Source organism: Podarcis pityusensis, assembly GCF_964106645.2.
Source record: "Podarcis pityusensis genome assembly, chromosome: 1".
Lineage (NCBI taxonomy): Eukaryota > Metazoa > Chordata > Lepidosauria > Squamata > Lacertidae > Podarcis > Podarcis pityusensis.
Window position 1 is genome coordinate 67,610,257 of NC_138028.1, and position 272,743 is coordinate 67,882,999.

At 42.2% G+C, this 272,743-nt stretch overlaps 4 protein-coding genes across 16 annotated transcripts; 1 reads left to right on the plus strand and 3 right to left on the minus strand.

Annotated features, from left to right (window-relative positions):
- Window positions 1-14,221: 14,221 nt before the first annotated feature.
- Window positions 14,222-17,305, minus strand: RASSF10 (Ras association domain family member 10). Its single transcript, XM_080974815.1, has one exon. It carries the CDS (start codon window positions 15,950-15,952, stop codon window positions 14,468-14,470), a length of 1,485 nt encoding a protein of 494 aa, XP_080830941.1. The 5' UTR covers window positions 15,953-17,305; the 3' UTR covers window positions 14,222-14,467.
- Window positions 17,306-36,759: 19,454 nt separating this feature from the next.
- LOC308480616 (alpha-1,3-mannosyl-glycoprotein 4-beta-N-acetylglucosaminyltransferase C-like) lies at window positions 36,760-41,697 on the minus strand. Of its 2 annotated transcripts, none has more exons than XM_081012375.1 (4): window positions 41,508-41,697; window positions 40,623-40,801; window positions 39,442-39,580; window positions 36,760-38,091 (listed from the first exon to the last, which is right to left on the minus strand). In XM_081012375.1, the coding sequence occupies exons 2-4, from the start codon at window positions 40,785-40,787 to the stop codon at window positions 36,959-36,961; spliced, it is 1,437 nt and encodes a 478-aa protein (XP_080868501.1). In that variant the 5' UTR covers window positions 40,788-40,801; window positions 41,508-41,697; the 3' UTR covers window positions 36,760-36,958. The 2 variants fall into 2 exon arrangements, with proteins under 2 accessions (XP_080868501.1, XP_080868500.1); XM_081012374.1 differs by having other exon boundaries at window positions 40,623-40,855; window positions 41,508-41,696.
- Window positions 41,698-57,332: 15,635 nt separating this feature from the next.
- TEAD1 (TEA domain transcription factor 1) lies at window positions 57,333-243,567 on the minus strand. 12 transcript variants are annotated; one of them, XM_081012404.1, is made up of 15 exons: window positions 243,170-243,567; window positions 242,242-242,378; window positions 162,679-162,932; window positions 108,934-108,998; window positions 102,478-102,540; window positions 102,326-102,388; window positions 90,376-90,387; window positions 87,674-87,808; window positions 87,396-87,442; window positions 84,591-84,652; window positions 83,408-83,532; window positions 74,527-74,700; window positions 68,071-68,211; window positions 66,814-66,966; window positions 57,333-65,172 (listed from the first exon to the last, which is right to left on the minus strand). In XM_081012404.1, exons 3-15 carry the CDS (start codon window positions 162,824-162,826, stop codon window positions 65,059-65,061), a joined length of 1,302 nt encoding a protein of 433 aa, XP_080868530.1. In that variant the 5' UTR covers window positions 162,827-162,932; window positions 242,242-242,378; window positions 243,170-243,567; the 3' UTR covers window positions 57,333-65,058. The 12 variants fall into 12 exon arrangements, with proteins under 12 accessions (XP_080868530.1, XP_080868526.1, XP_080868531.1 ...); XM_081012400.1 differs by having other exon boundaries at window positions 243,161-243,567; XM_081012405.1 differs by lacking the exon at window positions 242,242-242,378.
- LOC308460227 (integrase/recombinase xerD homolog) lies at window positions 189,786-193,868 on the plus strand. The gene is made up of 2 exons (XM_080976329.1): window positions 189,786-190,393; window positions 192,773-193,868. The coding sequence occupies exons 1-2, from the start codon at window positions 189,850-189,852 to the stop codon at window positions 193,744-193,746; spliced, it is 1,518 nt and encodes a 505-aa protein (XP_080832455.1). The 5' UTR covers window positions 189,786-189,849; the 3' UTR covers window positions 193,747-193,868.
- Window positions 243,568-272,743: the final 29,176 nt, after the last annotated feature.

Genomic DNA, 272,743 nt, shown 5'->3' on the forward strand with positions numbered 1-272,743 from the left:
GTGTTGCAAGATTGAACATATCTTCTATCCATTCATTGAAGAGACCCACATTTTTATTTTTCCAGTTCATCAATATCAGTCTTTTTGCCATAGTAAGGGTGGGGAAGTCCCATTGTGCCCATGGAAATCCTTGCAATAATGGGATGGCTGCTGGATCTCAGCCTTTGTCATTAAGCAGCTGTCACTTGCTTTATATGTGAAACATGAACAGCTTTCTTTTGTCTGTCCTAAACTGTCTTTCTTTTTTCCTTATCTCTTTCTACTCAGGTTCACTTTACTCTTATCAACATCTCTTCCCCCATTTTCCCCTCGTGTTGTTGTCCCATAATTGTTGGTTCCCATTGCCTTATCAGTCAATGACTTATTCTCACCCTCTCAACTGCCCCCACAATTCACTACATCCCCAATATATTGTGTTTCAAGCCTATACAAGTTTACTCAGAAGGAAGTCCCATTTAATTCAATAAGGTTTACTCCTAGTTAGTGGGTGTAGAAATGCAGTGTTAATAGTATCTCCATTCTTCTTTCAGTATCACCAAGTTTTTATTGGTAGGGTGTGTTGAACCTCTCCCACATTGCAAAGAGGACCAGCTTTACTAAGATGCAATGCAAAGTCGCTGCTTCAGGCAGAAGGTGTCAGGAAAGAAGCCATTTCCCCATCCTTTCCCGTCTACAAACTCTTTCATTGTTTTTAATAAAAATGGCCAGAGGTGGGAAGGAAGAGGGGATCATTCTGACCTTTCTTCTTATTCTTCGTATGCAAAAAAAACTGTCAAAAGCTGGTAGTTCTTGTGGATAAAGACCATGTGATAATGGTCTCACAGGGCATAGGGACCTGGTGACAGCATGAAAGGATAGCTTTGTAGCTTCCTGGAAGTCACCACTCTTCTCAAGGATGAGACCACATTTCTACTGGAGTTCAGGTGCTAGTCCATACAGTGGTATCTCTGGATGTGAACGGGATACATACCGGAGCCCTGTTCGCATCCTGAGCAGAACGCAACCCGTGTCTGCATGTGCATGGGTCGCGATTCGCCGCTTCTGCGCATGCACATGACGTCATTTTGTGCATCTGCACATGCGCGAGCGGCGAAACCCAGAAGTAACCCGTTCCATTACTTCCAGGTCGCCGTGGTATGCAACCTGAAAACGCTCAACCTGAAGCAACTTTAACCCGAGGTATGACTGTAATGTGTTCTATAGTATTGTGCTTCTCAAGTCAACAAGGTTGCAAGCCAGAATGCCCATCTGTTCAGACAGGAAGCAATGGTTAACAAAAGCAGCGAGTTGATGGGGTGGTAAAGGAAGGAAAGAAATCTAGGAGAACAAGACCTCAAAAAAGATTTTCCTCTAAATTCTGGGTAGGTAACTCCAAGTATAAGATATATTTGAATTGGAGTAGCACCTTCTCATTTCCTAGACATTAACTGCCCCCAGTCTAGCTTTAGTCAAGTGCAAGTAGCATACATGTGAATCTGTATAAAAAAATGCATCCAGCCAGTTCAATGACCTGATAAGTACTACAATGTGGTTATACCAGCAGATGTGCATTTACATCTGTACCATCTATATCCTCGAGTGTGCTCTGTGCTGTGGCTAAATAGCAAGGCAAATTTTGGGGTGATTTTTCCTCTTCCGAAGTAGAACCATTATGTCAACAAAGCACTCTAAGTCAGATCATGGGCCCCAAAAAGCCAGGTTTTTTCTGTACATTATCTCTATGTTTTATGTGTTTCGCTATGTTTCTGTATAGCACTGAAGAGCTCTGGGTGATATTTTTTTGTTAAAGTAGAGTAGCAGACAGGTGTTGTTGTTCTTTTAAAACTAACCAAAGTTAGAATAACTTTTTTTAAAATTGTCAGCTCCTCTGCTTTCAGGAGGGTAAGGAATCACTCACAGCTCTACAGGACTCCATAGGCTCCAGTAAGGGTAGCCTGATTTTGTGATGCCTGTTGGAGAACATCCTCTCCCAACACAAACAAGTGCCAGAAAGTGAATCTAGGCAGTGTGAAGATGCTCATGTTTTACTCTTAATGTTTTAAGAGTAGACTTAGTCTGTTTTTCAGGGCTCCCGTGCCTGCAAATTTCATCCGCTTCTGCCAAAAGAAGGGGAAAAGCAAAGCTTTTTTTCAGCCAGAACTCACTAGAACTCAGTTCCTGTACCTCTCAGGTGGACACCATTGCCATTATAAGAGAACAACGGAAGCTTTCATGGTGAGTTCCAGCATTTCGTTTTCTAGAAAAATAACACTGGAAAAGTATGGCAATTTTTAGATTCCCCATAAAAATTAATGGAGAACGTACAATTTAATGTTACACAGAGTGGCACAGAATCCAAATCGCAGATCAGTACAACAGAACACAGGAAAAAAAGGACAGATACAAAGTGAATGAGGGGGCATGCACTCCCCTACTATATGCACAGAAGTCATCTTCTGTTTATGTAACCTTCTTGCTGAATTAGAGCTATTGAGGTCAATAGATATTTAAAATGTTTGACTTTAAAAATAAAATCTGGAATTGCAGTTATTAAATACATACCAGGTTGCCTGCTTTCATGAAAACAATTGTGCATTTAGATATTAAAACAAAGGTACTATATCTTATCTGAATTGGACGACAGATTAGATCACTTCCTTACAGCTACTAACCTAAAGCTTCTTTGAACCACAATTCTACTGATGAAAAGTACTTCTTTTATAGATAAACTAAGTAACCAAATCAAACGCATCCATTCTTAAGGAAATTAGCCCTGAGTGCTCACTGGAAGGACAGATCGTGAAGCTGAGGCTCCAATACTTTGGCCACCTCATCAGAAGAGAAGACTCCCTGGAAAAGACCCTGATGTTGGGAAAGATGGAGGGCACAAGGAGAAGGGGACGACAGAGGACGAGATGGTTGGACAGTGTTCTCGAAGCTACAAACATGAGTCTGACCAAACTGCGGGAGGCAGTGGAAGACAGAAGTGCCTGGCGTGCTCTGGTCCATGGGGTCACGAAGAGTCGGACACAACTAAACGACTAAACAACAACAAAGTAACCAAATAATTATGCCATGCCTACTCTGCAGCTGTTTAAAATCATGATTCTATGCTTCAGTGATACGAAAAAGCTCTTCCTGTGAGTCACAGTTACAGAAATGCTATCATTAGTAAGCTATCTACCTCTCCCAGATTCATTAGGGAATGGCTCCACATCTATCATCTACAGGTCATGTGGCAATACTGCTTAACTACAGAGTTCCACATCTGGTGATATCGATTGGAAAGAAGATTACTATTATTCTCATTGTATAGCTAAAGGAATTGATAGGAATATCCCCGTGCTCATAAAATAGATTAAGGGACATGCCCAAGGTCAAATTGCAGGTCAGTGGCACATCAGGAAATAAGAATTCCAGCCTCATGATTCCTAGCCTAGACCTGTATGCAGTAGGTCAGTCTGGTTCTCAAGACATGTCTCACTTCCCAACAATTCCTCCTGTGCAGAGAGCCAATCAAAGGCCCATTATTAACGCTCAAAGTCAAAAGCCAGCAGTAACACCAAAGTGCAGGGCAGAAAATTGCCTGCCAATTCTCTTCAGAAAAGAGCTCATTATCTTGGGCAAAACATAGCTTATTCCAGAACATCTGTCAGGAAAGAGGCTTATTTCTGAGACTCCAATGGTGACATTTCTATCGCTATAAATAAGGTGCAAAAATATTATGCTGCATATAGAACACAGTATTTATATAACATTTTGGGGTCTCTTTACTTCTTCTTTTTAAGCAGGCTATGGAACTTGGTTCACTAGAAGAAGGACTGAAGGCCTAGTCAAGCTTTTGCTCTGAATCTTGGTGAAGTTTTAAGCTTACACATGCAGCTGATAAGAATATACCTGTAGAGAAGGATGGCATATGAAGGTCATGTCTTGATCAGGTGCCTTCAAGGAGAATTAGTTTTAACTAAACTGGAAAAAGGTCCTGGAGATTTGACATGACTTGGAAAGGATGTTAAGGAAAGGAGAGAGTGCTGTATGTGGAAAGAGGAGTGTGCAAAGGTCAAGAGAACAACAGGGTAGTATCCAAGCCAGATGATAGTTAACTTGTAGACCAATGGCATACATGTCTACCCAGAAGTTCTCATCCATTTGTGTTTAAGGGGGCTTACTCACAGGTATGCTGGCACAGGGTTGCAATCTAGGATTTGGCTTAGGGTTAGCACTGGGGGAAAGCAGGGTTATTGTGCCTAACAGCTTGCTGTATTTGAACATAATTTTTATAAATGTCAATTTTGTGTGGATATTGATTTGAACATCTGGGGGTTTTATATTGACTTTGTATGTTTAGTTTTGGAGGGAACAGTGTGTGTTGTTATTGTATTTTTCTTTTCCTTTTTAAAAAAGCTATACAGTGGTACCTCGGGTTAAATACTTAATTTGTTCTGGAGGTCCATTCTTAACCTCAAACTATTCTTAACCTGAAGCACCACTTTAGCTAATGGGGCCTCCTGCTGCCGCCACGCCGCCAGAGCACGATTTCTGTTCTCATTCTGAAGCAAAGTTCTTAACCTGAAGCACTATTTCTGGGTTAGCAGAGTCTGTAACCTGAAGCGTATGTAACCTGAAGCGTATGTAATCTGAGGTACCACTGTATTTGTTTTTGCTTTCTTCTTTGTTAAATTTGACTAGATGGATAGATAGATGATAGATCAAGACAGACAGACAGATAATTGATGAAAGAGAAACTGCCCGGCAGAGAAAGGTTAAAATGTGAAAAAGCTGTTCCTAAATGTGCACAACTTTACAGAAAAATGACTAGTGGACAAAAGACTAAATGCAAAGTATCTGTGTTAACTGGAGATGACCTTCCACCCCACCCCCAGCATGTTGAAATGCAGTTGCAAATCCATGTTCCTGCATGGCCACCCATTCATTTAAAAAACCTGGCAAGGATGCTTATAATAAATCTGCATCTCTTCCTTTTGTACGAGCACATCCAGAGACACTCAAGAGCCCTTTAAGTGGCATGTGTGAAATCTGTTGGTCTGACTGCTTCCCTAACCGGTCCTTACAAAAATAAAGGCTATATGTAAAGCTTTCAGATAAACATCACAAAGTATTATGTAATGGGCATTTCTAAAGTCATTCCCCATAGTTCCCACTAGATGTTATTTCAGTTATGCTCCATATTGACCTCATTTTTTTGGCTGAAAGTTTAATTTCCCGCCCTAGGACTAAGCTTCTAAGTTCATTTAGCCAAAGTTCATATTAAAATGACCTGTTGGCAAACAGTAACATCTGTGCACATCCCCTGCTCTATCTGAAGATCCTTGCTTCAAAGCAAAACTGTAAAGCCCCTACATTGGATGGTCTGTCGCATTTGGATGCTCTGTGCCGCATGGCGACGTGGTAATCATTTGTGATGGCAGCATGTAGAGAAAGCATATGACTTTTAATGTGATGTCATATCCATGTATTGGCTTATAGCACAAATATTTAAAGCCTATTTACACCACTAGCTGCGCCAGTTGTTGTTTTCAGTCAGCTGGTGATCACTTTTATGCTGCCAGGAGCAGAATAATTGTGTGGCTGGAGAAATACTCGTGTGGGAAGGAGCTGCAGGATGGACCTCTCCTATGCAGCTTCAGATATTGAGGAGTGAAATTCAATGTAACCTTAAGGAGATTGTTCCATTTCTGCTTGCCCAGTGAAATAGTCCCCCCCACCCCATTCTGATGGTTGCTCCAACCCCCCACAGCAGATTTGCAAATAGGCATGGGATTAGGAGAGGTAAGGAAGCCCTGTTGTACTGACAAGAGTCCTTGCAACGGGCTTCTGCTAATTAAACTGAGTAGTTTAATTCAGTCCCAAGATTGCTGGCCAGCAAAGAGCCTTGTTGCAGTGGGGAGCCTCCATCCTGTGGGTCTAAACCTGGCCTCCTCGTATGGCCTGCGAGGCCCTTTCAGCCAGGCCACGCCCACCTAGTCCAAATGGAAGGCCCAAATGGGTTTCAGTGAGTAGCCCAAGAAATGCAGCATATGTCACCATTCTAAACTATTCATAACCAGCCCTTATCTGCCTGTGCTATCAGCATTATTATGTTTGGCATGCATCGCCACGAACCAGTTTGGTGTAGTGGTTAGTGTGTTGTATTAGGGTTCAAATCCCTGCTCAGCCATGAAACTCACTGGGTGACCTTGGGCCCATCACAGGCTGACTGCCTCGCAGGATTGTTGTGAGGGCAAACCGGGGAGGAACAAAACCGCTTGTATGCCGCTTGAGCACCTTGGAGGAAAGGTGGGATATATATGTAATAAAAAATAATAATAAATGAGCAAGTTTTGTAGGTGAAGATGTGTTTTTTGAATGAGGTGGATGTTATCAATAAAAAAACCAAAGCACCTCACTCATGTTCAAGCATTGTATAAGCTTGTAAATAAGCTTTGTTGTAAATTCAACAAAGCAGCAACTTCTATCAAATCCTAATATATCTTCAAAATTAATTTTTAAAAAATGTAGAGTTTGGTTCAAAAGGTATTTCTCAATGGGACTCCCATGTATAAATTCTGTTTTGTCTCCACTTGTTCTTCTAAAGCCAGAAGAGCATTTTCTTCCTCTTTTAAAATTAAACTAGAGTAGTCATAGAGTTATTGATGCATCATCACACATTTCCTGTCCCACAGGTTTGGAATACAGTACCATTTTAAGGAGGATGCTGACTAAAACATTGACCTGATCTCACGTGTGTTGTTGTTTAGTCGTGTCCAACTCTTCGTGACCCCATGGACCAGAGCACTTCAGGCACTTCTGTCTTCCACTGCCTCCCACAGTTTGGTCAAACTCTTTTTGGTAGCTTTGAGAACACGGTCCAACCATCTCATCCTCTGTCATCCCCTTCTCCTTGTGCCCTCAGTCTTTCCCAACATCAGGGTATTTTCCAGGGAGTCTTCTCTTCTCATGAGGTGGCCAAAGTATTGGAGCCTCAACTTCAGGATCTGTCCTTCCAGTGAGCACTCAGGGCTGAATTTCTTAAGAACTGATAGGTTTGATTTTACACATTGTGTGTTACCTACAGCTGCTTCTCTTGCCTGCAGTGTTTGCATTGCAATTTAATAGAGCATGAAAAATTAGAAATCGCATAGAATACTTATAGGACTTACTGAGATGCCAGGATTCTGAAACTTGAGTTTTCTGTGTTGAAAGCAGCTAGATCAGTGCATGTTCTCCATCAATATGCATAAGTCTAAGGCAGCAAGGCTCATTTTGTTCCTTTTCCACAGCTTTGGTCTATTTTTTCATGTGTTAACAAGCAGCGAAAGAATAAGCAGAAAGACAGGATCCTGTTTTTCCATCATATTTTTTCAGTGTGGCACTCAGTTAATCTGGGACAGAACAACACTTTGCCAACTTCTGTCCTCAAGTGAAACCTTCCACTCCTTTTTAGCTTGGCTTTGGTACCTAATAAAGGAAGAATAAATGAGACAAGAAGCTGGGAAAGGTAATAATCATGGTCTAGCACAAAAAGCTCTTTGATCTTTCCTACCTCCTTTTTATAGCATTGTGAGACAAGTATGCCTGCATATAAACTGTGGCTTTAAAATGCCAGATGCGCGAGTCAGACCCCTAGAATTAGGCTTAGACTGCCAACTGGGCAAGAGGGACACCTGCCCAGGGTGCTGTCTTTCCTTTCCATCCAGAGCTGCATGAAAGTGCTTGATCAGCTGCAACAGGTATGCAGTGCGTCCTCTAGAATAGGCTTCAGAATCTTCTACAGTATGAATGAGGTCTTCTGGTTGCTGCTGTACTCTGACTTCCATCATCCTCAGCCAGCATGGCCGATGCTCAGGGATGATGGAAGTTGTAGTCCAGCAACTGGTTCCCCAAGCTTGCTTTAGAACCATAGAAAGAATAAGCAGAAAGACAGGATCCTGTTTTTCCATCATATTTTTTTCAGTTGTATTATTTTATTGTTGTTAGCCGCCCTGAGCCCGGCTTCGGCTGGGGAGGGTGGGATATAAATAAAATATTATTATTATTATTATTATTATTATTATTATTATTATTATTATAGGTGGAAGGGACCCAAAGGGTCAACTAGCCCAAGTCCCTGCAATGCAGGAATAACAGCTAAAGATTCCCTGACAGATGACCATCCAATTTCTGCTGGGAAACTTCAAATAAAGGAGAGTCTCCATCTTCCAAGGTACTCCATTCCACTGTCAGATTTAACCACCAGAAAGCTCTTCCTAATGTTTAATCTGAATCTTCTTTACTGCGATTTGAATCCACTGGTCCAGGCCTTACCCTCTGGAGCAGCAGAAAGCAAACTTGCTCCATCTTCCATGTGACAGCTCTTCACCATGCAAGGGTTCCCTGAAATGGCTCACAAGTTACTCAGTAGATAGGGTAATATGAAAAGGATATTCAGATTGTTTGGAAACCACTGTTTAAGGAAACATAAATACCACAATAGTCCGGAATTATCCAGGGACAAAAAACAAACAAAAAGACCCCCCCTCAGATTGTTCCCTCCCAGCCTCCCTTCAGTTCTGTATGCTTATCCATCTCCAAATTGCCTAAAGATCTGAGTCAGGGTTTAGGGCAGCAGACATCTGGCAAAACCTACTGTGAATAAAGTTAAGCTCTGTGTGCTGAAATAAGCACAATGACACTTACATAAGGGATTACACTTCTCAAGCAAATGGAAATGGCTATTGGAGTGTGGGGGAGAGGAGATAATAAATGCAGCATACAGGCACAGCAGCTAAGTGAAACGGAAACAATTGAAACTTCAAACCTGCGTTACCGCTCAGATTATTTCTTGACATACTGCTCTCCTCTCCTGTTTCAAGTGCGGGCTATGCCATAATACAATGCAAAAGGCTACCCTGTCTCAAATACAGACGTTTTGTACCTGCAGACAGAGCCACGGCTACTCAAGTGCTTTCACATGCAATCCGAGCTTCTGGCTTCCCAACTTTTAGTTCCTTAGCATTGGTACGTTTTGTCTCACATTTCACAATACACCAAAGATGTGTATCAACAGCACAGTATGGCACATTCTGTGGTAGCTGATTCTTGTTTCTGTCATGTGGGTTTTTTTATGTGCTTGGTAGTGCAGCCAAGAGGAGAGTTTACGAAAGCTTGGTGAAAAATAGATGCTATCCACAACCGCTTTCCTTACCTGCCCATTATGTTTATAAATAGTTATAAGCATGCAACAAACCAAAATGGCCTCCACCCTCCAACTGAGTTCTCCATAAGCACTTTTTTAAACACACACACACACACACACACACACACACACGGTTCCGTAAAGGCTGTGGGCCTAATCTGGTCAAGTGAGTACTTCTCTCCTTTGACCTTAATTATTTATGAGGAGATCAAGCCGGGTGCCTGGAGAGTGGCCAGTTTCTCCTGATACAGGCTTGATTCCCAACACTCATCATATATTCCACAATGCCTTCCATGACCATGTTAGTTTGGTTCAGTCTTTGATTGGCCATATGCCATGAGCTCACCTTGACATGCCTCATGCCTCATGCCTCAACTGCAGGGAATGGCTCACGATTTGCCCAGGGCTACCGAGGAACAGCAGGATTTCAACTCTAGAGTGATTCCAGCACTGTGCCTGCTACAAACAGAATTGCCACTGCACAGGTCTCCCTATGACATTGTTCAACTCTGTGCATTCCGTGTCATATTCTTGAAGCTAAATTCACATGTGCTATTTCCCCAGATACAACTGACATGCTTCTCTGCTGTTCTCCTCTTTTGCGTAGTCAGCTGTGTAAACTGAATCTGATACGCTACCAGCCAAAGCAAGTGAGAGGGCTTTTGATCTTTTATTTCCTTCCTTCCTTCGCTAAGTAATGAATGGCCCAATACTAACCATGTTTATTCAGAAGTAAGTTTCATTGAAACCAACTTCCTAGTAACCAAGTTCACAATTTGCAATCTTGCAGGCCGATCTTGTTAATATTTACTTGGAGATATAAATCACACAGACATCAATCGGACTAACTCTTAAGAAGGTATGTACTGTATAGCTCAGAAGTCCTACGTGGGAGTAAGCCCCATTGCATAGGATTGTGCTGTTCAAATCAGAATTTTAGCATTCTAAAGACACCATTTCCCCCTGTAATTTCATTGCTTTTCTTAATAATATAGTAAGTAAATATTTTGCAAAATTGCAAATGGATAAAAACAATATCCAATGTGTTATTAATAGCTTGCCTTGAAATTTGTTAGCTGAAAGCTGCACAATTGTACCTGGAGTTCAGTTATATTTCTACTGTTGTAAAGGATGAAATCCTTAGTTTTTACCCTTGAACGTAGATGTTACTGATATCTGTGGATACCTACCAATTTATAGAAAGGAATTATGCTGGTCTATGACTGAAATAAAGTTTGATACTGATACTGATACAAAGGAATGATATGTTTTAAAGTGTCTAATTATGGTTTACTACATAAACATCAGTATGGTAAATACAGACTATCCTTTTAGGAAATGTTCAGCAGCAGAGGATGACTATTTAGCTGAAAACACCAGATACAGATAATACAAAAAAGTGTTACCGAAACAGCTGAAAATGCTGCATTCAGCTGCGTTCTTAAATGTCCTCTTTGTCAACTGGAGATGGGCAAGCAAAGCAATTCAGTTCACAATTAAAGATGCCATCCTTCAAAATTCGCAATTGTCTGACTTTTGCAATGCAGTTCTCAAGCCAACCAATGTGTTCAAAAATACATATACTATTCTTTATTTTATTCATTTATTTCGTAAAAATTATACATCACTTGATTGTAAAAAAAAACCTCAAAGCAGTTTACAACTAGGGTAAAGTGTGCATAAAAACGCATGTGTGTGTGAAAATAGCATTCAAAAATACATTATATTAAGGGAATATTTTGCTTTGCAAAGATGTATATATCAGGCAAAATTGGATATAAAATGCATATAAGGAGATATTCACATTAAGATGCTGATGAGCTTTTATGCAAATAGATGCTGAAATGTGGATAACTAGAATTAAAGGGTGGAAAATAAGAAACTGAGAGGAGCTACAACTGACAGATATGCTCCTTCTAATGGTCACCATATTAATTGCTTCTGGTCTGTGCTCCTGTTTTGAACTAAATGTCAAAAAGACACTGCAAGCCATGTTTCTTTCTCCCTTTTTTTGGCCCATATTTGTTTGAGCTAAATAATGAACACACTTCCCCGCCACCTTATAGCTCCCACCTACTAATATTCGTTTGAGGGAGCACCAAACACTTCTTTGGGTGTTCCTTCCTCCAAGAAAGTTAACACTCCATGCAAGACAAAGTGGGGCGTGGTCACTCCCACCCCCTCCATTGCTCTCCACTGGTTGTCTGCAGTGTGCAGCCTACCTTACTGGTTTGGAGCAGACCCCAGCTGCAGTCCTCCTCAACTTGTGGAGGGCCATGGCAGGGAGAGATTTAGGACTGTGAGAGTGGTGCACATGCACTGGGGGCTGAGCCAAGGGGGCGTTGTCTCAAAGATGCTGGGCTTTGGGAAGGAAGTGTGAGGCTCTGACAGGGTCCTAAAGTCCTCCTTCCTAAAACCCAGTTAGCGCTTTCAAAGCTTTGAAAAGGAGGTAGGAGGGCTCTAGGACCCTGCTAGAGCCCTCACACCTCCTTTTCAAAGCTGATGCCTCCTTACTGGCCTTTTGGAAGGCAGTGTAAGGGCTGGGGTGTGTGTGTGTGCGCGCCAAATTTTGGTCTCACACAGGATGCCATACTACCCAGGTCTGCCACTGGCAACAGTGGGGTGACGGCAGGGATGAGAGGAAAAAGGCTTGTCCCAACATCTTCCTCCATGTAATGTTAATGATATTGAGAAAGGAATACTTGAAGGTTTCCAATCTCAGGGATATCTCATTTACTTTCCAGACAGCACATCTGTTGCAAAATTGGCAGGTGGAACACGGTTGCACAAATGTGACAAGACACTTACTGGACGTCGACCTGGCTCCATAGGACCAAAGGTGCTTTGAACTTACATTTATCAAAAAGTAGCTACTCAAAGGTCTTTTGAAACTGTGTGGAATTCCAAATGCTGCATATAATAGGGTTAGGAGAGGGCAAAGTTGATGGGCATGCATGCCTGAAGTTGGTCTTTGGGTCATGGTCAGTCTGTGAGGCCAACAGTGAGGTTAGCAACTTTGCACCTGCATGCCATGACTTCCCAATAGTGCCAGTCTGCAAAGGGTATCTGGTTTTAAATAGCAACCACAGAGGCCCAATCAGGTCTGCTCTTTCCTTCTCCTCCCTGTTCCCAACCAGTCACTCCCAAGCAAGCTGCACTTCGCCACAGGTGGAAAACATCCTTTGACACCAATGGAATTAGCACCGTTGGTTCCCCAATTCTGAAACTTTGAAAAATTATTTGAAGGGTTTCCATTCCCCCTTTTCAGACTCTTAACCAAGCGTACATCCCTAACTGGTTTACCCAGTTGGACAACCATAATGCATTATAAATGGGGCTGCCCCAGAAGATGACTCAGAAATTTTGATTGGTACTGAAGAGCAGCTGACTGTCTTAAAGGACAAGTTACATTTCGGTCCAATTCAGAGTGTTGGTACTTACCTTTAAAGCCTGAAATGGTTAGGGGGTCCAAATATCTGAGGTAGAGTCTTTTTCTTTAGGAACCTGCCAGGGCTTTCAGATCTTCTACTAAGACTCTTCTCCGAGTACCATCTTTTTCAGAGTTATACTGTTCGGTTACATATAAGAGGGCTTTTTTTTTTTTTTTTAAGATATGGCACCATGATATGGAACATCATCCCAAAAGAGGTGCACCTCGCATTTACACTGCAATCTCTATTCTTTTTGGCTAAAACATTTAAGCTCTCCTGGGCATTTTAACTGGTTAAGGCTTAGTCTTGATGGGGGGGGAGGGTGCTGAATGTTTTTTAAAGATTAATTTCATTGTGGTTGATTTGCATTTATGATATAAGTGCCTTGAAATTGAAAGAGGATGAAGGGTGTTTTAAAGGAATGAAATAAATGTGAAGTAACATTGCTCAGTTGTGGATATTACAGAAGGAGTAGCAAGATATTGTTCCATTGTTACTGAAACGTTATTCAAGGCAGCAGGGCAATAGCTCAATTAAGGCACTGGCATGTGTGATGGGAAGGTTCTTATGCAGCATTGACTTAATCAGCACTGATGGATTACTTTGGCTTAGGCTAAGACCTAATTTAAGTCAATTTTATTTAAAATATACAATTATTCTGCTATTGTTTGGGGGTTGCTTATGGGGAAATGGGCTTGCTAGACATATTGGTGTTTCCAAAAGTCTTCTGTTGGTTTTGAACAAATTATGTTAGGTCTTCTTCATCCATCATCCATTTCTGAGAGAAACAGATGCTACATTTTTTTGTGGTGTGGTTTAGTTTCGTTTGCCTTCAGTGGTTCATTATTAGCATTTAAATTACCCACCCCCACACCCGTATGACCCCATGTACACATGCAAATGATATCAATTGCTGTTAAGGGCATCAGGACATCAACTGGAATCTATTCCAAAACACTCTACAGAATACATACTTGTGAGTTATTAATCACCCAGTGTTGCTGCTGTGTCCATCGTTATTATTATTAATCATCATCATCAAAGGAGCAAACTAATTATTTCATGGCAAGTTACACAGCTGCCTTTGAAGAGAGGAAAAAAAGATCAAGGTGCTAAGTGTTCTGTTTCAACTGGAAAACATAAATCAAATGAATTCTATAAAGAAATGCACACTGTCCCATGTTTACATTGCAGAACTGAAGGAGTAGAACTTCCCATTCAACAATCTTTGATGTGAAATAAAAAGGTATGAATCTGAAGGAAACAGGTTATTCCAATATTAAATGAAATGCAAATACCCCTCTCTTGCTTCTTCTTTAAAAGATAAAAGTAGGAAGGAGTCAGCCTGAAATCTGCCTGCCAGGGACTCGCTTTAACACGTTTCAGTGTCAAAGCCACAATTAAGATGCAATCAAACGGCTATGATACAATATAATCTCCCTTTCCCCATTCCTTCAGAGAACCCAGCACATCCTCTGCAGTTAGTGGGCATCAAAACGCAGCTGATGTCTTTCCTTCGAACTTTTTGTTTGAAAAACAAATACCTATAGGGTGAGATCCTTTTTAATTCAGAAAAAAAGAGAAGCCGGTGTTTTTAGGTGCACAAATCTATGTTATGATTCCCGGTGACCACAAATTAACTACAAACATGAATTTTATTATTATATTTTCTCAGAATGAAAGCATGTGCCTCGTTGAGTCGTTTTGAAAAATAGATCTTTGTTGGGGGCGGGGGGGGCGGAGAGATCCAGGAACTCCCCGTCTGAGCATCTTGCAAAAGACAAAACAAACAAACAATAATAATAATAATAGTAAAAACCCGAGGGAAAGCCCAACTCTGCGGTCCCTGAGATGACATGTGGGGGGAGTGGGGAGGCCGCCGCTATACCAGGGATTCGCAGACGGGCAGCGAGTCCGAGTCCTGGCTGTGCATGGAGCTCAAGCCCGTGTCGGAATCCTCGTCGTTGTCGTCGCAGTCTTTGCGCAAGCCGCGCGCAGCCTGCTCCCCCCACACCTCCGCGGTGATCGGGGCCGGGTCGGGGGGAAGCTGGCCCCCGCCGCCGTCGTCTCCGACGGGGAGCTGGAGAGACGGGGCCGCCTCCTGCTCCAGCTGGCCGCCCGCCTCCTCCTGGACGTCGAGGGAGCGGATGGTGTCGAGGAGGCGCTGCAGCTCGCTCTCCTTGTCGGCCCAGGCGCGCTGCGTCGAGTCCAGGTCGGCCTTGACGGCCTCCAGGTCGGTGCTGAGGCGCAGCCCGATGTAGAGGCTGGTGCTCAGCTGCGTCTTGACGCGCTCCTGCTCGACGTGCAGCTCCCCGCCGCCGCCGCCCACCAGCTCGGTGGTGTTGCAGTCCGTCTCGGAGAGGCTGGCGCTGGAGCCCTTGGCGGCCGCCAGCTCCTCCCGCCGCCGCTTCATCCAGCGCTCGTTCAGCTCCTCCTGGATCTCGCCGGCCAAGTGCTCCAGCAGATCCTCCTGGCGGCGCCACTGTTCCTGCAGCAGCGCCACCTCCTCGCACTTCCGCGCGTACTCCTCCAAGTCGCCGTCGAGGGTCGCCGCCTCCAGTCCCCCCTGCGCTTCCCCTTCCTTTTCCTCCCCGCCCTCGGGGACCTCCGTCTCGCCGCCGCCGCCCACCAGGTAAGTGTCCTGCACGTAATTGACGCCGTGGCGCTTCATGCGGTCGAAGTGGATCTTGGCCTCGAAGCGGTCGATCTCGCGATCCAGCTCGCGGAGGCGCTTCACCTGCTGGCGGATGGTGTGGTCCTGCGACAGCACGAGGTGCACCAGCGTCTCCATCCTCTCGGCGGCCGGCGCCTCCTTGGCCGGCGGCTCGTCGGGCTGCCCCGACGGCTGCCCCTTGCGCTTGTTGATCTTGGCCAGCTTGCGGAAGGCCTTGCGCACCACGCGCCGCTGCCGCTCCTGGGTCAGCGCCAGGCTGGCCCGCGCCGCCGCCGTGGCCAAGCCATGCTGGCAGGGGCTCTCCTTGCTGGGCACCACGCGGGCCTCGGCGCTGCGCGGGCCCGTGTTGGGCAGCGACGCCTCGCTGCGCACCAGCACGAAGCGCACGTTCTCCTGCTCGTCCCCCCAGGCGGCCCAGAGCCGCAGGATCTTGGTCTTGTTGGGCAGGATCCGCTCGAAGCCGCGCCACTTCTCCACGATGCAGTAAGACTGCGGGACCCCCGACAGCATCCCCCCGCCGCACTCCTGCAGCGACGCCAGCTGCTGCTGCTGCTGCCTCCGCCGTCGGCTCTGCTTGCTGTCCTCCAGTAGCACCCGCACCACATCCGAGCAAGTGGTGCGCTTGGAAAGCCCCGAGATCAGCTTCTCCTCCTGGCAGATCCACACCGAGATCTTCCTTCCCTCCGGCTCCATCAGGGCGCGCCTGCGCTGGGGGCTTGGAGCTGCTGGGGCCCGCGGCTACTCCCGCCCAGCGGGGGATCCCCCATAGAAACGCTCAAGGGAGCCGCGGCGGGCCAAGTTGAACGGCCCGCGAGCCCAGCCGAGCCATGGCTCCAGACTCTCGGCTCTTCTCTCCCTGCCCGACGCCGTCTCCTCCTCCTCCTCCTCTTGGCTAAATGGATTCCACTCTGGGGCTCTCCATGATCCAAGTCCTCCGCTGGCCGCGTTAAGACACAGGCTCGCCTCCTTTTGAAGCTTTGCAATCTTTCCCTTTCCCGTCACTCTCTCTCTCTTCCTCAGACACACACGGCGCGTACGCTCAGCCCGGGAGTCCCGGGAAACTGCCAACTTCCAGAGTTGCAGCTCCTCCTGCTTGCTGCTTCTGTTCCTGCTTCCAGCAGCGCCTCTGCGTGTGTCACAATCAGCTTTGCCTGGGAGTCTGACACTGCCCTTCCTTTGCTGCCGCCTTTTTCCTTTCCTATCACGTGGTTATCTCCTCCCCCCCACCCCTCTCACACTCACACGCTTTTCTCTGTGTCTGTCTGAGCAGCTGTACTGTTTGATCCAAGACTATCTCCCTCTTATTGATTTTACCCCTTTCAGGCAAATTCACTCTCCTCCCTGGAAAACAGAAAGGCGCCCACCTAAGCAATTGGATCAAATGGCTTGCCAGATGTTGGGGTTGGGGGAAGGAGAGATGGAAATGCTGCTATCCTGACATCCTACAGCCTCCAAAAGAAAGAAGGTGGGAAACCAAACTTCAAAGCCAAAGGCCAAAATGAGACCACATTTCTTCCGTTTCAGTAAAGTCCCCAGCCCTGTAATTAAAAGGAGTTCATGGGTGCCAAAGCACTTTGCAGATTAAAATGCACAAGCGAACAGTAAAACTTGCTAAGTGTTATTAAAATCCTTCCTTGCTGCCAGGGCTTGAAGAAGAGAAGAATTAGGCTATAAGGCTGCAGTCCTGCTAGGCATACTAAGAGGAAACTCAGCCCCACAGAGAGCATAGTAGGACTTACTTCCCAAGTAAACGTTGTGCTGTAAGCTTAGATTTGGAGTACCAAATAAAATGGGCATGTGGGTGTTCTTTTTTTAAAAAATAATAATTGTGTCATATAATAATAAAAACATTGCTTTTCCCGTAAAGGAGAAAATATCAAAATGATGATGATGATGATGAATCCCATGACATTTAAAGTACCTTAAGTTTTCCCATCATTAAAAGCCACAAAGCATGCAATCACAGGGAACTTTCTCCTAGTTCCATTGAAATGAATGGGGAGCTGTGCAAGTGAGCATCTGTGCGCTTCTTTCACTACTCTTATCAATTTCTTTTTTTAAAATGATATTTATTAAAAGTTTAAAAATTACAGAAAAAAAATAACAATAAAAAAGAAAAAGAACAATAACAAAACATATAAAACATATAAAAGCCATACAACAATACAGAAAAAAAAAAAACTAAAACACACGTCCAGTATTCCATATCTTTACCTTTCCTTTACTTGTTTCATTGACCTCCTCACACCTCCCTTTTTTTGTATTCTAGTTCAATTCACTATTTCAGCAAGTTCTTCCACTACTCTTATTAATTTCAGCTCGAGAAATTCCTGGTAGACGCACAGATCGGAATAAACAGAGTTTGAATGGCTGCCACCTTGGAGAGTGTTGTCAGTGTCCATGGTTCCTGCTTGATTTGTGGGCACCTATAAAACTGCCCTAAACGGAAGAAGGATGAAATGTATGTGCGTGTTCCCCTCCCCCTCCCAAAGTTCACATTTGCCTTAGGACAGATGAACACATTTCCGAAATGATGGGGGGGGGGGGCTACCTGTGGTTTACCCTGTTATTTTTTTTCATTTCTCACATTGTGTACAGACCTCTTTGTAGGGACTATGCCGCATTCCTGGCACACTTGCAAGCCTAAGGAATGGCAAGGCTGCAGCCTATCTTCCTGGTGGGCAGGGTGTTTTTTTTTTGGGGGGGGGGGTTGAGCAGGAACTTAAGGGAGCTGAGTTCCCTTACCTTTAAAATAATAACAATAATAATAATTTTGTCTTTGAGGGCTGGAACGATATACACCCAATGCCTGATCCAAAAATCCACCTATATCTGTAATCAATAAAGTTGTGGCCATTTCTTATCCTTATTTCTTAACTGCTTGAGTTTATTATTCACATCTTACATTTAGCCATTGCCCGGGGTGGGGGGTAATAAATGAACAAAGAATGAAAAAAACTAACTTTGTGGTGAGTTCCCCCACCCTTTTTCCAGAAAAAAAGCACTTCTGATGAGTTAGCTCTCCATGTACAGATCACTTTTGATATCGGAGCATTGTCAGTCAAATACTCTCCCAGGTGCATTCTGTATCACCCCAGCAATGTCTTCCCTTCATGCACATTATTAATTACATTTCTATCCCCCCCCTTTTTTTTTACCTAGAAGAAACTCGGAGGGAGTAACCAGGCCGCCCCTGAACCTTGGGCACTTCTTAGCTTTAACCACAAGCCGCACCAGGAGCCATTAGGACAGCCTTCTCCAACCCTAGTGGCTTCCAGGTACATTGAACTCCAGCAGCCACCAGCCCCAGACAGCATGGCTAATGGTTAGGCATGATGGGAGTTGTAGTCCAGCAACTGCTGGAGGGCACCAGGTTGGGAAGGCTGCCTTAGGCTATGCTTTAGATCGAACCTGCTAGCAGAGCAGTGTGGGAAGAAGAAGCCGTAAGGAGAGAGTGGCCTGTAGCTGCATTCTGAGGTGGTGGTTCCCCTACAAGGATACCATCCCGCATGCAAACCCAGCATGTTTAGGCGAGCTTTGCTCAACTATAAAGCATCGCTCTGCCCACTGTGCGGCACTGAGCTGTAGCGTGGCATCCGTTGGATAGACTGCGCTTTGTGTGCCAAGGGAGGAGGGCTGAACACCTCCATGGCCTGACGGCAAAGAACTAGCATTTGGAAGCTTGTTAAAGTGTTGGGGCAGTTGGAGTTTGCAAGGGAAGCACATTAAGTGGGTTAATTAAGTGCTCGTCCGTGACGTACGAGTTGCTTCATTACGACTCCACCGTGATCGCTGTAGGCTGTGTGCAAGCTTAGGCATATTTTATTGGTTTGGTCATGCTAGGTTTTCACTTGGAAGGGTTTCTTCAAAAGCATAATACCTCTGCATGCACACACACACACACACACACACACATGCATACGTGTGTGTATATATAGTACAATGGTAATGACCTCTTGGCAAATCCTCCTCCTCTAGAACCATAGGGCTCTGTTTAAAGTTCCACACTCCTGTTTGGCAGAGGTTTATCCCTTCCCTGCCCAGCCACCATCCCAATGAGAATTACAACCCCTGCCAGGAGTAAGGGATTTCCATTGGGATTGTGACGGGGGAGACAAAGGTTAAACCTCCCATTCCCCGGCAGTGCTGAAAACCAGGGGCCCTTGCACCTAGTTTTATATTTAAAAAAAAGAACAGCAGACCACACAGTTGCTAACCACACAGTTTCTGCAACGTGTAGCCTGGCTGTAATTGATGGTTATAAAGCAGTTTTTTTTAAAAAAAATTAAAATAAAATAAACAATAACCCAAAACAAAACATGGCTTCTGAGCAATGAGATTTTGACTCCTAGTTTTCAGTGTTGTGAAACTTGGGACTCCTGATCAAACTCATTAAAGAAACTGGGGATTCAGGAATGCTTGTGGAAGCTAGAGTAAGTCCAAGTAGCTTGTGATCTGGGGAGAGAGACTCTTAAAGTAATGTAAACTACATTGCACTGAGTTTAGCTATAACATTGTGAAGCAGGGAGGGACACATTCAAGGAATGACGTGGTAAGTGAGAGGTGGGGAAGGTCTTTAGCTCAGTGGTGGAACTCTTGCTTTTCAGGCAGAAGGTCCCAGAAGGTTCAATCCCTGGAATCTCCATGTAGGTCTGGGAATGTTCTCTGCCTACTATTTTCTGGAAGGGAACTTAGATAGTTCTCTGCTTACTGTTTTCTGGAAGGGAAGTTCGATAGTTTCGGCATCTCATCCAGTGTAGCATAGTGGTTAACATGCCAGACTAGGACCTGGGAGACCAGGGTTCAAATCCCTACTCAGCCATGAAGCTCACTGGGTGATCATGGGCCCATCACTGCCTCTCATAGCCTAACCTACCTCACAGGGTTGTTGTGGGGGAAAATCAAGAGTGGGAGAAGAGTGTGTGCCACCTTGAGATCCTTGGAGGAAAAGGTGGGATATAAATGCAATAAAGAAATCTAGAACCAAGTATGGTTTATAACAGAAATGGGCAACTCGAGAGCTGAGGGTCAAATTTGGCTCTCCAACCCAGGCATTACACCATCTCCCCAGATAAGACCCTGAACTGCCCTCCCTGAGTGTTTTTGCCTGGCTGGAATACATCCTTGTTTCTTGCTTGTCGGGATGGAGGCTAGAGAGGGGTGTGCAAGGGTGTGGAAACTTGCCTACTTTTCAAAGGTAAGATTCACATTTTGTTTCCCTGCCCACTTTTGCCTCTGGCCCCACTCTCCACTGCCACATGGCCCCTGGAAGTTTGCCGAAAGCGGAACTTGGCCATTCTGCTGAAAATGGTCCCCCATCCCCATTTTATAAGATCTGAGAGTATTTTTTTCCTGTCCCCCCCCCCCCCCGAGCAATTCATATGGAGGTGTTGATTTAGGACTGGTGTTTAACTTGGTGACAGCTGCTAAGATCCCAGTTACATCACACTGGAGAACCTCTATTAATCTGCCACTCTGTAATTGGTTTTATACAACACATCTGGAACTGGCGACAAAACGTTGCCACAGGGAGTGCTCAGGTTCAGTGTTTCAGCTGTCTCGCTTAGGAAATAGTGAATTGCCTTTATGCGTAAACAGACTCCATAATTTGTGAAGATAATATATAGCGGCTACAGTAGCTCATGGAAGAAGCAAGCTGTGGCACCAAATCCAAAACTTAGCAAATGTTGAAGGAGGAGCAAGAGGAAGAAGGCGATGTGCAGAGTTAGGCCTGCAGCAGACGCTCCCAAATTCTTTATGTAGGGCTGCTGGTGTGCAGGTCAGGCTGCAGCTGGCTCTGGTCAGTTCACAGAAGTCCTCAAGACAGCTTTAATGAAGTAGGTCTGGGACAGATATCTGACAGGGAGAAAATTCCAGGTGTATGCAGGAGCACAGAGTGCTGAGGGAAACGAGATGACCTTGAGATGAATATGTATGCTCAGGATTAAAGGCGTTGAGCAGGAATGTACTGAGATATTTTTTTTAAAAAAAATTATGGGGAGGGGCAGGATGTCCTCCCAGTGGTTAAGATGGGCTTCTGAAGGAATGTAAGGGCTCTGCAGCTGGGGCCCATGATGGATTGTTCCAGGAGTTCTGTGCTCTATGGTCTGTGTGTGTGTGTGTGTGTGTGTCCTTGATTCCAAGCTTGAGAGGAGAAATGAGGTTGCCATTTTTACACTATGTTGCTGAGGAACTTGGAGCACTCCCAAGGCACCATGAATACAGGAAAAGGAAGCTGCCTCATACTGAGTCAGACCTTTGCTCTATCCAGCTTATTACTGTGTACACTGGCTGTGGGCACTGTTCTCCAAGATTTCAGAAACTGAGTCACTTCCAACCCTACCTTGAGATGCTGGGGCTTGATCCTTCTGTGTGGAAAGCAGATGCCCTTCCACTGAGCTAACGATACAGCCTCTACTGACTACAATTAATAATAATAATAATAATAATAATAATAATAATAATAATTTATTACTTATACCCCGCCCATCTGGCCAGGTCTCCCCAGCCACTCTGGGCAGCTCCGAACAGAATATTAAAAACACGATAAAACATCAAACATTAAAAACTTCCCTAAATAAGGCTGCCTTCAGATGTCTTCTAAATGTCAAGTAGTTGTTTATCTCTTTGACATCTGATGGGATGGTGTTCCACAGGGCAGGCGCCACTACCAAGAAGGCTCTCTGCCTAGTTCCCTGTAACTTGGCTTCTCACAGTGAGGGAACTGCCGGAAGGCCCTCGGTGCTGGACCTCAGTGTCTGGGCAGAACGATGGGGGTGGAGACGCTCCTTCGGGTATACTGGGCCGAGGCCGTTTAGGGCTCTAAAGGTCAGCACCAACACTTGGAATTGTGCTCGGAAACGTCCTGGGAGCCAATGTAGGTCTTTCAGGATCGGCGTTATGTGGTCTCGGCGGTCACTCCCACTCACCAGTCTAGCTGCCGCATTCTGGATTAGTTGTAGCTTCCAGGTCACCTTCGAGGGTAGCCCCACATAGAAGATTCCCCCATCCCAGCTCCAAGCTCAAGAGGAGAGCAAGAGCTATTCCTTATTGCCCAGAGACTGCAGAAACATTCTCCCAACCCTCTCCATGCCTCTGAGCTTGCATTCTGAGGTCAGAGGCTTGATGAGAGGTCAGGGGCAAGGCCCCATTCCTTATAAGAGGCAGAGTCCTTGTGACCACACATTTTTGGTTAGCTACCAACACCAGCCACACAGTGTGTAAATACCCCAAGAGAAGCTCAAACCAGAGTCTGAGCGGTTGGAATGCAGAACAAAGATCAAAATTAGCAGTGTTGCAGCCAGACAGGAAAATACAGAGTACAATTGGATCAGAAAGGTTTCTAGTAGCTTAACACAAGGAAGCACTGTGTCCAAACCTGACAGGTCATCTTCTTTGCTCATTTAGGCTTGGTAGCCGTTATTCTTTATCTCCTCCCTTTTCTTCTCACTGTCATCTTCCCCTCCCAAGAAAAAGCAGTGTTACTCACAAGAAGAGTTTCCAAAAAACAGGAGCCTTGCCAAAATTTATAAGCTTCTGTTAGGGAGTTAAGAACATAATGATAGTCTGTTGAATCAGGCCAGTGGCCCATCTAGTCCAGCCTCCTGTTCCCACAGTAGCCAACCGGATACTTGTGGGAAACCAGTGAGCAAGACAGGAGCACAAGAGCATTCTGCACTCCCATGGTTTCCAGAAACTGGTATTTGGAAGCAGTGCTGCTTCCAGCTGTGGAAGTAGAGCACAGCCCCCACGGCTAGTAGCCATTGATAGCCCTCTCCTCCATTAATTTGTCCCATCCTCTTAAAGCCTTTCAAGTCGGTGGCCATCACTGCCTCCTGGAGGAGCAAGTTCCATAGTTTGACTATGTGCTGTGTGAAGAAGTAGGAGTCCTCTCTTCCAGTAGGGGGCAGTGGCACACCGACTAATATGTGGAACAGCTGTCGCTTCCTCAGTGAGGAGAGGACTGCTCTTCCTTCCAAGTTGAACACCATCATGGGTGTTCAGTTTTGTGCTGAAGCACTTGCATGTTTAAAAGAAACAGAGTAGGAAGAAAAGTTACACTTGCATACCTGAATTATGGTATCCTGAATGAAATGCTAAATGGTAATAACATTTTTTCATTTCATACGAAGACATTTTTTCCAGAAGGTAACGTTCACTTTGAGATACAATTACTGGATTCACCACATAAAAAAATTCATAACATTCCTTGATTCAAGTCAGAAGACAGAAGATTCTGACTAAATGTCCAGAAGAACTTTATGACGGTAAGAGCTGTTTGACAGTGGACTGCTTCAGAAGGTGGTGGACTCTCCTTCCTTGGAGGTTTTTAAGCAGAGGTTGGATGGTCATCTGTCATGCATACATTACTTGAGATTCCTACATTGCAGGGGGTTGGCTTACCCTTCCAACTGTTTGATTCTAATCAACAGTCATCTAAGACCAGGTAAGTATTGTTCAAAATGATATTTTTTCCCTCTTCTTCTGATCTCCAAAGACTCACAACCACAGTATTCTGAACAGCAAACAATAATATTCCATGTACATCTCTTCTACCATATACTCTGAAAAGGCTGGGGGAAAAAATAAATAAATAAAATAATAATTTGTTATTTATACCCCACCCATTTGGCTGGGTTTTTCCAGCCACTCTGGGCGGCTTCCAACAAAAGATTTCAAGCCAGGGATGCAAAGGAAGAAAGGAAAGAACCAGGAGTATGTGCTGCTGATTATTTCCTTTTAAGTCTTGGTGATGACAGGTGATTGACAGGTAAGTGGTCCACGGAGGACAGAGGATTCTCCTCCCCACCTGCTGCATATGAATACACACCGGCCTGGAAGCAAGTCTTACCGAACTCTGTAGGATTTACTTCTGAGTAGATGTGCATAGGATTCTGCTGCTGAGTCCCACTGAAATCATTGAGTCCATACCTTATTACCAGTCTGTGGCCTGGTTTCTTAAACGTTATTAAAAACCCTCCTTTCAGTGCTGAATATGATCACCTGCAAGCAAACAAGTAAGGGTTTTTAAGTGTGCAGTTTTCTTATTAATATCCAGTTTGTTTGCAGGAAATAGAATGCTGCCGATGGCAGCTGAGCCAAGGTGAGCTGCAGCTGAAACCTTTGAAATGAAGCTGCTCTTTGTTCCTTTCCTGAACAGCAGCACCATTTGTTCTGCGTCCCTCCCTGGGCTCCTGTTAATCTTATTTTATGAGGCTTTGCCGTGGACGCTTTGCACTTGTTGTTTTCCTTATGGCGAGACAAGCAGCGGTGCAGCTGAAGGCACAATAAGGCCATTAATCAGGATCCGCAGCAGGCTCTTCAAGAACCTGCCTGGGATTTGAGAGGCATGAATAGGGAAGAGGCTACTTGACCATCCATATTCTCTCGCAGATGTTTTGTTTCTCTCACACCTATTTGTTCCTGAAAGCATAAAAGAGAACGACCAACCCAGGTTGCCTCAGGAAATCTGCCACTCTTCGTTGGGATGCAAATAATGAAACACTAAGTTCTCAGTCCATAGCTGTGTGGAAGAGCACAATGAGACATTTCCCCCACTTGGGCTTTGTTCTATACTTTGCAACTGGGAAAGAGTTTCTTTTCAAAGAGCTGGAAGGTACAAGTTTAGCTAATCAGGTTGATAACTATTGGCTGCTCTGGCAACATGGAGAAGTCGCACTAGCATTATGTCATAATTCTCTGCAGATGCTAGCTTTTGCAATTCACTTTCACTTTTTAAAATAATTGCTTCACACACACATGCACCATGTGATGCAAACCAGTTTTGTTTGACTTATCTGGAGGGCAAACCCAGGCATCCAGATAACCAAACAAGTGGAGAGCCCTATTTTGAATAGTGTAGAAGTGGACAGTCTTGGTCCCACAAACCTCATTGACCACCAGGCCTCCCTCCACATTTGGCTCACAAGGTTGTTTCGGCCAAGCCATGGCCGCCACCTGTCACCTTTACGACAGGTAAAGATGAGACGGGAAACAACACTGAATTAAAGCCACCTTTTGCAGTCCTGGTTTGAATCTGTCATTCTTCAAATTTGTCACCTTGCTTTGTCATGCTCCTTTGCCATATTTCAAACTGTGAAAATCCGGACAGAAAAGTTGTTGAGCTTTTTCTTAGTTTTCTTAGTTTCTTTTTACTTTGGCCCAAATTCACAAAAGAAGAAGCTTTTTTACTGGGTATATTAGAGCTAGATATTGCAAAGGAAAATAGGAGAATTTTTCTTTATGTGACAGCAAGAATTCTAATTGCCAAAAATTGGAAAAATGAAACAATCCCAGTGAAAAAAGAATGGCAAGATAAGTTATTTGATTATTTAGAATTGGCTAAACTGACGGAGGCAATTAGAGACCAATCCAAAGAAAAATTTCAAAAAGAATGGGGAAAATATAGTGAATACCTGAAAAAGCAGTGCCCTCAAATTAATACTTGGACTTGTCTGTATGGTTTTTAATTGTAATTTATTGCTGCTTTCATTACATTGTGTTTTATTGTAATTACAACTTGAAATTCTATGAAATTAAAATTGTAATATGATGAAACACAATATAAGAAATCAAGAAGCAATAGAAACACAAGAATAATAATGGTTATGCCACAGACCACCAGTGGAGTAAAGTGAACTCCTCCTACTCTTGAATGAAACGAGGAATAGGTAAGTATGAATGAGAGCCCTGTGACTGGCCCATACATTCCATCTCTGCGTGTGTTTCAGGACCAATGAAAATTGAATTGGTTGGGTCCAATTCAGTTCAATTTTTTCATTGACTCCAAAAGAAATGCACATCCACATTATGCATAAAGTAAGTTTTTGGTTCAATAATGGACCATTTCAAAAAAATTCAGTTCATTATACTTTTTACTGCCTGCAGTTCCTGGATTTCAAAGTAAAGCAACCCAGAATTGGGGTTTCTCAGGCCATCACCCACCATTAATAGTGCTCATTCATTGAACAGGTATATTGCGTGTAGAATTCAGGACAGGCCACAACACTCTTGGATACCAGCCAAAGCTAGAAGAATTAGGAAGAGCGAAGAAAGAAAAGGAAAGCTAATATTCTCAGCCTCAGAGGGCATGTTGCCAGAGGTTGCTTCTGCATGGCATGATACTCTTGCAGCCTAATGTGCTGTCAGCATTTTCTATATTAAATTCCTGCAGGTGGTACCTTCCTGCCCCTCCAAGTTTCAAGCATAGGAGAATGCAACAGTTGTGAAGTGTTAATACTGATTTCTCATATATGTACGTCTGCATATGTTCTCTTATTGTCTGCATCCTCCTTGTTGACCTCAGCTGGGCTTGGATGCAGCCCAAAGGCTCAATTGTTGGAAGCTAAAAATCCAAAGGTTCTTTTCAGACAGGCAACATAATACAGCAACTTCATATCCCAGGTATAATTGCTTCAGCAACTGAGGCTCAATATCAACCTTGGCATAGCTTTTGGCACACACCTCCAACTTGCACGGGATCACAAGCTTACAGACTGTAGCTTATTTTGGGGGGTGGGGGAAGAGCTAGTACAGCTCTGAAAGACAGAGAATAAAAAGCCTAATTGTCCAAATCCAAGGCAGCAGGAAGGAGAGCAATCCTGAAATTGGTTGTAAGTTCACAGATACTTGTTGTAAGATAACTTACAAGGTGTTTCAGGCCTGCAGGGTGACATGGTTATCCATATATCCAGTTGATGTTCTGCTGCATCCAGAAACTAGAGAAAGACTGAAGTGCAGGTGTGTGGCGGGTGTGTGTGTGTTTGCTGAGATAACAACTGCATGCAAGATCGGTGTAATTTCTTGAATGTTTGCTAAAGCTTGAAAATCACAGGATGTATGCTACACCAGTACAATACAGTTCAGTTCCCATTTGTGAACAGAATTAGGTTTCCTAGAAATCTACGTTCTTTGTGGATATAAAAAGAAATTTATCCATGATAGAAAATATATTGACGTTTGTGAACATGATTACAACTGACATACATATGAATATGGTTGAACTGACCAGACTTTTGCTGGGCTTTCAGCAACTGTACATCATAATCACTCATATTTTGTGAATTGAATATACACCGGAAAATGAGACTGGGAAGATTGGATGATGAGATTCTGTGGACAGAGTTCCCCAAATCTGTTTCTGCAGTGCCCTAAAAATCTACTGTAAAGAGTTGGAGGCTGTTCTGGGACATCCTGAAAATTTGTGCAAGGGGAAGGGGGAATTGGCAAGAATCATTTGCCCCTCATTCTGTGAGCAGCTGCTGCTGCTGCTGCTGGACTTGTCTCATCAGGATGGAACACAGGTCAGGTCAGGAGTATCAGGCCAGTTTTCTGTTGCAGTTTTACAGATGGATTTCATGATGGGTGAGGCAAATCTGGTTTCTCTGTCAAATAGGATACATTAAGCAAGGCCATGGTCCGTTGTGCAGCACACAGCATCACAGTGTGTGTTACTGTGAATGAATAATTACATATTATTAGACAACACACTGCAACCTTCAGCACATTATTCCAAATTGGAACATGAATGAATGTGAATAGTTTCAGAAGGTGAAAATTCGGTTTCCCTTCTGCTAGCTATACAAAACAAAACAAATCAAACAAGAGAGGAAAACATGAGGAGGGAAGTCTGAATCTAGCTGGAAGGGGTGCTGGGGATCATTAATTTATCACAGCCAGCATTTGCAACAATGGCTTTATTGAAAATTTCATAAACAATTGCTCTTTCATGACTAAAGGTTTCAATTGCATAGATTTTTGGGCCCTTGCCATAGGGTTCAGCTGGGGCTGCTGTTGCTTTGAGCTATATGGCACAGTTTTCAAGGCTCTCTCCCCTTGGAGGAATTCACATCTAATAATATATTCACAAGACTTATTCTTCCGTTATTAGCTATGTGCTATATATGTGTGTATGCCTTCTGGTGAGGAGTTGGAAGGAAATTGAGATTCTGATTGTTAACAATATTTCATGACAATTAAGAGGCTATATCTTGTAATATTCAAAAAAGCTTCACCTATGCATCTGTGTTAAGTGGTTTGGTGTGATAGCAGTCATTGACTCTCTCAGGCTATAATTCTGTGCCCAATACCAAGGAATAAACACCCTTTATTTTCCACCATTTAGCTTCTTTATTTTTGCCCCCTCCTGGCCTTCCTCTTTCATCCCTTAACTTCTTGATTTCTGCATCCTCCTGGTCCCTAGTCTTGGTGCCACCATACTCCTGAGTTAACATCTCTAGAGCACCTGTGAAATATCTCCATCCTTGTACGCCTTTCCCCCGGTGAGCAAGAGGGTGGCATTCAACAAGGCCTCCACCTGCTTGACTTTTCCATGGTTTGTTGGTGTTAAAATCTGCATACTGCCCTTCAGCCAAAGATTACAGGGAAGTTCACAACAAAAATACAAAATGTGAACACAAAATGCAGACGAAAGCAAAGGCACACCAATAACCCCCTCCCACAAAGACATTTAAAAGGTTTGATCAGCCAAAGGCCTGCATGTAGAGAAATCTTTTCACCTGATGCCTAAAGATATGTAATGAAGGCACCAGGCGAGCCTCCCTGAGGAGAGCATTCCAAAAATGAGGAGCCACCGCAGAAAAGGCCTGTTCTTCTGTTGCCTTGGATTTGCGTCACAGAGTCCGCCATGGGGGAGAGTTGCTTCTCTGCTTTCCAAGCAGACTTGGAACTCAAGCTCCAGGACCGGCAGACTGGATGACGACAGAGGTAGCCGCAAAGAATGAGAGCGCAAAATTGTAGCAGCGAGAAGAGCTACACACTCTTGCAAACTGTTTGCCAGAAGGCTTAGTGAATCATGGAAAGGCAGAGAACCGCCACCAAGAGAGTAGATCAAAGAAGCAGAACCAGCTTAGGTTCCTCAGACCTTTTCTCTGCCTAGTAATTAATAGAAATATTTACGGAAGGATGATCGCTGTGTTTTAATTGCTTGGAAAAAGAGGATACATTAATTGGATTTCCCACCAAGGGTGGGGAAAGAGAAATACATATTTCCATGTCAAAGCAAGGGAAATTTTAAGTGTGCACTGGCTGTGAAAAAGGTGGACAGAATGTCTAAGGCAGAGATGGGCAGCCTGTGGCTATTCAGATGTTGCTGGACACCATCTCCCAGTGGTCATGGATGATCGGAGATGACTTCCAACAGCATCTGCCTACCATCCTTACATGTTATAGAAAGGATCAATGCATGTCTTTCCACAGCAAGTTCACCATGTATTTCCTGGTGCATTTGAAGGGGAAAATCTAATCATTTGACTTGTTTTTTTGTTGCGCCAGTGCAAACAATGGTCTTCTGAACCCTGTATCCCGGTTTGCTAATAGGGTTGAGGTAGTCTGCTTTGTTTCACTTTAACATTCCTTTACATCTAGGGAATGGGCCATGCGAAGATGTCCTCAGCGCCAAGGCTATGGCCTGCATCCATCTAGGGACGCGGGTGGCGCTGTGGGTTAAACCACAGAGCCTAGGACTTGCTGATCAGAAGGTCGGCAGTTCGAATCCCCGCGAGGGGGTGAGCTCCCGTTGATCTGTCCCTGCTCCTGCCAACCTAGCAGTTCGAAAGCACATCAAAGTGCAAGTAGATAAATAGGTACCGTCCGGCAGGAAGGCGAACAGCGTTTCCATGCACTGCTCTGGTTCGCCAGAAGCGGCTTAGTCATGCTGGCCACATGACCCAGAAGCTGTACGCCGGCTCCCTCGGCCAATAAAGCAAGATGAGCGCCGCAACCCCAGAGTCGATCACGACTGGACCTAATGGTCAGGGGTCCCTTTACCTAGTCTGCTTTGTTTCACTTTAACATTCCTTTACATCTAGGGAATGGGCCATGCGAAGATGTCCTCAGCACCAAAGCTATGGCCTGCATCCATCTATTCCCTGTGCCCAACTCTTACCCTTAGCTGTGTCGTATGGGGGGGGGGGAGAAGAGAGCTGCCATGCCAATTTTTGGCCTATATCTGGGCCCTGGGCCGAAATGGGGATGCCAGTTGCTCTCTTACACTGGGACAGTGTTGAACCTGTGAGTCAATGTCTAAGCAGAGGTTCATGGGATCAAACCATTAGGGCTGTATGCCTGATCTGGTTGACAGGAAACCTGGTGTATTTGAAACAAGGCTTTGGATCCCTGTGAGAAAACTAAGGAAGGAAGACAACGCCTGAGTGAGGAAGCTGAACTGCACATTTATGCATGCAGGAGTGGCAAGCACTTAAGCAGACTCCCATTAGCATTACTTGGCTGTCTCTTCCTTTTCAGCCGGGGCTGGAAATTTCTTTTGAAGGGAGATAATTTTATAAATTGCTGAATGCACATTTTCCAGAGCCTCTGGCATTCAGCAAGAGACACTTTGCTTTTAATTTAGACCTTCTGTTCCTGTATTAAAAGGATACATTTTCAAAGCAATGGGGGCACAGTACTGGTATAAACATATCCTCCTCACAGATAAAGAGCATGTAGGATGTAACATAAATGTAGATGCTTTGAAAGTTCAATCCCCACCCACCCAGGGGCTGGAGAACAAGTGTTTCTCCCTGACTCCAAATGATATGACAATAAAACGGAAATGCACGTCTTGAGTCAAAGTTCAGCCGTTCTGCTGCTGGGTTGAGGCAAGCTACGTTTCTGACAAATTGCTCTTGCGCCATGCACATAGTCATGTACCTCTGGGTTGGTTGATATAGAGCACTGAGGTAACAAGCCCTCTCTGACTCTCCTAAATGCCCCACTGTTTGTGATTGACAGCTACTGCCGTGAAATGAGTTGTGTCAAAGTTGTGTCAAAGATGGCTATTCAGTATCAATGAAACCCTACACATATACAGTGGTATATACCTCATATACCTCATATATATATGGTGTATACCTCACATATATACTTAAGCATATATACACATATACCTCAGGTTAAGTACTTAATTCATTCCAGAGGTCCGTTCTTAACCTGAAACTGTTCTTAACCTGAAGCACCACTTTAGCTAATGGGGCCTCCTGCTGCTGCTGCGCCGCTGGAGCACAATTTCTGTTCTCATCCTGAAGCAAAGTTCTTAACCCAAGGTACTATTTCTGGGTTAGCGGAGTCTGTAACCTGAAGTGTATGTAACCTGAAGCGTATGTAACCTGAGATACCACTGTACACCTGACCATTCCTGTACCACCTAGAATAAATCTCACTATCCCATTTATTTGGAATTAGTATTAGTAGAATGATCAGTTGGTTGTATTCAGATCTTTTGAGGAAGATGAGCTAGGGAGAAGGGGACAGGGAGAAAAATATGGCTGTTATGTTATAGTGTGCCAGTGAGACGCCCCAAAAATATGGCTGACCACTGTTGGAGGCTGGATATTGGACTAGATGGCTCATTGGTGTGCTTCATCAATGAAATGTTTTATTTCCCTAAAGAAATAATGCATACCAATATATAGTGTGGGAACCAGTTCTTAATAAATTTGGAGGTTCCAGCTGACAAAGATTTTAAATTAATAGGTAACACCGACCGCAATATTTGGCTTGGATCCAGAATAGGTGCTTTGTAAAATAGCTCACCTCCATCCAAGCTTCTTTGTACGTCGCCCAGCTTGACACATCTGACTGAATCGGCTTTGTTTAACATCTCCACATTCACTATTGTAAAATTTTAAACAAAAGACCCCACCCTTTTTGAAAGAAGTTGATGAAATTTGCAGGCATGATAGCCACTCATGATTGGATAAAGCCTGCCAAACTACAGAGATATAGGTCTACCTGTGCGTGCACATACACCTGAAAGGAACCATCGCTAACTCTTTTTTGTAGAATTTGCAGGTAAAATTGCCCCTTCTGATGAAATAAGTTTTGTCAAATTTCAGAAGGTGGTTTTCTTGCAAGAACAGGCTTTACATTTCTGGAGTGGCTAAAAATAAAATCACTTAATCTTTCCTGTTATTTTGTGGATACTTTGTAGGAGAGCACCACACACACAAGAGAAATACCCTTAGGTAAGAAACCAGCTAAACTGCAGACAAAAAGGTCCACGAGCTGTTCTGCTAGCTTCCTACAAGCTTGATGTGTTAGTCACAAAGGAGCTGTCCCACTGAAATCTCCTTCCCCACTCTGCCCTTGAACTTTGAGAAGACAAATGCTTTGCCCTTGCGGAATAGCATCTGCATCCCAAGCCATGGGATTGGTGAGCACTGGTGCAGCTCCCTTTGATAGCAAATTAGACCTATCAGTTGCCTCCACCCTCCTGATCTGGGCCTTTTTCTAGATGTTTTGATTTTGTGAAGCCGCTGCCTCTCCCACTTTCTCCACACCACAGCCTTAAAGGTTAAGCTTCGAGACATCATTTCACTTTTCAGAGACCTTTATCATTTCTATCTCTTTTTAATGCCTGAGTCAGAAGCCACAGGGTGCTCAGGGGGTTCTGCTTTGACTTGTTCCTGCCTTGTAGAGATCTTGCAAAAGCCCCCAATCCTTCCAAGGCATCTCACCCCATCATTTGTGAATTGTACCAATCTTTAGCACACCTGGACAAACAGGGATCTCAATTCTCTCAGCGCCAGTCCTTCCGTAATTAAAACAGCACTTTCTGGCACAGGATATCGACAGGCTCAGGGAAGCCCCAAGTTTGAAAAGATACAAAACAACTTTAGCAATCCCACCTTTCAAGTTTGCAATTCTAAGGTGGGGAAGGGGGACCTGAAGGCGGTCAAACAGTCTCGTGACAACAATCAGAAGGGTGGAGCAACTCTCTTGCACACCTCCATCCTTTCCCATTCATTTTTCTTTTACAAATGAAAAACAAATTATGCCAGCTCCTGGGCTGGCATAGTTTTCTCCTAATGGTACTACTGGGAAGGGTATGGATCCTTTGAATTGATGCCTTCCCCAAGCCTACGCCAAACACACCCACCCTTTCTAAGGCTGGACCCCCGACTTTGGAAACGGAGAGGCTCTCAATGACCTCTGGGATGACTTCTCAGGGATCATAGGCCCGCATGGTCTGAGGGGGAATCTCATTAAAGCAGACCAGTGAGGACCAAGTCACGTCGGTGGCCACTGAATGCTGACTGAGTGTTGGAGGGAGGAGTCCGCATTGCCCCACTGTTGCAGGTGCCCCTTGCCCTTTTCTTTTAGTAAGGAATAATAGTAATAATAATAATAATAATAATAATAATAATAATAAATTTTATTTATATCCCGCCCTCCCCGGCCAAAGCCGGCCTCAGAGTGGCTAACATTATACAAGTAAGACAATGCATAAAAACAAGTGATCAATAAATTAAGATACAGCCCAAAATTAATTCAAACAAATTAAAATTAAAACTGGACAAATGGCAATCTTCAGGTTAAAATTGAAGGCGGTCACCAACTGTTTCCACTAATATTATAAGCATCTGTGAGCGGGCTGGGAACCTCCTTCGTTCTTGTTCTTATACAAGGAGAAAATGGGTCAGATTGAACCCTGACAAAGGCTGGGGTTCAGGCTGCTGCTGCAGCAAATATAAAGAGTAGGTTTGCAGCACTTACTGAGCTTGAGAGTAGATGAGAGGCTTTTCTCTTGTTTTAAAGTTGTTGCAGTGTTTCTAGCTGTTTTTAATTATCTCATATGTAAATCGCCTAGAGACAGTGGTTTAGAAGGCCATTGGCAAATTAATGATGATGATGATGATGATGGTGACGATGATGATGATGATACGTGCGCCATGCGCTTCCCTTCATCAGAGCTCTTTACCAGGAACATCAAAGGAGCAGCTTGAAGGCTGGAAAGTAGGAGCCAGAGCTCAGTGCTGAAGGGGAAGTTGAGGAACAGGCTGGTTGCCACAAAGTCATGCTCTTTTAAAAGCTACTAGTTGGCAAATTTGATTCAAGAAGCTGCTGGCTTGGCAGGTCTGTGGATTCCAAATTTCCCTTACTATCTGCATTGTCAAAAATCCATCTATTACCATCTGTTTTGTGTTTTAGTATCTTAGAAGCTTCAATAATATACTAGTTTTGTTTTGTTTGTTTGTTAAAAATAACCAACCCTTTTTATTTTCATAGGTTACATGAGAGCATTTCCACTCAGGACATTAAAAAAAGAGAACAGCAGTTGTTGTTTAGTCGTTTAGTCGTGTCCGACTCATCATGACCCCATGGACCAGAGCATGCCAGGCACTCCTGTCTTCCACTGCCTCCCGCAGTTTGGTCAGACTCACGCTGGTAGCTTCGAGAATACTATCCAACCATCTTGTCCTCTATCATCCCCTTCTCCTTGTGCCCTCCATCTTTCCCAACATCAGGGTCTTTTCCAGGGAGCCTTCTCTTCTCATGAGGTGGCCAAAGTATTGGAGCCTCAGCTTCAGGATCTGTCCTTCCAGTGAGCACACAGGACTGATTTCCTTCAGAATGGATAGGTCTGATCTTCTTGCAGTCCATGGGACTCTCAAGAGTCTCCTCCAGCACCATAATTCAAAAGCATCAATTCAGAACAGCAGTACATAACCCATAAAACAGAAGAAACGAAGAGGTACCCATGTGCAGACCTTGCAAAAGTCTTTCCAACAAATTCAGGGTAGTCAATAGCTGAATTTTAAAAAAGAGGGGCTCCCCTTTTGTTCTCTGAAATATTTATATTAAAAATAAAACTCCATCAATCTCACACAAATGGATCTTGTGGTCCCCCTCACCCCCCCCTACATATTCTTGGTTTACCTGCAAGTCGTCTCCACTAGGGGATCTGCCAATCCTTTCATACCAGGCTGTTAGGTTAGTTCCTCTAATATTCTTCCTAGGACTGCTAATAAATATCCTGTCAGGGATTTGTCTGGCATGTCATCATCCAAAATATGACACTTGAGAGTGAACAAGTTCGTTCTACCAAGCATATTGAGTATAATTCATCCCCTGCCCCCCATTTTTGTCAACTTTGTATTATAGTTAATAGTTTTGAATGCCACATAAAAAATTAAGTTATCCCAGGATGCAACTCTTACAGTAAAAGGGTAGGGGGAAGAGGTCAATTGGGGAAAGGCAACCGATGTAGACTTGCTGCCCTCTAGTGGCTCATAGTGGAGGGGAAAAATGAGTGCGTGTGTGTTAAGAGGAAAATCCAAAATTGGAGAATGGGGAAACTAGGGTTGAGTACAAGGCATCTTTCATTCTGTGGTTTCTGCATATCACATGCTCACCCACACTGTCATGAGCATGGCTGGGTACCATGCTCAGAGGGGATGCCACAACTGAGAGCATTCTGAGCAAGGGACTAAGGCTGCTACCATCACCAGCTTGTTGCTGCTGTTCTCTAGCTTGGTACCACCATTGCGACGGTGATGTAACTGACCCCCTTCCATAGCCACAGAAGGAAGCCCTGAGTTCCATGCAGACCAGAGTCACTAAGGCACTGAGCAAAGCCGGTGGGATTTATTTATTGTGAGGAGAAAATCTGGGGAAGGGGGGGGGATTTTCAGAGGGAGAGGGTGAGGAGGAATGGGGCACCAGAAAGACACTGGTGCTTGAGGGTGAACTGGTTTGTCTTTCTGACTCTTGACTCCAAGGACTTCCTGCACACCAAGACAGCTGTGGACTTCCTGTTAGAACTTTATTCTGGTATTGAGGGGCATAGGTTTTTTCCTCCTTTGGTTCTGAGCACACAAACTTCTGCCATTGTTACTGCTACTGCTGCCTCTCTGGGGTTGTTTGAGGTGGTGGTGGTGGGGCAGATTACAGGGGCTCTGGATCTCAGCCTCGTAGTTTGGACCTAGCCATGGCACCAGTTGTGATCGACACAGAAACATGTGGCTGGTTGCTGCTGGGAGCTGGAAACTAGACAAGATGGGCCAGTGCAGTTCTTAACGTTCTGACCTTCCACTCTGCACCACTGGAGTTTGGAGGGTGGCTGCAGATCACATAGTTTTGCTCTGTGTGTAAGGATTTCCTGCTTGCTCTTCACAAACAAAATCTGCACACAGAAATTGTGGAACCCCAATAGTATGCTATTAAAGAAAGGTTAAGACAGAGATCTGTAGCCAAAAAACAACAACCCCTGAAATCATAATAATCTTTCGCTGCAGCCTTCTTCAGGGAATACAAGTGCAATCCTGCCCATGTCTAGTCAGAAGTAAGGCCCATTGAGTTCTGTGAGACTTTCTCACAGATAAGTGTGTATTGCAGGGGTGTAGGACTCCAACTCTGTCAGGCCCCAGTCAGCAAGGGCAGTAGTGAGGGATGCTGGAAGTCATAGTCCAACACCTGTAGAGTCACATGTTCCACACTCTGCTGCACTATGAAGGCAGCCTTAGTCTTTGCCAGTAATGCACGTTCAGAACTCCCACTACAGTTATTAAAAAGCAAAAGCAAATCCTGAGAATTTCCCATACATTTTTAATTCAGAGCTTCAGTGAAACTGATCTTATAAAAGTCCTTTAATCATTTGGTCCAGTTTCTTGTCTTTGGATAATTTCTATGATGTGCATACATCATAGACAAGGAATTTCACAAAGAAGCCACATATGTAAAAAAGCACTCACAGACATAAGTGCTTGGTGGGAAAATGTTAATTTATTATGTAAGGTGTTGCTTTTTGCTTTCTATTCAACCATTTTGTTTTGTTTTATTTTAAAGAGAAACAAAGGGGCCATCCATTACAGAAGGTGAAATGTTGATTTATATAATTATCGTTAGCAAGATTCATTATCCCTTTCTGCAGTGGTGAACACTAAATAACAGAATGTGAAATTAACTCTTCTTCACCCAAATACTAATTCTCCTTATCCTCAGCCAGTGCTTTTGTGGAGCTGTAGCTTTTATTCGAAGGCATTCAATGTCACCTTTATTAGTCTGATCTTCCATTTCAAAAAATCCAGACTTAAAATCCCCAATTGGTATGAAGGATAGGCATGTTTGACGTTCATTTAAGTGGACTTTGAGCCTGCCCTTTTCTACAAAACCATTATGAAGAATGTCTGTGCTATGTTCGGCTGACCCTGTGTAAATCTGAATCTTCTGGGGAATAATTGGGTTGTCAAAAACAATGGTGAAGTAGCTTTTTGCTGTCACATTCATACCCCAAAAGACACCCCTTCCAGGGGGACACACATTGGCCGGTATGTAATTTCCATATATTTGCATGTTTGTGAAACAGGAAGCAGAAAGGGCATCGCCCAAACTTCCAATGTCTTCATAAAACTCTGAATCTGTGTGTTGTACTTCCAGCTCATGAAATGAAGAAATTCTCCCTACGTGCTGGAAGAGAGAAGGCCAATAGAAAATAGTTTCTCCTTGCATTTTGGTTTTATGAAAATATGTCATGAGCCAGTCCGCGGGAATAACATCATAAAACATCAAGAGAAACCGAGCTAGTTTGGTGAGATCAGAGCTATGATAGAGCTTCCCTATGTAGCCTAGCCTTGAAAATGCTATTGTGGTCCAGGATTCCTCCATCGTTCTTACATAGCTTTGTATAATGGACACAAAACCAGTGGCACAGGCAGTGTCATCCTCTAGCATCAAATAATACTGAGAGAGATTGGCACAAAAGTTAACTAAATAAGCATAATCTACATTCTGTTTGGATTTATATTTGATGTTTTTGCCCCAGAGATCTACTTTCAGATTGTGCACAGGAGGGTAACTTTCTACAGAGCTTTGTATAACAAGCAGCCTTCCTGCCTTCACATGCGCACTAAACTGAGCCTTCATCTCCTTGGCGTTTTCCTCGTTCAGTTTAGAATCGTTATTGGCTAGGTATATAACTACGGTGATCAGATTTAATTCTTCTTGGCGGCAGTGACTGAAAATGGAATCAATTGTCTTCAGTAAAAGGTGTTCCTTCTTTTTGTGGAAAGAAGAGATTCCAATGGTCAAGAATCCTAGAACAAGTAAAGACTATAAGAATATTGAGCATTTATACAGCATTTTGTATGTTCAGAGCACCGGGTGCGTTATTTGAATATCACCACAATCTTGTGGCTTTATTATTATTCATGTCAGCTTCCCATCTGCAATATGGGCAGGGCTTTTTCCCCAGCTAGAACTCACTGGAACTCAGTTCCTGCACCTCTTAGGTGGGCACCATTGCCATTCTAAGAGAACACGAGAGGCATTCACTGTGAGTTCCAGCACCTCTTTTTCTAGAAAAATAGCGCTGAATATGGGGGTGAGAGTGTAAGCTCGATCTACAGCAGCATGAGTAGAATTCTGCTTGTGCAACACTCCTTTCCTGGCTGTCTTTTTCCCCACTGCCCCTCCCCAAAAAGCTGGTCCTGGGGGTGTAGTTGGGGCTGCTGCAAATGAGCAGTAGTGTCCTTGGAGTTCATGGCAGAGACTCCTTCACGACACAGCCTTCTGGCAACTGTGCAAGACCAGCCCTCCTGTCCATAAGATGCATGCCAAGATCCTGTGTTTCATCCTCTCCTGACCAATTAACACATGCCTTTCTCATGGTTACCTCTTTCCAAAGCAAACAGGTGGTTTCTGGGGGTGAAAACTCAGCGTGGGAGATCATGGGCATGATTGGCTTATTTCTGCTGACTTTGCTAAAACATACTTCAGTAACCACAAGCTATGTCTTAAAGGCCTGTTGACCATTTAGATCCCTGACCACTGGCTGGGGTTGAAGGGAGTTGGAGTCTAACAGCATCTGGAGAACCACTGGTTAGCCACCCCCGATATACAGTGTGTTCAGGGCTAACAGCTGTTCTAAAATGCATTTGTTAAAAATTGACATAGAAAATGATCTCGAGGAAAATCATAATGAGGCATAGATGGCTTACCAGGCAGGGATGCGGGTGGCGCTGTGGTCTAGACCACAGAGCCTAGGGGTTGCTGATCAGAAGGTCGGTGGTTCGAATCCCCACAACAGGGTGAGCTCCCATTGCTCGATCCCTGCTCCTGCCAACCTAGCAGTTCGAAAGCACGTCAAAGTGCAAGTAGATAAATAGGTACCGCTCCAGTGGGAACATAAATGGTGTTTCCGTGCGTTGCTCTGGTTTGCCAGAAGCGGCTTAGTCATGCTGGCCACATGACCCGGAAGCTGTACACCGGCTCCCTTGGCCAGTAAAGCGAGATGAGCGCCGCAACCCCAGAGTCGTCCACGACTGGACCTAATGGTCAGGGGTCCCTTTACCTTTTTACCAGGCAGATGGTGGGTGAGTTATTTATTTTTACATTATTTCCCTCCACAAACCATTAAGGTTTCAATTCCCCTCATAGTTACTTACTCTTTATTGAAGGAGGTGATCCCAAGAGATATTTATACTGAATAGGTAAGAGACCTGTAGCACTTTCCATTACACTGAAATCTGGATTCTTCTTCAATATAATATTTTCTGAGGTGATTGTCTCCATTCTATCTGTATCCTTAAATATAACAACAGTAGACTGTTTTTTATATCAGCTGTGAGGCTTCCTTTCTCATAACTCCATCACTGTGTGAATCCTATGTTATATTATTATGCAGAATTCTATACCCTAGAAGATGGCATATCCCGTTCATCAGAAATTCTGCAACTAAGCTCAATATGCAGCATTCCTTCATCTGCTTTACCCCGTCTTGTATTTTAGATTTTAAACCCCCGAAGGCAGGGTTATGTTCTCTTGCAAATTGCAAAGCTCCATGCACTCTGGTAGCACTATAATAAAATATAGAAATGAATGGTATAGTTCTGAACAATGGGCTGAATCCATAGATGCCCATGCAGAAGAACTAGTAATGCATCCCGTAATTTGATGTACACGCACATTGCAGACACAGCTATTAGCTTTCCACAGGGCTTAGCTTATTGTCCAAGGACTTGGGAAGGAATAGACTGTCAGGTAACTAGTATGTGTGGCATGCAAGGACTTTGATAATCAATAATATCACATTGAACCTGGCATATCAGCTGAGGACAAGCGCTCAGGAAGAGGGGAGGAGTCCACAGAGTTCCATTACCAGGTGTCACCATGGGAAAGACTTTCTTACTCATCTCCACATAATGCACCACTTCCACTGATGGAGCACTGAATATACTTTCAAGAAATTTCAATTCTCTGTCAAGAATGTACAGTGGTACCTCAGGTTAAGAACTTAATTCGTTCTGGAGGTCTGTTCTTAACCTGAAACTGTTCTTAACCTGAGGTACCACTTTAGCTAATGGGGGCCCCTGCTGCTGATTTCTGTTCTCATCCTGAAGCAAAGTTCTTAACCCGAGGTAATATTTCTGGGTCAGCAGAGTCTGTAACCTGAAGCGTCTGTAACCCGAGGTACCACTGTACAGGGAAAGGTGCTTCCATAAGTATCCAGCTGAAGCTGTTTGGGGCTTTTTCCTCACCTCCTCTGGAGATGCGTCATCGCATAAATGTTGTGTGAAGTGCAAATAACCTCATGGGGAAACCCTACCGACAACTCTTTGTTACCTACCTTTAATCCAGATTCTTCCCATTTGGGACAATTGCATGTCTCCTTGCTTTGTTTCCAAATAATAGCAGACAATACAATGGAGAGTCCTAAGAAAAAGCATAACCTAGAAAAGTTCCCCCAGTAGCAGGCTAGCGACTTCTTCAGGCTCCTGTGCACCATTGCCATTCCCCACCAAGGGCCTGTTTAAATGGAAACGGCCAGTCTTAATACTCTTGCTACAGCAAGAAAAGGTTCTGAAATGAAAATGAAAATTATGTTGTTTTAATATATGCACTTTTTTTAAAAAAAAATGGGTGTTTGCGCTGAGCAAATCTTTTAGAAGTAAAATGATACAAAAGTCCTTTTTGTTAAATCTGGGTATACAGTGATATTATGATCACAAAAAATGCTAATCATTTAGAAACATTGCAAAATCAGCTTCTCCCTTGGGTGTGGAGTGCAAGTCTGCTCAGGATTTTAGGCCAAATTTAGACCTTATGTAAGAACATTGCATTGGGGTTGCTGCAGATTGCTGGAAAGAACATCCACATTGGTTACAGAGGAGCAAAAGGAACTCCTGTCAACAGGTTTGCATAGAGATGTTGCTGAGTTCCTTAATCCCTTGCCTTGGAATATGAACCTCGGTGACTCAGCTTGCTTACTTTAAATATGAGATGAGCATTAAAACCCTCTGAGCTCTTTTCTGGCTTGAGTTTTATGAAGACCAGAGAAGAACTGAAGTAGTCTCTACTAGCCAGCTACCCCCACGCATGCTGGTATCCAGTGCCTCTTCCCCCCACCCTGACTACAATTCCCCTTAATGTTTTTTATACAGTAAAGTATATGTTTGTCCTATACAAACAGTAAGGTATGTTCGTCCTTTTAAGGAAACACAACAGGGCTTACCAAGTGACTCAGCTCACTAAGTACTTGTGCAGCAATGACTGTGCAGGAACAGAGAGGGTGTAAAACAATTGTTCTCCTCCTTATGAAGCTTTGGGTCAGTGGCATCCTTCATGGTCTGGTCTGGTGGGGCCCAACTGCAATTCCTTCTCTCTCTTCCCAGAAGCCTCCAACTGCTACAGAACCTGTCAGCCGATCAATAGAACTAGAACCTTCTCCTACGATCCTCTCCCACCACTGCTGCTGGATGGACTGGTGTACCTCAACACCACGTGATAAGGTAGCTCATATGAATTTATCTATGACAGGTATATGAGATACCTGTTGTCCAAATATTTTCTGCATTCCAGTTGTTTTTTAAACAGGAACGTTATTTCCCCCACACACTTCTAGAACTCCTATTTCTGCAGTATCGTGCAAAGCACGGGGCCTTCTATTGAACTATGGACGTCCCCCCATACAGGGGTGAATAACTGCAGGTCCAGGGAACAAATGCCAGCCCTTCAGAGTCTCCCCAGGCCACAGCCCTCACTGACTGCGGCAGGGCTCTGTCTCTGAGCTCTGGCAAAGACTCTTCCTTACCTGGATGGAGGTGTGAGGGGAGAGAGAGAGAGAGCGCCAATTGCTGTATGATGAAAAGAGTTTCATCTGTTCCTCTGCCCAATTTTGCCTCTAGTCCCACCTACCACTGGCAGGCAGCCCAGGAAGGCTCCTCAGGAACAAATGTGTCTCTTGGTCTGAAAAAGGTTCCTCATTCCTGTCACAATATGCACATAATAGTGAAGGCTGAAAGCTTACCTTCCAACGCTCTGCAGCCCAAACGTGGGACACCATCTTCTGGGTCCAAAATCCCATGTGAATCGTGTGACCCATGTGAGATCAAGGACCCGGAAAAATGCTTTTTGGGGCACAGTGCCCAAAAGCATGCATTTTGGGGTGCCATGTGAGATCACAGACCCAGAAAAAATGTTTTTTCCCCCCTGAATGATTTGGCCCCAAATCACATGAGAGCAACGTGCCCTAAATGGCCACCATGCTCTCACAGAAAAAAGAGATGTCCTGGTTTTTCCAGGGCAGTTGACAAGTATGTGAAAGTGCTTGTATTCATCTGTTGGTGGGATTCAACTAAGTGGTTGCAGGCATGGAACAAGGTCTGTTCGCAGATAAGCAAATGGACAGTTTCTTGGACATGAGAGCCACTCACCCACAGGGCCCCCAGCTTATCACGATTGGCTGTTGCTACCTTGTATGTGTACAATACAGTCACTTCAGCTCCGACAGTGAATTTCGTGTACACCCGCAGACACACATACACTTGTAATCCTCGATATGTGAAGAGGAAACAGCACTTAAGCCTTACCAGTTGTATGTTGCCATGTAAAGGACCTCTAAAAGGGAAGACCACAAACCTACCCTTTTCACTCACAACACTCTTCCTACAGCAAGTCTCCATCCCTGTAACATGTAGACTGTGGACATAAGACCTGTTCCTGGAAACATTTTAAACATTTTTTTAAAAAGTTAATCTGTGTATGTCCATCAGCGCCAAAGGTCATTTGTGCTAACAAGTCTCCAGTGAGGCCTTTCCACTTCACCCAAATGCCAAGTCAGTAAATCAAGCCTAATAAGGATGTTTTGTGTTGCCCCTTCTGGTATCCGAAAAATAAGAGTGAGAGAGAGAGAGAGAGAGAGAGAGAGAGATAGGACATCTCCAATTCCTCAGGTTCCAACTAAAGAGCTTGTAAGCAGTTGCCAGCCGATGACAGCTAATAAGCCAAACTCGGATGCTGAATGCACAGGTCTAGCCCAACACCCCTGCTGAGTCGACAATCTGGAATTTGGCTTCACTGCCTGTGGCTTTCAAGGATTTCGAGAGATGCAGCACATTGATTTAATGTTTAAAAGGGACCCCTGCTGCGGCTTCCGCAGCTTGCTCTATTGCCTTGGGAGTTAGGCGGCAACATAACACACAATAGGAGTGATGCCACTCAGCAATTCTGTGCTTATAAACAACATTCAGTGTTTGGGAACCTGGGATTCCAGTCAAAAGGGCATCAAGATTTTTTGGCACTTTCATTCCTCCTATCTGTAACAGGAAGCCATTTCCCTCTCCTATATGAAGCCACAAAATTCTTTATAATAGCACTTACTTCTCTCCCTGCGCCCCTTCCCTATTCCAGGAGTGTCTTCCTTATCAACTTGGTTGAATTAAAATATTTAGCCTTCCAGAGGGCTGTGTTGCACTTCATGCTTCAAAATCAACAAATTGTAAGGTGAACTTCATAGGCAGCAGCTTTTTCAGATGAAAGAAAAGAGAGGCCTGTGGGCCTTAAGAGATTACCAGATTTTTTTACACCCTAACTTTTTGAGGGATTACAGTTCACCTCATCAGATGGAAGCACTGTTATAGGCCTGGCAGGGTGAGTCTGGGGCTGAATCCTATCCCACCATTATAATGAGAAATGAGGGTGAGGGAATAGATTCTGTGGATTACAGTTAGAAAATGGTCCAATGATCTGATCTGAAACCTGTGTCAGCTTGAAGACGGCCCTTGCCGCTTTTGTGGTAAAAAGGCTAGGAAACGGCTTGTTTTGAATGCTTGACGAGACTGGCATGTTGACAGGTGCTGTGCCTTTTTCTTCCATACACTGTGCTTGGGTGATTTTTCTGGAAAGATTTCGCGGTTTGAGCTGCATCTTTTGGGAAAGGCGTTTGTTGTGCTGGGTCAAAGAGAATATCTCACATGTGATTTCGTCTAAAAGCAGTGTGGTGTGCTTGTAGTTTATACTGAAAAGGATTTTTTGCAGTCAGTGTTAGGCAATGGAATTTAAGAAGAGTGTTCTCCCAACATGCTCAATACAAATCTGTCATCAGAGAAGTCTAAGTGGAGGGGAGCCTTGAATGGAATGCTGGGTAGAATGAGGGTGGATTCAGATGTGGGAGAAATCACTTTAGTTTTCCTGAAAATAATGCTCATTCTTCTGTCCTGTTTCCTAATGTTCCTTTCACACTCCAGTACCTGTTGCATTATGGTTCTCTGGCCTTTTGACTGATATACTGGCATGTTGCACTAAATTTCATTCACATCACTGACCATGGTGTGGCACAACAACAAAAGTCACTGGACAAGGTCACTAGCCCCCCACGTTTCAGCACATGGATGTTTCTGTCCCTCCACGATTCCCCCATGAAAACAGCAGGAAATGAACTGCATGCCGGTACACTGGCCGAAATGTTGTCCTTCGATTCCTGCAATTTTCTGAGTTGATGGAGTTGCAAAAGGTTGGTTTTTTTCCTGGAAGCAATTAATATGGAAATGAGCACTGTCTCTGCTCTCTACAAGAAAGCCAAGGCTTTTGCAAGTTACTTCTTAGAATCTTGCAGATACAGTTTGGCTGGTATGAAACATTGCTTCCTTACAGCAACATTCTCTTTACAGATGCTTCCAAGATGAAGGCCTCACACGGCAAATGCGTCCTTGGTATATTTGTGTGTGTGTGTGTGTGTGTGTGTGTGTGTGTATACACACATACTAAGGACTCATTTGTAGTGTAAGGCATGCATGCATGCATGCATGCATACATACATACAGGTATAGATATAGCTAGATTAAGTGGATAAGTTTTTTTTTTTAAAAAAAACAACCTATGCATAATGAGCACCAGTCCCATAATTAACACCCATCTGGATGCACCCTGACTTTGCCTAAAAAATATGTTCTGGAGGAATAGGTCCAACTGTTCTCTTGGGTTCATGTTTCTTGTTTTAGGCAGACCCACCTGCATGAGACATTCAGAGATTTTCATGCTTTGGGTATCAGATTCGCATCATTTGAAAGACCTGTGTTGCTTGAAGTGTGTGGCTATCATAGCCAAACATGTTTGATAATTCTAAAACTTAGTTGAATTATTTTTATTATTATTTTTGGCCACACAAAATAGTGAGCAACTTTCTCCAGAACTCTTCACCAGCTCAGGGTCTGGTGGGAGGCAGAGCAGGGGGATGGGGGGAGAGAGAGACAGTGGTGTGGTGTTCATGCTGTCAAGTCTGCATTAGCTTCCAGACGGGGTATCAGAAAAGACAGTAGACCTGAAGATAAAATCCCCCATTTTTGAAAATAGAAGAAGAAGAAGAGTTTGGATTTGATATCCCGCCTTTCACTCCCTTTAAGGAGTCTCAAAGCGGCTAACATTCTCCTTTCCCTTCCTCCCCCACAACAAACACTCTGTGAGGTGAGTGGGGCTGAGAGACTTCAAAGAAGTGTGACTGGCCCAAGGTCACCCAGCAGCTGCATGTGGAGGAGCGGAGACGCGAACCCGGTTCCCCAGATTACGAGACTACCGCTCTTAACCACTACACCACACTGGCTCTGTAGTCTTCTATATTTCTCTCTAGCTGTAATCTTCCACTTGGAGTACTCAGAGTCTTTCTTACTAACTTTTGATATTATGGTAGGCCTAATAAAGGTGTTGCCCTACTATGTTTGTCTTTTTTAATGGGTCTGCATAAATACTTTTCTTTTTCTGGATGATTTATGATGTTACTGATCAATATTAACCACTAGGTGGCTCCATTTACACGGCAACTCTATTCTTTCGACAAATGCAGAAAACCCACCTGCTGCTGGTCAGATGAGCTTTCCAGCAGATGTGATACTGGTTTATGCATACGGGGGCAATTATCATACTGTGAATCACAATGAGGCATTATTGTCTCTGAGCCACAACCTCATTGTATAGAGAAAACATATAGGCCGTACATAATTCAGCCTTGTAAATAGCCCAGAAAAGTTACTAGCCTGCCATTTCCTTTGACTAGCCAGCTCAGAGACTTGTAGGCTGTGTTCCCATGCTGGCCACAGCATGACGACACAGGATACCGAACTCTCAGCAGCCCAGTTTGGGGGTTTTTTTTAAGCTTATTACCAAAGAAGTTGGCAAAGGAAGGAGGTGCTCAGGGATGGGCTTCCATTCCTCCCTAGTGAGTACAGAAATGAAGTTGACTGGCAGAGGAATGGAGAGGTCCAGCCTTCCATTGCCAATTCAGTCAATTGCCTGCCTGAAATTCTGTGCATTCACCTGGTCACCTACAGTGTGAGCAAGCTACTTCTCCACACTTGCCTTACAAGGAATATGCCAAGGTGGGGAGAGGATGAGCTCTTTTGTGACTTACGTGCCCAGCATCTATTCAGAGGGAATGATTTCACCTAGACTCGCTAATCAAAGTGCTATGGGGGAAGGACATTGAAGTAATGTTTTGCCTTGTTGTTGCCTGTTCGGTGCTCTTTGCTAGTTTGGGCAGCCTCCAAAGTGCTTTGGGCCAAGTCATGCACTTTTCCAAAACTGGATTCCAAACTTGATCTTGGTCATGCATACAGGCCCTTACTATGGAGGCACTATCTAGTTGTCACAACTCACAGCCACAGATAATATTTATTCTTCATAAATTGTGCTGACTTTAAAAACATGTGCAAGACTCTTTCACCCCTTATGCAGACCGTCTACATCAGTGCTTTCCCTTATACTGAAGGTGCTGTTGTGATGGAGACTGCTGCTGCTACAGTGCAGAGAACGAGACCATTTACCCTTTCTTGATGATGGAAGGCAAGGTCCTGACCCTATTGTTCTGTGACAGCAAATGCCAAGGTGGCTGATAGCTCCGTTGGTAGAGTTGGTAGAGTGGTAATTTCAGGGTCATGGGTTTGAGCCCTACGTTGGCCAAAAGATTCCTGCATTGCAGGGGGTTGGACTAGATGACTCTTGTGGTCCCTTTCCAGCTCTACAATTCTGTGATTCTATAATTTGTGATTCCTCGGATGTTGGAGTGCAACATCAGTCCCAGTCAGCATAGCCACCAGTCAGAGACGATGTGAGCTGTAATCCAGCAATAACTGGAAGGCCACTGGTTATTTCTCCAGCTGTAACCCTTAACAGTAAAGCTGTGAGGTATGCCAGTGTTGTTATTCTCCTATTGCCATTGGCCGAGATGGAGTGACTCCCCTGATCCAAGATCCAAACCAGGAACTTCCTTGCAACCCTGTCTTACCAGTACAGTGGTACCTCGGGTTACAAACGCTTCAGGTTACAGACTCCACTAACCCAGAAATAGTACCTCGGGTTAAGAGCTTTGCTTCAGGATGAGAACAGAAATTGCGCGGCAGCGGCACGGCAGCAGCAGAAGGCCCCATTAGCTAAAGTGGTACCTCAGGTTAAGAACAGTTTCAGGTTAAGAACGGACCTCTGGAATGAATTAAGTTTGTAACCAGAGTTACCACTGTACACTCAACCAGTTCTCTGTGGCACAAGGAGCAACAGAACATATGACTAAAACCATTAAACATCAATCATTAAACGTTAACAACAGAGGCAAAAAGTAAACAATGTTGTTCTGTATCATCTCAGCCCATTCCAAATTGTATGTTTGATAAAGGCTGGCAGTTCCCATCTAGATTCCTTGGTGTGTGTGTGTGTGTGTGTGTGTGTGTGTGTGTGTGTTGTCACAATTAAAGTAATAATTATAAAAAATCCAGGCAGTTTTTTAAAAAACATCCATTACAATATAACCTGTAACAATGGGCACTTTTGTCAGCATTCCCAAGGGAGGAGGAAGCCTAGGAACAAATTATCTCGTCATGCTTACAGATGGCCTCTGCAGAATAGAGTAATATAGTTGGCAGGTGCACTTAAGGATTTTTATGACCTCAGCTTTCTTCAGTAACTGAATATAACTTTGCTTGCTTTTGTTCACACATAAAAGTTTCTGCAGTTTCAATAAATGTAACTAATGTTGTGTCCTATAGTACTGTATAGAACTGATTCTGAGTTAGCAGTTAAAATCAATTAAAGTAGTTATTTAAACGGAAACAAACATTCGGCTAAAAGTTTGTCTGAATTAAAGTAAAAACCTGATTTACAAGTAAACAAGTTTTAGTGTTGACAACAAATAGCACTGGTGGCAGAATTAATTCAGAACTTAGGAAATCAACCACTGAAATAGTCCATCTGCAGATTTAAAAACAGAAATATCACAGCATTTAAAACATGGTAGGTTTTTAGAATAACCAGCTTAGTAACAGTTACCCTCAGAGACTGATTTAGCACAAAGTTATTGGCACCAAATTCACATTGGCTCAACAGGACTTGTGAATTGGGAACATGTGCGCTGGATCATGACCTTACGATATAAAAATAACAATCTTCTCAGCACTGAAATCTTTCCCACAGAGGAACACGTTGCTCAACTTTAGATTTTAAAAAAACCCCACATATTAACAAAGAACCATTAGTGAATGGATCACCTTGGTGGGAATAATTTACTAAATTAATGCGTTGATTGAATATTTTAGACAAGAAGACGAAAAAGGTCTCCCAGCGAAACAAAACATCAAAACCAGCAGCAGCTCAGACACCTTTGAGCAGAAAATTAAAACAGCACACAGTTTTCAAAAAGAAACTAAGTTTCCATGTTTTTGCAAATCAGTTTTCTGTTAGATATGCAGCAGTAAGCAGCACTTCCGTAGCCAATGTATAGATTGCACTACAGAGCATGAAACAAGCGAGAGAGATTTTCTGCAATCAAAACCAGACAACCGATCAGAAACTTTAATCTTATTCATTTTGCTCACCCATGAAACAGGGGAGGGAGGGAAATGTACTGGATCATCATGAAACACTCTATCAAAACAAAAGCTTCCACATCTGTGACAGGAAAGTTACCAGCTGCCATATGTCGCTCTGATATGCATATGCTAACACAGGCCTGGCCAATGGAGTTCCTACAAACTCTTCCATGACCCTGTTGTCCCACTTAATGAATGCCCCTTTGTCAGCAGTGCTAATGCTATGCAATCTGTTTTGCCATATTGCAGCACGTAGCCCTGCTCTGCTCGGCGCAGCGCAGCGCATTTTGCCACATAAGGGTAACTTGCCGGATGCCTTGCAATCTGTTGCTCTTGAAGAGGGGAAGCTCTGCTGTCACAATTGACGCAGCCTGTTGGGCCACAAAGGAGGCAACCTCATTGTTCTCCATGTTAGGTATTCTGCTTTGTGGTTCTTCCCCGAGAGCAGCTGTCTCAGAATCTCCGTTTTAAACAGACGACATGCCAGTGACTCTGACTGTTGTATCAAAACAAGCCGGTTCCTTTTATGCGATCGCCACCCAGCTTTTTCAAACCGCATTTCAGCTACATTCAATTCAATATTACAGCCATGCCGCAGATTCTGACACAGTTTTATTGGTCTCAGATGGCTGTATGTAGTTACTGTGCTGTGACTTTTACAGTCAACAAGCTGTTCGGTGGCAGTAGAATTTGGGTGTCTGTTGCCATAAACAAATCTACAGGGGGTGATTCAGGAATAAAGTACTCTTTATCCCAGAGTGGCAATTTGTTAGGGAAATAAGTGCCTGGTGTAAGATGAACAACTTGAAGCTTTCATTCCTTTTCCTGATTGATCACTAGTCAACTAATGAATCAACAAAGTGATTAATCAGTGTGGACCACTGATTTTAATTACTAGGTCTGATTGCTAAGGGCAGACATTTATTTTGGTGAATTTGCTCTGATACTTGTGATAAGGAATGAAAAAGAAAATAGTAAACATGTAGTGGTAACTTTTGATAAATTTATCAAGTTTTCACACATGTCCTTCAACATCTCAAAGACACCTATACTGACATCTATAAAATGATCATAGATAATTCAACACATTAGACTGCAAAGAAAACAAAGTTAAAACATCTTAAAAGATGAAGGCTTTACAACCACTGTAATAACAGAATCTGTATTCTAATGATACATCTGTAACAGTGGGGAAGGATTGCCAATTAATGTGCCTATCTTGCGTATCAAGACAGGGCTGAAAAGCTATGATTACTCAATTAAGATTATTTATGTTCCTGGAAGTCTTACCAAATCATCTCCGTTTAAACTCGGATTTATTTCACAGAAGCAACGAGTTAGTGTGAGACTGCAGGGAGCTAATCCTCATCTGTGTTTGCAGTTTGGGGTAGCTGGCTTCGCAAGCAGTGACACAATGGGATTTTGAAGGTGGCAGAGAAAGCCATGGGGAGAAAGCAAAGAGAGTGACTGGATGCAAGGCATTCAGGAGAACACCCATCTTATCCCTGTGCTTCTTGAGATGGGCTATATAGTTATGAGGAAAATCAGCAATCCTGGGATATCTGTGATAAACAATGACCACATTCAATATTTTACATCCTATGGAAAGATACATCTGCTATCTTTCTTGTTTTATATCTGCATGTAGAGTAGGGCTGTGCAAGCCACACACACACACACTGATTTGGCAATTTGGATCAGGCCCCAACTCAGTTTAGATCAATTTAGATTCTCAAATCTGAATCAAAATTTCAAAATCTAAATCTTTGTTCCTCTCATTTATTTACTTCCACTGGGAAACCAAAATAGCCCAAACCTCCCCCACCACACCCCATATAGGTACATGAAATTCTGAGAGATGGTAGTTCCTCAAGAGGGGGTTAACCTTGCCATATTTCAGACAGGTAGATCCAGCAGTTGAACCAAAGGATAGACAGAAGACAAGCTGAACAAATGAATGAGAATGAGTCTGAAAAAGGACTGGGAAACAAACAGCTTTAGAAGAAAGGCTAGGTAAGGTACTGAAGAATAAACAAAATGGAAGCTGAAGAGATGCCCCCACATTCCACCAAACTCTTTCTAACATTCAGAGGGAGCTGCTAGTTTTGACATGTCGTGTCCCCCCCCTCAAGCAGCTGCCCTAAGTTTCACTTTTTTTTCTATATTAAAAGAAGAAACACACACTACTGTGAGCTATAGAATGAACTGTGCTTTGCCATAAAAACCACTGCACATTTTTTCTTTTTTGCTAAGACAAGTACAGGCTGCATAAAAGGCATTTTTAAGTACACTACTGACCTGGAAAAGAAAAAGGCTCCGTGTTCTACAGTCAGACTTTAGCCTACCACTTTCAAATGTGCTTTTAAACAGGACCACTGTGGCCTTACCCCATTGTGTTTCAGCAATGTCTGATTTTTTTCAGTGTAGATGAGCTGCTCAGTTGGCTTGTGCTTGCTAATGAATTCTGCAACCTCATTCTAGTATTTGCTGTAGAACTTCTGACAGCAATGTGTAGCCTCTAAGTTTTTGCTGGAAAAATAAAATCCAGACACACTAATAAATTCCAACAACACGAATAAATCACCAGCTTTTATGCCGAATAAATAGGTGCAAAATGAATTATTATAGACACAATGCTTTGAAGTTATTGTATTTAAAAAGGCATTGGTATCTAGGTCTGTGTGTATGGATGCCTCAGGAGCAGGTACTGTTGGTTCTACAAAGTTCTTATCACTGTGCAAACTCTGTTATTCTGTTACTAGAGGTCCATAGAATACAGTGTCTATTGTACAGGTCTATTGAAAAAAATTAATGGGCCTACAAGATAAGCAGAACGATGTCGCATAGTTGAACTGGTACAGTTTTTGGATTGTAGGTAGGAGACTGCTTCTGGTAGGTAGGAGAATGCATCGTTCAGCCCGGACACTGAGATCTAGCGCCGAGGGCCTTCTGGCGGTTCCCTCATTGCGAGAAGTGAGGTTACAGAGAACCAGACAGAGGGCCTTCTCGGTAGTGGCACCTGCCCTGTGGGACGCCCTGCCATCAGATGTGAAGGAAATAAGCAACTATCTTCTCTTTAAAAGACATCTGAAGGCAGCCCTGTTCAGGGAAGTTTTTAATATTTAATGCGGTATTGTTTTTAACACTTGATTGGAAGCCGCTCAGAGTGGCTGGGGAAACTCAGCCAGATGGGCGGGGTATAAATAATAAATCATTACTATTACTATTAATTATTATTAATTTTATTATTATTATTATTATTAAAACACCAGACAAACCTCCCCCCATGTAGAAAACTAGCATGTCATGGAAGGTCTAGTGTAACTTCCTCTATTATATTCTTGGTTACTACATGCAGGGACCTTTTAATATGGGGCACCATTCAGAAATGATCCCTCATCTGTTCTACACCCCTTTTAATTTTTTGCCTGTCTTTCAATAACATGTCCAGAACGGCTTACCTAGGCACCTCACCTCGCTCTAGCTCTCTTCTTGTGCTCACTTTGAATGTGTGAAGGGGCAAGCGAGAATGTGTGGGTCATGCCCCACCTGCTTGATGCACACTGCCCTCTTCATGTCTCCATCTTCACTGGCTCCACCTCAACCTCCACAGGTCTGAATGGGGAATCGTCATCTGTGATCAGTGCAATGCACTTAAGAATATTCCATGCAATTGGGAGCCCTGACTGCATGGAAGATTCTGTGTTTATTATTGTACGATTGATTAGTTATCTGCCTAGGAGTAATGCAGCGCAAAACAAATACAGTGGTGCCTCGGGTTACATACGCTTCAGGTTACATACGCTTCAGGTTACAGACTCCACTAGCCCAGAAATAGTGCTTCAGGTTAAGAACTTTGCTTTAGGATGAGAACAGAAATCATGCTCCAGCGGCGCAGCAGCAGCAGGAGGCCTCATTAGCTAAAGTGGTGCTTCAGGTTAAGAACAGATTCAGGTTAAGTACGGACCTCCGGAACGAATTAAGTACTTAACCCGAGGTACCACTGTAGTGCAATAAAGTATCAAATCAGATAAAACAACATCAGCACACAAAGAAATAAAGATACAACCAAAGGGTTGCAATAATCACACAGAAGTGAAAATTAAATGCTCAAATGCTATCAAAGTAGGGACTGGTTAAATAATGATCAATGTTAGCTTTTAAGATATTAAGGGTAGTAAAATATTTTTAAGGGTGAACAAAAAGGTCCTTGCCTGGAGCCAGAGAGAGGTCACTGCCAAATGTGTGAAAATCTTCCCTTCAGATCTTCCAGCTCAATGTAGGGCTGGATCCAGTGAGAATCTTGCATGTACACAGCCCCTCTCCCTGTCCTTTGAATGCACTGAGGCTTCCATGTAATGATTTTTTTTAAAAAAAAACAAACAAGGTTTGATGTGGTGCAGTGCTGGTTTTGCTGCAAAGAAAACAATCAAAAATTTCTCCACTTTCCTGAGGTGTAGCTGTTCCACTTCAGTTCTGCTAGGGCTCCCGTTAACTGGGCTTAATTGTTCCTCCCCAGTGCTGTGACCCAGGAAGAATCAATGGGTTCAAATCCCAGATGGCTTTTGTTGTCTTTCAGAACTAAGTTACATGAAGCCAGTCCTGGGTGTTTTGTTGCTAGGGGCAATCAGAAAATGCCTCTCTTCCCCTGTGCACTCTTCACTTCCCCAGTGGCAGTGGATGCACAGGTGATGTGTGAGCCGCAGGTGCACAGCAGAGGAAGTTGCTAAAAGTGCAGGAGGCAGATCCCGCCTCCTCTCCCAGCTATCCAAAGCTTCCCATCCTGAGGTAACTGCCTCACTTTGCCTCATGGGCCAGCCAACCCTGCATTAAATCACACATGGGGCTCATCTACACAGCTGCAAGTAAAACGTTTTAAATGTGTTGTAAAGTGCAATATACAAATGTGACACTATATGGCGACAGTGAGCTATGCAAAATTCAAAGTATTTTTCAGAACGTTTGTAAAAAAAAAATAATTCAGAGTTTTTTATATGCGTGTAGATTCCACCATGGTTAGAGAAACCGTAAGGCAGCCTTTCTCAACCTTGGCTCCCGAGATGATGTTGGACTACAGCTCCCATCATTCCTAGCTAGCAGGAGCAGTGGTCAGGGATGATGGGAGTTGTAGTCTAACATCACCTGGGGAGCCATGGTTGAGAAAAGTTGCCATAAGGGGCATGTCAGAAGATGCAAGAGCCACATTAAGAGCTTGTGGAGGTCGGGCAACAACAACCCACTGTATCTCCCTCAGACTTCTCTATCCCTACTTCCCCCATCCCTCAGTTCATAGGCCAAACAGTATGCCATTCAAGGCAGGGAGATCTCAGATTTACTTCTGTCCTTGCACAACCACCACATAGACCTGAAGCTCCCAAGACAATGTACCGTAAAGGTAAACACTGCCCCTTTTTCAGTGTGTGTGTGTGTGTGTGTGTGTGTGTGTGTGTTAAAATCAGACTGTTAACTCTCAATCTCTTTCAAGACTTTGGTATTTCACTAAACACGTATTTTGAAATGCAGGTCTGCTAAGTGGATTTGTAAGCCCCATGGCAAATTTTAGGTTGCCTGCCTTTCTGGTTTTAATGCACGGATGGGCACAGTACTACAACATGGTTAGGCAAGCCAGGAGCCATCTTTTTGTCCCAATGCCCTCTTCCCCTTAGCAGCTTTGTTGACATCAAGGTGCACCAAGGCTACAGAGAGAAGAACTAAAAGAAAACACTTCACCCACACATGAACAGTGCATAAGTCAGCTGCCAATTATTTATCAAAACATGTTGGTTCAAACAAATCTTTAAAGCACTGCTGAGATCCAGTTACTTAGTGAAAATCTAAAAAGCAGAAACAAAACACAGCAACTTTAATTCAGTTTCTAACATGCATAGCTATTTAAGGGAAATGTCCACATTTCTGAAATATTTGAATGATCTCCAATGTCCTGAGACAGCATTGCTCCCTGTGGAATTTAAATCATTCAACTGTAGCAGCTTTACCATGACTGCCAGAGAAGCAACTGTGAAGAGAAACACTGATCATGGAAGATCAGCAGAGCTATACAGTCAACTCTGTGGTGATTTGAGAACAAAAGGCGGGAAAGACTTCCACCTCAGGAAAGTATGTTGGTGAATAAGTTATGTAGAACAAATATCCCTCAGCAGGAGTGTATACTGAGAGAATCAGGAAGGCAACGTGAACAGCATAAAGTACGGAATGGAGAGAGAATTTCTCAGGAAGGCAGAAATATCTATAAAAATGTTGACTGATCTGTGTTGCACACACAACACGTCATGCAAATTAATTTCTCTCTCACCATAACCGCTGTATACATGTACTTGGGAGTAAACCCAGCTGGATTAAATGGCGCTTATTCCCAGGTAAGTGGTTATAGTATTGCAGCCTCAGGATATAATTCTACTGATTTTTGAAAAAAATGCATATCCCTCACACCTTGTTCTGAAGGAATTTTAACATCACAGCTCAGTAGTCTGCATATTAAACAGTTGCTTGAGGATGACAGAACAGTTCAAAAGTTCTTGATCATTTTGATGAAAGCAGCAGACTCCCTCTCCCCAGCTTCACCTCTGACCGTCCTTCTGCCTCCATGAATATTTCCCACATCTTCAAGCCTGCCTGCCGTACATCATTGCCATGACATTTCACCGTGTAAATGAAATAGTTACTAATGTGCTCAACCTATCTAGTATGGCTGGTGCAAGTTTCTTTTCCATTCGTTGCCTGGGCTGCTATTTATGCAGCCTCTATGAGTGTTGTGGAAACATATTAAGGATTATATATATATATTCCCCCTCATCTCTCAGTGCATCTATCAGTTCCATTATCCTATCAAAATAGCACTACTTGATTCCATGGCTTTAAAGAGAGTTGAGATAATGCCATGTAATGAGGGAACAGGTATTCCCCCCCTCCCCCTCTTATGATCTTACTTCAAATGATGCAATACTCTTACTAAATGAATCTCACATTACTTCATTTTTTTGTCCCCCCCTTCCTTGGTAGCTGACTTGTGGTTTAGTGTAAAAGACTTACTTATAACATGAGAGGATCTTATGCATACTTTCTCAGAAGTAAGTTTCACCATGTTTGATGAGTCTTGCTCCTAGGGAGAGATACAAAGTGATGGAGCCAAAACATCGCCTCAGCATGATTTAAGTGGAGTCAATTCAATCATAGAATTGTAGAATCGTAGAGTTAGGACCATCTAGTCCAACTCCTTGCAATGCAGGAATCTCAGCTAAAGCATCCATGACAGATGGCCATCCAACCTCTGCTTAAAAACCTCCAAGGAAGGAGAACCCACCACCTTCCGGAGGAGACCGTTCCATTGTCGAACTATAATAACAAAAGGACTTGTGACACCTTAAAAGCTAATGAATTTATTGTGGCATCAACTTTTGTGGACTACACAAAACATAACCCCCATCGTTCTGCCTGGACTCTGAGGTCCAGTGCCGAGGGCCTTCTGGTGGTTCCCTCGCTGCGAGAAGTGAGGTTACAGGGAACCAGGCAGAGGGCTTTCTCGGTAGTGGCACCCGCCCTGTGGAACGCCATCCCACCAGATGTCAAAGAGAAAAACAACTACCAGACTTTTAGAAGACATCTGAAGGCAGCCCTGTTTAGGGAAGCTTTTAATGTTTAATAGACTATTGTATTTTTATATTCTGTTGAAAGTCGCCCAGAGTGGCTGGGGAAACCCAGCCAGATGGTCGGGGTATAAATATTATTATTATTATTATTATTATTATTATTATTATTATTAAACCTAATGCCACAAGACTCTTTGTTCCTTTTGCTGCAATAAGCAGGCAACCCCTTCAGAAAACCTGTCATAATGACATCCCAGCATTCTCTCTCAAAGGAGATACGCTAAAAATTGCACACCTGGGCAATGTAATTTGTAAGATGTAGAGTATTAAGGGAAACATTGTTGGTCTCCATTGGACATCTTCTTTCAAGGAGGGGCAACTCTTTTAAGAGTTTCAGCATCTCAAGAGTAATTTGATTTTCCACCCCAACTACTGAAGCCCCTGAGGTTGTAGGACTGCCTGGAAATGTGGTGGCACCAGTGTTGTGGAACATGGTATAATATATAACTTCAGTCTTGTCAAGTGACACCGTCCTTTCCTTCAGTTCCCAGGCAATGTTTCCACAACTGACGGTTTCTAGTCAAATTAAAACAGATGCAACAATGACTTTATTTTCTTTATTTTCAATCGATACTGTATGAATACAAAGTTTCTAGAAAGCTACAAAAAAATCTACCACTTTATCAAGAAGGCATCAAAATGTGTCACTTTGCAAAGACATGGAACACCTGCAGTAACCGACACAAAAATAGCATTTTTAGAGTGATGAAATAATTGCACTTAACTGTCATGGATATTAAAGTTATCACACATATGTACCGCGAAAGCTAGAATACATATTTTTTACAAAGCACTTTTATAAAAAAATTCTCTGCACACAAACCCTATAATTTTCATATTACTATCATACTAAAGATAAATTCACTTTAAAGCCAACACTTAAAACATTTTTTTAAAAAACAAAGAAGGTACCAGTACCTACACACAGACAACAACAAATACAAGAATACTGTACTGCCAAAAGGTTTGATTGAAACTCATTTTGAAAACTTCAAAATATGTTAAGACAAGATTTGAAAAGTTTCATATATATTTTTATTTTTTAAAAAAGAGCTTTCCCTCCATGTCTAAGCAGGAGGTACTTTGTCATCCAAAGGCAGATTCTACAACCCCCCCACCCAAAAAAAATAACCAGCAGCAGTACAATATTAAAGTAACCACTGACCATATATGAATATGCTTAAGTCACAAACCCAGTTTATACACATTACACAAATAAACAAAGTGAGAATTCCATTAAGTCATTTACAAATGTGAACAAATGCATGTGGCAAATAAAAAAAAATCAAAAAGAAAACTGTTTTACATAAAACGTACTGATAGTAAAGAATTAAAGGCTATTCAGGCTTTAAAAACTGTTATAAAATTCTTTTGTCTTTTTTCAGGCACATATCGTTGTTTTTTTATCCGCAGTCATGAGCCTGAAGCAGAGGCCCATTTGAAATAAAGAGAACAGAAACAAAATGCTGAACAAAAAATAGAACTTGTGTGAAAGGAGGTAACTGGGGCATATCCTCTCTGTGAACTGAGTGCACTTAAAGAGCTAACTGACAAAATGTATTTAGTTTGTTTTATATATATGGTATCTCATTGCCAGACCAACTTCCTAAGCTAGAGATCAAGACTTCCAAACTTCTTTTATCTTTCAAATTATCCTGTCTTTCTTTTCAGGGTGCTGGCCAGAAGGAAGAAAAGGAACAGATTTAGAGAGAGAAAAATCAACCTGAGTAAGGACTGAAATGAGGACCACTTTACATGTTACTTGCTGCCCACGGTGGCTGCACTCAAACCCTTCTCCATACTAGTGATCAATGGGGCAGGGAGCGATATTTAAATCCTAAAATTGCAGAGTTGGAAAGAGCCTGAAGGGTCACCCAGTCTACCTTCCCACAATGCAGGAGTCACAGCAAAAAAATTCCCTGGCAGGTGGCCACCCAACCTCTGTTGAAGAGCCCCCAATGAATGTTTGACCATGCACTGTAGGGGCCCACAGTAGACAGGGCTTGGGGAGAGTGTCAAAGGTGTACTGCCCTGGTGTGCATTTAGAACGGCAGACATGGCAGATGCAAGGGAGTGTTAGTCTCTGTTGCATGGACTGCCAAGCAAACAGAAGAGCTTCTCAACAGCAGCCACAGACAGTGAAGGTATATTGGTCCCTAAAGAACCATATGTTGCATGACCTGTGTTGATGATGTGGGCCAATGTTAGTGCATTGCTCTGTAACTGACTTCTACTAAATTCTCAAAGACATCCCAAGTCATGGTTTGTGCTTACTATGATTTAGAGTACGGCAGGCAATCCATGGTTCTGAGCTACTTGTTTGCTTTCATTTCCCACCTCTGCGCATTCAGCTTCATAAGTTCACGCCCATTGCCAGAATGCGGCAGCTTCCGGAAGCTGAGCAATGCCCAACCTATGGTGGTCTGTTAATTCAGACATCTGAACCATAGGTAGTGGAGAATATGAATCACAAACCTCCTCTGAACCAGAGTTTTAGATGATGCTTTACTACTAGATTGAATTAACATAGCCATGCCTTGTAGACACCACACTAAACCATAGTTAAGCATCTTTAATCATGGTTTGGCTTGATGTCCAAACTGAGCCATAGAGAAGGAAGAATGCCCTAGGAATTAGATCAAGGAAAGAAAGTATAAAGATTTCAACTTTTCAAGTTCTGCAAGCCAACTTCCATTCAGTGTAATAGTTCACTCTGTTACTTGAAGGTGACAAAACAGGAAAGTTGAATTCAATGCAGTTGCCAACCTGAACGGACTCTAACATGGGTAGGAAGTGGGAAAATAGTTACCAAAGTTGCAAATTATTCAGTATAGTGGTACGGTACCTAAATAAATCATTCTAGAATTCAAGTAAGAACAACATTACATTTGTAAAGTAAGCTATGTTTCAACTGCCACAAATTGTACCATTATTCCCCCCCAATTTTGTACACCAAACAATAAATAAATTCATTCATTTGCAATAAAATATACTCCAGCCACTTGCTTACCTATATCTGTTGCAGCAGATATATTCAATCGCTGTAGATCTATTTTGGCACCATTTACACATAATACAAAGCCAAAATATGTCTTGGCATGAATGAGCAAGCATGCGGGTGCACAGTAAGAAAATCACGGCTGCTTTATTCCTCCTAGCCATGCCGCTGCCACATTACCAGTAGCTAAGCCACAGTTTTTCTATGAACCTGGGCTCATGAATTATCTTGTTTCAAGGAAAACACAAACTGTAAGCAAGGTTTGTTCTTCGTGTGCCACTCCTGGGTTGTTTGCGGGGAGACAAACCAAAAGCTTGGGTTCACATGTTGTGCTAAGCCAAACTATGGCTTAGTTCCTAGTACCGTTGCAGCAGAAGAAGTGAAGGAGAGTGAAGTGGCTGGATTTTCGTATTGTGCACCAGGACACTTGCTCATTCATGCCAAGGCCAAGTTTGGTTTAGTGCTAAGTGTGACTGGGGCCCATGTACTTCTGAAGCCAAGCAATCCTTACTAGATGAAGATGTCAGAAGAAAGTGAACAAATACAAATTTAAGAAAAAGGGAGGGGTATAACTACATATATTTACCACTTTGTGTGCCACATACTAATTTTAAATAAAAATTATTTGATTTTTTTTTTGTCTATTAAAAACAAAAGTGTATTCACAGCTACAAATCTCCTCTGCCAAGCTTTTGGTTTTACTGCTATTAGTTCTCAGTGATTATTAATTATGTTGTATCCCTCTGAACCAATGTCAGTGCTGTTGATGTCTCTCAAAAAACATGGTATTGCCCAAATGCATGGGTGGTATTAAAACGGCACTCTTTCCTACAATGAAATAGGAAATGGTGCTGTTCAAGGGTCTCCCCGAGGACATTTATTCCTAACAATTTGGTGCTAAAAAGCACAGGTCAAATGGACTGTTTCATTTTCTTCTACACTTTCATTTTCAATTTTAGGCATCCAACTGCTCAACTTTGTAAACAAAACAAGTGCAAATTTAAAGAAGAAAACCATCTTCACAGATTTAGAACTACTATAATGATGATGGTGGTGATGATGATGATGAAGTCAAATTTGTCCTTTGCCTGAACTTCTGCTATTTATATGGGCTCATGTTCCTCAGATGCAAGACTGGATGGAGAGGGACATGGCAAAGGGTGAAATACTGACCGCTTTCCTATCCTTGCCAGCCAGCAATGCTGCATAAACAATCACAAACAGTTGAATAACATAGAGAATAGTTTTTCCAGCATGATGCACTCTTGTGATTTGCAAAAAGCACGCTACTATAAAAAGTACTCTTTTGAGAATGGAGGCCTGTTAGTTTTGACTGTTTCCAATAAACCAAAGGCATTATGGTGATCTCTAAATATTTTTGGTCTCTACAAATTGTCATTTATTATGGCAGCACTTTTCTAAGCTGGAATTTCAAAACCAAAGGCACTTGCATGCGAGAGTGCAGAGAGTCACAAAGGTTTAAGTATTTGGTCATGAGAATTTAAGAAGGCAGCATTATTATTCATACAATTCACTTTTTGCAGAAATTTCTAGCGCTGTTAAAAGGTTTCATTTTGGTATCGATATTCCAACTATGTAGTGACAGTGTGACTTATATAGGACGGTGTTTTAGGGCCAAGTAGCCAAACGGCTTCTCTTCAGGAGATATTTTTTTTCCTTTTTCCTTTATTTAAGTAAACCAATTAATTTACTACATAAGATTGGCATGATAAGCTAAAAGGTACTTCTACTATAGCACTAAGGCACTGCATATTGTAATGCTTTGGCAGCTCGGAATTAAGAAGTTCCTACGACAAAGTAACAGTTAACAAGGGAGATGCTTCCAGCTTACAAAAGAGCTCACAGTTTACAGGCAGCCTTTTGGACTACACAACCCACATAAACATCTGACAGACTTAAGGCTTTCCAGAAGAAACATGCACAGGGGTGTTTACACCCAACGTAAAGGTAAAGGCAAGGCAAACAGCTCCCAGGAAGGTTTTACAAAAGTGGAGATGCAAGAAACATTGTGACTCTTCAAACAGCAGAGTTATTACATACATCGTGTCCCAGACTGCATTAACGCAAAAGAGAGAAGTGTACCTGGTTTGCAAACTGACTGCTCTTCCACACACCTCAAGGGGTTGCTTTGAGATTCACGTTTATTCTAAAAATGTCCAACTTCTTTTAAAAAAACAAATCCATCAAAACCAAAAGCCTCGTAAAAGGTAACTTTTTTTTTTTTAAAAAAGTAGTTTTAGACTTGTAACACCAAGTGCTTCAAAAAAAAGGGCTACTTTAGATGAGTAAGATGCAGTGCTAATTCTCCGTTAGTGTTAAAAACTGATGAAGAGTTACAGCCATATAAGCATCTGGTTTTACAGTTCACAGAGTTAAAATGACTGAGAGGTTCATCTGCTTTAATGTCTGTAGGACAAAAGGCGTGCGGCTTGCAGAGCCTAGAGGCTATACAGTACTGGACTGACTGCAGCATGCCAGGAGAAGGGCTGAATAGGAGTCATGAATGGAAGACTGCATGCAACGTGTTTCAGTTTTGCAGTGTTCCAGAAGTTGAGTAGCTCCTCTGACAATTGAATAGGGCAAATCTCCAAGCTATTTATACCTTGAGCATTTCCTGCCCCCATGTTGGATTCTAACAGTGTGAAAGGTTTTATGCAGGCATAAAGAAGTTTGCTTTCTGAAGTAACAATTATTCTAAGCAGCACACTGAATATGTTTCTTAAGTATGCACGAAGCTGCATTTCAAAGTGCAATAGCTACTGACCTAGTGCCTTAATGTAAAGAAAGATATTCTCCATAGTTCATTTCATCATCCTGTGGGCTATACAGCTTCTCATAAGTGGCTGTAGGCCAGGGGTAGGCAACCTAAGGCCTGGAGGCCGGATGCGGCCCAATCGCCTTCTCAATCCGGCCCGTGGGCGGTCCTGGAATCAGCATGTTTTTACATGAGTAGAATGTGTCCTTTTATTTAAAATGCATCTCTGGGTTATTTGTGGGGCATAGGAATTCATTCATCCCCCCCCCCCAAAGATATAGTCTGGCCCACCACATGGTCTGATGGACAGTGGACCGGCCCACGGCTGAAAAAGGTTGCTGACCCCTGTTGTAGGCAGTAGGTGGAGAGAGGCAAATCCTTGAATGGGAACTGTAGCAAAGTTGTTGTGTTTCTAGCTCATCAAACCCTACAAACCTCATGTAGTGATAGATTTCTGGGTGATTTGCAGTTTCTCACTACCAAACACAACTCTCTTCTATCTAAATTCGGCTGCTGAAATGAAGTAGACTTTTGTGTGAAAGAACTGTATGCTCAGTTTAGTTCTACAATTGAAGCCAAATCTCCAAACTCAGAATGTGCTCAGATGCACCATGTTCCTTCATTCTAACTATGATTTATTGATTTATTTTTTACTAGGCTCTGACTGATAGATTTTGGGGTTGTGGTAAAAAAGCAGACCCAACAAGTCTGATGTTTGCCTGCCATGTATTATAGGTTAACATTTACTAATAAACCAGTTCCAAGACACTTTTTCAGCCTTTCATCACGTCGGGCAAGAATATATATTTACAAAAGCTGCCTCTGAAGGGGAATCAAACCTTGTGTAGTGATAATAGATTTATACCTCTTTGAAAAAAGCTCTTCCTCACTTGTTCTTAGGAGCACCAAATGTTTCTACAGTGATGGAGGGGATGTGGGATACATCATGTCTAGGAAATCTGAAAATGGATTGTAGGAATTGATAATAAGATCCAGTGTAAATTCATACGCTTCATGGTTTGAGACCATTAACTATCAGAATTTTCACCTTTTTGAGTGAACAAATCCTGTTAAGATGGGCCTACACAACTTGTGATCTACAAGCCACACACATTGTCAGGCCTTTTTTGGGTGACAGTACTCACTGGTTGGAAGTGCATGGGTATGGAGTCACCTCTTGTTGTTGTTGTTGCTCATGGGAACCATTTTGTAAGGGCTCCCATGCCATGTTTATCAATATATGAGGATTGTCACCTCTCTTCTAACCCCCCAAAGTACTGCACTTTGTGGTCTGTCAAGTGTTTGACAACCCTCCTGTTTTTGCATTTTCAGGCAAGCTGAAAGAGAAGGAGATTTCAATGGGGCTCATAAAGTAATAATTGTGTCTTTTTTGTTTGGCGAAGCCTGTGATTTTCTAGCATTTTAAAGACATTAAAAACAGATGAACCTTTTGATTGTATATCTATTATCATCTCAACCACAGTGCTTTTTGTGGTTTTCAGCTGACAGTTTAATTGTAATTCAACAGTCACTTTAATTCCACCACCCCCTTTACATTTGCTTATCACTAATTTTGGTGTTGCAATTTATAGACTCATTAGGAAAAACAAAAACGAAAACAAATTGTTCATATAATATATAACCACACACAAAAGATTACGTACACCATAAGTCTAATTTTTCAGTATTTACCTAGTTATTGCAAAACGAGTCATCTTTTAAATAAACAAATGTCCTTATTAGTACAATACTTTATACCTTTTTAATGCACTAGATATAATTAGTAAAAGGGAGGAAGTCTTCTCGCTTTGCAATACCTGCTTGAAAAGTTAAATGGGTTAGAAGGTTAGTTTTAATACAGAGGGAAGAAAAATAATATTTTTTGCCTACTTTTAGGACCTGTCTGCTCCCATCAGGCATTTTTAAGGCTATGTTTGTCATTTGGCTTCAAACAGAAATTGAGTTGCAGTTATAAAATAATTTAGTGAATTACATTCGTTTGTATCGTCCACAGTAATCAGTTATGAAGATAATTCTAAGAAGAATTTGTGTGCTAATTTATGCTTATAGTTAAAATTCATTTCAATTTCACTAGCATCTTAAAAACAGGGTTTTTAAAAATTAATTTAGGCAAAACACCTCATAAACTCTTATAATTGCTGTTAAGTTTTCCCATGGCAAACGCTCTGTCTTATATTTTTCTAACACAACAACAACAAAAAATTAAAACTTCCACAAAGGCCTTGAAATTCTTAAATATAGTCTTCCCAAGGAACGGTGGTTTTTTTTATATATAAATTTGAAGAACACTTTGTTTTAGAAAGAATTTGTACAACTGTACCAGAATTTCACAGCTACAATATATATTGACACACTAAAATGAGGTTTAGAAAAATGTAGGGGAAAGCTCAGCCAGAGGAACTGCCACTTAGTGTTGAGGTTGACAGTCTGTGTTTTGATAAGGAGTTAAACAAAACATGTCTATAAATAACTGTTCAGTCCTTTACAAGCCTGTAGATGTGATGCTGTGCACCATGTTCGCTGTTTGAAACTTCAAATACACAAGCCATGCAAAGTAGGGTTTCTTGCGTGTCCCTGTTCGTTACAACCTGTTTGTGTTTTTATACATATAAAGAAAAGGAAAAAAGACAAGGCATTAGAAACTGGGTCATTTGCTAACACAGGAACAAAAGCAAAATATGTAATTGTAATCACTGGAGATACACACACACACACAATTTCACTCTCATATCTGAAGAGACATAAATCTCATCTGTCAAGGTTTCTTGGTTAATGCCTCTCTAATGCTGACTTTTGACTCAATGCATATAGACATTAAAGAGTATTCTGCGGGTATGAGAGATAGATATTATTATTATTATTATTATTATTATTAAGAAACCATATTTTACTAGAGTGCATAATCCTATCTCCCTTATCTCCAGCACTATGTAGTCTACAACGTATTGAGTAGGACTTCTAATGGAAACCATCTCAACTGGATTCTGACCTAGGTTCTGCAGTTCCATATTTCTGACAGAGTTTCTAGAAAAGAATCTGGCAAGGCAGGATCTGCTTTTTGGGAAGCTTCCAGAGGCATATTTTTGGAATACTTCCCGGGAAAACCAAGTTGCTAAGATTTTAAAGGAACAGTTTTCAGGAATCTCCTTTCTCCTCTTTGAGAATGTGCAAAACTGCACAGCAGTACATCGATAAGAGCAGAACCGATCTAGAAGCGAAAAGCCACCATGAGCCAAAATGTTCTGTTCCACTTATCCCTGAATTTAAGGCCAAGCAAGAAAAAGAACACAAGGCTACGATGGAGCTCTGTAATCGGAGCTGCGTAACCCAATCTTTAAGGGCTTGGAAGAAGGGTAGTGGGTAGGAATTCAGAAGCTAGGAGAGAGGAGGGAGGATGAAAAGAAGGAAATATAAAGGTGAGAGGGGTGGGGCAAACAACAAAGAGGGATCCCATGCAGGTCAGTTTTCCAGAGCCCAAAATGTTCTTAGGGTATTCAAAAGCTACTGTGATAGATCCATTCAAAACAGGTGGTTAACATTGAACATAGCTTGAAACGAGTTGTTTCACAAAGTAAACTACCAGATGTCCCAGAGAATTACTATTTTCTTGGCGCTCTGAACCAACTAGGAAGTGAATTTACCACAACTTCCATGTCTCCAATCAGAGCTATGGCGGGACAGCCAATGTGGACACCAGGCCCAAAACTCACCCAGACCAAGGAAAAGATTAGTGCCCCCCTGTTACTGCAAACTCTATTGCTAAATGAGCAGTGGGTGCATTCTAGAAGTAGAAATATTATTTACTACAGCTAGATTTCAGCCTCCTTCCCCTGCTGGGTTCTAGGTCCAGGGTCAAGGCAAAGAGGCTAATGAGTGGCCAACTAGATATATAAATGCATCCAATTCTCCACCACAGAGGTCCAGTTTATAAATTGTCTTTGGTGGATTTGCTGCAGAAAAGCCACATCTCCATGGCTGCCTCCTATATCGGATCAGTAACTCATAAAGCTGCCTAGCACAGGGTGTTTGGACCGCTGTGTAGGTTTAGTAGCAAGCCTGGAGGTTCTGCAAGCCAAGATTAAAGCACAGCACCTACATTTGGCAGTAACATTGTACTTAACTCAAGGGCATGGAATTTCTAATCCTTGCAAAAGGAACCAAATAAAAATCTGCCTGCTCCCAAAGAACTGCAGAAAACCGCCAGAAAAAGTGAAAGAGAGAAACGTTACCAATAAAATTGTAAAGTTTTCCAACACGCTGTTCATCATATATTTTTCTGGTAAATGCTTGAGCTTGTGGATGAAATTGATCATATATTCACACATTGGAGAGCGGTTTATTCTAAACACAAACCGGCCATTCTCAAACCGTGCGTATTCAGTCTAAGGACAAAAGGCAAAAGAGAACAGAACGGAACTGTCAATGAATGAAAAGCTCTTTTTTATTTTTAAATGTGAGCCACTGTATAAAGACATCTTAGGATATTAAAATGAAAATTTATTTCAACTAAATTAAACATACCATGTAGCTAAAATATTGGTTTCTCATAAAAGAAACATGAGGAAATAATATATTGCTTATAAAATAACCTTAAATGCTGCCTTGATATTGTGGCTCTGATATAAACTAGGGTTTGAAAGAACAATTAAAATCCATGTTACAGGGGCTTTCCTGTTTTCTCTGTTGAGATGGGAAATGTTTTGAATGTACTATTAATATTCTCTATTCAATGTGTTGAGCATTCTCAGGCTCACAGAATAAATCTCACATGGAACTCTTTTTGGTACTTTGCAACTCCAGGAACTTTTGGTCAGGGCCACCACTTAATTCAAGTTTTGTGTGCATGTGTGCACTGATTCATTATGGATCATCTGTGAGCAGGAACAGAAGAACGGTGGATCTTTCCAACTGAAATGTAACCCCTGCACTAAAACCCCACTACAGGGAAACATGTGTGCACATGCATGTATGCATCTATACACATACATACATACATGCATAATGTAAACGTATAATAGAGGGTGCTGCTGCACGGTTTGCAGGATGCCCTTCAAAATATCAGAGCTATCACAGACATTCGTGGCTTTGCATGTGCCCTCCTAGAGGAGTCTCTTTCCCCTCTTCCAAATGGATAAGTAAATCAAAACTGGGTTGTAAGGAGTCTATTCTATTCAGCTCATAGTACAAAATTATGTAGAGATCCACCAGGATCCTGCATTAGTATTAACTGCAAACCAGGGGTAGCCTATGCAGAGTTCTCCAGAGCTTGTTGGTTTACAACTCCCATCATTCAGCCCCAGGCGGCATGGCCAATGCTCGGAGATGAGGAGAGATGTAGTGCGACAACATCTGGGTGTCCCCCAAATTGGCTTACTCTGCTGTAAGCTCAATGATTTAAACCAAGGACAGCTTGGAGGAAAAAAACACTTCTAGAGAAAACAGTGACCTGGCAGCAATCAGGCAAGCAGCAAGTTTGAAAATCATACCTCTACTTTTTCTACCACTTGCTTCCCGAATGAGCAGACTTTGGTGGAACAGGTGATTGTCATGTTTTCTGAGCTCTCATACTGACTAGTTACACCATAGAATGCTCCTGTATCATCTTGGATGTTGCAGTTTAAGTCCGCCTGCAGGAAAAAAACAACAGATGCTTCCTCAACTACCGACATTATTGCAAAAAAAGAGAAAGTATTTATTATGAATGTCATTTGAAATAAAAATTGATCTGCTTTAGCAATCCCCATCAAAAGCAGACTTAAGGGCACAAAAGAGCAAACTGCATTGATATTTCCTGCAGCTGCAAAAGAGTTGCCAGCAGATTTTGCACAGCAGCTTTGCAAGATGGGACTGGGATGCAGATAACACACCTGCAGCCCCAGGCAAATTTCAGGGGAGTACCCTGAAACAATTCTCATTGCCAAGGACAACAGCTGCGCTATTTCTCTTAGGCTTGGGTTCTGTGCTTCCAAATCGTAAAAGCTTTTGACAGCCCATGGACTAACCCAAGAAATTAAAATATAAAGATACAGCAGTTCCATGGAAAGAATAAGGATTTCTCAGCTTAGACCCTGAAGATCAGACTGGAATTGGATTTGGATAGCTAACCCAGCCACATAGTCAAGTAACCGAGGTCCATAAAAATAACCCACCACTACAACCCGAAACAATTAGCAAGATATATTCTCCAGCCACATATTTGGCTGGAAATATGCTCTTCAAGTGAAGGATGAATGCTTCTGTAATGCACGTCTGAATGGTGCCTTTGCATACTGAGACTAAAAAGCAGGTGCAAAAATTATTCTCTGTGCCTAAGATTTGCAGCAGAAGGAGTGGCTCCACCTCCATCATCCAGCCCAGTCACTGAGATCCAGCACTGAGGGCCTTCTGGCCGTTTTCTCACTGCGAGAAGTGAAGCTACAGGGAACCAGGCAGAGGGCCTCCTTAGTAGTAGCGCCCTCCTTGTGGAACATCCTCCCATCAGATGTCAAGGAGATGAGTAACTATATAACATTTAGAAGACATCTGAAGGCTGTAAGGGAACCTTTTAAGGTTTAAGGTTTTATCATGTTTTTATATATGTTGGAAGCTGCCAAGAAAGACTGGGGCAACCCAGTCAGATGGGCGGGGTACAAATAATAAATTGTTATAAATTGTTATTATTACTGTCTGTTGATTACAGTATATAATGCATTCATCTATCAATATACTATAACTTGTCAGCATGGAGCGCTGCAAGTTTTACATATCAAGACCCTCAACTATTGGACACGATGCATCAAAAAGAACCCCACAACATGCCCCAAAACTGAGCTGGCTGCAGACAAGAAAAACACTCCACATGGGTAAGTGTTCTCGGTCTTCGGGGAAACGAGGAGGCAGCCTGCATGTGTCACAATAGTCTTGCCTAAATAGAGTCTTCAAAACAACAGAAAAGCAGCAAATGCAGAAAGATTACAAAGCCCTTTTCCACAAAAAGAGGGGGTTTCCCAAGAGAGCAGCATAATTAAAACACAAATATTCAGTAGTTAAAATTGAACACGGGGAGGTCACTTGTTAAACAGAACAGAGGCTTCAATTACAGTGGAAATGCCGTGAAGCGTCAGTCATATGAGAGCGTATTAGACTTCCCCTCCTTCTCAATGAACAGGGCTCAAAGAGCAGAGATTCCAAAATGTAAAGCAATTCACACACACACACACACACACACACACACAACTGCATCATCTGGATCTTTGGCACACGTTGCTGCCAGTTGTGTGCTGCAGCTTTGGAAACGCTTCCAGGTCTGCCACATGGCTGGGCTTTTGATGACCAGGCCAAGCTACTCTACTTCCCAGCTGCTCTCTGACTCATTCAGGGGAACCAGCACACTTGCACCAAGTTGCAGGCGGGCGGCAATGGCTTGTGAAGCGCTTTGCACGAGTGCCATAAAGCTCGCCGTGCAGCAACGGTCCTCTCTGAGGCAACAGAGGGGGCGAAAGCAGCAGGAGTGGCTTCTTCCATCTCAGTTTTGTTTCAAATGTGTCTGAAACACTGGCTAAAGATGGTCAGTCCACACAGCTGACCTCATCTCTCTACGGCAACTCGCTTGCCAAGTCTCATTCCGTTATGCAATAAAAATCACATCTAAAGGGGGGGACGGGACACATTACAATAGCTTTTTTGTGAATGAAGGAGACAAAGAATCAACATGCCTCTAAAGGCAGCAGCAGACACACATGAGAGACGTGGGAGGAGACCATGTGGCTGAGCTCTTTCTGAACACTAACCACACTGAATTCATTATTTGTTAACAGTGCCTGACAAAGGAACAGCATTATATTTTTCAGGTCACAGCTATTTTACATGATAAGAATAGGAACAAACCTAACCATCCAACTCATGTTACTATGCCACTAATTATGGCATATATTTACATCTATAAAATGAGAGAGATTTTTGGACATGATTTAATGCCCTTTTATTGTGCAGATTCCTTTATTTCCATTCCACATTTGAATTTCAAAAATGCTTTGGACTTCAAAGCATCTTTTTTTTTTTTTAAAGTGCACTAATTACAATACACATTATTTTCTAGAACTGCTTGTTTGCATTGCAGATTTCTAAAATGATAGGTATTCATTAAAATGCACTTATTAATATCACCCGCACTTCTTAGAATGAGAGTTTTGATCTCCATTTTGCAATGGTGCTCAGACACACAAATAGGTTTTCATTACAAAGCAATATTGCAATCGTCTAATATTGCAACAGCACAATTCTAAACTTGTTTATTCAGAAAACAAAGCTCATTGTCTTCACTGGGACTTACTCGTGGGTTGACATGTGAATGCATTTATAAAAGTAATCAGTCCTTTCAAAAGGAGGTTATGCACTAGACTGAGCCAGCTCAGAGTATGCACTTATAAAATATCTCAATCTTTCATTCCACCTGATATGAAACCATCCATAATACCTCATGCTAACAGGTTTAGTCAGAAAACTGTGCCAAGATACCGCACAAATAAATAGTACACAAAATATGAGAATGTATAGTTAACGATACATTTGTTGATATAAACATTGAGCCTGACACAAGATGGATGGGGCCAAAGCTGGGAAATACTCATTAGTAGGGTTCAGATGTATGCATCTCAGCTTAAAAGGCCAAGATATAAACAAGACTTCTGCCCACGGGGGCATAACTATGAAAGGACACCTCATGAAAAAAAATGGTATGGTAGATGGGAGACATGCCTATTCAACACTTGCAGCAAACTGTGTACATGGTTACACCACAGAGTTACAGGATTACAGCCACCTTCTCCAGCTGCTTTCTTGAGTTTGATGTAATATATAAATAGGGCAAATGTATGTCTATGTGTCCAATCCTTTCCTTCAAATCTGGAATGAGAGGCAAGTGGTTGCTCGTATCAGAGTTTTGGGCTGTCAGAGAAAATGGGAGCGGAAGTTTTCTGATGTTCATTTATTCATTTCATGTCCAGGCCATAAATCAACCCAGTGAATACAACCGGTATTCGCTGTTGCCTTCTTACTACAAACTACATTTAATTGATTACATGTCCCCACCCCAATTTGCATTGAATTTCCTTTACATTGAAATGAATGGGCTGGAACAAGGTACTGCGATGTAATTTACATAAATTATGTAAGTTCCACAATAGCAGACGGTGAGAAGGACAACAGTTTTTGATGGAGGTTGAACTGCAGCAGAACAGGAGCACTACTGCATGGAACCAATATAGGGAAGAAGGGAAAACGATGTCTTCTCGCATATTTTTCTGGGTTACAAACTTTACTGCATGTTGCACTTAGCTTTGCCTCTTCAGATCTCGGGAGGCTCACTCTCTACTGGCAAGGAACATTGGAGAGGCTTGAAGCACTTGGTGGCAGCTAATATTCCCTGCTTTCCGCTCTCAACCACCAAATTAGGAGAGGGAGCGAACCAATGGAAAAAGCCCAGACAGCAGTAATTATGACTCAGCACAGAGGAAGGCACAAGATGAAGAAGTATTTAAAGCCCTTCACCTTAGGGGCTATAGGAAGGGACAAACAGCAAGAATGGGGTTCCTTTTCACATGGTAATTACAGCATATGGAATGGCCCTAGGATGTTAAGGCAAATGCATACCACGGGAGAAGAGTCTGGGCAGACAGACCTAAACTGTGTCATTTCACCATACCTTCAAGGTCCTAACTTGCTGCATGTGTCAACAGTCCTTTTATGACCATCCATTATCTGTTTGTGGATCAGGCATTCTTTGGTGGAAGCTCTCAAAAATCTCACATCAGGCAAATGTATATTAATGAGGCTTTTTAAAAAATTTCACTTTCCCTCACTTAGAAATGTTATCTTCCAGGGCAATGGGGTGCACAGCATGCAGCCTACCTACATGCAGGGTTTGAGGCAGCTCTCAGTTTGACTTTACAAAAAGCACTGGCTACACAACAGTCATTAACAGCAGCATTTTTGTGACATCAGGGATTCTTGCATGTAGGGATGTCTTGATGGTGCCGTCAGCATTGCTAACCTGTTCCACTAGATGGCAGGTGACAGTTTGCAAATTGTTTCAGTACCGGTTGTAGAGTGAGCATAATGTCGACAAGCAGTAAAGGAAGCCTGCTCTTGGTAAACTGGATCAGTTTTTAAAATGTTGTGCTAACATGCTAAAATTAGCTGTAAATTACTCATGCCTTTGCAGGGCTGGCAAGATTGAAAACCTGTCACGCTACAGTTCTGAATAAATATTCTGCCTCGGTTTTTGAATAAGATTTTGGCATTACTTAAAAAGATAAACTAGATTACTTAGAGGCTGATCAGAACCATGACACTACTACGACAACAGTTATGTGTTTTGCTGTAAGAACTGTCAGGATTGAAAATAAATTTATTAAATCAAGCGGCTGTTCAAAATTAGTGGCAGCACTGAATACTTCAAATAGTTTTGATTGTGATGACTGGTTAAAGTACAGAGACACTGGATTTGTATAATACTATTTTGACACACTGCTGAACTGTTTTATTGAAGCAATGTTAAGTTTTAACTTTGTTTTCACTTTACTTTATTCTACTGTACTGGGTTCACCACCTGAGGTTCCTATGGGATGAAGGCTGATCTAAAAGTATAAATGGATGGGAGCATAGGTTTGTAAATCTGGTGGGATAACTGCTGACCTTTGTCATTATTGAAATTGTATTTGGTAAGAAACAGCTTTAAGACAGCCCCGACTGGCTGAGATCAAAGGCAGTTCTTTGTAGCCATCATGGGCTAATAACCATTGACGGACTAAACCTCCATGCATTTGTCTAATTTTCTTTTACAGACATTTTAGTTAGGGCCCTTCAGCACATATTGGGGCAGAAAAACACATCAATTTTATGCTGTGTGAGTATCTTTCCCCCTCTGTCTGTTCTGAATCAAACGCTGCCAATTATATTGGATGACCCAAAGTTCTAGCGTTTTGAGAGAAAAGTGTCCCTCCACCCACTTTTCCTACACCAGCCAAGAAAGTACATTGGCTGGATCAGGCCCATCTAGTCCAGCATCCTGTTCTCACAGTGGCCATCCAGATGCCTATGGGGAACCAGCAAGCAGGACCTGAGCACCACAGCACCCGCCCCCCCTTCTGAGGTCTCTAGAAAATGGTATTCAGAAGCATGCTGCCTTCAAGAACGGATGTAGAACATAGTCATCAAGGTTATCAGCCACTGATAGCCCTGCCCTCCATGAATTTGCGTAAAGGTAAAGGGACCCCTGACCATTAGGTCCAGTCGTGACCAACTCTGGGGTTGTGGCGCTCATCTCGCTTTATTGGCTGAGGGAGCCGGAGTACAGCTTCCGGGTCATGTGGTCAGAATGACTAAGCCACTTCTGGCGAACCAGAGCAGCGCACGGAAACGCCGTTTACCTTCCCACTGGAAGCACTTTTACGTGCTTTTGAACTGCTAGGTTGGCAGGAGCAGTAACTGAGCAACGGGAGTTCACACCGTTGTGGGGATTCGAACCACCGACCTTCTGATCGGCAAGTCCTAGGCTCTGTGGTTTAACCCACAGAGCCACCTGCGTTCTCTTTTAAAATCATCCAAGGCTATTACTGCCTCCTGAATTCCATAGTTTAACTATGTGCTTTCTTTTGTGTCTCTGCCATCTTTCAATGTTCAGCTTCGTAGGATGTCCCCAAGTTCTAGTGAAGGCATAGGCAAACTCCGCCCTCCAGATGTTTTGGGACTACAGCTCCCATCATCCCTAGCTAACAGGACCAGTGGTCAGGGATGATGGGAGTTGTAGTCCCAAAACATCTGGAGGGCCGAGTTTGCCTATACCTGTTCTAGTGTGATGAGAGAGGAAGGGGAACTTTTCTCTATCCACCTTCTTCATACCATGAAAAAGATAGTAGAACATTTAGGAAAACAACAACAGCCGAGTATTTTGAATATCTCACCCAAAATTTTACGAGGAAGAAGGCATTCTGAGGTCCTTTTCCAAACAGCTCCTTCAAGCCGCCCTTCTTTTCAGGGAATTTGTCATAAATCTGGCGAATGTCTACTGATTCCAGCAACGGATCGCTGTAAGAATGGTTGGCATGCCCAATGTGCACAAAGAGGTGTTTGTTATACTGTGAAATAAAGAAATAAAAAGCATTATTACTGATGTCATAAGAACTTTGCATTTCAAATGCAAATAACATTTCTTTGCATTTGTCGGGGCTTAACGCTCTTTCTGTTCGCACAATACCTAGAGGAAAGATGTTCCATATAATAAATAAACGTGCATGCTAAAATCAGATGAAAAACAGGAAAATAGGTGATTCAGTGTCCTGAATTGGAATGCAGTGCAAACAATCAGTCATGAAACTTGGTGTGAGGGAATCCGCCTATGCCTGTTCTAAATCTTGGGTTTCTGTGCAGAAAAATGAGGATTAAAAACAGAATGGATGAACTACAGGTGACCAGCAGAAGTGGCACAGGCTTTAGGAGCGTTGGCCACCTCTGGACTGAGACAGTAGAGTCTGACTTCTGCCTGCCTCACCAGCTTGGTAGGCTGGAGGCAAAGTCACAGCACAGCTGAAAGGAAGCACAGCAGGAAGATTCTTCACAAACTTGCTTTGAAGGTGATGAAGTTAAGTCTGATTTCTGTACAACAGCTGCTAAGAAAAACAGGAGGTAGACAACAGTTAGCAGTTTTTAATTGGATATAAAACTGAAATGCCTGGACGCTGATTTGTGAAGTCTCTCTTCAAAAGCCTGCATTTATTTATATTCTATCTTTCTTCCATGGTGCACAAGGCAACATACATGGAGGTTTGACCAGCTTAGTTTTCATTATATAATGTGCCCCCAGACTAGGTCATGGAACCCTTGCTACATAAAGAATTGTTCTATTGACTTGACAAGCTTTATTTGTCTTTAGCTGTATGACTATAGATGGATATAAAATATAGTTGACAGGACGGAAAGTTTGTAAATTATTACATCAACCCTTTTCGTGACAGTGGCATTGAGGTTCTAGGCTGCATCTCTGTTTTGCAGAGAATTTAAGGGGGGTGGAGGCTCTTGTATTTTGGACTTGTTGCTCATTTGTCAAAAAGCATGGCCACTGGTGAGATAAATAATAAGTAGCTGATTAGGTGTTATTGTCCCTAATGAAGGGATCATCAATGGTTGCACCTGCGGAGGCCTTCCCTAGTTGCTGAATTTAGGCTTGAAAAAAGAATTAAGTTGTAGCCAATAGAATATTTCTGTGCAACATCTGAATACAAAGAGGGCTTCCAAGTCCTGAACTGGTGGCCTGGGCTTGGTAGTGAGCTGGATGAGAGCTGATAAACTGACTCTGAATCCTGGCCATCATGGCACTGTGGGTGGGTGATTCCAGAGTCTGGATAATTGGTCAACTGCCTGCTTTGGAAGGGTCAGATTCATAGTCTAGAGTGCTCCATCTGTTGCTAGAGGCCATGGGGACCTCAGTGGCCAGGAGTGCTTTTTACCAACCATGGTAGGGAAAACAGTTGTGGTGCTGCTCTAGAAGATGCAGCTGGTGCAGAATGCAGCTGCTCAACTGCTGACTGGGATGGAATACCACCATCATATTGCTGAAAGAACTTGCCTGGCTGCTAGTTAGCTATCAAACTAAGTTCAATATGCTGGTATTGGTGTACAAAGAGCTATACAGCTTGTGATCTGGATACCTAAAATATAGCCTCATCCCCTACATACACAACTGATCACTGACCGTGCCCCAGCAGTGGGCACACATGGGCACCTGCCCTGGGCGGCATGGATACATGCTTCGCTGCTGATCCATTCTGCACAGCGTCTTTCATGTCGTGGCACCTACCCACTGAAACCTTCTCCAATTATATATTAGGCAAGCACCTCCCCTATTGTCTTTTTGAAACCTGCTGAAGGTGTTTCTCTTTCAGCAAACCAAATGGAGATCTTTATCCCAACCAGCAACTGCATTGGCTCTGAACTGGTTTTATGTCCATGCTGCTGCTGTTTTTCAAATGGTTCTTAATACACACACACAGTTGAATACATTATTTTTTATTATATTCATACATGAAATACACAGTAATAAGTTGTGCTTGACTGTGGCTTGTGTGTGTTGTCTACAACAGTTTCTTTGGTTTGCAAACACACCCATAGGCGACCCAATGTCTTGCTTGTGGACTTCCCATAGGCATCTGGTTGAGCACTGAAGGAACAGAATGCTGAACAAGATGGTCCTTTGGTCTGATCCAAGAGGGCCCTTGTTACATCTTTAGGAATCTGTCTACCAGTTAACTACTTAAAATAACCTCACATGATAAAAGGTAGAGTAAAACAGAGAAAACATATTAATCTGTACCTGCAGCCAGCATTGTCATACTTCAGTAGCTTCCCTTCCAAGTTAGGATTTAACACTATATCAGATCTAAATTCAATTTGTTCAATTATGAGCTAGTCCCACAGCTTTTCAATCAATTAGGAATATTTTTGTCCAAACTCCCCTTTCATAATAACCTGAATTATGTTACCTCCAAATACAAATGGAAAACCTATCCAGTCTTTGCTTACAGACCAGAGCATCAGCCAAAAAGGGTGTTTCTTCTTTAAAGAGTAGAGTTCATAAACAAATGAATGGAGAGAGTGAATGCATGAATGAGCAAACACATGAATGAATGAATAAATGAATGAATGCTTATGAGTAAAAGCCTTTGAAAGGGCAGGCTTAACTTGCATACCGATCAGTTACACAAGAATTACAGTAATTATCGTCCTATTCTGTAACAATAAGTAATTACCATACAGCATCTGCACAATTGCTAGCTTTACCATCTTGCTCGAGATGCCAACTACAAAAGCAACAAGCTTGTTATCCTCTTTAAAACTCACGTCTAAAACTATGTATGTAAAAGTTTTTATGTATACACCAAACTGTACCTCTGTAACACCACAATTTAAATTAGACTTTCAGGCTTCAAATCGCTCTCCTAAAACCATCTGTATTGAAATAGCTGTAGGGATGCTTACTGGACTTCTTCTCAACAATACCTTAGACCTCTGAAGTTAAGAATGTGGGAAATGGCAGAATGTTGCACCATCTAAGGACCTCAAGCCGGTCAGAAGTTGGAACAATCACAAATTAGGGATATATTGCCTAAATAATTCTTACAGCTTCCTTCTGAAAATCACCTTGATTTCTAGGAGCTTTTCCTTTTGACTTGTCATTGCAGAATATTCTCTAGGGATAAGGTGGAGCTGGTAACAACATTTATGCAATGCTTTAGAGTGTACAAAGTATTTCACATGCATTATCACAGCAGAAACTGCAACCTTCCAACAGTTCAGGGCTGCCACTGAGATTGAGGGGGCCCAGGGCTATGCAATGTCAGCGCATTGTGATTGCTAGCTGACATCATTCGTGTGTGTGACACAAGCACATCCAATGGTATGCATGTGCATCCACCAGGGAACTTGGGAGAGCCCGGCCCTTTAATTGGAAATATTGGGGGGTGCTATCCCCCCACGGTACCTATGCAACAGTTTGACTTCACCCCCAAAGGCGCACTCCTCCACTGTCTCCTGAAACAGAAAGATGCTAACCGAGCAACATTATCGCAGGAATCTTTCCTGCAATCCTGTGAAGTAGGTCTGTCTTATTTACTACATTTATATCTTACTTTCCTTCCATGAAACTTAAGACAGCATACATAGGATGAGCTTAGCTTCAAAGCAAGATTGCTGCATTCTGTATCTTCAGCCATAATGAATCCTATCCCTGTATTGTATATAGTTTGCTGAGAATGACAAGATACATACATGTGAGATATAAACCCAGTCCATCCTGGCTCATAGTGTATGCTCTTAGCAACCTCACCAACTTGGAATGTACTTCCCTTCTGTTTTATTTAGTAAGATTTTCTATGCAGGTCAATTCAGGGAGTGGGAGAAAAGTTCTCAAAAACTCATGTTTCATTTTTGTGGGCACAGAATTCCTTATACACAGTGCAGACCTACACATGAGTCCTGCAAGTCCTGCATATAGAGTTTAGTGGGGCAATGGAGAAAGAGACTGAAAGTCACAAAATGATTGTGTTGTCAAACTCCTGACTTAGAAACCTAAGAGACACATTGCAAAAGACAGTGTGCTTCTCAAATCCAAAGCAAAGTTAAAGGCAGCTGTGGAGCTACTACAGTTGTTTGCTGATCTTGCCAAAAGTACCAGATGCTGCTGCAGCAACAGCAAAAATTCCAACATGTTTCAGAGGGACAGATGGTATGGCATCATCTCACAATATTCGAAGGACATAAATGTTTATTTTGACATTGCATGTGTGATTATTTTCTCCTTATGTTACTGTAATTCCTACACTAAACAGAATGATGACTAATCCCTTCAGTCACGGCATGTTTCTAATGAACGACAATGACAATGTAGTAGGCATTAAATGAATAGATTTTCTTTTCTTTTTTTAAAAAAAGAACTCATGTTGGTTTAGAGACAACTGTACACCACTTATGAGATCACTCACACTTAAAAGAACGCAGTCTTAATCTCCTCCACACCCTGGAGAAGAGGAGCAGGGAGGCTCTGAATGGGCAAAAGAGCAGAAATAAGCAGGGAGCAGACTTCTCAACTGGCATGCTGATCAGTGACAGATGGCGAGTGAGGGTCAAAGCCCTTCACAAAAGGCTGTGTCATAAAGGGGCAACTGAGGGGAGAGGAAAAGCCAGTCCAGGCTACCCCTTTCCACCCTGTCCGTCCCATTCTGACTGCTGCAGACCCCACTTCCTGGCCTCTCTTCCTCCTCTCGGTGCAGTGAAGAGCTTAGGGCCATATCTCTTACTTCCGACAGAGAACCTTCTGGCACATGGATGGCTGAATGCCACAGCCAGACAAGTGGAGGATCTCTTCAGTGTGGTGGGCTGAAACCTGGAGCATTGATGTACACTCGGGTGGGGCATGACTCCCTTCTTCCTCACTTTTCCAGGATTGCACTTGAAAGCTTCAGTAACAACACCTCGTACAACTCAGTTTTCAGTAGAAGCTCAGAAAATACAACAAATACCTTTCATTTACATCATTATCCTTTCTGCCTGTTATATGCTAGGTTTGCAGAAGGTCATTTCTAAGGAGAAAATTGCCCACCCCAGTACTTAAGGGTTCAGGACTGAGATTCCTTTAACATTTTGATGTTATGGCCCTTGTGCTTGTTTTTAAGAAAGAACTTGAGAACATACATTCACGGACTGTTTCACCCATACTATCTAAAGTAACCTCTGTAGATTTGAGATGGCTGCCTCTTACTGAACTCTCTCGTATTTGAAGAATGCTGCCTGTAAGGCCATGAAAAATGGCTCTTGTCAAATAATACCAGGAGAAAAAGAAATTATAATCCATTTAGGAATTCAAAGGAACCAAGACAAATTGCTGGTGTCAGGGGATGCTAACATACAAGCTGTGGCAAAACAAAGACAAATCACCTGCATTTGTTTTACTTGCTAACATACAATTAAGCATATCATAATAATGTGTTTTATTTAAAACTGCCATCCCATTCAAAACTCAACAAGCAGGGTGGAAAACTTCAAACAGTGCGAGTGTTTCATTATATATACGTTGAAGGATCCTGATATGCTTCAGTTTGAGCCCTCTTGTGCATGGAAAGTCAATAAAAACAATAACAAGAACTACCCTGTCACCACAACATAATGATAAGAAACCTTGTGACAAAATGTAAGGTACAGTACGTTTCCTGTTCCATTTGTATTTCAACTGCATTTTATTGCTAGTCCAAATGCATTTCAGAGATTCTGTGTGCTTCTGCAAGGGCAAATGCAGCCATGGAGAGCAATTGGGATGGAGGCTGTGGTGCAGAGGGAGTTTTAACCCTTTCTTTCCATGCTGTTAATCCAATTCCAGACATACATACAAGCCCACTGGAATTGGGAGAGGGATTCAGACTGAGAAAAAGCTGCAAGGAAGAGAATTAAAAGCACCACTCCGATAAAGCCATAGCCCCAGTCCAGATTATTCCCTGCCTCCATTTTCCAAAAAGAAGAGTCTGGTGATCAGATTGCAGTTTTCCTGCCACCTTCTACCATTTGGTTTTAGGAGACAGTTGAAGGCCCAAACTAGCAGGACCATGTGCTGTATATTGTGACCTGTCCTTCTGGTAAGCCACAGCAATGCCAGGGACTGGATGCCATGTCAGCACCACTGATCATTACGGCTCTTAGGACTGCACATAACATTTTCCTCCTTAGAAAATGAAAATATGGAAACAAGGTCTTCTAACAACCTGCTGAAGCAGAACCAGCAGAGGGAGCTAAAACTGCAAACTTTACTCATGGTGCAATCTTGTACATGCTTACTCAGAAGTAGGTTGCACTGAGTTCCAAGGGACTTGTTCCCACATCAGTGTCCGCATCAGATTGCTGCCTTTATTCCAAAGTAGTAGCTGCTTTATCAAACACATCTTAGCAACAATGGAAAATCCACACCAACCTTATGCTCCCTAATCTTAAAGCAGGTTAACATTAGCAAAGGGCAACCCCGCTTTGCTCTCTCTACATTTTTGGCTAATATGCCAGGCACATAATCCTGGAGAAAGTAATGGCTATAATCCTGTTGCTTTGATGAGGACCCATTAAGTTCACCGTCCCTGTTCCTTGTTCGTAACATTATCAGTATCCTCTACAGTGACTGGCAGAGCCGCTACAGGACATGAGGCATACACAGCCCTATGTGGGAGATACTAGGAATTGAACCTGATACCTTCAGCATACAAGGCAGATGCTCTGCCACTGAGCTGTGGCTGCGACCAGCAGTTCCCCCATATGGAACAAGGATGTGAATGACCCATGCCTGCTCGTGTGAGGGATAGGCAGCTTCTCCAGCTTCATGGATTATGTAAGCACACTGTTAGATTTGGCTCAGTGACATCACCTCTGGAAATATACTTAGAATGGTAGAGTTGGAAGGGACCCCTAGGGTCATCTAGTCCAACCCCCCTGCAATGCAGGAATCTCAACACGCAGTCCCCCACCCAATTTGAAACCATAACAGACCCTGTTTAGCTTTGCAAACATGATGACAATTTTAATGCTGCACCACTAGGAGGAGGGTAAGTGTGCGGTTTGGTCATGGATGACCTACACCTCTAAACCAGGTGTGCTGAACCTTTGGCCTTCCAAATGCTATTGAAGTAAAGCTCCCTTCATCCCCATCCCTGGCAATGTTTGCTGGGGCTGATGGGAGTTGTAGTTCAGCAATTGGAGAACCAGATGTTTGACATAGCTGCTCTAAACCCTCCAGCTGGCATGCAATCTCTTTTCAATGACATGAAAAAGGAAATAAACACTGCTTGCTGCGGAAAAGGGGAATCTTTCTCCTCTATCCTTGGCCTTGTATTTCAGCTGGTGAACAACAGAGAAACTTCTACTCTGCTTCACAAACCACCCCCACCCTATGTTTTCCTTATGTGACTTTTTGGCCATATCACCGCAACTGCGGATGGCAAGAACTCAGTAAATTCCACGTTCAAGAGAATGCTGAGACCCGATTAGGATGTGATGATCAGGTAAAACCAAGTCACCCTCCTATTTCAGCCAATCAAGTACATCTATACAGCTGGAGAGGCTTGAGCTTTCAGGTGTGAAATGCAAGACCTAAATCAAAAGCCTTTTCAGCACATAGACAATCAGTGTAAACATCTGTCTCCAAAAGGCTCTGTTTCAATAGTTGTATGTTGTCTTCTAAGGGGAAAGTCATGCCTACATTGAAAGCTAAACTTCATTCAACATGTTGAACAGCAGTATTGAAAAAGCAACCATATTGTGCATCTTAATTTCTGTACTGTTGTGCTATTTTCCGCTCACAGCCTTATTGCTATGAAGAGTACTCTGATGTTAGGTTGCCACAGTATGTCTCTGATCATTATTGTAGGAAAACACTTTATTGATAATGCCTACTTGCAAGGATACATACATTCAATTGTTCCCAGAAAAGAGTTATAGAAAGCATAAGATAAGGCTCCACTCTACAGACTATTGTATTTTGCAAGGTATTTGAAGCAAAGAAAGGTTTCGTTTTCCAGGTTTTTCATAAGTGAATTCACTTTTCATAAAGAAATAAAATCTGCATAAAGCAGCAGGTTTAACATGCCCCCCCACAAAATGAAACCAAGATGATAATTGACACTGAAAATATTATCACCCTTAGCCTTCTAAGTTCACCGGATCTCTCTGCTATTATAGATAGATAGACAGATAGATAGATATAGATAGCTGAAGTCTTCTCAATGCCTTAAAGCTGATTACAAGAACAAACATCATAAATTCATATGCTCTATTCCTTGAAAGCAGCTAGAGTATATTCTAGGACTTGTGAGGGGCACCATGAACCATCCCTGTTGATCACACAAACAGAACAGGTGATTTAGAAGTTTCCATGGTACAGTGCTGCCCCGCAAGACGAATGCCTCGCAAGACGAAAAACTCGCTAGACGAAAGAGTTTTCCGTTTTTTGAGTCGTTCTGCAAGACGAATTTCCCTATGGGCTTGCTTCGCAAGACGAAACGCCTTGCGAGTTTGTTTCCTTTTTCTTAAAGCCGCTAAGCCGTTAATAGCCGCTAAGCTGCTAATAGCCGTGCTTCGCAAGACGAAAAAAACCGCAAGACGAAGAGACTCGCAGAACGGATTAATTTCGTCTTGCGAGGCACCACTGTACAGGCAGATGTTTGCATTGCATTTGTGAAAAGATGTGATACAAAACTGCAAGAGTAAAGACGCACAACGACTACTATAAAGGATATTTACGTAATTCAGGGTAATACTTACAGAATCTGGATCTCTTTGTTGTTCAAGAAAAGCTGAAAATTCCACCAATCTGAGTTTAGTTGTTCCAATAGATCGACCTTGCCAAGCAGGAACTGAGGGGGCTGGAGCCGATGCAGGTTCAAACCCTGAAATATAAATGATCAGCAACGTCTTTGCTAGCTTTAGATTACGATTGCATTGTATTATTTATTATTGTGGATGAAGAAAACTTGACGCCAGCCTATTTTATTATAACTGTTAAAATTCAACTACTTTTAAGCTCGCTCTCAATTGCTTGGAAATATGGTTATTTTACATTTATAACATTTGTGTTTTACTTGTTGTTAAAATTATATTGCTGTTTCCTCCCTCAAGTATTACATTCTTCTTTGTAAACAAAAGAAAAGCCTATCCAATATATTGTATTTGATGTATCAGGACTGTGCAATTCCTTCTATAATACCGTATTTACTCAAATCTAATGCTCACCTTTTTTGGCCAAATTACATTGCAAAAATTAAGGTGGGAATTAGATTCAATGGCACATTTACATTTGCCAGCAAATACTTTTTTTGTTTTGTTTCAAGGATCTGAAAATTGAGGTGTGCGTTAAATTTGATGGTGCATTAGACTCAAGTAAATACGGTAATTAGACAACACTTTACAAGAAAACATTAAAATAATCACAGAAACCTCAGTAAAATAAGTATAAATGAAGTAGTCCAAGACTGATGCAACTCTGAAAGATTCATTGCTGGGAATGTTTGTATCCATAAGAGCCAAGGAGACCAATCTTAATGAAGTCAATAATCATTTTAAAATAAAGTCAATTAATTGAATGATTTTATATTCCTTTAGTTTATTGCATATGAGGCCAAAGGGTATGGTTTTAGATTTAGAAAGGACAAAGAAATGTGCCATTTCTTCACAGATGTTCCTACAGTGAGGAATTCTGGAACAGGTAATGCCACTATGGCTCTAAAAGTAGATGTGGATTAGATGATTCGAATGCATATTTCATCATCTCTGCATAGATAAATATTGCATACACAAACTCACAAATACATTCATCCGAGCTAGATGACCAATGAGACTACTGAACTCCCTTGTGTAGATGTAATTAAAGGCTGCAACCTGTGCCAGCCACTAAATACGGAGTGGGTCCAAAAAAATCTAAACAAATGGATAAATCTGTAATTGTTACCTGAAATGGGAGTTGCGACAGTTGGCTGTATAGGGTAGGCTTGCTGGACAAATGGCTTTATGCTGAAATAAACCATTGGACAATGAAGTCAGATATTAACTGAAGTATTTAATAACAGTAACAAGAAAGCACATTTTGTTTCTAGTAAAGACAACAGTGTAAACCTCCTTTTAGAGCAGTATTTCTTAGTCTGAATTAATGGCCTAAAGCAGGCTTCCTCAACCTCGGCCCTCCAGATGTTTTTGGCCTACAACTCCCATGATCCCTAGCTAGCAGGACCAGTGGTCAGGGATGATGGGAACTGTAGTCTCAAAACATCTGGAGGGCCGAGGTTGAGGAAGCCTCATCTAAAGCTAGTCCATCCTGGGATGAGTGTAGTGTAGAGATTAAAGAGTTGCAGTCCTGAGGAACAAACACAGATTTAAAATGGAGGAATCCTCTCTCCTTGCCAGCGGCGTAGCGTGAGTTGTCAGCACCCGGGGCAAGGCAAGTAATTTGCGCCCCCTAACCCGGGGCAAGGCAAGTAATTTGCGCCCCCCCCCAACCCCTAACCTGCCGATCTGAGTCGAGTTGCTGCTGGCACTGCCGCCCAAACCACGCCGCTTGCCCGGAGGAGGAGGGGGGCAGAGAGGCGAGGAAAATGCAACATGGCCCAGCAGCTGCAGCAGCAGCAGCGGAGGCGGGGCTGTGAGGAGGGGCTGCCTGGCACGTCCTCCGCGGCCCTGACGCGCGGGGCTGAGAGCCGCTGCCTGCCGGACGCCTTCAGCCCGGGCGCGCGCACAGCTCGTCGGTTCCACGAGACATGGGGCTCTGCTACAGCCTGCGCCCGAGGCTCTTCGGCGACTCCGGAGGCAGCGAGCGCGCCCCCCCCAGATGTTGCGCCCGGTGCGGCCGGCCCCCCTGGCACCCCCCACGCTACGCCACTGCTCCTTGCTCAGCAACTTCAGATTGGCACCTCAATGTGTATGAGCCAGTGGCCCACCTTAGGGCCACCAAATCCATTCCCTGCCCCCTTTTTTGGCTCCATAGCTGCTTGCTGCTAATATTTTGGTTCATTGGTCAAATCAAGAAATACACAAAGCTGGGCTGGGGAAGTGTGGAAGCCCTTCCTAGTGACTGGCCTTCAGGATGTTTGGGACATGACTCTCTGCCAACACCTCCACAAAGAGTGTGATTGGAAGTGGACCTCAGGACTGTGCACATCCATTTGTTTGTTTAAAGTTTATTAGCCGCTGTTCAGCCAAAGCGCTTGAAGTGGCCAAGAAGAGGCATGTAAATGTACAATGGGAGTACCATATTGGTCCAAATATAAGCCACACTTTTCCTCCAAATTCTGACAGCGAAAAGTTAAAGTGTGGTTTATATTTGTGAATTTCCCTTTTCCCCAACAGCTCTGGTGAGGCTTGGGAGCAGCAGGTGGGCTGCGCACCATTGCGCCACGCTGCCGGGCTGCTCTTGGGGAGGCCGTTGGCAAAGTGGCACGGCTCCCCCCCCAGGGAGTAACCTGGGAGTGCGGGGCAGCGGTGTGGCAGCGCCACTCCCAAGCCTACCTCGAGCTGCCAGAAAGAAGGGCGGAAGGCCAGTGACAGAGCAGTGCGGCTCTCCCCCCCCCCCCCCAGGAAGCAGCCCGGGATTGTCTTTTTTTCTCTTCCCTCCTTCAATTTTAAAAGTGCAGCTTATTTGCGGGTGAGTCTTATATTCGGGCCAATACGGTAATTCATTGTTCTAATGAGGAAAACATTCAGTCAGGGGAAGCATTTCGACTTGCCAGTTGGAAGAATCCCCCCACTCCTCACCCCACACACTGTTCCAGGGGGGTTTCTTACACACACACACACACACACACACACACACACCTTTTTTCCCCTGGGGGACGGGGGAAAGAAAGCCCTGTTGTGCAAGTGGAAGTCCTTATACAGGGCTTATGCTGATGGGACTCCCGCCCACAATATGCACAAATTAGTGCCTAAGCTGAGGGACAGGTCAGCCTTTGCTAACCTGGTGCCCCTCAGATGTTTAGGACTACAACTCCAGTCAGTGCAGATGTATAGCACAGTTGTGCTGGCCGGGGCTGATGGGATCTGTAGACCAAAACATTTGGAGGACCATAGGATACCAAATGCTGCCCCAGGCTGTGTAAACACCACACATTAAAAGAACCACCAAAGGAACCTGGGAACTGTACATTACCCCTCACAGAATTACAGCTCCAACTATCAATGAGCCATGGGGTTTTCCAGGACCACACCAGACGTAATATTAAATGGATGCAAGCATTTACCATACCTGACTTTTGTTCTTTAGTTAGCAGCTGGGGTGGGGAGAGGGGGCAGAAAGTATCTGGACCATGATATGTGAGGGATTAACCTAGCCCCACTCCCCAGGGTTGTGGTCCAAATAGAAACACATCCCTTCCTGAAATCCTAAAATCTGCTCCTAAGGTGAGGCTGGAACTAATTTCTGTACAGCTTGAGTATCCCACCATTGACCCTAACTGAAACAGCCTTTGTTTTAATCCTCATTAACAGGCACTGTGGTGGCTGGGTAAATGTGCTGGAAAACTAGTATTAAGTATAGAAAGCATTCTGGTCACAGAAATGCTTCATCTATTTCCCATGCCACCACTGCCACACTCATTACGTTCTTTAGTTATAGCCTCTGGGATTGAATTCCTCTGGCTAGGTACACATCATTTTTGGATATACACATGCATTCAAATGAACACATACCTACCAATGTGTATTGCAACATATACATACAAACAAGTGAAAACAGTGGCGCTCAGTCTCTTTTTCCATCACTTACTCTTGTGAAGATCCAGGCTGTCCTGTTTGTATCATCCCTGGCCAAAACTGCATGGGAGTAAAAAAAATTAAAAAATAAAATATTTTTATTTTAACACATACAACTTTTTTCAATTGCTCTCTTTCGGGGCACATTTCCTATATATATATATATTCCACTAAAGAATTTTATAAGGGAAGGGGGAAGTACATTTTATAGAGAAATTAATTGATCCATCCTTCATTTCCTACCAATCATTGTTCTGAAATGTACTTTTTTATTGCAGCCAATTAACTTACTCCAGGTGCTCCAGGAAACGTCGGACGGGGAATTCCTGGCAGCCCCAACTTATTGTGAATCGCTGTTGCAGATACTATTTGAGCTGATGACATAGCGGCCATGTGCTGGAGTGCTTTGTCCTTTGCAGTCTGATCCTTCAACATGACAATTACAGGCATTCATTAATAGACTGGACACAACAAATCACACCAAGCAAGCACAGCTAGGAAGCACATATGCTAAAATAAATTTTATTTTTTTTAAAGCACAGGAAATGTGAAAAATAAAAGCATACCATGCAGGGGGGGAAATGTAGCACAAGGGGTAAAATACATTTGGATTTCCTCAGGGTAAAGTTCTCTGCTCCATATTATCATGACTCGGTTTAAGTAGGAATACAATTCCCTACTGCAAATCGGTAGGAAGTCAGCTAGAATTTAACCCAGGACTGAATTTTATTCCCCCCCTCCCCACAAACCAGAACAGAGTCTGAACCATCATTTGAAAGTCTTTGTTGAGCCCAAACAGGAACACAACAGCAGCAACAAAATCAGGTGACTAGGTCATAATAGAGATTTGCCTAAATACGCAACAGCCCTGATAGGGGTAATGATCTGAAGGCAGCTGAAGTTATGGTCTTGCTGAAGCTAAGCAGGTTTGGCTCTGGTCACTGCCTGAAGGTGAGACTGCCTGGGAATTGCATGTAAGCAGCCTTGGGCCCCATGACAAAAGAAAGGTGGGTTATTAATGTAGGAAACAAATGATGTCACTGATTGCAACCAGATGGGAACCTGAGACCCTGAAACTAACATCTATAAGGATATTTAGGTATTTCTGGAATCCACCTGGCTTCTCTTTAACAGCCCTCTCTTCAAGAGCTCAGGAGAAGGAAGCCTGTTGCTTTAAAACCCACACTTCACTCTAAGAGGCTGGAAGAAGAATAGGAAGGCAGGGCAAGGCAAGGCATGCACTGCACAATATTTCACACATGCTGTAGTGCTAAGCTACTGCTGGTGCCTATTAAAGTTGTGGAAAACTGAACTGGAGGATTTAATCCAGCCAAAGTTAAATACTTTTAAAGCCTATTGCTTTCAGCAGCAGAGATTTAAACCTGTACTTAAGGCTTCTGTTGAAACCAAGCTTTCCTTAGGTCTGACTGTACCCTTAAAGGCTCCACACCCACACTCGGTGAAGTAGGAACCCCAGAAATACTTGGGAAATACTTGATTCCATATATGTTACTACATATACTATTTATGATACTAAATGCTAAATAGGTTTATTTTATAACAACCCTCAATCTATAAATGATACTGTTCAAAATCAGCAGTGGACTTGCTCTAATGCAGTTTCTCCAACTTAGGTCTCTGACTGTTTCTGGACTACAACCCCCATCATCCCTAGCTAGCAGGACCAGTGGTCAGGGATTATGGGAACTGTAGTCCAAAAAGAGCTTGAGATCCAAGTTTGGGAAACCTTGGTCTAAAGGTAACCCTGGTTATCCCCAATCCCAATTATCAGCCACGCCAGGGTCAAGCCAGAACCATGGGCAGGTGCACTATGGTTTAGATGTGTGGTGTGCAGAGCAGGATCCCTGAAGTAGGTGGCTGGAGCTGGGAGGTACTGGAGTCTAAAGTACAGCAGGCACTGCTCTCTTGAGAAGCAAGGGCAGCTTGCTAAGCTCCTGGTGCTTATGCCGAGTAAAAGACTGAAGAGGGCTCTGAGGCTTGAAAGTGTGCAGTCCATAGAAGCTCAGGTCCCAGCCTGAAACAATCAAGTTCAGATCCCAGCCCTGAAGTAAATGACCTTTGGGAGTTAACCAGGCAGCAGTTTTATATTTCTCTCTCACCCGATTCCAAAGGCTCATGCTAAGGAAGCTAGACACAACCCAAACACAATGAAGCCCTTGCAGGAAGGTTCTCAAATCCTACACAGGCCTTCCACAGTACGTCTAGTCTTAGATTTGAATACTTGGCTGCACAACTGCACAGGGCCTACATGTCACTTGGTGGCTGCTTGTGAATAACAGAACCAAGCGTGTGAAGTCAACTGCGCGAGGAAGATGCATTTCCCTGGCCTCACTTTCCCTGGCATTTCCCAGCATTCACACACTGAGCTCCCTCACCTCCACCATCACCATATGGGACCACAGCGCAGGGAGGTGGCTCCTTTGGGTAGCTCTCTGTGAAGCGGCCTGTAAGCCCTGGATTTGGGATCCCATTGGGTAAGAAGACACTGGCAAGACATGGGAAACCGTACCATGGACCTCCAGGTCTTTCTAGGGAACCAGTCCCTTGTTACGAATAAATCTGGCTTCAGCAGAATTCTGTAGCAGCCTTATTTATATATTCCACGCCACAAGTTCCTCTTGCTTTGAAGGAAAAAATGTTTTGGGCGAAAGCTAAACTTTGGGTATAAGACTGAACGATAAAGGAACACAAGCGCTAAGAGGCAGATTCATTGTTACAAGCAAAATCGCAAGCATGCTAGCCAGGAAAGCATGCCATCCAATATGGTATACGAATCCGCACACATAATTCCCCCCAAAGCCCGTAATGAGAGGTTGAGCAGCTTCTTCATTTCAACAGCTCCTTTAGAAACAGCAGAGGCTAACAGTACAGTTAAAGCTAGCTAAAAGAAAAAAAAGAAAGAAAAAAGGGGGGGGGAGCCTGCCAAGCACAGCTGAAGTATGTAATACTTGCTTTACTGAAAAAATACTTACCATGCTTGTTACCTGGATGCAACAACAAAAAGTTTGTTAAAATGCTTCTGTACAAGTGCAGTTTCTTAGCAAAATATGCTCTAGCACAATTAAAATTGGAAGGTGTTCCTAGTCATTTCGTACACAGAGTTTAACAGTTATTATTAATTTTCACCAAGGAACTGATTCATCAAAAGAAGAAAAGGACTAATTGTATTAATGCCTACCACGCTGATAAAATTAAATGACCAGCTTGGCAGCTGTTAGGTCCCCATTTAAAAAGCTGTGGAAACTGCTGTAATAAAACTATTACAGGTTGCCTATTTTATGCTGGTTTGCTGGGGGTATGGGCGGCAGGGGGAGCAGCTGCTCTCAGAGGTATCTCCCCCCCCCCCCAAAAAAAATCCTGAGCAGAATTCAAGCGGAAACCTGATCAGGTGTTAATGCTTCGAGAAGCGACATTAACACCTGTGGACCCATCTGTAGCCTGCTCTTCCAGAGTCACAGGGGAACTGGCTGGGAGCAATATGGCTGCTGAAGAACCCCGGCTTTTAGCAGCAGCGGGGATGCCGTAGAGTGAGAAATCAACTTATTCAAACAATTATGCCAACTGCTTGACCTATTTTTCGACTCCTGAGGTTTTTGGGTCTTGCATTATTATTCCAAATAGTTAGCAAGGAACTCTTCAGAGTGAAAAACGAAATGAAACTGCCTCTTTCGAGCAGATTTATAATGATAAAAGAGGGAATCGGCTTTGTTTTCTTGTATCACAGGCAGCACGCGGTGACTGTACATCTGTTAGTGTCATGGCTGGGCCAGTGGCTCTCATGCCAGGAATGAAGCTTGGAGTTGCCACTCCGTAACCAGGCAGGGCAAGAGAGGGCCAAGCTCCTGACCAACCCAGAAGCTTCAGATTGCCTGCCAATTGGAGGAGCAATGTCACATGTCCATATTCCTTTTTCATTCCCAAAGAGAGCTTTTGCTGCACAAGCATGTACAGACCCCGAGGGGCTATATAATTCATTTGTGGATCAATGAAACTGAGGTCAAGAGAAGGATTATATTATTCAAGAAATTTATAACAGCTGTTTTATCATTTCTTTTAATTACATGCCATTGTATTTGCATTCCATTTGGTCACAATTTAACAAATAGATATGTGCATATACATTTTATATGTATCTGTGTATGTTGGGTGTGAGTAGGGCAGAACAGCTAACATAACTGCAGAATGTACATAAAAAGTGTGTCCTTTTGGAAAGAAATTTTCTATTCAGTAGAATGAAAAATCGGGGTGGGAAAATTTCTTACTTGTTTGGAGTCTTAAATCATTTCTTGTCTGAGGGAACCCCAGGCAAGGTGTGGTTTGTTTGTTCCAGAATAACTAATGACCCACTATTATCTGGATTAAATGGCTAATTTGTAAAATAAAATATGATGTATAAAAAAGGCATATTACAGCATATTAGAGGGCATGGATAGGACTAGGTAGCATTCAGGGTCTCTTCAAATCCTCTGATTTTATTATCAACCCTACATAAAGAAAAGGAAGCTTTACCTTCCTCACTCATATGCAGCTATTTCTGAGGTAACTCATAACAACTGATTAATCACACATTAAAATGCTACATGACAGTCTGAGCAGCTAGTGAAGAAGACTACATCCAATTAAAACTGGATGGGGAATTTAGGCAGGCAGATTAGTAGTAATTACTGAAACTGGAATTTGGCCAAGATACATGACTTAACACCCGTATTCTCCACCTTTGAGTGCACTGGGATCTTTAATGAACACAAGCGATCAAGACCTTGACTTCCTAAGAAAACGGGTGTGTGTTTCCACTGTCAGTTATGCTGCAGTAAATACGAAATGGCTTAATTGTAGTCATGCAAAATTATGCAGTCACTAGGCAAATGTGAAGCAGAATTTGTTTAGAATAGTTTGCCTTCAAGTGCCATGATTGGCTTCTGGTGCTAGTAATGCTAACATTATTTTCCTGTCGTTTACAGTAAAGTGTTCCTTGGCTGACTCTCATCTAGTATTGATCTTTGAAACCTTGGAACAGGCAAGCATTCCCCCAAGGTGACCCTGAAATAGTCCTTGAATGTCTCTTGCAATACGTTATTTTCCAAAAAGGGGCGGGGCTTAATTTGCTTCCGTATTTTGTCATTTTTGATCCATACAGGGACCATTGCAATACTGTTTCCCAAGAAAAATGATCGCCGCCCAAGTAATTATCTACATATCCTTGTTCCCTAAAATGTCCCTTCTACTTCTGGGAGAGAATTTGGAGGGTATCACATGTGAGGCATGGACTCCCAATAAAATATGTGGATAGAGAAAGTGGGCGATGTTCTCACATAAATGGCCAGAAGAGATGGGATGGGTGCCTAGGCTGGGAGAAGTTGGTTAAAAAGAAAGAAAGCGGGTACAGTCGTACCTTGGTTCTTGAACGGAACGCGTTCCAGGAGTCTGTTTGACTCCCAGAACCATTCAAAAACCAAGGCTACAGCCAATGGAAGCCGCGGAAGACGTTCAGCTTTTGAAAATCGTTTGAAAACCGGAACACTCACTTCTGGGTTTCAGTCGTTTGGGAGCCAATTTGTTAGGAGCCAAGGCGTTTGAGATCCAAGGTACAACTGTAAACCCAATGGCATTGCCTTTCTGTCCAAGCTGTTGCCCCTGGTTTGGCTCCACCTACAAACATGTGGAGGAGAGAGAGCATCCCAAGAGCTCACTTCACTTCACTCCACTCCACTCCTTGTGCTCTCCAGATTTGTGATGTGTGGTTTCCATGTGCACTAAGTGGTACACACAGAAATTTTTCTGGAAGCCTAATCATGCAGGGTTCCTGATGATTGGAAAGGGTCTACAAACAGAGAAACCCCATTGCTACCATTTGCTCGATGCACAAAAGTCAGGTGGTGGGGGTCTTCTGCCACTATCCTGCTCTCTTTCCCACGTTTCCTCTATGTGTGAAGCCAAACGTAAGAAAGAGCATGTGAAGAAAGATTTATTTGAAAATGAATGGTTATGTGTGGCCAACTGCATGAAAAATAGAGTGGTAATGAGCATTGCAGATGGGAGTAGGCAGAACAGCAGGAACAATTGTTGCATGTGGACAGAAAGAAAGGAGGATGCTGGGCAAGTAGGGGCTATAAAGCAGGTTCTTGGAAGAGAGGAGTGATCTTTGGTTCAGAGAGAGGGTTTCCTGCTCATTGAGATGTACCAGTTGTGACCAGTTCATAAGCAGTGACTAAACCAGGCATAGGTAAACTCCGACCCTCCAGACATTTGGGACTACAATTCCCATCATCCCTAGCTAACAGGACCGGTGGTCAGGGATGATGGGAGTTGTAGTCCCAAACATTTGGCAGGCCAGAGTTTGCCTATGCCTGGACTAAACACAACAGCCCTCTCCCCACTGTGTATCTCCAGTATCTTATATTCAGAGTTCTATTTTTTTGTTTCTCTGTAACAGAAAGTGTCATTTAGTGATTATGGTGGATAGCCACAGATAAGACTTGCACTCCACAAATTTATCTCATTCCCTTATAAAGCTATTGCCACACTGCGTGGCAATGAATCCCATAAGCAATTTATGCACTTTGTGAGTAATTGCTCTGTCTGCCACACATACTCTAACAATAGTTTTCATTGGGTGATTCTAAGGTTGTGAAGGAGCGTAAGTAAAATGCCTCTCGATCCATCTCTTCTCCTCATTATGGAATTTTAGAAAAACTTCCTTATGGGTCCCCCTTTCATCTGTTTTTATTCTGAGCTACAAAACACAATGCACCCTGAGCAAAGGCTAAAGGGAAGGCAATCCACCTTACTGAGAATTTTGGTTGCTCTTGCGGGGTCAGACAAAGTAACTGTACATGATAAAAGGAGAGGGGAGATGGGGGGCATGTGTGTAAAACACAAAAAGAGCTTTGGAGCTGAGGAAAACAGAAATCAAAGTGCTTGTACAGAGCACAAGGTGCTGATGGTCATCCGATGCATTCGACAAAACTCTTGAGGCTGCCTCTGTTATGAAGCTGAGTGTAATATGTTCATGATTAATAATTTTATTGTTTACTACTTTGTTTACTACTTGTTTTCAAGTTGCAAGCCATTAGAGAACATTAACAGATATGGGATATATTAAAATTAAATGTAAACCAACATTTACATTTGTTCCCTCCCAACTCTACAATGCTATTATATCTTTTAATGAATCAGAGCCCTGTGTATTCTTGAGTGCCAACTGGTTTTGAAGTAAATGCCATAAAAGATTAACATGCTGGCCATGTTACATCCACCATAGTTCAGTTTGCTGTATACAAACTTCTGCAAGCCTCTGACTAGCACCCTTCCTCCCTTCTCATTTTCTGGTTCAGAAGGGTTTGGAAACTGCTGCTTCCATTTTTGCTTAGCCATAGTTTGTTGTATCATCTAAACTGACAAATGTGCTTAATGTTAATTACAGCTTTAAAAAACTAAACTAAACTACAGACAAGCATGATGTCCAAATGTGGTCATTCCATTTTTTTAAAACCTGTGATAAAACAGGTTGGAATGGATTTTTTAAAGGCAAGAAATTAGCAACATTTGTTCATCATCTGTTCTAAAACTAATGTACACTTCGAAATAATTCATTGAGCCTAAGCAACCTACTCAAAATGCTTTCGTATCCCAGGGAAATGAAAGAGATATGCAATATAACTTTTCAAAATATATTCTTGGTATAATTAAAAGAAGGGATAATGTGCATTTTAAAAAATCAACAGCATAAATTATGTGGTATTACATATTTTCATTAAAACCCACATAGACATCTAACAAAACATTACTTTAAAAAATGTTCAGGCAAAGAAGCTGCAATTTGCTCTTAAAATGAATTTTACAGTAAAGCATGAAATACTAGCATAAAACAGTTTTCTAATAAGTAATTTTACAAATCTTAGTTCTGCATTTAGACTGTATTGATTAGAATAACCTCTGAAATTATTTGCTGGAGCTAAAAAAAAACAAACCATGGAAGTATACAATTGTACTGGGCAAAAGACAGTTGAATAATTGTAGCCATGATCTCCAATTTGCTTATTATTAGAGAAGACAGTAGTAAATACAAAAGCCGGCTATTTCAGCCAAGCAATAGCTAATGCTAAAAGAGAACCCACATTCAAAGCTATTCCAACTTGCTGCCTAATGAGGAGCAATTAATCCATCTTATTGTATCTCAAAATGCAGAAGACTTCATTCACATCAAAGGGAATTTTCCAAGGCTTTTATCATTGTTCATTTATTAAAAACAAGAAAAAGAAAAAGGCTCTATAGAGCTATCTTTAGCATCCTAACTGTCAACAGTATTTTCTTTTTACATGCAGGCAGCACAGAATGTACACTAATGGATTTTAAAGCACCACATACATGCAAACTGTAGGCATTTTTAAATTTTTTTGGCTTCCTTTAATGAATTTTAAGCTCACATGCTAATGAATACTGGAAATCAAAGCCAAATATCTTGTTATCTCTAGGACAAAATACCCTTTTAATATCCATACACCTGCTCAGATCTTTTGGGGAGAGATATCCACATCTATTGTCCCCCCAAGTATGAAACTGTTCCAGTGTTTACAGAAGTAGCACATTATGGCACACCAATGCAAAAGGTGGAGTTGTGACATTTCCTAGTTTTAGTGGTATTCTCTTCCTGAACTATCAAAATTGTCATAACCAACACTGAGGAAATTTCCATCACCTATGGATTTTCAAACTTGGGTTAGAATGTGTAGACTTCTCCAGACTATACATGGGGGATTCCAGAGGCGTTTCCCACAGCAAGATAGGGCAAGGACAACCATGTGTTCCTTAAGACTCAGGTTCATGTACCTAGAAACCATCCTCTTCAGTATGTGCCTAAAGGTACAGCTGCTGCCATGTTAAAACGCTTTTAGAAATTGCTTGTTTGAATGCATATTTATTAAAAATGTATTCAAACTGGCTGTATTCTTCTTGATTATTAAGGGAAAATATGTAGTCAGGCCACACTCTGATTTTAACCCTGATATCCCACAGTCTTTTGTGGGCAAATGGAGTCGTTCCATTTGTGGGCAGCTAAGTTTGTATTTAAGCCATTTATCATTTGGCCTTTGGTTTTTATATTCTGGGACTTGGCCCTAATACATTATGATGCTTGGGCAAAATATCCTAGAATTTCTGCTTGTGCAACAGCAGACTTGCCTCCCTCTGCTTCCCTCACACACGCCCTGGATCCTGGAACAAATTTAGGAGTTGTGAGGGAGGAAAGAAGGGGAAGTCCCATCATGCAAGTAGAAATCCTTGTGATGATGAGAGGCACCACTTAGTACCCCCAATGGTTCTCATCATTTCTTCATTTGCCTTTCAATACTGGGTTGCAGCTCCCACAGAACCCAGCAGCTGCCCAGAGAAAAGCACTTTTAACAGCTTGCTGGTGTAAGAGATGAAATCTTCCCTGACCCCCTGCAAGACAAGCTTGTTTCCATGTACATGTGGATTGGACCTTATGGCCTATCAAGCATCGTATGTCTGGGCTTGTGTTAACTGAGATGGCAACTGTTGGATTGGCCACTTCTGTTTACATGGTGTTTCTCCCTTGGGTATCATAACTAGAGAGGATGGGCTTGCTGTTTCCCTTCTTGATTCTGCTTATCTCCACACCTAAGGTAAGGGCTAGTTTTCCATATCCGCTTCAGTGGCATTTCTAGATTTCCTAGATCCCCTGAAGCAAGGATGTTGAAGCTGCACATTGCCCTGCTCCTATAACATGGCACTTACAGGGAACAGTATGCTGCAGGATCACATCACTAGCAACATTGAGATATAATAATAATAATAATAATAATAATAATAATAATAAATTTTATTTATATCCCGCCCTCCCCAGCCGAAGCCGGGCTCAGGGCGGCTAACAACACTAAAATAGTGCAACATTATAAAAACATCAAAGAATTAATTAAAATCAAAATTGATGGCAACCATAAACTAAAGTATTGTAAAGATTGCCAATATTCAGCAGATCTGAAAAAGCCCACACAGATACAAATAAAATCTGAATATGGGCCATTATTGTGAATACATTCTATTCAGATCTTCTGCAGGACATAAAATGTCATAAATTGGAGAGAGACACTTGATCCCACTGCCCTCATGCATTATTCTGTCTGATTGCATGATGCCAAGTGAACAATGCACTAGTTGAACAGTCGTCATCTGTCAGAAATGGGGACACTGCTGAAGTTCAGAATTATCAAATTCAGAATACAGATTTGCCCAGTTTTTAACATTTTGCTGTATGACTCAAATTGTATTTCCCTGAAGACATACTACAGCTCAGAATGCAAAGGAGTAGTGTCCCCTTTTTGGAAAATAAGCTTTTAGCAAAAGTCTATTTTCATCCCTAGTCATGGTGGCCTCTGCTTCATACAGAGGCTTACAGAGGAAGTCAAAACTTGTATGAGACTTTGCATCTTCACAGAAAGCCAAAGTCTCTATCTTCTCTGATTTTACAAAGTAATTGAATAGGTTTGATAATATCTTGGCTGATGTGTCCCAAAAGAACTGCAAGGGGACACTACTCCTTAGAAGGACTGGTAGTGCAAGAGTAAATGTACTCAGTGCTCCACCTGCTGCTGCAGGCAGACTGAGAGTAGGCACTGCTACCTCAGTCTCCCACCTAATCTGCACCAACTCGGGAAGAGGCTTGGTACAATTAGCTGTGTGCCATTTCTAGTACTGTGCTGGAACTGTCATTCAATTTCTCAAAAGTTTTCTTTCCCTAAGAATGAAGCTTCCATTCCCCCCCCTACCCTATTCTCAACGCATTTTTGAATTCCTGTATGTGCAAGGATCTGATCTTGAGTTATCATTCAGCAATAATAATAATAATAATAATAATAATAATAATGGGTGGGAAACTCCACCCATCTGGCTGGGTTTCCACAGCCACTCTGGGCAGCTTCCAGCTAAACACTAAAATACAATAAACTATTAAACATTAAAAGCTTCCCTAAACAGGGCTGCCTTCAGATGTCTTCTGAAAGTTTGGTAGTTATTTTTCTCTTTGACATCTGGTGGGAGGGCGTCCCACAGGGTGGGTGCCACTACCAAGAAGGCCCTCTGCCTGGTTCCCTGCAAGGTGGCAGAGGTCTCTTCTTTACAATAAAGAAGAAGTAGTAGTAGTTTGGATTTGATATCCCGCTTTATCACTACCCTAACAAGTTTCAAAGGGGCTTACAACCTCCTTTCCCTTCCTCCCCCACAACAAACACTCTGTGAGGTGAGTGGGGCTGATAGACTTCAAAGAAGTGTGACTAGCCCAAGGTCACCCAGCAGCTGCATGTGGAGGAGCGGAGACGCGAACCCGGTTCACCAGATTACGAGTCTACCGCTCTTAATCACTACACCACACTGGTGTAGTGTCTAGTCCCCAGTAGTTTGCAGCCTCCCTAGCTGCCTGCACTTCCTGATCTCAAAAAGCCCCTTTGGAAGAGTTAACCTCATGACATCTTCCCTGGACTTTAATTGAAGCCAGCAGAACCCAAGAAGGCTGCAGAGTGCAGAACAGTGGAGAGATTATTTGTAGAATGAAATAAATGGCACTCACAAATGGTCCTTGGCAATTGTAAGGCAAGCAAGAGAAAAATTTCACACCCCACCTATAGAATTTCACTGAAAATTTATCTCCCCTTTGGTAAAAATGCAAGAGACTGGGGGCGGCCGCCGAGACCATATAACACCGGTCTTGAAAGACCTACATTGGCTCCCAGTACGTTTCCGAGCACAATTCAAAGCGTTGGTGCTGACCTTTAAAGCCCTAAACGGCCTCGGTCCAGTATACCTGAAGGAGCGTCTCCACCCCCATCGTTATGCCCGGACGCTGAGGTCCAGCGCCGAGGGCCTTCTGGCGGTTCCCTCATTGCGAGAAGCAAAGCTACAGGGAACCAGGCAGAGGGCCTTCTTGGTAGTGGCGCCCGCCCTGTGGAACACCCTTCCAGCAGATGTCAAAGCGATAAACAACTACCTGACATTCAGAAGACATCTTAAGGCAGCCCTGTTCAGGGAAGTTTTTAACGTGTGATATTTTACTGTATTTTTGGTTTCTATGGAAGCCACCCAGAGTGGCTGCGGAGGCCCAGCCAGATGGGCGGGGTATAAATAATAAATTATTATTATTATTATTATTATTATTATTATTATTATTATTTGGCACATCATTAGTCACTACTTCTTTCCACTCAACCCACAGGAGCTAGAAATAAGCAGGCTTATGACAACCTGGGCTGAGTAAGACCTACTCAGTCACCAGAACTGTCTGTGAATTTGGGAGATGGTCTCACACTTTCCCTCTCCTGCCCCTACCACATTCTTCTGTTGTCTTTGCATACACTGTGCTGACATAATATAAAAGAGAACCTATGCTTGCAGGTCCCCTGCAAGAGAATCTCATAAAGCAAGTTCTACTCCACAAAGTCAAAGACATCCTATATTCAAGGAAATGCAGGACAGCCCAGTTCCATTGTTATAATTATGATAGTACTGAGGAGGATGACAGTACAAACCTCATACCAACTCCCAAAATCATCATGGATTCTGTTCTGGCGACCCATCTGACTCTTGTCTATTTCTTTCTTAAGGACCATATACATAATTTCTACTGCACATAAAATAATATATTTTGCATGGGTGGAGTCACTGCCACTTCATAGATGGTTATTATTATTAATATTTTATTATCAATCCTTTTCTCCTAGTTATTTCTTCACTGTAGCAACAAGGAAACTCGAGAGCAAGACTTGTGATAATCAGTGGTTAATTTTCATCAGTGCCTGGTCGCCCAAAGCACATTTTACTGCCGTAACTTGTCTCTTTACGCTGAAGTACATGCTGACATTGTGGGAGTGGCAGAAATTATTACTCGACAGATGTATCAGCAGATTCTTTCAGCAAATTCCATGGAACCAGTGCATTCAACAGAAAACATCACTAAACTAAATTCAGTGGAGAGAGAGAGAGAGAGAGAGAGAGAGAGAGCCCACCAGGAAAAAGGACTTGCAGGTATCATTGGTGTTTACTTTGCTGCCTTGCTCTGCAGAAGCTTCATCAGCATACAGGCGGTGCAACAATAAGATATAAGTTCAAATTTAAAAGTGGTGCATTTTAAAATATTTTAGGTGTGGGTAAGAAACACACCTGGGTGGTTTTCCTGCATGGCAGAATTGCAACTTTTTAATCCTAAGAATAGGCTCTTTGGTAGAAATCGAAGCAGGTAGCCCATGCTAACAAATGTCTGACTTCAGTTCCACAAAGGAATCTGCAGGTGCCCACTATTAATTTCGTACATGGTGTCAGTACACTGCTTAATTTTCTAAACAGGAGCTAAGATGCCTAGTTTTAGCCATTAAGTTTGACAGTTTTAGTCTGAAAATGCTACAGCCTTCTGTATCGCTGCACTTTGGGTTAAGAAGCAGTACTTTCAGAGTTCCCTTAGTTCTTCACCAACCGCGACTGCTCAGCCAGCCCCGCTCACAAGCCAGCCACCAACAGCCATACAAGCTTGCCAGCATGCTGCCCACAGCATATTGAAAACCCAAAGCTCCTGACAAGTAGGACAGTTACAAAGCCAGGCCTGTTATTTACATATTGCAGTTCCAGGATTGCGGCAAGCAACATCCACAGTGTTTACCACTTAGGGCAACATAATCACTTTCTGAAATGCTTTTTGCTTTCAAGTGACTTTAAACAAACAAAAACCCAAAAAAAAAGCTCAGCAAAAAGACAGACAAACATTAGTAGGATCTCAGATGATAGTCAAGAAGATGCTATAGTTTACTGAAAAATTAAAACAAAGCAAAAAAAAAATCACCCAAAACCTAACAACTGAACATTCAGGGATTCTTTTATGTAAAAATCTGGAAACGGAAGCATTTTTTATCACGTCGTCATTCCTCTCAGAAATCAGAAAATGGGGGGTGGGGTCATCACTCTTAAAGTTTAAGGGAAGCAATTAATATCTTTCCCTAGGTTATTCAATTTAGGAAACTACAAAGATAAAACTATTCAAAAAGCCCAATCCTACAGATGTTTACTCAAAATTAAGTCCCACTGTGCTTAGTGGAGTTTACTCTCCAATATGTGAGTTTAGGATAGCAGTCAGATTTACACAAATGGGACTTCCCCTTTCTTTTCCTCTCCTCTTTGAAACAGATGGGGAGACCTGAGACTGGATCTCACCCAAAGGGCGTAACTCAAAGTTAATCACTTCTAAGTCACACTGATTTCAAGCCGAGAGCAGATGCCTAACTCTCCTGCTGAAGCCAATGAAAGTGCTTCACTCTGAGGGGATCATAGCTGGAGTCAACATTTTACTTTGGGTAACAAGTGATTTAAAGGTGGATGTGGCAAATTAGACTCTCCGGAAATCACAGACAAATGTAAAATAGCCTGAGGTAGGATAGGAATCTAATGCTGATCAGAAAACGTGTTTTCTTTTATCTATCTATTTATTTCTTTTAAAATCCCTGCAAGTGTTTTTAAAATCCAGATAACAAGGGGGTGGGAGTGGGAAATGTACCATCTCAGTTATCAAACTGCAGCTGCAAGTGTGTGCACATACAAAACTCCTATTTAACTGCAGTGCTTTTAGTACTAACACTAAGTTAATGCTTTTCTTTTGTTTGTTTAAAAAAAGAACCTTTAAAAAAGGAGTACACATGCACACAGCAAGTAACATTTTTGAAGGTTGTTAAAAAAAAAAATAGAGAGAGAGAGGCCAGTGCAGAAATCAGCGAAGGGAAGAGATTAAACACAAAGAAATGTAAACAGCCACCACATGCAAGGAAACTAGGTTACAAGAATCACAGCACCAGGCATTCACCGATCACCAGGGAAAACAGGAAGTGAAAGGCATAGCAACCACAAGCCCAAAAGCAGAAAAGCGCATACCTTCAGCTTGGAATGAAAATCACGAGATTTCCTTCTGGCAAGAACCTGAATGTGACTAGACACCTGCAGGGTAGGGGAAGGGAGGGAAACAAAGGAAAAGCCTGTAACCATGGAGATGAAAAGCCCCCTACAACTGGGCAAGCCAAACGTACCTTAATGGCGGCTTGAATTTCTCGAACTTTCTTCCTTGCTAAGACCTGTATGTGACTAGACACCTACATTGTTCAGAGTTATAAAAGAAAAGGGGGAAAAAAGAATAAAAAAGAAAACACAAAAGAAACACAAAAAATCAAACATCTGTTTTTCTTTTTTAAAAAAATAAAAAAATAAAAGTTTATTTGGGGAAGTTATTTGCATCTTCAGTAAGCTTTGCTGTTAAGAGAAGACATTCCCAGCCACACACCACACTTTTAGCAGAGTTTACTGATCATCACTGCAGTGACATGATTAAGAAGAAAACATTTTAGACTACTCGATTTATTTTTCTGACAGAGAAACTAGGACGTTGCCTACCGTTAAAGACTGCATGCTCTTTTCTTAAAACCTTTTCAGCTACAGTCTTTGTAGTAAAGGCATGCCTTATGGATAAATATTTGCAGATATTTTTCAGAACAAATGTTTGCTTAATATCTGATAAGACTATATAAAATTTAAGGACAAGCAGAGTGCCAAGAAAGTTGTATTTTGATGTATTCAATAGCTCTTAAGTTTCGTTGCAATTAATTAAGGAACACCCAGTTTCAAATGGAACATGAATGAATATTGCATATACAAATACTGCAGTCATAATTGTGGAGCAAAACTATCTTTACTAGACTATGGCTACAATAGAAGCATGACAAACTTTGTAAGCAATTTATCTCATGGTCAGTTTCATGTCATTATTTTGCATTAAACCAACGGAGGAGGAGGGGAATGTTATGTCAAAAACAGAACACTGGACTCAGCTAGACTGGTAAAGGAAAAGCAATTTATATGCGCTGTATGTGCAATATAACATTGCACCACCAGATGGTGAGGTGGAGTCCCGTTTTTCTCTACCTGTTTTCCCTGTTTAAATTTACAATGCTTTAAACTGAATGAATGAACCAAATACAGGGTGTACAGAGTACACATGTTCCACGGGGCCTCTTTTAAAAGACCCACCCTGTATAACCATCATGTTGCCAACTACTGGCTGTATCACATTCATATCCTATCCCCTTTCAAAGGTGCTCAAGTTAGCATAGGTACTATCTCAATATCACTACAACAACCTTTTGAGGCAATGAACCAAAAAGTTAAGATCATCCCGTGTTCTTCGTTGTTGAGTGCAGATTGAACTCTGGCTTCCTCGCTCCATGTCCTACACACTACTAGTACTACATGCGACACATCTGTAAGACAGCTCTATTATTATACTGAGGATAGAAAAGACTGGTGTAACAAAAATGTGCAGGAAGCATTAAACTTCTGTATTGTGTCCTGTATGATGAAAATTACAATTGACCAGCAGCGTAAGAAATCCACACAGTGTTTACTGGTGAAGTCCAATCACAAATCCTTCCTCTTGACATAACAAGTTTAATAAACTGTTTCAATAGCCATCTGTTTCTCTGTTAATCATGAGTGTCCATAATGCAGAGAATTTTATCAATCACAAATCACTTTTTTAAAAAAATCAAATCAGTAGGAATAGCAATGTCCACACAGCTCTCTGGCAAACTCCATAACAGAATATTCTATGTAGATAGAAGAAGCCTTAATCCACTTCAGCAATTAAGTATCACATGGTTCCAAATGCAATGAAACCAAGAAACATTAAAAATCTAATGACTGCCCCTCTCCCCACCTCAATGCTCCTATAAAACATCTTCCCAGAGGACAAGCTGTCTATCACCAAAAGAAACTTTCTGAACCTTCACCCAAAAGGCAGTCAGATAATTGGCTGGAATGACATGAAAGTCACTACCTTTATAAATACTTCCTCAGAATCACACATAAAAGATACTAATGGAAGTTATTATATCCCACATCTATTCATTAGAGGGATATTTTGTATTACCAGTGTAATTATACAGAGTAGCTGTAGGTTTGCATCAGGCAGACCCACAGTCACAGCACAATCTAGTCCCGGGACACAATTCTTACCCTTTATAGACAATCTGTATTATTGGATTATTTATTGGTATATTTTTACTTTTAAAACTTCAGGAGCCCTTTAATGTTCACTTGCGGAATTTCCACACAAGTAGGCTTTCCTGCTGAATTCAGTTTGAGGGGTTAACACACAGAATCAATGGGAGGAATGTGTGGCACCTGACAAAATCAGCTGAGAAAATCCTGTGTGTGTGTGTGTGTGTGTGTGAGAGAGAGAGAGAGAGAGAGAGAGAGAGAGAGAGAGAGAATGTGTATTCCTGTAAACTGGAGGAGTCCATGGAATCTGGCTCAGTTCTGTACCACACCAATTTGACTTAAATGTGTTTTCTAAATGAAAATGCAGGGACTCGGCACTTTTCTAGCTATACGAACAGGTAAGGTGGAGATCAAAGAACGTTAAAAAAAAGGATGTCTTCATAAGTAAAATGTCTCCATTATAATTCCTAAATTCTGTTCTCTCTCCACTTCAGTTAAAAGCCCTGTTTAGTAACCTTTGCGAATTGGTGGCAGCTCAGTGGCAGAGCATATGCTTTTTGCATGGAAAAGATTCCACGGTCAATTTCTCTCCAAATAGGACTGGGGAAAGGCACCACAAGTCAATGCAGACAATACTGCACTAGCTGAATGAATGATCTGACTTGCTGTGCAGCAGCTTCTTGTATTCTGAATAGGAAAACTAAGTTTACATACAACTGGTGCAAAGACTGGCTCCATTCAGACATTACACCCACACAAACCAGAGGCTGAGCTTCCAAATATATAGGTAAACTATAGTTCGCAGCTATTTGTGTAATTTCATTTTCCTTCTGCTCTGCGCAGTCTTTAGTTACAGCAACGATGGTTTATAAATGGAAATACCACTCCAAACTATAGTTAGCAAAAATCATGATTTCCACATTTGCATTGTGCCCGCTGGTTCACAAATGATGGCTTCAGTGGCGGAGCTTCATGCTCTGGCACCGGGGGGCAGAGAGCAGGCAGGGGCGGGGCGCGCCGTCCGCGGGGGGGGGCGCCCAGAGCAGGGGGGGCAGCTGCAATGGCACCCTACCAGGATCGCGCTGCCAGGGTGTGCTCCCCCTGCACTCCTCTTCCTCCGCCAGTGGATGGCTTATTTAACTAAGCCATAATTAAACTTTCTCAATCATGGTTGGCACGGTATCTGAACTGACCGTAACTAAGACAAATGGAACACAACTGCTACTTATCCAGGGAAATGCCTAAGGGCTGAGTGATGCTAATGCTGCCTTTTAGTCTCTTGTGAACTCTGATGCAAATTCTTCAAAGCCATGTCCATCTCTTGCCTGATTTTGGAAGTCATGTCTGATAGGAAATTAAAATGTTACTTGTGAAAACTACCTTAGGCTTTAAAAAATAATAATACACAAAACACCACATCCAGTTCTGTAAGGAAAGCAGACAGTTGTGGGGTTTTTTTAAGCCTGCAAATTACCTGCAGGTAACAGCTTATCCAAGAAACACAAATAACATTGTAGGTTGGGTGACTAGTCTTTTTTTATGGTTGCTTGCCCCTCATTTTTGTTGCTGCTTGCCTAAATTTCACTGTACTTAGATTTCACCAGCAAAAATACAATTATTTCACTATAAATAAGTAGCTGCATATACAACTTGCATTTGGCCATTTCCTTCCCTTTTCCCCTCAGTTGGCATTGCCTTTCACCATGCCTCAAAACAGGCACAGCATGCCTATGTAGGAACTTCAACCCTTCCCTTCACACACACCATTATTAAACCCCTGAGAATTCTAGATGAGTAAGATGGAGTTCAGAATGCAAAAGGAGGATGGTGTCTTTTTTAAAAATAAAAAGAACGTAGAGTTGAGCAGAGCTAAATGGCAGAAAAGCTTTGGTGGGAAGCTACATCAAATTCCAGTCTGCTGCAATTCTGGAGTAGATTGTGGAAGCTGGAAGGGGCTGCATAACTCATTCTGGGCCTCCATAAAAGTTTGTGATTCTTTTTAGATAGATAGACCTCTCTTCACAAGGTCAATAGTCCTCTGATACAGAAAGGAGGAGATGGCCTGGGACCTGCTGTGAGCATCCTAGGTCAATCCTGGTATGCACTCCCTGAATTCCAGGGCAGAAGGTATGCAATGCAGCAAGGCAAGAATCAAAACTCTACTCCCTCATTGTTTTGGAGAATCACGGGGTTCATGAGCAAATGCACCACCCAGCTCCTAGACCCAGAGGCCTCCATTGACTTTGGAGGAAGGCTTAAAGCAGTGCTTCTCAAACTTGGGTCCCCAACTCTTGTTGGACTACAACTCCCATCAACCCTAGTTAGCAGGACCAGTGGTCAACAGCTGGGGACGCAAGATTGAGAAACACTGGCTTAGAGCCTTCAAAAAGGCTTGTCAGGTTTGGAAATGTTTTCTCCACCACCCATAACTCTGGCCCTGACCTGGATCAGCAGAATCACATAGCAACCCCTGGAAGAGAACCTTGTGTACATTCATTTGTATTAGAGTCATTGCAGAAAAGTAATCTATCAAAATCTCTTGCCTACATTCCTGTACCAACCAGTCCCAACAAGAATGTATATCCTGCAGTGCCAAAATCTGATATATCTGACCTATGTAGCAACCTTACTAATGTCCAAATAAATGACCTCTGGGAACACATTTGTACAGCCCTCTTCTTAAGAGGTACCAACTTTATTATTATTATTATTCTGAGCACAGGAAATTTTCAACAGCTCCAAATTGCAGGAACCGTAAGTGCAAAATATTAAATTTCCTATTTTAAAAAGCGGGTCAACTAATCATAGTTGCGCAAATAGGCTTGAAATGTCTGTGTGTCTTGGGTGATCAAAATCCTTTTACAAACCCCATGTTTTTATTTTTAAGAATGTTTTAGGAAATCTTGCAGGTGGGGTTATGATAAAAACAAGGCTAAGTGAGATAATAAACATCATAAGGCGAGGGTGATCCCTACTTGAAAATGAAATGGATGCAAAACTCACAAAGGACATGCATAGTGACATATGTTGATTTACATATGTAAATGAAGAATGTTCCATAATCTCTGATGAAAAAATTACAAGGGAATACAAAGTTACTAGCTTCACGTGAAGCACAGACAACCCTCATAGTTTCTGCGTCTCTCTCGGAAGTTGTAATGCACACCAAGCTTTGTCACCTCAGCACATAAATGTACTTTGTGTTACTTTCCTGTGTCATAAAAATGTGAGAGAGCAGCTATAACTCTAATAATTCAACAGGCTTGAATGGCTTGCACAGCAATGTAAGTAGCTTAAAAAAATTAAAAAAATAAAAAGAATCCCAAATCCCATCTCATGCAAATAGACAGATGTGGATTCTCTGTTACATTGACAGAAGGACATATCCTCCTCTAGATCTTCCATGAAAACCTCTATTTGCCTACTCTTTCATTATTAGCTAGTTTTCAATTCTCTGTCCCATTGGTTAAAAAAAAAAGCCCTTTCTGCCAATCCTGCTTGGATACACTTTCAATACCAAGGAAGAGACATATGAGATACAATTAAAGGTCTCTTAGCAGGTTCTGGGGACATTCTTCTTTGTCTGGAGAAATTCCAGTTGTAACTTGCTAATCATGTTGTAAACTTCCTGCTTTTTCTTGCTCCTTTGTCCTGAGACAACATGAGGCTGTCCCTGTTTGAAATGGCTTGAACAAAGGACTTTGGGGAACCGTCTTAAGTTTGGATCTTGCATGGCCTACAAACTGGGTGGATGACTTTACCTAAGAAAACATGCAATTTGCTACCCTTTCTCTGCTCTTTGCTGTAAAGCATTCTGTTCCTTTTACTAAAGGATTTCCATAAATATATTGGATGAGTTTAAAACGACGTGTTTTTATATTGGATTTTTACGTTGTGAACCGCCCGGAGAGCTATGGATGAAGGGCAGTATACAGATTTAATAAAGAACATAAATAAAAATAAATATAATAATGCACCTTGAAATTTGTCAGCCATTGCCTCCCGAAGTCACCACAAGATCCCTGTTACCACTTTTGCTCCCCAAATATTATTAGGATTCTTCTCATAAGAGCAATTTAATAACGTGTTTGCGTCAAAAGGAAGGATTTGATTTTGGCAGTCCAGATTAGGTTCTTGCCCTTTGCAAGCCAAATGAATGGGCTGGGAGGACAAGAGCAGCTGAAGAAAACACAACTATGTCCCATCATAGCAACTCAGTAATTCTGAAATTAATTGATTAATGCATCCAATAGTTGTTTTTTTTAAAAGATAGGTACTTATGACTGCAAGCATACGGTGTGCTTAAGGAAGTTGTCACTGAAGTGATGAATGGCACAAACAGCAGTATTTTATTTCTGAACACAAACTCAATACACTGAAAAAGCAAGGCAGGAACTAACCAGAGCTGAAGCAAAGGCAGCCAATGCAGCCAAGACTGCTACATTCTGTCATTCATTGACATGCACAGTTTTTATCCTGCAGGATTTCCTTACCTGTTTCCTGGTCCGTGTCTTTCCCGTTCTAAGTTTGATGTATCTGGCTATCAGTTCATTCCTACCTGAAACAAATACAGATTTACAATGAAGAACAAAAACAGAAATTCAGATTGAAGGTATAAATGCGAAGAGCTGCACAATTTAAAAATACAGATCAGCAACAAGTATTATGTGCATTTTACAAATGGATCAGGTCCTGTGCCCAAAAATTGTATTTTCAAACGAAATAGCACAAGCAAGCCGGCATGTGGAATGAAGAGACTGAGAAAAATATATTTTAAACAGTAGCTTAGCGACTGAGCCACAAGAGAATTCTCCTGCAAAAGCAGTTGCAAAATTCAGCAACATTCTGGGAGGCCATGACAATCTGATAATAGAAACTGCAATACTTTTAGAATTTTAAACTACAATTCTTTTAATGGCTAACATGAGCTAAGTCAAAATAAGTAGGGGAAACAATCTGTGCTTTCTTCTTCCATCCCTCCCCCGAGTCAAAAACATCATATAATACTAGATATGTCTTGAGAAAAGTAAAGAAAGCATCACACTTGTGTGGGGTTGTACCCAGGAGACTGGCAGAGGACCACAGAGGTCATCTCAAGCCCCTCCTCTCCACAACAGAAGAGTTAAATGACATGAGGACATTCAAATAAATATGGAATCTCCCCAGTTCATTCAATCAATTTACTTTTCTCCTTGGCAAATTTATGGCACAATGTGAAATATCACTGCGTTTTCCAATAGCAAAGGTCTGGCTACTGTTTGCCCAAAATGTTTCTATTTGAAAACCACCAATGTATTCCGTGTTTGGATCTTTGCAAAATACCAGAGTCAGAATTCTTGTAATCAAATGTTGGAAGAGTGACTACAGGACTTATAAACTGCTCACTGGATCATCCACAGCAAACAAGAAACCTTTTGTGAACTGGAAGAGAGTCTCTTAGTCCATCAGTAGGCTTCAAATGACTTTGTGTGGGCGGACAGGCTAGTGGCTGAGCAAATAACTTGTGTGAACTTGTTGGCAACACTGGTGACAACTGTGCTGTTTCAATATATAACACCATATGTTTCTGTGTGCTTTTGGCTCCACCTCTCCATTTTCTCCTTCCTAACAGGGTGATATTATTAGTCCATAGAGGTGATTTAAGATTGAAACAACCCCAGCTTTCCAGTACCGCCTTCAATCAGTTTGGATCCTCAATATGATCTAGCTCTGTGGTACAGCCGGAGATTATGAAGGTATGCTTGTTTGTGACTATTCTGCTACAGAAATCCATCCTGTCCAAGATTTCTAGTTATTATTTCAGCCTCTTGATTTCAAGACATTTTCTTTAAAAACTCAACAGACCTAGTTGTGTCAGGTGCTGCAGATCATCAGACTATATGCTAGCTTTATTTAAAAGCTCAGCTGAGTAAAGTTCATTATATGTTCCACATTCTTTATCACCATTACATGCCTGTTCTTGGGTAAGCAGGACTATCCCCTTCTCTCTCAGCACAGTGGTCATGTTATGAAACGGCAGCAGACATCTGGTTTTCAGGATCCCCGAGAACCTGAAGATATAGCAACTGGAGCCAAGTGCAAAAGATGTGTATGCAGAATTAAAAAAAAAAAAAAAATCGCCTGGGGGTTTGATTAGAGTCCCAGAGTTAAAGCGAACTAAAAGTCTTTCCACATAAAGTCCACTTTAGGTTACCCTCCCCATCTTGATTTCAACAGTAATTTCTTGGGCGGGTTGGGTGGTCTTTTTGTTGCTGGGAGCCAGAGATCCTTGCTGATCCACTTCAAAACCTTGTGGTCCCTTCCAATTCTATGATTCTATCTAGAAGTCTATAACTAGATCAGGCATGGCCAAACTTGGCCCTCCAGCTGTCTTGGGACTACAATTCCCATCATCCCTAGCTAACAGGACCAGTGGTGAGGGATGATGGGAACTGTAGTCCCAAGATAGCTGGAGGGCCAAGTTTGGCCATGCCTGAACTAGATCCTTATACACCTTCTGCCCATCCCTCATGTAAGACCAACTGGTTGGTATGAGAGAGGCTAAATAATCCCTACAGTCGTACCTCTGCTTACGTATCCCTCTGGATACATAAACTTTGGGTTGCGAATGCGGAAAACCCAGAAGTGTATAATTCCAGGTTTCGCCCCCATGCATGTGCAGAAGGGTGTCTCCAGTTATGAAGTTTTCAGGATGCGGCCGGGCTTCTAGAACAGATCCCATTCGTAACCAGAGGTACCACTGTACCACACACCTGAGTCTTGATGAGATCCTTTTGCTGCTCCCTTGCTTCACATCCAAAGGAACAAAATATTCTCTTGGTGTAAGAGGTTTTGCTTTTGTTTTTGTTTGTTTTAGCCTATTTATCTAATTTCGGTGTTTTGAAAATCTGTTCTTCAATCTGTTCTCGTCTTTCTCTCCCCCTACCTCACCAATACGTCTCCTCATGGATCCATTCCTTCCAAAGTTTTGTTTTTTAAAAGAATTATGGTTGTCAATGGAAATTTTGATAACTCTGTCTAAGAGGGAAGATACAAATAATAAAAATGAAAAGTAATATAATAAGAAAAGTAAGCAAAGCCAAAGGGATATTACAATATAAAAATAGTTGTGAAATACAGTGTATGGAGAAGCCTCCAGGAATTCTTCAAAGCACATGAGGGAATCAAACTCAGGTCTGAACTTTGAAAATCAGAAATGTTGAATTGTGCCTTGGATGTGTGTACAAATTTTCATTCTTCTATCTTAATCTCCAACTGCATTATCACATTGCAAAGAAACTGATACACAAACAGAAGGCCAATGGAGTAGTAGTTAAACCAAAACCTTACTTTGCTTGGTGAATAATATACAATCCTGTCAAAAATCTCTTTGTTAAAAAACAAAACTTTTTTTTTAACCCCCACATTATTTAAATCAGGGTTGGAAAAATAATGTCAAGCCCTTGCTGGGAAAATGGGAAAATTCCTAAAATGTTAAGCAGAACAATCCTATACAGAAATAGCTCCTATTAAATTCCATGGTTCTTATTCCCAGGTAAAGGGGTATTGGATTGCAGTCTTAGGCACTCTTCCTCCCCACCCAAGTACAGACCTGATTAAAAAAATTCAAATAAAATATATCCTTATCTCTGTTCATAGATGTTTGAGCAAAGAGGGAAGACTTAGATTTCCTATGGAAGGTACTCTAAGGTTACCAGACACCCCCATTTCCCGGAGAGAGTCCCCGGATTTACAAATCAGTCCCCATACAAAATCCATTGAAGCTGAAAAGGTCTCCGGATTCATTGAAAAAAATATGGTAACCTTAAGGTACTCAGCACAAATTCTAACACCAAATTTACTCAGGTGAAGAGAACATGCAAGTTTTTGTTTGAAATCCTAGATCCAACCAAATTTTGTCTCACTAACTTTTAATAGAGATTTTTGTGCCATTTGGATTGGTGACGTCTGAGAATTATTCTTCATTAGAAGCATTCCTAAGAAACTTCAAACCAGCATTAGGAATGTCTGAATGCTCTAAGGCCTTCCAGGATTTTAGCATCTTACACCACAATAAAATTCTGCGTGCCTACCCGTGAAAGCGCCTGTGTTAAAGGCCTGTGTGCATGTGTGTGTGCATGCGAGCAAAAAAGGAAAAAAGGAGAAAAAATCCACCTTGTGTAGCATTTGTGGCCAGGGGGGAGAAATTTTAAATCCAAATTAGTTAACAAGAAACCTCTCTTGTAGATAAAAGTCAACAACTGATTAAACAGATTTTAAGACACCCGCTATTTTAAAGCCATGAGCAAAATCTTTCTTAAGCCTTTAAAAAATATTATAGGCAGGTGTTAAGTCATCCCCATAGCGAGTGTTTAGAGTGTTCCTCTTAGTCAGTTTTGAGAAGGCTTACAGGAAAGGGGTGGGGTGGGAGATTGGGCAACGCTTTCCTATGCAGGCAGCGTTTTGTTCAGACAAGCTTACTGCAGAAGGTCATGTGACATAGGCCAAATAAACAGCATCTGGGGATTTTCAATTACAGACCTTCACCCAGCATGCCTGCACTGTAATCTCTACCAGATGAGGCTCAGGCCTCACTATTTTCAATAATTCACACACTGTGTACACATAACATGACAATAAGGGCATTCATGCAACCGCCTGATTCGCACATCAAAGCTCCCAAATGGCCAGCTGTAAGCATGCTTACTGCTGAATAATTCATTCTTTTCACAGGCTTGAAAAAACGCTCAGCAGGACTTGGCAAGCTTGTGTTCTTTCCTGTGTGGTATGCTAAACTCAAATTTTGAAAGAGGCACAGCCCCACTTAAAAAAGGGAGAAAAGGGGGGAAAGAATAAGAAGAAGGGAGCTAGAGATTCAACCATTTAAATGCACATTTGCAAGGATTCAAATGGTGCGTGTGTGTTTTTTGTGGGTTTTTTTTTAAAAAAATAAAAATTAAAAAGCAGTCAGCTAAATGAGCTTCGGTTCCAAATGAGGGAAAGAAAGAAGGCTAGGGAGTGCAGGCAGACGCACAAAACGCTCTCGTGCTTTTGGAGGCAGGTGTTTCATGTGGGGGTGGGGAGGAGCAGCTTTCGAAGGGTTCTCTCTTCCAATAAGCAGATAGACAAAAGTATATCTGCCCTGCCAGATGCTTAACAGTTTTACAATTGCAGAAAATTTAATTTCAACATATCTAGATTCCCTCCCTACTGTACACTGCCTTAAAAACTTTGCTCTCTATAAAGACCATACTTGCCTAAAGGATGGGGAAATTATCATTAGAATGCTGCATTATTATTATTATTATTATTATTTTGCCTTACTTCATTTTAAAAACCGCGCAGCTAGAATTTTAGCTGCAAGACAGTTCTAAATGTATTTATATTATATTCTGATAAATCTGTTTTGCTGGCCCTCCAAAGCCACATTCTTTTAAGGAAATCCCGGGCTTCATAATATCAAGTTTTCTTATCTGCCAATCAACACTACAACCAGCAGGATCAACTAGTCATGACCTCCCCTCATAGCAAACACATGCTGCTTACCAGCTGTGGGCTCTGCATTTTTACACCCTTTCCCTATCATTCAGAGTGGTTTCCTCTTAATCACAATAATCCTAAAAGTGCTAAAACATATCAATCGTCCTCTAAGCCCTGCCTACAAAAGGCCAGCCATCATGCTTTTATGGGCTTGTCCAACAGCAGCTGATACTTCATTCAGCTGCAAATCCAATTTAGCAGCTACAAGAGGTTTAGCATCCCTGGAAAAAAAAATTGGGTGTTGATCCTTCATGGTTAAGCCAGCAATATTCTTCTGCCATATTGTTTTGCTTTCTCTGTTGGATTTCCCCAGTTGAGATGAAATAGTACATGTTTACTTTTGGAAGCATTGTGCTGACAATGATTTTATTTGTGTGTGTATATTTGTGTATCTATTATGCTTATATACAATAGTAAGTATATATTACAATAATATTAGGATGCTTTCATAAGCTAAATGTTACAAATGTAAATAAACTGTAGGCTAGTGTAATTATTACAAATACAAAACACACACCATATGTATATATATGTCATTCCTTAATATCTTCTTCAAAATATCATTTGCCATGTGCCCATGAGAAAATTCATGTCAATTCCTCTAGACATTGTGCTCTGACCATATAGCCAATTCATTCGTTCCTGCATGAAATATGAACTAGGGTGCCAAATAAGGACACTAAAATAATTCATTTCATGCCCACTACTTTCAAATCCTTTGCTATGAACTCCCCAAAGCAGAATGGCTTCTCTCTCCCTTGAATTTTTTTCTTTTTTGCCATCTTCTTTACAAAAGGAACCTTCCAATGACCTGGCTGTAACCTCCTCCTTATCCCATTCCATTGCCTTTAATATATTTGCCCTGAAGTATCCTAGCCGTTGATGACAAATCTATAGTTTTGGAAATCCTGTTCTCAGAGACCACAACCCAGCCCAACATTAGATGTGATTAAGCCCATTGGTTGGAATAGTGCAAAGCACTTCTTGTTCTGTCTTGGATTGTGGCTTTTGAAAACCCATTTTGCCATTAAAACACAGCTACTCCTAGGAGTAAGCATACAATGTTTAATGGTCTTAGGCACCTGAGTTTACACAATTAATTATTCAGATCCCCGCCCCCACAGTGCTGTGAGCCTCAGCAACAGAATACTTAAGATTTACATTGGATGAATTTGCATTTATATACTTTGCTATGCAATATTAAGTGCATCATGTTTCACTGAGAAATTTGTCTACTTAGTGATTTCTCAAAACATCACACAACCACAAGAAACCACAATCTGCAGTTCTGACCAAGGAAGATGAAATAGAACAACAGTTTGTAGAAAGATCATTACCACTATTTTTCTTGCTGCGGTAACAGGCCAACAAACTAATCAAATATGAACTTTATATGCTGAGGTTGTATTTGACTTTTAGAAAGTGCTGATTTATACGGTGCACCAAACAAATTAAAACAAGTACTCTTCTGCCAAGAATTCATAGTGAAAAGTCCAACTTGGACAGAAATCCTTCAGATATGTAGACAATGGGTTGGCTCATCTGTCATGCATGATGGATGAGTTAGGGGGATTAAAATCAGGATTTGCATCATAATAGATAAAAATTAGCAAAATAGAATTTCTCAGTTGGTGGCTTCAGTTTTGCCAAGGAAAAAGGAGGTTCCTTTTTCAGAAGAATTACAGTTGGCTTGCAGTCTTCATTTGAAGAGGCTTTATTCTAAATGCTGATTAACTTTCTCAATAAAGAATGAAGAACGGTTAGCTTGGATAAGTTTCAGATTCTCATACAGTCTTTTTTTTTAAGCTCAGTTCTTAACTGTATATATGTGTCCAGGAAATGTAGAGTTTTTCACTGTTCACATTACATTATAGCATAAAGGAAAATTTATGGGGAAAGGAGTAATTTAATATGAAAGGAAAATTATTTTCTTGCAAGATTGGAAAGATATTCTCTGTGAGAATAAGGCCAAGTCTGTTAATGACATTGCTCATAACACCACTTTGAAGACTCATTGAATTTAGAGAGTTGCCAAAATACTCTGCTTATGTTATGCTAATGTCACACTACAACATGTGCACCTTTCAAACGGATTAACCAGCGAGGCCTAAGAATAAATGGAAGAAACAGGCAGGACTCAATTAAGTTGTTGCCCGCAAATAACATGGTCAGGTCACACAATGGGTCTCCCCCCTTCTCTCCCCACCCCATGCATCCAGACAACTGTAAAACTGTTCTGGAGACTTGGGGTATCCCCAGAACATGTTTAGAGGGTGTATGGAGGGAAGAGGGGAAGTCCTATTGCACAAGCAGACCTTGTTCCCTATGCACATACCCCACTTAGTGCTACGTTGGATTCCACTCTTTAATGCAAATATATTCATGTATGCTGTCAAATGTATAGTTTAGCAAAAGGTAAGGTAAAGGACCCCTGGACAGTTACGTTCAGTCAAAGGCGACTATAGGGTTGCGGTGCTCATCTCGCTTTCAGGCCAAGGGAGCTGACGTTTGTCCACAGACAGCTTTCTGGATCATGTGGCCAGCATGACTAAACTGCTTCTGGTATAACAGAACACCATAACGGAAACCAGAGCACACAGAAACACTGTTTACCTGCAGTGGTACCTATTTATCTACTTGCACTGGTGTGCTTTTGAACTGTGGCGCTGTGGTCTAAACCACTGAGCCTTTTGGCTTGTCGATCAGAAGGTCGGCGGTTCGAATCCCTGCGACGGAGTGAGCTCCCATTGCTCTGTCCCAGCTCCTGCTAACCTAGCAGTTCGAAAGCACACCAGTGCAGGTAGGTCTTCCAGCTTCACAATGAAGGTTTAGGTAATGGCTTTGCTCCAGCTCAGGGAAGCTCCTACTAGCTGAAGAGGAAGACATTGCTTTGTTCCTGCCCTCCCATCAAAGCCACTGATGCCTTTCAAAAATCTGCTCCAAAGGACTGGAGATCCCTCTGGAACCAGAGTGGGGTGGGGGTGGTATGTGCAAGGGGAGAGAAAAACTGGCAAAAATAGCCTCCTACTTCTGCTAGAAGGATTTCTCCACTGGACCAGAAGCTTCCTGTGGACAAAAGGGAGTCCTTCCATTTGTAGATGGTGAAATTTAGGACCCACTCAGTGTAACTGACCACAGTGACATCATTTTTAAAAAATCATTCAACAGAAGTATCAAAAGTTGAATACAAAACACAGTGAATATAAAAATGTAAATAAATGCTGATCTATTTACATGATCAAAATGAGAATATATATATATATATATATATATATATATATATATATATGACATATGGGTATATATTGATACACAGCATTACTTTCTTGATATCAGGGTGCCACATAAATGTGCATTATTAAATGCCCCATAATAAAGAATATGGGTCTACTAAGTATGGAGTTCTATCATTCCAGCATAGTATAAACAAACTCAATTTTTCAATCAGTTTAATATATTTCTATCCGCCCTCACTTTCACTAATTATATTAGTCAATTTCAACCGTATAAGCCATATCTCAAAAGTTAACTAGCCAGGAATCACCAGAAGGCAGAGTAGGAGATTTTCAGTTTTGACACATCACTATTTTAGTTACAGTTAATAAATAAGTTGTCATTTCAACATCCTCCTCTGATACTATGTTTTAAGGTTCTCTGCTTTTGATACAGGAAGGAATGCTGCCTCAAAAGTGTTCTCTCTACCTACACTATCATTAGTTCAGAAGCTAGTAACTTAATAACAAAAGCTTCTTGCAGGGTAAAGCTTTAAAAACAGAAAAAGAAATCATGTTTTCATTAAGCCAACTATCATTTTGTGAAAGAGCCTGGCCCCTAAGTTTGAATACCCCTCTATTAATAGTACACACACAAAAATCAAATGCTACAACCATTGTGACAATTCGTTTTCTATGCCAAAGAGACTTATGTGGTTTATCTGACACTGTTTAGCACATACCGTATTTTTCCGTGTATAAGACGTTGCTTTTTGCTAAAATAAAAAACAGGCAAAAATTGGGTGTCGTCTTCTACACGAATAGTGAATGCAGACGGGGGACATGCGATTAATGGCAGCAGCAAGCAGGAGATTGGCAGCAGCGATTGGGCAGGTGATTGGTAGCTGTGGCAACTGGGCAGGCGATTGGCGGATGCAGCAAGTGGGCAGGTGGGCTGTTGGTGGCGGTGAGCAGGCAGGCAATTGGCGGCTGTGGTGAGGTGTGCGATTGGCAGTGGCTGTGGCAAGTGATCAGCAGTGGCAGGCCGGTGGGTGAGCAATTGGCGGGAGTGACCTCCCCACCCAACAAAGCTAAACAACTTAATTTCTTAATTTTGGGTTAAAAAAAAATAGGGGTTGTCTTATACATGGGGGCGTCTTATACGTGGAAAAATATGGTATGCCTAGTGTGGAAAATAAATTTTGAATTTGTAGCAGGTCTAGAGATGTTTTTAAACTCACACAGTGTTAATCAAGAAGATCTGGAATCAGGTTACACAGTATCACAAGTTCAGATGGCCAACAAGGGCCAAGTGGAAAGTATTTAACCAATATATGAAGGATTTTAAATGTATCCAACCCCTAACTTTGCTTTCTTAAGTGCTGAGTGAGACACTGCTTATTTGGTCAGAGCAGAATTTGTAGAGATATTTTTCCAGAAGTGCAGGGGAAAAATATTTGCTCTTATTAATGAAGCCACAGGCCTCCAAACATACATTTTCATTAAAGACATATTTGCGCACGCACACAACTGGCGCCCTTCGTTTTCAAATGCAGGAGTAGTTTTGCAAGGAAACTGCCGCCACCTATTCATGATCCACCTTATGATCGGGATGTGTGTGTGTGTGTATGTGTGTGTTAATCTGAGCAGTTTAGAAGGACCATTCTGAATTAACAGGATAAGCCTGATCCTTTGCCACTTATGTAAAGAGATCTATAATGCGGATGACAGAGTGGGGTTGAACCGCAAGGTGCCAGGCAGGAAGAAGGTCAGGCATAGAAGATTTCTGTTTCACTTGGAAGATCAGCAGCTACCTCTCCACCAAGCTTCACTTTCATCCACAAAGAACTGAAATACTGACTGGGAAATGGAAGATACTTCGCTGTAACTCCCCTGAGATAACAGCACTCAGGTGAAGTTCCTTTAAAACGTAAAAAAAAAAATGCAGCCAGAAGAACAGCATGTGACAGTGCTCTCTAACCCTCTCTAAAAGTGACTTTCTTTTTAGATATATTAGAAAGCAAAATTACTTATAGCTTGTTTATCCTCCGATGAGCTTATATACTTGAAGCACCCTTGTGGCCTGTCGTGCAGGTACAGGGTAAGTGCAAATCAAGACCATCTTTTCAGCTGAAATTTTCACATGGTAAAAGTGCCCCAGAGAAGACTTCAGTATGCCATTGCATGGAAATCAGCTGGGGTGGAGAGAAAGAGGCTTTAATCACATTACTATGGAGGAGTAAGGACTCTTCAAGCAGTCACGAAATTAAAAGATGCCTGCTTTTTGGGAGAAAAGCAATAACGAACCTAGACAGCATCTTAAAAAGCAGAGACATCACCTTGCCAACAAAGGTCCGTATAGTTAAAGCTATTGTTTTCCCAGTAGTGATGTATGGAAGGGAGAGCTGGACCATAAAGAAGGCTGATCGCCAAAGAATTGATGCTTTTGAATTATGGTGCTGGAGGAGACTCTTGAGAGTCCCATGGACTGCAAGAAGATCAAACCTATCCATTCTGAAGGAAATCAGCCCTGAGTGCTCACTGGAAGGACAGATCGTGAAGCTGAGGCTCCAATACTTTGGCCACCTCATGAGAAGAGAAGACTCCCTGGAAAAGACCCTGATGTTGGGAAAGATGGAGGGCATAAGGAGAAGGGGACGACAGAGGACAAGATGGTTGGATAGTGTTCGCGAAGCTACCAGCATGAGTTTGACCAAACTGCGGGAGGCAGTGGAAGACAGGAGTGCCTGGCATGCTCTCGTCCATGGGGTCACGAAGAGTCGGACACGACTAAACGACTAAACAACAACAAGAACAACAACAAAGGACTCTTCAGCCTCAAAAACAGCAGCACAGAAATCCATGCTTAGCAACTCCTTCTGCTTGATCATATATAGTCCCATTCACATTTTAAACAGGGCATCATGCAATTACTGGAAAATGGGACTGTGGTCCTAGACTGACCCTGCTTCCAGTCAAGCACACTATTGGGATGCTATGCCAGGCAGGCCACCTGACTCTGGGACCAGGGTCACAATCCCACTCCCCAGAAATCGTGTGCTGCTCCTTTTGCACATGATGAAGGTGTTTAGTTTCAACAGAATGTGAGATAAAGAGACTGGCATGAGCTTAAGCATGGAAGTGAATGTTCTTTGACCTCTGGAAAGAAGAGGCGATTGGTGAGCAACCGCAGAAAAACTTTCAAATATTCACATTTGTGCAGAGGCAGAGGCCAGCAGCTAGCAACATTTCCCCAGCAGACTGAGTGAGGAGAGCTTAATGCTACCATCCACATGGCATATCTCCCTTCCATTCACATTCTCTTCAGCATAGCTATCATACTGAATGGCTTTAGCTGACAGTAACTTAGAATCCTGACAGCAGCAACTTATATTTCAAGATGACCAGAGGATTCCATTTCAGAGTTTAGAAGCACCGTGTGATATTGATTTGGGGAGCAGTCCTTGGATGGACCGGGAGTAAACAAGGGAATGCTCAAATGCCATCATAGTTGCTAAGGCTGTCACAACTCTAGGAGTTAAACCGGAATCAAATGCAAGCAGATCATTAGGGAAATGTGCACGCGTTCTATATTAAAACCCAGTATTTATGAACACAACAGCTATTTTAGGGCCTCTCACTTTCATAATTTTAGCTTTCTTTATAATCCTCGAAGACAATGGCTTTCAAAAGCCTTTGCCTTTTAGGTCAAATATGCAATTTCTATAGCTCCCCATATAACCGCCGCAAGATGCAAGCCTCATTCTTTGGTTGCAAGACTGATCTCAATAATATTAACCAAAAGCAGAGGTGCGATTTTATCTTCTTAAAACTGTGTGCTTTACCTGTCTGCTAACAACCAAGGTGGCATTATGTTATTTTAATCCAGATTAGTTTGTCATGTCAAGATGCTAAACATCAACATTAAACTCACACAGTTTGTAATGCTAAAAGAGATGGAGACATGTTCCAAAAAGTGGACACATTCAATTTGTGCCTGATCCTCCTGTAGAACAAATTTCTCAACCAGTCGCTTCATTTTCTTGGTCTCTCAACTCTAGCCCTACCTTCATCCACAGAGCATGCAGCTGCTTTAGATAATCAAGGGGTCAAAGCCATACCCCAAATCGTATCTTATTCCAAGCCCTCTTTACTTCATAAATTGACCAATTGTTACTAAAATTCCTGATTAGGGACTGTGTCCAATGCTGTGCAAGTGAAGTTCCACTCAAACAGTAGGGAATTATCCTTCTTCTTCCCTGTAGCCCCCTGTGCACCCCCAAATTCTGCTACTGCAGGTTCCCCAATCCTCTGGAGAAGATTTTGAGGGTGCACAGGGGTCTACAGGGGAGAGGGGAGCAAGTTTCATTGTGCAAGCAGAAGTCTGCTCCACAAGTGGGGGAAAAACAGCATTGGATACAATCCCTAGTACCTTCCCAGCAGCTTCTGCTGCAATACAGTCATACCTTGGTTCTCAAATGGAATCCGTTCTGGAAGTCCATTCGACTTATGAAACCATTTGATAAACAAGGCGTGGCTTCCGATTGGCTTCAGGACATTCGGCTTAAAAAAAAATGTTCGCAAACTAGAATACTCACTTCCAAGTTTGCTGTGTTCAGGAGCCAAAATGTTTGAGTCACAAGGCATTTGAGAACCAATGTATGACTGTATATTTAATTCTGCTCATGGAATAGAATTCCCTGTATTCCATGCCCCTTTCATCCCACACACCATGACCACGTCTACAGCACACACACACACACACACACACACACACAATGTTAGTAGATATAGTACTGCTTTATCTATTTTACAGCAGAAGCACTTAGGCAAGATATTGTATCCCAGTGCAACATGTACTTAACTGGGGACATACCTGTGTGGTGAAAGACATGATTTGCATTTGCCATTCATGTTGAAATGAATTCAGCATTGTACTAAGGTGATTGTTCTGGCCAAGCATTCTGGCTTACCGGATGGAACAGTCCAAACTCTTCTTCCCCCTAAGTGCTGTTCCAGGGGTTTTCCTACCCCCCAGGTCAATTTCAGAGGTGCAAGGAGGGCACACAGGTGGGGGTGAAGCCCAGCTGCCCAAGCAGAAGCTGTTGCACAGAACTTCTGCTGACAGGGCTCATTGGTTGAATCCCACCCCCTTAATTTATGGCATCTCCAATTGAACCTTCTCATGTAATATGGGCAGAAAATTCCTCTGGCCTAGAGCGACCATTGACCTAAATTTGTGTAAGGTGAGGCTTACATTCTCATCTGTATTGTGCCTTTGGCAATATACAGGGGTACATGCATATGTGCATTTTAACACTTTTCTTGTGGACACTCTCAGTTTATTTCTTCTGCTCATTTAATCCAGAAGAGACTGAAATGGATTACTGGGGGTGTTCCCCACACACAGAGATCCTTGAACACCCACCCCAATATTCAAGGGTGTGTGGCAAGAGATACATCTCTGTAGGAAAGCAACTCTATACTTACTAGGCCAAATACTAACTGTCTAACCAAGAGATAAAAGTATTGATTAAAAGGGCCTTGGAAATTCTGCTTCACTGTTTTACTTAAACATAAATATTGCATTAGCCCAAAAGCTCAGGGCAGGCAGCATGCCGAAAAACAGGCAGAAAACATTAACAACAGCAGCAACAACAACAACAACAACTAGAGTACAACCCAGCCAGCAAGGGACAGTGTAGTTTGGTCATAACTGCTTTAAAATACAAAGCATGATGAAACTCGTAAGAGAGGGATGTTACAATAATTACAGTATTATTTGATTATTGACAGGTGCTATGAATTGTACCAAATGCCACGACAAAAGGTAGGCTGTATGCAGTAGCTTTTAATACTGCTCTTCTCCATTACCCTACATTTCCCTGGCTGGGAGGCCTCATTAAACAGCCATGGTCCCCCTCCTTGGCTGCCCTCACTCCAGCAACAACCGCTTCAGTGCTACCACCAGCATGGATCCCCTCCAGTCCAAAGGCTCTCCTCTTGTACAACTCCAATCGCTCCGCAGGCAGTCCCCTCAATATAGAGGCTTACCTTATTTCCATCATTTCCTACACCTTGAGCAGTTAGCTTTGCAGCTGTAAACATCTTTTAACACGTTTTTTATTGTGCATTATATTGTAGCAACACCTGCCCCGCCCAGTCACAGTGAACGTCACCCTCAGTTGAGGGTTGCTCACGGGGCACAGGTCACAAGGAATGAAATGAAGCGTAGTTACCCCTACAGGGTTGTAAAAGGTTTATATAAAGGCATTAAAAAGCAAGGGGCTGAATACATATTTGTTAGGAACAAAATGAAAGGTTGTTTCTGGTGAAGCTTACAGCAGCGATGTGTTTTCTGTCAGGGAAATTTATAGCCCTCTGTCAAGAGCAGGAGTGAGTCACAAAGATTTCCAGGTGCCATGTGTCAGGTTTTTCATTTCCTCAACTAGACTAAAGTACATTATCACCCTAATACAAGCAAGCTTTTAGCATATATTTATCATGTGAACATGTGTGGCCGAGTTTCCTTAACTTCAAAACAGCCACCGTTTCTCATGGGGGGATTCCAGAATTTTCGAGCTTTAGTATTCCTAAATAGCAAAGCTCCATCGTCTCTTCCTGCTCTTGCCCAGTGAAAATGTGAGCTGCTTGTGGAGAACATACTTGTTCTACTCTTAAATAAAAATATTCAAACTTATTGACTAAAATAATGACTCAAAACGTTGATCTGCACATTAGAGTCTGCACTGATTCCATGGAATGAGAACAAGAGTAAAAGAGCCTATGGCTTGAAGTAGGCATTATGGAGGATATGAGCCAAGTTTTGTTGGTGATCCAAAATCCTTAAGGGTGGTTAAATCGAAAAGGGAAGGCATATATCAACTGCTACACAAGTGCTCCAAGACAAGTAGTGTTGCACAGATATTGATGACAGATTAATGTTTAGGATGAAAAGAAAGTGAAAAGAAAGTGGCAAAATAATGATCAGCTATCCAACCAAATGCTTTTGAATCTATACACTTTTTTCAGTTCGGGTGCATTACTATTACTAGACACAGGATATTAACAGTGTGATTGGATAAAAAAAAATTGATGTTACTAATATTCTCAGCTTGCATGTGCACTTGCCTGATATATGGTAGTAAATGACACTTGGCATGGAGTGGTGGCAAGTTTGCATGCAGTCAAGATCCCTCTAGACCTACCATCCTTCTACAATATATTTTTTGGCCCCATATTCTTGCCCTGTCAAGCTGATAAGTTGCTCAAAGGAAAATGGGAGCACAGTAAAACTGTAATTATTTCCCAGTTCTTTTTTCACCTATTCAGTAAGGCATGAGCACAGTGCATTTTGCTGTAAGGGTAAGCTCACGAATTCCTTTTCTGTCCTTGGTATATAAAATATTAAAAATCTAACTGTAAAGTTCTTCCGAATGCTCAACAAGTCATTATGGCACATTTTCTGACTCGAGATACAGCATATATACCAATAGGGGAGGCTTATTCAAACTCTGAACTGGCATGAATATGGATCGCTTCTCTATTGTGATAAGTATGCATGTAAATTATCAATAAATTGCATCAAATCTAAAACCTCCAACCGTCTTTGAGCATTTGCACTTTACACATTAGACTATCATCAGTGAGTTCCATTAAGGCATCTCAGAATCATTTGCAACATGTGTTAACTGGGAGGCCGGGGAAAATACTTGAAGGTGGACATTTATGTATTTCCATTATTTAAACCCTTTTAATGCAGCTACTTTCATAGTTTATAAATGTTTGATTTAAAATATAGCCATTTTATCATTTGTACCACATTTACCTCATCTTACCACTATTCTGACTGGATGAGAGTCTAATGTAGTCTACACTGTCTGGTCAATTATGGCATGGACGCTGGGGACCAATTAATGCCATCCATAAAAGCCTGAATCATTCTGTCAATTAACTAGAACTAACTATGTCATCAGATATATTACTGGTGAGCAAGTCTATTTGGTTGCAATATGTCTTGAAGGAGAGCAGTATCAAATGAATCACAATTGACTTGGACAACTGCTAGCATAATTTCAGAAGATGAAAAGACAAATGTGGTAGTTATTAGTGGTCCCCTGAGGAATTACGGCCAAGCAATTGTAATGTGCTAAGACTGCGCTAGCAGGTGCCCACAGCACAAATCAGGAAGAGGGTTAAATCAATATTTTCAATTTCTTTGGATCAATTCAGTGTTTGAACGAGATGGAAACTTGTTAGCAATTGGCAGAATGTGTAAATGAAAAGTCAAACTTCTTATTATTTGTTAAAAGGGAACGGGTGCACTGCATCATGCCCTTGGCACAAAGTAGCGCTTTCATGATCCAGTTGCTTGGGCATTCGCTGAGAATCAAGCAGTTCTTAAATTTTAATAGAGTGCAAAAGGTTAGTTGTATACACGTTGACAATTCAAGAGCTTTAAAAATGATTGAAGTGTCAATAGGAATGTTTTTGAGGTGTGACAACAGTACAGTTATTAATGATTAGTGCAAGAACCAGCAAGAAAAAGAAATAGTTGACTGCTTGAGAGAAAGAGTCCTACCAAGAATGTACCTTAATATCTGACACATTTATTCTTTTACACGTGGAAATAGAGCTGGGGTGGCTTTAAAGTTTATCTCTCTAACCATTAAACATCGCAGGCAAACCTCTTCTATTCACATGACTTGTAAATGACTCTATTAAATGCTGCAGCGTTTACATAGTCATGTTTCTTAAGAGGAAATTAACATGCATGAAAAACTAATTTTGCCATCAGAAGATACTCTTCTGCATTGACTACAGGTGTACAACGTATTATCATAGTCTGGTGAGTTTAAATAAACAGTAGAATCCTGTGTAGTGTGAATGTATGTCTACGTTTCCGAGCACAATTCAAAGTGTTGGTGTTGACCTTTAAAGCCCTAAACGGCCTCGGTCCTGTATACCTGAAGGAGCGTTTCCACCTCCATCATTCAGCCCAGACACTGAGGTCCTTCTCCTTGGGTCTTCTGCTGGTTCCCTCACTGCGAGAAGCGAAGTTACAGGGAACCAGGCAGAGGGCCTTCTTGGTAGTGGCACGTGCTCTATGGAACACCCTCCCTTCAGATGTTAAGGAAATAAACAACTATCTGACTTTTAGAAGACATCTGAAGGCAGCCCTGTTTAGGTAAGTTTTTAATGTTTGATGTTTTATTGTGTTTTTAATATTCTGTTGGGAGCCACCCAGAGTGGCTGGAGAAACCCAGACAGATGGACAGGGTATAAATAATAAATGGTGGTGGTGGTTATTTCAAGGTAAGCAAGTACAGTGTGCCTCGGGTTAAGTACTTACCATATTTTTTTGCTCTATAAGACTCACTTTTCCCCTCCTAAAAAGTAAGGGGAAATGTGTGTGCCTCTTATGGAGTGAATGCAGGTAGTGCAGCTATCACAGAAGCCAGAACACCAAGAGGGATTGCTGCTTTCACTGCGCAGCGATCCCTCTTGCTGTTCTGGCTTGTAAGATTCAGAATATTTTTTTTCTTGTTTTCCTCCTCCAAAAACTAGGTGCGTCTTGTGGTCTGGTGCGACTTATAGAGCGAAAAATACGGTAATTCGTTCCGGAGGTCCGTACTTAACCTGAAACTGTTCTTAACCTGAAGCACCACTTTAGCTAATGGGGCCTCCTGCTGCTGCTGCGCCGCCGGAGCACGATTTCTGTTCTCATCCTGAAGCAAAGTTCTTAACCTGAGGTACTCTTTCTGGCTTAGCGGAGTCTGTAACCTGAAGCGTATGTAACCCGAGGTACCACTGTACAGGATTTCAACCTTGGGGCAGAATTCAGCAAAGCAGTTCCACTAGTGCATGGATTTCTGGCTGTACAACATAACTTCCTCTCTCCTCTCCTCTCCTCTCCTCTCCTCTCCTCTCCTCTCCTCTCCTCTCCTCTTCTTGTGTGCCCCTAAATCTGTTATGGGGTTTTCCAGTCCTCCAGAGCAGATTTGAAAAGGTCATCGGCAGGGAAAGAGTAGCAAGTTGCACAAACAGAAATCCTTGCTCTAGTGGAACTACTTCACTGGACACTGCGCTTAATCTCTCTCAACTATATCCTTAGGGAAACATACAAACTGGACTTGAGTGCTTGTTGGAACTTTTAGTAACTGACGTTACTATTTTCACTGCTAGATTTGCCCCAGTTGGTTTCACTCATTTCAGCATGGACCTTTTTGGTGATATAAGTTGCAGAACTTGAATGGGGATGGGCTGATCCGAATCAGGCCTACAGTGGAAGGCAAAGAGTTCAAAACCCAAGGTTTCCAGTCTGGTTTGGGAGACCTGCACTGCCTATTTGTTAAAGGAGGGTAGGAGGAGCCTGCAGAGCTAAGTGACTAATACCATGTGTAGTTTGGCCTCACACAGAAAATTGTTGCTTCACCATATAAATGGCTATGATTTTATAGCACTATACCTAATCGTGTTAAATATATTTTTTTTATTTTCTACATTCTCAGGCACGACAACATGCTAGCAATCTTTAAATCCATAAAGAATGTCAAAGATTATATTTCAATATTTCCTTAACATGGGCCCCCATACAACAGACTCTCTTGTCCCTTAAAGTTGAATTACGATGAGGCTCAACTTTTTCAAATCAAGGTTCAGAAAAAGAAAAAGAAGTCAACAGAAGAAAAAAATGGTGAAATTTGAAACCAGCCCACACATCGTTCAAGAAAAATCAAAAGCCTGTGTCTCCCACTCTGTTCAGACACACCCCAGTTTCTATTCTAGAAAAGCACATATTCTGTTTATAAGCCAAGAAGCTAATTGACTCAATTGTCTACTGTATAAGAAAGCAATAAAACAAAGACAGAGAGAACAATAGGAACATACAGCTCTTTTAATGGCATTACAAGAGTTTACTGTTTAACAATGGCACTGATTAGGGAACAAATGGAGGAATTGTTTCATGCAGTTGCCACATAATATGAAGAATGCATAATTTAATTGAGAACTGTATGTCTAGTCATAAAATGCATCTTCTGTGGTATAGTAAACTGGCTTTATATTCAGCACTTATGAACACACTCGCTAAAGATACACATGAAAGATCAACTCTATATAATTCTTTGGAGTCTGCTACATCAGCAATCCTCATTTCTTTGTGAAAACACCATTTGTAGCTCAGTCTAAGTTCAACAGCAAGGCCGTACAACTGATTTCATTGAAACCTATTTGCAAATATCTTCCTTTGCTTTACCTAAGGTAAAGGTAAAGGGACCCCTGACCCCTGCGGACGACTCTGGGGTTGCACTCTCATCTCGCTCTATAGGTCGCGGAAGCCGGCGTTTGTCCACAGACAGCTTCCGGGTCATGTGGCCAGCATGACTAAGCCGCTTCTGGCAAACCAGAGCAGCACACGGAGACGCCACTTACCTTCCCGCTGGAGTGGTACCTATTTATCTACTTGCACTTTGATGTACTTTCGAATGCTAGGTGGGCAGGAGCTGGGACCGAACAATGGGAGCTTACCCCGTCAAGGGGATTCGAACCGCCGACCTTCTGATTAGCAAGCCCTAGGCTCTGTGGTTTAGACCACAGCGCCACCCGTGTCCACCTAATCTGACTTTTTCAATAGAAAACACTAGTACTGAACAAATGACTTTGTTCATTTAAATATTTATTAAGTGCTCTTCATCAGAGGATTTTTATCAGTGAAAAACAATTCAGACAATATGATGGGTAGTATTCAACTTCATTTTACTCAGAATAGGCCTATGGGAATCAATGAACATAACTAAGTTAGGTCCATTAATTTCACCAGGTCTCCTGTGAGTAAAAACTAACTGAAAAATGCCCATAAACACAATATTAAACAAAAGAAAATACAAGGCAGACTAAAAATATAAAAAATATATAAAATTAAGGAACGGGGGGTGGGGGAGCAGTTCCAACTAAGATTCTATCTAAAACACCTAAGAGAAAAGGAAGATGAGACAAAGAATCTGCTAGACTGGCTGCTTGCTCACAAGTAGCCCACACATCAATCAGCCTGGATGGGCCGCAGATTAGGAAGGGCCATAGCTCAAGGACAGAGTGCATGCTTTGAATGCAGAAGGTCCCAAATTCAATCACCAGAATGAAACTCAGGAAAGCCTCTACCAGTCAGCGGTAGAGTCCAACTCACGAGCTTGCTCAGCCTCATGAAGAAAGAAGAGAAGGGGAAGCCTCATGGAGCTGCTCTAAGTGCCTCTACCATGCCTTCACAGGAGGCTCTTGACACCGGCAACAGAAGTCTTGCTCCCACTGCGGCTACTGGCATGTAATGGAGACATTATTAATATGTGTAAAACACCACATGACACGAAGCATTAAGAAAGCAAAGACAAGAAAGGGGTGTGGGGTGGTGAGTAGGGGTGGGGGGGTTAGCATGCAACGTGAGCAGGGGACCAGAGCCCACTTAGCTGAAAAAGAAATGGCAAAAATATGTCAGTACGTAGCCTTCAATTTTTTCCTGAAATTTCCTCTTCCCTTTGAAAGTTTTCAAATGCAGTTTCTTTTAACATTAATTGCCAAAGAGTGGTGGAAAAAATGTGAGAGAAATTTTGGGCATAGTGCTAAACTGCCTATTTGTTATCAGCACTATTTGCCATGCTCATCTAGTATTCCAAAACTAACTGCATGAAATAAAATATACACAAACAGCTATATATCATTTCTAGGAATGTGCTATATTTCAGCTAACTGCATTCTGAAAACCATCTACGTAACAAACATCTGGCCAGGAACTTGGAGCTGAAGAGATTTCCATGCCCCTCTTGCCAAAGAGATTTAAAACACTGTTGCTTTCTAGTAATTACGAAATGCTCCAACATGCATAAGATGACTATAAGAACACTGGGGAATATCCTTTTTTTTCTCCCTTTAAGGCAATAATAACATCTTAGTTCCCTGCTTATTTGTTCTGTAGAAGTGATTTTTAAAAAAGTCATAAAAAAGACAAGTTCAACAGCAGTGACGTTATGGGGAATGCAAATATATGTTCAATGGTTTAGGAAATCAGTACAAAATAACCTAAACAGAACGTCAAGTTATATGCCTGATTGACTCTGACCGCCGCCGCCATATCAAAATGTATGTGTGTGTGATATATATCCAACTCAGAGCTGACTCAGTTATCTTCCCTATTGTCAGTCATATCTATTTAACATCAAAACAGTGGATTCCAGAGGCAGTGAGTTAGATGCGAGTCTGACAATTCATAAAGTTACAAAGATGAGCACCTTCTGGCCACTTTTCAACATGTCTTGCTTTGAAGTTCATGTGTGATTCATTTAAACTGGAAATCAATGTTTCTGTGTAAGATTTCTATGAGGATTACCCTCAGGGAAGGCATATACGCCATGGAGAGAAAGTAACTCAAGGAAATTTAATTAGAAGCCTTAAATGTACAGCATGTATACTTAGCTAATCGGATCAATTGCAGCCCACTAGCAAAGCATATTCTAATTATCAAGACAGATGAAATTTTGCCACCTCTCAGCAGTGGTGCAAGTCACCTTCAGGAAAATAAGAGAAGCCAGGCAAGGTTTTTTCGTACTCTGTACACCATCGAGTTTTTCTGCTTGCATTTTGCAGAGAAACCCCCTGTGGACTTTTGATTTGTTAAAGGTGGTTTTATCACATAGATTTTCTAGTGAAAGACACCTACCATTCCAAAGAGCCAGATCCTTTTCAGAACAGGGCTGCTATTCTACCTACCGAGTCTGAAGGAGCTTTGATTTCAAGGCCATCTTGAAATTAATTCATGAAAACAAAATACAGATCCTCAGTTCTCACATCTAAAGTATGCTACTAAGTAAAAATATATGCATTTGAGCACCAGCATATAAATGAATGTACCATACAGATGAGTCTATCTACCGTAATTAAAGTTTGTAGCATAGAATCACAGAATCGTAGAATCTTAAGAGCTGGAAGGGACCCAATGATCATCTAATCCAACCCCCTGCAATGCAGGAATCTCATAATTACTAGCATAATCCTATCCTATGGACCTTCACTTGAAATTTAGCCTCACTGTGTTCAGGACTTATTCCAAGGAGTAATGCATAGGATTACTGTGTAAAATTGCAGTCTTAAATACTCTTACTAAATACCCACAGGCTCACTTGGTGGGGACACAGAAGAAGGCCTTCTCAGTGGCTGCTCTCAGACTTTGACATGCCCTCCCTAGAGAAGCTAGCCTGATACCCTCCTTGCTGTCCTTCGGCGGGCAGCCGAAATCTTTCTTCTTCCAATAGGCTTTGGGGAATTGACTGCTTTTAATTAAAGGGCTGGTGCCATGCTGCTTTTATTGTAGTTACTGGTATGTTTTAAACAGATTTTATATATGCATATAGTTTTAATTCTATCAGTGTTTAATTGCATTTTAATAATTGATTTTTCTGTGTTTTTAGTGGTTCCAGTTTTTACCTGTATTCTGCTTTGAATCTCATCAGGGGAAAAGGTGGGTATAAATAAATATATAATAATATGACTATAAATCCCACTGAACTCAGAGAAGGATTCGATGTTTAAAATATTGTTTTCAATGTACATTGTTCGGATATCTTAGGGGCTTCTAAGTAAGAAAATACAGGATCAAAGCCATAAACATATTTTTAACTATCAGTAACAAAAAAGTAGCTGATAAGCTCAAGGTTTTCTTCTAACCTCTTTGATGAAATGGGTACTGACCTACAGGTGTTCATGCTATAGTAAATTGTCTAGACTTTCAAGGTGCAACCTTCACCATGAATAGCAGTCACGAACAAAGTAAGTTACTAGAACTTGTACTTGATCTATTGAACCACTTGACAGACTGTCAAGAGAAAGCATTATATAATTAGAATAAAAGGAAGCATCCGCATTTCAACTCTCCTTCCTGAACTGTCATGTTTGAACACCTTGGACATTTTGCAAGGCGATAAAATGTTCAGCGCACTAGTTGGAGTCTGCTTTCTGCATCCGTTTACATTTCACGTGTAGTCAGACTAGATGTGTTTGGAGAAGGACAAAGATACTTGTGGATTTGTAAATGTATCTCAAGAGGAAGCCTACATAGCATTGCTAATGAAGATGCCAGGGGTAGAAGCCGGACCTTGAAGCTGATGTACAATATGTATGTTACAGGCATGATGTGATGAGTGCTATTGTGGCACTCATCATGCACTTGAGTACAGTGGTACCTCGGGTTAAGAACTTAATTCGTTCTGGAGGTCCGTTCTTAACCTGAAACTGTTCTTAACCTGAAGCACCACTTTAGCTAATGGGGCCTCCTGCTGCTGCCGCTCCGCCGCCACGTGATTTCTGTTCTCATCCTGAAGCAAAGTTCTTAACCTGAGGTACTATTTCTGGGTTAGCGGAGTCTGTAACCTGAAGCGTCTGTAACCTGAAGCGTATGTAACCCGAGGTACCACTGTAAATCGATTCCATGCTGTCAGGATGCTGTCAGCAGCTCCCGGCTCACTGCCCAGGAAAGCATGAAGACAAGGAAAATTTTCTTACAGTCCTTTTTTTATTTCAAACTTTACAGAGGGAGGCTATAGAACCCAGCTTCTTGGATAATGGCGTTGTCCCGAGTGAATCTCCGCCCCCAGCCCCTGTCTCTCCCACTTCCTCATTCATCATCATCATCATCACCACCTCCTCTACGGGTGCCGCTCTGTCTTAGAGCTGTTTTCTCTCCTGCTTTTAAGGTTCTGGGAGATGGTGGGTCTGGAATGTTTTCTATTGACAACGTGTCAGCCAGCTGCTGTTCTGGCTCTGCCTGCTCCTCCTCTCCCATTATTTCCCAACTTTTCCCCTCATCTGCCTCTGAGCTGTGACCCCCCCCTGCAAACCACTACTGTAAATATGTACTGTCTTCTTCTTCCTCCTCCTCCCTGAAAGGGTCAGGATGGGGAGGCGGTCTCAACCACTGCTCCTCCTCCTCTGCCCACTCACTGACACATGCGCTCCAGTAAATCGCCTGAGAAAAGCAGATCACTCGGGTCACGACCACAGCAGCATGACAGGGAGGCTGGTGTTGTTGCAGTATGGGTGCCAAATGACCGACTTGTACTAAGGGCAAGCCGTCACTGTGACAAATGTATGACGTCAGTAGAAAAAGTATATATGTAGATAGGAGCCAGCTCAAAAGCTGTTATGCTTGATGACTAATACTGATGAAAATTTCAGCTTTCATGTTGGAATAAAGAGTTGCTGTCCCTCATTGTTGAAGACAAAAGCCTGAATGTGTACATGCAACAAGCTCAGACACTAGGAAAGGATTGAAGCATCAAGTGCTTAGGAAATAAGGCATTCAAACTCACAGCTCATAACTCTATCATGATGACTCTCATCATTTAGCACTTTTTATCTGACGACAGAACTTTTAATGTTACTGTCTCTGCATTCAGAGGTTTCAAAAGCAAATGTTTCCACTAAGGCTGAGCTGAAAGGGGTAAAGGGTACATTTTGCAAACACTTTAACAGCCAGAAAAAGCATCTTCCCTTCATTTATTCTTTTTTTTCCACAGAGGGCTGCAAAAAGGGGGTGAAAATGTTCAGCCATTTGCAGGGAAGGCAAATGGAGGACAAGTAAATATTTGCAATGCAGAAAGATGTGGAGGGTCAGCCTACCCTACTTCCCCATCTCTCTCTAACCGCTTATTCACAGTTACAGATGGGTAGCCGTGTTGGTCTGCCATAGTCGAAATAAAAAAATTCCTTCCTGATACATCTGAAGAAGTGTGCATGCACACGAAAGCTTATACCAAGAACTAACTTAGTTGGTCTTTAAGGTGCTACAGGAAGGAATTTTTTTATTTCGCTTATTCACAGTTATTTTCATTGGGCCTTAGCGGTGTCATGTGACCAAATGGCTTCATGACATCATGATGTTATCACACTCACTGCATGACCAGGAAGAGAGAGAGGGGGGGGGGAGCTGATTATAAATAAATAAATAAATAAATAAATAAATAAATAAATAAATGGCTCTGGAGCAGTAGCCAAGAAAGGCAGTGAATAGGTGCAAAATAGTAATAATTTGCATTTTCCAATGAAAATGTTGTCTTGCACCCAAAGGTACTACTTTTGTGTCCAAAATCAAATCACACGAGCATTTATTGCAAACCTATTCTTGTACTCTAAGGATGCAGTTTGATGAACTGACTGAAACCCCACTTCTGGCTGCAGTCAATGCATGGGGTTGGGGGTGCGAGGGGTCTCAAGGAGCCACAAGACAATAATTAGACTCAAAATATTTTATTTCTAACTAGCACAACGCTCTCTATCTGCCTCGGCTGCAATGTGTGTACATGTCAATACAAATTAGCATAAACAGTAATTATCTGGGCTGTAGTATTACGCATTGCAAACATCATTTTCTTTCTTTTCCTTTTTTTAATAAAAAAAAACCCCTTCCAGATTGCTCAGCACTAACAGACACACAAAAACCCACCACCCTCCGAATTATAATATCTATGCAGTTAGCACAGCATATAATCACTGTGTGCTCTGAGGATTTCACAAACATATTTGTAAACGGCATAAATTAAATGGCCTCATGCAATAATTGCATGTTTATCTGTGCCCTCTAAAACATAGGGTTATTAATACTTACATCTTTTTAAACATGTGCTTTGGCGAACACACAATGTGTAAAGGGCTCTGGCACCGAAGGCTACGAGTGAGCACTTTCGGCAGTTGGCAACTCCAGACAATGTTCCCTTAGGGTGTGCTTCCCTGAGTGCAAGCCTTATGCGCTGGCATAGCCTCCAGCACAAATCTCATATTAAGCCCTAGTTTTATTCCACGCAAAATACTCTGTGAGGTCACGGGCACTGGAAGTACTCCAGGATTTAAGGGGCCCTACCAGGGATGTTGCTAAGCACTGAGTGAGCTAACCTCTGGAAACCTGGCCCACTTAGCATTGTCCCATGTGAGCAGCATTGAGAGGAGCTGATGTTTTCCTCTCCAGGTCCTCATGCTCCTCTGTCTCTATTCCAAAGAAGAGCCCATGCTGCTATTGTATGGGAAACAAGATGCGAGTGGCAAAATAATTGCCATTGCTGCATATAATGTCAACCGAAACTCAGGTCTCCAGCTGTTCTTGAACTGTAACTTCCATCATGTCTAGATATCAGGACCAGTGGTCAGGGATGATGGGAATTGTAGTCCAAAAACAGCTGGAGGCCCAAGTTTGGGAACCCCTGCGTTAAATCATAGCTTAGCTCTCCACAGTGAAGCCCCCACAAATTTGGAGAAGATAACCTATGCATATAGAGTTTGCACGAATGTAGGTATGGACGTTGAGGCAGGACAGGTTGGTTCTCAAGGTACCAAAGGAATGCCTAGTGAGTGAGAGTTAGATATGAGCTGAGCCTCTGCCTCCAAACCTACCTCTCTTATATTTCTGTTGCTGCAGTTACTAGGCTCCTACACCTTACTTGGAGCTTAGGGCAGTTGCTCCTTGGTAAGAACATTGAGGAACCCCGCTCATCATGGGGGAAACAGATAACTCAGCCCCAGCCTTTCACAACCCACAATGTCCATTTTCCTCCCTCGAGTGTCAGCTTCTGCCTTCTCTAGGCCTTCTCTTCTGCCTCCAATTTGGCATGACTTCTCCAAGGCTCATAAGCCATCAGGCTAAGTCTGCAGGTTTGCAGACTCTCATCAGTGCCTGGCTGCAATAATGGACTCAATGATGGAGCAGGTCCATAGCTTTAGGCTCCTCCTAGAGCCATTGTTTTCAGTAAGCAGCCTTAGTGGTGCAGAGTGACTTCTATCTGCTGATAGTTGAACTTTTTGCAGTCTGTGCTCTGGTAACCTCTAGGATAGTTTAGTGCAGTATCTCTCTGATGACAGAGACCAGATGTTCAGCTCTGATATTCCTCTACTCACAGGCATTTAATGGTTGGTTAATTCCACATCTTTCCATACTTGATGATCTCTGATCTTTTGTCCACTGGTATTGTGTGATGATATTTCAGTAGTGTTAAAACTATTTTGTAATACTATTGTGTTTAAATTTTTGTATATTTTAAACTGTTGTAAGTCATCTTGAGTGTTTTCTTTTTAAAAAGAAACAAGCATTTAAGAAATTTAGTAAAACTAAACTAATATTCTGCCCCACCATAACCTAGCTCCAGACCATCCTGGCTGATGTATAGTGAACAAGCGGCTGGTTTATATACTTCTTCCCCACGGCTGTCTTTGATTGTATTTAATTTCTATATACAGTATTGTATTTTCAGTATTGTTTTGGTGCAAGCCATGCAGGGAATGTTTATTGATGGGTGGGTATATAAATTTCACAAGTGCAAAACTAAAAAGAAAGACATGGATGTAGCTGCATCTTAATTATTCATTTATTGCAGTATTTATATATTAAAAGGTAAAGGACCGACAGTTAAGTCCAGTCACGAACGACTCTGGGGTTGCGGCACTCATCTCGCTTTACTGGCTGAGGGAGCTGACGTTTGTCCACAGACAGTTTTTCCGGGTCATGTGGCCAGCATGACTAAGTCGCTTCTGGCGAAACCAGAGCAGCGCACGGAAACGCTGTTTACCTTCCCACCGGAGAGGTACCTATTTATCTGCTTGCACTTTGACGTGCTTTCAAACTGCTAGGGTGGCAGGAGCAGGACCGAGCAACGGGAGCTCACTCCGTTGCAGGGATTCGAACTGCCAACCTTCCGATCGGCAAGCCCTAGGCTCAGTGGTTTAGACTACAGCACCACCCGCTTCCCATATTACCATCTCATAAAGCATCAAGCCAGCATACAACAATATGTAAATAATATAACCTGAAAAACCATTAAAAGCATGGTTGCATTTGCCAAAGTGGGTTGCAGCACCTCTTTATCACTATAATTTGTAATACCTTACATTTGATGCAAGCTGATCAATGAGAAGAATCCAGTGCTGAACAGTGGCAACAGACACTATGGTAGCACACATACGTAAGCCATGTAGCTCAAAAAAAGTATATTGGGAGTCTGGTGGAGAATGCACACTGATGATTCATGTACTTGGGCATTTTAGTATACCTGAAGGAGCGTCTCCACCCGCATCAGTCAGCCCAGACACTGAGGTCCAGCGCAGAGGGCCTTCTGGTGGTTCCCTCACTGCGAGAAGCGAAGTTACAGGGAACCAGGCAGAGGGCCTTCTCAGTAGTGGCACCCGCCCTGCAGAACGCCCTCCCTTCAGATGTCAAGGAAATAAGCAACTATCTGACTTTTAGAAGGCATCTGAAGGCAGTCCTGTTTAGGGAAGTTTTTAATGTTTGATCTTTTATCATGTTTTAAATATTCTGTTGGAAGCCTCCCAGAGTGGCTGGGGAAGCCCAGTCAGATGGGCTGGGTATAAATAAAAATTATTATTAATTATTATTATTATTATTATTATACCACAATATCGCAAACATGTTGACAGAAACCTTCAAGGGTCCAAAACAAGCTTTCAGAAGGGAATTGTAAGTATCAGACAAATATAGCAAATATCTATAGCATTAGTGTTATACAATGATTTTGCCTTTAGAGCTTCTGGATTTATTTGATTGTGGCAGACTCTAAATATTAAAAGTTGCCACTGAAAGCAACTTACAAAACATTACTTTAAAAACATTGTCAGAGAAACAAAGTCAGCGCAATCTAATCTTGCAATACCTGATAAAACAAGCAGATCCTCAAAGCAGGTTCATCCCCCTGGAATGATACAATGTCTAGATAAGTTGTGGCTTGCGAAAAGCAGCGTGCAAGTTTAATTCAAATTAAATAAATAGCCGCATGAGCTTAATTAGACAAAAGCTATATTCAGTAGTTTAATTAGAATCAAGATTAAGCTGCTTGGAATAATCTAAAATGATATTATAGGCACAAAAAGAATTAGGAAGGCTAAAGACAAACGTTGAACATTCTAATGTATGACATACAACTTCATTTCCCGCTCCTTAAACACGCCGGTATGAAATGAGTTACATTATCCATTGATCTAAGGCAAGCACCTTCACTGCATTGCTTTCAGCACCTACTAAAAACTCTTTTTGTTTCAACAAGCCTAGCCAGGCATGTCATTTTGGCACATGATTTTAGTAGGTACAAGTGTTTTAAAATTACTGGGTTTTCTTCCGTATTTTAATTTTTTATGTATCAATATTGGTTATTTATAGGCATTTAAAACAAATATTTTAGACTGCATTCTAAACTGCTTGGAAGTTAGATCACTTAGAACCAGAAAACTGCTTAGAACCACTCAGAGTTCCAGTAATTGGTATATGAATTTTGTTAAATAAATAAAATATTGCATCAAATGTCCAAAGTATTCTTCAGTGTTTTGTCATAAGAGAGGTGAACAGAGAGAAGAATACCAAAACATATCATACACAGGTATATTTAATATGAACAGGGCAGAATACCCAATCTGTACTCCACATTTTAAAATTCGCTTTACATGTTAACTTTTGAAATGATTTTTTAAATTGTATGACTCTCATTTGTAATATTATATATTTTGCAATGTTCCATCTGATCATTTAAGACGAGTTGTAAACTCCTTAAGAGATTCCCTTGGTACTGTTCAGTGGTATAGAAATGATTAAAAGAATAAAAATAATACATTCAGCATGTATACAGTCATTCCACTAACATCTTTACATGTGGAAATCATAATGTGTAAACAGCACTATTATTATTTTATTATTAATAATATTTTTAATTTTCTTTGTATACCACTTTATACTTTTAAGGAAACAAATCTCAAAGCAGTTTACAATCTACATTAAAACATCAGGAGTATGTGTAAAATAGATTCCTGAATTTTTTGTAGTTACTGCATTTTACCACCTAATGCCCCTTTTCTACCTTTGACGTTTTCATTAAGATGACAGGTATACATTATGTCACTGCAACAAATGAAAGCATTGTTGGCTGTTAATAACTACACTGAGTGGGTAAGAAACAGCGACACACACAAAAACCCCTGGGGACAAAGCTTCATTGTGAACATTAAACAATTATTGCAATGTGAAATTAGACAGTGTTGTCATGCAATAGCTGTTTCCCTGCAAGGGAAATGAGGGCAGGTCTTTTCAGACACATGGAATGACTCCAAGCAAACTAGGATTACTTCAAGCCTCGCAAGCTGACTATAGAATGGTACTGAATTCACATTTTAGTAAATACTGAATGTTTGTTAAATACCATGCCTTGCAAAATACGATAACCCAGTTGCTTATTTGCAGTGAGTAAACGCAGATGATTTTTTCCCTCTTATTACAGTCACCTTAACACTACTATGAGATCTTTGCACTGATAGTCTACATTTCTAGAAAGCTGGCCTGAAAAGAGTGCATGTGGCTCTCAGAAGGCTTCCCAGAATGCAGCAGAGTGAAAGGGAATGCAGCACCCCCTTACCTCTTTCACAGAGGATGGCTTAGCACGGCCATTTATCCCATGCAATTGCTTTACTAGTTAAAATATCTGGGAAGCAGATCTCCTGTATAAGATGCATTTGTGTATAAAATCTGGATACAAATTCACACTTTAAGAATGTCGTATGGAGGAAGTCAGCTCAGACCCTGCAGAGCAGTGGCATTGCTTGGGTTTCTGTAGACACATGTGTTCCCACTTACGCATGTGCCAAAAGTGGGGGGAGGTGGAATGAGGAAATCCCCACTTACGAACATCCTGTAGCGGAACCCCAGAGTAACTGACTTCCACAGGGTGGCCACCAAAAGGATGTGGCTGATCAAGGGTGAAAACCACTGCTCTGGCATATAGCAGGGAGAGGAGCAGGCTCCACAAAGCAGGAGGAGGGTGCTCAGGAACAATTGTGTCAATGGCCAGGGCCATTTGGATGTTCCAGAGGTTGGCCAGGACTTTGACAGGAGTGCCAGTCATATCAGCCAGAAAATCTCCCAGAGCCACCTGGAAACCCATTGGAGCCATCAGCCTCCAAGAGAAGGACCATCCTAATAGATGCCTCGCCTCTGCCAAGGGGAAAAGGTGTTGAAAACCTTGACCTTAACAGGAAGTGATCTGACCATTACACAGAACTGATGTTACTTTCTTATCACCCTCTTTCTGCCCAGTTGAGTAAACAAGGTCCAGAATGTAGCCAACCTAATGGTTGCCGTGACAGCCATGAAGCCCTGAGCCAACCCAGAGCCAGTCGCCTTGGCATGGATGTTGAAGTCTCCCAGAAGCAGCAGTATGGAAGTCCTTAACAACACCTCTGGGACCAGCTCTGTCAGCTCAGGTAGGGAGACTGCTGGGAAGGAAGGCAGGCAGTAAACCAGCAGAATTCCTAATCTGTTCTGATTGCCCAATGCCAGGAACATACAAACTGGATGGAGAGCCTTGAGAGACAGATGGAGCCTCCACCTACTATAGCAACTCCCGCTCCCCGACCCACAAGTCTGCTCTGATGCTGAACTGAGTATTCTACCCTGCTCACTTACCCAGGTCTGGGAGATACAGACCAGATCAGCCTCCTCATCCACAATCAGATCATGGATGAGGGTGGTCTTACTCCAAGTTGACCTGGCATTCAGCAGAAGCAGACCCTAGGGCTGGCTGATAGGACAACCGCAATTCCCCAGGTTGGATGAGGAACTGGCACACAGCACAGTCACTAACTGTCTGCAACATGACTTCTTCTTTGGCGATCACTCCAAGTTTCTTTGCTTGCTTCACTAAGGGTGATATTCAACATTAGTCATACTCCATTGTTTTCAGAGTCTTTTTTCTGCACGGTTAATGTTAGAGATCATCCGGGGAACTTGAAATATGATCAACACACAGCTTTTGTCCCCACCAGAAGTTAAAATAATTAATCAGAAAATCAAAGGCTGATATAGCTTCCCTGTACTTGGATTAGATGAGCTTGTTTATTGGACAGCTCCCTTACTCCCAAACCTATTTGGGCTTGCCAAGGGTTTCTTTGAGGTTTAAAAGTCATTTTCATATTTCATTTCATTTCATTTCATTTACAATTTGCTAGGCTGTTCCATGAAAGGTTTCTCCTTATTTTGCACACACACCTACAAAACAGCCACATTAACCAGAAAGTTTTTAAAGGAAGGATTAAAACCTAGGTTTGTTGTTTTCAACATACAGTGGTACTTCCAGTTGCGGATGGGATCCGTTCCAGAGGTCCGGTCAGATCCCGAAGTTTCTGCAACCTGAGGACCACTTCTGCACATGCGTGCACAGCGGTAGACCGGTTCTGCACATGTGTGCATGGAAAAACCTGGTCAAATACTTCCAGGTTTGCCACTTTCGCATCCTGAAGTTTACGTAACCAGAGGGTAACGTAACCGGAGATACTACTGTACTAAACAATACAATACACATTTTATTATACAGTCACAAACCCAGTAATACATACTAAGCCGTAGCTGAACTTCTTGGGGAAATGGTGCTTGATCCCTAATATCTCTTGAGAATTGTGAGTTGGGTACATTTATGTTCCAAACTAGATAAATTGTGAACTTTAGCAACTTCACTAGTGTCAGTTAATAGGTATGAAATTCATAATTCAAGGTCTCCTGTATTTTATCTGTCTCCCACAGTCAACACTGATAACAAAACTGCCACAAGCTCTGCTCTACAGAGAGAAAACCCTTCTGTGTTTCAGATTTTATGAAAAACAACCTAAAATTAATGGTAGTTGAAAAGTATGCCATTATAATAGCTTCAGTTCTAAGGGTGCAAAACATTGGTTGTTGTGGTTTTTTTTTTAAGTATTTATTCAAAGCTAAATCAAGGCTTCCAATTATGCTAGCTTTCAAAGTACTGCTTTGTACAAGGATGTGAAATGACTCAACACACAAAAAGCTTCAGATGAAAGAATAACTTCTGCAGGTTATTCTGCAGGTTATTCTGCAGTTTAGTAAATGATAGAAGTGCAGATGGGTAAGTCCGCTATGACAAGGTATTACCAAAAATGGCTGGCTTCCCTTGAATTTCTGAGAGTGGATTTACAGGACTATTTTCCCTAGGAAAGATTTACTATAAATCATATCATAGCAAATATGAAAGCTTGTCTTGTGAACAGTATAACATGTTTTCAAATGTCCCAGAACTGCAGTGCATGTTGAATCTTTCTTTAATGATAGGATCCACCAAAAGATGATAAACATTGTCAGAGGGTGAAACAAAAAAATACATAAAATAGACTGCATTTCTTCACTCATTCTCTTCTTGAATATGCCTTTCCTTCCTGCTTTTAGGACTGTCCCTATGTACTCCTTAGGAGTATTAATTAAGTTCAAAGTTAAATTATATTCTCTCAGAGACATTTGATGCCCTGGCTGGTGGCAGAGGCCAGACTATGATTCTCTTTGGTTCTATTGTCCTAGGAACATTCTCATTTTCATACAAGTGGGCTCTTGGGTCTTTGGTTTGTGAAAAGATGGCCTTCCCCTCTGGCACAACTACATCCCTGTAATCATGGACACCCTCAATTGAAATAGCTGAAATTTGTGTTTGATAAATAGGACAGTGGTCATACTGAGGTACCCACAATTCTATAACTAAATGTGATTAACTTCAGGAACTCCTGCTGACTGCATATATTGTAGTTTGTATTCATGCTTCAGGAAAAAAAATAATCTAAGGAGAAAGTTGAAGCGTAACTGAATGAATGTAAGAGTACTATAACCAGAGGTGGCTTTCCAGTGTATTAAAATTGTTCTACATGTTATTTGTTTGCACGTACACAAAGTACATACAGCCTTCTTCAGTAAACATTAAAGTAAACCAAATACACCCTGTTGCTCTAAGAATGATGCAACGTATTATCACTCACTTTAAAGCCAGCCACACATTTTGACAAAGTATCAGAGGACCAAGATTCTTCTCTAATTTCCAAATGACTGTGGCTGCAGAGTTTTCAAACGCTCTGTCAAGATTCCACTTGTTGAATTACAATTGTGCTAATGGCACTAATTTACCATAGTGCTAAATCTATGAATATAGGTGGTTTGGAAAGGTGAACTGAAGGATCCTCCTCTCCCGTCTTCTCTTCAAAATCACGACATCTCATACAAAGAAAGATTGGGCTCTCTTCAGAAGACACTTGACCCAGCACATTAACTAACCCCTTCAAGCCTTACTTTTCCCAAACCAGTATGGAATTGTATAATAGCAGCAGGATGCCTAAGGTTGAAGGCTTGGAGGCTTCTAGGCACATGCTCAAGGGTATCCAAGCCCTGACTGCCACTGTTAGCTTGGCAGTTCTGATGCTAAAAACTTACAGCTTAAGTGCATTGAGGGAAGATTTGATTGTAAATGTTGAAGCCCAAATTCAGTTCACTCTGGTATTATTTCTCTTCTACCTCTAAACTGGGAGTGGACAGAAAGCAGTCTGGGATCTACTGGTAGATTTCTGGGTGATTTCCATTAGATCAGCAAGGAGGTTTTTTTAACAGAATTGTTCAACAACAACAAAATTACAGTGCTGGAATTAAGAAGGTTGTTGCAGCTAGGGAAACAAAGTAACCACGAGCGTCCAAGAACTTCTATATCTACTTGAAAAACACTTAATAAGCCCAGTGCAGTCAAGTCAGGTCTGTTCTAATACTCAAAACAAATTCCTTTGCTCATCATACTTTCATTCCTTTTGCACCAAGCTATGCTTGGTGGATCTTGGGAATCATCGGGGGTGGGTGGAGGGAGTTGGTCACAAAGTAAAGCAAGATAATCTCAGCCAATGCAATCCTGTCTGTGGCATACAATTGTGTCCCATGATAAACCCAAGAGTAGTTTGGCTAGTGTGATGGACAGCAGAGCCAGACTGGTGATGCAGTCCCCCTGAAATTCCACCAGAGTGGCTGGAACCTCTCTCTCTGATTGGCTACAGAGTCAGCTAGCCACAGAGGGGGGAGGAACAGCACTTTGGGGGGAAGAATAAAAGAAGTGGCTTCTGAGGGTGAGAGTAAAATAGGGCTGGATTTGAGAAGAGAGATAGGATAGGATTTGATTTGAGATGTTAGACAGGTTTCAGGTTGGGAGATGGGGAATGAGATAGGGAGAACTGGTTCTGAGTTAAGTTAAACATACACACTGAAGAGACTATCCATAGCGAGAGGACAGAGCCTTGCAGCTTGGACAGGGAGACAGGGTTGAGGGTCTGGGAAAGGTATGCAGACAGGAGTGTCCTCGGAGGGCTGTGACTCAACCGGGAGAGGTAGATCTTGTGGGAATACAGTCAAACCTTGGCTCCCGAACGCCTCCGTCATCGTACATTTCGGGTCCTAAACGCCGAAAACCTGGAAGTAACTGCTCCGGTTTTTGAACAATTTTCGGAAGCCGAATGGCTTCCAGGGAGTTTTTTCTTTTTTCTCCATTGACTTTGCCAACCACCCTTTGATCCTCTGTTGTCAAACGTTTCAGAAGTCGAACTGTCTTCTGGAACAGATTACGTTCGACAACCGAGATTTGACTGTACAGGCTACCTGGGTCTCAATATAGCCAGGAGGGGAGAGTTCTTCTAGGTACTGAAGACTCCCAAACCAGTGACAAGGGGGGAGGTGATCCCCTGGGTCTGTTATACCATTTAGAAGACCTCAGGTGTGGGATGGTTAAGAGGTAACTGAGGAGCTGTTCCTGTGAAGGAAGCAGGATAGTGTTTAAGGAATTTAACTGTAATATCATGTGACAGAAAGTGAGTTGAGCATTTTACCATCTATTCTGGACACTTGAATATCTATCTACTTGAAGTGTACCAACTGATTTTTAGTAACTGAGGTTTAAGAAGTGTTGCGACTTTAATATTTTGTTTAAGCCTGAGACATCTTATAGTTAAAGTAAATAAGTTAACTTTTATCTGAAAGAACACATTTCCTTACTTGCTTTGTTTCATAAACTTCTTTTTATTTAATAAAACTTTGCTTGTTTGATCAACTCTTGCCTGAGACTTTAAATCATTAAAATTTTCCTCACACAAGTCCCTCACTGGATAATCTGTGGTAAATTGTAGAAATTTATTGGTGTACCGTGAGGTGGGTGCACTATATTTAATAGGGGGCAGTCAGCAGGAGTGGATCCACTGCATTATTAATTCATGGTATTAAGGGGTGGATCTGCTATAGCTAGGTTTCCCAATTTGTTGGTTTTTGTCTGTGTGATCACATGTGTCAGATACATTTTCATGCACACATGTGCATTGGCACACAAGCAGAAAAATCAAGGCAATGGATAACCACAGAGGTACATTGTGGCTGAAATTTATGTTTGGTGCAAACATGCTAAGGTTTTATTTCACCTGATAATTTAATTTCACCTGAGCTTTTAATTGTTCCTGATAATTTTTTCATGTATTTTTCTTTATCAAAAACATTGCATTATCCAGACAGGATATGGTTTGTGTGACCTGCAATGTGTTTATTCTTGCTTTGTATTACAATTTTGTATTCATGAAGTAAACATATTCTTTAGAAATCTTTTCTAATTGGACCTTAATCTTCAATTTCTTGCCCATGCAAAAAGCCAACTGTCTCCACCTTAATTGTTTTCTCGTTATGTTAAAATTCTTTTTTTATCCTTTTCAGAAACGAGTGTTATTCACCACAGAGTGTGGACTGGGTAGCGCAATAAGGGGGAAAGGGCTTCATAAATCAGGATATATCAAAACCTGGCTTCTCTTTACTCTGTACTACTGAAGTCTTCATTACTCCCATGCTAAATTAAGTAAATATATTAGTGACAAAAATGTGAAACAAACAGTTTCTTAATGTGTAAGGGTAATGGGGAAACCTACATATCCCTGAGTTCTAAACACATACAGAGCACAACAAGGCAGATAAAGCTCACATCTATCTCTGAAAATAACCATAGCAGTTTAATTCCAATGCTAAACCAAGGAACAAGACAAAATACCTCATGTACCAAACACTGTGAAAACAGAGCCCTAGAAATGGCAAAGACAAAACTATTCTCAACCAGCAGTTTGTTCTCACACAGATACTATGTATTTTCAACCGTCATACCTGCTTTAAAAATTCAAACATAAAGTGGAGCCCGTGCAAACTTGTATTTAGGTCTGTCTGAAAGTACTGGTGGAGATGCTTATGAGCGTGAGTCTGAGCAGTTTTCATTTATGACTAAGCAATCACCCCCACCACTAATTTCAGATTGAAAGAGCAGGTTTCTAGTTAACCCTCTCAAGTGGAGGAAGCAATCTTGGATTTAGGGCAAATCGGAAAGCCGTTAAATGGGATCCTCAAAGGGAACAGCGCAGGCTTGCCCTCTGTGACACTGAATATTAGGTTTAGGCACAGAAGAGCTTAGTTCAAGCCCTTTGGACGTTTGGGGGAAGGGAGGCTTTGATGGGTCATTGTATATTATTTTAGCCTATTTCACAAGGGGCATATGGGGATAAAATGAGATTACTCTGTAATCTGCCCTTGGGTATAGGAGGAAATAAATTCCAAATGAATTAATATTGCACCAGGGCAATACACTCACATACTTCCTTATTATGAAGCAACGGGACTTCGTTTTTGAGCAATCTGCTTAGTGGCACAAGCCAATTCAAACAAAGCCTATGAGATTTGCCCAGGGTCAAATAGCTAGTACGCGACAGAAGTAGGTTGAACTTTCATCTCCCCAATGTCACTGCATAATCCTCCCTAGGAACATGTCATAGGAATTCAAACACATTCCACCACTAGACATGAAGGTGGTGTGTTAAATGGGTGTGTGGGTGCATCTGTCTGCCCCCTCTCTCACTTTGTGTGTATATAAACGGACGCAGGCAGAGGGACACATTATTTCTAACCCTGCAAAGTATGACGACTACTGTATCAATTTTCAGAATAGAGGCACTAAGTTTTATTTAAACTTTAGTTTTGCCTTGCAATATTTTCATCTGAATTATTACTCCACATCCTCTTGTTGAACAAACAGTTTGACAGCAGATTTTTAAAAATCTTTAACAGATTTTATGCATTTCTCGTTCTCTATGCTCTTCAACCTCTACATGAGGTTATGTGACACTGACCAGACACTGACTCTTTCTCAGGAAAAAGTGCAGATGGTACACCAACCAAAATTGTGCAAAAGCTCTCCTGGCAACAGCAGCAACCTGTCCCTCCAGGAGCAACACCTGATCTAGAAGATGAACCTAGTCTTTCAGAATAAGTGTTACTCCACACAGAGCTGGCTATATACACATTCTCAGATTGGTTTTTCTGCGTGACCCAAAGCACCTCCTTCATGCCTGGATTAAATTTTAGCTTATTATCCCAAATACAAGCCCATCACAGCCTCAAGAGAATATATGGCAATGAATCTGAAAAACACATTTTGTTATCTGTGTTGTAAGAAAACACTATTCCAAAAACAGGTTGTTTTATTGAACAGAATAGGCATCCAAAAAGCCACTTGTTTTCTGTCAACTAAAGCTATATTGGGGTACTTGGCAAGTTCAAGATAGCTTAGTTTGCATGCTTTATGTATCAATGGGTGATGTACATCAACTTGAAATAAACCCCATCTTCATAATCTCGGCATATTTTGAAAATGAAAGAGTGTAGGGAGAAGCAAGAATCAAAGCAACCTTCGTACAAAGCAGCAGTTTGAGGCTATTTGCAGATTAAAATGTAAAATTAAACCAGCTCTCCTTTAAACTAGCCACTAAATAATACAACTTTCCTCTTTTCAATTAAGTGTTTTGTATTTCAGATGCATAGAGAACGAGCTCTTTACTAATTTAATTAGTGATGCTGACTTGATAAATTCAGGTCAGTCTATATAGATTCTCTCCTCCTGCCTAAGAAGTGAGTGAGAGAGATGCAAATGAATTATCAAATTGTTTTATTTAAAAAATACAATTCCATATGTTTCAGATGCAGCCTTCTACAAAGAAGTATATCACACTAGCCACCAGATTTATTCTTAATGAATTATGCAGAAACAAAACAAAGAATAACTACTACACAATCAAACCTCCTTAATGCACAAGAGATTGGCTTTTCAAATGGCAGCTCTCTTAAAGGAAGTTTTTTTGTTCAGTGTGTGGAAGGTGCTCTAATTATAGAGAACCAGGGTTGAGAGATTACTAATTATTCCATGCTTTTAAAAACAAGGGAACTTTCAATAGGTCAGACTACAGCCTGCACACAGGAAGGGATGAATAAGGGTCTTTCTATTAAACTGCAACGTAATCTTGGCAAGCCCAATAATTTAAGGCTTAATGTAAATCACTGCAAAACTTCAACTTCTGTTTCCGAAGAACTTTTCAAAAAATGTTTCTAGTTTCACACAGCAGACCCTGTTCAGCATCTCGCTGCCATGGCGTTTTTCTGCCTTGACAATTCACTTCCGTGAACAGGCATGCAGCCAACTCAAATGAGACCCAGCGCGGTGAAAAGCCCTTCAGGTAAACAGTGTGATAAGCTAAACTGCAAAAACTAGACAATGTTTTTGGACTACGAGGCAGTTGCTATGGAGACAGTTGCTAATTAACTGCATTCAGCCAAGAGAACAAAGGGTTTTAAGGGCAGACAGGACTCGGTATCTTAGAGTGAGCAATGTATAACATCTTATGCAATCTGCACATCTCCCATATCTGAAATACCTGAGCCTTTGCTTCAGTGGCAAAATACCTTAAGAAACACCAAGCACTTCCTTAAAATTTAACTGCAACTGGCTTATCATCAGCAATTACCAATCAAAATATTATAAACTGTGAGCAAAAATGAATTTGGGTCAGGAGTGTTTGAGACATTATTCAGATCCATTCAGAGCAACGCCTTCTCACACTGAAAGTAAATTAGAAGTTGCCTTTGGAACCAATAGTTTCTGAATCCTATCAGTGTGCAAAGGTAGATAGATTTAAAATGCCAGGGTTTTATTTTCATTCCATACTCACATAGCCCAGAATATTCAGTAGGAAAATATCCAGTCAAAACACTATTGCTTCCATATACTGTGAGCACTCAATAAGACTTTTGTTTGACAGTTTTGTATGCCCATTTTCCTTAACCTGGTGCCCTCCAGATGTTTTGGACTACAAACTCCTATCAGCCTCAGCCAGCAAGAAGGCTGCCACAAAGGTCTTCTTTGATAAGGCTATCCTACCTCACAGAGCTGCTGTCAAATGTCAAGCCTCCATTATGGAACCATAAGCTATTTGGAGTAAGGCATAAAAAATGCAGAAAACTGGTGTTGTTTTGTTTTGTTTTTTTATCAAGTCTGACAGACAATTAACGCCCTAATTCTGATCTTCCAATAAAGCAGAAATAAAGATTCTAAAACCACTCTTCTTCCATTAGATATTAGGGTGGTATGCCAAAAATGACCAAAAGGGTCACAGAACCATAAAACCATAAAACACAGGGATTATGTTACCACAGCAAAAGCGAATCAAAATAAATACAGCGGTGCCTTGGTTCGCGAACTTAATCCATTCCGGGAGTCCATTCGACTCCCAAAACCATTCAAAAAGCAAGGTGTGGCTTCTGATTGGCTGCAGGAGCTTCCTGCTCTCTAGCGAAAGCCACATCAGACATTCGGCTTCCAAAAAACCTTCACAAACTGGAACACTTACTTCCGGGTTTGCGGTGTTCGAGATCCGATTTGTTCGGGAGCCAAGCCATTCGAGTACCAAGGTACCACTGTAGTTAAGAGGACGCTTGACAATATTAGGAGAAAATGTGTATCTGTAACAGGCATCTGTTAAAACTGGCCACTTCAGTTTCATGCTTGAAAAGCTGACTGTATATAGTGAGAAAACAGTAAGGATATATGGGCCCATTCTCACTTTAATGCCATGTGCAAAACACTCATGGGATGGCATATCCAATGACACATTCCTGCTAACCCCTCACATGCTCAGAACTCATGGGCAGGTTGTACTGAACTACAGCATTTTGTGTTTTGTGGGTCCCCCCCCCCATCAGCAATAGAGAATGTTTCATCCTTTAACTCCTTGAGATGAAAATGTTGCCCTACCCAATTCTTTCTCCATATGTGCATTTAATATTTTTGTACAATACAAAGTTTTAAGCAAGACAGAATAATAAAAGTCATTACTGGTGCAGGTGATCTATACTTCATTTTCATCAAATTGCCTTCAGTCTCCAAACAACAATGAAGTACATAAAGAAAATATTACGATCCTTTACAAATACTTGTGGTGGAGAAGAATCCTGAGCAGTTGCTTGTAAATTTTCTGAAGCCAAGCTAGGTAGACCCACTAGATCTGCCTTTCTCAAGTGGAGCCCTACATATATTGTAGTACAGCTACCATCTGCCCCTGGCAACATGCTGGTAGAACACCAAGTCTGGGAAACCTGCACTAGGTGGATTTAGCCCAGCAGGGCTCCTTATGTTCTTCAGAAGAAGCTGACAAAAGTGGTGTCATAGAAGTCCTGCTCAACTGCGAAGCCACTGGGCTGTACTCAATCAAAGCTCCTCCTATCAGCCAGAAGGGCAAAGTGGGACTTCCATACTGAGAAGGAGGATACTTTGAAAAACAAAGGACTCTGGGTACAAATGATGTAAGCCATCAACTTCATGCCCAGGGGTCACCAAAACTAATTTACTTTTCCACCAAAGAGAATGAACTCAGACAAAACAATGTGAGCAATTTAAAATAAATCCAGGGGGAGCATTGGCTGTCCAATAGGGTAGCCAACAGGCTGATGAGTTACGTTGCCTCCAGCCCTACTCATCCCTCCATAGATAGCAGCACAGGTGCCCATACAACACTGTCTGCAGCCACATTTCAGGGAGCAAATCCTGTGAAGAAGAGAAGAGGCATACAGTACATTTTTCCTATGCTTTTGCACTCAAGATGGCAGTTCAGCATGCTATGCACACAGATTATTCTAGTAGGCTGAAATATATCCCTATTTCCTTGGGCTGAATCATACTATGGTGGTGCCTTTGGGACATGTACAGTGAGGTCAGGGCTTTGTCTGCACCCCCCTCCAATATGTCCAGTCAGTCTTTCTTTCTTGATGTCCAGCAGGGTTTATTGCAGCAGAGCAGTCCAAGTCGGGAAATTTGTAGAAATCAGTGTGAAGTTCCAGCAGTGAAGTCCCTTTTCAAAACAACTTTTAATCCCAGCCGTAAGGCATAATATTTTTGGCATAAGGAATCAATAGTAGGAAGTTCATTTCTATCACACAATGCCTTTGTTTTTTAGTGGAGACAGATAAAACTTTCTGAAAAGACTGGAACAAAATGATACTGACCAAAAAATATATATTGAGAGAATACACCTGCATTTCTTGAATTTATTTACACTTCTGTGCTCCCTTTGGAATAGGGGCATCATATGCCTCCAGTTAAATAAATGTTGTATTCATTTTCTCTCTCATTTTCACTTGCTGTCTGCTTCTTTGTGACATCTAATCTTGGCTGTCAAATATTGTGTTAGGCTACAGAAGTTTCCTGGTGTTTCAGGAAGTGCACTATGGAGTTGCCTAACCAGCACTGAAACCTAGTTACATGCGAGTAAACCTTCAAGATTCAGTACATCTGCTTGTGGCTTATGGTCATATGAGCTACCATGCTGAAGGGGAAGTATATTTAAGCATCCTAGTCCTGGGATAAGGTCACAGATGGTACCCTCACACAGGTGTCAGAACTGGATCTGACACTAAAGCAGCCATTGCTGAACACAACCTAAGAAGAGCCCTGCTGCATCAGGCCAAAGGCACCATCTAGTCCAACTGACTGTTCTCATAGTGGCCAACCAGGGACCTATGAGAAGCCAGCAAGCTGGGCAGGAGGGCAACAGGACTCTCCCTGCTTGTGATCCCTAGCAACTGTTATTCATACTGCCTCTGACAGTGAAGGGGGGGAAAGCCATCAAGGCTAGAAGCCACTGCTATCCAGGTTGGTGACCATCAATACACCTTGTGGGAGAAAATTTCATAATTTAATTATGGGTTGTGTAAAGAAGTACCTTTTTTTTGTGTCTGTCCGGGACCTTCCAATGTTCGGCTTCATTGGATGCCCATGAGATCTGGTGTTGTAAAAGAGATTTTCCCCCGATCCACTTTCTCCACACCTTATTACGTCTTAAACACATCTTACTTCCCTTTTCACTAAGCTAGAAAGCCCCAAATGCTGTAAGCTTTCCTCTGAACAAAACGAAACAAAAAACTTCCTCCTGCACCACTGTGCTATACGGGGACATTTATAAAGTAAGGGGGCTTCACCTTTCCATTGGGGCAGGGCTGGATTATCCTCCTGCAGGAACTAAAACAGATTTTAGTTCTTTATGCAAACCTCCTCCTCCTCCTTTCCTTCAGCTGATCAAGGCAGGATAACAAACGGCTGTACACCCATTTCGATATGATGGTGCAATGGTAATTTCAGGCACAGCTGCCCAGGGGCTTCTAGGTCCAAAGTAGGAACCAACAGCAGCAGGCAAAAGGGGAAGAGCATGTGACCACCTGTCACCAGTTAGCTGTCAGGCTGCTTAAATACCTGTGTAGAGGCAATCTTTCTAGCAGGTGCCACTATAGAACAACTTTCGAAAGGCAAAATATTAAAATACAATAATTCATCAAATATTGTATTTGAATCTGATAAACCCTGTATTGGCTTGAGTTGTCAACACCTTAAAGTAGGATGGGAGGACCTATGGCCCTCCCGTGTCGTGTTTGGACTACAACTCCCATAATTTCTTGCAATTTGCCATTATGGCTGGGGCTGATGGGAGTTAGCAGGTCAAAAATATTGCCTTGCCCCTGGAAGCAATGTTTTAAAGCAGTTAAATAACCAAATAAACAAACAAAACAAGAACACAACAAGGCCTCAAAACCAGATGTCCTAAGTGTCAAAAAGCATATACTAATTATATCATTTTCCAAGGGCATCATGTATCTTATGGGAAAAATGCATTTCACTTTATAAATAAATTTATTTTTATTATTATTATTACCCCTGTTTCAGCTACCGAAATGTAGCTCTAGATTGTAGTTGTGTTGCAGGTAGGCTACAATCAGGTACAAGCAAATTCCTGTTGCACACTCTTCCTTTCTGCATTAAGGAAAGGTAAGGGAAATTGCACTGGAATGAACAGATTTTGTGGAAACAAGCAAAAGATTCCATGTACGATTAAAATATTTTAAAAGAAAGTCTTCCATTTGCAGGGCTTTTTCTTTCAATGGACAAAATCTCTACCTGTAACTACACCAATCAAAGTAAGTTGACAACATGTCTTAAGTGGATTTTTTCAGGTCTCTTGAAGACAATCAAATCCTTGGATCCAATTTCATCCTTACATGAACACTAGAAGGTAAACTTCTTTTGTTTTGTCTACACAAACAGTGCCATTGTAGTAGCGTTAGCATGTGAACGTCTGGCCAGCTTTCCTCCTGAAATATCACGTTCAGCATCGCAGAAAAGAGAAGACATAGATTTAATCCCGTCAGACAATTAACAGATATTATTATTATTATTATTATTTATTAAGTCTGTGTGCCACCCTTCATCCAAAGATCTCAGAGCAGTTCACAACATAAAAATACAGAATAAAAACACAATAAAAACAAGAACATGAACAAAACAAACAATAACACCCCACTTCCCACAAACACATTTAAGAGGACATAGACCAGGGATCCCCAAACTAATGCCCGTGGGCCAGATAAGGCATGAGGGACTCATTTATCCGGCCCATGGCACCCCCCGCCACTGCTGCCCGCTCTTACCGGCGCTGTGCAGCTGCCCACTTCCAGGTCGGAGGAGCACCAGAAATGGCTTGTGAGCATGCACAAGCATTATTTGCACATGCAGAAGCATTATTTCCAGTGCACATCCGGGTCTGAGCAGGCCCCTGCACATGCGCACAAGCTAATTCCGGTGCTCCTCCAACCCGGAAGTGCGCGGAAATAGCATGTGCGCACGCGTATGGGCACGCGCTCCCCCGTCCTCCAGCCTGCCACACAATCGGCGCTGGAGACACCGACCCGAGGCGCGGTAAGTTTGCTGACCCCTGACATAGACTGTTAATCAGCCCAAGGCCTGAAGAGGAACGTTTCCCTTATCTCTCTCGCCCTGACCTAGCCACTGTGATCCACGCGACGGTCACCTCCAGACTGGATTATTGTAACTCGCTCTACGTGGGGCTGCCCTTGAGACTGACCCAGAAACTCCAGCGGGTGCAGAATGCCGCGGCGAGACTCCTTATGGGGTCTTCGCTGCGAGATCACATTCATCCGGTGCTATACCAGCTGCACTGGCTCCCGGTGGAGTACAGGATCAGGTTTAAGGTGCTGGTTTTAACCTTTAAAGCCCTATACGGCCTAGGACCCTCGTACCTACGGGACCGCCTCTCCTGGTATGCCCCACAGAGAAACCTACGGTCTGCAAATAATAACATCCTCAAGGTCCCAGGCCTCAGAGAGGTTAGGCTGGCCTCAACTAGAGCCAGGGCCTTCTCGGCTGCGGCTCCAATCTGGTGGAATGCTCTGTCACAAGAGACTAGGGCCCTGCGGGACTTGACATCTTTCCGCAGGGCCTGCAAGACAGAGTTGTCCCGCCAGGCCTTTGATCAGGGCGCAGCCTGACTCCCTCCTCTGGCAACCTGCACAGAACTTTGCTTAATTGGTTGCCATCAATTTGATTTAATTAATTTTTATAATGAAATATTTTTAGATTGTGTGATTATTTGATTTTTTGATTATTTGACTGTTGTTAGCCGCCCTGAGCCCGGCTTCGGCTGGGGAGGGCGGGATATAAATAAAATTTATTATTATTATTATTATTATTATTATTATTATTATTATTATTATTTGTCTGGCACCTATAATAATGAAGGTGCCAGACAAACCTCCCTGGGAAGAGCATTCCACAAACTGGGAGCCATCACACACGTTCTCATGCTTCCACCCTCCAGATCTCTTATGGGGGAGGCACAGAAAGAAGAGCCTCAGATGATGATTGCAGGTAAGTTTTATGAGGAGAGGTGATCCAGACAGCATTGGATACTTTTTCTCTCTGGTCATGTGCTATGCTCAAGAACTGTTAAAAGTAATAATGGTGAAATGTTTGCATGTCAGTCTTCTGGATTTTGCTAGAGAAATCTTTGGACCAGTGTTCTTCAGCCTTGACTCCCTAAATCTTGTTGGACTAAAACTTCCATCTTCTCATCTAGATAAGTTAGTGGCCAGTCATAATGGAAGCTGGAGTTCAAGAGCTAGGGGCAAAGAACATTCAACAGAATCTTGGTTTTCTTCTCTTCCAAAGAATCATAATTGTGACAATTGGAACACCAGCTCTCTAGAAATGTTGTGCCTGTTGCAACAAACAGGATGATGAGTTAAAGCAATGAAATAACCTCAGTGGGAAGTCAATATGTCTGGATTCGTTTAATGTAAAGATCACAGCCTTTTGACACATGTTTTGGATCTTTCAGAACTCGCAGATACTTAACCTACCCAAAAATAAAAATTATCCTCATTTATATTCTCAGTCACAGCTCAGTTTGCTGTTATTAGGAGTGATGCTAAAGTAGCTAACATGAGCAAGTAGATCAGGGGGTCAGCAAACTTTTTCAGCAGGGGGCCGGTCCACTGTCCCTCAGACCTTGTGGGGGGCTGGACTATATTGTTTGGGGGGAAATGAACAAATACCTATGCCCCACAAATAACCCAGAGATGCATTTTAAACAAAAGGACACATTCTACTCATGTAAAAACACACTGATTCCCGGACTGTCTGCGGGCTGGGTTTAGAAGGCGATTGGGCCAGATCCGGCCCCCAGACTTTAGTTTGCCTACCCATGAAGTAGATTCACTTAAAAGCTCTATGGCATGACCCAGTCTATCATGGGCAGGGAACATCCCTATGTGGAGGACCAATAGGTGGGCAAAGAGGTAAACAGCAGCCTGCACACAAAGGCAGTAGGAGGAGCTATTGGAGGTTCATGTGACCTCCTCCCTTCTCCCTCTTCCCTCCCATGACCACTACCAATATCTCCCTTCTCCTTCACTTGGTATATAGCAGGCACGTCCAACACCAATCTACTCACAGTATTAAAATACTGGCTGTGATCTACCCATTGTGATTGCCAGGCAAAGTTGTTGAGCGTTTTGGGGGTGAGGCAAGGTTGTTTTTAGGAAAGCCAAACTTGATGAGGTGGTTTTTTGGGGGGGGGACGGTTGCTCAGGGTCACGCGATCAACCACGATCTACCATGGACACCACACAATCGACCGGTAGATCGCGACTGACCTGTTGGACATGCCTGGTATATAGTAATGCAGTCTATTCTTCTGTTCATACAAAGCAAAGATAATTTTATTATTGATACCCCAATCCAGAGTGGCTAGGGAAACCCAGCCAGATGGACAGGATATTATTGTTGTTGCTGCTGCTAGTGGATAAGCTTGTTGGAAATTGCATTTCATTTCATGAACATTTTTGCACATTGATCAAATCTTTGATTTCAAAGTATGCAGGTATGGCCCACATAGTGTAGCCGGTATGAGCTGAAACAGTGTGTCATAACAAATGGGAAGTGCATGTTGGAGCCATAAGGACCTACCTTCAAATCCCTGTTTAGTCATGACTCCCTCCCTCTCCCCCAGCCAAAGATGTCTCACAAGGTTGTTATGAGAATAACATGGGGGAAGAAATGTTCACTACTGATCTGCTTAGCAAAGGGGCAGAATGCAAGCATGACAAATAAACAACTGAACGCACAAATATAATGTCTGCATAACAACCATTTAGTTTGCAAAAATACGTGTGGACGGGTTTGTGTACTGTAACTTATCCACCAGCTACCATCCGAGAGGCCTCATCACTGGGGTATATTTTGTGTATGTTGCTGTGAGACAGAAATTGCAAGGCTACATCTTTGTACAATGATTACAGTAACAGTTGAATAAACATGCAACCCAATACTTCACATCTGGCATTTCATCTCTTCCAATGCTACTTCTGGATTCAGATATACTTGTCCTTAATGCTGTGCAAACTTTATGACTTACATTTTTATAGCAGTAGTAATGAAAATGGAACTTCTTGAAGTTAAAACGAACAAGAGGGGGGAAAAATCCCATACACTTAGCTGTGAATCAGACAATTATGACAACTTAAAACATTTTGCTTCTCCTATTTCAAAAAAGTGACATCTACAAAACATTTTAGCAATAATTCTACATATGAATGAAGCTTTTAAAATAACACTGCCTCATACCAGGGATGTAAAATTTGACTCCTCCAAGAGTAGCATTTTAACCTGAGGCATGGAAATATATCATTGATGCCAGTAATCAGGTACAATACAAACTCAGATTACTGCTAATTTGGGAATGCATATTTTCCCCTATAAGTGTCTGTTCATTTTCAGTCAGGACCTCATTGTAGGAGATCTTCAAATTAAAACACACACAGACCCTACTGGTGCACCTTGAGCGTTCAAAGTATTTGAATGTTACTCTTCCGAAGGGTAAATTGAGGCCAATTAGAACTTCATTGGCAGAGCAGTAAATTCATGACAAACTTGCCTCACCACCAGAGAATCATCATTACCCAAACTCTAGGTGTTGTCTTAGAACACGTCTCACACCTGTGCCAGTCTAATCCTCCATTAACCTTTCTTTCTCTCCCCACTCCTTCAGTTTATGTTTTCCATATAAAGCCCAAAGCAACCATTACCCATAATTCCTTGACAAATGCAGGTTACAAATCAAAATAGTGCTCAGAGAAAATTAGCGCCTTTTCTGGATATAGTCCTTCTGAAGGAGAGACACATACAGGCAAGTATCCTAAAAATAAAGTGCATAGGGATCACCAGAAAAAACTAACAAAAAAGGCCAACACTTTGAGCTAACCACAAATACAGATCAGCCAACTAACTTTCAATCAAAAGGCCACGACTACTGGATTTAATGAATGAGAATAATACCAGAGTCAAGATTTACAATCAAAGGAAACGTTCTGTATTTTTAATTGCATCTGTCATGGTACAAATATCAACAGAAGTAGCCACCACACAACAAAAATTTCACAAAGGAAATGTTGACTGCTTGAGTTAAGTGTTGCTTTTCTTTTCAGGAGATTGATTTTATTATTTAACAACATATGAATTGCTAATGATTCAGAGTCAATTAGCCCTGGGTGGCACACCTACAACTCACAGGGTAGGATAAAAGTCTGAACAGTCAGAAAGCTTTAGCCCTGAGTCTCCAGAAGTGAAACTTTTGGAAGGAGCAAAACATTTGACGGACTAAAAAGCATCCATTAGATTTAAGAGGATCTACAGCAACCTCTTAATTAGTTGGGTCGCATTTTCTCCACTTCTTCTCCCTACCTCTACCATCAAAAAATAGCTACTGCCATCCCACTTTCTTTGCTCTGATGGTTATCACTTTAAAGACAATTTCAACCAGAAAATAAACTGGTACTAACTTTGAACTTCTGTCTTGAATGGTTCATGGGTGGCTGTCAAATTACCGTATATTCCAAACTCTGTCAAAGCTTTGAAATACAGCAGTATCTCCGCTATAAATAAGCTTAGAATGCCACCAGAAGGTATTCTTTTATTATTATTATTATTATTCCACACGGTATCTAAAAACACTTACAGTGTTTTGATTTCAAAATCCTTGGAGAACAATTATGCTATTAGGGCCATAAGACTCTATTATAAAGTCCTCAAAAACATAGCATGGTTTCAATAAATCCTCAAACACTACAAAGCAGTTGCTCAGCTTGAAGAATGAAAACATGAGTTCATCCAATGAGAAAGAGTCAGGATATAAATTCTACTAACGCAGTCATCTTGTATTTCCCCAGAGTACTTCTCTTTTCCCCCCAGAATTATGGCAGTACCTTAAATCAAAGCTCAGCTACAATCTGAACACTGAATTGCCACAATATAAAAATACCAACTGAATTTTAATGTGTGTGTTTTTAAAAAAAATCTAAACTGTGTATAGCAGTTCTGTAATAGCAATTAAATAAAAATGCATGTTTGATATATTCACTAAATTGCTGACCGGCCCTTTTGCAAGTATGCTGTGGGAGTCCAATGAATCATAGAATTGTAGAGTGGAAGGGTCATTTAGTCCAACCCCCGAAATTTCAACTAAAGCATCCTTGACAGATGGCCATCCAACTTCTGCTTAAAAACCTCCAAGGAAGGAGAGTTCACCACTTTCTGAAAGAGTCCGCTCCACAGCTCTTACTATCAGAAGTTCTTCCTGATGTTTAGTTGGAATCTCCTTCCTTGTCACTTGAATCCATTATTTCAAGGTCCTACTCCCTTGGGTGTAAGAGAAGACAAGCTTGCTCCATCTTCCATGTGATAGCTATTTAGATATTTGAATACGGCTATCATATCTCCTCTCAATCTCCTCTAAACATACTCAGATCTCTTCCACCTTAGCCCCTATGCTCTTTAACATCTACATTAAGGCACTGGGGACTGTCATTCTGAGGGCACAATGTCACCAATATGCAGATGCCACCAAGTTTCTCCTCTTTTCATACCATCTGAATCATGTGAAGGTGTACAAGTTTTGGACCAGTGTCTGGAGCTAGTAGTGGGCTGGATGAAGGTTAACATACTGAAGCTGAAATCCAGCCAGATGCAGGCATTGTTGGTGGGTGTTTCTTATGCCTGGGATTTGAGGTTGCACTTCCTCTTAAAGAACAGGTTCATTGCTTGTGGGTACTTCCTTATTGTACACTGTCACAGGAAAACCAGGTGGCATCAGCAGTAAGGAACGCCAATAACTTAAAATGCACTCTGTGTGGGGCCACCTCTGAAGTTGGTCTGAAAACTGCAGATATAATGCAGAACACAGCCTCCAGGAGTGGTGAGCATTGCTTTCAATTAGGATCCTGTAGCACCACCTCCGTGGATGCCAATATGCTAAAAGGCCTTAAGAACTGCTGGGGAGACCTTCTTGCATTCCAGCTGCTAAGTGTAGCACAAGGGTCAGTGGCATGGGGAAGGTGCCCCTTCTGTGGAACTCTTCTGTAGAACTGAGGTACAACTAGCTCTCTCCTTATTGAATCTTAGGGAGGATATGAAGACACATCTATTTAAATCGGGCCTAGGGCTTTCTGTGATTTTCAGACCAACTTCATAGGTGAAGTGCGTTCAAGTTATCAGCATTCCTCACCAGCAATGCCGCTTGGTTTTCTGTAACAATAAAACAATGCACAATCAGGGAGTACACATAATAAAGGAACCTGTTTTACAAAAATGTGTTATTTCATCATGCCTACATTGATAGTGCTGATTTGCTGTGTTGTGTTATGGTTGAAATTGTGAGCCACCTTGAAAGGACATTGAAAGCAGCATAAAGATTAAATAAATATATATTTTAAATAAAATATAATAATGAATTCACAGCTATATCTACAGTACCCTCAATGGCTCCCTTACCCAGATCTTTTTCTCAAGTTTCACAATTATTTTGGATTTGCTATTGGACAAATCTTACCTGGTTCAAGTTCTAATGGAAACTGCTCTCTTGTCAGGCAATTACAGAAAAATAATGCTACTGGGGGCGGTATTGGTTTGTTTTGCTTTCATTCTTGTTTCTATTATGTATTTTATGTTTTCGTCTCGTATTTTTAGGCTGTGAACCTGAGATCTTTGGATGAAGAGCAGTATACAAATTTAATGAATAATGATAATAAGAACAGATCCAAATGCACCACATGTAAAAGACCTGTTTCAAAAATTAATTTATAATACATTTAGTTCTATGAGGGAGGGAAGGAATTTCAGGTACCGGGCTATAATATCTTAATCATATGAAGCCTCCTTTGTAGAAAACTTCTCGGTATTCTTCTTCAGGGAATGTAACCACAACATAAAACAAATTTCTCCTCATTTCGTGATAAGAAACTACCATCACCACATGGATCACTAAAAGATAACAAAAATGACGGAAGTATACCAGTGTTGGGAGGGGAAGCCAAGGGAAGAAGGAAAACTGTGGTGTCTGATACAAATTGAAAGAAGGGGAGGGGGGAATCCAGCAGCCGGAGGAAGGAGGCCTCGAAAGTTTCTGCCAACAGCAGCTGAGATGCTTCATCAGAAGCCTATTTTTCCAGACATTATGTTTCATTTGGCTTCAAGGGTCACATGACAGCTGCAAACTAACGCCTTAAGGTCTGTTTCTCCCTCTCTGTGACACTGACAGGCTGTGAGAGACTCCAACACCACAGAAAGAATTTTTTCCCCTTGTTTCCATTACATCATCCAACCAGTACTGGGGGGGGGGAGAGGGAGGGGGTACACAGCTGGTGGCAGCTGCAATACCATCTGCTTTCCACTTACAGTGCATGCTAGTTTGCTCTGCAGATTCCTACTGATCCTTTCTGGGGAAGAGCCTGCGTTTCAAGACAAAACACCCCATTGTGCGAAACATATTTGCAATTGTGGAGGAATAAGTTGCTCTCTAATGCTCACAGAAAGATTCATCAGGTAAGGATTCCGCATCGCTTGGAAAGCCCAGCTGCACAAAAGACAGAAATCGCTAAACACTCAGTGATTAGGGGAGAATAAAGAGCACAGCAACAACCTGCCATCTGCTTTCCACAATGCGAGAAGCCAGAACGGGGGGGGGGGGGGGGACTCTGCAGTCAGCAATATTTTCTGAAAGGGAAGGGACTGAAGGAAAGGGGAAAGAAGCTTAAGTCTCCAAAGTCAAGAGATTAGCTGGAGCAACTCGGAAAGAACAAAAAGTAAAAACAACTTATCCCCTAGCTGGGATAAACATCAAATATATGTACGAAATACTGTCAGCACAACTGATAATCTATGGCAGCCCAACTTGGAAGAAAAGACTCTATGGTGCCTTAACTGAAACGATGGTGGAAGTTAGTGAACTTACAATAAACTGTATACAATAAAAGTGCTTTATCTACCCTTGAGCTCTTACAAATGCATTGCCAAATACAAGTTCAAGTTGGATTACATTTTTTAATGTGATGTATGTATTTTCAATACAAACAAGGACACCACCTTATGAATTAATATTTTATGTTTCTTTTAAACACACAAAACTATCTGAAGGTATTTAAAGCTTTTGATGAAACCTTCATGATTAATATAAAGAAGCAATTTATCAGTTCTAAAAATCCTGTAATAGACACTTCCATAGAATTCTCAGCTCCATCAGGAAAAAGGAGAAAAAGCAAAACGATGCACACAAGTTTGATCTAATGCACATTATGTAATATTTATAGTTTCTTTACAGCTCTGAATGGGCTTAGATTTTGCCACGCTTTTACAACAGATCAAACTACCACAACAGGAGTTTCTTCTCCTTTTAAAAATTATTGGTCAGTGCGGTCATTCTCCCTTCTGTTATGTCCTGATATAAAGCAGCAACGAAATGCCACTAATTTCATTAGCTCGCCCAATAATGATGGCTAGCACTTGCTTATTTCTTAAGAAGGTGGCCCTTTAATCTGTGCACATGAACAACTTTACATAATATTTATTGAATTGTTATCAAAATGGCTGGATCTATATGACTTACCATACATTTTGCCTTCATCAGACAATATGATTTTCCTCCTCCCACAAGGGGGATATATAGCTAGTGCCTCCTGAAAGCTCTGCTCAATATCTGGGCTCCAGACACCTTCTGCATCATTGTCAATTGGTTTATCTGCAGAATCACTCATTCTTTCAATGTCCTCGGCAGGGCTCTCGCTGCCGCTCCAGCTGCTGGGCTCAATGGTGATGGCTGGGTTCTCCAAGCCTTAGCCTGGAAGCTTTAAGAGAATAAATCTAAAAAGGGGGAAACAGCAAAGAGAAGAGTTTTAGGTTAATTTTCCTTGACTAGTTTTAGTAACCAGTACAACAGAGCCACAAAATGTTACTACAGAATTTAAAGACCGAGAACTAATGGAAAATAACCCCCAAGTTCTATTTCTCTGTGGAACCAAACTGAAATTGGCCAGTTTATTTTTGTCTGTATCTAACAAATAAATGGGTTAGAATATTTCATGGTGTATCTAATCTCACAGCAAGTGTAATATATTTATTACAAGACTGGAAGTTTGGAACAAATATGTTGGTTCCACTGACTTCATCCGAACAATAACTATAAGGGTTTCTAGAAGCTAAAGACTACATCTAAGGAAACTGTTCTATTTAAAAATGGCCATTATGCTATTTTAATTCACCTCAGGAGTTCTGGCACAGATGGAAAATCAGCACACTTCCCTTACTTGACCTATATGAATGGCACAGTTCGTGCCCGAAGAAGAAAAGGTGGCCAAGAGTTTAAAAATAAATGGCACCTAAAGGAAAGGGTAACCAGGCCAGATTTTACACCTGTTTCAGAAAAGTGTTGGATATAGAACAAATTTGGATATAGAACAAAGTTTTTTTGGGGGGGGGGGTTTAAATCTCACTTCCAGATGTGGAATCAAGGTAATAAGAAATAATCTAATATGACAGCACCTGCTAACTCCATTCCACTCACAGATAACATCAATGTTTCTCTTATATTTGTGGGAGATGTACTGCTGATATGAAGGTGTGCTCTAGGCAAAAGACTGTGGTATCAGGCTGAGTTTTTCACAGTGGTAAGCCCACTAAGGATGGTGAAGAAAGCATCAGGAATTAATTTGCCTCAACCTGTCAAAGCATAGCTGAATATCATTAAGGACAAAATGTACACTAGTGGACAAAGACTGGGTTAAAAGAAAAACCAACCTCCCAAAAACATTTGCTTCAATTTAAGCTTCCTTTAGAAAAAAAATTAATCCAGATGTCAGTACTAAGAGGTTTCTTCTTTTTTCAAAATAATAGGTAAATTAAGGAAAAATATGAGAGAATGAAAGTTCTGATTGAAGAAACTAATGTCTTTTAGAATCTTTGCATTCTATGAACTCAAGAGACTCATCAGGCATAAGGACCCTAAGCAAAAATCAGATATTTAAATATTTGTTTCCAGGATTGTACTTTCTCAGATGGATATTATACAAAGGAGGTGAGAACTTACTATATTAGTATGGAACAAGCTGTTAGGGTTCTTTGAGCCACTGCATCTACACAAGGCACAGGGATCACATGTACAAACACCCCTGCACAGATGAACTGTATACTTCTGGGCCACCACATGGAAATCCATTCTCATGAACTTTTATCAAATTCCACACAGAAATTCCACTTGTCTGTGAATACTGATTGAATACTGTTTAAAATTGTTTTCAGCTGTTTTTAACTTCTGTGTGGGTTTTGTTGTTTGTTTGTTTGTTTTTATTGAAGGAATTCTGAGACCTAAGCCTTATACTGTGATAGCTTGAGTATGAAGAAACTCTTTTTGGGAAAGCAGAAATTATATTACTTTTACTACACATACTGGCAAACTTTCTAGGTTCAAATTTTTTAATGGAAAAAAGGGTACCTAAAATATTTACTTTTACTTGACCATCCCAATACAAATCCCAAGCGCACATACAGGGATAGTGATATACCGAACACTGACGTGTGTACACACACAGGCATGCATGTGTATGTGCTGTACTCAAGTAAACTTGAGCAAACACCACACTCAAAACATACATCTAGCTGGATGGCTTCACTGGTTATGGACAAGATCTGCTTTGAACTGGTAGCAGATTGCTGAAAGTTTTAAAAACTGATATAAATCTGTCAAATATCTCACTGTTCAAAATCAACATTTCCAGGGAAGCTAACATATCCAGTCTCTGCCTTGTATTGCCTTGGCCTTTTCTGCAGGCACAAGAGGTTGCAAGCAGAGACATGCCTACTTTAGAGCAGACAGATATACATGCACCCCTTTCTTTACAGAGAATATGGTGCTCTCACTTCCACCTGCCACCATAGTAACTGTTAACTACAGTGGCTGTTATTTGTTGATAACGATCAGTGATTGAGCAATTCCCAATTTTTTGCAAGGTCTTTGCATTTTTTACAATCCTCCTTCAACAAGGACAGGAGATGACTTTGCCATCTGCATCATCTTTGTTTTGTCTTCAGTATTTTAATAATCTGGATTAATTCTTTGAAAATCCAATAAAGTAAGGCAAAGCAGCTTCCAAGAGCCACAAAGTTGCTTATTCTTCTCAGCTTCTTTAGGTTCTTTTCTTACAGATCACTGTCAAATTTGGGGCATCATTCACAATCAGACTCATGCATGAAGGAAAACAATGTTTTTGTTAAAAATAATAATCCTCAAGTACAAATATATTAGAATTCGTATGTGAGTTGGGTCATCAAAAATACATGGTGTGTCTAACTGTAAATATTGCTTATTTAACCTTTTTTTAAAATAAATGCAGAGATGTAAGTCAAGCAATTTACACCTGGTTGCTTTATGTTCTCAGATTTCTCAGTGGAGAAAGCATTTCGTTCAGTTGATATACAGCTTCAATATACACAAATCAACATGTTTTATTGTCTGACCTTATCACTAAACGATGCATTCAATATCCAACACACAAGCCTATTTCTACAAATGCACTCTCATTAATAACACTCTGCACACATGCAAAACCTGTTTGCAAATAACCACGGCAAACAAGAATGGCCAGCCTTTGAACAAATTCAGAAAATCAGTATGTAATTATCCAACTGAGCCCAATTAGTGATATAAAATTATTTAGCATCTGTATTTGAGAAAGAAAACACAAGAATGCATTATAAAAAGGTAGCGCTGAACCTTTTATTTAAAAAACCAATTTAGTACATATGGAGCAATTTATCATTTACATTTCAAGTCTGTGATTTTGTTAAGATTCCTCAGCAGTTCAACCCACTGACTTTTGAAACCCAGGTCAGGAAGACCCCAATGGATGGAGCCTACTACAGCAGATGCAATTTTCCTCCCTGTCAACTGGATAAAGAAAGTCAGGTTGCGAGCAAGTGATTCTACAACAACAGAATCACCCTAGTATATGGTTTTACCATGAAAGAAATCTCAATAAATACAGGTAGCTTGTAGTTGCCTTTTGAGAACTTGCGATTGCAGTAGAGTTGCACTACGTATCTGTTTAAAAAGAGTGCCTAGTAAAAACATAGTTTCGTTCCAAAAAAAAGCAAAACAAAAAGAACTCCACACCATTTACTTCCTTTTTGCACAGTTAAAAAGGAGAAGTAAAAAATAATGAATCTAATTAACCGAGAAAATTTCCTCTTTCTGTCTTAATCCCTACTACTTGCTGAAAGAATGATGCCGCTGGAAAAACCACAAATCTAAGCAATGGAGTAGTATAGTGAGAAAGAGCATGAGCAAATTTGTATACCCTTAATTCAAATTTCACTTGAGTCCCCCAGGTGTAATTTGGGCAGTCTGCCTCTGGATACTGGTGGCTGGAGCACAAGAGTGCTATCAAGTTCATACCCTACTTGTAGACATCTATCTGGCCACTGTGAGAACAGAATGCAGGATTAGACAGACCTTTGATCTGATCCAGCAGAGCTACTCTTGTGTTGTATTCTTAGCATTCCCCAACGCTAAAGTGAAGTCTTGTTCCCACAGTTTAGCTGACCACTTCCAAGTTTGATCCTAGCCAACTCTATTAAATCATGTCCAATACCAACACTGCACTCTCTTTGGCAATTTCTTCTTTAGCAAAGTTAAGGCGTGAAAATAAAGGATAACAACAATAAATTCTACTCAGAAATTTCCTTTTATAGTGATCTCAACCATCTTCCCATAGTCTTTGGCTTGAGTGCATGTCTACCCTGTCCAAAAAAATTAGAAGTCTCCTTTACTACTCATAGGCTCGTAGAACCTATGTTGGAAGGGACCACGAGGGTCATTCTAGTCTAACCCCTGGCCAGGGGTGCCATCTATCCCTTAGGAATGTGGGTGCCTGCCGACGCAATTCGGATGTGTGACATCACACGCACATGCCTGTTGCGGTGGCCAGCGGCTGCTCCTCTTCTTCCTCCTCTCCATAGCCAGCGAGGCACTGTTTTCTGGGGGAGTGGGAGGCGGAGGCAGAGTCTGTCTGCCTCCATTTCTGAGCTCCTCCCTGAGGAAAAGTGTGCCTTGCTGGCTAGCTGCTTCTCTCTCAGCTACCTGCTGGCTTTTCTCACTGACTTTGTGGGTGCCCCACAATTATATTATTGTGGGTGCTGGAGTTGGCTCCTATGCCCCCTGCAATGCAGGAATCTTTTGCCCAATGTGGGGCTTGAACCCACAACCCCAGAGATTAAGAGCCTCATGCTCTACCAATTGTGCTAACACAATCTGATCTTATTTTTTTAAAGCCGTAACTTTTATAATTGCATATGATTTCACACAATTACTTTTTAATTCATCACCTTATTCATTAAAATAATCTGAAACAGCAAGGACCATGATTACCAGAAGTAAATGTGGCTTAATGTCAGGTTATTAATTAAAATAATATGAAATTAAAAAGAGCTCTGATTTCTAGATGTTGCCCTGGCATTTGAACTAGTGCCACTGCAAAGTTATATTAGCCTGTATTAGACAACAGTGTTCTTGCTAACCTGTTCCTTACAGACACACTCAGCCTTCCCCCCCCCCCCCCACGGTGCTATTAAGGATACAACCTAAGGCCTCAGGTTTTTTAGTCCTGTTTACCTAATTCCAGCATATCTGGCACACTGTCCACTTACTTGCTTTTAAATGGGGGGGGGGGGGGAGCTAGTTCTGCATTTAAGACATATTTTCTACCTGACTGTAAAAACTCGGGCAAATTGCAAGTCACAACATAAGCAAAAGTACAGCAGAACTCTTCTGCTGGAATAGTTGTGTGCTAAGTTTTGCAAAGAAAATAAGTCTTTCAAAAAGTATCCCATCACATGATCATTTCATGTGCAGCATAATTACCTAGTTCATGAGAAACAGTTTTAGAGCTGTGCTAAATTTTCACATTCATCTACACGGCAAAAAATGAGGCTCTCAATGAGTGTGAAAAGTCCTTTGAAGAAAACTCTCAGTAGACTTGTGCTTTTCCATGCCTTTTTGTGTAGCTTTGACATACTGCTGCATTACAGCACAATTGTAACCACATCTACTCAGAAGTAAGTCCAATTGAATTCAATGGGGCCCATTCCCAGGTAAGTGGAGTTGGGATTTCAGCCCAAATTCTATTTTGGGGCTTCTTTCTTTGCTATGTAATACCAGCCAACAGGGATCATGCAGTGAATGTGATGATACCTCAATGCCGTGTAGACACCTAGATTTGGCAACATGACTACATAAGTGAGGACAAAGTCCTCAAATTGCCCAGCGGCTGAAAGGGAAGGAGGGAATACATATTGACTGTCAAGGCCATCAGGCCAGCATGCCTTTCTGGGCAGGCAAACTCCCTTTTTCAAAGGGAGCAAAGGGGGTTAATGAAAAGTGCCCTTCTGTTGTTGTTCAGTGCCAAAACTTGATATACTGGTTTGTTTGGTTTTTTTAAAAGACAACTACAAAAGCACAGTGAAGTGATTGTGTAGTTTTCAAAAGTCCTTGCTCAAAGAAGACTTGCAGCCCTTGTACTAACTCTCTCCTCCAACATTGCAATAAGAAGTGGCCTACATCTATACAGTGGTACCTTGGGTTAAGTATTTAATTCATTCCAGAGGTCCGTTCTTAACCAGAAACTGTTCTTAACCTGAAGCACCACTTTAGCTAATGGGGCCTCCTGCTGCCGCCGCACCGCCAGAACACGATTTTTGTTCTCATCCTGAAGCAAAGGTCATAACCTGAGGTACTAATTCTGGGTTAGCAGAGTCTGTAAGCTGAAGCATCTGTAACCTGAAGCGTATGTAACCCGAGGTACCACTGTACTAGAAAACCTTAATGTGAGTTTTTCAAACCAATGTCTTTGGCTGGCACTCCATTCCTAACCTCCACATTTCAAGTGTAGATCGTATGAAATATTTTAATTAATAAATAAATATGGCCAATGGAACACTGACCAAGTCTGTAAAAGAATGCCAAAATTCATTAGGAAGGCAGCTTTGGAAGGGCAATATTGAAACACACAGGGGTTCTGGAAAATATAGTCACCAAGCTAGGGCAACACAGTGCTGTTGCATATCCTTCATTCATTCTCCGCTTACCTAAGTAAAAGGAAGTTACAGGTCTGCAATGGGCCCTTTTAACTGGAACACATGGTTTCAAACTGGGTAGGATTTAACTGGAAAAGCTAATCTACTGTTGCAGGCAATACCTGAATCTCAGCTGCAGGGAACTGCAAGTGGGGAGAGTGCTCCTGTGCTCAGACCCAGCTTCCAGACTTCCCACAGGCATCTAGCTGGCCACTGTAAGAACCAGATGCTGGACCAGATGGGCCTGATCCCACAGATCTCTCCTTGGGTTTTTAGATGCAGAAATTTCCTCTGTAGAAATGTTTAACCATATAGGGACAGAGTCCATTCTTCACAATTTTGCGCATCTGAAGTTGCAGCCACGAAACACCTGATTGTGGGTGGACCATTGCGTTCACATTCTATGCATGTTTACTAGAAAGTCAGCCCAAGTAAAACATCAGTGCCATTCACGTGTGCAAGTGTGTGCATGTGTATACACCAGCCCCCTACAACTGTCACCTTAACATTTGGCGTAATGCACCATAAAGCAATTTTTCATCCTCCAGCGCTGCTCTTTCCCCACTCCCATTTTCCATCATGGACCTATGTGCAGCTGCACATGTCCAAAAGCTGGACAGAGATTCAACTGGTGTTGCTGTTCCCAAAACATTCCCTGGCCAATTGCCATATGTTGCCTTCCCAAACATGTGCTCCGTTCTACACAGAGCCCTACCCTCCTGCCTTGTGACTCTCCAAACCAGCTATATCAAGCCCTTTGCACTTGGAAATAGCATTCTCTTTTTGGGCACCTTTTACTGTCTTTTCTTCAGAGTCTTCATATATGCCCCACAGATACTAATGCAGCAGCTTGTGCTTCTGCCTGCCTTGGAAAAATGAATGGCAGTAGCCTGCCCATTTTCATTAATGCCCATTGTACTTCTGCAATACAATGAGGAGCACAAATAGTAAGCAAGCACAGCCCATAAGCATCTTATCCAGTGTAGCTTCCTCATGTTGTATTGTTACGTGCCCAAGTGGCGATATGCCCAAGGTGGGCCTGACATGACCAGGAGTCTTTGCTAAAATTGTGCACGGGTTCACCAAGGCTGAGCCTGGGAATGTATTTTCAATCTTAGCATTCAACTCCAGAATATATGATCTAAGAATGTATTAAAGTGCCCTGAGCAGGTGCATTTCGTCTGCCAGCAAAGGATTGGGACAAGGGATTCCAGATCTGAGGGTACTGTCTCCAAACAGAGTCGAGTCTTGGCATGCTTCTCTCTTTTTCTAGAAACAGAGCCCTGCCATGAGAAAGTTCTGCCCTGTGAAACAGACTAGGGAGGTGGAATACAGTGGTTACAGACGCTTCAGGTTACATACGCTTCAGGTTACAGACTCCGCTAAGCCAGAAATAGTACCTCAGGTTAAGAACTTTGCTTCAGCATGAGAACAGAAATCGCTGCAGCGGCGGCACAGCAGCAGTGGGCGGCCCCTTAACCTGGTACCTCAGGTTAAGAACAGTTTCAGGTTAAGAACGGACCTCCAGAATAAATTAAGTTCTTAACCAGAGGTACTACTGTAGTTCCTGAGGGGCACAAGAAACATTTTGCATGAAACAAAAGGCTGCTTTTTGAGCAGGCAAGACCATAAGTAGACAGCCAGCAATAACACTCTAGCAAACAAAGGTACCACTTTCCCAGCACCTGGATAAGGCAAAGCACTTCGGGACAACATCCTAGATTCTGGTATAATGCAGGAAAGGCAAAGGGCAATGTGAAGAAAGGGCTTCGTGTGGCAACCCAAACTGTGGTTTGCCTATACATCTGAAAGTTCAAGCTGTGATTTAGGTTCCAAATGATGGTGACCGCAAACTGGTTTGGCATGATGTCTGAACTGAACCTGAACCAAGGCACTCTGAGCTACATCTCCCTAGCAAAACAGGCAAACCAGACTGTGCTGGCAGCAGCTGTCTACAAATCCCACTCTACGTTTTGCACATGGGTGGGAAAAGCCTTCCGGCAGCAGGTGCAAAGAGGTGCGAGAGCCCTGCCTTGCACTTGATAGCTATATAAGCCTTCTGGCAGCCAGCCAACCATGTGGGTCAGCCATCCTTTGAACCTGCCAGCTGTATTCAATATTTCAAAAACAGGTTGCTACAACAGCCCTTTGGCTAGTTATTTATTTCCACAACAATGGATAACCAAGGCAGACCTCTAGACACCCTCATTAAAAAGTGCAGTTGGAGGAAAAAAGAATAGGCTCAACCCACATCCTCAAAAATCCTTTATAAGGATGGCAAAGAGGTGAGTTTTTCAACATGCGCAGAAGGTCAAATTTCGCCCTCCCAGAAAACTAGAGAGAAATACCGTCTCACAGGAAACACCTTGCTCACACACAGTCCGCTCCTGGATGTGTAGCTTGGATATCATTGCTGGCAATCGATTTGCCATTTCGTTCTTTCTCACTCTTTTTCTCTCAACCTTTGTTTCCCTTGTAGGAAGATGCACAGATTGTTAGGAGAAGAGATAAAGTCACTTTCCACCAGCAGGCAGAAAAGTAGGATGTTGGCCTCTCAGAGGTTAGGGATATCATCTTCATAGCTGGGTCTGTGTATTTATTATCTATGTGTTTATTATTTAATCAGCTACTTCCATCACTTATTTATATTGCCCCTCATGTTTCTTCCTCTCCCCCCACCTTTACACGAATGTGCTCCCATATCTACAGAACATCATGGAACCCATTTTCAGACATACTTCCACAGCGATAACAATGACAGGACACTGTAGATTCTGGCAACCCTACATGAAAATGCCCTCAGACTGTTAGCTCCCACAACTTGAATCACATAATCAAAGAACTGTAGAGTTGGAAGGGACCACGATGATCATCTAGTCTGACCCCCCTGCAGTGCAGGAATCTTTCACTCAACATGGGGCTCGAACCCACAACCCCGAGAATAAGAGTCTCATGCTCTACCACCTAAGCTATCCCTCAGGTTCCATTTGTTGTTGTACTGCTTTAAAAATATTTTAACTGTTTTAGCAGCATGCTTATAACCTGCCTTGAGACATATATCAAAGCTGTTTCATAAATTAATTCAATTACGAATTATAAACACAGATCTACACAAACCCCTGCCTTGCAGAGACATCTTAAAACCCCCGCATTGTGGTGATCTTTAGTTGCTATCCATTTTAAAACACATCCTACTCTATGACCAACAATGACATTTACCAAAACCAATATCATAGGTTATGTATTCAGCCTACATTTCCCTTGCAGTTATCGCTTGTCAGTGAAGCACCCTCTGTCACCAGTTCAGATTTATGTGGGCAGCCTTGTTTCATCTCCTCATTGCTTATGTAGTTTAGTCCTGTTTTTAAGGTATCAGTTTACTATAAAAATAACTCTGCTGGCATTCACCAGGATTGTGAAACCTTGGAGACTGAGATAGAGGAGACAACACAAAGCATACAAAATATGGTTGCAACAGAAAACAGCCAATAGGTGCCCAAAACAAATTTCTGCTAATAATAATTTTGTTTTTTGTTTCCTTTTATTTATGTCATCCTATTCTAAATATTCTGGGTTGCAATGTAATGTATGCCATTCATTCCAATGAAAATCTTGAATTACATCCAACTGAGGCCTGAATTTTATGGAAGCTTCTTCCCCACAGAGCTTCTCCTCATGGCTGTGCCATGAACGTAAATGTAATCCTGCAACAAATGTAAACCAAAGGCATGACACAGAGCAGCATCGTTCTGGGACCTTCACTCAAGAAACTACAAGGACTCTTTAGAAGAACTGCCTATGTATGATGAGAGTGAGTCAAAACAGTTTAGAAATTTCTGGAATGTTCTTTCTTAGAGCTATGGATGCTTTTAAATAAGATGAATCTTCTCTCACAGCACACAGAACTGAGTTGCATGACCTTTTTAAAGCCTCTTTTTTCTTCCTAATGTTTCAGGATTCAGTTGTCAGAAATCCCAAATTATATATTTCTAATATTTTTCATGATTTCCAAGGGAATCTGCTTTATGAGGTTTGTAACATTAAATATGCCTTCTACAGTGATACCTCGGGTTAAGTACTTAATTCGTTCCGGAGGTCCGTTCTTAACCTGAAACTGTTCTCAAGCTGAAGCACCACTTTAGCTAATGGGGCCTCCAGCTGCTGCCGCGCCACCAGAGCACGATTTCTGTTCTCATCCTGAAGCAAAGTTCTTAACCTGAAGCACTATTTCTGGGTTAGCGGAGTCTGTAACCTGAAGCGTATGTAACCCGAGGTACCACTGTATGTGGCTAGGACAGGGTATGTAATTAGTGCCCCTGCCTCAGAGAATACTGGACAATTTAACAACCCCCCGTCCAGCTATTGGTATGTCCCAGTAAGCTGACTCCTCTATTGCTATTGCTGTACCTCCCGTTATTTTTGTGAGAAACAGATATACTGTAAGCCCATACCATCATATGCCTTGTGGAGAGACCTTTTTAATTGTTTTGGTTGTCTTATAGATGACTTACATTCAGTCACTTTTATCCCAAAATGCACATGCGTGTATTGAAAAACCATGATATTCAATGGCCCTCGGCTACTACTGCTCAGCTGCTTAAGCAGATGCTAGAATGTTATTTTATGAACACATCTTTTGTTCGCTGTTTAAGACTTCACACTCCCACACACTTTAAAAGTAGGCCTTTTTTTAAAAAAAAAGGGTTCTTGCACATCTGCAGCTACCACTGAAAGTAGCAGACAATGAAAAACCTGGCCTAAGATCAAACTGATATCCAAAATTATTCCCACATTGGAGGCAAACTGCAACCCTTGCTTAAACCCAATTTTACAATACAATGATCAGTTATTTCCATTCAGTACTCTCTTCCTTATTATTTGAGATTGTGCAGTTACTGTGCCAATCCACAGCACTATACTGCACTGGAACTCTTAATGGAAACATGTGTTATATGTACAAGCATACTACTGGGAAAAGGGATTTGATTTTACAAACTCAAGTGTGTGATTTTTTAAAAAAATAAAACCTTTTTTTATACCTTGATGATTTGGCATCCACTATGGACCAGTAAATGCTTAATCTCAGCATCCTCCTCCCAGAAAGCTGCCTTTTGATTTTTAAGGAGTTTAGGCTTTTACAGTTGGCTCAGTATGGTTACGACGAGAGTGATTTGTATCACGAAGTTTCCCAGGCCTGCTTTAAAGACTTTGCAGAGGCCCCTAAAATTTTGCTGGTCTTTTCTGTCTCTCATGAGATTTCTAACTAAGTATCTTGATACAGCCCCTTTACTATCAACATATTATGAATTTGTCACAATTAATTCTTGTAACTCTCATGGAACTAGTTCTATTATAGCCAGTATCCAGTATACTCACTATAATATTAGGTTTCAATATGAAATAATAATATCTTGGGCATTTTGGCATTTGAACAGCTCAAATAATTTGGCTTTTGGCTGTTTCCTTTTGGTGTCCGCCCTTATGTGGGTGAAGTGCTTTTTTTACGCTCTTGAGGGATTTTTGCAAATTAACACTTTTACTTTGTTTTGTTGTTTATATATTTTGTATTAGACTCCTTATGTGTGAAGTGATTCAAAAACTGAATGAATTACACTGAACTGAATTTTTCATCAATGACTTTCTCACCCATGAACTCACGCACACAAACCTTAGAAACACAAGTTCTACAATCAACTACTATTAATATAAACTGGGCGGGGGAGAGAGAGAGAAGTTAGGAAATGCTATTTCCAGCCATTTTGCCTTCATATCCTGGTCTATGACCCCATTGGGAGTTTCAATTGATTTTCCACACCAGGTGCTTCTTGCATAAAAATGAAACATTTTTAAAAATCCAGCTTATTTCTACTGTATAAATTACTATTTAGAATTGATGATCTGTTCCTTCAATTCCATGGGCTTTGCCGCATCTAGGTATATTATTATTTTCTACTGTATCTCTAAGGTGCTCTGAATACCTTAATTGAAATTGTAGGGTTTTTAAAATGTATTTTAAATTGTCGTAACCCTCTCTGGGACCTTTGGCTGGGTAATAAAATAAGATAAAATATAATAATTCTTCAGATAAAATACAAACACTGTACAATAACATTTTATTCGCCTGCTTTTAAAATTAGATATCAGAATAAATGTGACGTTAATAATGACAAGGAATTTTTAAATGATGGCACACTGATCTGGTTCAGCCAAAATGTTAAACTATAGTTTAATCTAGCATGCATGACCCTTCAAGTTTGTGCATTCCGCCCTCCCCTCCTCTGGTGTGGCTTTTGTTTCTGCTATCAATCCATTATCATTTTGCCTCAGGGCCCAAAACTGTATTTAAACATAGCTATGGTTCAGGGAAACACACCAGAACCATAAACCATGTTTTGGTTTGTTTTCTTAAACCATAGCTAAGACTCTTATGATGATTTATTACCCTCCCTTCACCCTAAGGTTCCAGGGCAGGTTACAATTTAAAATAAAACATTGAAACAGTTTAAAACAAATCATAATCAAAATAATACTGTGGGTCCTCTATATCTATATCTATCTACAGACAGAGAGCAAACTTGAGTTGGTGGACTGCCATTAAAAATTGAGGGAAGCAAAAGTGCATGACCCTGTAGCTCATCATGTAGCACTAAACCACATGCTAATACTGTTTCAGACTAAGGTCACTGTGTACCTACAATCTTACATTCAGAAATCAGCCAAGATAAAACAGGCTAAGTGTAGCTGATAGGATGCAATGGTTGGATGGCCATCTGCCATGGATGCTTGAGTTGAGATTCCTGCATTGCAGGGGGTTGGACTGGTTGAGCCTTGGGATCCCTTCCAACTCTACAATTCTATGGTTCTATGTCCCAACAACCTTTCCTGCCCCTCCCACCAAGCTGCGCTCACTCATGAGACTCTTCTGCCTTCTGGGGTAATTGAGGTGTAGGGGCGGGTGCATCTGCTCCCATCAAGCATGGTTCTAGATGACAAGACTGCAACCTTCTGCCCAGGCACCTGAGTAAAACCTTCTCCAGCCTCCACTGAGGCTTCTTGCTCCACAGGAAGGTCAGAGGAGGAAGCCAGCATCCTTGATCCCCCTTTGAAAGCGACTGACATGGAGGGGTTAAGGGGAGATTCCCACCTCCTCCAGCCCAGGTTTTCTTCCCCCATCAGAACCTGCCAACCTAAACCCAATCCCAGCAGCATTGTGGGGCTAGTGACATTAATGATTATTAATGGACTCTTGGGAACATCTGACGTTGTCCTTTTCAAGCAATCTTCTCTTTAAAAGAAACAAACTCCTACATCTTCTGCTGATTGAATAGGCATGCAAACATTCACAGGCAAACGCAGATCCAAACTCCATTAGTTGGTTGTGTTTTTTCATGGAGTTTTTGGCTGAAGCAACTTTGGCACAGGATTTGAAACTATTTTTGGAAGCTTTGAAAAACATCCCAGGCCTCTGCTTTTTATTATTTAACACACAATATCTTTCTTTCTATATATCCAGCAAGACAATGCTATCCACTCAAGTCCAACTAACTTTCACGTTACTGCAGGGCAAAAAAGAAATCATGATTGAGTACAGCTGGGGGGGGGGGAGTCTTCAGAGAGCCTTGGTGCATTCAGAATAATTGAAGCCTTCCAGGTTCAAATCCCCAAGATTCTTATGGAAAGGCAAACCTTTTAAAGCAAGTTCAAACTGCAGATTATTTTCTTTTCTTTTCTTTTTTTATAATATTTATTAAAGTTTCGAGATATTACAAAAATAAGAGAAAAAAGTAAGGAAAAAGGAAAAAAGAAACGAAAATGAAAATGAAAATACAAAGTAAAAACAGTTAAAAACAAATCAGTCTTTCCATATCTTATCTTTCATTTGCTTGTTTCCCTGACCTCCTCACACCTCCCTTTTTTGTATTCCAGTTCAGTTAGTTAATTCAGCAATTCCTTTCCCTCTTTGGTTTTATCTTAATCTTCCATCTTAATATATTATAACTTTAAATTATCACCTATTAACAATCCATTTTTACATATTCCTTTCTAACATTGCTACTAAAAGCCACTTAACTTCAATCCAACATCATTCTAACATTCATTAATTTTGTAGTGTTTCTGTAAATAGTTTTTAAATTTCTTCCAATCTTCTTCCACCGACTCTTCTCCCTGGTCACGGATTCTGCCAGTCATTTCCGCCAGTTCCATATAGTCCATCACCTTCGTCTGCCATTCTTCCAGAGTGGGTAAATCTTGTGTCTTCCAGTGTTTTGCGATAAGTATTCTTGCTGCTGTTGTGGCATACATAAAGAAAGTTCTATCCTTCTTTAACACCAATTGGCCAACCATGCCCAGGAGAAAGGCCTCTGGTTTCTTCAGAAAGGTATATTTAAGTACCTTTTTCAATTCATTATAGATCATCTCCCAGAAAGCCTTAATCCTTGGGCACATCCACCAAAGGTGAAAGAATGTACCTTCAGTTTCTTTACATTTCCAACATTTATTATCGGGCAAATGATAGATTTTTGCAAGCTTGACTGGTGTCATGTACCACCTGTATATCATTTTCATAATATTCTCTCTTAAGGCATTACATGCCGTAAACTTCATACCTGTGGTCCATAACTGTTCCCAGTCAGCCATCATTATGTTATGTCCAACATCTTGTGCCCATTTAATCATAGCAGATTTCACCGTTTCATCCTGAGTATTCCATTTCAACAGCAAGTTATACATCTTTGACAAAATCTTAGTTTTGGGTTCTAACAGTTCTGTTTCCAATTTTGATTTTTCCACCTGGAAGCCAATTTTCTTGTCCAGATTGTATGCCTCCATTATTTGATAATAATAAAGCCAATCTCGCACTTTATTTTTTAGTTTTTCAAAACTCTGCAATTTCAATTTATCTCCCTCTTGTTCCAGAATTTCCCAATATTTCGGCCATTTGGCCTCCATATTGAGCTTTTTCAGAGCCTTTGCTTCCATCGGTGACAACCACCTTGGGGTTTTATTTTCAAGCAGGTCCTTATATCTTATCCAGACATTAAACAATGCTTTCCTGACAATATGGTTTTTAAATGCTTTATGTGCTTTGACCTTATCATACCACAAATATGCATGCCATCCAAATACATTATTAAAGCCTTCTAAATCCAAAATGTCTGTGTTTTCAAGAAGCAGCCATTCTTTCAGCCAGCAAAAAGCTGCTGATTTATAATAAAGTTTAAGGTCTAGCAGGGCAAATCCACCTCTTTCCTTTGCATCCGTTAGTATTTTAAATTTTATTCTAGGCTTCTTGCCCTGCCAGACAAATCTAGAAATATCTCTCTGCCACTTCTTGAAGCAATCCATTTTGTCCAAAATTTGCAATGTTTGAAACAGAAACAACATTCTAGGCAATACATTCATTTTTATCACAGCAATACGGCCTAGCAGTGAAAGCTTCAGATTTGACCAGATTTCTAAATCTTTTTTCACTTCAGTCCAGCATTTTTCATAATTGTCTTTAACTAGATTCCCATTTTTAGCTGTCATGTTAATCCCCAGGTATTTCACTTTCTTAACCACTGTTAAACCTGTCTCATTCTGAAACCTCTCTCTCTCAATCGCTGTTAAATTTTTCTCTAAGACCTTTGTTTTTAACTTATTCAGTTTAAATCCTGCAACCTGACCAAATTCTTGAATCAGTTCCAAAACTCTTTTAGTACTAGATTCTGGCTCCTGTAATGTCAATACTAAGTCATCTGCAAATGCTCTCAATTTGTACTGTTTAGCTCCAACTTGTATACCTTTAACCAACTGGTCCCTTCTAATCGTATTCAACAGGACCTCCAGGACCGATATAAAAAGCAATGGGGAGATTGGGCAACCTTGTCGTGTCTCTTTTTCTATCTTAAATTCCTCCGTCACCACGTTATTAACAATTAATTTAGCCTTTTGTTCTGAATAAATTGCACTTATACCGTTTCCAAAGCCTTGACCTACCCCCATCCCCTGTAGATTCTTCTTCATAAAACTCCAAGAAATGTTGTCAAAAGCTTTCTCCGCATCCACAAATATCAAAACTGCCTTGGTATTAATATTCACTTGTAATTTTTCTAAAATATTGATTATGTTTCTCATATTATCAGACAAGTGTCTACCTGGGAGAAAGCCTGCTTGATCTTTATGAATCTCTTCCACTAACACTTTTTTTAGTCTTTTAGCCAAAATGTCTGCAAAGATTTTATAATCCACATTAAGCAGTGATATGGGGCGGTAGTTCTTAAGCTGCGTCTTTTCAGTCTCTGTTTTCGGTATAAGTGTGATATACGCTTCCTTCCATGACTCTGGTGCCCTTTTCCCATCCATTATTTCATTACAGACTTCCTTTAAAGGTTGTACTAACCATTCTCTTAAAGATCTGTAGTATCTAGAAGTCAGTCCATCCGGTCCTGGAGATTTACCTAATTGCATATTCTGAATGGCACCTTCTACCTCCTGTTCAGTTATTTTATAGTTCAGCATTAATTTGTTTTCTTGGTTTTTTGTAATCCATTTATTTTCAAAAATCGGTCTACATCAATTTCTTTCTGCGGCCCTTGTGTATATAGTTGTTTAAAATACCTCTGGAAACAGTTTCTAATCTCGACTGGGTTCTGTATGTTCTTTCCTTCCACTTCTAAATTTATAATAGTGTTTAATTTTTGTCTTTTTTTCATTTGCCAGGCCAACAATTTCCCACATTTATTAGCCGACTCAAATGTCCTTTGTCTCATTTGTTTAATTTTCCATTCTATCTCCTGATTCATCACTTTCATGTATTGTACTTGATATAACTTTATTTCTCTCAAGATCTCTTGCGACTTTGGTTTTGCTCTCAATTTCTTTTCACTTTCCTTTATTTTCTCCAATATTTTATCCTTCTTCTCATTTTGAATTCTCTTCTTTATTGCATTCTGTTGTATCAAGAACCCTCTCATAACAGCTTTGCTTGCGTCCCAGATTACTCTTTTTTCAACATTAGTGTTCATATTTATCTCAAAATAGTCTCTCAAGGTTTTTTGGACCTTCTTAGTCACTTCTTCATTTCTAAATAAGGTGTCATTCATCCTCCATCTGAAAGAGCCAGTTGGTGTTAGTTTCATCTCCATCTTCACAGCATTATGGTCGGAGCAAGTTTTTGGACAAATTTCCACTTTTCTTGTCTTTGGTGCCATTCCTCTAGTTACCCATATTTGGTCAATTCTTGTCCATGTCATTTTGGCTTCAGAGAAGAAGGTTCCCTCTCTAGCCAAGGGATTCTTTGTTCTCCAGATATCAACTAAGTCCAAGTTGTCTGTCATCTCAAAAAAGGTTTTCGGTAGTCTGCCATCCTTAGTGACTACCTGTCTTTGTGCCTTATCCATATTTGTAGATACCACTCCGTTCATATCTCCCATCAAAATCACATTATAGTCCAAATAGTCCATCCTCTAAATAGTCCAGCCTCTAAACATTTCCTATAAGGGCTAAGGCAAGTTAATGGGATTCTCTGAGGCTACTGCAAGCCTTCACACTGAAGACCCATTTAATTTCTGGGTCTTCTCTAAGGAGCTCTTAAGAACCGTCATTTAGTGTATACCTAAAAACATCATGTGGGATGTGGCCCCGAGGAACTGTACTATGTGACTAGCATCCGATGCCAAGTCATGAAACATTGTCTGGTCCCATGCATGCTTACATGGGAATATGTCCAATTTGATTTCAATGAGACTTAGTTCCAGGCTTAGTTTGCAATATGTGAAATCATTATGGACTGGTCACACACACAAAAAGAAAGGCTTTTTTATCATCGTCATCATCATCATTGTTATTATTTCACTTTATTATCTGCCCTTCACCATCAGGCCCAGGTTAGGCTAAAACAATTCAGTATTAAAAACAGTGTTTTAAGCTGTTTCTTGAGTCCCTGTCAGGGAAAAAGATGGGATATAAATAATGACGGTGGTGATGGTGATGATTAGAAGCAGCATGTCTCTGAATACTGGCCACTGAGGAACAACAGCAGGAGAGGGCTATTGCTCTCATGTCCTGCTTGTGGGCTTCCCAGAAGCATCTGATTGGCTACCAAAGGAAACAGAATGCTGGACCTACAAAGGCCCTAGGCCTGATCCAATTGGGTTCTTGTGTTCCCTACGGCACTATTGTCACAGAAAAAATGCTGCAGAGCTATCCCAGTTCCCAGGCAGCTGGATCAGAATGGCCTAAATGGCCTCGGCCCAGTATACCTGAAGGAGCGTCTCCACCCCCATCGTTCTGCCCGGACTCTGAGGTCCAGCGCCAAGGGCCTTCTGGCAGTTCCCTCATTGCGAGAAGCAAAGCTACAGGGAACCAGCCAGAGGGCCTTCTCGGTAGTGGCGCCCACCCTGTGGAATGCCCTCCCATCAGATGTCAAAGCGATCAACAATTACCTGACATTCAGAAGACATCTTAAGGCAGCGCTGTTCAGGGAAGTTTTTAATGTGTGGTTTTAGTGTATTTTTTGTTTCTGTGGAAGCCACCCAGAGTGGCTGGGGAAACCCAGCCAGATGGGCGGGGTACAAATAATAAATTATTATTATTATTATTATTATTATTATTATTATTATTATTACCAAGGAAGCTTCACTTTTTATGGCAGAGAAACAACTAAGCAGAAGAAGAGAAATATTATGAAGGGGTATTGTGGACCAAGTGACTGCAAAATAATTATTGACAAACTTTCTTTGATCTATCAGGAAATTAGAAAGATCTGCAGCAAATTGGTACCATAACACACTTTCCTTAAGCCTATAAATCTGGATAAGGTAAAAGGAACCAAGTATTGGGGTGGGTGGAAAATGAAGTCTAGCACACTGGAGCTGTTCTTTTAAACTTAATTATAGGGTTTCTGAGGAGTTGCAGATTCAAACTTGACTAGTGTTCAAATGCATCCATCAAGTCCCAACTACACACATAAACCCACCAAAATATATATTACCCTGGCTCATAAATCAATACAGAAATTTGACTTCCTTGAACTTTTCAGGCCAATAGTTAATGATTATAAAAGCATATTGCACTCCTCACCAATCTGGCATCATCCAGATGTTCTGGACTACAACTCTCATCAGTCATGGCCAATGCAGCTGTATAAGGCTGCATATAGGTGCATTTGGATTTTAAAAAAAATAGCGGCAGAGTTTAATTTTTTCCCTTACACAGAGGAAACCATCTGGTGAATATATTATGCCTGTCTAGACTTTTCCAACTTAGGCACTAATTGTATGATAAAATATTAACATACTTAGTAAAGTAACCAGTTTAAGCCCTGGCATTCTTCTGGAAATGTATACTGTCAAGGATGTTAAGGTGCCCTAAACAGGTGTGTTTTTACTGTTAGTCAGATCTTGCCAGAGTACAAACCTAGAGACACAGACAGACACTTTTTGGGTTCCAACTCTTTGTCACACTCTAACATTATCAATGATTGGAACAGAAGGTCCTCCTATCCAGATGGAACAGGCTCAGTCACATTAACTTCTGTGGAACAAAAGAAATGGCCTCAATCAGCAATACCATTGGGGTGGAGAAACCTGCTCTCTCCAAGGAACAGGAAGCATCTTTAGCTTTCCACCCTAACTCTAAGTAAAACACTACGTTTGGGGACACCATTGCAATAGGGACAAAACTTGTCCCTTCTTCCATATCAGACATTGGGTGGGCAAGTGTCCAAAGAACAATACAGAAAAGCGATGCAATAGAAAAGCGATGCAATAGTTTCCAGAGTACACAGATCTCTCTGTTCCTCTGACACGTACGTGTACAATAACAGTAATAGAGAATGGCAGTGAGATAGTGCCATTCCCTCACTACCACCAAGTCTTGACAAAATTGGGACGCGGGGAATTAATTCACAAACAACTGCTGGATTCCACTGAGGAAAAGAAAGAGGATGAATACTTGCTTCTATTTGTGGAATATATATGTTTTATTACAGTGGCCTGGTTCTCACGACAAAGGGCTTTGAATTATGGCTTACTACAGGGATGAGGAGATGGGTCAAGCCAGCAGGCCAAAGTCTTATCTTCCTCACTCCCACGAGCCAAGTATGACAGGTGGGTAAGGCAGCCGACCTCTCAGTCACTTGACAGCACAACAACATCTGCTGGCCTGTTTCACAGCACTTTGCAAGCCCCATTGATCAGCTGATCATCAGTGCTTTCAAAGCTTGCAAGCCCACTTTTAACCCAGTCACATCTTTACCTGACCAGCACCTGGTGTCATGTGACTTCAGGTGCAGGGCAAGTGGGAGTGTCTGGGCCTTAAAGGCTTCGCAAGCCAAACATGCGGCAGGGGACCTGGCCGGCCTAATTAGGTCTGTCCGCCAGAATTTCCCCACCAGTGGCTTACTGGGACTGCATGAATGCGATGTCTCACAGAAAGGTGCTCACAATCACTTTGGTATTCCCCCAGGTCATTTCTGCTCCCGCACCACAGTGAGCTATGCCAAGGTTTTGCTTAGGATGGCCATCTAAACACGGGCTTGTGATTCAGCTCTCTCCTCAGTGGCCATGAGCTGCGGCCAAGAAGAAACATCGGCTGATGCCAATGAACCTGGGTTACAGCTGTTGGGGAAAAGCACCAAGGCAAAAGCCAGCTCCAGATGGCTGGAATGCAAAACAGTGCAGATGTACTGTTGGGGAAAAGGTGGAGCCTATTCTCTGTACTGAGCACCGGATGTTAGCTCAGTGTGTCATCTGACCTGTACTGGAAGTACAGGGGAGGAGTGTGTGACTCTTCTGATGGAGTCTGAAGGGTGCAGTCACATTTCTATGTACTGTTGAGTGACAGGAATAAAACATGTAGAAAGGACTCCTGTCTGTCTCATTTCTCCTCCCTGGGAGAATGCAGGGAGGGGGAGAGACGCAGAGAAGCAGAGGGTGTGTTCTTCTCACGTTTGAGGAGGATCGCCGGTTTGTTTACCTAGCCTGCCGGGGTCGCAGACGGACGGTAAACACACAGTATCTCACTCAATTGCCTCGGGGGAGGCCAGGTACCTCTGCCTGTGAGATGAAGATACTGACATATGGCAGCCTTCGGATGGTTGCGATTCATCGGACATCTGCATGAGAGGCTGGTGGATTGTCCTCCTCTGCTCCAAGGAGGAAGGCAAGCGTCTGAAAGAAGCCAGAGGCTCAACAGACAGCTGGTGGAAAGAAGAGGTGTTTTCCAGAGCAACAAAGTTCAAGGTATGCTGCATTTCGGGCTAAAAGTGTGAACGCAGTTCAATTAATTCACTGGTTCACGGGGAGCTGCGTTTTGGAAAAATACAGCTCCGGGAGAAGAGGCCTGCATTCCACAAATTCTTGTGGTTAAGATAAGATGTCCTATTCAAATGCATTGTTGCTAAGTAACGGAAAGTTGGAAAGTTACTGGCAAAGGGGCTGGACTGTGATTATGAAGCTTGAGAAAAGCGAAACAAAACCAGAGAGTGTTTTGGCTACAAAGTTTACGTGCCCTTGGAAGGGACTTTTCATAGCAGCCAGAGTTTAGCTGCCAGGTGCAAAAGACCGTAAACAACTTGCAGTTTGCTGCGTGAGAAAGGAAAAAACAACTGTTGGATTTTACAGTTTGTTTGACAGTGTGAGCTGGAGACTTGGCTTCAAGATGGATGCCAAGAAAGGGGGAGGTTTGCCTTACCCACCTCCCTTAACCAATGACAATTATTCATCTTGGTCTGTAAAGATGAAGGCCCTGCTGCAGAATCAGAGGCTTTTTGATGTAATTGAAAACCCCATCCCTGCAGCACCAACCAGAGGTTGGGAGTCACAGAACGTGAGGGCCAGGACTGCTATAATTCTGTGTGTCTCAGATGATCAGTTGGTGCATGTTCAGCATTTAGAAAATGCGAAAGAGGTTTGGGACACGCTGCGTACAACGCATCAGAGAGATGCTGGTTCTTCAGCGTTGCTGTATTTTGAGAAACTGACCAATCTGAGACTTGCGCCTGATGGAGATGTTCAAGCGCACCTGACAGAAATGAAGTTTCTGCGTCAACAGATGGTGGAACGCAATTTCCGTCTTCAGGAGGAAGTGTTTTGCTTCATGATGATAAACAGCCTTAGCCGCACCTACAAGGTTGTTGCCAGTCAGCTTGGTTCCCTACCGGCCGCGCAGCTGACCGCGGAGAGAGTTTGTGCTGTGGTCCTGAATGAACACGACAGACTTGCTGCACTGGAAGAAAAAGACAGGGGGAGGGAAGAACAGAGTTCTAATTCCCCCACTGCTGACGCTACTGGGAAGCATGGAGTAGCATTGAGTGCTGTCCGATGCTACAATTGTGGACAGACTGGGCATCTACAGCGAAACTGTAAGAAGCCGCGCCAGTCAAGAGGAGCAAAGAGCAGCTCTACGAAGCCTGAGGCGTCAGGCAAAAGCCGTACCAAGTGCCAGGTGAAACCTGCAAAGGCTATGATGGCGAAAGGAACCACGCCAGATGTTGGGAACGCCTTCATAATCGACACGGGCTGTACAAAACATTTATGCCCGCACAGAGGACTATTTTCGACGTTGAGGAAGCAAAGCTTCACTGTGAAACAGCCCAACGGTCAGGAGTTGGAAGCGACTGGAATTGGGACTGTGTATCTTGAGAGTCTGAACTTGACTATAAGTGATGTTTACCTGGTTCCAGAACTGAGATTTAATCTGCTGAGCGTGTCGCAGATTGCAAAGAAAGGACTGAAACTGTCCTATGATGCTAAAAGCTGCAAGATCTACAAAGATGGAGAACTGTTTCTTACTGCCAAAGAGAAAGATGGACTGTATTTGTTGACTTTTGATCAAAGTGATTACATGAAATGTAATTCTTCTGATTCTAACGAAATCTCTCTCACAGGTGTGACCAGTGTGAGCACCAGGAAGGTGACCAAGACCAAGAAGGTCGACAGAGCATTTCAGCGGGTGTATGCTGATGTGATTGGTCCTCTAGAACCATCTAGAGGCGGTGCACGATTTTACCTTGTGTGTGTGGATTGTTTCACTAATTATTCTTGGGTTTATATGATGGAGAAACCGCAAGAAACTTTAGAAAAGTTTCAGGAGTTTTGTGACAAGGTTAAAAATATGCATGATGCTAACATTGATTGTCTTTTCACAGATGACAAGCAAGTTTTTCTGTTACAGAAGTTTCAGAAGTTCCTGGATGGAAAAGGGATAGACCACAAGGTGGCTGTTTCGACCGAAGCGTGGAACAGGGGGGTCTGTGTGAGAGTGAACAAAGAATTGCAAAAGGGGATGAATGCGCAATTGCTGAGTTCACATTTGCCACATGAATATTGGGCCGAATCGCTAGCGTCCTATCTTCATGTGTGGTTGAGAAAAGTCTCAACAGAGTTGGGATGTTCTCCTTTTGAGAAGCTGTTCAATAGAAAACCTTCTGTTGCCTATTTTAAGGTTTTCGGGTCTCATGTGAGAACAGAAGCTCCAGGTGGAGTAAAGAATGCCAGAGGCATTTTTGTGGGTTATGAAAAGGGTCTCTACAGAGTGGTTTTGTCTGAATCTGGTCAGGTGATTCTCACAAAGTTTCTAGAGAGTGCTCCAAAGCAAGAGCGGATAGTACAGACATTTCCCACAGGAAACGATTCAGATGATGATGATGATTTTTCTGATGTCACAGATTACAGTGGTACTGATGATGATGACGACAGTGATAGCTCAGAGAGTTCAGTTGTAACAGTCATTGAGAGAAAATCTCACACAATGGATAGACCTTCACAGGTGAAGGAAGAACCACTGATTGCTACTGGTTCTCAACAGAGTCCAAAGGTTGAACCAGTGAGCACAGAGGATCAGAACCTCATACGCAGGTCTGAGAGAGTTACAAAGGGTGTACCACCAAAGAGGTACTCAAAAGAGTTTGCTAACTTAGCTGTTGCATGTGTTGCTATTGTTAACAACTCAAAGCAGGTTAAAGCAGTGTCTAAGTCAGAGACAAAGACACAACAGAGAGTAGCTAGCCAAGGTAATGCAGAAGCACTCATTCCTTGGAAGCCAGACAACCAGAGAGGTACACTGGTGAAACCAGTGGTGGGGAGTTCCAAGGGTGGAACTGAAACAACAGGGGACTGTTTTATGTATAACAACTGTTTGTTCTCTTCTCTGGATCATGTTTTGCCAATTGATGCTTTTGGGGGAGGATGTTGGGAAAAAGCACCAAGGCAAAAGCCAGCTCCAGATGGCTGGAATGCAAAACAGTGCAGATGTACTGTTGGGGAAAAGGTGGAGCCTATTCTCTGTACTGAGCACCGGATGTTAGCTCAGTGTGTCATCTGACCTGTACTGGAAGTACAGGGGAGGAGTGTGTGACTCTTCTGATGGAGTCTGAAGGGTGCAGTCACATTTCTATGTACTGTTGAGTGACAGGAATAAAACATGTAGAAAGGACTCCTGTCTGTCTCATTTCTCCTCCCTGGGAGAATGCAGGGAGGGGGAGAGACGCAGAGAAGCAGAGGGTGTGTTCTTCTCACGTTTGAGGAGGATCGCCGGTTTGTTTACCTAGCCTGCCGGGGTCGCAGACGGACGGTAAACACACAGTATCTCACTCAATTGCCTCGGGGGAGGCCAGGTACCTCTGCCTGTGAGATGAAGATACTGACAACAGCAACACACTAAGTCAAACCATGGCTTTGCTCGGTGTGGCACTGAAGCAAAAATGACTGGGAAGGAGCAAAATGGCTGTGAGTGCCTCTCCAGAAGCCCCCACATTCATGTGGTCCTGACATAATTTGGTTTGCAATATTGTGCAAACCGGGCCAGCAGGGAACTTCTACCAGCTTTGCAGATGCAGCAAACATTTCCTAAATTTATTGTGTTAAGCAACACTTTGGCTAGTCAAATTGAGTTGTTTTCACTATTCTCATCTCCACAGTCTAAAATATGAATAACTGCATATCAACAGATGTTTCTAAGAAACCTCATTAGTAGACCCCTGCAATGGCAGACTAAAGCAGGATCTTTATTAAATCTTTATCCAAGAAGATGCTATTCTTACTGAATTGATTATTCTTACTATTTGAGCATGAAATCCCCAGAGACACTATCAAATCCTCCTGATTTACTATAGGAAGTAAAAAAAGAAAGATAATGTTCCATAAGGCATGTCCTTATAAAGCGTGTTCTCATTAAAGGAGAGCACGTGTTGCGGCTGGGGCCAGGCAAAGCACCCTGTAGTTGCCAGGCAAAATTGAAGGAAAGGGCCTGGCAAGGATTGGTGATGGTGTTGCTGGGGCAATTTGTATGTTGCCACTTTGGGGGTGGAGATCAGAGGATATTTAAGGAAGGCCCACAGAGAGTTGCTTTCTCTTTCGCTGTGGGCATCGGATCGAACACAGCTAAAGACCGGTTGTATAAATCTATATCTCATTCCTCATTTTCTCCTATTTTATTTTATTTATTTATTTGATCTTGGCCTTTTGTGTTTATCTCCCCAAAGTCTACCCCCCCCCTTCTTTAATTTATTTTCCAGGTTCTTTGTCTTTAGTTTTCAATTTTTATTTGTTTTTGTTCTGACTCTTGTTTCCATTTTACTAGCCTTCCCCCCCCAACTTTCCTCGTGGGCTTTTGGTCCCGTGGGGCTGCTGGGGGTGGCCGGGAGGGGGGGGCGGACCCTAGGCCTTTCGGCCCGGTTCGTAGCCGAGGCGCCGGGGACGGGGCTGGTTGACCTTCGGGCCCTTGGAGCTTTACCATTCCCCCCCCCCACTTCGTAGGGTTACTAGAGAAAAAAGCGGGTGCTTACCGTAGTCCTCCCCTGGCCTCTCACGGCGGCGGCCCCCTTTTCGCGCGCTTCGGCGCGCTCTTACTAGCCGGGGCGGGCCGGCTGGCGCGGAGGCTCCGCGCAGGCGCCGTTGGAGCCGCCGATTCGCACGCGGCGCTCGGCGCTTGCTTATTCGGCCCTGTTCGGGCCGGGCTTGGGGAGGCTTAGTCAAGCCTTTCCCCTCTTGGCCCGGGTATAGCGGGGAGTGCCTGGGGGAGCTGGGGGAGGCCGTGGGACGTGCCTTGGGCTCGGGGCCTATTTGGGCACCCCCCCCACCCGGCTCCGAGCGGTAGCGGCTTTTGCCGCGCTTCGGCGCCTGCGGCCTGCGGAGTTGGGCCGTTTTAGGCTGCGGGGGGGCCCTCCTCGGACGTTCCAGCTTTAGCCGGTGGCGCTTAGCGCGCACAGCGGCTTTGGTGGTTGGAGGCCTGCTTGCGGCCTGCTTTGGGCATTGGGGGAGGCCTTCTGCCTGAAGTCAGTTGGGAGGCCTCCATTTTGGGGAATTTTGGCGGGAGCGCCATTTTCTACTGCCTCCTCATTGCGTGCTGGCCTCTAGTGGCCGTTTATTGAAACGCAGCTATACCATTGGCCTTGATTACTGGCTGCGCCACCTGCTGGTGAGCCATATAGTTGCACCTATCGGGATTGATTGTTTTTCTGGCTGATTGACTATTCATTATAACAAAGAGCACTGGTGTAGCCTTGCATTAATTCTATTATTTGTCTTTTTTACTAGTAGCAGGTATGGCTCCAAAGAAGAAGGTGTCACGGAGGCTTGATCTCGCTTCCTCAGCGAAGCAGCCCATAAAAGGCCCGTCCCAAGCTTTGCGTTCTCCAGTGCCACAGCGATCTTTGAGACGCCTTCAGTCCATGGTCACTGGCTTGGCCAGTGACCCAGTGGTGTTAGCACGTGTTGAGGCTGAAATGGATGGTTTGATTCAACGCTGCTCGACTCCGACGACTTCTTCTGCTAGTCCAGCTCCGCCTGTTGACGCACCTCCTTCGGTGTCATCTTCGGCTGAAGATGAGGGGGAGGATTTGTTAGCTGGGGGTCTTTCGCGTACTAATCAATTGTCCCAGTCGTCGGTCTCACCTGTCTCCCAGGCTGCAGCGCCAAGGGTACGGGGCGGCCCCAGGGGTCCGACCAGGCGGAGGTCATCCGCCCGGATTCGGGCGGCACGGGGTTCAGTTGTACAGTCCTCATCAGTGGTGAGGTCTGTTCCTGGTCATTCACCTGTAGTCTCTTCTCAGTCAGTTCCAGGCGTTGTGCTGCAAGGCGACGCATCTGAGTCTTCGGTGGAGGACAGCCTTCCTCTCCCTCCAAAGTCGTCTTCTGGTGGGCTCCGTCGCCGGAAAAAGAGTTCCAAGAAGCGTGCTAAGAGGAGACGGAGAGACACCTCATCCTCTTCCGCAGGTACTTCGTCTCAAACCTCCAGTAGTGATGAGGAAGCTTCGCTTTCGCTATACTGGGGCTTTGGGGAGACATCGGGACTTCCAAAATGGGCTTGGGAGCGGAGGGCAAACTCTCACAGGGCAAAGTATGGGGCGGTGCAGGACTGTCTGGAAGGGGTCCTCATGCCTGATGTGAAAGTTTCCACCAACTCAGCTAGGGATATTATACCAGGTGCCCACTTGACTACAAAGCTGCGATCTAGGATTCTGGATGGCCGTTACATTGATATATTTAGCTTGGCACCCCCTCAGGAGTGTCAGGACTCCCAGGATAGAGGTTTGGCAGCCACGAAAAAGAGGGTGGTTTTGCCAAAGGTTGAAAGGACCTTCGAGCGATGGCTGGATAGTTTCCAGGTGTTCGCTGGAGTGGTGGCAGCGGCCTACCCACGGAGGTCCATGCATTTATGGGTTTATTTGTCCATAGTTCGCTCAGCATTTACGATGGCTGGAGCGTCTGCTGCGATTTCTTATGATGAGAATTTCAGACGCAGGGCTGCCAAGATCCCCACTGCCCGCTGGGACCGAAAGGATTTAGATGTATGGACCACTTATGTGGCTCCACGTATTGACAATAAGATCCCTGAATCGCAAAAAACTAGGATTGTGCCAGCTAAGACGGGTCGCAAGTTCTTTTGTTGGGATTTTAACAAAGGAACCTGTCAGCGCCAATTCTGCAGATATTCTCATAGTTGTGAGAAGTGTTCAGGGAACCATCCAGCTTCTGCCTGTGCAGGGGTTCGACGGCCCTTTCGGAAGGGGTGGGGCTCACAGCAGCCCCCGAAAGCCGCGCCCCAGGCTGCAGCCGCCGGTGCAGGAAAATAGTGTACTTTCCTCCTTAGCTCATACCCCGGTTAGGCTACAGCCGTTGTTGTCATTGTTACAGTTATACCCTCTTCAGGAGGCAGCATCTTATTTGCGTGACGGTTTTTCCCTGGGTTTTCGAATCCCAGTGGCGGCAAATCCTGTAGCTAGAAACCCTTCAAACCAGAAGTCTGTGAAGGATATGCCTGACGTGGCGCGTAAGAAAATTGGGAAAGAACTGGCTCTACGCCGTATGGCAGGCCCTTTTGCCGTTCCACCCTTTCCTAATCTGCATATTTCACCCTTAGGTATGGTTCCTAAAAAAGCTCCGGGGGAATTTCGCCTGATTCACAACCTTTCACACCCTAGGGGCACATCAGTAAATGATGTTATTCCCCCGGAGCTTTGTTCGGTGAAGTATGCCTCGCTTGATCAAGCGATCAAAATGATAAGAAAATTTGGACAGGGTGCCCTGCTAGCCAAATGTGACATTGAGTCTGCATTTCGGCTGCTTCCAATTCATCCTGATGACTTCTGGTTGCTGGGATTTCAGTTCGACTGGGAATTTTACTTTGATAAGGCCATGCCCATGGGCTGCTCGGTAGCCTGTGCGGCCTTCGAGTGTTTTAGTTCATTTCTGGACTGGGCTCTGCGCAAAAGAACTGGTTTGGGCGGAGTCACTCATTATTTGGATGGTTTTTTATTGGCCTCAGCTAGCGATACGGGGAATTGCGTGGTGTTGCTGCAGGCCTTTGCTGCCTTAACCGAGGAACTGGGCGTGCCGTTAGCTGCGCAGAAAACTGAAGGTCCTTCTACGCAGCTGACTTACCTGGGTATTTCGTTGGATACGGTGGCGCAAACTTCCAGTTTGCCGGCGGATAAGATACTCACGCTGAAGGGCGTCATCGCTGAACTCATTCCCATGAAAAAAGTTACTCTGCGGCAGCTGCAGTCCTTGCTGGGCCACCTAAACTTTGCTTGCAGGGTGATCGCCCCAGGGCGACCTTTCTGTTCCCGCTTGGCCAGGCTTATGTCAGGTTTGAGGTCCCCGAGGCATAGGGTGCGCCTGTCAGCTCAGGTGCGTGCTGACCTTCGTATTTGGTTGGAATTCCTGGAGGAATTCAATGGGGTGTCTCTTTGGCAGGACACCTTGAACCTTTATACCGATTTTCAGGTGCACTCTGATGCTGCGGGGTCGTTGGGTTTTGGTTTGTATTGGGATGGCAGGTGGTGTGCCGAGCGTTGGCCTTCAGCTTGGCGTGGGGAAGCTATAACTCGGGACTTAACTTTTCTTGAGTTTTTTCCCATTGTAGTGGCAGTCCATTTATGGGTCGAGCATTTCAGGGACCGTCGTGTATGTTTTTGGACAGATAACCTGGCGGTGGTGAACGTGCTAGCCAAGCAGTCTTCACGATCACCTAGGGTATCAGCCCTGCTGAGGGTCTTTGTTTTGCATTGCTTACGTTTTAACATTGTATTTTCTGCTCGTTTTGTTCCTGGAGTGTCTAACGAGATTGCTGATGCTCTGTCCCGTTTTCAGATGCAGCGGTTCAGGTCCCTGGCGCCAGTGGCTCGAGACCGTCCGGAATTTTTCCCGGATCATCTCTGGAACCTTGGCAGCACTTAGTTTTACAGGGAGTAGCTGCATCTATTGCCCCCTCCACATTGAGGTCCTATAAGAAGGCTTGGACCGATTTTTTGCATTTCACTGGGCAATCCGTGGTAGGGGGAACATGCACACCTCATTCTACTGCACAGGTGCTCCAATATTTGGCGCATCTATTTCAGATGCGGAGGGCAGCCAGGACGCTGAGATTGCATGCGGCTGCAATTTCCTTCTTTAGCAAAGTTTATTTTAATAATGATCCATGTGGGAAGTTCGTGGTGCGCAAGGCTTTGGAGGGGTGGGGGAGGCTTTGCCCCTCCAGACCAGCTACAAGGAGGCCTATAACGTTTGGATTGTTGACCAGGATGCGAAGTAAACTAAAGGGCATCTGTTGGTCCAGGTTTGAGGCGCGGTTATTTTCCGCAGCCTATTCGTTAGCCTTTTTTGGAGCCCTGAGGGTTGGGGAGGTGGTGTGTGAACCTAAGCAGGATGGAGGTTCGAGAGGTTTGTTGCTGCAGGACGTGAGCTTGTCTCAGTCAGAATTGCAGATCCTTGTCAGGAGTTCCAAAACTGATCAACTGGGTAGAGGGGCAGTTATTCGGCTCCCAGCAACTGGGCTAGGGGGCCCTTGCCCAGTCAAGGATCTCCAGAAATATATGGCGTTGCGGCCTCCTGGGGGAGGGGCCCTGTTCATTCATGAAGATGGGCGTCCATTGGCACGCCATCAATTCACTGGTGTTTTGCGCAAGGTCGTTGCTGCTTGTGGCCATGCAGCCTCTGAGTTTGCTCCGCATTCCTTCAGGATTGGGGCTGCAACAACAGCCGCCCATTGGGGCTTGTCGGCAAGGAGGATTAAAGACCTGGGTCGCTGGAAGTCGGACGCATATAAGGGTTATGTGCGGAAATGATGTTGATCTCGTGTACTCACATCTTTTGTTTTACCCTAGGTCTACCCACTGTCCGGGTTTGGATAGTGGGGCACAGTATTGTGCATTGGGCCGCTTGCAGAGCTCGGCAATCTGAACTGGGAGTTGGCCTCGGCCTTCCGCAGCACGTGCGAGTGTCATGGATCTCCAGAAGGGGGATGCGGTGGAAGGAGTTCTTACCGCTAATGCAGAGGCGTGTTCTTCTGGAGGGCCCCCCTACGGCGATTGTGGTGCAGCTTGGGGAAAATGATATGGTTTCTTTTTCCTGTTATGTTTTACGTGCTGTTATTTTGCAGGATTTGAGGGACCTGGCGGCCTTGGTGCCCGCTACTAAGCTAATTTGGTCACAGTTGCTTCAGCGTTGCATCTGGAGGGGTAGTCCCTGCCCTGCGGCCACCGAAAGGGTGCGAAAGCGTATTAATTCAGCTGCGAGCAAGCTGGTGTCTGATCTGGGTGGGCTTGTGATTCCCCACCCAGATATTAATGTTAAAGCCACTGATTGCTACAGGTTTGATGGGGTTCATCTTACCTCTGTTGGGAATGATGTATGGTTGAGGTCAGTGGTGGCTAAGTTGAGAGTGTGTTTAGGTTTGTGAGTGGTTGGCGGTGAGCGTAAGGGCTCAGGTGGCGGTTAGGCATTGGTTTAAATTGGTTGGTGGAGGGGTATGGATTGGCTGTGCCTGCCCCTCAGGTGATGCTGCTGCACGGGAATTCCGTTAAAGGAATTCAGGGGCTTACCATCCTTTCGTCCAAACCCCTGGAATCGGGTTTGGGCCGTGTAAGCCCCTAGGAGCATGTGGGGAGAAGCTGAGGGTCTGTGTCGCAGCTCCAGTTATCCCCTGATCTTGTTCCTCCACACTGGCTTTCGCTGGAATCCGGAAGTCAGTGCTGTCCCCATGGCGGGGGGACAGCTAGTCTTAACCAATGCCTAAGCAACCACTCACAATTTTGTATGATAATAAAGTTGTGGCCAAAAAATTATGCCAAAAACCTTAAACAAAAATTATGTGTGAAGTGTGAGTTATTTGGGATAAGGGTGTTTTGGGGGACCTCAGCACGCAAAGCGTGTTCTCATTAAAGGAGAGCACGTGTTGCGGCTGGGGCCAGGCAAAGCACCCTGTAGTTGCCAGGCAAAATTGAAGGAAAGGGCCTGGCAAGGATTGGTGATGGTGTTGCTGGGGCAATTTGTATGTTGCCACTTTGGGGGTGGAGATCAGAGGATATTTAAGGAAGGCCCACAGAGAGTTGCTTTCTCTTTCGCTGTGGGCATCGGATCACCCGCCCGCCCTCCCTTGTTGGGCTTCCGCTTGACCTTGCTATGCCTGTCATGGGGTCGTTTGCATTGGTGCGAGGGCCTGGTAGGAATTTTGCCATTTGGCTGATTAGTGTGTGCCATCTGGTTTTTGCCTACCGCGTAGCAAATCGTCACAACTTGTAAGGTTGGCGGTTAGGCATTGGTTTAAATTGGTTGGTGGAGGGGTATGGATTGGCTGTGCCTGCCCCTCAGGTGATGCTGCTGCACGGGAATTCCGTTAAAGGAATTCAGGGGCTTACCATCCTTTCGTCCAAACCCCTGGAATCGGGTTTGGGCCGTGTAAGCCCCTAGGAGCATGTGGGGAGAAGCTGAGGGTCTGTGTCGCAGCTCCAGTTATCCCCTGATCTTGTTCCTCCACACTGGCTTTCGCTGGAATCCGGAAGTCAGTGCTGTCCCCATGGCGGGGGGACAGCTAGTCTTAACCAATGCCTAAGCAACCACTCACAATTTTGTATGATAATAAAGTTGTGGCCAAAAAATTATGCCAAAAACCTTAAACAAAAATTATGTGTGAAGTGTGAGTTATTTGGGATAAGGGTGTTTTGGGGGACCTCAGCACGCAAAGTCAATACAATTCAATTCAATATTGTCTAACAGAAACATAAAATTGGTTGGGTGTTTTAAGTATCCAAGAATGCCACAAAAATAACTACGCATTTTACCCAGAAAAGAATATATTTGGAGTCAATAACATAAACTATCTTTGAAGTAGTGGATATCACGGCACACTTGTTGAACTTTGTGGTCTATTCCTTAGGAGTTTTGTAGCACAGTATCATTAGTAGGCTAAACATGCACAGCTCTTTTTCTCCATAACACCTGAATCAGGAGAGGCTCGGCAAACTCCGCCCCAGGGTCTTAATGCAGTGGCGGACTGGATGAGAGCCAACTGAGTCTGAACCCTAGGAGGATGGAGACCCTGTGGGTAGGTGGTTCCCATGTCTGAAAGACAGACCAGTTGCCTGATGTAGATGGAGTACCACTCCCTCTAAAAGAGCAGGTACACAGTAGGTATTCCTGGATACAACTTTGTCATTGGTGCCTCAAATCTCTATGGTGAGGAGTGCCTTGTACCAGCTTATTTATTTATTTATAAAAAAATATTTCTATACTGCTGTATTGTTTTAAAAAAATCAAAGTGGTTTATAACAATAATACATAAAATACAATAAATACTATATTGCCAAGTTTAAAACAAGCAGTAAATAATCATTGTGGAAAGATGTATTAATTGCCTGTGTAGGACTGGCAGAATAGGAAAGTTTTCAGCAGGAGTTAAAAAGCTGACACAGAAAGTGCTTTCTGAATCTCTATTGGCAGAGTTTTCCACAGGACTGGGCTGAGACTTGGTCTCTCATTGTAAGCAAAAGGCTGGGTTTCTTACTGTTGTAAAATGAGCCTCACCAACTTGGGGAGTAACCATATTCCTCAGTAAATAATTTCAGGGATCGAGTTGGGCTATAAAGCTTAAACCTTGAACCTTGAACCTGGCTCGGTAGTAGATGGGCAGCCAGTGCACTGCTTTAACAACAGTGTCACATGTTCTCAACCAGATGCCCCACCCACAGTCTGGCTGCCACATTCTGCGCCAGCTGGAGCTTCCAAACCAGACCCAAAGGCGGTACCACATAGAGCGCATTACAGTAATCCAGCCTCAAGGTTACCAACGCAAGGACCATAGTGAGCAAGAGATCCCTACCCAGGAACAGCCATAGCTGGCAAATCAGATGAGACTGGTCAAAGGCACTCCTAGTCCCAGAGGACACTTGGGCCTCTAATGCCACTGTTATAGTGGCCCAACTGGCCTCAAGTCCAAGTCAGACACTTAGCGCTACTGGTCCCATGCTATTCCAGTGGAGATTCAACAAGCCTCCTTGCTTTTGACTTTCAGACATCTCTTGAAGACGTCTCTTGCGTCAACTTCTCGTTAGCCAATCGCCACAACGATTACCCACATTTTTATTATTTTAAAATGGAATTTTACGCTTCAGTGTTGTACACCTCCCAGATATATGGCAGTATAGAAATAAATAAATTTTAATCTCCGTCTCATTTTCAGCAGCTTTCCTGGGTGTTGTTAAAGTCAACCTGGATGAAGACAGGCGCTGCTTGAAGCAGGTGCCTAATTGCACAGAGAGATGCTGACATTGTCTGGGCTCCTGGCAGAAACTCCACTGAAAGAATAATGTGTGAAGCCGTTTGGAACTAGCCCTGAACTGCTCCCATTAGAGGGAGTCTCACCCAACAACAAGTCAGTTCCAACAAACAACCTCCTTTTTCCCCCCTAGGAAAGAATACTCATCTCTCTCTATATATATATATTTGGTGCAGAGCCTTTCAGGAAGCTGGCAATCAAGCAGTGTTGGGGAAGAGAGGCCAATGCTAAACAAAACATATGGCTTAGGGGACTACGCTTTTTTGAGAGGGAAGTAAGAGGCACTTAAGCAGCAGACCCACCTCCTCTCATTCCCTATTCTTTACCATGGAACTTTGCAGGTGCTAAATAGCCTCTGCTGCCTGATCATTTTACACATGATTTAGTCCAATGATTAGCCTCTCTAATAAAATGAACCGGGCAGTTTTTGTTGTTGTTGTCCTTGTACTTCTGGTGGCATTACTGCTGAGGTGGCCAAAATTTGCCAATCCTGAACTTGTGAACAATGTAAGCTCACTCTGAATGTCAAAGCGCAGAGGACTGGAGCCAGCTGTTATCTGGGCACAGGGAAATGCACACACAATTTTTCATGCTGTAGTTACTACTCATAATACTGTTTTTTTAAAAAAACACAAAACTGAGATTTTCCTGTGGTTTAAAATTAAAATATGGTACTCTTACCTAGGAGTAATATTTTGCATAGTAAGCCAAGCCATCATCTCTAACCTGCCGGGCCTTAGGTCTGGTTCAAATATGCATGTACGTTCTTTTAATTTTTCTATGCTTTGTGACAGGCGAAACAATGCCATTTAAAAGTGATGGATTTGAGGTGATGTAAGGAAACATGAAAATTATCTGTGATGTTATATTTGTAATAGCCCACTCAAACATGCAAGTCATTATTTAAACTGTGGGGGATTTTATAGTTTTGTTGGTTATTATGTTATGTATTCTTGTGTTTTCATACTGTCAAGCACCCTGTTATCCTAGGATGACGGGTAGAAGAATAATAATAATAATAATAATAATAATAATAATAATAATAATGCATTTATCTACAGATAACTTTTACAACTTCTTTCAAATATGGGCTTGGAAACTTTACAAGCAACAAGCCAAACAGAAACCAGAAGCACACAAGGTATTTTCATGCTGCGACCCTATGCTGACAAAATACAAAATTGCAATATCAGGCTAGTTGTCTGAAGTTACTAACAGTGCAATCCTAACCATCTGTACTCCACAATAAGTCCTATTTAATTCAAGTGGGCTTCCTCCCAGGTAAGTGTAGCTTGGGTTACTGCCTAAATAATGTTTACAACTCACTCTCCTCTATAGACTACTGCCAATAGTTGCCTTTCCATTTTGTCCGATGAAGTAATTTATAACTTTGTTAGTTTGCCTACTCTTATGCTAACAGAAGTTGATCTAATATGTCTTATCTCTCTTTCTCTGTCTGAGAACTGTATCACACATTCCATGTAATCTGTAAGTGATACGTAGGCAGGTTCAATAAATCTGCTTACTTCTTTGCTATAGGCAAGTGCCCATTTCCCTTCTAGTGTGCAACTCCACCTAAAATATGCTTTCCCTTCTGCAAGTCAAGCTTTCGTAAAATTATCTGTAAAAAGCACTAGCAGCTCCTCACTGCTAATTTCCTCAAACACCCAACAGGAATGGAGCAACCACCTTATTCTCCATGGAGGAAACAAAGAACAAGTCTTGGATAATAAGCAAAAGCAAAATTTATTGACCACTTTGTGTAGGTCATTGCTGCGATGATCACACACATATGAGCCTTTTGCTACCTTCATATGTGCTGAGAACCTGTGGCCAAATATGGTGTCCCAAATAAATACTTGCACATGAACAGCAAACGGCCAGCTGGGGCTAGTATCACTTATTTATGTAAAGCACTTATATACCTTTTTTAATTAAGGATTTCAATCTGTTTTACAAAAAGTTAAACAATCAAACAAACACATGACAAACAGCCAGCAGATAAAAGTGTAATTAAAAGTCATAGTAAAAACTTTATATGAATGCCTGGCCTTAAGATTGGTAGCAAGGTTGGTAGCAGGTGCATTTTCCATAGGAGAACATCTCACAACTGGGGTGCCACCACTGAGAAAGCCCCTTCTCTCACAGAAATAAGTCTCACCACTGGTATCATGTTAATTAACCAACTTGTACTTTCTATTTCTTGATAAAGTGTGTGAATAATTGCTATAAAATACATTCTCACACAGTAAAGTATTCAGTACTGAGCAATATTGTAAAAAAAATGATTAACAGGTGTCACTGGTTCACATTTTTTTTGCAAAACATTGCATAGTACAACAAAAAGCTGGTTTGGGGCATGTTTATAGGAGATTTTATCAAAGTGTTGAATTCCAGAATTTTTTTTTGTCTCATAAAACATCAACGGAATGCTGTTCTTCAGAAAACACTCTCAGGAAGATCGTGCCTCCAAAGAAAATGTAAAAATGTTGAGAGCATAACAAATATCCTTGCTTTTTTAAAAAAATACATTACCCAATATAAGCATAAAAAGGTTGGCATTGTTTTATCATGACCGTCCAAAAATTGAGTCATGCCTAGATACGCCAAGTTTATTTTTCATGTATTTTGTTTTGTTTTGTTTTAAAACTGCTGTTCATTGATTAAAATCCCAGGACAGTTTACTGTAAAACCATATAGGGTTATATCCAGTAACACCATCCCATTAGGACAAGGACTTCAACTTGAGCCATGGAACTTCCACTTCCTTTCCTCCCCCTGCCATCCACATCTGCTCCAGAGGTTTTGCATGTTTTTAAGGGAGGGGGATTTTTTTTGCATGCGCTCTCGCTCTCGTTCTCGCTCTCTCTCTCTCTCTCACACACACATGTTGTATAATATTTGAGGGATGCGGCTGGCACTGTGGTCTAAACCACTGAGCCTCTTGGGCTTGCTGATCAGAAGGTCAGCGGTTCAAATCCCCATGACGGGATGAACTCCCATTGCTCTGTCTCAGCTCCTGCCAACCTAGCAGTTCAAAAGCACACCAGTGCAAGTAGATAAATAGGTACCACTGTGGTGGGAAGGTAAACGGCGTTTCCATCACGGTGTTCTGTTGCTTCAGAAGCGGTTTAGTCATGTTGGCCACATGAGCCGGAAAGCTGTCTGTGGACAAATGCCAGCTCCCTTGGCCTGAAAGCGAGATGAACACCGCAACTCCCATAGTCGCCTTTGACTGGACTTCACCATCCAGTGGTCGTTTACCTTTTACCTTTTTTATAACATTTGAGGTTACAAATCAGAAATCCAAGTACAAATCCAGCTCAGATCACTGGTGACCTTAGGTACAGTATGTCATCTCACAGGGCAAACAGCTGCACTCTTAACTTCTTGGAGAAAGTATTGTGGGGATCAGGATACAAAAACATAGTGCCTACAAACAGATATCGGCATACGGCCCAAAATAAGCGCACCTGTGCTGGGCTCACTGGGCTATGTGAGCACACACTAAGCCATTATGAAAAGGCCTGGGCACACCTCCCATTTCCACCAAATCCTACCCACCCCCCTACTCTCAGTCAAGCAACACAAGCTCCCATTTCTCATAACAGCCTGGCGTGGTACCCAAAAACAAGGGACAAAGGGAGAGAAAGGCAAACACAGATTGGTGGGGATCCTTCCGCAGAGGCACACTCTGCGTGCAATAGGCTCAAACACCCATATTAAACAGAATAGGAGAAATCCATCTATATTAATCACGTTGGACAAAATAGATTCAGGCTATTGGGGACTTCCCCACCCCCACCAAAAAAAGAAGTCATACAATTAAATCTTTACTAAGTGAGAAATCAAACTTAGCATACATAAACATGACTCAACATTTAGTAATCTCTACCAAAGGACAATTCAGTGGAAAAGCCAATTAAAGTAAGTTTTGTTTAACGTAAACAAGCTGCTGCCTTGGCCATATGTCTTTGTTCTTGTAAATGTAATCCCCCGGTTCTCTACCCTAGACTGGAGACTTTGAAATTCCTCTTAAGGATAATAACAGTAGACAGCACTTGAATGCTCCCTTTGAAGCACGCACTACACAGACTTTACTGCTGACCTTCAATTTTCAACAAGATTAATCCCAGATCTACAGTTGGGGTAGTCTAAACGTGATTATCAATCACAGTTGGTTTTTTGCATTGTTGTTGACCATTTCGAAATACGCTGCAAAATGGCAACCGGCAGGATATGAATTACCTGTTCAGCGTTGCATTAATATTTTATGCATAATATGGTCTTTATCTCAAAATGTTTTGAAGGCCTTTTTCTCCCCTACATATTTTATTTACTCTGGAGTAGTCAAGGATATTTGTCACCTTGCTCTGTACATTGACCAGTGTATAATTACAGCAAACTAAAAACAGTCAGGGGGCATTCAATATTGAGCCAAAGGGAGCTTCCATAAGGCCACAAGAAAAGGAGATGAGCACAATGGGTAGGCCCTGGAAATGTAACAGTTTGAGAGAGAAAAATGTCTGGATTCTTTGGGAGTAAATGAGTGGATGAATGGTGTTGATACTGTAAGGGGTGGAGGCTAGCACAGAAGTTCCCTACCAAAAAATAAACACTTGTAGAGGTAGAATATGCTACACACCATTTACTTAGAGGTGGGCAGAAATACCTCGGTAGGAAAGCACATACTTTTGAATACAGAAAGTCCAAGATTGAGTCTCCAGTTACTCATACTGTATAGCAGTACTGGGAGACACTTCTGCCTTATTTCTTAGAGCAGGCATAGGCAAACTCGGCCTTCAGATGTTTTGGGACTACAACTCCCATCATCCCTAGCTAACAGGAGCAGTGGTCAGGGAAGATGGGAGTTGTAGTCCCAAAACTTCTGAAGGGCCAAGTTTGCCTATGCCTGTCTTAGAGCATCCCTGTCAATCAGCTAAGTGGACCAATGGTGGGACAGCATAAGGAAGCGTCTGTCCTCTTATGACCCACATAACACTTTAGGCTAATCTGAAGTATAAACAACATGAGTATGCAGCCAACTGGCAACAATGATTGGATAGCTCAGTCAGTAGAGCATGAGACTCTTGATCTCAGGGTTGTGGGTTCGAGCCCCACGCTGGGCAAAAGATTCCTGCATTGCAGTGGGTGGGATGAGATGACCCTGGTGGTCCCTTCCAACTCTACAATTCTATGTTTCTACGGTGATGTTCTCTTCAAACCTGGGCAGGCAGCAAGGGAAAACTGCTTAGAGGATCAGCATGGATTCTCCAAGCCCAATATCATCCCCAAGGAGCCTCAAAATTGGCCAAAACGTATGCTCCTTAACTGGGACACAGGTGGCACTGTGGTCTAAACCACTGAGCCTAGGGCTTGCTGATCAGAAGGTAGGTGGTTCTGTTGTTCGGTCCCTGCTCCTGCCCACCTAGCAGTTCGAATGCATGTCAAAGTGCAAGTAGATAAATAGGTACCGCTCTGGCGGGAACGTAAACAGTGTTTCCGTGCGCTGCTCTGGTTTCGCCAGAAGCGGCTTAGTCATGCTGGCCACATGACCTGGAAAAACTGTCTGCGGACAAACGCCGGCTCCTCGGCCTATAGAGCGAGATGAGCGCACAACCCCCCAGTCGTCCGCAACTGGACTTAACGGACAGGGGTACCTTTACCTTTACCTTATGCTCCTTCACGGTTCAGAAAGACTGCAAGCAGAGTAAATAGGATGAACATTCAAATAAGCATCTGACTAAAGAGGTTGCCTCGCTGCAAATTACTGCTTTCAGTGGCATGTGCAGTTAGCTTCCCATCTAAATACATGTTGCAAACCTGATGGGGGTTATACATTCAGAGGTGCATGCCATCTGCTTTACCCAATGAGTCCTTAAAAATAAGGAAGGCATACAGCCCTTTCCAAGTTTAAAGAATCGTGGTGGGAGGGTCCTGGGATTGGAGGATGAGCAGCTTCTCTGAAGCAAGTTCACTTCACTCTATGTGAGTTTAATGCATTTATTGTCGTTTTCAATATTGATTTCACTGTTTATTTATACAACTGTAGCACAAAAGTGAAAGCTACATGTTCTTTAAAAAAAAAGGTTAAAATTACTGTGTATTTGTACAACTGTGGCAGAAAAATTTAAAAAATTAAGGGTGGAAAAAAGGAGATGTTACATGAGTTCCTCTAATCCTGGGAACATGACTGGGGATTAACTGAACTGCCAAGACTTCACAGAAGTAACAAACGATACCAGATGAAAGCTTGCCTCCATAAGCTGTGTCAACTTCATTATGTTGTTTGAAATATATTAGCACTAAATACACTTTCCCCTCCACAAACAGTTAAGTTCCCCACCCATTCGGGGTTTAGACATAGCAGCCGAAGTTGTATCGTCATTGGAACCTGAGGGAGGAAATCAAGAGGCTGAACGAGTTTTTCAAGCTCTCTTCCACTATTAAGTTGTTATTCCAAAATAGTTTTTGCCCAGCTCAAAACTGCAACACTTTTGCTCTCTCTGTCTTACAAGAAAAAAAACTGTGCAGTCCTGGGAAGATGACTCATTAGCAAATCCTTTTCTACTTGCCGAAAACCTGCCCCTCTTCATTAGGAACATAAAAGATAAAAGCTCTTAAATGGCATTAGCTGGAATACGCCTACACACAGTCAGTACAAATAAATTAATTGCACCTGGCCTCTAACAGCCAAAGTGTAGCAGGAACATCTTGTTTCATTAACAAATTAAACTGTAATAGAGTATCAACACTCCTGTTATGAACATAAACATTGTTTGGCAACTGCAAATGATAGAAATACAAGGTGAATCCTCTGGTACCTACATCTTATAGCAATGAAATGTACCATATTAACTGCAATTAAAATACTTTTCAAATACGGTACTGAAAGAAATGCCAAACCTACCACTGAACAATTCTGAAAGTTCAACAAATCACATGTACTAGGTATAAAGAGATTTTAAGTGAGAAGAATACATAAACTGATTTTTTTTTAAAAAAGGAAAAAAATAGGTTCTCAAAGCTAACAAGGTACGCATCATTCGTGATGGCAAAATAGATTTTAGATCTACACTAATATTCCTGGATCTGGGGGGTTGCTTTACAACTGAACACACTGCAATCCAGCATGTTCCTTCTGGAATGTTCCTAGGTTTTTAGCATGAGAAAGCTATGCAGGACCAACCTGAAAAACAAGTTCGACTCAACTAGCCCACAAGCTAATTTTACACCCTCCAACGCACCTTTCTAAGATTTCTTTTGTGCAGACAACTTGTGCAATCCAGTCCCAGGCAATAACTTAACTAAATGCCAAGTACTCTCTTCATATGCCACACAATTTTTTTAAAAAAATATAAATTTTCATTTAAAAATCAAAAGAGATCGCCATAAAAAGTGTTCCATCATATTGAATTAATTTTCCTTTATTCCCCCTTATGGGTGAATAAAGATAAATTGTGGAAAATTTCAATCACCACAGAGATTAGCATCCTGATTTATTTATTTTTTAAAGCCAATGAGATATTTGCCTTTCACTTCAGTGCAACTAAGATTTCAGCCACCACTGCTAAATAAAAAGCAGTTCTGATCCTTTTGTTGTTTCATTTCCAATAAACACAGCACAATGTGATAAATAGCATGTGTGGGTATGGGTATACTTATATATTCTAATACACAAATATCCATATATGTCCTGAGGCATAAGGCTGCCCTTGCTATAGCAGAGCAACTGAATGCAAGTTCTCCTCTCCTTCCATCAGCTATCCCCTAGCAGCATTTATTACATCAGACTGTAGCAAAGGGAGGAAGGGAAGGGAAGCAGAGCCATTTCATTGGTGCAGCTGAGAGACCTGCATCTTTCAGCTTCTCATTTCCTTGAACAGCTTTCATTTCCAGCTGGCAATTATAAGAAGGAAGGAAGAACCAGCACCCAAGTTTGCATTCCTCCTCCTCTTTCCTTTCGTGTTCTTTCTTTTGCATGGTAAGCCTCAGGGCAGGAGGCTTATGACTGATCCGTACAAACCACTCCAGGGTCTATTTTGGCTGATGAACAGGGTATGAAAGTCCTTCAAGTATATACATCCACAAAAGTTATTACCACATAAGACTTTTGTTAGCTTACCTACACATCTGCATTGGTGTGTGCAGTGGCTGCCTGAATCAGGGATGGGGGGGGGGAACCTCAAGGTATAGCGGGATTCCAATTCCATAATCAGTGGTCAGGGATGATAAGAGGGTTGGGGGAGGGGATTGCGAGCAAACAGAAATAGAGCCGTTGCTACCAAAATTAAGACTGTGAACAGCGCAAAGCCAATAATAAAACTGAGCCCATAAAACAAATTCTCTGGAATGGGTAATTGATGACCTGGCTCATCGTACATCAGCTGCAGAGTGGCATCGAAAAACAACATTACATTATTTGGGCATGGATCCTGATCCAGGGACTTACCTGTGCATGTGTGCATCAAAGGGCTTTATCTGCCCTGTTATTTAATACTGATGGGGCTGTTTTTTTATTATACTCCCAACTCAGGATCACTTATTGAAGAAGGAAGGTTCAAAAACTAATTTTAAAGGCATTGATAAAATAAGTGCTTTGCACATGTCTCTTTGCTTTTCACTGTGAACGGCAGCTACTGTGCAGGAATGACAGAAGCAGGGCCAGAAGTGTACCAGCAGGACAGAAGGTTGGACCAGAACTTCCAGTCTCTCTGTGTGTCATGTGTTTTCTGCAATATGGCACTAGATACTACTGCAATAAGCTATCCTGGAACACTGATAACTATTACCAAGTTATTTTTACATATATACTCTTCAGTAGTCCAGAACAGCTGCTTTACGGCATGCAACTGAAGACCAAGAAGTACCAATTTTTTGTATTTTTAAGAACACAAGGAGAGATATAAAATGTGAAATCAACCATCCAGGCTTTGAAAATAAAATAAATACTTGTTGGCAAACCTGTGGTTGAGTGTACAGTATAGAACTACAGCCATGGTTTTATTCAGTGTTAATTCTTCTCAGAGCAGACCAGTTGAAAATACAGTAATGGACATTACTAACTTAGTTCCAGTCAATCCAGTAGGTCTACTTTAAGTAGAACTTAGTTGGATGCAACCCATTGTGACAAACCCAAGTTTGCCTTTGCAAACAATCCTCAGTTATATCCACTAGTCCTCTGTAAGGAAGTGCTGACTACATTGGTTCTCTTTGCAGCCCAATCCATACCCTCCAACATTTTGGGAAGGCAATTCAGGGCATCCCCACCAGCACCCCCACCCCACTGACCCAACTGCTCGCCCCCTCCCTGCTGCCGACCCCTTCTTTGTTTGGTTGTTAATACATAGATACCCACTCCAGCTATTCATATAGAAGTTTAAAATGGCACGAATTATCTTTCCTGACAAAAAGAAACAAGAGGCAACAGCAACATGACTCCCATCTTCAACGTGACCCAACCACAACCCATTAAGATGAGGCATGTAATGTCTGATATGTAAGCATAGCTCTCCTTTCTTTCATGGGGTTAACACTTGCCCCAGGGGATGACTGTGCAATACTTTTGTTGAGTGATTACTGTTAAAAGGAAGATTCAGCAGCAAAAACCCACATATGCCTCTAATAATTTGCCTCTGCATAATTTAAATGTGTATTCTGTAATGTGACTGCAGTAGTTAAAAGAGGGAAAAACATGCAGAACAAAAATCTAGTCGTATTTTGTTATACATGCAACCTGCCTTCTGCTCCCACCATTCTGGAACTAGCTCAGAGAAGAGAGGTCTGCACAGCAGATTTGCGTGACCATAAACAGCAGCAGGGGCTCAAGAAAGTGGACATATTGTTTTGTGATTAACACATCATTAACCCACCATGAGCTCTGAAACTGAATAAATCACCAAATAAATAAATACCTATGATCCTGAAGCTCTTTACTACAAATGCATGCCCAAGCATTTAAGCATAAATGCCTTCTCCTCGATGCATCTCTACCTTCATTCATATGATGGGTAATCTTCACTAATTTGGGATAACTGCTTGCAAAGGATGAGGCACTTTGGGATGGAAGCCATTTTGCAGGTAAATTCTGGCAACAATCCCAGAAAAAAACACGTACTGTATTTTTCAGTGTATAAGACTAGGTTTTTTTTCCTAAAAAATAATGTACAAAATTTAGGGGTGTCTTATACATGGGGGCCATCTCCCCCCATTTTCTTAAATCAGAGTCCCCCAAAATAGGGGGCGTCTTATACATGGGGGCTTCTTATAGATGGAAATATATGGTAACTCCTGTGTGGATAACACCTGTGAGCAACTTTGATTTGATGAACCAACACTAGTGACAAGAAACTCATTTGGATTTAATAGGGATAGTCCTGTAAGAAATGAGTTCTTTGCTTCTCAATTCGTATTCTGTTTCCATATACAGGTTTCAAAAGTGCTAGGTGGAAAGATGAAGTAATAAAGAGAGCTCAGCAGAAACCTTATGCCAAAATTCAGCCATCTCTGTGCAGTCCCACCACATTTGTCTATATGTACCAAACATGCTGTAGCCCCACCAACACAGTGAAGCTGTACTAGGGAAAGCCGTTGCAGAATGAGGTGAGTTTGAGCTGACAAAGACCTCTATGGAGGCTTGGCCTCCAGACCATGTTGCTGATTGTCATCCGTCTATATGTCCCAATTAGTTTCCCACCATGACTTTTGGCTCTGGGCCCCAAAGGAGGACATTGATCAGAATTTTGTACAATATAGAGTCCCTTCACATAAGTGTGGTGTATCTTTAACCAATCATTCAAAAGCAGTTAATTCTCTAGTAGCATCTCTTTTTTGTAGAGGGACAGATGAAAATGGACCTCAGTTCACTGCCCAATATTCAGGGAAAGGGCTTATCCTCTACAGTCATACCTTGTTTTATGGCTGGGATCCGCTCTGGAGCCCCGGCCGCTAACCGAAAAGGACGCAGGGCAAAGCACCACACACGTGCGTGGAGCGGTTTGCACTTCAGCGCATGCGCCAAACCCGGAAGTAACCCGTTCCAGTACTTCCGGGTTTGCCGCGGATGTTCGCCAGAATGGACACTAGACGAGGCATCCATTAGTAACATATACAGTAGCATATATATTGCTGTATACATGTTTTTATACCTGCCATAGACAAAGGAACTGTTTCTGTATAACAATCCATAAAGTGGTACAGTAGACAGGATGTCCACGATGCTATGTTGTAATACCTCCCCTTTTTCCAAATGATTATGTAGTAACATAGGTTCTGAATGATTTAATGTAGACAAGAGATTTTTGACTCCCATTTGTTTAGCAACAAAATGTTTGTGGGTGTCACACTTGGGGGGATTACTAAGAAGTTGTTTTTTGAGTGAAAAGCATATGAGCTCAGTTCAGTTCTGGTACTCAAAACAAATTATTGTGCAGAATTCCTTAATTATAAGTGCATTTCTTTTATATCTGACTCCAGGGCATCTTGGGATTCTAGTAAAGATCAAAATAATCCCATACACCTGAAGTCTGGCCTCCCCTGTTGTACACTTACTTCAAACTGTGCTACTGCTGCACAGATATTTTTTAAAAACAACAATCTGCTTAGTTGAACAAAAACAAAACATTTTATTGTTTTTTTGCTGATATGAAGAAATGTGTTCCTTGTTCAAACTATCTTTCTGAGGCTGCAAAGCTGCAGCTAGTCATAACCAGGCTTAATTTAGTAGTGAAACAATTTCTTCTGCCACTGCTGGCTGGAAGCATAAACCTATTTCCTGGGTCAAGGAGAAATGCACACTATAGAAAGAGCAATTCCTCTATCCATTGAATCCCAGAGGGCCTCATTGCTATAAAGTACATGGCCTTTGTCAACCAGGTTACCTAGGAGTGAAAGTTATGTCACATAATCCGCAATTCTGTTCCATACTGTATACCATCTGGAGCCAAAGTCAAAAGCTAATCTGATTTTTCTGTTGGCTTTTAAAAAAAAAAAAAAAAAAAGAGTGCCTACTCAGGTTGGATATTGTATGCCATCTGGCAACAGAAAGCATTTATTCACATCTACTGCTTGTCTGCCTATGAACTGTTCACAAAACCAACAGCATAACCCTTCAATTTCTTAATTTAAGAAGGTTTTATAAATTTTGGAAGTGTGTTTTGTATGAAATCCACTTATGGAGTTATTCAGCCAAACAACGTCATGCCCCTCAGCAAAGCTCTTTCTTGGAACTCAGTGTTTTGCATGGACAGGGAAATGAATATTATGACAGAGATAAGTACTGGAGAATCAATGCAGCCGCATGCCCAGATAAAATAACTTTCAATCATGAATTACTTTATAAGGAAGAAAAGCTGGTTAAAAAGTTATTGTGAGGCATACAGAGCAAACATTCCCAAACCATGTTTATACTGAGCTTGCCAAAGTCAAAGTAAAAATTAACCTTCTATTTTATTAAATATTCATTCAGATTTTCAACCTATATCATCCCCCAAAGGATCACAAGTTTCATGACATCAACTAAAAATCAGATAAAACAAATGAGGTTTCCACACAGAATAATGTATTGTATACTTAAGAGCACATTTACATATTTAAAACAACAGGTTGAACTCAACTAAGTCAGATTTAGAGTAGACTCACCGGAATCAATGGACATGGTTTGTACCTCTGCTACAAAATGTGAATGAGGACACATATCTTAGTGATTAGCTTTTCTGAAATGTAAGTGGCAATCTATGATTTGGCCCAGCTTTTGGTTTGTTAATGAAAAAGCACCAATTTAAATGAACAATTGCCATTCATAACTGAGGGTGCCACTTCCATCTTCAGCTTTGGTATACTTTGTACCCGCATTCTGAAAGTAAAAAGTAAACCAGATTGGGGTTTTTATTCATTTTTTTTGTTTGTTTACCACTTACACAGAAAAAACGGGGTGAAAAACAACAGCAAACCATCATTGTGCATGGGTGGGCAGGCGTGGAAGAGCTTAGAAGGGCAGAAGGAAAATTCTTAGTTGGCTATCCCAATTTACATAGCACCTTCGGGGGGGGGGGCAACTTTATGCAAACACATCAGGGTAAGAGGTCTATATGTCTGGCACATCCTGCTTCCATTTTGAAAAGCTCTTGATATGCAGCTAGCATAATCATGTCCTCCAAGCAGTGCACAGAGGAGATGGTCATTCTTTCTGGTACTGGAGCATTAAGTGTTTAGCTACCATGGTTGCATGTAGAAGCCAGTCATTTTGTCCCACCATTAAATTACATGCCAACGCTTTGGAACCCAGCAAGATAATTGGAACCTAACAAGATATTTGGAACCTAACAAGATATCTACGAACCTCAGAGGCTTCCCTAAAACCGTACTGCTGCAGCTAACAACCTCCAACCAAAATGTTGTAATTTTAAGGCAGAACCCACTTTACAATTGCCTACATGCTCTGCGATTCTACACACCCCTATTCAGAAGAAAGCCCCGGTGAGATTACTCCCAGCAAAATGTGGATGGAATTGGCACTTTACAGTTGGCTCATCAAAATTCACTTAGAGCAAATCTGGCCTTCTATAATCTAGGCAAGACTGTTGCCCAAGGAATTTGTTCCAATGAAACCATGCCGTTTCTCATCTACAGAGAACCACGAGACGTCCAATCAAAATGCTAGCCCGGTGCTTGAAACAGAATTTATCTGTTAACTTAACTCAACTTTTTCCATTCTAAAATAGACTTTTTGATGTGTGGTGACCAGAAATCTACATGCCAAATGGTCGTACCACAAATTTGTATAGGGAGAGGGGAGAGGCGGCAACCATTTTGTGTGGGGGTTCTGTTCCTGTCCCCCACACGTTGGCAGAGCGTGTGTAAGTCTGTTCCTCCCCCATTCTGCCCTCTTCTGGGTCCAAAATGACCTGCATTTCAATGGCCGTATGTCAACTGGACACACAAAATGACCACTGCCTGTACTCCTGGGGGGGGGAGAAAGATAAATAAATTATGACACTAGCAGTTTTATCTTCAATTCCTTTTCTAATGGGATCCGTAAAATCTAATTTGGCTCTTTTGCACCTGTCACACATTGCGTCAACCTTTTCATTGACCTACCCATCACAGCTCCAAGATGTCCAGTCCGCACCCTATTAGTGTATATGTGAAGTTCAGATTGCTTTCCCCAAATCTGCAATACTGAATAACTTTGCATTTTATTTTTCATTTTAATTATTAATATTGGTGTATTTGAGAGAGTATTTCAATAAAATTTAAACATGACACATACATTTATATAAAGGGAGCCTGTTTCTTTAAAAGTGCACCATCAGTAGTGAAGCCAGGCTAGTGAAAGAAAGAAAAAAGACCCAGCGGTGGACAGTTCCTCATTGTGCAACCAATCTGGACCACATTAGGTCCTAAAGTCTGAGAAGTGCTGTGCTACCCAAAAAGTTCCAGATGTTTGAAGTATTTAGTAAGACCCTTCCATCTACAGGACCCCCAAATGTTACATGTATGGGTCAGTATTTCTGCACTGGCTCCCCCCTTCCATTTGGAAATGGTTGTCACATTCCCCATACTGTTCCACGCAAGGTTTCTGCAAACTTCAAAAATTTGGAAGCCAATCATCATCACACGAGATGCCCCACAGACGAAGCACTGTAACAAATGAGCAGAAACTAATCTCACGATTTACAATGAAATTCCTATTGCCCAGTTGATAGCTTCCAACGACAAAGCAGGAAAAGGAAACAGGAATGTTATCAAAGTCTATTAACAAACGATAAGGAAAGCAAACCTGTTATTCATGCTGGGCAAAGAAAACCATTCATTCACAATGAATCCTGCAAAACTAGGAGGTCAGGCAGTTATGTTTTCATCTGGTTTCCTTTTTTTTTACTTATGGTGGAAGCATATGCTGTTTCACACATTACCTGAGGTTTCCACAATGTATATCACCAACGAGGAGCTACAGCCAATCCCTTTAGCACTAGTGTCATTGTAATAACTGCCCTGAGAAGTGAATTCTATCTAGCTAGGGATCTGTACGATTCGCCTTAAGCATTCAGGTAAGCAGGAACCTCTTACTTCATGATTAAACCAGAAGCTTCTAATTAACCACAGTTTCCTGTTTAGCCCAAACCACCAAACTATGGTTATCAGCTTCAGAACAAGTCAAAACAAAGTTTAAGATAAATAATCTAAGTTTAAAATACACTTAAAATTTGACATCCTGGCTGGTTTCAAAGTCAGGAACCAGAGTTCCCTTGTTTAGATGAAAAACAGAACTCCTGATAATTAGTGGCTTCATAGTTTAAGCAAAAGGGAGGTGCGGGAGGAATAGACAGGCCAAAGGCTCATCTGTATTTCAGTTATAACACAGGTACAATCATTTAACAGCAAAAATATCCAGCAATTCTGTTAAGTTTTTAAGCACTGAAGGGAAAGGAGACCTATGCCCTACTTCAAGGGAACAAGTTGGTTAAGATATAATCTCCCTTCTCTCATTTCTAAGATGTGCAGCAGAAAATTCTCAGTAAACTTTTAAAAGCTGGTACATCTCAGGCTTAAGATGATTTTCGCAATCTTCTCATTTCTCCACAGTTTGAGGAATTTTCTCCCCTCAGTTTTTTTTTACGGTGTCTTCCAAAAGGCACTTCATTACAGAGTTAGATGTCAGGTGATTTGGTCTGATTTATAAACACTCATTGTGACACAAAAATAAACCAAAGGAAATACCCCAAAAGGCATTTGGAAGTATCTTTAATAAAAAAAATATCCTGAGAGGTACAATGTATTTCAAGCCACATAAGATCTTTTCTCAAAATCTACAAAAATATACAAATCTGTTTATTATTAATCAATTATTATTATTAATTCTAATTTGCATCCTGCTGCTCCTCATGCGTGAGCCCCGAGCAACAAATACCATACTGAAACACAATAAAAGCAGCAGGCATCATGTCACAGAAAAATAAATCAACAATCAAGCACAACGATACATGCAATCAGCAACGTAACACAATTTATATTCTAAGTTAAAGGAGCCACCTCAATAAACTGCAAAGTCCCTATAGAGTTTGAAAAGTGAATTTGGAGGTGGGGCGTAACAGTGAACTGGGATTTTTTCCTCGCAAATTAGAGTAATCTGAATCTTTTAAAATTGAGTTCTGTAACTGGGGAGCCACTGCTGAGAAGGCACTACCAAATGTAGTGAGACTTCACATAGTAAGAAGTGTTAAGTCTAGTATATTCATTTCGCACCGTAATCATGTTTGTCACAGCCAAACTAGTATTTCCCACAGTAAAGGCAAAAAGCATGAAAGAAGCTGCACACCGAAGGTCAGTGTGCATGTGGTGGAAGGAGGCAGAGTCAAACAGGGCTCCTGACTACACTTGCACGACATGTTTGCAGATTCACATCTGCCTTTCACACTCGGTGTGTTTACTTTGGGAAATAGCAGCATTGCCACAGTAAACATGATTGCTGCACAAAGTGTGAAGCAGATCCTAGTTAATCTTTTGGTAGAGTTTTTTCTTCAATGAACACGCTTCACAACCTAGGCAATCCCATTTTAAAAGGAGTTGTCTGCCAGAGAAACGCATGGCTTCCGATAACAAAGCAGTGAAGTCATCTTGGACAAGTGCCATCAGGCAAGCTTTTCTTATGTGTAGCACATCTGCACTCTGCCCGATGTATACCATGCCCATAAACTGAATTGTTATTAAAATGTAAATATACCAACAGGCTCTGATTTTAAGAAAAATGAATAAATGGTGTGGCCCAAATGCCAAGCAAAAGATTCGCCTAACAATTACAATCTTTTTCTCTTCCCCCCAAACCGAATCTTTAGTTTGATTTTACACATTCTCAAAGAATAATATTGTATTTATTACCCTTTTGTTATAATAGTTTAGATCTATCGACACAATTTTCTCCTTAAAGGGAATGCAGCATCAGTTTCTAACAAACGTGCCTGACTTAAACTGAATTGGCTGGCGCTCTTAACAGGAAAATTGAAGCATGTCAGTTCTTTCGTTTCTCTTCGGGAGAAATGAGAAAAAGTTCAGATGCGCAGATAAGAAAATGTATAGCAGTGTAAACACTTCTCTTCTGTGGAAAGTCCAGTTCACCAGGCCGCAGAGTGAAATTGAGTGTTTTGTTTTGTCAAGCTATCTATGCAGGAAAAACCTTCGCTTTACTTTCAGTGTCAATATACCATCAAATCTGAGAATTGCAAGCACAGATTAACACGCCCTCCTTCTTTTTTAAGTCATACTACAGTGGAACTCAAGATTTTTGTTACCTCTGACCGGCCTGCACTATGATCCTTTGAAAACTTTCTGTAGCAGCCATTAAGATGATTTTGGAATGACATTTGTGAGCAAACTGTAATCCAGACTCCCAAATTCTTTGATTAGCAGGTACAATTGAGCAACAGACATTTAAACTTCTTTTATCAATAATTCCTGCCAAGTTATCTAAAGATTCCAAACAATAACCAAGTTTGTAACTCTTAGTTTTGATTTCACTACCCAAATTGATTACCTATACCAATTTATCTCAATTAAACAATGCATTTTAATATTTAGATTTTATGCTCTATGGAATATACTATCATCTGATTCAATATAATTCCATATACATATGAATATGTAATAAGATATCAATTTAAGCCCTAATGTCCTCTCTCCTAAATCTTTACTGGTCACAACCCTACTCTTTTCTCCCCATCTCCCATCCTGTTCATTACTGTCCTGCATTTCTTGGAAACATCCTCACTTTGAGGTGAGAGACCTAACTCAACCATAGCTGAATAGCCAAAAATCACAATTTTATTACTAGTTCATGTTGCGTAAATATTTGCACAATTTTTAGATGGCTGAATAAGCAAACTTGTGTATTTTAAACTTAGAAAACTTTTTAGACTGACTCTTACAAAAGTTATACGGCATGTATTTCTATTTATTTTTCAGCTGGTATATGCTAAAAGGGCAGCATGGAATTAAGGCTGTTAACTAAAATATAGATGATCACATGTAAATTGAAAAACATCCACTCTCTCACACTTACGTCTCCGAATCTTGTGTAGTTTTTAAAGATAAGATGCTGTGTTCTTAGAGCAGCTTCAGACACTATATGAGGCTGTGGGGAAGAGAAGAAAGTTCCCTTTTCTTTTTTTATTTCCTGTACTGCAGCCAAGTGGAATTGCAGACATACCTCCACTGCGGTAAGATGGGTGCACTCTGCAAACTATCCTTCTGCAAGAGAGATCTACAAATCCTCATTCTGCACTCACAGCAACCTCTGAGTGACTCTAACCTCCTCCACCCCATGTGACATTCAAAGATGCGCTGAATATAACAAGAATCCCATTTACACCAAATTAGCAGAAGATGAAGAGGTGGTGGTGACAGAGATATTGCTTTCTTTCGCTGAACCTGTGTCTGTTGCCTTCATTTCGGGCCTCCAACAATGCTTCCAGCTCTGTCAAGTTTGAAACTTGCCCAGTGCTTTTTTTTTTTTTTTTACACTGGGTGGCATAAATTCTTTAAGTAAATAAAATCTTTCCAAGTTACCATTTGTCCGATCCACTCCCCAGCTACTCTTTCCCTCGCACCACTTGGCTCCTGCATTTTCTCCTTCTTCACCATCGCACCCTGACTTCATCTGTAACTTGGGAGAACCATCTGCCACGCTGTCACAGTGCCCATCACCTGGCAGGTTTCTCATTTCTGACTGCTTGCCACTCCCACCAACTCAGCTGAACCCTCGTGTCGCATTTAGAGAAGCCGATTCTTTCGTCAAGACCTTTTCATTTGCCCTGGAATTTTAAAGGGTTTCTGTTGCCTCAGCTTGTAAATTACAGTGGTACCTCGGGTTAATTACTTAATTCATTCCAGAGGTCCGTTCTTAACCTGAAACTGTTCTTAACCTGAAGCACCACTTTAGCTAATGGGGCCTCCCGCTGCTGTCGTGCCACCGCTGCACGATTTCTGTTCTCATCCTGAAGCAAAGTTCTTAACCCGAGGTAATATTTCTACGTTAGCAGAGTCTGTAACCTGAAGCGTATGTAACCTGTAGCGTATGTAACCTGAAATGTATGTAACCCGAGGTACCACTGTATAGTGAAGGATGTTAGTGCGTTGTATCCGCGTGCTGTTTCGAGTAACTTTTCTCTATTGTTCACTTCTCTGGAATCCAGTGGAAGAAGGGTGGTTTAGAAATATTGTTTTAATAAATAAACTGAACATTAAGCTCCATGTGAGCTGCCAGGAGTGTTCCCCTCAACGTATTTCTACAAATGCAAATTGCCTAGAGCAGGTAACTTCAGCCTTCACAGAACCAAAACCCACCGAGGCATTTGGGGACCCATTTCTTAATCTTTTACCAGATACCTGGCAGTAATGCTCCTCTCACCTTGCATCAGACCTTGATGCTTGTAGTGACCATAGTTGTTGTTGTTATCCATTACATTTCTATACTGCCCTTCATGTGAAGATGACAAGTCAGTTTACAATATAAAAAGTGAAATAGAGACTAACAATTTATTAGATAACATGAGCCAGGTGCAGAATTTCATTTCCAGACTTGAGGTCACTACCATCTCTTACCCGACTGCTTAAACATACCCTCCCCTCATTGCCATCCATCCTACATTGTATCATTCCAGCTGCAGAAAAGAGGAGATGTAAACAGTTACACTTCCCGTGATGCAAGCATGTGCGTTGCAAGCCACCCCTTGAGCCAGTGTTGTGATCCTTCTTAGAACCATGTCGAGTTCCTGCACCACATTTTACAAATCCTACACTCTCACACGTTCTCTCCTACCCAGCCACACTGGCATTGCCATCCTATGTGTGTTCACAGAAGTAAACCTCAATGAGGAGGACTTAGCTCTCAAGTAAATGTGAACTGGGTGAAAACCTAAGAGAAAATTCCATACCTCTTGCTATAACCTGTTCACAGATTAATACGTCTGTTTCAATTTTTCCCTGATTAGGTTTTTTTTTGCGGGGGGGGCGGTCAGGTTTAATGCAGCACAGCAAAACGGCAAATGAAAAGAGTCGGGTCTGTATTATGACTGTCTCATGTTATTACAGCATTTGTTTGCTTTTCAAAAAGCCTTCACCTCACAGGGCGCTATCTAGTTGTGGTGTCCTAAGTGCGCAATACAGACTTCTGATTGCGCAAGCAAACCTTTCCTCTCCTCCATCCTTCATCCTCCTCCATCCTGCATCTCTGAAACCTGTTCTGGGGGGCGGGGAACCCTCTTAAGCAGACTGGGGCATGAGGGCTGCAAAATGAGGGGAGAGAAACCAACTCCCATCACATCCATCGACTCTGGATTGGATTTCACTCCAGCTTTTATTTATTTAAAAATTATACAAAATCTGATAAATGGGAAATCTCAAGTGACTTTGCATCACATAAAGGTAAAGGTAAAGGGACCGTTGACCATTAGGTCCAGTCGTGGCCGACTCTGAGGTTGCGGCGCTCATCTCACTTTATTGGCCAAGGGAGCCGGCGTACAGCTTCAGGGTCATGTGGCCAGCAGGACTAAGCCGCTTCTGGCGAACCAGAGCAGTGCACGGAAACGCCGTTTACCTTCCTACCTATTTATCTACTTGCACTTTGACATGCTTTCGAACTGCTAGGTTGGCAGGAGCAGGGACCGAGCAACGGGAGCTCACCCCATTGCGGGGATTCGAACCGCCAATCTTCTGATTGGCAAGCCCTAGGCTCTGTGGTTTAACCCACAGCACCACCCGCTTTTATTTATTTAAATACTTTCCTTTAAAAAAGAAACCCTTCAATGACTCAAATTTACAATGTCCTCCATTTGTTTGTTTGTTATTTTGCTGATACAGTAGCTGTTAAATGCTTCTTTAGAAGCAAGTAGTGGGGATCTTTTCATATAAGCAAAAAATGATGCCCGAGCTCTGCCTGTACAATAAATATACAGGCCAATACGCCGCAGCAAAATGTTGCATTCATACTAATGCAAAAGCATTGCAACAAACGCCTTTTCCTTGAATAGCCACGGCATAAAAATTCCAATGCAAAATTAAAACACTGGTTTACTCTTAATGCGTATTACTAAATTAGATGTTATGACAAGTGCAACATTAAATTTTTTTGTACAAGCATTATATTCTCCTACACTTTTCAAAGTAGCTCCTTAGCATAATTATTACATTTAACATGTAAGGCAGCAATTGCTGTTACACAGCACCTGCCACTGGTCCACCACATAATTACATACCACTGACCTTTATATAAAAGCATCATGGAAATGTTGTTACTAGAAAACTAAATTGCCTTTCATACAAACACTGAACTGTAACTACCGTGATTTCTCTCTCCCCCCCCCCCCGCCCCCGTTAAGAAATACATGCTTATCCGAGGGAGGAGCTGAACTAATTGAACTAACAATAATTTTCCAAATCTCGCCATGTACATAAAGTTTCCGCCATCTCAAAGTGTAGTTCAAGGTATACACACAGATGGATACAGAACCGAAAATATTCCCTGAAGTCTTAATGGTGGGGTTATGCAGGATGTCATTTAAAAGCTATTCACTAACAATGCCCTTTTCCCTTTTAGCCCCGAATCCTACTGTACAAATTCAACTGGGGGAGAAAAGTCAATTAATTGAAATTGTGTGCTATTTACTGGTAATAGTTGCAGCAGGATAACGGTTGAGCGACTGTACAGATCCAGCAGAGAGGATGCCCAGCCATAACCTGAACTGAGAACCCACCCCTGAACTCACTGGGTGGCCTAAGGCAAGGATTTTTTTCCTCAACCTTATTTCTTACTCTGCAGGTGCTAGCAAGCAGTTCAGCAGGCCAGTCTTCAACTGAAGAAGTGTTAGATTCAAATCCCAGCCCAGCTACAAACTCTCCAGGTGCCCTTGGCAAGTCAATCCTTCTCAGCCTCAGTCATCGCTCTGTAAAATGGGTATAACTACCTTGCTCCTTAGCTTTTTTTACCTGTGTTTTTATTCTGTATGCTGTATTACTGATTTTCAACCTATCTCACAGAATCATAGAATGTTGGAAAGGACCCTGAGGATCATCTAGTCCAACCCCTTACAATGAGGGCATGTTCAGCTATCTGAATTGATTGATACATTTTGTAAACTTGCTTCTTTACCCCACCCTAACGCTTCTCATTTTGCAAAGTGAATGTTTGTTGTAAGGTAGTCTGAGCACAGCTTATTGTGGAAAGGAGATCCATAAAGAAATTAAATCAAATCAACAAATGCGATGACTACAGGAACACTAATTCACAATACAGTGGTACCTCTGGTTACGTACTTAATTCGTTCCGGAGTCTGTTCTTAACCTGAAACTGTTCTTAACCTGAAGCACCACTTTACCTAATGGGGCTTCCTGCTGCCGCCATGCAATTTCTGTTCTCATCCTGAAGCAAAATTCTTAACCCGAGGTACTATTTCTGGGTTAGCGGAGTCTGTAACCTGAAGCGTATGTAACCTGAGGTACCACTGTACAGAAGTTATAGGTAATTACAGCTATGTGTCTTAAATCTATATCCACCTTTACAAACAGAACTTCCGCAAGGTATTTTATGAAATATCTGGATAGAAAAAGAAGGATTTGTACGAGAATGAGGCTGCAAAGCATTTGTTCCCTACAAGGGAGCAGCACACAAGATAATAATAGTTTCTGCCAATCGCTTTCATTGAGGGCATGGTAATATCTCTGTTTAAGATTACTATTTCAAGTTGAGCGACAAAGTCCTACAGCTGTCGTGCACACATGCTATTTTTAAAGGTGCAAAAAAAGTGTTCCTGACATAAAGCGTCCACCCGCAGGCACTCCTACATTGACACAGGGCATGGAGCCCAAGAATCCGGCGACGCATTTCCAAGCCATGGGGTGCCGGCGTGGGGGGAGAGAATCTAAAAACTGGACTAGAGCACCCACTGTAACTCAGGCAGCGGGGCGGGGGGAGCCTCTGAAGCAAGGTGAAAGGAAGTTGGCATCTTCACAAGAAGAGCAGCTCTGCTTGTTCAGGACAAAAGGCCCAATGAGTTCAGAGTCCTGGTCTCTAAGGAGACAAGCAAGGCTGGAGTACAACAGCAACAGCCGCACCTGCAATTCGCAGCAGCAGGTACTGAGGAGCATACCACCTCCATCAGTAAAACATAACCTCCCCTGTGACTGTGTGTGCCTCTTATAGTGGGATCACTCTGAACAGTGTGTGCCTCTTATAGTGGGATCACTCTGAACAGAGCACACCAGAAAGCAGCCTGATGAAGAACATTCAAAATGCATTGGGGTTCAATAAATTATATTTCTGCACACCTTAGAGGACATCTGGTGCACTAGTGACTTCTCTCCTTTTTTTCCTTTGCCCCAGCCAGGTACAGATGTACACAGACTCAGGGATGGGATTGAACTTGGCCCACTCCACATTGGAATGGATATTTGCAGAGGGTCCTACACGTGTACACTCAAGAACCCACAGGTTCCTGGTGCAGGTGTTGCAACAAAGAGGTGGAACCATCAGGCATCATCCCAACATCCCACCACAACTACTTGACTATGATGGAGCTCACTGGGTGACTTTGGGCCAGTCACAACCTCTCAGCCTAATCTACCTCGCAGGGTTGCTGTCAGGGTCAAATGGAGAGGAAGAGAACCGTGTGCACCGCCTTGAGCTCCTCAGAGAAAAAGGGGGGCTAGAAATGCAATGGAATAATGTAATGGAATAAAATGCAGCTGAATGAGGAACAACCATCCGCTCAGACTTAAACACACATTACAGTCGTACCTTGGAAGTCAAATGGAATCCGTTCCGGAAGTCCGTTCGACTTCCAAAACGTTCAGAAAGCTCCTGCAGCCAATCGGAAGCCGTGGAAGCCCTGTTGGACGCTCGGCTTCCAAAGAACGTTCACAAACAGGAGCCAAATGTCCAAGTACCAAGGCATTCAGGATCCAAGGTACAACTGTATGTTTCTGGACATCTAGATGCAAAGAACTTGCAATATAATGACAGACGTTTTGTGTATACATATATAAATCAGAGTACTTGATTTTTGACTGCTATAAATAATGTGAACAACAGGAGGAAAGCTCTCTAAGCAACTGTGCACGAGTGGAAGGAGATAGCCTGGCAATATAGCTCCTGAACATTGCTCTCTGCATCCATCGCCAGTTTGTGAACACACAGTGGCTAACCAGGGGCACCCAGACTGTGGAATCCCCTCATCTTGAAAGTGTGCTTATCCTCTTCGATTCTGATATTCAGGCAGCATTTGATCACCCACTCATTTGGAAGTGGAAGATTACTTCCACAAGCAGCATCGATAACAGAATTGTTAATTTGCTGAGGGTCTTTTTTTTTTTTAAAAAAAGTTACTAATGTGTGTTTTTGAGGGTAGCTATCTGTTGTTCTTTTTATTTTTGTTGTATACCACTCTGAACTCAATTTAGAGGAAGGACCATTTTTTAAAAATGTAGTGGATAAATAAATAACGAAATATGATAGCATCTGACCCATCTGTGACAATAGTGGTCATAGCTAAATTCCTGCAAAGTACAGGAGAGGCAGTTTAAAGAACACAAGGGCTGCCTGGATCTCTGTCTCTCTCACACACAAACACAAAATATTTTTGCCAGCAGAACAAAGTTACCCAAGCAGTTTTTGTATTGGTGGCTCAAACACTGGAAACATTATTATTGAATACTGGTCATCTGCGCTGAACAGACTCCTGGTGCCAGCTTTTGTGACAAGTGCGTCAAACTTCAATATATAAAAGTACTTCAAGGGAAGCTTATTATGCAAGGATTTTTAAAGTATCTGCTTCCAGACATCATCACCCACCCTCAAAAAAGGTAGCCGTAAGGATGGCAGTAGAAAGATAGATTTCCAGGATTATCAACTTTCATGCACGTTAGACTAGCCATATGCCTTATCTCTGACTCTGCTACTTCATCAAAGCTGCATCCACAAAAACATAAAAATGAATGTAACAAAGTTCTTTAGCTGGGGTTATTCAGGAGGTTGTGCACTTCCCACCAGTCCTGTTAGCATGTTTCAACAAAAGGCGCCTACAATGCTATTTCTGTTCCAAACGCCTTTGAGGACAATTTTCAGTCAAGTCTAGAGGCAGCCCAGAATTCTTCCTGGCTGTGACTCCAACATCTGTGGGCCCCATGGAACCCTCACCCCAGCTGGTATCTGCCAAGACCCCCCTCCCTTTTTTCTTCTTCAATTGAGGTTAGAGGAGCTGTTTGGTTGAGGTGGTGGCCTACTTTTTTGCCTGTGTTTTATTGGCTTTAGGGTGTATGTAGATGTTGTGCATTTTGCGGGGGGGGGGGGGGTGTCTGAACAGCGACACCCTAGTGCCCACTCAAGAATGGGTGTTTTGAGAAGACCATGACAGTTTCTTAATTTCCAGGATACCCTCAGGCCGCAAAAGGTTGGGGATCTCAACTATTGCAACTTCCTATCTGTCTGTGAATCCTAGATGGGTTGTACAGAAGTAAGCATCCTTTGATAAGAGGGGATCTTAATATTTAAGGCACATGGGGACTTGACCCTAGAACTGAAAATCAGTTCCAGTTGAGTCTAGCAGTTATGTCAAGCCCTGTGAACCTTTAGCTAATTGTACGGCTTTAGTGAGTGAAATTTGCAGCGTTTGACCATAGCAGCGCTTTTTGCCTTCAACACAGATACCAAGAAATACACTGTTCCAAGTATCTGAGGTTCGTATATCACCCCATGAATTTGCACAGGTCTCTACAGCAGATTAATAGATATCATCTTCTTTTTTACAGATGGTGGGAGTTGAGGGAGTGGAACTAAATTTATGTAGAGGCAAGCAGGGCGGTGGAGAGAAGAGAACCAACATTTAAAAGCCAGCTTCCAGGCTTTTTCAGCCTTGCTAAAAAGCAAGCAATCTCCCATCTCAGATTTCCCTATAACACCCCCAACTGCACCTGCTTGAGTCCAGCAGCTGCAGTTCTTCCCCAATGCCAGCTTCAGTATGTCTAAATATGACTCATTAGGTATGCTTACTGTTTCAGTGGCTTGCGCCATGCCTATATAACTCTTACGAATATTCTTTTCTCCTCTCACACACAAACACATGGTTCCCTCCACCCAAAGCACTCTTACAAAGTCAAGAATTAGTAGTCAATAAAGACAGAAAAGATGAACACTAGTTAAATTTTGCACAAGTTATATGTAGTAAGACATATATACACATACTATTTTCTACCACCAGATACACATCCCAAGATCAACTGGACTAACTCCACTGTAAGTATGTTTGCAGCCATATTTACTTATCAGACAAGACTGCATCTCCTGGTTTTCCAAGGGGAAAACATGTATAATACGCATGGGGAACCTTTGGCCCTCCAACTGTTGCTGAACTATTAACGTCCATCAGCCCCAGGAAGCCAGTGACTATGGATGTTGGGAGTTGTAGTCCGCAACTTCAGATTCTCTACACCTGATGTATAGTGTCAGTTTATAAGCAATTATATTATAAATATGTTGTTTTCCTTAAAAATGTTACTTTATCTATTCATTTTACTCATAAAATTTATACACCACTTGATTGTAAGCTAACGTCAAAGCGGTCTACAAAAGATAAAGCAGTAAAATCAAGAAAAAATCACAACCATACTTTAAAACATGCAGAAGTTAAAATATTAAACAGAATACAGTGGTAACTCGGGTTACAGAAACTTCAGGTTACAGAAACTTCAGATTACAGACTCCGCTAACCCAGAAATGGTATCTCGGGTTAAGAACTTTGCTTCAGGATGAGAACAGAAATCGTGCTCCGGTGGCGCGGCAGCAGCAGCAGGCCCCATTAGCTAAAGTCGTACCTCAGGTTAAGAACAGTTTCAGGTTAAGAACGGACCTCCAGAAGGAATTAAGTTCTTAATCCAAGGTACCACTGTAAAATTACCTCAACTTTCTAATGTCAGTTAAAGTGTTGGCCAAAAGTCTGTATGGGCTACACCAGTCAAATCATAAAACAGCATGCAATGAGTCGGGTGGAAGCACAAGGGTACTGTGGTGTGAGAATAGGAAATAAGGATGCAAAAGAGTTCTCTGTCACACCTTGAACAGCACAAGCCCTCCTATCTATCTTAAAAAAGCAAATTCTTATCGCTTCATGCATTTACATATACTTTTTATGCAGTTCAAGAATATGTCAGATGTGGACTTACAGTGGAAATCAGCTCCAACCACAGACACAATTTCCTTTTTATCCACAGTACTGTTTGAAAGAGGGAAATGTGCATAATTCAGGATGTTGTGCATGTGGGTATCCATTATGAGCTTGGGGGAGCAGTGTGTGACAGCCTGCTCCTCCAACACAGGAACTGAATCTTCAGCCAAGGTAAGAATCAGAATTGACCATAGTGAACAAGACTCTATTTTATTTAATTAGCTGATTCACATTTCTGATCTGTTGCATCCGGAGATAAACAACAATAAGGCCCAGTTCAAATGCTTACCTTGGCTGCTCATCTTGTTCTTGTGGTAAAGGAGCATCCTCGGGTTTTCAATGCCCTCCACGACTCTCATAACTTAATGTGTCGTGCAGACAGTCCATGTGGACATTCATCTCTGCATAAACCCAATTTGTGCAATTCTTTCCCCTCAGGGAAAGGTGAAAGAGTAAACAACCTAGTATTTCATGCATACAGGAAGAGAAAATGTCTGCCCATGCTTCGACCGTAGGAACTGGACAATCGTCTTGGGAAAGCATCTGAACATAGCCTAAAATAGCATCCTAAAACTGTGGAATTCATTAGTAACAGGGCAATTCTATTAAAATGTCAACCTGTAGACACATTTTAAATATATCATTTCCATGTTCTATATCATTTAAAGATAATGTTCTAAGTTTTATAGAACAAACACCCACATGGCATCTTACACATTAAAATAAACCCTGTAAACATGATATAAAAGATGAGTCATTATTTTTTAAAGACTTTTCTGCAAGGAAATAGCCAATAGATTAACGGACCTTCATAGCATTGACTCCTCGTTTTCTCTTTTAGTTAAACAGAGAAGGAATTTAAAGCTAGGAACAAGGCCAAATAACCCTAGGCCAATTAAATGTATATATTAATAACTCAACATAGCTTTAGAGTTTCAGATAAAGTAATTTAGTAATAGCTAATTTTTTAGGTTGCAAAACTGCTATGCCAGTCACATTTTTTAAAAAACAAATAGTAAAAAGAAGACATCTAAACAAACTGTGGCATATTTCTTTGTCATTTTGGCTGAGAAGATCAATCCAGCTCACACAAAAATGGTTTATTGTACACTGAAATTCGGAGAAAATTACTTGCATCCACTGGGACTTTGACTCCACTATTACTGCTGACGAATCTTAAGAGGTTCCCAGAGCATTGTCTAGTCCTGTTATGTTGGATGAGTTTAGTAAGGCTCAAGGATGTAAACAAGGTGCTTGGATTTGTGAAGGTGACCACCTGGGCACCGGACCCTTGCCCCTCCTGGCTGATGAAAACTAGCAGGAAGGGGACAGCTGGTTGGGCCAGGGAGGTGATTAATGCCTCTGTGCAAGCAGGGATGGTCCCTGCCTGCTTGAAGGAGGCAGTAGTAAAACCGCAGAGATCCAGAAAGGAGGACTTGACATTACAAACGCCATCTCCAACTTCTCGAAAGATTCCATCAACGGTGTCTCTGAAAAATTTTACACATCACTTGGGAAGACAGGCGAACTAATATCAGTGTACTGGATGAAGCAAAGATCACCAGTGTTGAAGCAATGATTTTTCAACATCAATTGGTCATGTTGTGCGGATGCCTGATGATGATCTTCCAGAGCCGAACTTAAAAATAGAAAGCGTAATGCTGGTGGTCAACAAAAGAGGTTTAAAGATTGTCTCAAGGCAAATCTAAAAAAATGTAGTATAAACACTAACAATTGGGAAACACTGGCCTGCAAGTGCTCCAGTTGGAGAACAGCCTTTACCAAAGGTGTCGTGGACTTTGAAGACACTTGAACTCAGAACGCAAGGGAGAAACGTGCTAAGAGGAAGGCACGCTTGGCAAATCCACACCATGACCAACTCCTGCCCAGGAACCAATGTCCCCACTGTGGAAGGACGTGTGGGTCCAGAATTGGCCTCCACAGTCACTTACGTACTCATTGCTAAAACCATGTTTATGGAAGAAAGTCTTACTCGGCTACGAGTAATCGCCAAAGAAAGAAGAAAGAAGTCACACATCTCAGTTTCTACTTATCAAAAATCACAGAAGAGTCATTATAATCAATCTACTCCACTTTCAGTTTTTAATCTTTCCTCCTCTATTCATGGCTATTATTATGGGTATTTAATATTAAAGCCATAACCTCTGTGCTCACTGAAGTTGATGTGCATCTAATTCTGTGATAGACAGTTTTTTCAATATATTTATTTAAGTAGCACTAAATGCCTGCATTTAAAATCCACTCGCTGCTATCACTGGGCCTTAGAGCTTATCTGCATATTTACAGTAGCTACAGGTATGGCTATCCTAGGACTTTACCACTTCAGAATTCAGGCTGGAGTAAGCTATTGTGAGTGCTTTGATCTCACAAAAAACCCAAGCATGTTATGAAGAAAATATAGAATCCTTGTCATCACTATTCTGGTTTTCTGTGTTAAGAGTGTTTTGGAGAAGAGGAAACAGTAGTAAAAAAATGAGAGCTACTCCCTACTTTGGAGCGGTACAGTCTCAACACTACTGTATAACTTCGGTGAGGGTATATGTCAGCCCAACCCTACTGAGACCACCTTTCAAGAGAGTGCATGTAATTTTTGCCCAGGCAGGAGCATTATGTGACCCATGAGAGCAGCAAAATAACCAGACTGCACAGCGGTGATGGGATAAAATCAGGCCAGCAGTAGGCATGGCAAGGGTTGGCATGACATTGGGTCCCAGGATCAGTTGAGTTTGGATCGCTCCAAACCTGTTCCATGGGAGTCGGCCAGTGCTGAACCTTGCTGTGGTGCAAAGCCAAGCAAGCAAGGTCTCACAGGGAGACCAGGGTGCAGATTCCAACCAGGCAGATACCGAACCCACGCTTGGGTTTGCCGTGGTCAATTCTCCTCACAGGCCCCTTATGGAGCCCCCCTTATGCTATGTTGATTCTGACCAGTGCCATTACTGCCCTCATACAATGTTCTTCCACGTAACAAAGGAAAGCCATAATTTCACTGAGAGAAAGGCGGAAAAACCCCAACCAAGGGACAATCGGGTTGAGAGAGAAAAATTCCTTTCCGGCCCTGTCAACCAGCGAGCCAAAATTGCTCAGTGAAGGCTCTAACCTCTCAGAGCAAAATGGCTGTGACTTCCAGGGGAAGCAGCCTTATGTAGGCTTTCCCCTCCCCTCTTCAGCAAGGGCTCATGGGACAGCTTTTTCCTGTGAGCCCATCACACAGAGAAGATATTGGGCAAAGCCTTGCCCAGGATTTTGCTGTAATCTATGGTGCACAGTGCCACCGGGAAAAGATGTCCCATGCTCATTGGGCAAGGAACAGGGCTTAAAACTGAATTCCTGTAGGTTCAGAATATCTCAAAAAATTCCATGAGTGAAACGCATGTATTCATACAGAAATTAAAGGACTATATTTGGTGGTGGGGGAGACTCACTAAAAATAAAATGTATGTGCAACAGGAAGGATCTGCTTATGCAAATGTAAGTAAACAACTCTTATAGATTGGTTATATTTTGTTTAAGGTAACGTATTTGAACACCTTACTGCTTTGATGCTGTTAATAAGAAAAGCTGTTATAGGAGCCTTGCAAATCCATTTAAATTGATTCTAATTAATGAATCAATCACTAGCCACTGACTGGAGTGAATAATTTGCTGCCGCAGGCCTCTAATTCCTACCTGAAAATCCACATTATAGTGATAAGTTGCTTCTTGGTCTAACACTGAACTGCGCTGCTTTTAAGTCAGATTTAGGATATTTTGTTCAAACAGCTAGGAAATCCAAGTCCCAGATTTATCAATTCAAAATTGCACAGGACTCAAATTACAGCAAGCAAAGAACTGGAGATAGGTTAGGTTCAACAACAATACAGTTCTGAATTTTTTAACTTTAAGTATCTTTCATTAAGCATCTTCAGGATAACATGATCCTTTATGGCACCTGAAACAGAGTTATTTGTATATTATTTGATTATACATTTTATTGTTCAACACAAGTCTCATTAGAACTGTGACAAAGCAGTGGCTGCTCCTTCAAGCTCTAATGCAACATTTGACTTTGGGGCCTGCCTGTATGCCATAGGTTAGCATGCACATTTTTCTCTGAATTAACGTTGGAAGAATGCTTCGCTCAAGTAGCTACAAAAACCACCACTACCCCAAAGAAATAAGTCTACATCCACAGTGAGAGTTTCCATTTCAAAATTTGAAAGGTGGGGCATAACTTCTCCAATAAGGAAATAATATTATTAAAAATAGCCTACTGCCTTTAGACCAGGAGTAGCCAATGTGATGCCTAGCAGATGTACTTTGCAGCTTTACCACCCACAGGTGGCCATATTTTGCCTCTACTTCCAGTCTTTGCTATTATTACCTCTTACCTGTTTCAGAGCACCTCTTTCCATCCTCCTCCATCACTGGACATGCTGGCTGGGAGTGATGGAGATTGAGTCCAGAAGCATCTGGACAGCCTCATGTTAGCCACCTCTGCTTTAGAGCACCATATATTTTCAGCAGTTTAACTATTTCCAAATCAGTGCATTGTTTTAAGATTTCTCTATGGTAACTATCAGGCCGATACACAAAGCATGGTGCCAAAGTGTGGTCCCTAATCAATCTCAAAGCCATTATACTGCCATATGTGTTTTGGCACAGAAATGTTCAGGTTGGATAGGAATAGCTGCAAAAAGAATGGGAAAGCTAATTGCTTTTTTGGTTGTTGTTTCTGTTTAAGTCAATACTATCAGAGAAGTACGTTTTGCAGACAGTGCAAGGGATTAAAATTAGGGCTAATTTTGACTTTACATAATGAACACAGCTGAATAACATCCATTTAAACAGTAAAAATTAAAACTGAACACTATACGCTACACTGTGGTTCACATTCAGAAATAGGTTATGTAGTCAGAATGGCCTTGGTTATGTAGAACCAACCAGCTTTCATTGCAAGAGACAAGCCAGGAAGGTTGATGAGGAAGCAGAATATGACTTCTTTTGTTTTACTTTTTCCAAGGTTTCTCTCTTCTCTCCAGCCACTATTCTTGACTTCTGTATCTTTGCTGCCAATTTTTTTTAGTTAAAAGAAAAAACAAAGGGGGGGACTGAATGTAGCAGTTTTGGAAAAAGCTGCAAGTATGTTCATGAGTTCATGAATGTCATGTCACTCATTTTTACATCCTGAATGTTTACAGTTGAAAAATCCAGATAGCAGCTCTGATTCACTCTTGCATATGCCAAGGTATCCAGACATCCAAAATCAAGACCACAGATTATAAACAGCTTCAGCAAATTGAGTCAAGTGCCTTTGTTCCTCTGATGTACATCTTCCTATTGCTTACAAAAGCACCATACACTAACCACTAACGCTGTTATGGCCAGCACTAGGAAAGGAAGTTATTCAAGTCTGGATTTCCTGCTTATGGATGTAGCCAAGAACTGAGAAGCTTGTAGTGGTTTCAGGAACTGAGTCATCTAATGATTCATGGATAAGATACTGATTTTAATATGTGCCTAATCACAAGACTAAAAAAACTTGACAACCAGCCTAGATGAGGTTTAATTTCTGGCTTAAAGCAGAACAAATCTGTATTATGGCTGGGGGAGGAAGAGACCCCAAACATTACGACTCATCATCACTTTCAACTTCTTTTTAAAATGTTTTATTTCCCTTTGTATTCTAAAAGGCTTTTAAAGCATAAAAAGGGGGGGGGGAGCTTCTAAGACAAGACCTATCCTGACTTACAAGAAACAAATGACAGGTGGGATATGCTATTGTGGCTCTTAGAAACAGATATCCATATTTTAATCAACAAAATCCACTAGTGTATTGCTCTTACCAATTTACAAGATTCATGTAACTAATGGGGGTTGAGCTAGTGGAAACCAACTAGGAGAAGTTCCATTTCCACAGCTGATCAGCATGAAAGCAGAAGCTGGCACACACAATACCTGCCTGAGTACAGGAACTTGTACTCTTGAAAGCAGAGACGTTTCCAAGCTCAAATACGGAATTCATAACTAGCCACCACTTTGTAGGTCTGAAATGTTTTGGTTGTGGGGGAAGGGTATATATAGTAACCTAAACTGCAGGCTGCCTACCTAAGCCGACGTTTGAGAAGGAAAAGTGAGTTTTCATCTGTGGAAAAATACTGGCTAGCCCCCCCCCCCTCCCATTTCTGAAAAGGAGGCTCAGATGCCACAGTACAGTAACTCTGGAAAAGGAAAACCGTTGTGGGAGGCCCCGTGATTTTAGGATGCGTGTTTTACCAGCGTGTTTAAAAAGAAACAAAGAAAGTGTAGCATGCTTTTAAAAAAAAAAAGTAAAACAGTTGACAAGAAAAGGCCAAAGTGCACTCTGTGGCTGGCAGTCATTTTATGGCTTTAGTCCTACAGCAGATTTACTTAGATGACGTCAGTGGCTCCAATCCAGCTTTTTCTTTGGTAGCATTTACCACTTGCCTCTTGAAGCCTCCACTGTGCTACAGAGCAGCAGACCATAATCAAAATTCCCTTTGTGAAATAGAGTTTACCTCAGGGCACACAGGCCTAGCTAGCTGAATTGAAGGCTCTTCACCCTGCACTTCATGCCTAGAAATAAATAGCCTACAATACTGTACTTTGCCTCAGTACAGAAGAACCATTAAAAGCAGGCTGATACCTTTTTTAAAGGTTTTTTTCCCCCTTTTTCTTTTGGTCTGCTCCAAAAATCTCACAGGCCAGAGTATAATATTCCAGACCTATCACATATCATGATAATACTTTGCAGGCTATTAGGGCCTCATTTAGAATGGGAAATGCTTGTACTTTATGGAAGGTTTTCCATACATACAGTTCTAAAACATCTGCCAAACAGTGGTAGATACTGTGGTAGTCAGTTCCTTTCAGTAGGAGGGCAGTTTGAGTTAGACCCTCTGCATGGCTGCTGGGATTTGCCAGCCCAAGGGCAAGATGGAATGCTGCTTTCCTACAAACCTTGTTCAAAAATTGATAGGCTTCCCCCAGAATATGTACTCCTTCATTCTCTTCCACGGTAGATATTACTATCCTCATTTCTTGTTGACCATAATGATGGTTTAGTTACCCCTGCACTGATGTTAACTATGGTCATGCTAACTGATTACCTCTGAACCAGGGCTTCAGACCTACTTCAAATTTAAAGTTTCAAATTCAGAAGATGGAAGCCCCAGTTAGCAAGAAATGTGGTTGATAATACAATATTGCCATGCATCTGTCAAAGACCCACATCTCACTGGGGCAAACTGACAAGAGCCTCCTGGACCTTATGCAATAAGTAGATCGACTCTTTGAGGGAAAGGAGCCTGTGGAGGTTGTCTTGCCCAAGGATCTTCCGAAACCTGGAGGCACTGATGCAAATGGGGCTGTCTAAAATAACACTTTCATGAGCTCCATTAATGTGAAATGCTACCACTGGATTGATCCCATTTTCCACTTCCCCTGAACACCAAATGCTCAACATTGAATTGCCACATGTTCAGCAGAAGCATGTTTGGTCTTCTACACACATACAGATGTGTGTGTGTAAAGCCCCTACATACTTCTGCTGAAAATGTGGCTGGTGGGGTTGGGCACACCAGTATTTGGAGGTGTGGCTCACAAGCATCGCATATTCTGCAGCGTCAAGGTTGACAAGGAAGTGAAAAATTGCTCTGGAGAAGGAATGGCGACTGCAGGCTACCTCTTAATTGGGAAGCCAAGGTCTGCGAGATCCAGCGTTGCAATTCCCCCAGGCTATACAAAACCTCAATTCCGTTCTTTGCCTGCCACAATCTCTCAACTGGACAACCTGCACACATCCCAGCATGAAGTAACTGTGACACTCCCAATCTTTATGACCAGGCACACTTCTATCCCCAGGTAAGGTCCTTTCACTGCTAGATAGTATTAGTTATGTTTTTGCTATGCAGAAGTCTATATGCTACACACAGGCTAGGAAGGAAGGCTCACTGAAATCAAAGAGACTAGGGCTGGACTGTTTCCGTATATTCTGAAAGTATGAAAAGGATCAGTAGCTGAAGGAGGGGCAAAGTTACTGAAAATAATCCAAGTATGTTTAGGACTATAAGAAGTGTCCTGCTTTATGGGACCAAATGCTTAGGTTATTTTGCATGCTGTTTCCCAGGATGGGCAGATGATCATCAGAAGCTTAAAATCAGGACACAGAGCTAAAAACCATCTTCCTCTGTTGCTTTCAGGTAACTTATCTTTGAGAATGTTGACTCGGGACATGGAGATAGTATACAATCATCATGACTAGTAGCCACTGGGATCCTTATCCTCTATGGATCTGTTTAATCCCTTTTTAAAGTCATCCTGGTTGGCGGCCATTGCTACATCAAGAAGCAATGTAGAGCAAATTTGAGTTCAATAAAGTTCTGTTTTGTCTATCCTCAATCTCTCACCCTTCGGCATCACTAGATGACCTTAGGTTCCAGTATGAGAAAATGAAAACAGTCTCTAGCCACTTTCTCCACATTACACATTATACATCTGCATCTCTCTCACGCACGTGCGTGCACACACACACACACACACACACACACACACAAACTCCAGCTAGTGTTCCCAGTTGAACTGTTCTGTCACCTTTTCGACAGTAAGTACCAGCAGCATGTTTCCATTTCTTGTTCAAGTGGAGCCTATCCCTTGTCCCAAAACATCCCTAGTACCTAAATCCAAACTCTTGCTCCTGATACCACCATCTAATCCATGCTGAAACCCCTTAGCTCCACCTGATCAAAAACAGCAAAGTAAGAGATGTCAATATACAAGTGGCACATAGAAATTATCCTTCCAATTACTTTCAGGATGGAAAAACAAAAGCAAAGAGCATTCCTAAAAGCGATCACGACCAAACAAAATATATTTCTCACCAACATTCTAAAATGCTTTCTAACATTGCCAGTCCCAAATTATTCTCAGTTAAAATAACAGTCCAAAATTAGTTTTAAAATGCTTGTTGCTTTTTCGGGAAGATAAGACTCTTCCATGGCCACATGCACACACCATGCCTGCAGCTGACCCAGTTTCCTCCAATTCATTGAATACACAAGATATGCTAAAACTATTCAGAAAATGAGACCTAAGCTGGCAGAGACCTAGTGCATATCCTTAAACAAAAATACTGCCAATCTGCCCTGGTCATCATCAACACTGTGAAGCATACTGAAGAAATGTCGGGACTTGAAATCAGTGGTTAAGGTGGTCTGAAAAGAAAGAATATGATGGCACTAAACAAGGGCACTGCTTAGAGAGATGCCCTCAAGCATGTAGAATAAGACAAGCTAAGCAAAGAAAACAGAAGAGGGTATATAACTTTAAACAAGAATAGTGTTAGGATGAAGGGGCCAAGGGAGAGGCCCCCTGAGGCAATGAATGTTCCGCAGGGTCAGAGGGCAACATAGAAGGATTCTATCCCAAGGCCATTTAATGAATGTGAATGAAAGACTATTACAACTGATATTTTCTGCTACACAATACAGAATAGGCAATGATGGGGCTGGGTCTGCTGAGAATTTACTGTATTCTTTGAAAGGCCCAAATCAAATAAGATTAAGGTAAAATTAAGGATAAGATGTATTAGATTTTCTTACAGTGCATTAATCATATTTGAACCCTGAATCAATAAATAAGATGACGCAAATTTTCTTTTTCCAGAATTTTTTGAAGATCACATTCATCCCATTGATTTGATTTAGCCTGTTTGTTTAGGCTGCAGACCTATGCAGTGGGCAACTTCCTTTGCCAGCCCTAAATAAATATTTTATTTACTGAGATATTTCTATACCACCTTTCATACACAACAAGGTGCTCTACAAAAAACAGAAGCACAACAACATAACCAATTCAGAATAAAATAATAGCCACTAGGGACAAAGGCAGATAGTTAAAAGAAACCAACTGGAAATAAAGGCCAGAAATGATGATGATGAAGATGATGATGATCCTGCCCATCTGGCTGGGTTTCCCCAGCCACTCTGGGCAGCTTACAAGATATCTAAAAACATAATAAAAACAACAATTCTTAAAAACTTCCCTAAACAGGGCTGCCTTCTAAAAATCAGATAGTTGTTTGTTTCCTTGACATCTGGAGGGAGGAGTTCCACAGGGAGGGCACCACTGCCAAAAGGCCTCAGAGCCATGTATTTTCAGCATACATAAATGTAGGAAGCTGCCTCAGTTCTGAGGGGAGACAGTGCCACTGAAAAGACGCTCCTCGTCTGGCCGCCTCTAAGCAAACCACTGAAGCTGATGCCACAACATGTCTCAGATGCAAACCTCTCTCAGCATCTTCATACTTTCAGGTGAAAGGGGCTTTTAAAAATTATGCTTTCCACAGACGCAAAGTAAACTACAAATGCAAATCATGACCAAACATTTAGAAATTATGAAGCTAGACATAGGGAAAGCATCACAAGTTTTAAATCCGACTCCCAAGTTTGGTAGGTAGCCATATGACAGTTTAGCACCTAAGCTACCCTCTAGAATAGTGGTACCCAAACTGTTTCTTTTTCCATGAACCACCTGAAAACTGCTGACCGTCTTGGCTGACCACTTATGACTTTCCTACCTGTTGCAGGAACTGGAATATCCTATGCTAGAGGCTGCATGACATTTAATTGTATTTTATTGGTTCTTTTATTTCTTACATCTTGTATTTTATTGTATCCCATATAATTCAAATTGCAATACAATAAAAGAAATAAAGGAATTAATAAATATACAATTAAAAATCAATATGAATGTTGCCATTCATCACCCAACTTCAGCTACAAATCCACAGACATTTCGCAGGCTGCCTTAATGAAGCTGATGGACCATTGGTGCGAAACCCTGCTCTTTGATACATTGATGCACCCTTCAAAATGTTTACTTCAGAATTGTTTTTGAAGAATACGATCCACTCACTATTACCAGAAGGATGAAGGCTTGAGGCAAACCACATCACTGTCATGAGAGTCAAAAGAATTCAAGGACTGCAAAAAATTCAGAAAGAATTCCAGAATGCTTTGGACCATGCCCTGTGTTCTTTGAGCTTTACAACTAATCCACAGTTTCTATTTCTTATTTTCATGACCACTTGCCTGTAGACGGGAGAGACCAGCGAGAATCTGCGATAAAAACTAAAGGGCTAGAAAGTTTGCAAACAGTTATGCTGCAAGATATTTGTAATATGCAACATGCAAAAAAGGGGGTTGGGGGAGAGAGATTCCACTGAAAGGATAACTGGATAAAGGAATATTGGACACCTGAATGAGTGGAGCCTGTAGCTGCTGGTGATTCAAACACGAAGCATATCAAAATGCTCTCGATAAGCTAAACTAGCAGATAGCTTATCTGAAGCATATACTAGCCATATGGTGCCACAACTTCTGTTGCCTGTTGCTAGCATAACAATAGGCTACTGCAGACTTCTACTGGAAGCACTATTTGACAAACTGTCAACAGCATTCTCTCCCCCCAAGAGCTCTGGGGCAATGGCGTGCATGTCTATTTGCATTAATAAAAAAAAAAAAAGCAGGTGAACAAAGAGTAAACCAGATGTCAACTTTAGAAATCGAGCTGTCTGGTTTAGGAGAGTTAGCAGAGGCAGACAAACTGCTAGAGCTCAAAGCTAGACAATGAGCTTCTCTCAAAACACTCTGGCCTAGGGGAGTGGCTATTTAAAACACTTGGCTTCTTTTATTTCAGCACTGTGGAAGTGAATTCTGCTCTTAAGTGCTGGCTCAAATGAAGTCATTTTGTTTCACTGGGGGTTTCTTTGCATTTCAGCAATGTGAGTGTGCACTGTAGCGAAGAATGAAAATGCATGATTTTTATTTTTTTTAAATGACTTTTCACTTTTAAGCATGAAATCCAATACATTAACCAACTTAATGCTTTGATTCTGTACAATACAGACAAATCCTGTGAACAGTTCGTGTAAGTTTAAACAAAATGGAAGTTATTATCCTCTTGTGCAAGAACTTTTGAACACTAGGCTGAATTGGAATTTACAACCCTGTCTAATGCCATAAAGGCAAGGTGTGAATAGTGATAGATAAGGATGATTTACAGTTGGGCTTTTATAAAACTGACAGATTCACATCTGGTTTACATTGCAGAATCATACAGATCCTTTTTCATGCTGCAATTATTTCTGTTCCCTCTTATGTTTTTCCTAAAAGCATCTCAAAAACATTGACAAAACACATATTAATATCCAGAATAGTGGCCCATGGTGTTTAACTGAATGTTATTATCTGGATTTTGTGTTATTTTTTTCACAGTGAAATCTGATAAACTAAGTGCGTGAAAGAGGGGCGTGAAAGAGAGAAGTACACCCCAACACAGTCAAATACAGATAAATTAATAGATCTCTCTGTAGCAATATGAAAAGTCAAAAACATAAAATCTGAAAATGTATTTTCCTATAGAACTGAATATATATAACATTTTTGGGTTATCTTTTAGGATTCCTTTCATGTTAAGTTGAGAATGCACCTTGAACTCCTTCCCAAAAAAACAGTACTGCACTGAATTATGATAATTAGAAGACTGTGTACATAAAAAAGGCAGTGCAATTGATGCATACTTTGGAAGAAAAAAATCTTGCAGCACAGAATATAAGTTCAATATGTTCTCACATAATTAACATTTCCCATAATTAGCAGCAGTTTTCAGTTTATGTCCCAATAAAAGTAATAGCATCCATTATTGTTTTAGATTCCCAAGCAATGGCATTGTAATTGCTTTAAAAACCATGTTTAACTTTTGCTCCCGATAGCACTTTTGAGATACCAGCTTTTTCCTCTCAAAAATTATGCATCAGTTTGGAAACCCATCAGGCAGTTGTGTATCAATGGCTAGAACAAATCAAAGACATGGGGAAAGCTAGAACTCTATGGAGGCAACTTGGATCAGTAAAACAGGGCGTAGAAACAACACTCACATTGTCAAAAGAAGCAAAGAAGAAAAAGGCAAGGAAATAAAAGAATAGTAACAGATGTTACTGATTTCATTTGGCCGCCTTTAAGCAAATATTGCCATCATTTTAAGGGAATGCTGAAGATTTGGTTTGTCACAAGTCACTTCTCTTCCCTCCCCGCTTGAAATTGTTCCTCAAAGCCACCTTCTCCAAAAAGTTTTTTCCTTGCCACTTAGGCCCCTTCTTCTGTTGATTTTTAAAAATACCTTAAGTACACATAGCTGCAGTTGACCATATTTATCCCTTGTTATTATTTTTGTCCTTCTCTCTGTGGTATCCCCCACTACTGTAAGTGCCTGGGAGCAGAGGTCTGGCTTTTTTTTACTTGTGCTAAACCGTGTAACACACCATGTGTTTAATGAAACTATTTAAACAAATAACTTTCTGCTCAATCATCTCAAGCTATAAAGTAGGGAAGTACCCTCTTACAATATGGAGGGTGCTTTTAAAAAAAAAAATCCTCTCAGCATGCAAAAATTTCCAAAGAAAAAGGTACAAGAACAAATAAAATGCACCATAAAGTACCGGTATGTCTGTAATCCTAAAGCCTTTTTTTTTTGGCATTAAGCTTTGGGACAGTAAACCTTCAAGAGTAGACCTGTTCTAACACCTAGGATTACTATTTTTATATATAGAACTGAAATCTTAAATTCTCCCACCAAAATTAAGAGGATTTAATGACACCACTACGGCCAGATATTCCTCTCTTTTAAGTCTTCAGACTCCAAACAGCATTATAAAATTTTATTGAGAGATTTAATGTTTGGCTTGTTTTATATTTTAAATACTGTGTTTGCTTTCTGACCTTGGGTTCACCCGAAGTAGGTGGGATATAAGTTTAAAAATAAAAAAAGAGTTTCTAGTAGCCCTATCCTAAATCCTGCAGCATTTGCAAATCAGTGTCAGGATGAGGCTTCACAAATGGTTACATCAGTCCAGCATCACAAGCTATGGATGTTACACAATCCATGTAGGGATATTAAACACAGCTAGAGAAGCTCAAGTGCCTCAGAGTGTGTATGGGCCACGAAAACACAGGAAGTTGCGCTCATTATAATCCCAGATTATGAACTCCACAATCATAAAAGCACAAGAATGAGACTACTCTGGAAACTGATGCCACTCTGTACGTCATACGACATGTTATACAACAATCTAATAATAATAGTAGTAGTAGTTGGTTGTTATTTTACTGCTCTTCCGCCTTGTCTGCCCCAAGCATTGGCAGGAGAAAATAGAAAGAAAGACTCAAGGGAGCTTCATGAAAAAAGGTGCTGTTAAAAGTATTTATTAATACTTTTGCCCACTATCAAATAGAGATTCCACATACAGAAGCACATTTCCTTAATGCACACATATATCTGAATACATAACTCCATTTGAGTTGTGATGCTCTCTGGACCACAGTGAACAGGCAAGATGAGACTTTTTACGTGGATGGGAGGACCTGCAGATCCAGAGCAGGATTGAAATCTTGATATCTAAAGATGAGGATTCAGTAAGGACTAGCACCATTAATGCTTTTGTCGGTAGTGCAATTGTCACATTTCTAAACATAACACAGCTAGTGATTTTCACAGTACTGTATACAGTGTTAGTTTAAACTGAAATCAACATACAAGGCACTGCTAATGCCTTTCCCTAGTTACCTCATTTACTGCCCAATGCTAGCCATGTCTACTCACAAGTAAGTCCTATTGAATTCGATGGGGCTTACTCTCAGGTAAGTGGAGTTTGGAATGCAACCTACTCCCAAGTATCAAGTCCAGTAAGAGTTTTCAAGTCTAGCAATACAAGACCCAAACTTTCAGATTCTCTCTCACATAGAAGGTTTCATTCCAAAACAGTAAATAGCAATAATTCAGTTTCAATGCATAACTGAGTACTGTATCTGTAACAACACACACATGCCAATAAAAGCCCAAGAGACTTTATCTGCTGTGTGTGTCCCTTTAAGAAACATCCCCCCCCCTTGCTGTTCCTGTAACAGTGTCATAAATCTCTTTATAAATCAATGGACCTACAAAATCTAGGAAATAATTTCTGTTCAAATTTGTGCCCTGTAGTACTTTATGGACAGTGTAATGTTTTCCAAGTTGCATAACCAAGTGATAATATATAAGCATTGCTTACACTTCAATTACATATTTAGGGAAATATTTTAGTTAAAACAACGATGTAAACTACGTTCTTCTGTTATATCATTTTCCGACAAACCACAGTATAAAACAATCTCATGTACATAAACATATTAAGTATTAAATCAGCAAAGTTTTGATCACATGACTATGCATGCACATACCATTTTAACACGAGAGCCCTGATGCAACAAATCTTTAAATCCTGAACTAATGAAGTAGCTTTAGGAAACTAGGCAGCAAGTTCTACTATTTCAAGTGCAATAAAAAATGTATTATTATATTAGAAAGATCACTGGTTTAAAGTGTGAGCACATATGCTGCATCTTGTATGTGTTTTGGGGAGGGGGGGAAATACACAGTTTAAGAGATTATTCCTTACTCTCACACACAATCCAAGCAAAACTCTGAATTATGGAAATGAGCCCCAAATCAGGTTTTTTCACAGTAAGTACAGACTACACAGCCATCTTACTGCTAAAGGGTATGGATTCACAACTACATTTTGCTACAAAACAAAAAGGGTACTTTTACCCTTCAAGGATCTCATCATAAGAGGTCTTTGCATTCTGGCCCTCCTATACACTTAAGCAGTCACATTTAACACTTCATTGTTATTGAATAACTGGGATATCGATTGTACCCTTTTGCTGTGTTGAAGCCTGAGAATTTTTAAAGTAGGGTTGCTGATCTCTGGAATTACATCTTCTACAGTTTGGGACTTTCTGCCTTCAAAATAGCTGAGCTTAACTTTCATTATCAAGGGAAAGCACCACAAAAAGCCTAGATTGCTTCCTAGACCTAGATCATCATCCAAGCAAGAGAGAGAAAGAAATCGACTTTCAAAGTATTAAAGTAGCTTTCCAGTCACACATACATTCTTCAAACACCAAAACCCTTCCAGCTGGAATTCACTAAGGACCCAGATCTCGCTTGTGCTAGGACTGTTCTTTTCCACTGTTTACTAAACTTCCCTAAAAGCAGATACGATTCAACTAAAAAGCCCACATAAAACCAACATTTCACTCGAGTCTCCTCCTTGTGATAAGTTTAGTGGACGCATTCCAGGTTTTGGTACTGCATACAAAACGAAGGCATATCAAACATGTATCAAACATACTTTTCATATTTTCAGCAGCACAAGGCATCTAAAACTATTTGCGAACACTAGGCAAATTTAACAATGAGGTACACTACTGTCTCATTAATACTTTAATGTCATTCCGCATAAAGAAAAACATAAAAGCCATTACAATGGTCAAAATAGGGTGCTAATCAATACACCAGATATTTGATCTTCCTGGATGCATCTAAAATATTTAATGCAATTAGTGCCTCCAAGCTATAAATTATATTGTCAACAAATCAGCACAGAAAAAGAATTGTGAAAGCTTGTCTAACTGCCAACAGAATTTCCTTAAAATAAAAAAAGATAATACTCTTGAATCAGCTCTAAAATTCAGATAGGCCTGAAGAGCTTTCTGTTCACCTTTTGAAGTGTTATGAATTCCCAACATTCCATTTGAAAAATATGTGGCGCATGCATATATAGAGGCAGCCTCTGGAATAAGGCAATGTAACATTGCCCTCTGAATTATCTGAAATCTCCTTAGCATGCACCATCAATACAGTCTAATGTCCTTGCAGTGGTATTTCCCAACTATTTATAGAGATGGCAAAACACTATGTACCCAAGGGCAGCCATTCCAAATTTAGGATTTATTAAAAAACAAAAAAAGTTGCATGATATAAGAGCATGTCTCCAGTTACTATTTGTGTTCCCATTGCATTGTACATAATTATCCTTCCCTTTAAGCAAATTCAAGCTGCCATAAGATTTACACATCAATATAAAATCTATATTAAATTCAGAAAATGCAGTCATTAATTTTTTTTAAAAACCACGCTTGATACTTATATGTATGTATCTCAGAAAACTACAGCTAAGGGTGCTATCTTTCCTTTTTTATCAGCAAAGGGAATAAAATGCTAAGTGCTCCTGATAAGGAGTTTTAGCAGAGCTACTTTTTTTTTATTGGCCACCTTAAATCAGAATTTACATGTATAATATTTTAAAGTCACCCCGTGCAAATGAAGTGTGATCTAGGAAATGTTTTAGAAGATTTCCATATTTTACATCACTAGCAGCCATTTACAATGAGAAAATAAAGAACATACCTGCTCGCTAACTTTTGAAACATTTATTGGGGTCACTTTTCATTTCCCCAAATCAAAAACAGATACTTGCTTCTAATCGTTTAACGACTCTCCTGAGAAACACAGGTGGCTGGTATTTCATTGTTTCATAAATATTTTTATACAGTGACACCAATGAGCATTAAATAAATCCATTAAATCAAGTCCAGGGTTGTGTGTGCTTCCTTCCACCCCAACACCCCTTCGAATCTGAGTTTTACTGTTGGAGTAACACAGTATCTCTCTCTCTCTCTCTCTCTCTCTCTCTCTGTGCCTTCTTGTGTTTTGTTTTGGATTGTGATAAACTAATTTCCCACCAAGACTAAGTGGACTTCCTTTCTTTGAAAGTGTGAATTCTGTGAACAAAGACTACTTTCTGCCCTCTGGGAAGCAGCTCCATTAATGTGTAAAGAGGGGATGTGCAAGATCCCTTTAAAAGGTTAAGGGGAAATAAATAATCCTAGGGTTCCTACCGAAAGGAAGTTTTCCAGGGACAATATCCGCGTTTTGTTGGAACTGCGACTTTGTCTTTTTTGGATACAATGTTTCTGCTGACTCCGGAAAATTTTCCACTTGAATGTGCAATTAACCAGCAGTGGCAGCAGCAGCTCTGGAGAAAGCAAAGAAGCAGCAAAAGAGAACATTCCTTCTTTCATCTTTAAGAGGGAAAAGAAATTAAAAAGGGAAGAAGGGGCGGGAGAGAGAAAAGCAAAAAGCAAAAACTCAAAGCTCTTAAAAGCCAGCCAAATCTCAGATCCAGCCACTTTTCCAAAGCTCGGCACTAGGGAGAGAAACTCGAGGGATAGGATCAATTTACTTTGCAAGGCCTGATCTGCTCCCAACTTATTCAATCTTGGAGAAAAATGTGAAAAATGCCAAAGATTTGTCTGTGTGTGCGCGCGCGAAAGAGTGAGTGTGTGTGTTTGAGGGCGCGCGCGCGCGCGCGCGCCCCAGGCTGCAAAGCAGTGACTCAGGCAACTAAATGAAAGCAGCAACAGCAAGAAGGAGCAGAGCGAGAGAGGGAGAGAGGAACGGCCGCCTGTTGCAGCTCTGCCTGAAAACCCCCCAAAGCAGCCAAAACTCCACTCAGAAACAACTCCCTCCACCTCCCAAGGCGACTTTCCGGATTTCGTTTTATTTTGCCCCCCCCCCCCCCCACATTTCCCAGATCACCTGCAGAGATTGAGAAGAGAGGAGGAGGAGGAGGAGGGGGGGGTCGTGAAGGAACGAAAGAGGGACGATCGGCATGATTCTCCCAAGTAAATAACAGAGGACAAGCCCCCCCCCCCGCTCCTCTCCTTGCCACACAAAGCAACGCGAAATCTGCAGGGAAGCAGCCAGCTCCCTCCAGCCCCCACGCGCCCCAACAAACAGCCAGACACAGACCCGCACAAAACTTACCTCCACTCCACTCCCCACCTTTGCAAACACCACCAGCCTTTTGCAATTCAATTGCAAACTTCTTCCAGCTTTCCCCTGGGGACTTGGCTTGCTTAATTTCCAAGCCTTGGTGTTGTTTGGTAATTTTTGGGGGGAGGTAATTTTTTTTTTAATTTTTTTTTTTTTGCTTGTTGTTGCTATTATTATTGTTGTGGTGGTTATTTGGAAAAAGAGAGAGAAATCTCTTAATGCGTGTGTGTGTGTGTTTGGGCTCTACAAGCTTGTTGGCTTGCGGGATTATTGCAAGCCCTTGCCAGTGCTTCGTGACTGCCCCCAGACCGGTGGCGGGCAGGGCGGGCTGGGCTTTCGAAACGGGCTTGTGCGGCGCGAGCGATGCTAAGAATGTTCGGAATGAGAAGAGGAATGAAATGAACGCGAGGAGCGGACTCTCGACAGCGGAGGCGGAGCCACGGGCCGCGACAGCCCGGGGAGGCGGAGGGGAGGAGCCACCGAGCAGCTGGTGACCTCATTGGAAAGTCCGGGGAGGAGGAAGCCGGAGAGGGGAGGGGAGGAGTTTCTGGGGAGAGGGAGGGAGAGATCAGATCGCATGGGGAGGGGCGGGGGGAAGAGGTCACCGAGAGCCACCTGAGCATCAGCCGGAGGGCAAGAGCGCGGCGCTGAAATGGGATCCTCTGCTCACATGCCGAGGCACAATCGGGAAGGCGGAGCGTGGCTGGCTTGGCGCACCGAGAGAGGGGGAAGAGGGAAGAGGAGCGTTCCAGCTGCGACTCCCATCGGAGGATACAGGCAACAGGATTGCAGCGCCCTGGGGACGGACGAGGCTGATGCAAACTTTCTAGGGCTGGGTCGCGCGCGCTTTTGGAGAGCCGGAGTTGGCGCTTTCCTCGTGAAATGGAGGAAGGAGCGTCAGGTCGTCCTTTTTAAATTTATTTTATTTTTTGCAAAATTTAGAAATACATGCACAAAGATAAACAAACAAATCACGATTCAGAGACGCTCAGTTAGACGTAAAATCGGGAACTGCCGTTTGTGGAACTGGAAAAGAACTGCCGTTTGTGGTCCGAGAGGGCTAAAGCGCAGGCGACTCTGGAGCTTTGCATCGCCCTGCTCGCGATAGTCCATATCGCGTGCCTTTCTTGTCCTTGCGACAGCATCGCACCCTTGTGGAAATGCACTCCCGAGGGAGCTGTTGTAAGTCACTTGCAATTAACTGTCTGAGTTCCACGTGGAAAGGAGAGACATTAAAAATGTGCCACACACGGGGGAAATGTTTGCCACGGGCACTTTCTTGGGGGCGTAGAACAAAGAGCTTATAGTGCAATTCTAAAAATGTCTACTCATAAGTAAGCACCACTGCGTTCTGCGGGACTTAATCCCAAATTTATAGGATTATGCCCTCAACCAGGACCATTATATTCTGATGCCATAGAACATACATGCAGTGGAATAGTTTCCCCTCATATACAGTGCACACCTTTGACATTATGTTCCATCAGGAGTTAAGACGTTTTTTATTCATGCGAGCATTTACTGGAAATTAATTTTGGGCTAACTGTCCTCTGCTCATTGCAGCTTGCTGTACTTTTCTTGTATTTTTATTTCATTGTTGTACACCACTTTGGTGCTTTTTAAGTGAAAAGTGGTATTTCTTTATTAAAAGATTTATAAAAATCAGTATCCTACCGAGCAAATCAGAACAGTTGTGTTATTGCAACTTTCAGTTGCCATCCTAAAAATAATTTTTTCTCCCTGTCCCATTGCTGAAGATTTTACTCTGCTTCAGAAGCCCATGCCAGATATGGAACAGATTTTATTCATATGGCTAGAAGAGTTGCCTTTTAAAAAAATACCTCCATAAATACCTAAAACTTAGGAATGTTTATTTATTTATTTATTTATTTATTTATTTAATTTGTATTCTGCCCTTCATCCGAAGATCACATGGTGGTTCACAACATAAACATTCAAAATGAGAACACAAAATACATAATAAAGCAAAAGCAAACCAATAACTCTTCCCCCAAACACATTTAAAAGGCCATAGAACGTTAATCAGTCAGTGTTAAATAGAATGGATATCCTTTTACTTGTTACAGAATAGTGACAAGCCAAACATCCAGAGCAGCCTTTCTGCCAGGATAGATGTTTATGGGAGAAATGGAAAGGGAATAAGGAGGCAAGATAAGACATGCCTCTCCACCAAAACAATTAATATAGGAAGCATGCAGTCAGTACACGTGCCCAATGTCATCTTGGAAACGATTCCTTAAGAAGTCTCCCAGTATGGGAGGCTGCTAGGGTAGACGGTCAGTTTAATTCAAGATAGTTTCTTATAGAGAATTACTTAGGAAAGTTATTCTAACTTTCACTCCTCTGATCCAGTCTCCTCTTTCAACCTCCCTTCTGTTCCCCATCCATTGTGCTTTCAACTTCTCACTTAGGCTGCATCCTGTAAATGATGTTGTCTCTTCCTCATCACTTTAGCCTGTCCCTTCTTGGATTTTTGTCCATAGATCTGCTCTTCTTGGCTTCCCCTTGGTAGAGTACCTCCTGGTGCAGCTGGATTTGTCATGACAGCTGTGAAAGAACATATAAGTTCAATGTTACAAGCACAATAGAAAAAGAAGCTCACCACTCTGAAGTGTCTGCAGCTATTTTCTCCTTCCAATAACCCCCAAATTCCAGACTTCTGTTTCCCCATCCACAAATACAATTCTCCTGCGGTGCTGACAAAACCAGGTCTTTGTTATTTAACAAAAGTTCATCAATTGTACAAAGAAAGTAGCAAAATCAGAACATGATTAAAACAAAACAGTTCAATGTTGCAACAGCCAACATTCCACACTGCAACCATAATAATAGAACTGTAGGGCACTACAGAAATGGTACCATTAACTCAACCCTTTAACACAAAAGTAGCATCCCCCTCTCCACTTTCATTGTTCTGAATCGTACACCTTCAGTGACGTCCAGTATTTAACCATTTCATACTTACACTGGTGTGCTGCACCACACTACAGGATTTCTGGTTTATGTGGTACAAAGTGCCTTGTAATCTGCTTCCTAATTCTTTGCAACAGCAGCAGATGCAGCCTAAAAGAACTTGGGAGACAAGGGAAACATAAGAAAAGCAGGTGGAGCACGTGCAGACAGGCCACATGCAGCCTGCCAAGCCCCAGGAAGTCCAACCCACTTTCCCCCACTTTAGCGATTTTAGCTGCATCAGAATTACAAGGTGCAGGGGCAAATGTTACATTATGAGTGAGAGGGAAAGTGTGTGAATGAAAGAGTGTTGCATGAGTGTGTGGTTGTTGAATGTGTGTTTCATTACACGTGCCCACCACTACCACCCACACCCACTGGCATGTGGCCCACTAAGGTGGGGCACTCTCATGTGGCACCCCCCCCCAGGTGCAAAGAAGATGCCAACTCCTGACATAGAAGAAAACACAGCATAGAACCATTCCAAAATTCACTAGATGGAAAATACTTTTGCTAGTGTTGTCCCCCCTGTATGATGATCCTGTTGGTGATCCTTGATCTCTCAGCTTCTTTTGAAATAATCAACAAGCAGTCCTACTTGGATGGCCGTCTTGGGGGATGCTGCTCTGCCCCATGGGTTCTCCAATGTGGGGTACCATAAGGATCTGTTTTATCCCATATAACTGTTCAACATCTACATTAAACTGCTGAGTGGAGCCGTTTGGAGATTGGGATTGTGTTTTCAGCAAATGCAACTCTATTTCTCCATTGGCAGCTGTGGTAATAGAGGTGCTAGACCAATGTCTGGCCCTGCTGATGGACTGGATGAGAGCCAATAAACTGAAGCTCAGTCCAGATAAGGCATTGTACATAGGTGCTTCCTTTGCTCAGACAGCTGGGGTTCAACCTGTTTTGGATCGGGTCATACTCCCCCTAAAGGAGGAGGTCACATTTGGGGGTAGTTTTTGATCCATTATTGTCACTATGTGGACAGGTATAGCTTTGATTCTATTGTCTGCACTCTGGTAACTTTCAGATTAGATTACTGCAATGCATGGGGCTATCTTTGAAATGCGTCTGGAAACTGCAGCTTTTGCAGTGGCCAGATTGTGGCAGGAAGTAGATTTGATCACATAACACCAATTCTGGCCCAACTGCATTGACTGCCAATTAAGTTTCCATGCTCAATTCAAAGTGCTGATTTCAACCTATAAAGGCTGATGTGGCTCAGGACCCCAATACCTTAGGCATTGCCTCTCCACACATGAACCCACCCAGACACTTCATTTATCATCTAAGGCACTTTGTGTGCCCCCTCTGAGGGAGGTGGAGAGGGTGGCACACAAGAACCAGAGCATCAGGACCCATCACCAGAGCCAGAGGGGCCCCCATCTCCATGAACATGGTGGACTATGAGGAGTGGGGAGCAGTGGAAGGGGTGCTCTAGGAGGTTGAGGCAGGCAAGGGCCCACAACTCAGTTCCCTTGTCTAGGGGAAGCTTGCTAGCTTTGGGAGAAGGTGTATGATACCTCAGTTGGAGTGGGCTTTGAATAGGTGAGGGTCACATGCCTCATCAAGCTCAGATGCTGCAATCAGCATGCAAGTTCCAAAGGGAAGCAGAGCAGAGGTGCTGTGTCTGCTCATCTGCCAATTGTTAAGTGTGTGTGCAGGAGCCAGGCCCTCTGACCAATAGAACTTTGCAGGACTGGGGCCTTCCTAAGTTTGTTCTGAAGAGGCAAGGCATGGCCTCACAGGTGAGGCCAATTGGTAACTCACTGCACCTGGTGGCAAGAGCTGGGAAGGGATATAAGGTCATCATTTCCCTTTGGCTCTTTGCCACAGCAACATGCTTCCTGCCTTGCTGAGTTTGGCTCCTTGCTTCCTGATCCTTGAACCTTGGCTTCTTGACTACCTTCTTCTTGATCCTTGGACCCTTGACTTCTTGACTCCTTGCTTCCTGACCCTCGGACTCTTGGCTTCCTGACTTCTGGCTTCTGGACTCCTGTTCCTGCTCCCACCCCGCCATCTTGCCCCCGGTCCTGATGTCCCCTGCCACGACTGCAATCGCCCATGAACCAGACCATGACACCAATGTTGATGGACCTAAGCTTGGAAGCTCTATGGGACAGTGCTTTGGGTTTGACTCTGGACTGTATCTTGGACTTCAGACTTGGCTACTTGGCTTGACCCTGGACTGTGTTTCCTGTTTCCTTTGCTTGTGTGGACTGACCCTTAGACTTTGAACTTTGGACTTGTTGGCAGGTAGGCCAGGGGTTCAGGATAGGGTGGGAGACTTTGTCCTTTTTATATTTTTGCATGCTGAGCACTTTTAATTAACTATGTTAACTATATCCCTAGCCCAGGCTATTGTTCCATCCTGCCTAAAGTTCTCTATTATCGTTCCAATAGCAAAAAAATCTAACCCGGAAGATCTGAATGATTTTCGTCCAGTAGCACTCACACCTATAATCATGAAGTGCTTTGAAAAGCTGGTACGAAATTATGTCATTGCCTGCCTGCCAGAGGGACTGGACACATTCCAATTTGCTTATAAAACGAAAAGATCGACAGAGGACTCTGTGGCGATTGCCCTCCATGCCGTCCTTGCACATCTGGAGCAGCGGGGGGGTTATGCCAGACTGCTTTTTTTAGATTTCAGCTCGGCATTTAATACCATTCTACCACAACGTCTGATGTCTAAACTGTAAGATCTGGGGATTCCGTTATCACTTTGTGGGTGGATATTGGACTTTTTGTCAGACCGCCCCCAGAGGGTTCAGTTGGGCCCTTATACCTCTAATATGCTCAAGACTAACACAGGAACACCACAGGGATGCGTACTCAGTCCGCTCCTTTATATTCTCTACACGTACGATTGTGTCGCTACTCACCCTAGTAATAGGGTTGTCAAGAATACTAAGGAAAAACCATCTTCCGCAGAAACTGCTGCTTGCCTTCTATCACTGTGCCATTGAGAGCGTGCTCACTTATGGCTTATGTGTGTGGTACGGAAGCTGTACTACCCAGGACAGGATGGGGTTGTGCAGGGTTGTTAAGGCATCAGAGAGCATTGTTGGCTGCCCACTCTCTACCTTAGAGCAGATTTATGCCACAAGGTGCCATAGGAAGGCACTGGACATAGTAAAAGATCCATCGCATCCTGGTCACTGTTTCTTCGAGCTCTTGCCGTCGGGACGGAGATACAGGACGATGAAGACAAGAATGAGCCGTCTTAAGAACAGCTTCTTCTCCAGAGCGATCTCGGCCCTGAATGGGAAGCCCGGACTTTGAAAGTCATCTAATCTCCCTTGCTGTATTATACTGTATTGATTAATTAGTGTTTTTATGGAGCAGTCAAGTAATTTCGTTGTCCCCCAAGGGGGGCAATGACAATAAAGATATTATTATTATTATTATTATTATTTATTATTATTATTATTATTATTTTATTTTATTACATTTCAAATTCGTTACTGAATGCTTCTTTTAAAAAATTGGTTTGAGACTATTTTGTAGTAAACAGTAAAGATAAATACAAAGAATTATTAAAACCAACTAAAATATTCAAAATAGTGAGCACACTTTCAAGTTCTCCAGAGTTCTTAATCAGACTAGAATGTTTTTGAAAGCAGAAAGTTGATGAGGGATTGGCGGGGCGGGGCGGGGGACTTGAATCACTGTTGTAGCTAGATCAGTTAGATGAACTGTAGGATGAAAATCACAAGTCAGTGTATCTTGACTCTACTAAGGATCAGCCCTTGGGTTTTTTGTTGCCCCCAACAAATCTAGGCGTAACCTAGTAGTTCCGTGAGGCTTAATCGTTATTTATATGAAGAACTTGGATTGTCCCTAAATTTCTCCTGGTGAACTGGGCTCAAGCAAAGTTTGGCAGCGCAAGCCTCTGACTTATGGAAAGCCAAATTAGCCTTGGCTACAAAAGATGGATTAATGTGAAATGCAAGCCTGTCTTCATCAGAAGAAATGCAGTCCTTTTCCTACTAATAAGGCTCCTGTATCCCCTACCTTCTTCGTGGAAGCATTCAATGAGGGAGGGTCCATGGCAGCTTTCAGGACTACGGAAAAGTCCCAAGTGCAACAGCATCAGTAGAGTAAATACATGTATTATTTCTATATTTATTTATTTGGCATTTGCTCCTAATAAAATGTTTGGTGTAAGGGTGATGGGGGGATAAGAATAGTCTAATTTTAAACTGCCCCAAATGTAACTGAATAGTCTGAGAGGCAAGTGAACAAGGAGTCTTCCATGAATTTCTGCAGCAGAGAACCTGCTGTGTCTGGGTCCCGACTAGAGAAAATCTCCCTCTCCTAGCTAAGAGTGGGTGGGTGATGGGGAACATCTTAAGGAAAAAGTGGAGGAGATTGAGAGCAGCAGAGAAGCCTTGCTTTTCTTGAAGGCAGAACCAGAGCTACTGAACATGGATGGAGACTTCTCATAAGAGGTACCACACTTTCTGTCCTTGCCTTCAGTGGGTGGCTGGGTGGGTTAACCCTTTACTGAATGCTCTCCCTCCAGGCATGTGACCGAGAATGTGTCTACTGTTCAAGGGTGGGTCTTTCAGTAACAGACTAACTGCACATTATGGAAAATATGTATGCAAACCCCAAGCCATTTTTGAAATCTCCAGAAGAGATTATGTAGTGCAGATAAACACCAAGGTGAAAAGAGTTTTTGCATACTTCCCTTCTCCATTTTTTCCCCTGCTTCATCTTGCTCTCTGCTAAGCCCCTTCCCCTTCCTACACAGGACCTCAACTTCAAGTTTCTACATGTTTGGAAACCCATGAGGGGAAAACATTTGGATAGGAAAAGCAGCAAAGAATTAGAGGCTCCCTTGCTCACAGTACTTCTTTGCTTTCTAAGCTCCCTCCCACAGTGGCTTTTCTAAAATGAAAAATGGTGTCGGGTCTTTGTTCGCACTTGATGTGAAATAGGCAAATGTATAGTTGCATGCATACCATACATCAGGCATAGGCAAACTCGGCCTTCCAGATGTTTTGAGACTACAATTCCCATCATCCCTGACCACTGGTCCTGTTAGCTAGGGTGATGGGAGTTGTAGTCCCAAAACATCTGGAGGGCCGAGTTTGCCTGTGCCTGCCATACATTTAAAGCACGTGGGCGCCCACAAAAAAAATCCTGGGAATTGTAGTTTATTGAGTATGGGGAACCATAGCTCTTTGGGGTAAACTGCACTTCCCAGAATGATGGGTGTGGGGAGTCATGTGTTTCAAATGTATGTAAGTGGCATGCAAACGCACAGATTAGATTGGAGGCCTAGCTTATATTGGTCCGAGCTTTAGCCACCATCTGACAAGAAACTCATTTTTAAAATTTACTTGGAAGGAAGCCAAATTGATTGCAATAGCCTTACATCCAAGTAGGCATGTTTAGAATCACATCTCCTTCCGTGTCTGGAAAAGGGAAGAATCTGGTGGCTGTAAGCTATTTGAGATAGGTTCTGACTAACAGAGTTATTCCCTGACTGAGATTTCTGGCAATTGGTGTAGAGCTATTGTTAGCCCCCGCTAAGGACAAAATTGGCAGTGGTGCTTGGCACAGCAGAATTAACCACCCTCACCCAATATTGGTTGATGCTGGTCTGTGCTACTCATCCTGACATATGTTGTTCTCTGTGTGTAATTAAAGGGCACAGATAGTCATCCTGAGTAAGATTAGATTGTTAGCAGGACAATTTCCTTTGTATATAACCACTTCTGAATTAGGTAACTTTTGTTGTTGTGTAAAAATGGCATTCTTAGGGCCAAGCTAGACAAAATAAGTGACCAGTCTCCAGTTTTAAACTGAAATGTACTATGGAGAGATGGCTATAAATTTTATTGGAGCAGTGAGTGAGGGTGGGTTTCCAAATCATGCTTTCCAAATCGTGAGGGGAAAGATAAGGTGTTTCCCATATAGTTTTCCCTGAGGGCAAAACCTGTGAGAAAAAATCAGACCTGGCTGGCACTCTGATCTTTCTCTCTCCCCCTCTCTCCCCCCCCCTCTCTCACACACACACACACACTCTTCTTTAAAAAGAGGGTTGTGGAGAAAGCAGATTATCCTTAAATTTAATCTAGTTTGCCCCTAAATTGTGTTTTATGTGAAAGAATTGTATAAACACCAAGTTAAAATATTTATATACTATTTCCAGTTGCAGTTTGATTTATCCCAATATATCAAATTGTCCCCATGTTGGGGAGCACCAAATTTGCAGGAGAAAAGCATCCAGACTGGTGTTGTTTGAGGCAACATCACGTGGACTATGCAAATTTTATGAGAATACAAACAGCTGCAAACACACAATAAGCTCTGGTGAGGACAAGCCCTTTCTACCAGGCTACAACATTTAGCCTGATTCAGAGTCCTGGATAACTTGAAAGTACACGCACTGTTTTGCAACATTCTGGTTGAGCCTAATAAAAATATTGTTCAGCTGTGTACTGATACAAAGTTTAACTTTTCTTGCCTGTTCTTTTTTGCATTGCTTGCTTTATGTTGCTTCTGAGATTCAGAAAGTGAGCAACTCCACCAAGCCCACTTGCATTAACTCAGAATAAACCTCAGACAGGGACAAAATGAGTGATACGATGCTAGAGCATCTCAGTAGAAATCAATTTGATTCACTTCCAGTCTGAATATGGCACTGTGAACATCGCCTCCCCTCTTCTGCCTCTGCTAAATATATTCTGGACAACTGTATTACTGGACTAAGAGAGCAAAAAACTTCACTAATCAGGTAATTTTTTTCTTTGTTCTTTTACTTTAACCTAAAGATGGCCAGAAGGACGCGGGTGGCGCTGTGGGTTAAACTACAGAGCCTAGGGCTTGCCGATCAGAGGGTTGGCAGTTCGAATCCCCATGACGGGGTGAGCTTCCGTTGCTCGGTCCCTGCTCCTGCCAACCTAGCAGTTCGAAAGCACGTCAAAGTGCAAGTAGATAAATAGGTACCGCTCTGGCGGGAAGGTAAACGGCATTTCCGTGCACTGCTCTGATTCACCAGAAGCGGCTTAGTCATGCTGGCCACATGACCCAGAAGCTGCATGCCGGCTCCCTCGGCCAATAAAGCGAGATGAGCGCTGCAACCCCAGAGTCGGCCACGACTGGACCTAATGTTGAGGGGTCCCTTTACCTTTACCTTTAAAGATGGTCAAGCCTAATAATTTAAATAATGGCAAGTGAACTTTTTATTGAAAACCCCACAATTAAATGCTTGAGAGCAAAGGTGTTCCATGCTGTGGGTTCCAATTAAATCTCATTTGCTATATACAGATAAATTGGGTTTGAAAAGTTGTCTTAGCAGGCAACCTAAGTTACTTATCAAGCACCATCCATTCACATGGAATGATGATGACAATGGGAATATATGTAAGTGTGTGTGTGTGTGTGTGTGTGTGTGTGTGCGCGCGCGCTTAAATGCTCTGCTAAGTATCTAGAGTTCCTTTTTGTGTAGTTGCCTGCTGTTAAACATGAGATGTCCCTCCTGTACAGAAGATTGGAACTACTATATTGTATCAGTAGTGGCAGAACTTAATGTGTTAAGAAAACAGACCCAGAGTTAGGAAGGGATAACATTTGGGAACTGACTCAGCAGAAGAAGAATAAGGACAAAGACACAGAGCAGGGGAGGATAAACAGACATGGCCAGTAAAAAACGATGAGTTATATTCCACCAGAGTGACCAATTGAAATAATTGGCTCTGACAGCATAAATCACCTGTTGGGGGAAGGAAGCACATGGACTTGAGGCTACCTGAATACTGGAGGTGGTTCAGAAAATTAGTCTGCATGTAGAAGAGTGTTTTTGTGTTAGATTTAGGTGATACTGTTCAGAAAGTTCGCAATATGTTTACCATTCTGCTCCATAAATTTGAGGAAGGATTAGGCGGTGAGTTAGTTTAGATTTGATCCTGACAAAAACTAACTGAACCAGACAAACTAGATACTCAGGATTTGTAAACGATTGTGCACTGCAAATCTGATATAGTAAGAAAATTAGTGACAATAGCACAGAGGGTTTATATTTCATTTAATCTAGGAGGAGGATTAGAAAACAGCAACCATGTTGGGAAAACTGGAAGGAAAACTGCCTGCCTGCCATTATGGAGACAGGCAGCGCTGGAGCGAAGAAGCTGAGGTAAACAAATAAAGGCTTTATCTAACCCTGAGTGTAAATACAGTTCAGCAGTGGCTCAAAATGCCAAGGAAGTTGTGGGTTGTCCTTCCGTTTGGGTTTCTAAGAACTAATTGAGATAAGACAGAAGCCTCTGAAACGGATTCCATATATTGCCAGTCCCGAAATATTTATAATGACCGCCATGCTTATAAATTGCTTGCCACACGGACTGGTCCAAGTATGTGGAGAGCCTCCATGTCAGTACACATATATCTGTGTTGACACCCGCCATGCAATCAGAGCTCTAAGGCAAGCAGCTTATAGATATTACAGCTCCTGCATGGGATCGTTTTGGGAAACGTCACCCAGAAAGCCTTAATGGGCCTAGAGTAGGCAGTGGCTGATCATCTGCCCTTTAAGTCTAACACATCCTACTATGGGAGGATTTTTAATCTAAGCCCTAAATCTGATTTTGTGTATAAAAAGTAGCCTCAACTTATCCCTAATTTTGTGGGTGTAATTTTTGTGCTCATAAATTACTGCATCCAGTGTAAACCACAGGTACTGCCAGTGGTTTCTGATGTCTAACAGCTTGTTAATTCACTCAGCAAATTACTGTTCAATTCATTGTGGTTACAGAATTACAGGCTCAATTTATTAGAGGTCACTGCTGAAAATCAGGTGCTAAATGAGCTTTGGATGGGAGCATTTTAATTTAATTAAATGTCCAGTGGAACGGAGCCATTTCAGAATTCTCATTGCTTATTACTGCTTTGCTCAGGTTATCTTGAGTGCCTGCGCACTTTGCTTCAATTCTAGCAATTTCCTCTTCAGCTTCTACAGTTGGAAGAAGTTAGATTTATTAATAACCATGACCATAGGTACATGGTCATACATAAATTTAGTAGAATTTGTTTGTTGAATTTACATCCTGTCCTTCCATCTAAGCACTTGGCATGGTATGCTTCGACTGATGCCATTTTATCCTTGGAAACAATGCTGTAACACAGTGAAGTTGAGACTTAGTCAGTGGCCAGAGGTCAATCAGTGATTTTAATCGGCTTGACAGGGGAACTGAAGAACCCAGGTCTCCTGGTCTAATTACAACACTACCCACTGAACCATACTGACTCTGCTTATGAGTCACCTTTAAACCTAATATAAGTGCTACTCTGAGTAAGCAATCTGAGTAGTTCAAACTAAGCAAGAGCACAGGGCCAGCCCTACTATTGGACAGATTGAGGCAGCTGTCCCAGGCAGAATGTGCTGGGGAAACAGAGCACTGATGAGTTGCTGGAGGACAGAGCTGTGTGTACTACACAGCCTGCCTTGCACACATTAAGCTAGCCAGCTACCCTCAGGTGTAGTGGATGATGCTCTCTCATCACCAACACAGTTAAGAAGGTTAAGTCCTACTCTACCTCACTAAATGATGAGTGCCACAGCAGAGGTTACCGTAAGTACCAAAGGCCTGGGTAAATACCGTAGTCATGTCTTAGCCTGGTGTTTGAGTAAAATTCAGTTGCTAGCCTGGTTGACCTCATTATGAGCAATCTTGCAGCATACCATCTTTTGTCCTTTGCCTCAAGCAACAAAACATCTTAGGGCAACCCTGAATGGGCATATGACTGTATAATATAATAGGATTTTGCTATTATTTTGCTACTATTCCCCCCCCCCCAATATTAGCTTTCCCACTTCCTCTTTCAGCTCTAGGTGCTTTTCAATGGTCAGGTTAATTTGACTGGGTCCACCTTTGCCCATTTCCCTTGGGAAAGTGGCATGTGCCTCTTCATTTTCTGACTATCTCTCCCCAGAGAGTGGCTAATTCAGAGGGTGGGGGAGAGAAGTGATCAGAGGGGCAGCACCCACAGCACTTGCTCAAAAATCCCAATGTGTCCAAAGGCCTAAACAGTTAGCAGCTCCTGTAGTAGTAGATAGCAATTAACATGATGCATATTTTGGCTGCAAGTGTGCAACAACCGTGCAGGAAGACCTACTAATTGTTTTCTTACAAAGATGCATTTGTGAAACATGACTTATTGCAATGTTTAATTGTACAGCAAATAACAATTAATATGTAATTTTCTAGGAATGGGTTTTAACTTGCTTGGTTTCCATAAAGGCTGCCCCATAAATTCAGGTTATAAATCCCTCCAAGGTAACAGATGTTTGTTAAATGTGCCAGCTTGATTTGTACAGTAAAAATGGCTTTTAGAAATGTTTGAGCAAGCTGCTTACTCACACTCTCATCTTTCTCTCCTCTGCTTTTGACAGCCCCACCCCCTCCCCCGGTTTCCACCCTCTGCACTCCACTCAGCTCAGAAATCTCTGATGACCTTCTCATTGCAACATCGAAAGGTCTCAATTTAGTCCTCATTCTTCTTCTCCTTTAAACTTTATTTTAAGCAATTGATTACTCTTTTCTGCTTGACTTCCTTTATGGCCTTTGTTATCCTTTGCTTAGCTGGTTCTCCTACCTGTCCAATGTTTCCATAGGTGGAAGCTCTTCCTCTGCTTTCCCTCTCTTTTTGCTGGACTGATCTTCTCTCTTTCTAATCTTCACACTGTCTCCGGGTGTCCTTATTAAACCCCATGGCTTCCAGACTTTCAGTACCACCTCTATGCAGATGACCCAGCTCTATCTCTCTACCTTTGAATTGTTGCCTTCCCTCCAATATGACATCTCCATCTTCATCTCTGTTGTCTCTGCTTGGATGCTGTTCTGTCATCTCAAACTCAATATGAATGAATTTCTCATGTTTTCTCCCAAGCCCTCTTATCCCTGTCCACTTTCCTTATCCATTGACAGTCATAATAACCACATTGTTGAGCAAGCATATTGCCTTGGTTTTATCATTTATCCCTTGCTCCTTTATTTTCCACATTCAGTCTGTTGCAAATTTATGTTTCTCCTACATTTCAAAAACTAAAACCCCTCCTTTCTGTCCTCTTGGCAAAACTTCTCATTCATCTGACCTGGTTATTTCTCACCTCTCCTGTAGCAATCTTCTCTCTCATCTTGCATTGTCTCACCTTGGTCCCACACATCCATCCAGCATTCTGCTGCCAAAATCATTCACATCCCTCATCACTCTGATCATGTGGTATCACTCCAAAAGTACTCACACTGGCTTCCTGTCTGCTTCCAAATCCTGCACAAAGGCTTAATCTTTACCTTCAAACCCCTCCCTCTAGTTTTGGCTCTGCCTTCTTAGTATATAATAAAATTGCAAGGCTGTCAGCATGATGCAGTTCATATGGCTGCCAAGAGGTGCAACATGAGAACAGAACAGCAAGTAGGTGCCATGGACAAGCCTAACACGCAGGTAGGTGACAGGGCAAAGCAAGCGGGTTGCATGGGTAGCAGGTGGCTCAGGTGAGCCACAAAGGAACAGGCAGGATAGGCCAGGGCAGCTACCCAAGAAATGTCCTGAGGCTGCCAACCTCACACCTTAATTTAAAGGTATCATGTTTGGGTTGGCACTGCCTGATTTGAAAGTTCTGTTCATGATGAAGGCTTTAAAACATTTGAAAGGCTCCAGGTTGTGGAAAACTGATTAGGTTGGGGAAGGGATTCCCAAAGACCTACACAAGATTCTCCCTTACGGTACATTGGTACCTCGGGTTAAGTACTTAATTCGTTCCAGAGGTCCGTACTTAACCTGAAACTGTTCTTAACCTGAAGCACCACTTTAGCTAATGGGGCCTCCTGCTGTTGCCGGGCCACCAGAGCACAATTTCTGTTCTCATCCTGAAGCAAAGTTCTTAACCTGAAGCACTATTTCTGGGTTAGTGGAGTGTGTAACCTGAAGCGTATGTAACCCGAGGTACCACTGTACATGGTTTTTGATTCATTTACTGTAAGGAAAGAAGCAGAGGGTTTTCTGACAGCACTGTGACCTCATGCTCATGCTCTGCTCCTTTCCCTGAGGACAGGGATGGAGAACGTGTGGCCTTCCAGCTGTTGTTGCATTACTGGCTAGATGGGATTTAAAGTCCAGCAATACCTGGAGGGCCACAGGTTCCCCAACCCTTACTTAGGAAGGGCTCCTGGAAATGACGAAATCAGAATCTGAGTGTATGCATAAAGAGAGCGGGAGCAAAACGAGATAGTAAACCAAAGCCTCAAATATGGGGTGGAGAACAAGAGGGTCCTGAGATTGTCCTGAGCTCACAAAACAGACTGTAGCCAGAAAGACTTTGGCATTCAAAGCAATCCTGAATTTTCATGATGGGCCCTGTAGTGACAATTAGCTTTCTGTTGTATAATATAATGGTTATTTTTATACCAAGAGGTACTTGAGGAAGGCTTGCTTCATGATCTGAAGTGAAATTGAAAATAGTTAAAGCAAAATTAAACAGCATGTTCACAATATCCTGTATGTTGTTTGGATTATTTATTTAATTTTTTTTAAAAAAATTCCCCTGGCATGTTTTCCTTCTAAAATCCCTAGAATAATGTTGGGGTAGAATGTTCCACCCTCACATGTTTCTTTTTTCCCCAAATGCCTCTTCAAGCTGGTATTTGGTGACCTATTGCACCACCAGTGCCATCTGTTCGAGAGTGACATTTTCATAGATTTTGGCATGTGATAATCTAGAGCATAGACCTTGTTCAGTAGCTGCAACTGCTTAGTGACAGCAGGAACAGAGATTGCTCCCATGAAAGGGTGCAGGGAAATTAAAATTGTTTGGCAAATCCTTGTAGGGCACTCTCCCGCCTCTTGCTTACGCCTATCTGAATTTGATATAGGTGACACCTTGCAAGTCCATTTCAAAGTGATTGCCAACCATTGTGAGTCTGCTTTGATTAGGAGATGTGACACCAAGTTAGGGACACCTAGAGACGGAAAGCTGAAGCCTTATGACCCTATCCTGCCCGTGTTTTGCTCTCCAGATGTTCTTTAGAAAGGAGTCTTGTTTATTGAGGGCCCAAAGCTGTAATTCTCCAGGGTTTATTCTGTTTTATTTTGTCACTCTAGTCAAGCTTTCAAACTGGGACAGGCTTAAAATCTCCCTTTCTCTGTCTTAGCAGAAGGCTTAAAAAAACCAAAACCCCAGCCACTTTGCTAAGCTCCTGCAGGACTGACAAACACATTTTAAAATAATAAGTCCTCCCAATCTAACCACCCATGGAGCAAAAATGGTTTCCTTTAAATAATAATAATAATAATTTTACAAACAAGAGAATGCTTTGTGTCTGGTGCTGCTCACTCACACAAAACAGCAGTGAAAGTAAAAGCAAGAAGCAAGGCTGCTCAAGGAACGCACTCCTAAGGCTTGGCTGGGTAGATGCAGCCTTCAATGAAACATGCTCAGAATAGATGCGTGATTCTGTTATAGGTTAAGACGATCATATGCGGCTGTTCATGAAGCAGTCCTGACTCCTCCGTAAGCTGCTGTGCTTGATTGTCTTCATAATAGCAGATGCGGTTGGAGCCTTCAATAGCAGGGCTTAATTTCAGGCAGTCTAAGCAGTCACATGGGAAGGACCTCTTTGCCATAGCTATACTTTTAGATTAGTATCTAAGAGGGCTGACTGGGCCAAGAACAGGAGATTGACAGAAATGGTTGCTTCTCTGAGTCCAAATGAAAGTGTTTGGGACAGGAAAGAGTGTATGGCTTGAGAATTTGAAGGGATTTTTTATTTTTAACTGCCTGACGTTCTCAGTAGGAGTCCTGTGCCCCAGTAGCCCAACTGGACCACTGTTGATGGCTTGGCTTCCAGTACTATGAGTATTGTAGCAGACTGCCACCCCCATTGCAAGTTATCTCTAGCACACCAGTCTGCAGTCTCATCTCCCTTGCTATTTGTGGGATCTGCCGTCTCCATTTAAATCTTGGAGTGGGGAGCAGATGCCTCATCGGTAGCTTCAATGCACGAGCATGAACACAAAGGCACCATGCAGTGTGCTGCTTGCCAGTTTGCACACTGCACCTATTCAAGTAAATTTTGAGCTGTTGATAACATATTGGCATCTGTATTTTCTTGTATATCTTAAAAGAAGCTATTGAATTGTTTTCCAGGATAAATATGTATACACACACACATCTATACATAATGCAGCCATTAAGAAATAAGGAGGCAGAGCTTTGTAGTTTGAGCCTATGGTATGCAGCACCTCAGTTCTAGGGGAAAAGCAAAGAGGCCCTGACTGTCAGTTTCCCCCAATATTAACCATTTAATGCAACCCTGAATCTGTATGAAAGTTGTATTTGATAAGGGTGTGCAATGACCACAATATTTACCTTCTATCTTTGTAAGCAGCTTAATCTTTCTCAGGTATGCTCTGTGGCCTTTCTGTTTGAGTTGTCATTTGGGTCTGAAATCTAACCTGTTAACTCCAAAGTTCTGTTTCCCCCCCCCCCCCAAAAAAAACTATAATGGGGAATCTGTAGCTTTTGTCTACCAAAAGTATACAAATTTTTCAGGCAAAGGAGACCCTCCAGAGTGGATTAAACCTGCCAAATTTCAAGCTGAGGAAGCTGAGCTTTGAAAGACCTCTGCCTGAAACTTTGGAATAGCCTCTGCCAATGAGAGTACTAGCTTATGTGAACTAGGACTCTGATGTTTAACCCATTGAAATCAGTGGGACTTAAAATTGCCAAATTTGGCTCCTTTGTGCTCTCCATTTCCAACCATAATGCAGCCAGGAGAACTCTGAAAACACGAACCAATGAGCATCATATTTTTAATGTGTACTTTATCATGTTCCTTTGCCACACGTCTAATGTAAATATTGCAGAGGCTCCTTGATACCTCAGGCCCAAAATGTAGCAAGTGACCTGAGGCTCAACATTTGTACTCGGGAATTTTCTTGGACCACCCTGAGACCTGCAGGTATAGGGCGGTATATAAATTCAGTAAATGATAATAAGGGGCTGGGCTGTGATTTCATGTAGAGTTATAATTGTTCAAACTAAAGTTGAGCCAAAGTATTCATTGTAAGCTGCCCATAAAATGTTATGTTACAGTATAACTTAAATAATGCTGAAAATCAGTCAAAAGGGTGGGTAAATATTTGTGGCACCTTTTCTTATCCCACAAAGAACATGCTCCTCATTTTGACAACTTTGGTCATCTTCAGGGAAAGGGCAATAATGTCCATGTGGGGCATTCAGTTGTCAAGGGAACCTGGTCACTCTCACTCCTCTGTTTCGCACTAAAACTACAGTGGTACCTCAGGTTACATACGCTTCAGGTTACACACTCTGCTAACCCAGAAATAGTGCTTCAGGTTAAGAACTTTGCTTCAGGATAAGAACAGAAATCGTGCTCCGGCAGCGCAGCGGCAGCAGGAGGCCCCATTAGCTAAAGTGGTGCTTCAGGTTAAGAACAGTTTCAGGTTAAGTACGGACCTCTGGAACGAATTAAGTACTTAACCTGAGGTACCACTGTACCAGGGAATGGAAAAATAGGGGGCATTGGTCTGGTTGCTTTGGCAATAATGAATCTTTCTTCCTCACGCATGTGACTAGTTGGGTCATATTGTGTGAAAGAATTGGAAGAAAATGCACCAAGGTATGTAGAACGTGCTATGAAGAAAATTGAAAGAGGTGTGTGCAAGTTTTTCAGAGGCCTATATTGCAATCTTTCCAAAATTGCTGTATTTGTGCTGAAGATGTTCATAACTTCACACACTGACACAATTCTTCTCCTTCCACTTTTGGAGCTGTAATTCTTCGACAGCCACTCAAAGCAGAGATCTCTCAGAATACTCCAGTTTTCCTTCTTTGAACACAAATGCCGTTTTCCCATTTCTTTTATTTCCCCACAATGATTGAATGAAAATCACTCAAGGCAGTCATGAATTGGAAGGATATGAAGGCAAAGATCAGTAGCCTGAGATGTGGCCTGGCCAGCTAGTTTTTCTACAAAACCGCAGTGGGGACACACACAACCCTGACTAAAAATATTTCTGATTCCTGCATTTCTTTTTCAAAACAGACGAAGGTCACATTGACAGCATGCATTTAAACCACTGTTATGAGACTTTAAACAGTCATGGCTTCCCCCAAATAGTTCCAAGAGCTGCAGTTCGTTCAGGGTGCTGAAAGTCGTTAGGAGACCCCTATTTCCACCCCAGAGCTACAATTCTCCGAGTTCCTTGTGAAGAGATATGGACTGCTAAACTCTTGAGAATTGCAGAAATAGGCACAGTTGGTGCTCTAGCTTAAGCTGAGCAAAGACATTCCTGGTTATTGCCACTTGAAAATCTAGGACTGGCATCCAGACTGCAAACCAGTTATTTCAAGGGGGATGCCTGCTCCATCTAAAGCAGACTAAATCCTCCTCCCTATCACTCAACTGACAAGGAGCAGTTACTGTGTAGAACGAATTTTAGTGTGCTTGTTCACATGCAGTCCATCACAACTGCAGCCAATATCTCAGGATCTGCTTCCCTGATTTACCTTTTAAAGGAGTCAGCTCCGAAAGGGGTGGGGAAGGAGAAATAGCCAGTCTCTCCTCTTAAGGCAAATTGTCAAACCCGGTACTTTCATACAGACTTACACAAACTGAGTAATTGTACAGCTTTACTTAGGAGCAAGCCGCAGTGATATGGAAGTCATGTTCTTTTGCTTTGGAATTACTGTTTTAGTGTATATGCAGAGTTAGGAGCATTTATGTAATTGTAAGTGGTTAGTGCTGCTGTTGGCATCCGTCTCATCACAGGAGCCAATGGAGGAGTGAGCTTTTGGGGATTGGGTCAAGCTGTTGGATAGTTGCAGCGCCTGCTGTGGCTGTAGAGACAAATGCGGGAGAGACATGTTTTGTTGCAGCTGGGGCAGAGGATGGAATCTGGTTTTGCTGCTGCAGATGCACCATGGCTTTCTTCTCTGGCTGCTGCTGTGGATACATGACTTGACTGTCTGTCTCCAGGCACTGCAGTCATCTGCAAGGGATTCCCACATGGCTTGGTTGGTGTTGCCAGCCTTCATGTAACGCTTGCAGACATCTTTGTAACTCAGAGTTGGTCTGCCAACTGGCCTGGTGCTGGAAGCGAGCTCCCCACAGAGCACGTCCTTGGGGATTGTGCCATCTTCCATTCTGTGGACATGGCCAAGCCAGTGTAGATGTCACGGAGTCAGGAGTGTGAACATGCAGAAAGTAATTCTTTAATCAACTAAAATTCATCCAATTTAGCAACTAAAAGTTCTTTAACCAGCTGACCATGATAATAATTGATTTATGGGCTTAGCTGCTGCAAGATGTGATGGTGGCTGCTGGTTTTAAAAGGTTAGCTGATCTCCATCAGTGATTATTAGCTATAGGTGGAATCCAATTGATGTTGCTCCTTTGATGGAAAGCATCCATCAGAGGAATGTGGCATACACAATTTGGGGCAATTTCTCCTCCTTCCTGAAGTCTCCTAGGTCCCACCCTGCTCAACAATGGAGCAAATTTGGCAGCTGCATGGACAGGACAAATTGCAAAACTTAAACAAAAATAACCCTTCATCCCTTCCATCAGTGCAGCAATACATGCTGGATTTCACCCAATAATACCCAAATGGACTCTTCATGTGAAGCTCAGAATACCAGTTGCTGGTGATGAACACAACAGGACAGGGGAGGCTTCTTGGGAACATCTGGCTGACCATCATTGGAAGCCAGATATTCATCCGGAAAGATTTCATTCAGGAGTGTTCTTACGCATTTTCTCTCCATTCCCATTGAAAATTCATTCAGTTTAAGAAAGGAAACATACAGAATACGACATGTGGTTTCCCGCTGCCTAACCACACAGTAATAGAAATACAAACATTTATACTAAGGTGTCTGTCACTCCTCAACGGTCACTCAGGTTTTATTTGCAGGTTACATTTTAAGGGTTTCCTTGAGTTTGTGACTTTCGTGTGATCTGGAGTCTAGAATTGCATTTGGTGGCTTCCTTTATTTTCAGTGGAACTGACCTGCTTACATGTCCAGAGGCATCTTGCTGACCACTGCTAGATAGAACTTCGTCTGATGCAGCAAAACAATATTTATGTAAGCTGCCCATTAGATGCCAGGAAAGAAATAGAAAAAGAATTAAAAAGACTGTTTTCCCCAAACTTACATATTAAAAATAAGGCATCACTCCATGAGTAGTCCTAATATACATTGAATAACAGTACTGAGAATCTGTGTCAGGCTGTTTCATTTATTCCCCTCCACCCCGCTGCATTAATATTATCCTTGTCAAATATCCATGACAATGAAAGCATCAGCTAAATCAGCTTCAGGAACACAGAATGTGATATTGAGAAAAAGGGCTTATTTGTCAGAACGTTACCTAGACGATTAAACATTTACAAAAATAAATAAGGAAATAATAGCTCTGGCAAGCTTTATTCAATTGAAACACAGCATGTGGATGGAGGCTTTTTGAAAACTATGCCAGGCTATGTAATTTTATCCAAAAGCGGGGAGTAGGCAAAGGAATCAAATCTTCCCTGACGGGAAAATGAAAAATGTTGTTAACAACATTGCAGGCACTCCCCACCCCCCGCACAAACTCCATGCCTAAATATCATTGGAAGAACTGGAACGAGCAGAAAATAATAATTTGCTGTCATCTTTTATTTCCTGTCGCATCATAGCTGTAAGCATATATAAAAACCTGATCCAGATAAGAAACTCTTGTCCACCCTCTCCAGGTCAAACTGATTCTGTTTGTTGTTGTTGTTGCTGCTGCTGCTTTTATCTTTTCTCCCCAGATAGAAGCAGCTGTAAATCACTCATCCTTCAGAGGCTGCCTCATCAGAGTAAGTTGCTTGTGTGGAGTAACTTGCCCTGCAGATCTGGAGCATCTCACCTCCGACATGGCAAACAGTTATTTTTAGGCGCTTGCAGTGGCATGGTGAAAAATGCCCAGCCTGTGCTTATCATGTGATAACTGTCACAGGGGGGAGCAATTTACAACAGCTCCCAAATGGTAGCGGTAATGTCTAGACTAGCCCTCCCCATAGAGTTTTAGGCAAACCAAACACCCTGTTTATAATCTAATCAGAGCACCTCTGAAAAGTCACTTTCCTGCATGCAAGTGCTTCTACAGTATGCTAGGGAGTAACTATTACATTAATTCTGACGTTCCAGGAGAAGAAAACATTATTTGGGCAATCAGATAGGCTTGATGTATTTAGGATTACATGCCTATATGAGGCTATATGGTGGAACACAGTCAGTTCACACATTGCACAGCAACACCCCCAGATTTGCAACTGAGTTTGCACTCAGCGGGAAGCTGCAGCTTGTCCCAGCTGTCTGATGAGCATACCTGTGTGATGTTGTTGATTAATCATTTAGTCGTGTCCGACTCTTCGTGACCCCATGGACCAGAGCACGCCAGGCACTCCTGTCTTCCAATGCCTCCCGCAGTTTGGTCAGGCTCATGTTTGTAGCTTCGAGAACACTGTCCAACCATCTCGTCCTCTGTCGTGCCCTTCTTCTTATGCCCTCCATCTTTCCCAACATTTTTTTCCAGGGAGTCTTCTCTTCTCATGAGGTGGCCAAAGTATTGGAGCCTCAGCTTCAGGATCTGTCCTTCCAGTGAGCACTCAGGGCTGATTTCCTTAAGGATGGATAGGTTCGATCTTCTTGCAGTCCATGGGACTCTCAAGAGTCTCCTCCAGCACCATAATTCAAAAGCATCAGTTCTTTGGTGATCAGCCTTCTTTATGGTCCTGCTCTCACTTCCATACATCACTACTGGGAAAACCATAGCTTTAACTATACGGACCTTTGTCAGCAAGGTGATGTCTCTGCTTTTTAAGATGCTGTCTAGGTTTGTTATTGCTTGTGTGATACCTGTGTGATACCAGTAGAATATACCAGTGTGCCAGTATAATAGATGTTTCCCAGATGTCTCTGTGACATTGACACTCAAGGTATTTCAAGCATAGACTTAAAAATGTGATGTGTAAAGCACACAAAACTAACTTAAGCTTCCCCCTTCTACGGGGAGGGAGGCATTCCCGTACACTGTGTTGCCACTCACCCTCCCTGCCCCTGGAGCAGGAAAGATGAGTACCAAGGCCTTGTGCAACACCCCTCTGCTTGCCAAATCCGGAGGGGGTGGCATTCTGGCACCTAGGTAGGAGAAAATGGGCACCTCTTTGCAAAGTGTTTCTGGTACCCAGGCATCCTTGTGACATACACTGTCTATTCCCTACTTGTCTAATCAGAGGTAAGTTCTGTTGAGCTCAGCTTCCTAGGAAGGGAGTACAGGGCTGTATACATTCTCCCATGTATGCCTCATCAGGTGAGCTCTCACCAGCAGTTGGGGAAGCAGTGTACACACAGAGTTGGCCACTTTCCATATCTATCCTGTATCTATCCTGTTGATTCTTCTGAAATACTAAATTTTGGTATGTTGTCCCTTCCCCCAATCCAAATTGAGAAAAAGAATCATTTAGCAGCATTGTAAGCTGGTAATGTGTGCACAGCACAAGATTGCAGTCTTTATCTCGTTGCATCTATATACAAAGCGATAGAGGGCTGCTCTGCTAACCTTGAGACTTGAAAGGTCTTTAGATAATCATGCTACAAAACAACCCTGCTTTAGTGAACGCGCTATGCTGCAGTGCTTATAGTAATAAAGCTAACCTTGAGATGAGCACTTACTCAGAGGAGTGAGTCTATGCAGAATATGTCAATGCAACAAACAGATACAGATTATCCTTTGAATGAGGCCAGTCAGTACACAGTGCAGGCCAAGAAGTAGAAGTTTAGAGTGCTGTATTGTACTTTATGAGGTGAATCTCCTTGAGGACAATTGAGAGCTAGTTCACATGTTGGAAATCGAGCCGTCATGTGACTATATGAAGTGGGGCCATGAGCACATCTCCAAAGATCCACACAAAACCACAGTTAATTTGTATATAAACCTATATCTATAATGTCCTGGATTTCTGCTGCAATCCTTCCATTTATTTTTGAAAGTTGTAGGTTTGAGGGTGTAACACCACTACGTTGTTAGGTTGCAAATTCGTAAACAGACTTTCTTCATTTGTATACACGGGGGGGGGGGTGGAGTTATCATATTGGGCAACAATCTGGTCATCTAAGTCCTCCTCACAACTATTTAAATATTCTCTGGGTGTAGGAAGGTATTCAGCATAGCACTGTGGGAATCATTCTATCAGCAGAAGCTTTTGAGCTTGCCAGACTCTCGTCCCTGTGCAGGCTGTTCTGAGGGTTTCCCTCATTTCCTTCACCCCTCAAGCCAATTGCAGGGGTGTGTGGGGTGACAAGCCCCATGGTGCTAGTGGAAGTCTTTGTGCAGGCTTACTCCAGTGGGACTAGTTAGTTAAAACACACCCATAGTTTATAATGAAATTTAGTTCTTTCTGTTGGCTCAAACTTAAGGGAACAGATTTTAGCATATAGGTTGTTAGTTTTTTTTAACCTATTCTGCTAAACAGTGTATCTACCCTTGACATTCCTGTTCCTGTTGTGTTTTAGGAAGCAAAAACAAAACAAAACACCAAATTGGACATGAAAGCTTTGCTGATTTTAGTGGGACCTTCATGCTTAACTTTAGCCAGATCATGTGCATTATCTATTGCATCTCATAAAATGCAGTAGAAAAGTACAGGAGAACCAAAGCAGCCTTCTAGGTGAGGCTGCTGTTTAAGGGGATTACAGTCCACTCTATTAAAACGATTCATCTTCTGGAAAGAAAGAGAATGGGATTTCTTGTTGAAGACTGTTGAGGAGACAATTTCCCAATAGTTCTAGCGATGGCCAAATGCAGCAATGATGTGTGAATTTGTGATAATACATCCCTCTTTACAGCTTGCCATGCTAAAATCAAAGCAGCTATATGTGCTATTGCCATCTAGTGGAAAGGTAAGTTAAGAATGCAAGTGTTTATTTAATTTTGATATGAAGTTGATTCCTGACCATCAAGAGTGATTGCATCCATTTTAACACTATCCAAAAACATAGAAACCCTCATATTAACTTGTGCTCATTTCTCACCTTGTCTGTTGAAATGGTTGTTCTCTTTCTCAAAAGGTCTGCTAGGCTGGCAGGCAGAAAAAAACGACTCCTGCTTGATAAAATGTGCTCCGTGCCATTTCTTAGGGCCAGTTCACATGTTATGTGGTGGTAGTGCTTTTTGACACAGGCACACCACTGTTTTGAGCAGCAAATGCTATAAAAATAGAAACATATTTGCAACTTTCAGTGGCCTTCCATTAAAGAGCCAACTGGTGTTCCGCTGCCCATTCCTTCTTTCAGGTAACTGTTTGCAAACACAGGTTCTTCCTTCACACCAACCGTGGTGTACAGTGGTACCTCGGGTTAAGTACTTAATTCGTTCCGGAGGTCCGTTCTTAACCTGAAACTGTTCTTAACCTGAAGCACCACTTTAGCCAATGGGGTCTCCTGCTGCTGCCGCGCCACCGGAGCCCGATTTCTGTTCTTATCCTGAAGCAAAGTTCTTTCTGAAGCACTATTTCTGGGTTAGCGGAGTAACCTGAAGTGTATGTAACCTGAAGCGTATGTAACCCGAGGTACTACTGTATATGCAGCAAACACAGGGTTCCTCATCACACAAGGGAGGAGAGCAGGGCTGTTCTGTTGGACCTGTCCTTTCTACCGTATTCCTGGCAACTTCTCCTTGCAGTCCTCATGCTTAACACAATATACATGCCCTCCTAATTGCCAATGTCTCAGGCCAGCCTTCCCATTGGTTTACATTTAAACAAACAAAAGAAATGGATCACTGAATTTATTTATTTAGAATGGCACTCTCTCTGCCAATTCTTGCTTCTTCACTGCTTCTTGTGGAAGTCAATTCCATAGTTTAACTATGTGCTGTGTGAAAATGCATTTTGTTTTGTCTGTCCTGAATCTTCTAGCAGGCAGCTTCATTGGATGTTCCTGAGTTCTAGCATTAGGTGAAAGGGAGAGAGAAAATTCTGCACACTAGGTATTATATACCTATATCCCGGCCACTCTTGCTTGTATGTTTTCCAAAAGAAAAAGTCCCAAATGTTGTAACTCTTCCTCACAGAGGAGTTGCTCCAACTCCCTGTTCATTTTAGCTACACTTTAAAAAAAAAACTTTATCCCATGTCTATTATATCCTTTTTGAGGTTAGGTGACCAGAACTGTACATGGAATTCTAAGTATAGTCTCACCATATGGCCTTATAAGATGCCTGGTTTTATTTTCCCCAACACCGAATTTGTCTTTTTCACAACTGACACACATTGGGGTAACATCTTCATCTAGCTATCCATTGTGACCTAAGGTCTTGTTCGTGGTCAGTCATGGCCAGTTCAGAAACCATATATGAAATTAATATTTTTTTCCCTCCGGTTCACTTGCTTACACTGAATTGTGTTTGGCATTTTACTGCCCAGTTTGGAGATATCCTTTTGGAGCTCTTTGAAATCCCTTTCCATTTCCCACTACCTTGATATCATCAGCAACTTGGCTACCTCAGTGCTCATCCCTCTACCTGATCATTAATTAAGGCATTAAAAAGCACAGGTCTCAATGCCATTCCATGGACAATTCCACTTTCTGCATCCCTACACTGAGAGAATTGTCCATTTATTCTTGCTCTTTGCTTCCTGATTTTCAACCACTTACTGTTCCATAAGGGTCTTCTCTTCTTATTCCTTGACTCCACCTCATGCCTGTAAAGTCAGAAAAGGACTGAGAAACAACTTTGTAAAACTTAGATTATATATTATTTTACTTTGCTGAAGGGGAAACTAAATCTGTACTGAACCTTTGGAATGGAGAGACAAATAATAAATGAGCTGCTGGTGCTCAAGAGCTGCTGGCACTTGATAAAAGTGCTGTGGATGCCAGCACAAAATGGCTGCCATGGGCAACCAAAAAAAAAGGGTGATGGCACTTTCTAATCATGAGTACCATCACAAAATAGCACTGTGCACATGCGCAAGCACACCCACCACCACTTTGTGTGGAGAAAAAAGTCAAACTACTTTTGATAACATACCTTGACATCTATCACTCTGTAGATCTAGACTAGGTCAAGGGCACCCAGAGCAGTGGGGACGAGGGGTGCAAGTCGCCCAGGGGGACGGCCCACAGAGTCTGCCTGGTGGACACAAACCCTACGCTGCCATTTTAGGCAGTGCGGGGCCCCAAGCCACCACGTCACACCCATGAGAGACATGTGGCTTGGGCACGCTGCAGGCCAGGCCCCTGGTAAGTGTCACGCCCTGCAGTGTGCCATTTTGTCACCCCCTCAGGGATGACACCTGGGGTGGACCGCACCCCCCTTCCTGCACCTCTGTATTAGGTTACCCTTTCCATGACCCATTCTGCCCCAAGACTCTGTGAACTGGAGCAGCTTGAAATGCCAGATTTATGTTTTCAGGTAGGTGTAAATAATGTATCTTGAATCTGATGTGAGTTGAACAAAAGCCAGTCAATACTCTGTACTGTGAGTCATACAGTGCCATTTAATCATTGATTTAAATTGGGAACGCTGTTTAAATATCAGTGACAATATGGCTATAAAAGTGTGCAACACAATATGGCTATTAAATTAAAAGGAGATGAGTTATGGTAACCTTAACATTTGTGTTTTCTAATGTTTAAATGTTTACAATAGCAACCTAAAAGGAATCCAATCTACCAGCACAGCTGGCATTTTTCAACTAGCATTCTGAATGTATTTGCTTCCATTGCTAAGATGAAGTATGCACTTTTTAAGTACAGTCTGTATTTAATTTAGGACACATTTCAAGAATAGTGTAATAGTTTGTATGTCATTCTTGCTCTAGTTTCTTGCTTCATAAAACTATCTGGACATCTGGTCACATATAGACAGTAAATTTGGGTTAGAATATGACATTTTGATCTAAAGCGGCTTGGACCAATGTTTCCCTAGGTTAAAAAGCTTTGAGCAAACCAAGGGCAAAACAAGAATTACTAAAACAAAATTACTTATTGAGGAAAATGTAATTCCAGGCACATCAAAGGAAAGTTAATTTGTTCCAGCTAGTTCCAGCTGTAATTTCTGTAGTATAGGAAGCATCCATATGCATTTATTAACCATTCACAGATAAAGTGAGGGGAAGTGGTATTAACAACAACAAAAAATGAAAGTGCTTGGGTGACTGACAAAAATCCTCTCTCCCCACTATTTCTGCAAAAGCTTTTCTTCCTGCCCAGCTCCAACATCAGCAGCTAGCCATGACTGGAGAAAAATAGCTTGACGGAGCAGAGTACAAGAAGTGTCTCCTTGCAACCAAACATGCTATTTCATTTTTTAATCTTTTTAAATGGGGCTTTTATTTGCATGTGAATGCAGCAATGGATGCAATCTTGTATGTGACTAGTGACTACTCAAAAGTAAATCTCATTGGGATCAATGGGATTTACTTCCAGATGAGAGTATAGGATTGCACGTGGCTGTCCTGCTAAGTCTTGTTTGTCCTACAGTTTTCATCTCACAGTAAAAAAAATGTAGAAAAATAAATTCGTTTATTCCACTTTTTCAACTTTTGCTTCCTTCTTCAGACATGTGAACAGAGAATGGTTTCAAGTGGCTTAGTTTACTGACTTGTTAAGGGAATCAACTGGTGAGATAAATTATTGTGGCTTTCCCCCTGGCCCTTTTAAATTCTTTCTTAGAATGTGTTTTTCCAACATGATCTCATAAAAATTTATGGTAAGCGAAAACTGATCTAATATCTCTTGCTTGTAAAAAGTGTTTGTGTGTTGGCCAAGTTAATTAACACTTTATTGCTAGTGTGGTAGACACTGATTTGCTGTGTTCGTATGCAGCGGCGTAGCGTGGGTTGTCAGCACCCGGGGCAAGGCAAGTAATTTGCGCCCCCTAACCCGGGGCAAGGCAAGTAATTTGCGCCCCCTAACCCCTAACCTGCCGCCGCTGCCAGCTTCTTCTTGCTGCTGCCTGGGCTGGTCTGGTGTGGTTCTCTCCCGCGCTCAGCGCTGCGCTGGGCGGCCGCTGCACTGTCCCTCCCCCAGATAGTCCCTCGCTCTCTCTCCGCACCGCACGCCTGGCACCCACCCCCTCCACAGTGGGCGGCGACCCAGCGGCTCGGATCGGATTTGCACAGCCAGCACTGCAGTGAGAGAGAGTGAGTGAGCCAGGTAAGGGGCAGAGAGCTGCGAGTGCGAGCGCCCCCCCAGATGTTGCGCCCGGTGTGGCCGGCCCCCCCTGCACCCCCCACGCTACGCCACTGTTCGTATGTAATGTAGGAGGCATAATTATATACAAATCAGAAGTTGTTAAGAAGAAAAGAATGTTCAACAGACTCTGTTACCAGACACATCATCTGTTAATCCCCCTCAACACCTTTTCTCCATGGCTTCCAAGACACAGTTTGAACACAGTGGGCTCTGAGGCGTAAGGAGCAGCGGAAGATATGCTAAAGGAGACTAAGGCAGGCAAGTACCCACAGCCCAGTTCACTAGCTGGCCAGGTGGGGCTTGCTAGCTCTAGGAGGAGGGGT

What these genes read in the sequence shown, in the direction of transcription:
- LOC308460227 (XM_080976329.1), top strand. Translation starts at nt 189,850, where the DNA reads ATGGTCACTGGCTTGGCCAGTGACCCAGTGGTGTTAGCACGTGTTGAG. An exon ending in CACCTCATCCTCTTCCGCAG is followed by an intron (nt 190,394 to 192,772) that starts GTACTTCGTCTC and finishes TCCCGTTTTCAG; the next exon opens with ATGCAGCGGTTCAGGTCCCT.
- LOC308480616 (XM_081012375.1), bottom strand. Translation starts at nt 40,787, where the DNA reads ATGGCAATGGTGCACAGGAGCCTGAAGAAGTCGCTAGCCTGCTACTGG. An exon ending in GGGAAGAATCTGGATTAAAG is followed by an intron (nt 39,581 to 40,622) that starts GTAGGTAACAAA and finishes GTTATATTTAAG; the next exon opens with GATACAGATAGAATGGAGAC. An exon ending in ATCACCTCCTTCAATAAAGA is followed by an intron (nt 38,092 to 39,441) that starts GTAAGTAACTAT and finishes TACTTGTTCTAG; the next exon opens with GATTCTTGACCATTGGAATC.
- TEAD1 (XM_081012405.1), bottom strand. Translation starts at nt 162,826, where the DNA reads ATGAGTGATTCTGCAGATAAACCAATTGACAATGATGCAGAAGGTGTC. An exon ending in AGACACGGACCAGGAAACAG is followed by an intron (nt 102,541 to 108,933) that starts GTAAGGAAATCC and finishes TGAACAATGTAG; the next exon opens with GTGTCTAGTCACATACAGGT. An exon ending in AACAAAGAGATCCAGATTCT is followed by an intron (nt 74,701 to 83,407) that starts GTAAGTATTACC and finishes TTTATTTCACAG; the next exon opens with TATAACAAACACCTCTTTGT.
- RASSF10 (XM_080974815.1), bottom strand. Translation starts at nt 15,952, where the DNA reads ATGGAGCCGGAGGGAAGGAAGATCTCGGTGTGGATCTGCCAGGAGGAG.